The 288358-nt window shown below is 44.4% G+C and overlaps 5 protein-coding genes and 3 long non-coding RNA genes across 16 annotated transcripts; 3 read left to right on the top strand and 5 right to left on the bottom strand.

The window, feature by feature from the left end:
- Positions 1-27250: 27250 nt before the first annotated feature.
- LOC109282158 (uncharacterized) lies at positions 27251-55903 on the bottom strand. 3 transcript variants are annotated; one of them, XR_009457233.1, is made up of 5 exons: positions 54250-55903; positions 50275-50425; positions 39835-39982; positions 36225-38717; positions 27251-33359 (listed from the first exon to the last, which is right to left on the bottom strand). It is a non-coding gene; the product is annotated as an uncharacterized LOC109282158 (long non-coding RNA). The 3 variants fall into 3 exon arrangements; XR_009457236.1 differs by having other exon boundaries at positions 36225-36424; positions 54250-55902; XR_002089053.2 differs by lacking the exon at positions 36225-38717 and having other exon boundaries at positions 54250-55898.
- Positions 55904-82741: 26838 nt separating this feature from the next.
- Positions 82742-96147, top strand: ATF3 (activating transcription factor 3). Its single transcript, XM_006268123.4, has 4 exons — positions 82742-82917; positions 87544-87787; positions 88943-89050; positions 92900-96147. Exons 2-4 carry the CDS (start codon positions 87548-87550, stop codon positions 93095-93097), a joined length of 546 nt encoding a protein of 181 aa, XP_006268185.1. The 5' UTR covers positions 82742-82917; positions 87544-87547; the 3' UTR covers positions 93098-96147.
- LOC132245505 (uncharacterized) lies at positions 87512-88952 on the bottom strand. Its single transcript, XR_009457232.1, has 3 exons — positions 88662-88952; positions 88403-88514; positions 87512-87664 (listed from the first exon to the last, which is right to left on the bottom strand). It is a non-coding gene; the product is annotated as an uncharacterized LOC132245505 (long non-coding RNA).
- Positions 96148-105712: 9565 nt separating the features above from the next.
- On the bottom strand, positions 105713-135381 carry LOC109282157 (uncharacterized). Of its 2 annotated transcripts, none has more exons than XR_002089050.2 (4): positions 135083-135381; positions 111679-111794; positions 107299-107353; positions 105713-106042 (listed from the first exon to the last, which is right to left on the bottom strand). It is a non-coding gene; the product is annotated as an uncharacterized LOC109282157 (long non-coding RNA). The 2 variants fall into 2 exon arrangements; XR_002089051.2 differs by lacking the exon at positions 135083-135381 and adding an exon at positions 134514-134827.
- A 3396-nt stretch (positions 135382-138777) lies between these two features.
- Positions 138778-147482, bottom strand: BATF3 (basic leucine zipper ATF-like transcription factor 3). Its single transcript, XM_006268126.3, has 3 exons — positions 147219-147482; positions 146444-146548; positions 138778-144295 (listed from the first exon to the last, which is right to left on the bottom strand). The coding sequence occupies exons 1-3, from the start codon at positions 147294-147296 to the stop codon at positions 144110-144112; spliced, it is 369 nt and encodes a 122-aa protein (XP_006268188.1). The 5' UTR covers positions 147297-147482; the 3' UTR covers positions 138778-144109.
- A 9268-nt stretch (positions 147483-156750) lies between these two features.
- On the bottom strand, positions 156751-176079 carry NSL1 (NSL1 component of MIS12 kinetochore complex). Its single transcript, XM_006268125.3, has 6 exons — positions 175783-176079; positions 173059-173143; positions 167898-168028; positions 163965-164019; positions 159068-159135; positions 156751-158376 (listed from the first exon to the last, which is right to left on the bottom strand). Exons 1-6 carry the CDS (start codon positions 176077-176079, stop codon positions 158104-158106), a joined length of 909 nt encoding a protein of 302 aa, XP_006268187.1. The 3' UTR covers positions 156751-158103.
- On the top strand, positions 176058-210379 carry TATDN3 (TatD DNase domain containing 3). 6 transcript variants are annotated; one of them, XM_019483194.2, is made up of 11 exons: positions 176058-176140; positions 176233-176265; positions 178510-178583; positions 180064-180160; positions 183718-183780; positions 185414-185523; positions 185925-185980; positions 190549-190661; positions 191733-191813; positions 198910-198945; positions 202264-203390. In XM_019483194.2, the coding sequence occupies exons 1-11, from the start codon at positions 176078-176080 to the stop codon at positions 202312-202314; spliced, it is 777 nt and encodes a 258-aa protein (XP_019338739.2). In that variant the 5' UTR covers positions 176058-176077; the 3' UTR covers positions 202315-203390. The 6 variants fall into 6 exon arrangements, with proteins under 6 accessions (XP_019338739.2, XP_019338736.2, XP_019338735.2 ...); XM_019483191.2 differs by having other exon boundaries at positions 191736-191813; positions 198910-210379; XM_019483190.2 differs by having other exon boundaries at positions 198910-210379.
- A 21245-nt stretch (positions 210380-231624) lies between these two features.
- On the top strand, positions 231625-271488 carry FLVCR1 (FLVCR choline and heme transporter 1). The gene is made up of 10 exons (XM_006268124.4): positions 231625-232230; positions 237693-237837; positions 241303-241443; positions 243235-243302; positions 243590-243693; positions 245312-245422; positions 246725-246830; positions 247307-247418; positions 262918-262985; positions 263371-271488. The coding sequence occupies exons 1-10, from the start codon at positions 231640-231642 to the stop codon at positions 263443-263445; spliced, it is 1521 nt and encodes a 506-aa protein (XP_006268186.3). The 5' UTR covers positions 231625-231639; the 3' UTR covers positions 263446-271488.
- Positions 271489-288358: the final 16870 nt, after the last annotated feature.

Raw genomic sequence — 288358 nt, 5'->3', positions numbered from 1 at the left:
TTCCTTTTACTCCCTACATATCTAAAAAACAATTTCTTGCTGTCCTTTACTTGGGATGCCATCCTCAGCTCCATGGTAGCTTTGGCCCGTCTAACTGCCTTCCTACAAGCATGAGCGGAGGAGGTATATTTGTCTTTGGTGATCTCTCCCTGTTTCCACTTTTTATGTGCTCCCCTTTTGGCCTTTAGGCTGCCCTGGATTTCTCTGGTCAGCCAAGGAAGCCTCCTGGCCCCTTTCCTTCCTTTTCCTCACATTGGGATCGTCTCCCTTTGTGCCTGAAGGATCATTTCTTTAAGGCACAGCCACCCTTCTTAGGCTCCCATCACTTCAAAACTACTCTGCAGTGCGTCCTTGACTAATCGCCTGAGTTCATTGAAATCAGCTTTCCTAAAGTCTAGCAAGTTCATTAAAATCAGCTTTCCTAAAGTCTAGCAAGTGGAGGTGTGGCTGGACCCACTGTATTACATAACTGTCCAGTGCTATTAGCCTCATGAGGTCTATGCCAATGGGGAGACAAAAATCATGGTAGCCATTAGGGCTACTCTACCTTGTATTTAGAGATTCCCACCGGCCCCTAATTAGGGGAAGTATAAGCCACCTCTCCTCTGTCCCAACACCAATCATAGCACAGGGTACTGATACATGAATAGATTATCCACTAAGGTTGATCACATAGATTGGCGGAAGTTCATGGAGATTTTTAAAAACCTAGGAAGGCAATCTTCAACTACCCCAGTGTCATGAACTGCCCTCTACTGGGATGTTGTTTTGATCACTATGCAGTTGATCCATGTCTTGCTGTAAAAACAAAGGAAAAGAAAAGAAAACAAACCAGAAAACACGTTAGCATGTCCTAGTTGGATGAATAGGATCTTTATGTGTAAACTTTGTTTTCAAATACTAACCACATAGCTAACAATCAAGTTATTGAGGAAAAACACTTGAAACATCTGCAGCTCATAATCATCCAGATACCTGGATTGAAGGCCCATTGTGTCAAAGAGTATGTACAGGCACGTCTCACCAGCTCTGAGTGGGGGGGAACGGACAGCAGTAATGTCATCATGTGCCAGATTATACCAGAGCACTAAATAGAGCCTTACAATGTTTGAAAAATACTTATCTCACTGTGCTTTCAACTAGATCTTACTGAGATATGTTTTGGCCAGTTTATGTCAATGTGTTTGTTTTGTTTGTTAAACAGCTTCCTACCTTTGTTTGTTAAACAGCTGCACCACCTTGGTTGTAATTTTTAATTTTTTTTTGTCAATTTCTCTAAGCTTAACAAGATCAGCAGGATCAGGTCAGGTTAGTGCTTGGAAGAGAGAAATCCAAGGAACACCAAAGGCCTTTCTGGAAACAGCTCTGGTGATTCAATTAGATGGCATTCTTCCATGTGAGTCAGGACTGGACTGAATCTTCCAATAATGCTGTTAGAGAAACACTGTATTATTGAAGGTCATAAATCCAGTAGTATTTTCAACAGGAATAAAGTGGTAGTGAGCCAGTTAGAGTATACACTGGACATTTACATCCTGATAATTTAAAATTCTCTTTGAAGGTTCAGTTAAGTATGCTATTTTTGGTTGCTAAGTTGCAGTGTGTTTAAGTGCTGTTTGAAGGGCTGGTTTAGAAGTGGAAATGTATTAGTGGATGAATCCAACCTTCTTTATACACATGCTCAGGAAAGATTATTGAACACGCTGGTATTCTGGATATAAAAATATGATAGGTACATCGGTGCAATGCAGAATGGTATTTGTTGGCAGCCAGACACTACAAAAGAATTAACTACTGTATGTTGTAGTCCCTCATTTGCTGACAGGACTGGAGGCATATGGAGTCTGCACTCAAACAGAAACACTGATGACCAATAGGTTTCAGCTTTTCCCTATAAGCCTATTATTCAAATAAACCTAGCTGTGCATTTTGATTAACCTAAGAGGGAGAGAAAGATCCTCACTCCCAAAGTGCATGTCAGCTTTCTGAGCCATTAACACAGAAAAGGAAGGTGAATTAAGAGTGCATGTGGGTGTGGGTTAAAGGCAAGAGGTACAAAAGGAAGGGACAGATCTGTTTTTTCTATGCACACATCTCTTTAGTTCCTTTTTTGGTAATTGACTAACAGCATAATACAAAAGAACAAAGAGGGTAGAGCTGGAACTCTAACTGAAAGCGGTGGATTTCAAGTGGGGATCTGTACTGATGAAGTGCATTTACCTGATAGTCAGAATCAGGGATGTCTCTTAACCATATGGAGCAGGATGAGAAAAGACTATAAGGGAAGTGAGAAAGCACCTCAACAGTTTTATCCTTCATCATTGAAGTTGAATGGAATTTTGCCCCTGGCTTCAACTACAGCAGGACCCTGCCTTGAGCCAGCTGGGAGGGAACTACACATGATGTGAGCCGACAAGAGGCTGAGAAGCAATAAGCAGTGCAAGCAGCCTTGCTTGGACCAAGCCAGTGCTATCTTAATCTTGTGTGAATTGAAAGTTACTCTGCAGGCTTTAGAAATACCCTCATTGTCATGTTTTCTTCAATCCATACCTTGTGACTCTATCATTAATTTTGTCTTGGTAACACATGTCCCTAAAGTACATATGTTATTTGGCTCTCAGAAGAAACTTTTAGGTGTGACAGGGTGCTTAGCACACCTGTCACTTTAAGAGGGGAAGAGGTTGCATGAGAAATGGCTTGCAGGTGTGGCAGGGGCCAATTAGAGAGTTGGCTGACCAGAAGGAGTCCGGGCTTGAAGCATATAAGCCTAGGACCTGAGCTGGTCAGGTGGTCTAGCCCTGGGTACTACAGGGAGAGGAGCTCCTAGGCAACATCTGAGCTAGGGGTAAGCAACTCTGGTGGTTTTTGGAAGGGACTAAGGGGAAGTAAGGAGGTCCCAGCTGGTCCAGAAGGTAGAGAGGGGCCAATGGGCCAGAGAACCTGAAGGTTTGTTGCCCAGGAAGGGGTGAGTGTCAGCAGGTCCAGGGAGTCCAGAGGTCTGTAGGTCAGGAGGAACAAGTATAAATAGGGCCAGGGACCCCAAAGGTCTCACTAGCCCAGGAGCACTAGTCCAGGAGCTCAGAGATGGACCAAAGGATGAGGAAGGCTGCAGCTGGGGACTGGTGGGGCCAAGGGAGCTCAGGAGTCTCAACTGACCTAGGAGCAGAGCCAGGGGCAAGAGAGAGAGGCCAAAGACCAGTGGTCACAGCTGGAGACCAAGAGAGCCAAAGGGGGTGGGGGGGATTCTGTAGCTAAAGAGGGCTGAAGACTGGGGCTAGGAGCCCGTAGCCTAGCGGGGCGCGTGTCCACAGGAATGCGTATCATCTGCAAGACATGGATGTGGTTGTAACTGGCATTTGGAGACACATAATGAGTCCTTAAGGCAATGAGCAATGACATCGGTGCTCATGAGATGTGACTTAGGAAGCCCTAGGGCAGCTTCCCTCTTCTCCATTAAGGCATGGCAGGAGGAGAATACCCAAAGACAGCCAAACTAGACAAGGGCTGAGGAGGTTTCAGGGGCATCACTGCCACCCCTGAGAATGGCTCAGAGAACGGCTCTCTAGCACATAGCCAGCATGCGCTGTGTTCACTTCCTCTTCCTGTTGCCCCTGAAGTCTCTGGGATTTGCAGTCCCAGCAGCAGGATTCTGCAGGGTTGCTCATCACTTCCTCTTTTTGCTTCCAAGTCTCTCTGGGATTGTAGTCCAGTCGCAGCCAGCAGTAAGTTTTTGGCAGGGCAGAGCAGCTCTACTCAGGGCAGAGGGGGCGGGGGAGAGTTGCAGCCATCAGTAAGTTTTTGGCAGGGCAGGGTAGGGCAGCTCTGTACTCAGGGGAAGATCCCAAATAATCTACTGTATGGTGCAGATCATGAAAATATATGTTTCTAATGCTAGAGTGCCATACCCTATGAAAAATGAACAAGGCAGCCATTATGACAGCTATGAGTGAAAACCACTTCCTAGGAGGCTGTCTCAAATTTCATTACAAAGACAAAGCTATCTGGGAACTGAGATACATGGGTATAAAACCACTTTGAAACCAATTTACTAAGAAAAACAAAAGGAAAAACAAGTTTGCTGCCAACTAACATTGTAGCTGGTGATATTTATTATCGCATGAATACAGCTCTCCATGACTGACTTCAATACCATTGCCAATTATTATGACAACATACAGGATAATCATATTATGTTTACAATATAATACATGCGAGTATCCTATGGAGTTTGGCAGGACTTGAGTCATTGCCTCTTTTATGCTTTAAAAAGCCATTTATCAAACTCAGTTTGGTATATAATACGCTTCCCTAATTATATACTTTACTGTATACACTATTACTGAAATAATACTGGGAGCGATTTTGGGCAAGCCTCTTAACATTTAGAGACTCCAATGAAAATAAGGCAGTGGTGCTCATGTACACTCCCACATTACCGGTTTGTGGTGTATGCCATCATGAAAAAATGGGTCTCATCTTGCTCCCTGTTAAGTTAATGACAATATTCCTATATATTTCAGAGTGAAGATGAGGCCTAACATAAGCAGAATAACAATGAGGGCCTGATTTTTGTAGAGGGATAGTTTTCCACATTACCCTTGTAAATACTAATTGATATAAATTAAGTCATTTAAACATCTGGATTAATTAAATGACAAACCAGCAAGATCAGATGTGTAAAAAAAAGAAAAAAAAAAGAGTAGGGCTTGGAAAATATAACCCTAAAAAGGCATTTACTCAGACTTGCAACACATTTACTCAAACACGCAACAAGCTAATTACTTAGACATTCCATTATCAATAGCCATGAGCATATGCCTTCCCTCCTGACTGATTTCTGTTGACCAGATATGCCCAATCCACTCATTCCTATGCAGATGCGCTAGAGACCAGCAATTAGGCAGAGCAGATAGTTCAAGAACAGCCCCAAGTGACTCTGCTTAATTACTGGTCTCTGATGGAAGTGAGCAGGCTGCCCTGATTTTGTCAGCAGTAGACTAGGGTCAGGATAGAGGCTGTGTAGACATCCCCAGTGTATTCATAAAACCAATTATGTTTGGAAATAAATATACAGGAGTGTAGATAACGTGCAGTTCGAAACATTCATTTTGGCCTTATCTAATTTTTATACTTGTGCTTTACCTTGGATACAAAAATTTCTCTCAAGTTGTACTGAGCAGTTGCACAGATTTCTTAATTACATGTACCTAAGAGAGACAAGAAGAGCTGTGACCTAATATCACCAAGATTTACTCCTTCCTCCCAGAACTATTTGCTGTGTCTGTAGTCAAACAGGCAGATCTCAGATTGTCCTCCTCAGTCATCTACTGACTCGTTGATGACTTCACTATTTCCTGGAAGACTGTCGTTCTCATGTCAAGGGACTGCCGATGCCAATAGCCAATCAATATTAAAAAACTGTCTCATATGGTACATAGTGTCTTGGAGATAATGTTAGAAGTGAACATAGAAATAAGCCTTCCTTCTTAGCTACATTACCAGGATTTCCCCCAGATAATCAATTACCATTGGTAATGTGTAGGGGTGCACACAGGTTCACATGCACCCCCTGAGCGTGGCAGTGCACCCCTGTGAAAAGGTGCCACTGACACTGTCGGCAGCGCCTGCGGGCGGTCACCGCTCGCCCCCACCTCATTCGCCATCTGCGGGCAGTACATGATCACCGCAGACCACCGCTGACACTGCCGGCAGTCTCTGTGGGTGGTCACTGACCACTGGTCAGCGCTCACCACCCACACCCCGCCGATAGTGCTGTGACTGCCTGCGGCAGCTCCCCACTTGCCTCTGCCATGCTCCCCTGCCATCAGTGCCACCGCCACCTGCAGGAGCTCGCCATGCTTCCCTAGCTGCTGGGTACGTGGCGTTCATGTCATTTACTGTACTGATTTACATAAAGGACTGGATGGATGGGGAAGGAAGATAATCTCAAGAAGTTAGCTCAATTCTAAAGGTAAAAATAAAAGTTTCAAAATTGAAATACAGGAGCTGAAACGTTGATTTCAGTGGAATCAATGTAAACATATTCGCTAACTTCAGTGAAAACACAATTTTCACATCTGGATTGCTAGGAAAGGAAGAATAGATATGGGATTACCACATTCAGGGTTTAACACGAACATCAGAATTGATGGTGTTAGGTTCTGTCCTGTCGTGAAGGCTGCTTTTTTTTACAGTAATTAATCTTATTTCCTGGTATACACAGCTCATGGCAGATGCACATATTTGTTTTCTCCACACTAAACATTTGTCTTTAGAATTGTCCACTATTGCTCCTGTGTTGCTCAGTAATCACTTAGTCAGAGAATTTGAAAGATCTATTTTATTTAACAACTGAGTTCTAGGTCAGCTTTATATACCATGAGCCTCTGCATAATACAACCGGTTCCCCCTCAGGGTTCTTACAAGAATCTCTTAAAGATGAGTAAAGGAATTGAATAACGAGGAGGTGACAGCATATTGTGTTGTAAAAAGAAAAAATGACACTGGAGGGAAGTTGCTTGCAGAGTTTTTAAGGAACAGTCTTAGGACTAATCTTATTTAGTATAGAAATGAATGACCCTGTCATAAAAGTAGAAGTACGCTAAGGAATGATGATACAAAGTTGGAAGGCATCATCCACAGAGAGGAGGATCAGGATATCATAAAGGAACAAATGGATTACCTTGAGGACTGATGTGACAGAAATAAGTTGAAATTTAGTAATATGAAATGTGACATTATGTACTTAGGGATAACAACAAATATTTCTGTTTCAAACTAGCAGTGCATAAGTTGGAAATTACAGAGAAGAAGAAAATCAAGTTGCATTAGTCAATCAGAGAATGATTATGAGCCACTGGCATGATGCATCTGGGGAAAAAAGCAAACATGCTGCTAGAAAAAGGTTGACAACCTATGGCCCACTGGCTGGATCCAGCCCATGAAGAGCTTAGATCCAGGCTCCAAAGATCTGATTCAGTGTGTATGTGTTTGGGGGGAAGGGGAGGAAGGGCTTGGGGGGAGTGCCAATTTAAAGGAGCCATGTTAAAGCTCCTTTAACATGGCTCCTTTAAAAGGCAATTTAAAGGGCCCAATTAAAGTTACTATTTAAAACCTCCTACTCTGTGTCTTTGCCGCTGAATTTGCCATTCCCTATTGGCATTCACCTGGAATTTTGGCAGCACCGGATAAGCAGGGGGGACACAGAGCTGGGAGAGGATGAGCAACAGATTGACAGTTGGGTCACAAGTGCACAGCCCACCATTTGAAAAGGCTAACTCCTGTCCTAGGATGTTATTAGGTGAGGAGTTTCTAATAGATATAGGGAAACATTAATACCATTATACATGACACTGGTGAGACCTCATTTGGAATACTGTATATATTTCACTCCTATTCAAGAAAAAAGAATTAGCACTGGAAAGAAGAAAGGTTTCTAGGATTATCATAGGAATGGAAAGGTAATTAGAAGAGCTACGCTTGTGTTGCCTACTAAAATAAAGGATAAGAGGAGATATGATTGTTCTCTCTATATATTAGAGGGTAAACCCTAAAGAGAGGGAAGAATTATATGAGATAAGGACAATATTGGTACAAGAACACATGGGCATAAATTGGCCATCAATAAATTTAAACTGGAGATTAGTAGGACATCGCCAGACATCACAGCAGCAAGTGGAGTGGCCTCCCAATAGGAGAGGCTAAAACCTACAGCAGCATTTTCCAACGGTGGGGCTGGAATACCCAGCTCAGGAATGAGATAGCTGGACACTAGGACCCAGACACCTCTATTGCTTCTCCCTGCTGCCCAACTGTGGTGCAGCACGGGGAAGGCCCCCTTCCCAAAAGCCCATGCCACCCAACTGTGGCAAAGCGCAAAGAGAGCTCCTCTTCCACCAGAGCTCCAGGTGCCTGAAGAGAGGCAAGGGCTGCAGCACAGTACACGGAGAGTGCCCCCCTCCCCACCTCCACAAGTGTATGTGGCCAAAGCCATGGCTCTGTGGGCTGAATCCAAAGGTTCTGTAGGCCATATCTGGCCTGTGGGTCATAGGTTGCCAACCCCTGACCTATGGGATTATATAACAGTTTTCTGTGTTAGCCGGGGACTAGACCTAATAACCCAGTGTTGTGTTCCTAAAATATAATTCCCCACCATTACCACTGGTAGGAGTTCCTATGGCACAGGCTCTCAACCTTTTTAGGCTCAAGGTAGCCCTTGGAAAATGCCAGCTGTTAGCTTTCATTCTTTTTTTCAATATGGAAAAGAACTGAGCAATTCTTCAGTTGTAGAATGTTTTTGACACTATGGATTCCCATTTGAAATCTCTGGGCTTATCTTGGTGAATCGTGTCTAGGTATCTGTGCACCTAACAGCGCCAATATTGCGAAGCATCCCCTGGCATTCTTAAAAGGATCTCACAGCACTGGTTTACAGCCATGTAAATACCCATGCCCAGCAGCAATGTCCTCAAACATGCTGGGCTCTGAATCAGCTACATCGTACAACAGAAGCTGTGTCTGCATGGCACAACAGGTAGAATCAATTAGTCAATCTCCAAGATAATTAGCACAGAAGCAGCTCCATTGCTTCTGGTGTAGGAGATGGTCTGAATGGAGTAGTGCAGTGTGTTTTGAGTACATCAGTGCCAAGTGTACACTGTACACTTATGCTTACATCATAGGCAAAAGACTATGCCAGATGCAGTAAGCTTACCATACAGACATGGCTTAAGTAGGCAATCTGCACATGTCAGTTATTGTCTTGTGTAGATTGGTTATGTCAGATTTGGCTGACACACAGATGGAGGGAATTTCTGATATCCTAAACATGTATGCATCAGCTAATAAGAAAGTAAGGTGCACCTTCCTAGAAATCATGACTGTGGCAGAGCCCAGCACCTGGCTGGTGGTGATCGCAAAAGATTTCAACTGCATCACTGACAAAGAAGACAGAATAAGCAGCGGCCAAAAGAAAGGATCGGACAGATCCTTCAGACTGTTGAGGCAACTTGTCTGTGACCACAGTCAGGTGGATGCAGGCAAGGAAGCACAAGGGACAAACTTCACCCAGGTAGACCTGCTGGGTCAGGCAAAATCATGCGTAGACTTTGTCTTCCTCCCCAAAGGATGGACAGTAGCTAAAGCTGAATCCGTGCTGGTCTGCTTCTCAGACACCTGCCTTCTGCAGTAAAAACAAAAATGGGGGTGCAGACCAAGAGAGGCAGAGGCATGTGGAAACTGAACTTGAGCCTTTGGGATGACAAAATGATACAGCAGGAATTCAGGCAGCACTATGCAGGGTGGAAAACCCTCAGACCTGGGTACAAGAACCACATGGAATGGTGGGCCAGTATGAAAGAGAGAACAAGGAACTTATTCCAGCAGGCCAGCAGGAGGTGAGTCTGGGTCCAGAGAAAGCACTATGAATGCCTAAACTGCAAGTTGTGGAGCCTGCACAAGCAGGCAGCCTGGGGTTGGGATGTGAGGGACACCATGCGGGAGGTGAAGACCCAGATGAGGGCCTGGTACAGGGAATAGGCCAGGAAGATCTTCCTGGCTCAGGTTCCCTGGGTGGAGGAAGGAGAGAAACAGTCTGCTTATTTTGGCAGGTTAAAAGGTGGCCAAAAAGGAACGTATGACTAGCCTGGTAGATGGGGCAGGTGTGGAGCACCAGTTGAATGAGGGAATGCTGGAGACAGTGGTGGTCTTCTGCTGTGAGCTCTACACTCTGCACCTGGAGAACCCAGGGGCCATGCAGGAATGCCTGCAGCTCACCTGGGTCCTTAGGGTGGATGATGGTCTGAAACCAGTGGAGGAGTGGATGCTGGAGATGAACAAAACTCCACAATTTCAAGAAAGGTAAGACTCTTGTGGCCTATGGCCTGTCCAAGGACTTACTTCTATGTGACCTTCCGGAACCAGATGGGCCCTGACTTGCTAGAAGTGTATAAGGAACAAATGCAGGAGGGCCACGTGGGAGCAAGGATGGATTGGGACCTCATAACTCTTCCCTACAAGAAGGGGGAGAGGAGGGAGTTAAAGAATTGGTGACCTATAACATTCTTGAACCTTGACGATAAACTGATGGCCAAAGTCTTGACCGAGCACCTTAAGTCTGTTACAGCTGCAGGGATCCATGAGGACCCAGTGTGTGCAGTGCTGGGGAGACAGATAAACAGAGCCCTGCTGCAGCCACTTCCAGAATAAACACAAAATGCACAACAAGGCCCCGGTGACCCTGATATACCACCTTAAGATGCAAGATATGGTAAGGGCAACGGACAGTTTGTCACACATGGACTTAATACCTGGCAACAGCTGCCAGGCTGTGTGGGAGTGAATCTTCCACAAAGATGTACAGAAGGAGCACAGGAACTTGAACTGGCAGGTGGCACACCAGGCACTCCCCATGCAGGTACTGAGGCAGAGAGGCCCACCAAACTGCCTCAGGGAAACCTGCCAGTGGAAAGTGGAAATGATTGATCACCTCCTCTGGTACTGCCCATACATCAGGGAGGTGTGGAGGAGAGTGAACTTACTCCTTAGGATGGTGACAGGGGTCAAGACCCTGACCAGAGAGGCCGTGCTGTTCAGTCACCTGACCAAACACTGGGGACCCTAACAGCCAACTTCAACCAGGTCATCTCCTGCTTCAGGAATGTCCAATGGAAGACTAGGAACCTGCTCATGAAGACACAAGAACCTCGCAGTTGAGGATGGCATCAAAATGAGATTGAGTGAGCCACCACATTCGTACCACATGAAAGTGAAAGAAAATGGGGAAGACATGACAAAGATCATATGGAGGAGAAGGGACCTGCACAGACAATTCAGAGGCAGGACCCCAAAGAGAACAACAGTGAGGACAATAATGAAGATGGAGATGACAATGATGATGATTATGATGAGTAAAAGATTGGGGAAACAGGCAGAAGAGATAGGATGGGAGTGGGGGGAAAAGGGGAGGTGCCAAGGCAGTCTTTTGCGTGATTGTGACAGTTGAAGGTGATGGTGACAGGCATGTGAGTGTGTGGGCATATATTTCTCTTCTATATATAGAAATATATATTTTTACAAAAAAAAGTGTCAGCATTCCTGATAGCTGCCTACACTCCTACTGCCAATGGGAGAGCTGAGTGATTACAAACTGAGTCTGAAGTAGATGCAATCCAAGTAATACTGTACAGAATATTTATTTCCCAGGAAAATGGAACTAGACATACAGCACAAATTTAAAATAAAACTGCCTTGCATGGAGTTTGTTTTTCATTCTACTGTACTTGGTCATCACAATATTACTGTTTTTAGGAACATCAAGTTGATACTCATACAACATTGTGACTGAAATGATTTTGCATATAAACTTGCTAATGTTAGACCCATGTTACAGACTGCGTACTTCTGGTTCTATAACAATGTCTGTAAGCTCTGTGGTACAGAGACCATCTTTTCAATATGTATTTTTTACACAAATTTGTACAATTGGGTCATGATCCATGACTGGGGTGCATAGGCACTATGTGTAGGGTTATGGGTAAAGAGGATGAGAAGCATAAATGTGTGACAAATACAATGGAGATCAAGGCAAGACAGCAGTAGCAGCAATGGAAAATGATCAGCTAAACTTCTGTTTTAGTTAAATATAAATATAGTTCCTATGCAGAAGGAAGCACAGAATGCTAAGTTAGGAGTATGCCAAGGTATAAAATGTGAACATCCTGTTTAAAGAGAATTCAGCTAGTCAGGAATAACCACAAAAGTGAACTTGCCTGTTTTTAGGCATAGGAGGCGACAGGCTTATCTGAAAAGGAATCCATAAAAGGGCAAATCAGCATTCAGTAGAACTCAGCAGAACCAGCTGATGTGACTGTTTGATCTACTGCTGGACCTTTTTGTACGCACTACAATTCAATTTGGCCACTGCTTACAGACACTGGTGATAAGGGTGTTGAGTACTGAAATAATGTTCTGTGAAGCTTGCTTTTGTAATCAGTTGTAATTCTGAGAAATAGAGCAAACCGCTGGTTGAGTTTGATATCTTTACTTGATCCTGGTATCTCAAAATTCCTTTATATCCAACACTACAGTAAAAAAAACAAAAATGTTTGAAATGATTAGAAAAATAATCCATTACATGAGAAGAGAGAACTATTACACTGCAAACAAGTTGAAAGCATTAATTATATCAGGTATTTCCTACAGTATCCCTTAATGTAAATAATTAAAATATTGTTCCATGACCAGCATTATACTGTAGCTTCTTTTTCAGGTGTCAAATTTTGCATATTTGCTTTCTAGATGCATCTCTCTTCTTTGTCTTCAGTTCTACTGCTGTAGATAATAAGAACTGCATGATGTATTTCAACACAAGTTCTCAAAAATGCAGATATAAATATTCATTGTTCCTAAGCTTTACAAGAAATTGTATCAGACATGTAGGCTAACCAGTAGGAGGAGGGATGACAAAGCACTGTTTCATCATGGAAAACAGCTCTGTGCAATTATGAGCTCATATTACCAGTACCAGAAATTCTGCTGTCATTCTTCAGGCAAGATCAAAAGAAACACAATCATCTACAGAAAAAAAACCCCAGACTGTTTACATTCAAGGCTGACTGTAAATGCAGTGTATTTCTACCATAAGACATTACAGTACAGTGCTAAGCATTGCATAGTACTTTGCCTGCTTAGAGTCCTGTGTGACCATAATTGGCTAATCCTCACAAAACTCTTGAAAGGCGGTTTAGGATTGCCCAGAGCCACAGAGTGAATCAACTGGGATCAGAACAAAGCAGTACCTGTCTCTCAGGTGTGTGGGAAGCCCATAAGGCCATGTTGCCTCTCAAGGAAGGTTTCCAGTTGTACTGCAAAGAGATGTTATTAACAAAGATGCCACAAAACTGCAAAGTACTCTGTGAGATGGAGAAAGGGAAACAAAAATTCAAACATGCAAGTGAGAAATCCAAGCTGATACTATTTAAAAAGCTGTAGGGTGGACAGGTTATGATGCAAATTGAAACAAAATATAATTGAGTAGGAAGGGGAAGAATTTGTATTAAACTCTAATCGTGGAAGCGGCAGACCATTATCTATATGATTTATGGAACTGGCTTCAACTTTAGGCTACAGCTTTGCCTATGTTGTAATGATAAATTTAGCTTTCTCTTTTCTACTGTGTTAAGGAAAGTAAAATACTGAACTCTGAAAAACAAAACATGTTATGGCTTCCATACACAGCAATGCAAAGTGGCAAAAGTTATCACAATCTACTGGAGGTGGTATTGGTTTGATAAATTGATCTATGCCTTAAAGTTTTTGATGAATTGAGGAATAAAAGGGGCTGCCATGGTAAATTTGTCCTCTTAATGAATGAACTATGTAGAAAAAAAATGGTTGATTTGTTAGTATGAAGCTCCTACTGACCTATGCCTTTGGTAACTTAAATTCCTTTACAGAGTCAGTAGAATTTTTTTGGAAAATTCTTAATTTTGTCAATTTTAGGTAAGAATGTGAACCACTTTCATTCAGCCAGTTCTACTTATCCTTTTTCAAATATTGGGGAAAATGTTTAAATTTCAATGACATAAAGATCCAGGTGGAAAGATCCAAACGTGTGGACATCTTAAGGGCTGCTTTCAAGTGGAAAATGTATAAAAGTTTTTTTCCTCCATTTCTGGGTAATATAGCTAGCCATTGTTGTTAAAAGAAGTGTTAATGCGATTTTTCTGGTTCTTTTTACCCATAGGGAGTCACTGGCCTCAAGACAGTACTGCCCTCTATATAGCCATACAACAGCAACCCTGTAACCACAAAAACTTAGAATCTCTCATCAGTGATTTTCAGTTTGTTTTAAAGACAAAACTTTATTCCCATTTTACAGTCAGGAAAATTGAGTTACATAGTCATACAGTTCCAGGTTCTGCCACTTGTACTCTTACCTATACCATTTCTTGCAAGAGACTACTCAAGTCTTCTCCGGGAAACCTTAAATCATAAGCCTTGCTCTTTGCCATATGTTTGTGTGGTAGGGTCACTTCAGCTTAATTTAAAACAATCTTTAATCTGTTCAGTGTTTTGCCAAGGGCCATTTTGGCCCCAGCTGGCCCAGAGTCAGGGGAGCAGAAAGATGACTTGTAGCCAGATTTCCTCCTTGCTCTTGCCAAATACAAAGTGGACGCAGCTGAGGGTGTGTCTCATGCCTTCTGTATAATACTCAATCACTGTTAAACTTTAGCACATGCACAATAACCAGACAGTAGATAGTCCCCATAGTTAAGCAAACCTGACCCTTAAGTACAAGTGCCTGAATTTAACAGCTAGTCCACCTGTCTCAGAGACTACTAAATCTGAGAAGACATTTTTTTCTTCTTCTTTTTCATGGCTTTGAAAAGTTTTATTTTAATCTTAGTTTTAAATTTAGTTTTTATTTTTCTTAATTTTTTTAGAGACTTGTTAATGTTTTCCTCCTGAATTTTAATCATCTTACTCTTCAAGGTTTGGGTTACATTTAAAAAAGGATACTGTTTCTTTAAAGCTGACACATACTGGGAGCTCAGAGGCTAGTCTTAGATTGCAGCCTGTTTTACTTCTCATAAACTTGCTATCGTTAGCTACTTTCAGGAGAATAAATTATATTGATTGGTTCAAATCAAACTTATGACCTGGTGGCAGTATTAGATGTTTGCTATAAAACATCATCTTCTCATTAATCTTTCATTACACAGAATGATCTGAGAAGCCAGCAACAGTCACACCACGCGCTCTCTCTCTGATGATGCCACTACAGAGGGCTCCCTTATTGGATCAGAGCAATTATTACCCTTACCGTACAGATCCTGAGAGCCTTATCAAATTTCCTCTAAGGTACAGCAAGCTTACAAAGAATCATGTGCTGCATCTTCGGTGAGAACATCACAGAATTACTTTAAAATGCAGTAAACTGAAGTCATTTGCAATTAAACATGGCTTAATTTTCATTTTGTTTACAGCACATCGTAAGCATTTCACAGAAAGGCTGAATGCACACAAATCATGGTGTTCTAACAATTCCAAGTTCCAGTTAAATCACAGATAAAAGCCAAGTAAACTTTATCCAGGGGAGAATTAAGGCAAAATCTTTGGTCTCTAGGCTGCAGGCATGGTAAAAGGGCCAAGTGAAAAAGTGCAAGTAACAAGTAGAGTTCAAAGCACTGACTGCTGCTAACCAGCTGACTGTTTCCAGCAGAGGAGCTAGGAGATGCACCACAGAGACAGGCTGGGCTTTCCTCCACATCATATTGTGACGTGTCCTGAGAGTTGTGAAGCTGACTGACTAGCATGCAGTGTACATACTGGCAGGCCTTCTAGGACAGCGTTTCTCGATCTGTGGGTTGCAACTCAAAAGTGGGTCATAAGAACATATAAAAGGGTCATAAACAACTATGAAAAAACATGGAAAAATCACAATTTTCTCCTGTAAAAGGAGAAAACCCTGGGAAACTCTGGGTTTCGCCTTGCAGGCTGGCAGGTTTAAGTAGTTAAACTATTTACTGGGTCAGGACTGACCATCAATGTTTACAAATGGGTCCTGGTACAAAAGAGGTTGAGAACCACTGTTCTAGGGAACCTATTTTCCTTTGGGTCTGGGGAGGAAAGCTCACAGTTTTGATGGATCCAAGCCTATTGTACTCTTAATTCATGCCAAAGTTTCCCAGGCTGCGATGGAATGGGCTCTGGATCACCATTGGTTTGTCCACTTTAGCAACTAGGCACATCTTGATGCAGTCTGAGACTCAATTAGACAGTCTTTCTGCAGAAATGATTGTGCCTTTTGATCTTGTGGCTATGGAAGTAAGGAGCTGAGATTTCCCGGAAAGACTAATCCTGTGCAGATAAAAAGACAAAGCTCTTTCCCACATCAAGCATTAGTAGACATGCTCCAGCTATTAAAAAGTATTACTCTTTGTGAGGAAAACATATAGATGAATTTGCTGACTAAGGTAAAACTCCTTGGTTAGAAATTTGGGATGTGTCGGAAGGGTGACCATGTAAACAACAGTACACGGGGAGAAGAGGGGAAGAAATCTGTAATCAACAGGGATCCTGATTTTCTCTTTAAAAATCCCAAATTCTCCGATTTAAAAAGCAAAATCCTCGTTTTGCTGCAATTAAAATGTAACACTACTATATATATAGGTATCAGTTGAACACACTGTTTTATTGATATATTTACAATTTTAAAGCAAGCTATTTGGAAGTGTATCAGTGCTTCAATCAATATAATAAAATACATTTTAAATACCTGTATATTTTGGCATTTGATTTTGGGTTTTTTTATTAAAAAAAATCAGAGCTCCCCCTGCCAGGACTCTGCTCACCAGGACTCAGGTCCAGGTGCAGCTGTCCCTCTGCTGCTTTGTGGCACTAAGCAGCCTTAATATGCTGGTGCCCTGCCCCTGCCCATACTGTTGCCCCTCACTCCCAAGCCACAGCCCCCCTCCCCCCCAGACAAGCCAGTGCCCCTCACTCTCAACCCCAGCTCCCTGACCATGCCAGTGCCCCTCGTTCCTGACCTACAGCCCCCTGGCCCTGTCAGTACCACTCCTGACCCACAGTCCCCCCAGCCCTACTGGTGCCCCTCATTCCCAACACACTTCCCTCTGTCCCCAGCTCCCCAGTGTGTGAAGAAGGAAGTGGGTGTGTGGGGAACGGGGTGAGTATGTGGGTGGGGGTGCATAGGCAATGCATGGGGGGCTGGAGGGGACACAAGTGACATGGTGGGGAGTAGGGGAGGCACATGCCCCCCCAAGATTTCTTTCCCAACAGTGGGGTGCAGGGCTGCAGCCAGGCTGGACCAGCTCCAGGCAGGAGCCATCTCCACAGTCTAGTGGGCAGGACCCAGCATGGGAGGGAGTGCTGCCATGTCTACCAACCTGAGGCACCCTCTGACTGCCTGGCAGTAGCAGGAGCCCAACTTTGCACCCTCGCCCCCTCACTGCATTGCCTGTGCTCCCTCCTCCCCCTCCATAGACCTACTCAGAGAAGGGAGTTTCTCTCTACCACTGCTTGACTGCCAAGTGCATGTGTGCATGCATATTCACGTCACGCCACATGCACATTGTGCCCCCTACCCCCCCCTCCCAAGCAGCCCCCTACAGGCTGGAACTCTGCCAGGTTGCAAGGGGAAACCCATGATTTCCCATGTTTTTTCTCCTTTAAAGGAAAAATCCGTTATGTTCTCTGCAGTGAATGGAAAACCTGGCTCTCTGGCCTGGTAATCAATGACTGGTTCTCATCCACTCTTTTTGCCAAATCTCTGACCACCCAAGCCATCTTCATGGACAGATGGAGGAGCAAGTGGGTCCTGATGGCTGCCTGCTAAGAGGGATAGGAGGGATTGCCTTAATCAAGCCCTTAAGGAACTTCAATGTCACTGGGTGGGAAAAATCCCCAGATGGGTTGTGAGCTAAGATAGCAGCTGGGAATACTCTGACAGAGCAGAGGAGCTGGTCACTGCACTGCCATTCTACTAGGTACATTTAAATGACCAGAATGGAGATGTTGTGGGAGAAAGTGCTCTTGCACAGTGCTGGGCTGAAAACAATACCCTAATCATAACTGAAACTGAAGCCAGTCAATCCAGAATCAGTACTGGCAGGGCCAAACACATCAGAAAACACTTTGGTTCAGGCTGGAAAATTAGGTTACTGTGCAGCAAAATGAGACAGCACTGTGAAAGACAATAGGACCAGTGGATGGGACAGTGTGGCAGGAAACTACTCAGGGACATTGTGCCTTTCTATAGAGCAACTGGTGCTGAGGCAGAAAATGGTGCTAGAGTGTCAGTAGTGAAGACTGAATTCCAGAGGGGAAATTAAGAGGTGACTTGGGGACTTGTTCTTATGCTTCCCAGGCACTGAAGAAATGGATTCTCTGGACACTTCTGAGACTCATCAGGATCCACAGATTGAAGGAGTCTTGCAGCTAGAAGAGAAGAGGGGAAAGAACACCTCCTTGAGACATCCTAAGACAAGGAACCTCTCCTTGAGCAGTCTCTAAGCTACACTCACTGAAGGACCTCTCTGGCACTGCCAATGAAGGTGGCCCTTTTAGAAGGGAACTCATACCCCCAGAGGTCTATGTTCAGTTGAGCTCAGTGCTCCAGGGTCAGAGGCCAGTCCCATATATTTCTCCATAGGTGCGTCTAGAGTCTAGTCTCACAGTTCTGGGAAATGAAATATTTGCAAATAGCATTTTCCAGGGACATGGAAATACCCAGTGGGCCAGATGAGCAGCAGGGAGCTGGTCCTGTGGGTTGGCGTGCAAGGTGGGCATGTGGGGTTGGCCTGTGGGTGCAATTAAATGCACCCATCCAGCTGGATGCACCAAATTCAGCCACAAGCCACCCCAACCTTGCACGCACCAGCATGCACCTGATCCAGAGCCTACCACACACCCATGGGGCTCCCCATGGGCCAGAAATTTGGCAGCAAGGAAGTGGCAATTAACACTGCCATCGCCCCCCCACATTTCTGGACCCATGAAGAGCTGCAGGGCAGACATCATGGCCTCCCCAGCTGGATCTGGCCTGTGGGCCAGGTGTTGAGCAGCCCTAGTAATAGAACTGAATGATAGTGAGAGCATTTACTCCACCAAGTGCAGGCAAATCCTTGTCACAGAAGGGGCAGATCTTGAAACAAGGCAACCAGGGGAAGGCCATGTCAATGGCTGAGGAAAAAACAGTTAAAGTGAAAGGAAAAATAGATTCTCACTCAGCTGAAGAAGTCACGTGCTACAGGCCAAGGGAATCTCATATCTTTCTGGAAAAAATGACAAAGGCCAGAACCGAAAAAGGAGAGAAAAAGAACTAAAAATAATTTAGAGGCAAAAAAAAAAGAAGAAAAGAGGCAGAAAGGTGAGTCTCAAAGAACAGTCATTGGTGAAGCACATACTCCATAAAAGATGCACAAGCCCTGACTGGCAGTGGGAAGTTTATACTGCCCTTTACGCCCTTGGTGAGAAAAGACAGGGACCAGGCATGCTGTATGTGTACTACAGGGGCAAAACATTCTCTAAGCTAAAATACCTGAGGTACACATCTATGGGCAATCCTTAGGGAAGAATTAAAAATCTGCCCATCACGGAATATATTCCCCATCAACATTCATGCAGCTTTCAAGAGGTCTCCATTAAATGACTGAAGTTTGATCAGAAACTTGAATTCTGTTGACAGTTAAATATTGCCATAGGGACACAGAGAAAGGGAGGCACATGGTGTTGACAGGAGGTAATTGCTTCATTATTTCTTAACTTGAGGTGAAGAATGCCTTCCAATGCCTTGGAAATGACAGCTCCCAATAGCACAATCCATCGTCAACATAATGGTGACAGGACGGATGGCTCCCTTCAGCTATCAGCTGCACTTTAGCAGCAGGCACCTTTCCCACATGATGATACACAGCACTATCTTTAATCATGCATCACAGAAAAGTCTCGTTCATACAATGCTGTAAAACCTGCAGCTGCAGGGGGTCCTTAGCTTACAAGACTCCACCCCATCACAGTCAAGATGATAAATCAGCATAAAATTTCCTTCTCATACCACAGACATACTGTCAAGGACGTGACTGGGAGGTAGGCAGTCAGACTCTAGGGGGCTCAAGCCCAGGAGATCAGGAATAGGCAATGTCTGACTGGGCTTTGCCACTCGTGGGACTGTCTGCCTCTGTGCCACTCTTGTCTCCCTTTTTATTAGTTTGGTTCTGGTACATTATGGCTAGGGACAGACATTACCCATAAACTGGTTTAAGTGATCAGAAACTGGTTTAAACCTGTTACAGAACAGATGTTCAGTGCATATAAACCAGTTTGAAAATGGCTGAAACCTGTTTGAGATAAATCTGATTGAATGTAGTATCAGACTTAACTGATTTGACTCAAACTGGTTTATGCAATGTCTGTCCCAGACCCAGATAAACCAGACTCCCCCAGCATCCTGGCATGCTCTCTGGGCTGGGCAGGGCTCTCTGCTCCGCAGCAGAGCTGGGCCCTCCCCTCTGCTCCCTGGCAGGAGCTCAGCACAGGCCTGCAGGCACAGAATGTCTGCCTGGCTTCCCACTGCTAAGTAGAGATTATTCCCTCATCCCCTTTGCTTTCCACAGACACCTGAGCATTAGTTAGTAGACCATACACTGGCTACAGTCCGTGTTGTGGGAGAGGATAGAGGCAGACAGGTTTTTTGGAGCTAATCAACAGGTAGCTTAATGTTCCTTCCTTGGAAGAGCAGTTTAAGAAGAGCTCCATTAGTTAATGGAGAGAGGCTTTGTTTTCTTAATGAGTTGATAAACACTGAGTTAAGGGTGATAAACAGGGATCCAGGTTTTCCGTTTCCCACGGAAGAACGGAGTAAGCCGTGGATTTTGCTTTTTACCAGAGGCAAACGCGGATTTCTCATTTTACCAGAGAAACCTGCTGATTTTGCCATTTTGCAATGAGCTCCCTGCAGGCTGGCAGAGAGTGGGAGGAAGGTGGAAAGACAGGGGGCAACATGTACATGGACATGCACGTGGCCCCAGGCAGCCTGTAGGGCAGCCCCAGCAGGTAAATGCAGAGGGAAAGGGGAATTGAGGCACCTGTAGGGAGGGAGCTGGGTGGGGCTTGGGGCCCAGGGTTGCAGTACATGGCTGCAGGGCCCCAGCCAGAAGCAGAATAGGGCCACGGGTGGCTTGTCTGGGGGAGGGCCAGCTCCTCACTGCTGTGCGCACTCTGGGGAGCAGTGGGGACCCACAACCCCTAGATCTGTACCCAGGGCAGCTCCACTCTTCCCTGTGTTGGGTCATGCCTGCTGGGCTCCAGAGGCCCTGAAGGAGGGAAGCAGGGCGGGAGCTCAAGCCTACAGCCTGCATCTGCCCTGCATACAGACTTGGGGAGCACAGCTCCCCTCTGCCCCTCAGGAGTGCATGCAATAGGAGCTGGCCCCCCTGAGCCTGCAGCAGGGAGGGAGTGGGGGCAGGGGGCTGTGGACCCAGGCCCATAGCCCTGGCAGCTGGAGGCCCTCCGAAAAAGCTGGGGGAGCAGGGGCACCAACAGGGCTGGGGGAGGGCTTTAATTTTAATCACGGATTTGGGGGGGGGTTTAGCAGAGAATTCGGTATTTTTAATCAGAGAAAACCAGGATCCCTGGTGATAAACATTCCCTGCTGGGCTGCTTAGGTCGGGGGGGGGGGGGGGGGGAGGGGGGGGAGAAATAATCAGAGTATCCTGCTGGGGCCTGGCCAGACTCCCCTCAGCTCTGTCCTGTGGAAACAAAGGGAGGGTTGCTCTAGTGCCCCCCTGCTTCCAGCCTGAGCCACTGCAGGCATGGCCCTGCGTTTCTGGGATGTCTGTCTGGGTTACAAACTGGTTTAGCCTAGCCAGGTTCAATTAACCTGCAAAGATTGAATCAATTCAGGCTCAGGCTTTTTGAATGTCTGTCCCTAGCTTGTAAATTCCCAACTCCTGTTTAATAAGAAAACTCCCACAACTCTCTCCACCAATGTACTAGTTCTGGATACATAAAACTTTTCCCCTACTCAGTCCAGGTGGCATAACAGGGCATTTAGGGATGGGCCAAAGAACATGGCAATACAATTCTGGAATCCCTTGCAGCCATGGAACAAGTGGTGGAGTCTTAATCAATGTGGCTCAGATTTGATGGAAAGTCTTTATACCCAAGTTTTATTAACAAAAGCAAACTATACAACCCTAAATGGTACACTAGACTTTATCATAGCTTCTTATATCATGATTTCTTATGTGATAACCATCAATTCCTACAATGTACCAGGTACAATGAGATCAAAGAGAGAGGATCCTATGAGTTCTTGATTTATTCTACAATTCTGAACTTGGCATTTATGCAAATCAAGCCTTAAACCTTCCAGATAGCTCCAGAATCCAGCTCCTTGGATGAAGGATACTCATGGGACTTGGGGCCAGATCAAACAAAGGAAATAGACCAGTGATTCTCAACCAAGGTGTTGTCACCTTTGGGTGCTGTGAGATCCTTGTAAGGGTGTTGTGAGATGCTGCTGCACAAATAGTTGCACCTACACACGATTCACAAGAGAAACCTAGAGATTTCAAATAGGAATCCAGAATGTCACAGTCTTTCTGACTTGTTGTGGTCTTTCTGTGTTTGTTGCAACAGAAGAATTTCTCTCTCATTTTTCCATAGTCAAGAAATGAGTGAAACCTAAGAGAGAGGATTTTCTGAGGTGTGTTTTGAACTGAAGAACCGCTGATAGATGTGCAGATTTGTTCCAGGTAAGATTAGAGCACATTGAAGAAACAGTCAAGTTTCAAGAGAAAAGCTTTTGAGCACTGTGTGTCATTCTGCTGTAGATGATTAGAAACAGGTGACTGAAGGAGGATATGTATTTACCTGCAGTGCAAGACAATATGAAATGAAACTGACTGCAGTAATACACTGGCATTTTAACAACATAAGCATTTGTGGTAACAGAAATACTAGAATGCAAGTATTAATTTTATCATACAAGTTTTTTTAGAACATGGCTTTGGCATATAGTTCCTTGTTGGCATTTACATTTCAAACGGAAACAAAATTCAATGTCATGCTGCCAAAAGTTGGCAGAAACACACATTCTCCCATCACAATGTACAAACGTAGGTGTAAGTGTAACATGCCCAGCCCATTACCTAATTCTAAACAAAACACCTCCAATAGATAAAATGCCTCAGGCAACTGCCCGAGTCAACAGAAGGATTTTATTAGCAATCCTTTTGCTCTTTGGCAGAATTTGGTGTTAATGTTACATGTAATAACATTTGTGTATAGTGCAGTATAAACACAACTTGCATGTATGTTGGAACTTTCATCCCAAAGCAGTACACTGAAAATTATTAACAAGGATTACTTCATCCATCACTGAAATATATCTCGGTACAGGGTAAAGGCTAGCAACTGGATAAAAGTATACGGCAACATCACACAATAGTTTAGAACTTATACTGTATCCAATTGGGACTGCCTAGATAATTCATGTAGCTAGCCAAAAATTGAGGGCATTGTTCACCTGTAACCTTGTGATAATCTTTAATGACCATAAATGACAAACACTTCACTTTTACATCTCGTAAGACAGCACCTCTTGAATCATAGCATTCCATTGCAGCATGCAAGGCAACAGAGGGCCAACTACTGAATTAATAATACCCGTTCCTAGAGCAAAGAGATCTTCAGTATGTGTCTCTCATCCAAATGCCAACAAAATATAATGGCCTTTAACTCGTGAAATTTGACAGAAACAGAACTTAATACAGCTTACTCCCTCTGTCCTGTTAAGTAGTTATAAGCCGAGCGATTACATGCACATGTCTACAAGTCAGGTGCCACAACACCTTTTTGGCTTGTGGCCTCCACAGTAGAATACAAAACACAGATTTAGGCAACTATGTTCCTTGTACACTGCAGTGGTTTTCAAACTTCCTAAAGCCATGGAGCTGGGCAGGACCCTTTCACATCACTTTTACTGTGGAGCTCCTAGTCCCTGGTTTCACGGGCTGTAAGCTGATGTGTAGGCCAGCCTAACAATGGCAGCATACCATCTCCTAGTCTGTGCCTCCTCTGCCATCACCCCCTATCTCTTTGGGGAACCCTGTGCAATTTGTGAAATAGTTTGAAAACTACTGGTATGGCACAAAGAGAGAGTTAGGCACCTCAGAAGGATGATACAAAATACTGGCATGCTGAGTGAGAAAGCACCTAGTTACACAGCTCAGATGCCTGGCTCATGGCTACAGGGAGATTCCTTTATCCCCCCCGAGATCTAACACACAAAATTCCCTTCTAAGAGTCCATATCTAAAAAACTTATTTCCAAGCAGCTTCTGTGCAGCTTCTTTTCTTTTAAAACAAACATAGCTGGAGGAGCAGCTCACCTTGGTCCAGTGATTCTAGCACTTGCCTGGGACATATTTGTGTAAGAGTAATTTAGCAAGAGAGAGAACACAAGATGCAGCATAACTATAACCTAATGGTTAGGGCACTTGTACAGAAAAATGGTGTCTTGGATTCTAACCTCTGCTCCCAGAACTGTTTGTACCTGTTAAATTAAATGGTCACTAAATGTAAAGGAAAATGACCCTGGATACAGAATCCAGGACTTGCCCTCTCCCAGGCAAGTAATAAGTAACATCACCTCTTGGGCTCTCACTCCAGCCTCATGAATTTTACCTTCTTAACTGCATACACCAACCCAAAATGAAGAATAGGGAGTCCTACCACCAGCCTAACTTAACTTTCTGGAAAGCACTCTCCTGAGGGGCAGTTGATGTAGGTTTCAATCCACCTCTGACTGAGGAAGGCCTAGAAACTTTGTCACAATTTAATCTCTAAATTAAGGGTTGGCAATTTTTTCTGATGGGGAGGGAGGGGGCAGAATGACTTAGCTCAGGTTGAAGGTAAGCTGGCATTAGGACCCAGCTGCGGCAGGATATAGTGAAAACCCCCTTCCCGCCAGAGCCTGTGCTACCTTACTTTTGGTGCAGTATAGGCAGGGCTCCCCCTGTGCCAAAGCCCTGGGTACCCAACCACAGCACAGCATGGCAAAGCTGCCCCTTTGCCAAAGCCCCAAGTACCTGACTGTGGCATGGTGCAGACAGAGCCCCCACTTGCCAAATGCTACTGAAGCCATGGCTCTGTGGGCTGGATCTGGTCTCCAGGCCATAACTGTCAACCCCTGTTCCATACTAATATATTGAAGTTGGGTGGCACTACCCATCCCTCTTCTAGTTCCATGTTAATAACGTGGTTGAAACTACATTTGTGGGAACTTAATCTGTCAGTGTGCTAGGCACACCCAAGCATGTCTACTGGGTTGGGCCTCATAAAGGACTTGTGTGCTACTACGCTGCCTAGTTTCTGGATACTGGTGGGTCACAGTCAGAAGCCAGGTACCCAGCTGCACAGAAGTACCCTAACCCAAGCATGTGCAAAAACAGAAATGCAGACACTTCAGGAGCTTTCGGGTTGAAATGTGGGTGCCTACTGATCCTAGCTGCACCTAGGGTTAGGCAGCTGCTAAATAGGGCCTTTTAGATTGTAATTTTGGACTCAGGTGCTTAACATTCACCTAAGTATTGTTTTAAGAGCCAAATTTTTTTTTTTTTGGACCTGGCCTTCCTGTCAAACCAAATTTGCATATTGGTGCTTTCATTTGTTCATTTCCTACAGACCCACAGGCTAAAGAGCGACTGTCTTGTTGATTTACTCAATTTTTCCATTGATACTGTTTATCAGTTTCATGTACTGGGTCATGCGCATATTACTAATATATCCAGTAACTTACAATGCTGTGTCATATGGAAACAGAAAGGAATTATGTGACACTTCGACTAAAGCAAGTGACTTCTCATAATCATATTATTAATCAACAATCCTTGTGAGGCTGTTGATGTGGGAAAGAGGAACTGGTTTCCTTCAGGAGGGCAGGAGAAGATGCTTTCCAATTCATACATTTCCAGAATACTCTAACCAAAATACTAGAGACTGTACTCAGTTGTAACAGTCATGCTCATAACAGAGCTGGTTGTCTCAGGTAACCCTAAGGGCTTTTTTCATAGCAAATACTTCAGCAAAAATCAACTCTGTTAATGAAGCAACTGGCTATGTTTGTCCTGAACTGAGATAGATTAAGTCACAAAACTGCATTTCTGAAATATTTCTTTGGTTTCAGGCGTGTGAAGGAGTACACATTACTCTTCAGAGTTGGAGGCTGCCTGCACAATGAGGTTTTGAGGAACTAGATAAGCAGGGCCAGCCCATCCAATAGGCAAACTGAGCAGTTGCCCCTGCAGGAGAGGTAGTAAAAGTATTTTTTTTTTGCCCAAAGGTGGCAAAATAGGTAGGGCCACCCCTGAAGGTAAGCAAAACTCAAGTGTTAGTACACTAGGGGATCACATACTTCATGGCTTTTTTAGGCTGAGCTCACTGCATTCAGCAGAGGCTCTGGTTGGCTGACTGGTAGGCTAGTGAGAGATCCACCTGACTGACTTGCCTTTATTCCAGCAAAAATCATGTAAAAATCTACAGGCTGCCACAGAACATTTCAATGAATCACCATTTTCTGATACAAAAACCCTCTCTGCTGGATGAAATACAACCAGGTCTAACACTAACTCTGGCTCTCCTTTCTAGGAGCACTTTGTAATTCCATCTACTCTTGTTCCCATAGCAAGGCCCTCCCTTCTCCCCAACTTGGTTGGGCATGCTGTGAGACTCTCCACCCGATGCCACAGCTCTATGTACTTCTACTTTTCCCAGAAGCTCCCCAGTGGGGATTGTGACATATACGGCAAATCAGCCAGTCACCTGATTTTAGCAACTAGCAGGCTTTCTAGTTTTCTAATTGCCACTATCAGGGTATGCCATTGAAAACTAGAACGTTTCCTGAGGTTCTGGAATTGTCTGGCTGTTGTCTTCAAAAATTATCACATTGTAAACAGAGAAATCTCATCATCTTGAGTGTTACGCCTCATTTTGCTTAGCCAATTAACATCTGTATTATCCTTCTGCATTAATAAATAAATGTCCTAAGGATTACATTTATCCAGAGACTCTATAAGAAGCAATTCCTATGCAATTCCTTTGGTATTTTCATGTAGGGCCAAGCAGAGTAGAAGTGCAGAGGTAATCTCCCCACCTTTTTGTCTTCTGTTGGTGTCAAGGTAAGCCAACAAGTGCACAAGAGAGCCCTGGGCAGGGACCCAGGGATAGACCAATGAATGTAGACTTCAAGTGACCAGGAACTCTTCGAAGGGAGGTACTGTGATCTGTTCCTGAGTGTGAGGATGGACTTAGGGCACACTAATAAAACTCATTTACTTGGTTCTATCCATATTTCCAGAATCAACCCCAAGACCTCAAATCTTGCAAATCCTTATATGCAGCATAGAGAACAATCTTATTCACAGGCTTCCTGCACATAAATCCTTAGTCTCAAGCATTCAAGATAAAAAAGGAATAGGTACGGGATGAAGAACGAACTTGTCTGAGAAAATAAGAATTTAAGTGCAACTCTTGTCAATTTAATGTGACATCTAGCTATCAGTTTTCTGCTACTAGCAGGAGGAATCTGGTGGCCATGCAGCAGCATCTTACTAATGCAGGATCTGGGGCCCTTGTACTCCCCATCCTAGCCATCCAAGCATGTGAACTGTCCCACTGAACTCAATGAATAAGCAAGAGACACTCAGAGGAAAACACAAGACAAGACAGTGCACAAATATTTTAGTACATTTTATATTACATCTATAAAGAAGAACCACTTACTAGTGCCAATGGATGGTAATAGGGTGTTCATATGGTATACAGGAATGCACATTAAATATACATTAGGATTATTTATTTTAAAGCACATAGTATAAGAATTTATAGTGACTGGAGATATACTGAACAATATTACAAAAATCTATTGCATAACTTAGTCCAAAAATATATATATCTAATAAGTAAAATCATCAGATTCACTTCTTGGCGGTTTCGTGCAAATATGATTTGTCACTGTTGCTAAGAGTGTTCATAACTCCCAATTTTATGCTGGATTAGGGGAGGAAGCTACTCAAAATCAGAAAGTTTCTCCTCACTTTGTGGCAAAGCCATATATTTCATGAATTTGAAATAATTTTTAGATCTAGGATTGCCCATTATATGTATACGCGCAGTGCCAGCATAAGACCTTTGAACCTGATGCAGGCCTCTAGGATTAATAAAATAGAGTAAAATTATAACAGTAATAATTTTTTTAAATTCTGACTAATAAGCATCAATAAGCCTTGTCTGAATACAGACCATGTACCAAAACTTAAAAACATGTTTGCTTTATGTGGTTTTGCCAAAAACTTGTAGAAAAATACAACTCCCTCCTCTGGTGTCATTTTAGATCACAGATTTAAGGAAGACAAAATGTATTTCCAATTACTGTTCAGATCTACAGAGTACTGTAATTCACATAAGTTTCTCTATAAGCAAGCTTGACTTATTTAAAGATTAGTTATCCCATTCTTGGTAATATTTTAAGTAATTAAAATGCCTCCTATATGATGAAAAATATACTTTCCATATTTTGTAGAACATATATTCTCCCAGAATTAAGAACTACCAACCACAGTGGGTGCATCTACATGTGCAATTAATACAAAGCAATAAACTCTGGTGCATATCATGCCAGAGTTTATTGTTCCTGGGTGCCACATTTACATGTGTGCCAGCCTGGGACCACAGCATGTAGAGTTGAGCAGCCCCAGCTGGCAGGGGGCCCCAGCAGCCAGCCTCCCAGCCCAAGGACAGGGGCTGGCTGGGGCACGAGAGTGCTTCAGTGCGGGGCTAGCCCTCATGCCCCAGCTAGCCCTGTCAGTGTCTACACATGCATTGCTGTGCAGTAAATAATGCTGCTGCAGGATTGTACTTGTATTTACAAGCACTAACTTACGGTAGCACTTATTAGTTTACTGCAAACTAGTAGGGCCGCATGTGCAGATGCGGAGACTTTGCTGTGTAGCTAATCAGGCAGCTCCACAGTAAACATCTCAGGTAGACGCACCCTGTGAGTACACAAAATCCAAATACTTGGTTTCTTTCCAAATAGCATTACTTGCACACAAGGTTCAAAATTAAATATTTATTGTAAATGACTCAGGTATTTGTGTCACATGATATTCAGTATTTGTAAGTAGTGATAATAAGATGCAAGCTACTTATCTTGGAGTGTCCTGAAGTAACTTATTCAATTTATTAGTAATTGTCCTTGATATTCTATTTAAAATGTTCTCCTGTGTCTATCTTCTAATGAAAAAATCATAGATATAGGATATGTGAAAGCAGTTAATTATCAAAATGTATTGTTTCCATATTTAATGTACTGTATAATATAAAACAACCCAATGCAATGTAATTGTATTTCTAATGTCTATCATATTTTATAGGGTGTGTGTGTGTACACATATATTTATCTATTTTTGTATTACTACTGGCTAGATTATAAAATTGCTTTGTCCTGTACTATATTGCTATATTACATTATGTAAAAATAGATCATGTAATTAAAGATTGCATATAGGCACAATATAGGAGGTTAGAATGGAAACTACATGCAACCTTAGCTATACAGTCTTCTACTACCACATCCATCTACCATTTAATAACAGAGGGTACCTAATTCTGTTGCCACTCCGCATACAGAAATACTGTATCTACATGTATAGTACAGAGCTCACACAAACTAATTTATTCTCACACCACATTTGGTGGGCTTTGCTCAACTTCCTGTAAAAAAGTTAACAACTAAATTAAGTTAACAACTAAATTAAGTCTTATCAGCCCATCTACATTATACAAAAATCTATATGGCTTCTAGCTATGCTTGGACGTATTTTTACAATATGAAAGGAAGAATGTAATTCTAGCTTTGTATTAAGGAGTCATTTTCCGCCCTAAATAACATGAACCAGAATAGATTCTGCTTAACCAGGAGTTTTTGTCCCAATTAAGTCACATTCCAGTTAACAGAGATGGCCCTTGCAAGAGTAATTGAAGATAGACACACAGACCTGTAGTAAACCTTTGATTGAACACGCCCATTCCTCTGGAAATGTGACTTCTAGTAGGTTAAGAAGTGAGCTCTGAGTCTGCCCAATGTTCAGAGCAGTAACAGCAGTGAGAAGCTAGACACTACTCATTCTGTATGTATACATGGAGTAATTTATAGTCCCAAAATATTATTTACCTATGCAGAATACAAAGTATTGTCCATTGATGAAAACAGGACAACAGGACTCCAGAAGCAGGCCGTAGCAAAGCACTTTCTGCATTTTTGGCATGTAAGACAGCTAAGGGGGGAACTGAAGATCAATTTTTAGGGCAGTGAATATGTAAAATAGCATGAAAGACAAGTCCTGCAGACCAATAGTTCACAGGAAAATATTCTTATTATTAGGAATAATTACTAGTTCCATTAACCAATAGTTTTGGCCACATTAACCATCTTAAAATTAGCTTCCCATTAGACATTTTATGTACCTGTTAAGGGACTTTCCCAGTGGTTTGCAATCAAGATAAGTCTCAACATTTTTTTGGAACCAGTGATGATATTTAGTCCTGGGAGTCTCTGATTGTATATCATTTCAACAACACACATACCTAACATATTGAGAAAAGGGAATGGGTTGCAGTTTCAAATTGCCAACTTTGCAGATACAAAACAAACCTTGAAGATTATTTCAATACACCTCACTCACTGGCCCTGATGCTGAGTGTGAGCTGACCCATATATGCTGCTGGACCAGCCCACACAGGGCCTGGGATGCAGGCTGCATGTGGTGCCCACTGCAGCCAGCCTGAGATCTGCGTCACAATGCCCCCATCCCCAGCCCTGTGTGTGGCATCTCAGACTGGTTGGGGGGAGGTATGGAGGGAGGGGCATGTCACACACACTGGATCCTGAACCAGGCAGAACATGCAGTATGGCCTCTAGACCAGTCAGAACAGTTCCTGCGTGTAGCAGAGATCCAGGACTGGGAGGAGTGGGTGCTGCATATGGCATGTGGCCTGTGATCCGTGCTGTCTGCAGTGCCCATTCTGGCAGGTCTGGGACCCATGATACACACAGCACCCTCACCACTGGTCTGGGACATGGTGCATGCAGCACGCACTAGGGCTGCGTGAAGCTGATTTGATTCGGAGATTTGGCCTGATTCAGCGGCCAAATCTCCAAAAATCTCCAACTCTGAATTAATTCAGAGAGATTCAGCCATAGACTGTACAGGCAGGCACTAGGTAGTGCTGGCAGGAGCAGCTGGGGGAGCAGCTGGACAAGCCCTGGCTTGAGTTTCAGCCCCAGGAGAAGCCCCAGCTCATCTGGCTGCTCCCCCAGCTGCCCCCCCGGCTGGGGCAAGGCAGGCAGCGCTGGCAGCCCTGGGAGAAGCTGTGGGGGCTGGGGGGGACTGATTGGGGGCTTTCTCCCAGCTCCCGATTCGATTGCCTACTTCCTGGTTTGATCCCCCAGCTCCCTGATTGTTTCCCCCAGCTCTCAATCATTTCCCCCAGCTCCCCAATCATTCCCCCCCCATGGCCTCTCCTGGAGCTGCTGGCTCAAGCCACGGCTTGTCCGGCTGCTCCTCCAGTTGCCCCCACACTGGGGCAAGGCAGGCAGTGCTGGCAGCCCTGAGAAAAGCTGTGGGGGCTGGGGGGAATGATTGGGGAGATGGGGGAATGAATGGGAGCTGGAGGATCAAACCTGGAACTGGGTAATAGAACCCAGAGCTGGGAGGAATGAACAGAGGCTAAGGGAATGAACAGGGGCTTCCCCCTAGCTCCTGGTTTGATTCCCCAGTTCCTGGGTTGATCCCCCAGCTCCCCAATCATTCCCCGCAGCCTCCGCGGTTTCTCCTAGGGCTGCCAGCACTGCCTACCTCGCTCCGGGGGGGGGGGAAGGGGGGAGCTGGGGGAGAAGCTGAACGAGCTGCAGATTTTCCTGGGGCTGCCAGCTCAAGCTAAGGCTCGCCTGGCTGCTCCCACCAACACTGCCTGCCTGTATAGTTTATGGCTGAATAAGATTCAGCGCTGAATATCTTCAGATTTGGATTTGGCCGAATCGAATCGGGACAGTGATTCGAATCACCAAATTGAATCACTGTCTCTCCAAATCACCAAATCTGAAGTGAATACTTTCCACTTTGCACGGGCCTAGCACGCACCTGGAACAGCTAGGGTGGATGCTGCATGCACTGGATCTGGCACAGGGGGATGGGAACAGGTCAGGGGAAGTTGGGAGGGGAGGTCTGTGGGCTCAATCTGGTTTAAGGACTGGCCCAGTGCCACTCATTCAGCCAATGGGACCAGATGAATTTGACACCCGTTTTAAAGGAAATTAGAGCATTTCAAGTATGTTTCTCAGTCATGGGAATTAACAAGTTAATTAACTAGTTAAAAAGTTAAAGAAATGACTAACTTTTAACTTTAACTAGTTAAATTTTTCAGCTGTCAACTTTTAACTTAGAGTTAACTTTTTTTCTAACTAGTTAAACTTTTTTAAAAGTACAAGTTAAAAGTTAAAAAATAAATAAATAAATAAAATCAAAGAAATCTGGCTTTCCCAGAGTTTTTTTCTGACACAGCCACTCTCTAGGACTCATATGGAATAATATTTCTTTATTGGAACTCTAGGACTTCTTGTTTGAGGGACAGAGAGTTGTGTGCCTTCCTATGAAATATGGTCTCTCAAGAACTACAAGTCCCAGAGTTCCTTAGTTCATGCTGCAGGGGTTTAGGTTGTATCCGTGTTGGTCTAAGGACATAGGCAGACAAGGTTCCTTGGGTGAATTTGATATCTTTTATTAGACCAACCCAAATAGTTGGAGAATAGTTATTAAGCAAGCTTTCGGGTTCAAAAACCCTTCGTCAGGCTAAGGAAGCTTCAGCAGTTGGTGTGTGCTCTTCCTGGATGGAATGAAAAGTAAAGAAGCCAGGGGCTGGGCTGGGGAGTCAGTTGCCAGGCAGATTGTAATGTATCAAAAATCCAATGTCTATGTTTAGTCCCTGATCTCTAGTATCCAGCAGGTTGATGAAATGGAGCTCATAGGCTTGTCTCTGGGAAGTGTTGTGTAAGTTTCCCTTGAGGATCAGGACTGAGAGATTGGAGAGAGAGTGGCCCTCCTGTGAGAAATGTGCCCCCACCGGTAATTGGGTGTTTCTGTCTTTGATGGATTTCCCGTGTGCATTCATTCTGGTGCGCAGTTGTTGTTTGGTTTCTCCTACATATCTTCCATCAGGGCACTTGGTGCATTGGATGAGATATACTACATTTCTGGAGGTGCAGCTGTAAGATCCTGGGATGCTGATGGCTCTGTTGTGGGGTGTAGTAATAGTGGGGGTGGTGGAGATGTGGGGGCAGGTTTTGAATTTCTTGTCATGGCACGGTCTGGATCTTTTTGGTGTGTTCTGGGCTTGAGGAAGCTTGCTTCTGGTGATGAGGTTGGCGAGGTTCAGTGCTTGTCTGAAGGCTAGGATGGGTGGCTCTGGGAAGATCTTTTTAAGAATAGGGTCTCTTTCTAATATAGGTTACAATTTTCTGAGGATTTTCCGTACAGGTTCAAGGGATGGGTGATACGTCATAACCAGCGGTGTGCGATTTGTGGGTGTTTTTCTTCTGTACTGCAGCAGTTCTTCACGTGGTATCCAGGTGGCTCTTTCAAACGTGCGATCTACCTCTCTGGAGGAGTGTCCTTACTGGGTGAAAGCCTTTTTAAGATTGGTGAGGTGGCAATCCCGGGTGTTCTCTTCAGTACAGATGCGGTGGTATCTGAGGGCTTGGCTGTACCACCGCATCTGAATAACAGAAAAGAGAATGATGCATTAACTTTTACAAAGTACTTCACATGCAAAGGGTGAGAAGGATCTAACATTACATAGGTATTGGTAAATTGGTATTCTGAAAACGGTATGACAAGTATAACGTTGTTTTCAGGCAAAGCTGGGTGAATTCGAGTAAATTAGTGGGCTTCTGGAAAAGAAACCCACTCATTGCATTTTAAAATTAAAAATTCTGCTAAGAGGCAATTCATTGTGTTTCACACATTTCTCATGAATCAACTTAACTTTAACTAGCTACTCTCTTTTTAACTTATCTTTTAACTAGTTGAAAGTGGAAATATTTAACTTTTAACTTAACTCAAGTTAATTTTAAAGGCTGCTAACTTTTGACTTTAACTAATTACATTTTTCATAAACTTTCCCCATGACTGATGTTTCTAATTTCAAATGATGCATTAATTTCTGACCCTGTCTTACATGCCATCCTCACTCAGTCCATGGTTGTCCAATATCTGTATATAAGGACCAGGCAGACAAAAGTAATGCTAAATTTAGAAGTATTACAGAAATGTGCTAACAGTAAAAATGCAATTTTTCTTCATCATGGATAACACAGACTTCTTTGTTCTCATTTGTGAGATGAGAGGCATTACCAGAGGAACACTATATTCAGAGAAGCTCCTTCAAATAAATCTCCTTCCTGGAACTTGAACATTTGCCCGATGAGTGTTTAGATTTCAGTGATTCATAGTCCAAGCCATAGCGTTGCTTTACTGCTTCTTAACAAACAATATGCAACCTTAGGCAGAAACTGAAAGAGAATACCCTATTTAATCTGTTTCGATAGATTTTTCTCCTATCCCCAGATCACACCAATATTAAACTGCTGTTAGCAGACAGTAATATTACTACTGAAGTAACACTTTCTGACTTCATTCTCTGCCCTTCCCCTCCCCGCCACAAAAAAGTGAATGCCAATAGATAATACAAGAGCAGAGTTATTTCAATCCAGATATGGCCCCATGCACAGACCCTCCTATGTATCTATATATCCTTTAGGTAGGAACACTAATGTCTCCTAAGCACTGGGAGGGAGGAAGGGGACAGGGTGTACTGGGACACTGTCAGGCCAGAAGGATGCACACTCATGTAAAGGGAAAAAATAGCTACCTTTCCCCCCCAACTGTTGTTCTTTAACATCCCACCAATATAATTATTGTAGGCCACCAGGTCAGGAAGCACTGGTGCATAAAGCACTCTTCAAGCAAGTGACAAAATTAGCCAAAAACTAATAGGAAACTTCAGTTTTCTGGACATCTACTGGAAGAACTATATAGCCAAATATAAAATGTAAAGCCAGTTCCCAACTTGCATAGAGGACAACTGTCTGTTCTAGGAAGTTGAGAATACAACAACTAAAGATCATCTAGCTTGGATCTTGTCCTCATCAGTATGGATGAATTGGTGGAGGATATGACAGTGATAGGGAACTTGGGAAGAAATGATCACATATGACAGAATTCCAGATCCCGAGATAGGGAAAGCATAGGGTCAGTAGAACTAGGATGCTAGATTTAAAAAAGGCAGATTTCAACCAGCTTAAGGAGTTAATAGGCACAGTGCCATGGAGAGACAGACTGCAAATAAAAGTACCGGAGTACCAAAAGCTTCTAAAAAGCCCAGTATTGGAAGCCCAGCAAGAAACTGTTTCAATTCTATGGAAGGACAAAAAGAATGGCAAGAGACCAAAGTGGCTACACAAGGAGCTTCTAGAAAGTCTCAAATGCAAAAGGAAAGCATGCAGGTAATGGAAAAATGGGCAGGCTACCAATGAAGCCTATCAGGGATTAGCATGAACCTGCAGGGATAAAATCAGGAAGGCAAAGTTAAAGAATGAGATGCACCTGGTGAGGCCAATTAAAGACAAGAAGAAGAGATTCTATAATTATGCTGGACAGAAAAGGAAGACCAAGGAAGTTGTAGGTCTACTCTTAAATAGTCAGGGGGAACTCTTAATAGAAGCTGTAAAGAAGGCAAAGCTACTCAACAGCTACTTTGCCTTAGTCCTCACAGAAAAATTAAACTGCCACCAGGCACCAAATTAATTTTCCTGGGTCCTCCTTCCTCCTTTTTTTGAAAATGGGAACCACACTGGCCCTTTTCCAGTCCACCGGCACATCGCCAGAGCACCATGGGTGCTTCTAAAGCCATGCCAGATGTCCCATGATAACCTCTGCTAGTTCCCTCAACACTCTGGGGTGGAGATCATCAGGACCTGCTGATTTAAATATGTCCAGTCCCTCCAGAAGTTCCCTGACTAGGTCCTCGCTGACCCTAGGCCTGGGTGTGCCTCCCGCGGGGCCTACGGAGGTCCCAGTGGGGGGGATGACCAGGTCCCTACTCAGAAAAATGGAGGCAAAGAAACTGTTAAATAGGTTAGCTTTGCTGTCTGGCGCAACGACCAGATTTCCTAGCATGTCCTGCAGAGGTCCCACGTTACCCGGTACCTTCTTTTTACCCCCTATGCATTTAAAAAAAGGACTTCTTGTTGCCCTTAATCCGGGTAGCTAGTCCCAGTTCCATCTCTGTCTTGGCCTGCCTGACCGCCCCCTTACAGTCCTGAGCAACAGAGGTATAGTCCTCTCTGGTAATGGCCCCTCCCTTCCAACGGGTGTACACCTCCTTTTTAGCTTGGAGATGTTTCCAGATGCTTTTGGTGAGCCATGGGGGCCTTTGCACCCTCTTGCCCCCTTTGATCCATGTAGGGATTACCTCCCTTTGGGCTTGGAGGATCGTCCCCTTAAGGAACAACCACTCTTCTTGGACACCCAACTCCCCCCCACTCCAGGACCTCAGTGTCTCCCACACTAATCTCCTTACCTCATTGAAATCACCCTTCTGAAGTCCAGGGCTGCTGCCTTGCTGCAGGCCTTCACCACCTTGCGCTAGATGGTAAATTCCAGCAGGTGATGATCGCTGTCGCCCAGGTGGTCAAGCACTCGCAGTGCCCCCACCCGGTTGTCGCCCATGGCCAAGACCAGATCCAACAAGGCATCTCCCCTCGTGGGGCTGTGCACCTCCTGGGTTAGATGAAGGTCCTGTATCTCAGCTAGGAACCTATGTGAGTGGTCAGACCTGGCTGACTGCTTCTTCCAGCAGATGTCTGGAAAGTTTAGGTCGCCCACGATGACCACATCCTTTGAGCTAACTGCTTCTGTGAGCCGACTTAAGAATTCCTGGTCTAGCTCTTCTCCTTGGTTGGGTGGTCTGTAGTAGACCCCCACCATTAAGTCCCTTTCTCCCCGACATCCTTGTATGCTAACCCAGAGTACTTAAGTCTGCCCTTCCTCTGACCCAGTGCTACCCATTGAGGATGTGTACATAGAGTGCCACACTCCCACCTTTCCTCCCTGTCTATCTCTCCTGTATAGCCTATAACCCTCGATGTTCACTGCTCAGTCGTGCATTGGGTCCCACCATGTTTTGGTGAGCCCCACTATGTCTGGGTTGGTGTTAGCTAGCAGGAAGGCAAGTTCCTCCTGCTTGTTCCCCATACTGCGAGCATTAGTGTAGGGGCATTTGAGGCCTCCTGAAGATGCATGCACTGCCCCCCTAATCCCAGTACTACCCAGGAAGTTACTGAAGCATTTCCTAAGGAAGGCCATTCGCAAGCATGTGGAGGAGGAAAGCCTCATCACAAGCAGCTAGCACAGGATTTACTAAAAACAAATGCCAGACAAACTTGATCTCTTTCTTTGACTAAGTAATTGCTTGGGTGGATGACCGAATGTTGTGGATATAGTGCATCTAGACTGCAGCAAGGGTTTTGACAAGGATTTTGAAAAGGGAGTGCAGATGCTGTGGCAAATCAAGGATCAAAGAAGACGCACAGAGATTGCTCACAATGATATTGGAACATTCAAAATCTCTTCCTGAAGGACATATAAATGTGACACTTCCCTCCGATTTATCCCCTCTGAATGGGGCATCATCTCTTTGGTCCTAGTTTATACTCCCTCTCCATTCCTTTCAGTGACTGTTTCCATTTGCATATGTTTAACAACATAAGCCACTGATGCTCCAGATGCTTGCAAAGTTTTCTGTTACTTGGCTTAGGTTATACCTGCTTTCCCCCCCACAAACCTGAGGAGAGCACTTTGTGCCCAGAATCTTGCCTAACACATTTCTCCCAAATACACAGTTGGTCCCAATAAATGATATCAACCCCCAAATCCTTGTTTCTTGCATATGTCCTGAACCATCACAGTTACAACACTCCATCCCCATTCAAAGACATCAGGCAACAAGAATAGAGGTCTCTGGTTGCTACTGCTTTGCAACAAAAATACAATATTTGGAGTCCTGGAACTTCTGCATTATGTGGGGATGAACAGATGACCTATATAATTAAAAACAACTAAATTAAAGGAATTTGCTTCAGTGAAATACTTCTACTTATACTAAGATGTTCATACTACAGAATGCCCATCAGGAAATGTGAGCAAAAGTGCACTGGAGTTCCATCTCACAGCCCTGAGTGATAAGAAGTTATTAAGACAAGACTGTAGTGCCTCAGGTGGAAGATGATGTGATGACTGGGATGTGTACTATACTAAAGGGTACTGCCACAGACAGCTCTCCAACCTCAGTATATTGAGTATGCACATGCCTAAAGTGGAATAGATGTGTAAGTACTCAAAGGAGAACATAAAAGTAGCTCAACACCCTGCATAGTTCCTATAATGAATAAAAAAAGGGTCTTCAGAACAGAATGTATACAGGTTTGGAGGTGATAAGCTCTTGACAGAAAGCTTCCACCTGAGCCCACTTTTTTTAAGCATCTCTGTATATGGAGCAAGCAGACAGAATTTGCCCCTAAATTTAGAATCACTACAAAAATCAAATGAACCCCACAGCAGATTTTACAGCTAAATAACAGTATTACTAGTATTTTGTTTCTTTGCTATTTTAGTAAGTTTCAACAGGGAGTCCTATTTAAATGTTGAGAACATCTTATTATTCCAATGCTTTAGGGTACTTCTTGCTAACCAAGAGGAAGTAGACAAACTGAGCATTACTTTCAGATAAAAGCTGAGTCATAGCTCCATTTTACTGCATAACACATTGTCCTTTGTGCTCTTCCACCTACATCATGCTGCAACCTTTCCTTGTCTACAAGTTAAGAGTCATGTTCAAAAAACAGAGAAATGGTGACTTAAGCAGTTCTTGTAACAGGTCACATGGATTTGTCAGCATGATTTAGGGAAAGTTCCAAGTTTAGAAAATGTTATTGCTACTATTCATGTTGTGTTGTAAGAACTTCTTTGTTTATGTGCCATCTTTGTAACAGTGTTTAAGACTTGCAGTTTCATCCTGAAAATAAAAATGAGGTCCTGCCATGAAGTTGTGTAATAGGGAGGATAGTCATAGTCAACAATAATGCTCCATTATCTTGCCTGTGTACTTATTATGAACTATAGGGAAATATAAATACATTCAATTATAGTTCAATATAAACAATCCTTATATTAATGAGGCTTCATGAGGTTTATAACTGCTATCAAAGGAGGCTCGATCCATCATAACTGGAAAAATGCATATGGACTTCAAAAGAATTTGGATCAGGAACGTGGTGCATCAAGCAGACCCCCCAGACAGAATCCAGACCAACATTTGCAAGTGTGGGTAAAAAAAGTTAAGCTCCTAAATATATACTTAGATTATGAGTGGTTTCATCTTAAGTCTATAGGCATCCTGGGTGCTCAGAGCCACTTTAGTGGAAACTATGGGCATGGACACAGTTACTGCAAGGTACAGAGTCTATCATTCTTCAGCTACTCCACTGTAACTGCCCATGTGCATGCCCCACCCCAAAGATAATGAAAGTTAATTTGTGATAGCTTGCCCTTCCTTTCTGAAAATGACACTCATTTAAAGTGCCTTCAGTCAAGCACCTAAAAATCAAGTCCCTTTGAACTAGTTGTCACTCCTGAAAATCTTGGTCTTAGATCATTAATAGTGTAAGAATTGTGTTAAACACATTTTACTTTCCAACGGTTTTGTTGTTTACATTTATTTGTTACATTTTTTTTTTTGCTAGACAACAGAAATAAGCCTATTCATTTGTGTTGAAAGATAATTATATTGCTTGGTTTTCGTGCACTAGCCCCATGTTGCAAAATTTGTGTTCCAAACATTGCAGCCACTTGTAAATGCAGTTGTCACTGAAATAATACATAAAAAACCCACACACATGAAAACATGCATTAATATCAGGGTTTGTAAACTTTCCTATAAAAAAAATCCTGAAACTTGGGCCATAATTACCATGCGGACATTAGTGCCAGGTCTTGCCACATTGAAGCCAATGAAAGTTTTGTTATTTATTGAGACCAGGAAGGGAATATGTAGATTGTTCCCTTAGTTTACAGCTGAGTGTGGTAAACTGAAGGACAGAAGTCATACAGAGAAAAAATGGTATTCCACCTACCTACTCACTGCCATTTTGTTCTCGCTGCGAGATACAGTATGTATGGAATGTTTTCTTTTTATAAAAGGAACATCCTCTCTAGGGCTGCTCAAACACCTTTTTGCCAAAGCATAACATCAGTTCTCAAAGGACTTAGGCATATCCCACACTGTCAATGGAAAAAAAATGACCTTAAGGTTTTCTAAATGCACATCACAGACAAGCACAAAATTTTGAACTCAATAACAAGTCTCTTGTACCTAGATATATTTTCTTCATGCTTAAGCTTTAGAATTTTTTTACAGTTAATTTGCCTTTATAATGAATGGTGTAAATAGGAAATTATATGTCCATTACATTCCAGTTTGTATATAAAATCAGAGATTTGAAGCAACTGCACCATTTACAAACCCAAGTTAACAATCTTCAAGAACTCAGATTAGTGCTTTTTCTAGAGTGTCAGTGTTCTCCAAACTGGGAGACGCCTGTTTGGGAAGAGATCTAAGAGATACAGAAAAATATTGCAGAGAGCTTCACTCTGCCGTCACCACATCTCCAAATGTGGTGTAGCTGATGAATGTAGCTCCTTAAATTTGCCTTCCCTCCCCAGTCCCACACTGCTCCTGCTGCAGCTAGATATAACTGCAATTTCTGTGTGCAAAACTAACATTTCAGACTACTAGAAAACTCTTTAAAGTTTCTTTAATAAGTTACCTAATGTCCCCTGTGTACAAGCTTTCTGTTGCAGTGGGGTTCTGTCTTAGCTGTAATATCACAGTATAAAGTCTCCTTGAGCATTATAATAAAGCAGAAGCTGTCAGGCCAACCACAAGGAACAGGAAATGAAAAAGTATGGTAAAATCTGTTTTGAATAACTACTTCTTACACTCCTTCCAGCAAAATATTATAATCTAGGAAGGAATGAAAAATGTATTCTGAGAATGGGACTGTCTACATGCAAATCTCCCCCACCATAGGAGAAAATATTAGCTGCTTCCTTGCAATTATCTCACCCTTCACTGGAAATCGGAGGTGGGGGGCAGAGGAGAGGGGGAAGGGGAAGAGACAGGGAAGATTAAAGGGCTCATTATTTCACTCTTTAGCTCCGTAGAATTTAGAGGAAAAGATTACACAGCATAGTGGAATAGCTAAAACACTTCAGTCCCACTGAAATTAAAAAAAACAGAACTACTTAAGTAAAGGAAGTTAAGCATGCAATAAGTGTTTTCAATGCCTCAGTTTCTTCTTCTTTCATGTCATCTACTAAAAGACTATTGTTTCAATGAGGATGAGTGTGCCCCCCCGCCCATGGTGTGCAGCCCCTGCTGTCTGGCAGCAGCAGCAGGCGGGGAGGTCAGGGTACTCGTGCCTGGCGCAGGCACGGCTCCGGCCAGCACTGCGTGGGGGGAGGGAGTGGAGCCCGTCTTATCCCCGTGGCTCTGCTCCCCAAACCTGAGCCTGCAGCTCCAGACCTTGCAGAGGGGGAAGCTCCTGTCAGAACCCAGGGCAGCCGGCCAGCAGCTCTCCCTGACTCCCACCCAGGCAGATAAGGGTCCGGGGCCTTAGAAGGCCGTCAGGCGGGTACTTGTGACGCTTGGAGTGGAATTAATTAGGCAGACGCTTATCGGTTGCAAGATTATTTACTCATGCCGTCAAGGTGGTGAATAGCGGAGGTCAGAGATACTTGGTTAGTTACAGCTTAAGGTTCGAAGGTCGGTCTGCATAAAAGTTCTTTGGTCGGGCAGATAAACGGAGAAAAAAAATCGGGCTGGCAGGTCGTTGATTTACGTCTGATAAGGTCGAGACGGGGGAGACTGACAAGCGATCAATTTGTCAGTTATTTTCACGCATACGTTCAGAGGTTTTTCAGGTGTGTGCGGAGGTCTCCCGTTCTTCACAGAAGTGAAGACGGGTTTTATTTGTGTAATAGCCAATTGCTTTTCGCCACGTCATAAATTTAATTAGAATCGCCAATTATCTAGTGGTCTTCGCTAGGGTGTTATCTCACAGGGTTATTCCCTGTTTTCTCTGACCAGTTATAATAATTTATGTACAGCACAGAAGGCTAAGTTCTATTTCATGTTAGTGTCGCAGTTATAAATTTCTTTTTGACATGCGCAGCAAAAAAAAAGCGGTTACTATCATTATTGTTAACCCTTAGTTAACCTAGTGCAGAAAAAAACTGTTTTGAATGGTTTTACTTGTTTGTGACATGGGCACTACTTAATTTGGTTGTGACAGCTCTGAGCTCGGGTCAGCTGCTTCCCCCAGTCCCCACTGTGCAGGACCCCGCACAGAGTCCAGCACAGGGCTTCCCTGTGTGAGTATGGGGCTACAGGTGCAGCGCAGAGACACAACAGAGGTAGCCAGTGCTGCGCTGGGGGTGAGGAGCGCAGCCCTGTGCAGCCCAGCTGCTTCTATCCCCACGGTTCCAACCCTGTGGGACAACCTACCCATCATGGCCCTGTTAAAGTGAAGGAGGCAGAAAGAAGGCTTAATTCCTCCTTTCTTCTCTCCCCTGCAGCTGGGGTCTGCCAGCTCCAGGGGCCCCCATTGCAGCCCCCTCACCTCTGCTCCCTGGCAGACAGGCTGACCCTGGCTGCGGTGGGGGAAGGAGGGAAGAATTAACTCCCTCCCTGTTCATTTTGCCTTAACAGGGTCATGCCACCAGTGTCTCAGCTAGAGTGCATAGGCGAGGGGCCAGCCCTGCTGTGAGCCCTGCCCTGCCCAGCCCAGCCCAGCCCAGCCCAGCCCAGCGAGCATGCCAGGATGCTGGGGGAGTCTGGTTTAGCTTAAACTAGCAAGGGTTCTGGGACAGATGTTGCATAAACTAGTTGGAGCTAAATCAGTTAAGTCTGATACTACGTTCAACCAGGTTTATCTCAAACTGGTTTCAGCCATTATCAAACTGGTTGATGCACACTGAATGTCTGTTCTGTTACAGGTTTAAACCAGTTTCTGATCACCTAAACCAGTTTGTGTGTAATGTCTGTCCCTAGCCTTAAGAGTAAGAATGCAGAGCTCCTGTGCCTTTTTTAAATTAAGTAACTTAAAGCTTATGTACTTTTACACACACACTCATTCTGGTCTTCAACTAGAACATTAACACACAAGGCAGAAATCTAGTATGTTTTGTAGCTGAAAAGCAGCTAGCAAAAGAAAAATGTTATGGTGGTATACAGTATAATATTTCTTATAACATACATTTCTTCAATATAGACACCAGAAATAATCGTTTTAGAATTAAGCAGCTAGTTTTTATATTGCATTGTCTATTACAAAAGCACACCCAGTAAAAATGTTTTGTACTTACACTATTTTATTTAAAATATCTGAACAGTTAATCCCCATTTCCAGCATCTTAGTAAAAGATAGCTAGCTCATTGGCTGACAGTTTTCTTTGGTTCCTACTGAAACCAGTAGGAATTTTTGCTTTGGTAGGAGCAGTAGTATCCACTGAGAATACTAAGTCACTTAGGTATTTAAAAATGAAGATCACTTATAAAGAAAAACCCTTATCAAATGTGAGAAAACAAAACAAAACACACTTTTTTCTACCTAAAAATCTAGGAATTAACAATAGGCATGAAAAACAATAAAATGTTCTTAGCACCACCATACTTCATTACAGAAATGTTCCAAATTCTAAAACCTGTAGAAGACTACATTTTCTTTTCATGTGAAATAAGTAGTCATTGTCACTCTTCTTAAAACACAACAAAAAATAGCCAAAGAACCTGTAAGGTTAAAGCTGTGGCACCAGAAGACATCCACAGGGGTTGGAAGCGCCGGGGGCAGACCCCAATGCTTCCAAAGAAGGGAACAGGGACACCCACACCACAGAGAACTTACCTCTTAGGCAGGCCACAGCAGAGAGGGAGCTGTGCGAGCCAGCGTTTCACTGGCTCTTTAAGTGGCTGTCAATCAAGCTGGGCGGCAGCTAGCTGATGATGTCAGCTGGGGCCGCCACTGTGGGAGATTTAAAAACCCCACCAGAAGTCAGGCAGGGGGAGGAAGCCAGCAGGGAGAATGCCAGGTACGTCAAGACCCGGTGTGCCAGCAGGAAGGATCTCCACAACCTTTTCCCACGGCAGAGGAGCAAGGGCATTGGCTGGCATCTAGCCAGGAACTGGCAAATCCCAGCCCCAGAGCATCAAAGGCTCCAAGATGGTGATTCTCCTTAAGAGAATCAACCGACTCCATTGACTTGGACCCTGAAGCATTCTAGGCCTCAGAGTCAATGTAGGGTGGTCAGGCTGATTGTCTGCACCGTACCCACGGTTGTAGGGTGGATGTCCCTTTGGCCAATGCATGTGCCATAGCCCTGAGTCATGGTGTTGACACAAAGACCTACGTGGCTGGCAAGTGGATGGGGTGTAGGGAAGGCGGACTGGTGGGTACGGCACACGCTCAGACAATCAGCCTGACCACCCTAATTCCTACGCCGACCCTGAGGCCTAGAATGCTGGCTTCAGGGTCTGAGTTGATGGAGTCAGTTGATTCTCTTAAGGAGAATCACTGTCTTGGAGCGTCTAATGCTCCGGGGCTGGGATTTGCAAGTTCCTGGCTGAATGCCAGTTAATGTCCTCACTCCTCTGCTGCGGGGCAGGGTCGTGGGGATCCTTCCTACCGTCTTGATGTGCCCGACATATTGCCTCAACCTTGTCTTTCAGGGGTCTGATCATTCCCCAACCTACAGTAAATCCCAAGTACTTGGTCTCACGCCCAGCCAGTTTTCATTTCTTGGGATTAGCTGTCATTCTGGCCACTTTCAGCTCTCCTAGGATGGCCTACAGGGCATGGAGGTGCTGTGTCCATTTGGTGGTGAAGATGACTATGTCTTTGATGTAGGCGTCAGCATAGGCTGCATCTGGGGCCAACAGGGAGTCCGTAAGCCTTTGGAAAGTGGCTGCGGCCCCCTTGAGCCCAAAAGGCATCCTCAGGAACTCAAATAAGGCCCAGGGTGTTCTGAAGGCCGTCTTGGCACAGTCCGAAGGTCTCATCAGGATTTGCCAGTATCCTCCGGCTAGGGCGATGGTGAATATGTACCTCGTTTCCCCTATCTTCTCCAGGAGGTGAGCAATATGGGGCATAGGGAAAGCATCGAAGGCTGTTAACACATTTAACTTCTGGTAGTCCACACACAAACGAAGTGACCCGCAAGGTTTGGAGACGGACACTAGGGGGATGATCCCCTGCCTCTGCATCATATCTATTTCCTGCCGTGCTTCTTCTTGCAGCTGTTGGGGTGTGGATCTCCACCTCTCTCTGACCAGTGCACCAGGCGGAATTCTAATCTTGTGTTCCATTCCTTGGGCCCGCCCAGGGGTTTCTCAGAATACATCCTGGAAGGCTCTTACCATCTCAGTCAGTTCCCATTGTTGCTCAGTGCTCAGGTCCTCCCCAAACTGGACTTGTGCCCTGGGCATCTCACTGGTCCTCAATTCCAGACAAGGGGGTCCTACCTCCTCCTCCTCCTCATTGTGCTGTGCCATCCACCCTTGTAGTGTCTTCCACTCCTTGCAGAGGTTGACATGGTAGATTTGATGTTCCCATCGGTGTATGGGTTTAAAAACCTTGTAGTCCATGGGCCCCACCTGCCTGATCACCTTGAAGGGTCCTTGCCACATGGTGAGCTGCTTGCTCATAGAGGAAGGAAGCAAAACCAGCACTATATCTCTGGGTAGGAATTTCCTTGGTTTTATTTTGCGGTCATACTGGGTTTTTTGCCATTCCTGTAATGTTCTCAGATTTTGGCACACGATCCGCTGTGCTTTACTTATCCATTCCTGTAGTTCATGCCCATATCTTTCAGCAGTGATCCCTGCCTCCACTGGCCTCTCCCACTCTTCTCTGATGAAGAGAATACCCCTTTGGTTAATGTATGTGCCATAGCCCTGAGTCAGGGCAGTGACACAAAGACCTACGCGGCTGGCAAGTGGACAGGGTGTAGGGGAGGTGGAGTCCCAAGAACCAATGCGGCTAACCCACGAGTAATTTGTTTTCATGTCGAGGGAGAAGGAACACCACTGAACCCCTCCTTTACGTTTTCCATCAAGTCATGTTAGGAAAGTTGGGGGGACTCAGACCACAGAGCAGGAACATACAGTGCCAAACGGGGGCACCACAGCTTAATTGCCTTATCTACATTTTTAAATATTTACAAGTAGTCCACTAAAGTCAGGACATATACTAATATTCCAATAACTGACCTACAGAAGGCAGGCAGAAGGCTAGTACTGGCAACAAAAATTATTAATATTAATTTGATCTACAGGTATGATAATACTAACAGAACTACCTGTGAGTGTTATGCTTGGTCCAACAAGGTTTAAAATACATATTCATGTAATTATTTAAGAAAGATGTTACTGCTCTAAAGGGATATTGGGACATACATTCTGGAAGACTAGCACAACTAAAATGTCTAAACAGTTACTAATGCTTGTGTTCACTGTTGCTTACCCCAACACAAATGGCTTTATAGCTTTAACATTGGATCTTGATTAACTGTCCAATACTTACTATAACATAAAACATTTTTTAAAAGAGTGAGTTTATATCCTGTTATAAATAAACTAAAAAACAAAGAGGCTTGCCTTTGCTTTCAAGCACTTTGGAGATGAATTGCATTATTCAAAAGTAATGGGGCTCTGGGTGGGTGGGGAGTGGGGGCTGGGACCGACACTGGAGGGTAATGACAGCATGGAGCCAGGACTCAGGGCAGAGCCATGATCCGCTGCCTGCACATCCCTGCAATGGGCGACAGTTCCATGGTGAGCAGATCATGGCTCTGCTCCAGGCCCCAGCCCTATGTTGTCATGGCCCTGGAATCTTCATCCCACCCCCGGCCCGACCCATCCCGCTCCCAGACACTGCTCCCCACTCATCCAAGGCCGCATGCCCTCCATCCAGCCAAGTATGCCCTTCCCACTCTGGTCCCAGGCCTGTCTCCTTGTAGACCCCAGAATCACTGGGCAATGACAGCACAGGGCCAGGGCCTGAGGCAGCGCCATGATCCACTCCCCACATGCCTTTGCCTGAAGAACTGGCACCTATCGCAGAAGCACCCAGAGAACCCGATCCCAGTCCCGGTCCCACCCACCCATCCCATCCCGCTCCTGGATGCTGCCCCCCACCTGCACATGGCCCCAACCCAACTGAATGTGGTGCAGAGCCACTTAGAGAGCTTTGGAGAGCTGTTTTTCTTTACATTTTTTGTCTTAAATTAGCACATTTTTCACTGAGGGTGACACAATCTAAGATACAGTTTAGCAGTATGAAGTGCATAATCTCATCTGAAATAGTTACAAACTTGTGAAAACAATAACCTTATAACCTCTCAGTTCATTAGCAACAGTAGGTTCAGGTAAATATAAACACATCACTCGGTGCACGCTAAAGTAAAGCAATGGAGGAAATAACACAGGAAGTTCCAGAACGAATGAACAAAAAGAAGAGGTTTCAGAGAGCTTGAACTGCTTCACTAGAGGTTTTTGTGGTCCTTTTTTTGTTGTAAGGTGTTGGAAACCCTTCATGTGGGGAAAAATAGTTCAGAAGGGAGAGTGAAGCAATGGGGCTTAATCTATTTCTGAGTTATGCAGGTCACATTATAATCTTTCAAAGTAATAATCTGGGAAAAAAAGCAGGGGCAGCAACAGAAATTTTGCACTGCTTTGACTCACTTGATTGCTGGATCTCAAGGTGCTTTGCAAATATTAACAATTTACGTAAGAATCAAGGTCATAAGGCAGTTCCATGGCCAAGCCAGCAAAAGCACACCATGATTTCTAGTCTTCTACTTTAGGCCATGCTGTGCCCCTCCTTTTAGGGAAATAGTGAAACTTCCTAATTAAAAAGAACACTAGAGGTAATTAGATGTTAATAAGAAAGAAAATTTAAGATGAAATATAAAGATAATTGTGAGAGGGGAGACAGGAGCCCCCCCCCAGCATGGCCCAGACCCCTAACCAAGGCGGTGCGGTACTCACCATGGGAGCCGAGATGGGCAGCAGCAGGGAGGAGACTGGAGCACAGATGCCAGCATAGACGCAGGCTTGGCGGTTTCACAGCTGCCTGAGCCTACGTATTGGGGAGAGCTGGGGGCGTGGCCTCCAAGCAGCACAGGCTGCTCCAAAGGCGGCCAGAGAAACAGCTGGGGAGGAGCGGGGGAGAGAGAGAGCGCCAGCTGGGAGACACCAGCTCAGGAGCCAGGAGGCTCCAGCTCTAGCCCCAGCTTCCTGGAGGAGGAGGCAGCTGGCCACCAGGAGACCAGTGAGGCAGGAGGCAGGCGGCAGGCTCGGGGGTCGGCAGGAGCCAAGGAGCCCCGCTGGAGAGCAACAATCAGGTGAGATGCCACTGGGGAACTGGAAGGCTCTGACTAGGAGCCCTGGAACTGGGACTCAGGGCAGACCCTCAAGTCTGCAGTCATCCTCCAACAGCTCTAAAGGGGGCAGAGCATGGGGAACCACGAGCCCCAGAAAAGGGGAGAAGAGTGACACCGGCAAGAGGGACCAAGTCGACAGGACCCCAGGTCAGCTGGGCTCCAGGGTGGGGATGCCGGAAGAACTGGTAGGGACGGGGCACAGAGGAGGTCCCAGTACCCTTGCCTGCTAAAGGGGGAGAAGACAGACAAGCCCCTAGGAGGGGGAGAGAAAGGAGCCCCGAGAGAGAGAGACAGAGAGAGAGAAAGGCAGGCTCAGGAACTCCACTGGCAGGTGCTGGCATTTTTTTGTTGAATTGTGAATGACCCCAGTGGGGGCAAGTTTATTTTCCTTGAAGAGGGGGAAACCAGCCTGAAAACCAGGGGTGGTCCCCTTAAGGTGCGCGGCCCAGAAAACTCAGCCCTGGCAAGGCAGGCAGTGTGGGGAAGATCTGCGGGGAGCAGCATCAACCCAGACTGAAGGCATGGTAAGGGTGGGGTAAAGGGGAGGTTTGGAGCCCCACAAAGACAACCCCAGGGTCAAGACACCTCCGGGCCCCAACCGGGAACTGCCTCCCCAACTGATAACAACAAAGACATGGCAGGCGAGAAAAGGGGCAGTGCCCAGACCACCTAGGTGGCACCAGAATAGGGTTTCACCCTGACGTCGCTGGGAGGCAGGGCACCCACGAAGAGGTCCCCAAAGCCTTACAATACCTACCAGCGACAATAATGTTCTCCCAGTGAGATCCCCTTAGGCTTAGAGCAGTGGTGTCCAATTTATGTAGCCCCATGAGCTGTGTCTTCTGATCTGTAGGGATGGAATTTGGTGGTGGCAGCATTGACTATTGCAGCTCCCAGAACCATTGTAGCCACCACTCCTCCCACCACCAAGTTTCCAGCCCCTGGGGACTCCCACAGGTCAGATGCTGTGGTTCCAGGCTCCCCAAGGGTCTGCAAATTTGGTGGGAGGACAGGCAGCATCAGCATTAATTCCTGGAGCCCTGGGAACTGCAGCAATTTATGCTGTCACCTCTTCCCACGCTGCCAAATTTCTGAACCCACTGGAAGCCTGAAAGGCTGGATGACATGACTCTGAAGGTTAGATCTGGCCCATGGGCTCTATCTTTGTCACCCCTGCCTTAGAATAAAGACAAACACACATTTCAGCTGCTTTAAAGGAGAAGAGGAGCTGCTGCTCAGCAGTGTGTATCAGATGTTACTATCTAACTGTTATGGCTACATCAGTGGTTCTCAACCTCTTTGGACTTGACCTACCGCTCACTGGACTCATGACACTCCTCCATGACTTCTGTGAATTAAGTGGTGCCCAATTTCAAAAAATAATTTATATATTACAGTGCTTACCTCCTTGCAGGCAAGCTAGGCAATGAGGGAGAGGAATCGTTCAGGCAGGGACTAGCCTTAGCCTGTGCTTATCTGATGATCTACTTATCTCCTCATACCTGGACATATACCTAACTACATATCTCATCTCCTTCAAAGGATCTGGGAGCACCCAAGGGTGCCCCAGCACCCCTGTTGAGAATTAGTGGTCTACATGATCCTGTAGTGATACAAGTTAACTAACTCACCCTAATTTTGACTCTGAATGAAATGGGATTAACATTGTGGTAGTTCTGCTATATCTGTATTGCTAGAGAATCATGTAGATGTAATAGTTGCAGAGCTTTTATTGGTACTCTTTGATATTGATACAACTGTTAGATCTGCCTATAGTATATCATTATACTGTGAAGGAAAGGAAAGGGTATCTCATTCCTTAACAAGGCCTGTAGGATGTATAACTTACTGCATAGGTAGCAATCCTGCACTGGCCCTTGGAGATGGACTAGGTCTTTCCAGCTCTAATTTCTACAATATATTAATTTAAAGCTAATCTTGTAACTATGCTTATTAATAACTTTTCACTTACTGGCACCAAGACAAAAATCTGTCAAAGTAATGTATTCTGAAATCTGTTTGAGATGAAAACAAAACAAAATTTAAAACTGATTTTCTTTGGACTAGCTATATACCTCACAAACAGAAGTCTCCAGCTCCTCTCAGAGAAACAAGACTATGAAAGATCAGTAAATTGATGTCAGGCCATTGAGCTAGCAGCCGATTCCACGAAAGGTCACATTTTGGTTTGATCCTCACAAACCTTCAGTCATGGTGATCTTAGTCCTGCAGGAAGTAGAAAACGGCATTCATCAGGGAGCAAAAGAAACGTTAAAGGGATTTTCTATCTGAAGTATGTATATAACTCTGTTTAAACTGTTAAGCACCTCAAAGTCTGATTTTGTTTTCTTATTTCCAAAATTCCCAATTAATTTTGAAAGTGTTTTTATCCCTATCTGAGGTGGGGAAATGAGACACAGAGGGCATGTCTACACATGACACTAGGCCACCATAGGGATGTACTAGTGACGTAGTGTGCACGGGTGTCTACATGTGACCAGGAGGTACTTCACCATAGCGGTGCATTTCTCCACTATAGTGCGCCACTACAGCAAGGTAGCTGTTAAACGTAACTGTGAGCCACGCACACAGCACAGTACGGGAGGTTACTGAGCCATGCTTTAGTACTTCCTTTTGGTACTTTTGGAAGTACTAAAGCACAGTGCAGTAACAACATTGCTACAGGGCAACATGTAGATGCACCCTGAATGAATAAGTGACTTATCCAAGGAAGAGTATGAACTAAACTCAGATCTACCAAGTCCCAAGCTTGTACCTTAACCATTTCTTTCTCTTAGGACTAATCCCCAGGTGCAGGGTCAATTCTGCTTTGTAATTGCTGAAAACAGGAGTAACATCACTTTGCTGCAATTTAAAGAATTGAACAGAACCACGTTATCATGTTTCAGGAAATCACAAACTCTAAATTTGATGATGCAGGAAAGGTGGAAGAAAGTTATCTGAATCCTTCATGAAAGGCAATTTATAGGATATCAGGTCTAATAAGAACTGTTCAAATGTAATGCTAAGACTGTACACACTGATGAACCTGCAAATGTTACTGTGGCGGAGCACAGGGTGCTCCTGCCACTTTAAGGGCCTGGAGCTGGCAGCCTCCAGGTGCCTGATTGCGGCAGCCATTTTGGGGCCTATATAAACCAGGCAGTTTGGCTGCAGGAGGTCAGGCAGCAACATTGCCTGGCCTTAGGGCTGCTGTGTATGACCGGAGGTAAGGGGGAGCTGCAAGGGGTTGGCAGGAGGCTCCTGGTCCTGGGCATGACCTGAAACTGCACCCTGCCGGGAGTGGGTGGTCTGGTGGGGCTCTCAGTGGCGCAGGAGCCCCCAGGAAGTGCCAGGCCAGTTACCACCCCGGTGAAAGGCGGGTCGGGGCGCCTTAACCCCTAGCTCCCACCACCACCGGGTGGGTGACCCCTGAGTTGGAGGAGGGCCGAGAGGGCCCGTGTGATGAGGGCTGAGAGGGCCCGTGTGTGTGAGGGGGCCAGAGAGGGCGGACCCCGAGAGTGGGAGTAAGGTGGGCGAGGTGCCGCGGTTGCTCCTAGGAGGAAGGGAGTAGTGGCACGGTGAGGCCCGAGGAGTAGAGTGAGTGGCTAGAAAGACCCAGCCCGAAGGGGAGAGTCCCCTCAACTGGCCCATGCTGGGGCCAGGACCAGTGAGGGTCAAAAGGGCCGGGGGGCCCACCACGAGGGACGCCCAAGAGCCGGGGGCCTGGGGTCCCGACTGGCCTTGAGGTGGGCCAGGGCTAGGTAGCCGAAGGTTCCAGGGGAACCACACCCGAGAGGGGAACAAGGCTTCGGGTGGGTGAGGTAGCCCAGATGACGGCGGAGTGGCCGCCTGTGTAGCGAAGATCATAGTGGGGTCTTGCATGGAGGATTCTGGGGCCCAGTGCAGGGGCCGGTGAGGAAGAACACCATGATGCCATCTGCGAGGCTTGGGCTGCCGTATTGGGGGAGGTCAGAGCCGCAGAGCACCCCTGGGCATCGGGGCAGTCGAAGGGCAGCCTCCCGCTCAATTATCATCATAATTGAACTCATTATCTTCAAAGGCGTGGCGGGCAAGATGAGCGGGCGGTTGCCCAGAGACACGTGGGCGGGCCATGAAGAGCTCGGCCCTGAGTAGGCCTGCTGTCACGGTGACAGGCGGGCGGGCCACAGAGTTCGGCCCCGGGAGGCCCCCTGTGACAGTTACTTTACAGTAACATTCTCACACATTGTTAACTCTCTACAATTCTGAAATGTCTCTCTGCAAGAAGTCATCTGATTCAAGTATTCCAGGTCTGAAAACTAACTGGGGTTTGAGAAACTTGACTTTCAATGACAACCATTGTTCCTCATCTTGTATATAATAATGAGAAAAAAGATTTCAGTTGGATGTCAACTGTGTTACTTTTGAGTTAGAATTAAAGTGTTGAAATGGAAGAACTGATTTACTGTTCAGATCTGGCTCCTGATATCTGAGCAAGCAGAACTCTTACCTCTGATAGGGAAAGGAAGAAATGGGAGACTAAAAGAAATAAAGGCATTGGAGGGGAAAAAAAAGAACTTTAATTTATCTTTAAAAAGAGCTCCCACATACAAGGGAAGCTCAAGTACAAATCAGAAGTGGTATAAATTCTAATCTCTTTCCTGGCCAAGTAGCTGGAGGCAGGAAAGCTGCAATTATAATGTGCCAACAAAATAGCAACTCCTCCAGGCTGAACTAATTCAGGAATATTACATATGGAAACAAGAACCACTCCTCTTCCCCCTACCCTCAGGCTTATAATTAAAGGAAACTCAGAAGAGAAACATAGTCCTTTTTACTGCTCCTACTCAAAAGCTAAAGATCCTGTCTTGTCAGAGAATAAATCTCCCTAGGCCAAAGAGAAGGATCTCTCTCCTAACCCATCTCAGGGACTCTCTTTCTAGCCTGTGACATGAATTTGGATTCCCAGCAAGATAGCACATCATGCTGTCACTAAATCAAAACATCCATCCCCTTCAGCTAAACTAGTGTAAAACCCCCCACAAAAATCCCAGACACACACATGGAAATAGAGTTATATAAAAGAATGGGAGCTAAGACACTATTCCAAACTTTGCCCAAACCCAGCAGATGACTGGAAATGACTGAACCTTTATGTACATCAGGTTTCTACTCTGCACTTTGGGAAGGCTAATTCTTACCTACATGATAGCAGTACCAACAAATACTTCTTTACTGCAGCTAAACCAGGCTCTCATCCAGGCATTAAGGCCAACCCATCCCATCATCCACAGACTCAAAAGCTTTTAAATTGTGTTTCTGTGCAGTTTGTTTGCTTGATCTGGACACAGATTTTGCTTTAAGGCTGACTCTAACCAGCCTACTCTGCAGCGAATATAAAAGCTGCGGCCTGAGCTCCAGAGCGTGGGTTTTGATGGTCCTCCAGAATGATCCCAGTTCTCAGCAGCTACGTTTCTCACCCTTCCACCTACTCACTTCTTACTCCCCTCACAAGCACCAGAAACTATCTGCCGATACATATGGTCTAAACTGCCGTTCCCTATGACCTGACCCAGCTTCATACAGCTCAGTCCAGGCGAACAGCATGAGAAGATGCCGTCCAGATTATCTTCATCCCAGCATGCCACTAGCCAGCTGAAGGAGACATTAAGAAGCGGCTCAATGCCTACCTGGCTGGGGTCACTTGAGCCCAGTTTCCCTCCTGCCCAGGCAGGGGGTCGGACTTGAAGTTCTACAAGGTCCCTTCTGACCCTACTTCTATGATTCTATGATTAGGATCACAGTTGTTGTCTGGGGCAACTACACCAAGCAACACAATTGTGGGAGATGCCGGCATGCAGACATGGATGCTGAGTGCATCTCCAAGAGGCTGCTGCAGAAGCAGAGGGTTGAGCAGATGGCTCTTGAGTGTGGGGAGAGAAGTCTAATCCTCAAGGGCTCCTAGCCCAGGGCAAAAGGTCCCAGCATCACACTGAGCCCTTCCCCGCCAAGCTGTTTTCCCTCTGAAAAGTTTAGCAGTTCCCCACATGCACACAATCTATCCTCACCTGGGCTTTTGAGGTGAGCTGGTTTCATTGTTCACACCAGAGCCACCTATCCTGGAAAGGGCCCCCACAGCACAGGAACGCAGCACAGAGCTAGAAGGCATCTGCCTAGGAGTAGACTCAATAATATGGACAGGCGGGCTGGAGGGTCTCTCAGAAAACATGCTGGGGACTATTCTCCAAGTAGCCTGGGGCTGCGAGTCAACAGCATGCGAAACAACCACAGCCTGCCTAGAAGCAAGGGTCTCTTGTGGGGCAAGGCGTGATTGTATGCAGGGGGTATGCACTTGGTGCACCTGCACCCCGCTTTGATTTCTGCTTCACCCACAGTTTAACATGAAGCAGCAGCATTTCTAGCCAGGCAGTGCTGAGGGGGTCAACTGACTGCACAGCTCATGACCTCCCTGATCTCAACTCTTCCTTCCCTGGTGCCAGACCCCTCTGTCATGGCCAGGGGCTGGCTGCTCCCCCTGCCTGCTGCCCAGCTCCCCCACTACGGCTCTGTAGGGGATTAAGCCCCTTCCCATGGAGTTCCCTTTGCTCTTGCCTCCATCCTGAAGGGCACAAGGACCAGGCGGCCCCAGGTCCCTTGGCTTCCTAGGGAACCTGCTCCTTGCTTTTTTGCCTGGGGAAAGGAAACACCTACTGTTTTGGGGGTGGCAACCAGGAACCCTGGTTTTCTCCGATAAAAAATAAAAAAAAACCAACAACCCAATTTTTGGATGAAGTAGCCCAAATCCACATTTTCCCGTGATTAAAACGAAACACCACTCACTCTCTCTCTACGGAGATAGATATAGTGGTGTTTCATTTTAGTCACAGGAAAATGTGGATTCTGGGTACTTTTTGAATTCCAAAATCCACATTTTTCTGTGATTAAAATGAAACGCCATTAATACATAACACCAATTTTGGGATTAAAAAAAAAAGCCCAAATTACATTAAAATGAAACGTCACATATCACAGAAAAATGTGGATTTGGGGTTTTTTTTAAATCCAAACATTGGTGATTTTTTTTAATCAGAGAAAACCAGGATCCCTGGTGACGACGCACCTCACGCCCTGCTCCGCTTTAAGGGGGAACAAACCCCCTCGACGCCTGCCCCGCGCCTGGCAGAGGCGGCGCCGGGCCCTTGGGCAGCCCTGAGCCCGCCGCGCAAGGGACAGTTGAAGGGCTGCCCTCGCTCGAAGGCGGCGGGCTCCTGGGCGGGGGACTCCGTTAACGCCCGAGGCCCCGTTTCCGCCCTCGCGCCCTGCCTGTGGACCGCGTTGCCAGGCAACGACGGGAGCCCGCTGTCAACAACAGCCGCGAGCCGGGTGACGTGAGACGCACGCTCCCCCTCGCAGCTCCCTGCATTACCTCATTCTCCCGGGCACAGTTATAAATAGAACGGCCTCCTGCGCAGGCTTACTGAGCGTTAGCTAAGAAAGCAGCCGGGGGGAAGGGTGGTTCCCTCCTCCTCCTCCTCCTGTGAATCACTGCTTTCCTTGACCCTACAGCGAAAAAAGCTGGGTTGACCCTCGCCGGCCGCCGTATGCCGGGCAGGTAGCGTCACCCCGCAGCCCTGGATTGCCCGATCCCCGCTCTATTTTTAGCCCTTTGTTTCAGGCCTCCTCCCCTTGCGCCAAGGGCGGACGGGATGACGCCATCCGTTTCCCGGAACGATGACGCGGCCGCGTCAGCAGGAGGGAGAGCGCTGGAATGTTCACCGTGGTCGTTGTTCCTTAAAGGGGGCGCGGGCCATTTTCTGCCTTTGCTCCTGTGCCCTGCCCAGTGAAACCAGGGCGGGCGTCCCCAACGTGGAGGGCAAGGCTGACCCTGCGGCCAAGGCCCAGTGGGGCATGGCGGCCCAGGCAGGCCTACCCTGGCTTTGCAGTGTGTGCCATGCCAGCTTCCCTGCATCTGCCTCTTGTGCGGAGGTGACTCCTGCCTAGTCTCTGTTCATCCCTGGGCACCCAGGACCCCGTACAGGGGCCAGGCAGGGTGACTTGCCCCAGGTGCCCCCACCCGCTTCCTGGGCTATAACTGCCCTCCACCGCCACACTCCATCAAGCTGGGGCACAGCCAGGAATTGGGCTCTGGGGCCCCAGGTGACTTCCCCCGCCCAGTGGGCCGCTGGCCAGTGCCGCAGCAACAAAGTTTGGTACCCGAGGTGAAGCTCGCCCTCATCCTATCCACAGATCTGGGGGGCACATGTCCCCCCTGCTTGCCCGGGAGTGCATACAGCTGTGAGAGCTGCCCTTCCTCCGCCCCCGTGCCCTTCCAAACAAGCTCTGTCCCCTGCCCCGGCTGGCCAGCACCTGCTGGCGCCCCTTCGCTTTGGTACCTGGGGGGGTCGCCCCCCCCCCCAGCTGCTGGCTTCCCCATACTGTTGTGTCCCCTGCTCTGGCAAAGTCAGGCCTGCTCTGTCTTCATCCCTTGAGAGACCCACGTTGTCTCTGCGAAGTCAGCCAGGGTTTTCCTCAGCGGGAACTGCCCCCCACACACACCTCTGTTCCTCCAGGGTCTCTGTGTCCGTCTCCAGCTCCCCCAACATGCTGCCATGTTACGGGGGTGGTAGAAGTTCATTCTCATTCAACCCTTCTCAGTTGCACTGTCAAGGTAGCTCATTCTCACTCTTTCTGATTCTCCTACATGTCCTTCCATCCCTCCAGTTCCCCTGCCCTCCCCATGTCTGGATCCTTGCCTCTCCTGGATCTTCTCTACCCAAATGACTCCCTAGCCTTTGTCCCCCTCTCCACCTTTCCCCTTAAGTGTCTGACTTCCTTGCAGCTCTGCTTCTTCTCCCCCACATCCCTACATTTCCTCGTCTTCCCCAGGATTCCTTCATGTTCCTCAGCTCCCCTCCCCTCTTATTTATCCTTCTTCCCTAGCTCCTCTACATTCCCATCTGCGCCTGACTTCAAGGTCCCCAAAGTCTTCTCAGCCATATTTCTCCCTGAGTTCACCTTCCTGATTCCCAAGCTGTCCCATTACCAAGGTCCCCAAATAGTAATATGGGCCAAGAGAAGCAGCAACACAAAAGAATGAGGACAAGAGGACAGAGAGAGAGAGAGGTGTATAGCATATGATACCTAGCTGGTTAGACGGAAAGGGTAAACAGATGATTAATAGAGAATGAAAGATAGAAAGACTGATGACAGGCAGACACAGGTGACAGATAGATTAGATAGATGGACATACAGATAGATAACACTATTTTTTGTTCAAACACATAATTCCCCTGCCACATGATAAGATTTTATTTATATATTTCACTGACGGGGGCATCAGGAATTTGTTGTGATCAATTAGATGGTACATGAACAGGGGTCAGCAGACTAATTATCATGGAAGATCCGCCACTGCTAAAAAAAAATTGCTTTGGTGACTTCAGTACATTTTTTACCCTGGAAACATACAAATATTCAGATAATCAAAATTTAGGATATTTGAGAGAGTGGGGAGACAGTGGAAGCTGAAGCTTGTGATATCTGCTCTGGGGATGTAGCTGAGATTTGGGGCAAGGTTTGGATTACAGCTACCTTTTGTGGGTAGTTTAATTGCTTGTAAACAGGGCACAGATGCATTTAATATATGTCAAGTATCCAGGGCCTATGACTACAAATGAAAAAAAGTAAAAGAATCCAGGGGAAATAGTAATTTACTTTCTAAAACACAGGACAACTTCACCCCCAATTTCATTTAATTGATATAATGAGGTGATGGCAGGGATCAATTTGTCTGATTTTATTTTATTTGTATTAACTCAGTTTGAGAATCTAAGGTAACACCGTTCCATTTTAACACTGGATTTTACTTTCAATTGTTTACTTTTTTCCTATCTTAAATCATTTAATGGATAAAGAGAAACTTAGTATAAATGGTTTCTTCTTCCAGTCCGTGACAGGGCCCCATTCTGCTGAGAAGGAGTTCCAGCCTAAGCTTTAAATCTACAGAGCATCCTTTTATACATGTGTCTATTTGTAAACTACTTTAAAGTAATTAATAAATAATTAACAAAATGATAGATTAATTTACCAAACAAAATAGTCTATTAAAATATGCTTTGTCAATATTTTTAATTCAAAACCAGAGGTACCAGATATTGTAGTAAAGGTTACATATGTGAAACAGTAAGTTGTTTCTTCTGTGTAGACAATGTTAAAAACTAAGTAAAAATAATTATATCCAACAAAGTTCTGTTAGTTTTGAACCATGCTGTTGTCCATAGTAGGATATTTTTGGATTAGGAGCTGTGCTCTGAAATAAAGCCCCTCACTCACTTTTAAGGTCGAGATGATGCTGTGGCTTCATATTTAGATCATGGCTAGTAGTGAAATCTAGGGTGCAATTAGTCACCTATGACATGGACTTTATATTCCCACTTAATTTAGTAACGACAGTTGGTTTCTTGGGAGGCATAAGAGATTTGGTTTATTAACAGAGAGTTTCTAGAATAAGTCAACAGAAAGATTTGAAAAGGATGAGACGAGGAGTCGAGACATGAAGGGAGATGTTCTGAAATGGAGGTAGAGCTTCTTAAGGATTTTAATACAGATAAATGTAAGTTATGTCTTCTAATTTTCTCAACCAGGGCTACATAAAGTAATGAATACTGTACATATGGATTAATAATCAAATATTCTTATACACACTTTTGTACTAATTACTTTTATCCCATGCTTCAGGTATCTCACTAGGACTTTCATTTCAGACTTTACCAGTTGTTTAATTCTGTAGTTCATTTGCTTGTACTTTAACAGTACAGCAAGATCTATTGCAAACATGAATGTTTAGAGTAAAACTTGTTTTATCTGAAACAAATGCATTAATTTACATCCATATGGCAAATATTGTTCATATTACACTGTTTAATCTGGTAAATGTATATATTAATATATATCTGAATTTGTAAAATCCTGGTTATACAAATACCAAAGATTATGTATCTTTCTACTGTATACTGCAGTTTAAAATTGAGATATCCAACACACCACATATTTACAACCCTTTTTGTTTTAAAACTAGATCAAATCCTGATCCTACTCCCAACCCCATGGACAGGTGCAAGTCAGGGCAGAATTTTGTGCCCTGTTAACTTTTCAAGGAGTTATCAGCTCCTAGCAACTGTTGATCAAAAATTAGGTTATTTGATGCAAATGGAAATTAAAAGACAATTGCATAAAGAGGGAAAATTTGAAAGACATTGAAGATGTCAATTTTGAAATGTAATATAATTAAAATGTCAGTTTAAATAATTCATTGAAGATTAGCTAAACAATTAATGCCATAAGTTGTTTAGGTACATGAGATCTCTGCACTAGATTCCTGGGAAAATCAGATTTTAGAAACTCATTACTTTTCATGTTATTTTCTTTAACATAAACAATCAGGTTGTCTTATTAACACTAAGGTTAGCTAATAAATATTAATAAGAACTTTCTGTTCCAGTTAATCTGAATTTGATTGTTACTCACACTTTTTCTGAGTGACTATCATAATTTCACATCACTTGTTACATGAGAGATTTTTTCCCCTAATCTCTCTCTCCTGGGCTGAGAAAAGTATAGAGCAGTCAGAAACTGGCATTAAGGTGAAACTCTTATATGAGGAGCCTTCTGTTTCTCTGTGACTCATTTGACATTAACATAATTATGTTACAAGAGTCAAAGTGATTTTCAAACTATGAGTAATGCACAATACTAGAGAGTGTTTACAAGAGAGCAAGGCATATCAGCTAGCTGAAGTAACCAGCTGCTGATAACAGCTGAAGTAAGTTAGAGAATTAAAACATCTTTACAGTAAAATTAGCCTTTTTTGGAATGCTCAGTTACATACAGAAGTGGGATAGTGTATTGTGAAGTAGGATTCAAAACCAACATCATACTGTAATTGGGATAAGACTGAGTTTGTGGATAAGGCTTCACTAGATTTCTTCCAGCTTTTATGGAAAAGTCATGCTCAAATGATAGCTTGGTTCATTTCAAGAAGTGCCTATATGCCAGGATTCATTTCCAAAACACAAAACACATCCTCTCAGCAGCGTGATAGGAGCAAAAATGAAACAAAAAATGAGGTCATTCCCCAAATATTTTGAGTCTACTGTATGTGAATGACTCAAAAGAAGAAAACTGACAGCAATAACACACATTCAGAGTTATATTACCATGATCAAATATTTTAAAATAAGTACAATTTTACTATTAGCACCAAAGAGAACATGCTTTCTCCTTAACAGAAATATTTAACAGAAGGTCAGTGATGATATTTAACTGAGATTTATGATAATGTGTATTTATGCACTGAACAATGCATTAAAATGGGTCTCTGCTAAAGAAAGAAAATGTAAGAAAAAAATTAACTGGTAGTATTTCTTGGTTCTACTGTAATGCTCTGTATTTCTTATAAAATTATTGACATGTCATAAGAACAAAACAAATATACAGAAATAATGTTCATGTATGTTTTTTCTGAGTTTTATACCTTGATTTTATGAGCACGTTCATTTTAGTTAAAACGGGACACGCTGTTTTTGTCTGCTGTTCCTTACAAAAGCCATTATTCAGTGAGGTGTTGAGCATTCTGAAACCCATCGTTGACTTAGAAAAATTTGTGGTCATTCATCAACTCCCAGGATTGATCTATGTAAGCTATAAAATACTTCTTAAGAGAAGCTACTTTCAGCGTTGTAGACAACTGTAACGGGGCAATAATCAGTAAACATTTTCTTGTAAAAATGTCCATAAAAATAGAAACGGCCAAGGTAGAGAAATGTAAGAGGTGCATGAAGTAGCAGAAGAAATGTAATCAAATAGAATGTTATCCACGAGGCAGTCACAATTATTTAAAGAATTTAAAATATCTGCAACTCTCAAAAACACCTAAGTCAATCATTTCAGTGTAGAAAAGCTGCTCTGGATCCAGTCAGACATTCAGCATGGTGAAATTAGCCTACCCTGGCCTGTTGCAGAGTTGGACCAGCACCAGAGGTGGTTACAAGCAAGTGTATGGCAGGAGAAGATGGAGAAAATATTGTTCAAGTGTTTTAGCTCCTGCTGATAACATTACCATGTTTGCCTGGGGACTAAGCATCAACAATCTTGGATTTGTTTTTTCCTGTTCTGCCATTGTCTTGCTTTGTGACTTCAGGCAAATCTCCTGGCCTCTATCTGCTACTTTTATTGTGAGGCTTAAGATATGAATAGTGATTAGGGATCCTGGAATCACACCTGCTACACAAATGCAACATATTATCAATATGTATATGCAACATCACATGCTCCAAAAATGTGAAAATATTATTTCCCATAGTATAACCTAGCAGCCAGAAACCAGTTGTAACTTGTAGTAAACACATCCTGCAGCTTTAGTTTTATAGTTACTGATACATTAAGTCATTTCTGCAGTTTCACGCAGTTACTGCAATGTGCTATACCACTCTTCTGCAAAACCAAATGAAATTGTCTTTTCATTCTATTTCAGTATATTAGGGTGAAAAGGAACATGGAATCACCAAATCTCAACTATCAAATTGTTAGAAAATATATACCACCCTTATAATGATGCTTTTATGTCCCATAATAAAGTTGGTATCATAAATTTCATTATAAAAACTTGTTTCATATAATTATTATTATTAATCTTATAACAGTAGAGCTAGTTTCCCGTTTATGCAGTGCTACTGCAATACCTCCATTATTATTTATTATTATAGATCTCCCTACATTGAGCCTTAAGAATAGCAGCTGTTTGAGTTCCTTCATACAAATATTTCTGCAGTGCACTGTGGAGAGGATTGCTCTTTACAGGATCTCCCACTTTTAGCTCCTAGTGCCTCATATAATACTTGGTTCTAATGAAATTTCCACCCTCAGAGAAGTTGTCTGAGGAATTTCACCAGTACTTACTTTTATTTCTTTGTGTGGCACAGTGCACCAATCATCTTGCCTTTTTTGTTCCTGTAACATGGTGACATTTAAGGCCAAATTCTGCAGTGACACCCATTCTGTGCAAATTTCAAGTACCTAAATTGGGTTCTTGTTTGGGCCTCTGTAAGTGGTACCGTTGCCCCTGGTTCAGCTTACAAAATAATGTGGTAAATTAGGTCATGCTAAAAACTAAAAGTGGCTGCTTACAAAAGTTTATGCACCTTTGATTTTGTTAATCTATAACAGGGATGCTCAACCCCTGGCCTCTTGGCCAGATCATCTGGCCCATGGGGCTGCCCAAGGATATGTGGGGAGCCCTGGGGCCATGGCCTATGTGCTATATTGGGTATGCAGGTCAACACAGCCCGATAACAGTGTGTGGGGGCTCCAGAGCCCAATCCCAGCTGGGTAGAGGTGTCAAGGAGTCCCCAAGGACCCAATCCCAGCTGGTCAGGAACAGCACAAGGCCCCAGAGCTGGATCCTGGCTGGACAGAGGCAGAATGGGACCCTTGGACCTCTATTCTGGCCAAGTGGGGACTGGGTGGAGATGGTATGTGGCTCTGGGGCCTGATTCTGGCCAGGTGGGGGCAGCATGGAGCCTGATGTCGCCTGTGCACCATTCATCTGGCCTGTAGGGCCAAAACCATAAGCCTCACTGCTCTATAAGGTGCAAATCTATCTTGCCTTTTGCCTGACTTTTAACTAACACAGCTCACTCTCTCTCTCTGACAAAACTAAACCATTTTAAACAACATGCTGCCATTTGTACATTCTGCGACTCTTGCTGATCCTTTTTGTTTTGCATGTGTTTGAACTGAGTCAGTGAGCAAAACATCCAGAGAATGTGTTGAGAGGGCTAGAGATCAAGGAAAAATAGACAGGTCTACTTGATGGTAAACTGATTTTTTGATTGATGGATGGGTGAAAACCAAAGTGTGTGGATGCAAAAGTTATTTAGTGGTATCTTTTATTGGACCAAATGTATATTTATTACAAAAGTACTGTTACTTCTTGTACATATCACAGGCCAACACAGCTACAGCAATACTCTATGAAGAGTGTAGAAAAATAAGATTCCAATGTGGAGGCATCTAGCCTTTGAATTCTAAGGGCTAAGACAGGCTAAGGTGACAGTGAAGCACAGGAATGGAGAGAGCTTAACCACACATAGGTTCTGGGTGTGGAGACACAATATAATTGTATGGAGAGCCCTGATCTCAAGAAATTTCACTAAGATCTACAAGTTCAAAGACTGAAACTCTGCCCATTCTTTGAGGGCAGCTGCTGCAGGAGGACAATTTGGTGGAAACTGCAAGGGAATTTGGCTCAAAATTTTGCTCCCTTAATCCTCCCACAGGTTTTTTTTTTCTTGGGGGGACTCTGAACCCATTTTATGCTCTACGTTTTAGAACAGAGGTGTCAAACTCATATGATTCAGACTGTGGGGCTTCTTATGGGCTGGATGACCCACATCCAGATCCGGCCCATGGGATGGCACTTCTTGCTATGGCTGCCGCAAGTGCTGTATTGGCGCGGCCAGGACACAAGCTTTAATACTTTCACTGCTTGCTGCCTACCTTGCGGCCAATATGCATGCTGAGCAGTGATTGCAAATCAGACATTCTGTGGTGGGTAAGGGGGAAAGGGGAGGGGGAGGGGGAGGAGAATTAACCTCTTGGGTGCTGGCTATGCCAGCACAGTGGCTTTGGCAGCTGGAGTGACAAGCCCTGCAGGCTGGATCCAGAATGAGTCATCTGGCTAGAGAGAAACCCTGCAGGCCAGAAGACCCACCTCTGTGGACCAGATCCAGCCTGCAGGCCACATATTTGACTGTCTTGTTCTAGGGTTTCCATTGAGTATTGCTGTAACCATAGTAGAATTGATAATAGAGAGTTGGTCGGTTCTTTGGGGCTCTTTCCTTTTCTCTCACCTCATAGTGAGACAGTTGCTGTCCCACTGCCTAGCACAGAATCCAGTTGTTGCTTTGAAGCACTAGCATAGCAACAATAACAACAATAATAATTATCTATTATGTAATTGATGTTACATACTGACCATATATTCTGCATTATTATGTTTTCTTGTAAGATGAAACTCAAAATTCACTGCAACCACTTGCAAATAAATAGATAACATTAAAAATCAAGTTTCGACTATATCAACAAAGAATTTATTATGTTCAAATTCAGTTGGTCATTGCTTTTATATCGCACAATTTCTGTCCCCAAAGTGGAATTTGACAAGTGATTTGGTCAAATCACACTGCTAATGTTGAAAAATTAGAAACTAAATTGAGAGGTATATTAAGGGTAAATGCTGCAAACAGTTCTGCATGTGCTTATATGTAAACACCTGAAAAGTCTTTTTTGTTATACCATTAGAATAATTAATATGAATAAAATTAAGCACATATGAATAAAATTACATGTTTGTGGGGGCCAGGATTTTAAAATGTTATCTCTTCATTTAACATTTGTAAAAATGTTAACTATACATATAATTGCCACAGAATTTACTTTAAACTGCTCACTGTAGTTTCATGGGTAAAGTATCTTATGAAAATGTAAATAAACACTGAAATATTCAGATAATAAGCATGCTTGAGTAGCTGAACCATCTCTCAATATACCTCTCAATTTACCTCTCAATATACCAATATAATCAATATATCAGTTTATCTCTCAATATACCTCTCAATTTAGTTTCTAATTTTTCAACATTAGCAGTGTGATTTGACCAAATCACTTGTCAAATTCCACTTTGGGGACAGAAATTGTGTGATATAAAAGCAATGACCAACTGAATCTGAACGTAATAAATTCTTTGTTGATGGATATAGAGAATTATGCTCTCTGAGAAAGCCAATTGTGCCACGTATTTGAAAGAAGTAATTAAAACAATCTTTTTAACTGAAACAAAGTCATTAATTTATGGGTAGATACCAACATCCATTGAACACACTGGGAATCTTTCCATTAACATCCAAAAGACATTGGGTAAAGCTGAGTACCAGCTTCCTATGCACAGTGCATAGCCAAGAGTTTCACCAAAGTGAATTTGTTTGAATGTAAATGAAAGGATCTATGTTCTGATAATGGAATTAATGACCTGTGAGTCCTTGTGGCCATAGTGTTTTGCAAATTAGATGGCAAGATGTAGAGAAGCATCTTGATGAGTGATGTTTGCATATCCCTGAAAGGTCAGGAATAGGGAATATAAGATGTGGGTCCTACAGCAATCAGATCACATAGTTGCTTTGAATGGTGATTGTCTTTGTGAACTGAAGGTGTGTTTGTATGTTGTTTTTCTACGTACCGATCTCATTTGTATGCTAACATAAACTCTGCTGTTTCAAGGATTCAGAATGAAATAGTGTTACACTTCAAAGAGGAATTATGCTCTCTGTGGCTGCATCTACATGAGCCCATGACTACTGCGCAGAAGGGACATGTGGCAGAAAGCATGATGCGATGCTATTGTTTAGTAGTCATGAGCTACTGTGCAGTCAGTGTTACAAAAAAGCCATTCCTCAGCACAACTGAGCGGTAACGCAGGTTACTGCGCAGTCATTAAGTACTCGTTTATACAAATACATAATGATTGCGCAGTAATGACTGCACGGTCAGCATCTCGTGTAGATGCCACCTGTATATATCTTCTATTAAACCTCAGTGGATAAGACATAACAAATGTTCACAAACCATGTTAGAGAATGCTAACCCTTGCCAAATTCCAAGTTCAAATTAGATTGTTATGGAGGCGTTGAGACTCTCTCTTGTCTAAACATTTTCCCACTGCCTTCTAAAAGAGAGATGTCCCTGATGGTGGAATACTTGTATCGTGACAGGATACAGAAAACTGGTGCTACATATCTTCTCATTAAATGCTCTCTTCATTATTGTCAAGGTTCTGAGTTATGAGATTGAAATCAAATTTAGGGCTCAATCCTACTCCCACTGAAGTTAGCGGGCATTTTCCCATGGATTTCCATAGGAGCAAGATTGAGCTCCTAAACATGAAGAGTTAGATCCAACAAAGGATGCTAAGTGTCCCAAAGTCTAACTTTCAGAAGCCTGGCTCTCAGAATAGAATCCAAAAACCTGCAACTGGCACCTTGGCACCCTTTACAGTGCATGGGCAAGCAAGGCACCTCAGTCCCAAAACAGCCAGCTCATTCAGGAGGAACAGCCCAAGTGAGCAGGCTCAGCATATGCAGACATAAAGAGCTAGCCAGTGGGCACATCTACACAAGTATTAATGTGCTGTAATTACTGTGCATTAAATGTAGTACCTGTTTAGTAATAACAGGTACTAAATGCACGGTAACTGGTGCTGTTGCACTGTAGCACTGGTACAGTTCTTTTAAGTGATGCTAATGTGCAGTAGACTGATTCTACTGTGCATTAGTGCATTAGCATGGTTTTTGCCATGACATGCTAATGCGCAATAGAATTCGTCTATTGAGCTTTTAGCATCTTGTGTAGATGCCCAGTAGGAAACACTTTAGACCAGGAGGTTGTAGGGGAAGTGAGTCTTAAATACCACTCGCCAGACTCTTTACTCATACACTTGGGATTCAGAGCCCAGAATGCTCTCCTGAAGGCAGGGATCTAGGACCTTTTCTTTCAAAGAATGGAGCAAGGTTCCTTCATGAATTAAAAAAAAATAGCCAAGGAAGGAAGAGGGTCCAGACTTCATTTTATGTCATGGCCTTGTGGAGGTTAGAGCACTCACCTAGAAAGTGGACTATGTTGGTTTAATTCCCTCCTCAGCCTGAGGATGTTCAAACTTACATCTGCCATTTTCCAGGAAAGTGCCCTAACCATGAAGATATAAGCTAGACTGTGTGTGGACCCTCTCCACCCTTCCTGTTGCAGCTGTGCACCTGGGCAGGAAAGTATTCAAGATTCGTGGAGCCAAAGAGAAGGGGTATGAGAAGCTGCATGACTCTGTAGCCTAGTGAGGTCACTTGTTTAGGAGAAGGGAGTGTTAGGCTCCAATCTCTGATCCCAAGGCATTCATGTTTTTACCTGTGAAATACAGGTGGTAGCCTGGTGGTTTGGACACTCTGAGGTGAGAGATGTTGGTTTGAATCTCTGAATGTATTCTCATTTCTTAGATGAGTATGCTAACCACTACATTACTTTCTAAAAAGTTGGTGGCATCATCATCTCCTATCTTATGTTTACAAAAAAGCATTGGCTGCCACTGCATTTTATATGCAGCCTGATCCCATTGATATGTGTTAGACATGATCTGAGAAGGCCTACAGGATCAAGACCCTCAGGGGACAAGAGAGAGGCCCAGTGGGGCTTAGGCAGGAGCCTGGATCTTTGCTGCTCAGGCCTATCAAAACTGTTGTGCTTCTGGAAATGCACAGAAAGTTAATATTCAGGCATTTAAAAATCATTATGCTCAAAACCTGTGGCACCTATTGATTTCAGGCACCCCCAGAGTAAGGTAGTAGCTGAGTGAGAATTTTGAGGGTAGCAACTGTAGACAGTAGACTGCCTATGCCTGTCCCTAAACCCTGTGCTTGATAGACAGGTCCCCAGTCATCATCCAGATCTGTCAAATGAAAGATTTTGAAGAGAAATGTTTCTCTGCTCTCCTTTCTTGGAAGCTAGCTTCTTGTCTAGATTCTGCTCAATCTTTCTCCTCCAAGTGGATTACCAGGAAGGTAAACACCTAGGATTGAGGGTAAAGACCTTTGAGATATTTCAGGTTGTTTAAAAATGTATACACTGTAATAAAGGAAGAAAATACATGAAGGTTTAAAACAGAGGTGCTCTGTAATGCTGTATCTTATCCCCCACACTAGATAACTGTTTTCCTGTCAGATTGCAATACAAATTAGATTCTGATCCAGCTCCTGCAGCCTGGTGGAGTACTTACTGTACTATTAGTATCAGTTAAAAAATTCTCTTTAACGTTAATTAATACAATTACAGAGATAAGTGGAAGGAGAAAATTAGAAGGCAAAGGAGAAAATGACCTGAAGCCTGGTTTAAATAAAAAGTAACCTTACAGAAATCAGTTAAGTGTCACTGATATATGAGAGAGGAGAATTAGAGCCCTAATTGACATGAGATAGAGACATGAGGACTTTAGAGAAGACTGTAAAGCAGGTGGTCAGTGCTAGATTAATAGACTCTAAGGGCAGAAAAGACCAATGTTAGATCATCTGTTCTGACCTTTTAATGGCCTATACTGTATTGCAGGCCAATATACAGAGTTACCTATCTAGATTTGCTGGTTGAGAAGAAATAGGTAGGGGAAAACACAGGGCTTGAACTGAGGTGGGAACACCAAAGCCACTCACTACTCACCATTTTTGTATCCAATCTGCCTTAAAACATATCTAAATTAACAAATAACTAATGAAGAGAAGCCCAAACAACATGGATTTCTTCTTGTGTAGTATAAACATGCTCATTCAAACCATGAATACAATCTGGTAGTTTAATGGGGAATCAAAAGGTAAGGGGCAAAGAGAATAAGAAATGCTGAAAATATCAGCATTCTGTCTGTGGGGCCAGTGCCAAAATCACTTTGACTGTGTGAAGAATGGTAGAATGAGCCCTAGGACTGAATTTAAGAAAAGAAAATGGTAGCTCCAGTCTAGTTATTGAAATCAATGAGACATTTGCTGTTGACTTTAACAGGAGCACTACTGGGGCACATGGCCTGTCTTCTATAATTCCTTTCACAAATAATTATGTATGACATATTTAGAAAAAGTGTATAAACATATATTCAGATTGGTGACTAAAGCCCCAAACCTGCAAACACTTAAGCATGTGCCTGGCTATTTTAAGGATCATGACATAAATGGAATCAATGTTTTAGAAAATACTACAGTGACTTATAATACTGTAAAACAATGAACAGCTTAATATATCTGACTCACCTGCTGCAAAGAAAATAGTATGCGTATTATGCTTACCATGAAAAGTTCTTTTCTTTTCAAAGACATTTAACTTACACCTAGTCCATTACAGCACTGGGTGTTACTTACAATGTGGTCTCAGTCTGGATTGCAGAGGATGAAAAGGGAAATTATTTAGGGAAGTTAAAGTCTTTGCCAAAGGTGCAAATCAGCTATGAATATGGCCCATGAAATATATCTTTGATTTTTAACATGTATATTCCCTTTGCTTCTCACTAATGCTTAAAAAATATAAACGGCTAAACAATCTAGAGTCAGTTTCTTAGCTGTGGGGAGATCAGCATCTCTTGATCCAAATCAATAGAGCTATGCTAATTTAAACCAGCTGAAGACTTGGTCCTCAGTTTTCCATAACTTGGCACATCTCTAATGACTGTTATTAGTACAAAAAGTTGGGTTTTGTTATATGCTTGGAAAAGGTTTGCAATTGTAAAAGCATTGTTAAAAGATGCATCCTGGTCAAAGCCTGGACATGTAAAGTTGAGCCTCTCATGTTATTGTTCTCAAACAAGCTGACCTAGCATACCTTAGTCACGGAAAACTCCCACCAAACAAAGCTCTAAATTAAATAATATGCCAATCTTAACTGTGAATTTCCTTGCATTTAAGTATGCCATAATCCTCATGTCATGAGGTGTCAAGTGGTATTTTTAGCTAAATATTTTATAATCTCTCTCCTACATGTTGGTGTGTTCTCCTGCAATCTTCTGTATAAGCACTTCTGTATTAGTAGAAAGAATACTTTTTTTTCTGTGAAAGTTGTTTAGCCTGGCAGGCATCTGACTTACTTAAAGTGGAAGACTGTCCCATGTTTTACTTTGATCAGCTTTCACTCATGGGAAAGTTGCTAAATTTAACTTGATCTAAACTTTCCATTTAATAGAAACGACACTTTCAAGGAAAAAAAATAGGGATCTGATTTAATGTGCAGCTGCAAAATAGTAAAGAGTAAGACAGACAGTATGACATCTGCCAAACTGTTCCAAGAGGTCCTTCAAATAAGTAGGTTATCTTTTATGCCTTTTTATCTCAGTTTTGGTGTTCACTTGTAAATTATAACAGTTTCTAAACATCTGGACAACCTACTGGCCTTGTTCCATGAGGGAACTCTTTAGGTTTAGAAGAATGAAGTTTTAGCTGTCATTGATGAAACCAAAAAGCTTCACTGGCTATATGCATATGCAAATGTAACTAAACTACTTAAGTCACAGTACATCATATGATAAAGTATCCATCCCTACAGATGGACTCAACGCCACAAAATCTTACACCAAACTTCACAGGACTGGTGTAAGAAGAATAATTCCAAGATCTTCTTAAGTCTATTCATTTACCATTGTTTCAATTAGTCAATAAAGAATCAACTCTAACTGGCTTTCTAAATTAATATGAAGTCACACTTATTAGACAGCCTTCTGTCTTAAGAAACTACAACTAAAATAACCTCAAGTTCATTGTCTAAAACCTTACTACCCTTTCTTTGAAGATCATCTCTGCTCAGCAATATTTCCTTTAATTTCTCTGATTTCTTGAGCAGTAGTTTAAGATTTCTTTTTCTATTTGTGCTCTCTCACTGCTTATAACAATTATAAATTCTGAATGCTGCCATGAAGCACTGATAAGTCAGTGTTATGGATTATAATACATCTAGATCACAGACACTTTAAATAGACAGGCAGGTTAGAAAACTAGCTGTCTCTACCCACTTCTCAATAAGTGGCTAGCTTTTTGATATATGTGGCTGGCTTCAGATATACATGCAGTAGAGGGCTATAGCAAAATCTTACATTACTTAAAATTCTGCATTACTACAAAATATACATTTATTGATATTCTCTGTTAGCCTAAGCCTGTCTCCATTCATAATCAATCAATCAATCAATCAATCAATCAATCAAACTAAGTTTGACAAAATAAGTGAAGTCTTTTTGTATTGAAGTTACCTTGATCAATTTCTTGGGTTTCTTCTCTTGCTAACTGGCAAACATCAGTAAGACCATTACCAGTGCCAATTAGTGAAGTCCTGCTACCCTAACTTTGAGGCCAGTTTGTTCTTACGTACATGAGTGTAATTCTTCTTTACTGCCAGAGGAATCGCACTCATTGAAGAGAACAGAACTGGACCATTTTTTCTCTTTATATTTTATAAATTTATAATTTATAATAGTAATAACAACTGTCAGTAAATGATTAGCTGCGTTAAGGTTCTGAGGTGGAAACCCTTCCATTTGATCATTAAATGATCTCTGCTGCTACAAAAGGAGTCACCTCAGAAAGGAAACTTCCAACAATATTTTCGTATGCAAAGCCTATTTTCAGATCTATTTGCATTCATTTGTTTCTGCAGTTATTATGACAGATAGTGTATGCAGATAGCCATATACATGTCTTATCAGTCCTGTGCATGAACATTAAATTGCATTCATGCACAATTTTAAACAACCTTTTTCTGTAATGGTAGGTCGAGGGGTCTGCAAAACCTTGGCCTTACAAATAATGCCCTGAAGACAATTTAACTTACTGGATGTTTACTTACACTGAATACAATTTCATTTAATTTTTGGCTAACTGAGCACATTTCTAGTGTAATAAACAATTTAGTATTATGTAGGTGGAAAATTATGCACTTTTGGTCTTTGTCTTAAAGGAAACAACTTTTAGATTTATACTGAATTAATTTATTTGAATGTATCAGCATCTCAAATTTTAAACATATCACAGTTTTGAAAATAATATTTATTATAATCTGTAAAAAAAAGCTGTAACAAACTAATTGATCACCACACACACATACAGATATATGTTAGCTACTTCCAAAATAATGATCCTGACACAAAATAAATATAGTCCAACCCATCAGTCACTTCCTTCCTAAATGCTCAAGATAAAATATCTGACCTTAATCATAGAAATAAACTGAAATATTTGTAAAGGAATGTTTCATCCCTTTGGTAAAAAGCAAGACCCCTATTCAGCAAAGCACTTAAGTGGACTGGGACTACTCATGTACTTAAATTAAGCAGACAGCAGATACTTAAATTCTGTCCTGAATCTGATACATAACAATAAGGTACTAGACTTCTATGCAGTTCACTTGCAATTTCCCAGTTGGTTTAATAAAAGGTATCGTTTTGGAACCAAGAGGTCTAGTTTTTTGTATGTTTTCTTGTCTCAGACCAACACGGCTGTACACTACTGATGCGGTTCTCTTCTCACTCAACACAGGAACATAGGACTGGAAGAGGTCTTCTGTTCCATCGAGTCCAGTCCCCCTTTGTGGATACCAAGGTGCTTTGCAAAGAGAGGTACATGACTGGTTTGGAATCACACATGTAGTTTTGACAGGGACAAAAATGGCCCATGATTTTCTGACTCCCAGCTCAGTGCTTTGTACCCTGTTCTCTGATACTTCACTAATAGTAGTTTAAAATGTGTAAGGGTCAAATTCTTAGCCTGCCAGTTAACTGGCTGTGTGGTGGGTGCTATCTGCAGAAAACATCAGAGTCACTTCATAGCTACAGTAGTTCTCACAGTTTAACTGGTCCCTTCATAAGGCCTGTCACCTCTCTTCCCTAGTCAGACCCTGCCTTATTCCTAGCAGTCATTCTTATGATATTGTACATAGAAAGCCCAGAGAGTAGGGCATGGTGTGTTAAGAGTCTGTATCCCCAGCATGGGTTCTGTAAAAGCCTGTTTACTCCCTACCATTTGATAGAACTGCCCTTGTCTGACTGTATCCAGAACCCTACATACCCATAAGAGAGGTCAGTGTTTGCCCTGGCTGTGCTGAGGGTATTAGAATACTTTTGCTTTTCCAAGTATACTTTTTCATTTAAAATCTGCACACACTCATGTTACTTTAATTTTCCTTATGTTTTGTCCTTTACTATCTAGAAAAGTTACTGTACAATTAAAGCCACAATCTAGGTCAGCAAGGACAAGGAACTGAAAATTAAGATTACTCACTTCTCCCTTCTAACCGTAACTCACACCTATGGTAGGGAAAAGGTAACTTGGATGAAAAATAAAATTTTAGTTTTGATTTTGAATTTCCTTTCCTGCAGGTTGTAAATCTGGGTGGGAGATTGTTGTTATTGAAGATTAGAATTTGTCTAGAAATTAGCCTGTTTTAGCGCTTAACAACGTAAATCTCTATTATCAAGACAAGCTATAAAGTTCATATTTACCAAATAGGTAGGAATGAATGTAACAGATACAATCAATATCCATTATAACCCAGACCCTGCATCTAAAGATGAAATCCATGTGAACGGGGTATGACAAGTATCATAGGGCACATCTACATGTTGTCATATGGCAACATTGCTACAGCACCATGCTTTAGTACTTCCTTTTGGAAGTACTAAAGCACGACGCAGTATGGACGGTTACTACACTGTGTGCATGGTACATGGTTAAATTTCACTGTGCCGCCATAGCATCACGCTATACCTAGGGAGTGTGCTGCTACAATGACATAGTTGGCAATCACATGTAGACACATGTGATTGCTATGTTGCTGGATTGGCACACTACAGCGATGTGTAGATACACCCACAGCGTTCTGTAAGTTTAGTAGAAGAGGGACAGCAGAAGGAGGGCTTTTGCTATAGGATTTAATAGAAAAATAGGGCTGGAAGGGACTTTAGAAGGTCATCTAGTTCAGCCCCCTGCTTAAGGCAGGATTGTCCTCATCTGAACCATTGCAGCCAAGTGTTTGTCTCACCTGCTCTTTAAAAGGTGTGTTAGTTACTCTGTTTTTGTACACAAAAATGTTGTAAAGTTCCAACTAAAAATGCATATACACTCCCTTTCTCTGTATTTTACCTGGTTGATTTCAAATGCTTTGGAACCACAATATTAGATCACTGCAGTGAAATGTGGACCTCCAGCAATCAATTCCCATAGCAAGATGCCCTGAAAACCCCCGTATATGCCATTCAGGTAAGAACCATCTCTATTAAGCAGCTGATTTTTCCTAGTTGCTAAGGACTAAGTTCATCTTACATTGAGGTCAAGAGGAAACTTTTTACTAACTTCAGCAACAACTGAATCAGGCATTTGGGTAGGTAATGCCTTTATTTTTATACACACATAATTCCTGGATAGTCTGAATTTATGACTGCTTCTGACAACAAAAAGCTGTTGCAGGGCTGCACTGATGGAAATGAACTGCTGTTGTGAAATTGATGAGACAAGGTGGCTGTAGCTTTATTTCACTTGGGAGGGACAATGCTTTACGGCTGCTCTACTCACAGTAGGGGTATGTAGGGTACAAAGTCTACACTTTCTTGGACAAGCACTACTATAACCAGTTCAGTGTATCCAATGTCTCTGGTTTATATGGTCACTTCTGAGAAATGGATTTTTCATATTCTGGACTGTAACAGCTTCTCAGGAGTCCTCCAGAAAACAGCTTTACTGATTTGTTGACTCAATAAATCATAGCAGTTCCAAACTGACAGTGTTAATCTATTAGGTTAAGCCAGCTGGTGTACAAGTGTTCAGAGTCCATGTGGTATAAACTTCTGAAAGGAGTCAGGAAAAGGAATCAGTGAATACAAATAATTCAACTGCATTTCCTATACCAAACAGCATGGACATTTACTTTAGTACTTTTGTTGTGTTTTTTTTTGCCAAATCTTCCAGAAGCAGTGATGCATATAATAATACTGATGCCCCAAATTATGATGTCTTTCATTGAATAAAAACTCCCCTGAAAACAATAGGAATGTTTTGCCACTAAGTCTGGCCCTACACTATTTAAGTCCCATTGAATACCTATGAGGTAGGTAAGTAAGATACTACCCTCTGCATCTCACAGGATGTGTCTACACAAGACTTTTACTGCAGTTGCCTAATTAGCTCTGCAGTAAACATCTCATTGTACACACACGCAGTGCTATTAGGATGGAGTAAACTAATTAACTCCACTTAGGACAGTACTTGCTTTTGCAAGTACTAACTTACAGGGGAGTTAATTAGTGTACTCCATTCTAATAGCACTGCATGTGTAGACCCTGAGATGTTTTCTACAGAGCTAATTAGGCAACTCAGTTAATTAACTCAATTAACTAGGTCCCAGTGTCTATAGAGGAAACCTTCTGTACTGCTGTCCTGGACAGTGGGTCGCAGGTAACTATTGTGTTTCAATCATTTTATGACACCTTCCTAAGGCATTTACCCCTCCACCCCCTGTCCGGACTGGGATTACGTGGCCTCAGTCAAGAGACTTACCCCTATTTTGGATAAATTATCATATGTTTAAAATTTCCAGAAGGGCTAGTGGGGGTAAAGGAGAGTGTCCTCGTAGCAGCCCTAGTATGTCCTGACCCCAGCTAGATGAAGGGGGCCAACGTGATTGTAGATACTAACTCAAGCCTATTTCACATATTGGCCCAGTTTTGCTGGCAGCAAGCTGGCAAACACTATTTAAACATGCTTCATATGCATGTAGTGTGTGCAGTGGCCTACCGACAGATTGAAGGACAACCCATGGAAATTGGAAGCCCACACCCAAATTGGGCCCTGAGCATTTCAATTCTGGGGACTCTCCCCTACCCCCACCATGGCAGGTGTGGTTACAGAGACAGCTTAGTCTGTGACAGAAGGTCTTTTCCTTACACAAGTGGGATGTAGGAGTGAAGAGAGTTTCACAAAAGGAGTGAAACATACTATCCGACTCAGTGACACATGACCCTTTTGGGAAAGATCTAGACGTATAGCACTGTTGGAGATGGACAAAGTTTGACAACATCTGAGAGAACTTTTGGATCATGGGATCATTTCTGAGTCCTGGAGTCCATATGCGTCCCCTATAGTAGCGGTGAGGAAGAAATCGTGAAAGATTAGAATGTGTGTAAATTATTGGATCCTAAAAAGTTGGACAGTGGTAGATTAATACACGGTGCCCTGAGTGCAAGACACACTGGATTGTCTATTGGAGAGCCAGTGGTTTTCAGTGCTTGATCTATATAGTTGATACTACCAGATCCCCTTGGCTCTCCAGGATAAGGAAAATAATGCCTTTATTTGCCTGTTTGGGTTCTTTCAGTTCAAGAGGATGCCCCAAGGTATCTCGGGGGCCCCAGCAACATTTCAGTGGCTCATAGAGCATGTAGTTGGAGACATGAATATGTCCCAGGTACTGGTATATCTCAATGACCTGATAGTGTTCAGGAAGACTCTCGAAGAACATGAAGAATGGCTAATGTGAGTGCTAGATCAACTAGAAGCAGCCAGGCTCAAGGTGGTTTTGGACAAACACCATTTTTGTCAGACCTGTGAGGTATGCGGGGCATATTGTCTCACAGGAGGAAAGTGGCACCAATCCTGATAAAATCTGGGCCATAGCAACTTGTCCACATCCACAGAACTTTTGGGAACTCAAATGATTTTTGAGGTTCACTGGTTATTATCGTTGATTTGTCAAAGATTACGCTCAGACTGCGAAGCCACTGAATGACCTCACGCGAGGATTTCAGCATCCTCAAGCTAAGAGAGGTAAGGAAGTGAGTCCCCAAACTCAGGGAGGCAATGGCGATCCAGCCCCACTCCAGGGTCCTACGGAGCCTTTTGGCCCATGGTGGGACCACATGTGTGAGCATCCTTTTCAGTTATTGATTAGCAGCCTGACCCAAGCCCCAGTGCTAGCATATGTAGATGCTGACAGGGCTGGCTGGGGCACAAGGGTACTTCAGTGTGGGGACTGCCTGCTGGCTAGCCCTGCACTGAAGTACCCTTGTACCCCAGCCATCCCTCCGCAGCATGTTGAGCCAGGTTGGAGCAGCCCCAGGCTGGCAGGCTGACCCCCCAGGGTCCTTTGCCAGCTGGGGCTACCCTGACCCATCTCAACTTGCTGTGGTTCCAGGTATATGTTCAAACATGGTACCCAAAAGCAATAAACTCCTACATAATATGTACCAGAGTTTATTGCTGTGCATTAATTGCACATGTAAATGTGCCCACAGATAGGAAACTAAGAGAGACAACATAAGAATGTCTTGTGCAACCTCAAGAAAATCAAGAGGTAGGAACAGAAGAACCAAATGGGAGAAAATAATAGGAAATAAAGAAAGGACAGAAAGAAGGAAGACAGAACTTAGGGATGCAACTAGGAGAAAAGAGAGAAGTGAAAGGGGGTAAATGGGGAAGAATTAAGGGGATAAGGATAAAGGAGAAGTTGCTTTATTCAGGAAATAGGGAAGAATGCTATTGCTCAAATGCAAAGCAAAACAGAGCCTCAGAAAGAAAAGACCATATAAGGAGACAAAATAAGGTAGGTAATTTGGACAGAATAGAGATAGGTTTTGTGCTGGTGTACAAATAAACAAACAGAAGAGAAAAAGCAAGAGAAGATGTAGAGAAAGAGTAAGAGGAGATGCCTGGGGTAAATGAATCTAGTCTAAAAATATTTTACTGATAATAAAACAAGTTGTGATAATGCCCTTACCTAGTAAGGACTAAATTCCCACTGAGTCACATAAATGACTCCTGTGATTGTATGTTACACACTGCTTGTATTGCATGGCCCTTTAGTACCAATTCAGAGGATAACTAGTAAACTACTATTAGTAACAGCTACTCCTTTGACTTAATTTGAGAGCTATGCTTTATAGAGATGATGGTCCCAAGTTTAAATGACAATGTATGGATAAGCAGCTACGGTGACAAATGAGTCCCAAATTTGTTCCTAATATAAGTGTAAATAAGGGAATCCTGCAACATAAATCTGTACCAAAAATATTCTGCACAAGAAAAAGCATAGCAAAGTAAATGCTCAGCATGGAACTCCAGAATACTTCTGCTATTAAGGAACCTGGTTCTGTATTGGTTTACTATCACTGTAACTTTAAGCTCAGTAGAGTTATACCTCTTTTGCCTGTGTAACTGAGAGGAGACTTAGGCCCGTTATGCTTACAGAAATATCAAAACTTAACCTCAGTAAAACACAAATACCATGAAAAATTAGATTTCACCCAAGAAATCACTGACCAGGACAAATAGGTTATTGAATCATATTGATTTGTTTCATGTGAGCTAAATTTTAACAGAATAAGCCACAAGTAACTCCACCGAGTTTAATGGCAGTTCACTATTATACAGCCAATGTGAGATCAGAATCAGGTATCATAAAGGTCTGTAAGTGTAGTAAAAGAGAGGCAGCAGAGGGAGTGCTTTTCCTGTGGGACTTAATAGAACAATAGGGCTGGGAGGGACCTTGAAAGGTCATCTAGTCCAACCTTCCTCATGCCCCCCCTCAATGCAGGACCATCATCATCTGAACCATTGCATCCAAGTGTTTGTCACCTGCTAGTAAAAACTTCCCATGCTGGGGCATCTGCAGGCTTCTTCTTTTGTAATCTAATATTGTAATATTTTTGCTCTCCTCCATATATTTCCACAGCAAACGAAGGGCTGTACAGGGGTCAGGAGGCTGATCTTGGCCAGGAGAAGGTAAAAGAAAGAATTTTTTTCCTCTGCCTGGGGATTTTCTGAGAATCCACAGAGAAAGAAATGAGGGGAGTTATTTAGTGAGCTTCCTCTTTCCACAAAGAAATAGAAGGTGTTCTGGTGAAGATAGACGTTACCTAGCTTAAGACGAAGTAGTAAAAATTAAACCTGACTTAATCCTAAAGAAACTATTACTGTTTCAGTTTCATTGTGATTGATTCCTTTTCTTTCTGATAATACCAGAGGAAGTAAATCTAAAAAAAATCAAGGAATATTTAGGTGGAGAAAACTGGAAATTTAATGAGTTGGAAAGTAATACTGCCAAGCCTGTTTCAGCACCTTGTGCACTTAACTGTTTGCAGTAACTTCCTGACATTCTTGCTAGCCATATTATTTTGCTAAATCTGGACCCAACCCTATGTCTTTTCTGAGGACTGTAATTGTTCTAATATGTGAAGTAGAGAGGACCCTTATTTAGTAATAAAGAATCAAACTAAATATAATACGTCAGAGTTTCATTTTTATTATAGTTTCATTTTCTTTACTGAGGAATGTCATGCCGTGACATGTTTCAGTGGCCTTATCCTCATTATGCACAGTTGCTACCTCTTATTTCAGTAGTAGTTCAATAAAAAATACACCTACTGTTAAGCTATTTTTTTACATTAAACATGCTTCACCATTAATAACAATGGTCAAAGGAATGAAGAGATAAATATATGAAGGATATTTCACTAGATTTCCTTTTGCATAAGACTTTGATTTTTCAGAACAAAATTATCATCTGTCTACTCAGTATTATATTTTTGGAACATTATGTTCATGGAATAAATTTCAGTTAGCAACAGGTTAACTGTATTTATCTTTGTAAGATATTTTTGATCAATCCGAAAAACTGAATGATATTTTCACCTCTTCTTGCCCTGTCTATTTATGTTAAATTAATCAACTCAATTAAAAATGCTCCAAATAAATGTGTATTTGTTGCATTTACAATACAACTTCTTACTTAGCGGTGGATAGACATGGAAGTTCTTTTTCTGTATTACAGAAATTGCCTGTCTGTGACCATTAACATTCAAGTTGCTAAACAATTTCCATTGTAACTACCTGTTTTAATGTGCTCAGAACTTTCCTCAACAGTTATCTTTGGGATAAAAATTTCCAGTTTGGGCCTCTTCTGAGTGTTTTTTGTAAGCTTGAGCAAAACCCCTTTTTGAATGTAGTGTGAGTGAAGAAATTATCCTTGTTTGTATTAAAACTTTATAGAGCTGCACTAGGAAACTGAGATGATGTTTAGAGCTTATCTGAGTCTCATCTGAAGAGCAATATTTTTTGCCTGTGGTTATCTCTGATTTTGTTTCACAAAGATTAAGTCATTAGCATATTGTGTGGTGGTTAAGATTATTTCCATTGTCCATAGATACAGTTATAGGCAGGTGCCCAGAACATGAGTGTACAGCTAGGTAAGGATGCAGCTAGCAAGAGTTTAGAACTGTCAGGATATAGCTGTGGTGTAAGGAAATTGCGACCACAAATCTCCTACGCCTGGAGCAAGGAACAAACTATATCTACCATATTAGCAAAACTTCAAACACCTTATTCCAGATGTTCTTTCCCTGTCCCTGCCCATTTCTCCTTTAAAAATGAGGAGAGCAAATGGAATATTCTGGTGTTACTAACATGTGAAGTCAAACATGACATTTCTAAAACTAAAACGGCTGTCGATGTTAACTTGGCCATGATACACAGGCAGACTGTCTTGTTAAAGCACCCCTTCAAAGTAGTACACTTGACTGTAGTGTTAATGTGCTTCCAGTAATTATTAATGTATATGGTTATAGGCAGATACAGCTAGTCCTCAGGTTCTGAAATGTCCGCACCTGAGGGCTTGATCTTGCAACCTGAAGATTGCACTAATGTCATTACTGCATACATAATGCATGCAAAAGTTTGGATATATAATGTGTCTCATTTAAATATTTTGACTTGCCAGCCTTGTGTTGAGGCTACCAGAATATATTCCTGTTGTCTAAGAAATTAGGATGGCAGGAAAGAAAAAGAAAAAAAAGGAAACCTTGGGATCCCAGAAAATGAGGTTTGGAAGGGATTTCAGCTAGTTCAGCCCCCTGCTCAAATCTTGCCACCCTCTGCCTTTACTCTGTGCCCTCGTGAAGGGTCTTGCTTCCCCCCTGAAATCTGATATTGTTAGCTTCTGTTTAGAGGAGGATTTTTTTTTGTGGCTTCCTGGTGTGTCACCAAATGGGGCTGTCATCTTTATAGGTAGAAATAAGAGGCATCCCACACCGTTTGTAAGTTGATCTTGTCGCTGGCATTTGAAATGGGGTGATGGGGGGGGGGTTACATTTCAGTTAAATAGGCTCGTGTGTTCAGTTGTTTCGAAAACTACCTCCTCCTTGGCAAGTTGTGGTGAAGCGGGCTTTGCTTTTTTTTTCAAGCAATAAAACAACTCCAGCCGCTCCTCGCGCCAGGATGGGTAACAGTAAATAGTCAGGAACCACCAGATCGCGCAGAACTCGCTCCTCTCCGGGAAAGCGCCTGGCGCCTGCTGGGGGAAGGCAGGGGCCATCCTGCCTTTTATTCTCGGTTTTCTCACCTCACACCTGCGCCCTGCCCGTGCTGGGGAGCTCGGGTCCTCTGGCAGCAAAGCCCCTCTCCCGCCTGCCCCCACCCGGGCCCGGGCCACCCGTCCCCGCCTCGCACGGGGGCAACACGGGCCGGTGGCGGGGACATGACGTGCGAGACCCTTTCGGAGGGGTAGCCCCCATAGACACGCAGTCTTACCCCTCTACACACACACATACAACCCCCCCCCGCATACAATATAAGGGCACCTCCTACCCAAAAGAGGGCTAGTAGGCACAGATGCCTGGCACATGGGTGCTGTTCCCTGTGGCACTCGCGCACACACCCTGATTTAACGGGAGGAGGTTTTCCAAGGCGCGGTACAAAAGGGCCAAGAGACCCGTTCCTCCTTCCCCGCAACCCAGGTCTCTCCCCCGGCCCGGCCCGGCGCGGCGCGGCGCGGCGCAGCGCAGCCCAGCCCCGCTGCAGCGGGATACCAGCGATCTGGAGTCATGCCGCTGGCTTGGGCACCATTGGCTCATGGGGATGTCACGCAGCTGCAGGGCCTGGAGCCAACATCTGGCGGCGCGCCCGGCCGGGCCCAGTTCTGTTATGGAGCTGGGGGGGCGGGGGGGCGGTGTATGTGTGTGTGTGTGAGGGGGGGGTTGTGGGTATGTGAGGGGCGTGTGTGTGTTTGTTTGTACACGTGTGAGGGAGGGGTGTGTGTATGCGTGTGTGGGTATGTGAAAGGTGGGGTGTATGTGAGTGGGGGATGTATACGTGTGTGAAGGGTGTTTGTGTGTATATGACAGGTGTGTGTTTGTAGACGTGTGTGAGGGAGGGGTGCGTGCGTATGCGTGTGTGGGTATGTGGGGGGCGTGTGTATTTGTGTGTGAGGGAGGTGTGCAGGGAGGATGTCAGGGGGGTACATGAGGATGTGGGGGGTGTACATGAGGACTGTGTGTGGGGTGTGTGTGCATGTGAGGGGTATTTGTGCCTGAGGGAGGTGTGTATGTTGTGAGCACGTGCGTGTATGAGGTGTGTGTGTACGTGAGGAGCGTGTATATGAGGAGTGTGTGAGGGGGGTATGAGCGTGTGTATATGTGAGGGTGTGTCTATATGAGTGAGTGTGCGTATATGAGGGGTGTGTACGTGAGGAATGTGTGAACGTTTGTATATGTGAGGATGTGTATATATGAGGAGTGTGTGAGTGCGTGTATGTGAGGGGTGTGTGAGGGTGCGTGTACGCGAGGAGCGTGTATATGTGAGGAGTGTGTGAGCGTGTGTCTATGTGAGAGGTGTGTATATGAGGAGTGTGTAAGCGTGTGTTTATGTGAGAAGAGTGTGAACATGTGTCTATGTGAGGGTGTGTGTATATGCAAGGAGCGTGTGTGTACGACGAGCGTGTGTCCGTGTGTGAGGGTGAGCCGGCTCCTCCTCCGGGCCCGAGAGCCGCGGGCGCCTTGCATCACCGGCCCGCGCCAACCCCCTCCCGCCCTTCCCTCCCGGGGCAGGCTATTAATAGCATGACATCAGCGGGGCCGGGCGGCCAGGCGCATACCAGCGCTCGCCCGCGCCTATATAAGGCGGGTGATGCAACCCCGCGCCGAGCCAGAGTCGCGGGGAGGCGCAAGCAGGCAGGCAGGCGGCACGCGCTCCTCTCTGCTCGCCGCCAGCCCGGACCTGCCCGGCGGCCCCGTCCCCGTCCCCGTCCCGCCGCCGCGGACCCTCCGGCTCGTGTCTGAGCCCGCGCTGCCGTGCGGCGGGAAGGTGAGTGTCCGTCACGGGGCGCGCCCGGGGAACAGCGCAAACGAAAGTAAAAGTGCAGCCAGCGCCGGGAGCCCGCCTGTCCCGGGCTGGGCGGATGCTGGAGCACCTCCGCGGCCGGCTGGAGGGGGCGTCCCGCCCGGCGCGGGCCCGGAGGCACCTGTAGGGCTGGGGCCGCCTCCCGCGGCCCACCTGCGCGGCCCGAGCCCCCGGGCTGTGACGACACAATGGGCGGCGCGGAGGGGTTCGGGGCCGCGGGGCGTCCCGCGAGTGAGGCAGGACTGAGCCGGGCTGTGACAAGGTGGGTGGGAGGCGCTGAGGCCGCTGAAGGTCCCCGCCGGGGGGGACAAGGGCTTGCCGCCCCGGCAGGCCGAGAGGGAGTTGCGACCGAAGTGCCCCCCACTGCACTCCTGGGAGCCTTGCTGAGCTGTGCAGCCGAAGGGAGGTGTCCTGAAACCTTCGCGGTGTCCGCCTTCAACTTCAAGCGCGCATCTAATCCCGTCCCGCGCGCAGCAGTGCCTGGGGTGGGCGGGATGTGTCCGGCCGTGAAGCGGGCCGTCCTCCTGTGGGATAGCCCGGGTCGCGGCCAGGGTAAGGAGTCATTCATTTGACAAAGTGAAGTGGTAGTGGGGGTGGCTGGGGGGAGCAGCGGCTTTTTCACAAATTAAACTTCAGTGACTAGCTTCATCTGGCTGCGCAGCTACAGGAAGGGATTGTGGAATATATCGTTATCAGGAAATAGGACTTTTCTTGCTACAGCAGGGGTGCTCCAGCTCCAGTTTGCTGCCAGATCCGTCCCCACCCCCTGGGGCTGCGTCAGCCGGCCCATGGTGGGGAGTCCTGTTGGTCGTGATCCTTCTTCCAGATAGAGCAGTGCAGGGCCCGATCCTGGCACATGAGGTTGGCACAGGACCCCAGAACCTGATCCCAGTGGGCAGGGGGGCTGCACGGGGCCCGATCCTGGTGTGCAGGGCAGATCCAACCCAGCTGGCTTGCAGGACCCCTGTGCTAGATCATCAGATGAAGAACGGGATCCACTTATACCAGGCATGAACTGGGTTCATGTGCCCCAATGCTGCGCAGCACTTTCTGCTCCTGGTAACTTCAGTAGTCTCGGGAAGTTTGGAATGTGTTTATAATCTTGGGTTAATTATTTTTGCCCTCAGTGGACCCTAAATAGTATTAGGTGTTTTAAAAACATAGACTAAGCCAGGTCCCTGCCCCAAATGACTTGATGTCTAAAATAACATGGACTAGAAATTGGAATGAGAAAGCCAAATAAGGCAGGGGGAGCGTGTTTTATTTTTAAATTTTACTCTTATTATTTTAATGCCCCTACAAACAGAAACATTTATCAGTAGAGGAAAGCATCTGCATTATTACCATCACAAGGCACATAGGTAGAAACTTAAATACTGTTCATATTGTTTTTAATTTAATCTTATTTATATTTTGTTAGCATCTAGGAGTCCCAGTCATGGACTAAGACCCCATTGTGCTAGGCACTATAGAAATACAGAATAAAAAAATGATCCATGCCACAAAAGAGCTTACAAAGGGGGATACAGAAAAATAGCTGAAACTAGTCCCGCCCAACAAAATTCAACTCAGAATTCTGCACAACTTCAGTCCCTTAAGGCTCCTCCCTCTCCTACAGCCTGAGTAAACAGAGATGCCTTTCAGCATGTCTGGAAGGTCAGCAGACTGTTTCACACTAGGGGAAAAGCAGCTTTTATAGTTAGGGAATCCCAGCTAACACTCTCCCATCACTCTCTTAAATCTAGACACTGAGCAATTAGGGATGGGGAAACATTTTTCAGCAGGCTTTTCTGATGGTGGTAGTACATTTGATAAAAATGGTCCAACCGTTTTCATGACTTTTTCCATTAAGGCTGTGAATATTCTTGATTTTCTCTGGGTGCTGAAGCCTTTTTTAATGAAAAGTTCACCCACATAAAAATAGGCAAACCACACATGCTGAAAATTCATCAGTGCATATAATTACTTGGTAGGCAGAGAGATGGCATTATTGTTAACTCAGATGCCTGATCTGAATGAATTAGAATTATCCATGTAGAATTAAGCCGTCACCATGAGTGAAAACAAAAGTGGCACTAAAGTACATAGTGAAGACTGCTTCTATCCACTGACAAGGATAGGTTCAGTCCCACTGGAAAATGAAAGAACCTACATAAATATGTTGGCAAATTGCAAAATGGTAAATAACACTGGGTTCTTTTGGCTGAAAGCATGGGGATATTTCTAACTTGTTGGAGAGGAATGTCCTCTAGTTCTCAGATATAGAATTCAAGGATTTCTGTATTTCAAATGTGACTCATGCACAGGGGCTTTCTGAACAAAATTACACAAATTTTCCAAGGTCTCTTGGGACAACAGTTTGTTCCAGAGAATCTTCCTTTCTTTATTAACTGATGTTGAAATCATAGAGCCATTGAAATCAGTAACAACTTCTACATTTGACCTCAGTGGGGGTTGGACTTCACCTGTAGAATTTGGGAACTATTAAGTTATTCTGTTTTGTTGAGTCCAAAAGTCAGGAAGTAGTTGGAAGTTCTTCAAACCTGGGGTTTTATGACTAGGACAAGTGAATTCAACACGCTGATAATTCATTAACCTCAGGTTTTTTATTCATTCTTTAAAAAATACTTAGCTTGGATCAGATTCTGCTCTCCATTACACTCATGTGAACCCAGAGTAAATTTCTGTATAACGAAGTGTAGGATCTGTCTGTCTGTTAAGGCACATTATCTTTACTACCACCCAAAACTGCTAAGATATAATTTTGCCCAAAGGCAATTGCATAAATCTAGGTTGACTACACAGAGCTGTCGCGTGTGTGTGCGTGCATGTGTGTGTGCGCGCGCGCGCGCACATCTACTTACACTGGAATTCTCTCTGTGGCAAGTATTTTGTTATTATGATTACCATGCTTCTCAAGAGCAAGTAACACAATACTGTAACCACACGCTTATAAGATATCAAGATGCCTACACATGGGGAGGGAAGTAGTAAAACCAATAGGGTAAAATAATCCATATCTTATCTCACTTAGAAAATAAAGTATGGATCCACCGTTGGTGTCAGTTGGCATAGTTCCACTGAAATGCCTGCAGTGATACTGATTTATACTAGCAAAACATCTGGCCAAAAATGTTTAACCATTTATAACTCCTTGTTGTTAAGCATGTGTGAAGACCTTTTCAGATTATGTAAGAGAAGAAGAAAATAAGTAACTTCACGTTTCCCATTCTTTCTTCCCCCTGAATAAGTACAGACAGTCAAAAAGCCTAGGGCTGAATCGATTCAATCTTTGCAGGTTAGTCTAAGCTGCATAGATTGAACTGATAAGTAAGTGAACAGATGTTCACTTTTGATCTCCAAAATGCAGTCGCATGCCTGCAGTGGCTCAGGCCAGAGGCTGCAGGGGCGGGGTGCTAGAGAATACCTCCCTGCTTGGCTGGAGCAGACAGTTTGGGCCACGGCTAGCTTGCCCACCCTGTGAGGTGGAGGGCTTTGCAAGGGAGGTGTAAAACATCCTGGGATGCTGAGGGACTGAGAGTTAACTTGAATCTGAGGGCATCTGGGACAGAAGTTCAATAAACCAATTTAACCTAAATCAGTTAAATCTGGTACTATATTCATCCACGTTTATCTTAAACTGGTTTCGGCCTTTTTGCTCACTGAACTTCTGTTGTGTTACATATGTGAACCAGTTTCCAATCACTTAAACTGGGTTGCATGTAATTTCTGTCCCTCTGTGTCTATGGCTAGATAGCCCCAAGACAATACAGCTCTTGGCATTTTGTGCCAATTGCTTTGCAGAATTTTATAACTGGATCATTAAGCACATTCACTAACCTGATCATAACAATTTTGTATCCACTGGAAACTTAAATGTAAAGTGGATTACACTTAGATTAAAAGTGGAGTTGCTGTAGATTTACATAGCTGTAAATGAGAACAGGTTGTGGTCCATTCTTTTCAAATTCAGCTATAGTAGTATAGCTCTTTGGACAGGGGAACCCATGTATTTGGTGTCTGTCTCTCTTTCTAAACTGTACATAAACTTCCTAATTTGCCATTTTTAATTCCAAGCTTCCTTTGCCTATTCTTACCCTACATTTTTCAGAATGCACAGATCTTACAATTATCCTTTTTCAGAAAATTCCTAAAAATAGACTTGCATTAAAAAAGGTAAAATCCAAAAGAAAATAAAACATCCATAGAAATGAAAACAATTCACCTGATCTTGAACTGCTTGGGTAATAATAACAGAATGCAGAATGGCTCATATAATATGGCAAACACCATTCTTTTGTAACCATCATAAACTACAATGTCAATTCTCGTACCTTATTGTGAAACTCTGTACTAGCTTTATAAATATATCTATAAGAGTACACATGTTTATGTTAATGTGTATGTTTATATGTATATATCCATAAGTACACACATAGTAGAAGAATGTAGTTCCAACCTCTGTTAAAATAAATTGGGGACTGGTTGACAGGTTAAAAGATCCAGCTTTCTTCTAGTGAACGGTTTTGGCATGTAAAGGTTATTGAAGGCTATTCAGTATAATTTATATATTTATTTTTGACCTTTCAGCAAAATGATGCTCCAACACCCAGGCCAGGTATCTGCATCTGAAGTCAGCGCCTCTGCAATTGTCCCTTGCTTGTCCCCTTCGTTATCACTAGGGTTTGAAGATTTCACAAATCTAACCCCCCTGGTGAAAGAAGAATTGAGATTTGCCATTCAAAATAAGCGCCAATACCACAGGATGTCTTCTACATTGGACACAGTGACAATTTCAGAAAGAATGGTTGAAACATCTGTTCTGAAAGCAGAGGTACCTTTCTTTAATTATTTCAGTTTGATTAACATTCTAACATCACTTCACTACAAAATGCACTGAAAATCAAGAAAGATAGCATCTCCAATACCTATAGATCCTAAGACCTAAATCTGTCAATATCTTCAGTGCTCTAGTCCCTGTTTTCTTCAGATGCTGATACTTTTCACATCATTTATGGCTAGTAATTAACCAGTTCATTTTTAGCTGGACACAAGTAATGATTCCTTATTTGTGGAAGCGAGCATTCTGTTCTGTTTAGAGCAGAAGCTGGTCTGTGTCTTGCTTGATTTTTACATCGAGAGGGCTATCTCAATGAAGAAAACCTGAATTGGTTGTAAACCATTAATTGTTTGTAAACCTAGCTGTGAACTAAAAGAAGAATGTTATGCCATTTGATGGCACTGTCTTCTAAGAGAACTTATTATGCAATACCTGGGCTCACATGGCCTCCTTGTGAACTCATGCATACTGGGATAAACCAGAAGTACCTCTACCAAAGCTGTTGGAGTTACAGAAGTTTATGGCACCCAAGTAACTAAGCTAAGAATTTGGACCAGAGGGCCAGCATTACTCTGAACTTACACTGGAATAAAAGACAACAGAACAAACCTTCAAAGATCAGTAAACTTTGTGAGATCCCCTCAGTACAATCTTCAGGTAAAACGGCTGCTTGACATCACCAGCTGTTCTATCCATAAAGGTGATGGGATCAGGCTCAGATCTAGATTTTTGCAAAAGAAGTAGTGGCTGCTACTAAACCATCAGATTAAGAGTCGGATCCTGTACATTTTTATTACTTAGACAGAGTTTCTACAGTTTTAAAATAACTGAATGATTAGTCATTAGGATAAAATGTTGACTTTCATACCTTAAATTAGTTTTCAGGATATAACCCATCTGGTACCTCACTCTGATCTCAGTTACACCATGCTTTTTGTTGACAAACTTAGTGGAGTTTCTCCAGTCTTGCACTGTTGTAAATGAAATGAGAATCATGTCCGCAGGCTGGCTGACACTGTTGGTAACACACGTATTGCAGTGAACAGTCTACAAAACAGAGCTATTATTGCTTTAGAGCAGTTATCAAAATGATGCTACTGTGTTTGCTGCATCACTCTAAATATGTGCACCTCTTTTGAATGTTCCTAGTTTGCACCGGAAGAAGATGAAAGGAAAAAGAGGAGAAGGGAAAGGAATAAAATTGCAGCTGCAAAATGCCGAAATAAAAAGAAGGAAAAAACAGAATGTTTGCAGAAAGTAAGTTACTGACTTTGACTGTTCTTACCCTGTTTTCATCCTGCCACTGTTGGACTAGAATTTAGTACCCCTCAGAGGTGGGTGTGGGCCAGGGAGGTTATACGGATTGCACCATGGCCCACCTGTCCAATTGAGGATCAAGCAAAGCTTTATTGGCTACACACGCACGCGCACACACACACACACACACACACACACACACACACACAGAGTGCTAAGCAGTAATGCTACACACATCATTGTGAATCTCACCACGCTGCAACAATCTTGGGTGGGTTTCATGAGAATTCTCAATCAGCTCGCCCTGCTGAGATAAGGCTCCCAGTTTCCATGTCTGCATTGATCACCCGATGTTTCTTGGGACGTAGTCCAGCAGAGAGACAACTTCATTGTACTTTGCTGTTTCTTTTATGACTTGGTGTGATGTCATCGTTGCTAGGCAGTTGCTAGGCACTGTTGCTACCCTATTTTATTTTTCTAAGCAGTTCTATCTTTCTTAGCAATATTTACAATTACAGTCTCCAACTTAGACACCACAAACCTGTTGCTCTTAATTCCTCAAGGTTGGTTTCTTGTTGTTTTCCTTTTACTGGGACTTCTTGACCTGACTTTTTTCCCTGTCTGCTGTTTGGTTGTTCTGCTAAGTCTCCAGGTTTAAGTGCAAAACTGCACATCAGCTATTTGAGCCAATCTGGGGTTCATCCAGGGGATTCTGGGAGTTCTAGTTACTCATGTCAAGTAGTTGCAATAAGCCTATCTTTTCCTCTCTACACCACTACTACTGAGCAAATAAACAAGGTAGAAGAATGCAACTGTCTGCAAAGCCCTTTGAAATTCTTTGATGGATGGCAGTATAAATACACACACACACACACACACACACGAGGTACACCGGTACATCAGTCCGATATCAGATTGGCACTGATATAAAGAAAATTGATTATCAGAAATCGGTCTGATGCGGCCGATAAATGCCTGTGTGTGTGCACAGCCACAGCACAGCACGCAGGTAGCGAGGAGCACAGCCCAGCAGCTTGGAGAGTTGCCTCCAGCTGGTAAGTCCGGTGTGGTGGAAGGAGAGGGGGGAGGGAAGTGGTATGGGGGGCAGATGAACACGCCCTCAGTGAGGGAGGGAGTGGGGCTGGGGCAGGCACTGCCTAGGTGGGTGGCGTGTGGGCCAGAGCTGCAACTCGTCCAGGAGGTACACCGGGAGTGGGGGATTCTGGGGTGCGCTCACATGCCTTCCTGGGGTGTGCGCAGCGGTGGGAGCTGCCCTCCCTTCCCTGTGCCCCCTGGATAAGCCACGGCTTCGTCTCATACCCTGCCCCGGCTGGGCAGCACGTGCTCCAGCCCCACTCCTCCCTCACTATGGAGGCCTTAATCTGCCCCCCCACACACACCCATTCCCTCTCCCATTCCCTTCCACCATGACAGATTTACCAGCTGCATACAGCTGTGTTGGAAATCGAATCGGTATCAGCCAATATGCCTCCTTTAAAATCAGCTATCGGTATCAGCCCCCCAAATCTGTCAGTGCACCCCTAATATGCACATGCACTTATGTATGTATCTTAGTGAAAACTGAAAATATCTGAAAAAGCACTATAGAATCAATAACAATTGCTGCTGCTCTAAAAAACAGAAGTGCTTTTGTGTGGATATTAATTTACAAATGTATACAAAACGCTGGAAGAATTTAAAATCACTTTTCATGTCCATGATGTCTGTTACAAATCTTAATCAGTTATAACTTCTTCATGACCCAGGTTGATCTCTCTGTGAAATGGATGTCTAGTTACAATGACTAATATAGTAGGTTAAAATTAGAGAGATATCTCATCTGGTATTTGATTAAAACTCTTGATCTTTTCAGTTAAATCATGTTTACAGATAGCAAGCCTAGGTGTTACTACTATAGTTTATTAGTCCTTTAAGATGACAGCACTGTAAAACAGGTGATGCCGTGAAGTCCTTCAGTTTCACAAAGGACAAGAATGGGCATGTAGTACCCCTTGCAGTTTTCATGTCTCTCTCTGTTACCAAGTTTGGGATTAATAGCTTTTAATATTTAGGATATTTAAGACACTAAGGAGTCTCTCAAAGACCCCATATGACCAACCTTACAAAGGAGTGCTAAGAGGATGGGCTTCTTCTTAAACCCTTCCTGACATTACCTCTTTGTCCAGAAGTGTTTGCCAGGAAGATGCCAGAAATATTGTACTGCCTCCATAGCACTTTAAGTTTCTGTTAGTCTGGAAAAAGGAAACCAGGCAAAGTCTCAGATTTTGCACTTTCTCTAGGCTATTGGGCTGCCCTGAATAAGTTCATTATGACCTACTTTTTTGGTAGCGGTCAGTAAGATCCCTTTTCGGCAAAGAAATCTATGACAAATAGTTCTGTTAACTTTATTGTAGGCATCCAGAGTCTCAAAAAGCCTGTAAATACTATTCTGTAACCTAGGCTCCTAAACCCTGCTACAATATCATGTCAGATTCAAACGCTATATTTTAAAGCCTTTCCTGCCCTACGAAAAATGGTGTATTCTTACATTGTGTTAGCCAAGGTACAATAACTAACAGGCAGGAAAATTTTAGGGAAGACAAGTCAATTTGCAGTTTAAACACATTTCGGTATTTTATGGTTCAAGACAAACCTTAGCCTTTCTTGTAGTCTTTATGTTGGGCCAAAGTGAGTGAAAATTATAAACTACCGTGTCATCAGTAGGATTTTATCAAATGGTAGGGTAGTGTAAAAGTGATGCTGTACCTGTGATGATCTAGATATTATGTGAGAGGCAAGGATTTCTTAGGGTAATTACTCACCCCAAGAAATCCTTGCCTCTCAGATATTAGCTACCTTGAGATAAGAACATACCTTTTCCTAGTGAGGACACACTTGGTTAAATCTTTTAGGCCTAAGATTAAAACCAAGATTGACAGCTGTTTTTTACTGTAAGATTCACCTCAAAGATTACACTTCAGTGAGGTAGGTGAATTTGTGTTTTTATATATGTGGAGTTAAAAAATGGCTATGACATAATGATTTTGTAAAAATAAAACCTTATTCCTAAGGGTAATTGTTTGAGCTGGGAGTTGAGACCTATCAGTGGGCCAGTGCAGTAAGCTTGATATGCAGGTTACCCATGTAAATCATATACTCTTGCCCACTCCTCTCCCACAGTGTTATTAAATTAGAAGAACTCTTGCATAATAGGATAAAGTAAAAAACAGGTAGTTTGTTATATTTAAAAAAAACCCCACAGTTCTGCTGCAGTCACATTAAATTTAAAAATTGCACGATTGGAATCCTTTTGGTAAAACTTACCTCGTAGGACAAAGGTCAGGGTAGGTCAATTTTATAAACCTAGCATCATTGACAGTCCCTTTTTAACCTATTTTTTGTAGCAGACTGTGGCAGTGTTCTAGTGGAACACTGGTTACAGGTGGCATTTCCAAATGACATGCGGGTTTATGGAACAGCACCTGATGTATGTTTTGCACCCTGGTAGGTAATGTAACATTCTAGCAAGCTAATACAAGGGCACAAATAATCTAGGTCAAATTCTGATCACTTCAACCAGTACATATCTAAAGCAACTCTCATCCAAAGGCAATGGATTTATTCTGCATGTACACCAGGCAGAAGTTGACATTGTGACTATTTTTCTTTCAAGGGCAAAGACCACATTTTGAATCTATTCTCTAAACTATTACAAACTGGTGATGTATAGCTTTATAGTTGTGCACTATTAGAAACATGTAGTTTCTGTCTAAAATAGCCATCATGCCTTGCTACCAATAAAGGGCTGCTACTCTCAGTCTAATAGCTATGTCTCTGCTCTGTGGCTAGGAATCAGAAAAACTGGAAACTATCAACGCAGAACTAAAAGCCCAGATTGAAGAACTAAAGAATGAGAAGCAGCATTTGATATACATGCTCAATCTCCATAGGCCTACTTGCATAGTCCGAGCGCAAAATGGGAGAACGCCTGAGGATGAAAGGAACCTCTTTATTCAACAGATCAAAGAAGGAACATTACAGGGCTAAGTGACAATGATGAGGCAAAACGAAGAGTCCTCATAAGTACATCTCCACACCAAAAATCCAGAATCCACGGAGGATCTGACTTAAGGTGTATCTGCAGGATTCTATTAGTCAAAAACCAATAGGCAGGAGGGTTGCTTTGTTAAGCAGGAAGGATTGTGTTGGCTCAGCTGTGATCCTTCCCCTCAAAAGACTTGTTCATGCTCAAGTCAGAGTCCTCTGCCTCACCTCTAGGTTTTAGTACATCACATGTGCTGTTCCTAGAAGCTACCAACAACAACCGCAGAAGTTTTACATTTCTGCTTGTATACAGTACCTGCACTCATGATGTCTGTGCTAGAACACTATGACTTCCAATGATGCACTTCATACAGACAGCAGTGCTGGATGGACACTACCTTTCCTTGTTGCTAGTAGGAAAAGCAGACAGAGTATTTTCAAAGCTTTCAAGTTTTCAGAATGATGCGTTCTGGAAGAATGTGTTGGTATATAATAATGCATTTTAACCTAATGCAAAAAAGCCTTTAGTTTCAAATTGAGCATTGTATTTTTTTTTCTTTACATCACTTGTGTGGGTTTTTGTATGACTCATCTCAGACTTTGATTCTGAGAAGTTTAGTAGGTGTGACAAGCATCAATATCTTGCAAAATGTCCATGTAGCTAAAAAAAAAAAAAGTTTGCATTTACTGAACTGGAGCTTACCCATTGTTCTTCAGCTTGCAGTTGTGCCATGAAATACAGCCAGGCACTGCCCTGTGAGCACTCAATGCACAATACCCAATATACACAGTATTTCAAAGCAGTTATAGGGATCAAATTTACACAGTAAAAGTAGACTTGCCAAATCTGAACTTCCTTAAAAATGAGTTCCTGGGTCCTATGCTTTAATTTTACTGAAGTATTACTCATTCTGTTTGAAATTCACCTCTGTGTGGAGAGTTAGTTGAAGTGTGATACATCACTTAAGTCCTAATTTGAGGCTATACATGTACTGTTGCTGTAATTTAATATACATGTATTTTTAAGAATGTCCTATCTTGTGCTGGCCCTCTGTGCAGGTGTGAATGGCATTCTCTAAGACAGAATTAGCTGGGAAAGGATTCAGTGAGTTTTGTTTGAAATAAGGACTGCAGGACTGAATCTGAAGTTTGTGAATCATAGAAAATGGAAGTGGAAAAGACTTAGATTACCTAGGATTTGATCCTGCAAACTTTCACTTGTTAGTAATTCTTACTTATACACTTCAGTGGGACTCGTTCCAAGAGTAGCTCTTATGCACACGACTAAGGTTTTGCGGGACTCTAATCCAACACTCTGTCAAGATTACTTCCTATTGTCATATGATTCATAAAAAACATCTAGCTTTTCTGTTATATTTTGGTGGGGACTGCAGTCAATCACAATGCTGTTTGGAACCCCAAAATGGACTAAGACTTTGCTGTAATGAGTAATTATTTTTACTTTTTATTAAAATCTAACCCTAGATGTTTTGAACTACTAATAGAGCTGCTAGACAAAAGAACTAGAGCTATGAGTGTTGAAATTCTGATGTTTCTGTGAAATCCTCAGATTGTAAGAATAATATTTAATAGAATTAAACAGTTTTCTGTAAAAGAAAATATTATCCTTATTTATCACTAATATCCTAATAAGTTGAGCTAATAAATATTGCAAACCAGACAAAACTGAAAACACAAGTGCTGTGCCGTTTTTTGTTTATTTTCACTTGTTGGTGTCTAATATTATATATTCCTAAATTCAATGGTTCTGTTTGGGACACCACTTCTAAAAAATATATAAATGCCTAATCCTTGCCTCACATGAGGCACTGACTATTTTGCAGCATCAGATAATAGCAATTACACTTTCCAAAGTTCCAGACCTCCATCAGTGGTGTCTAACAGCATAATGTCCCACTTTAAACAGAGCAGACCAGAGGAATAGAGCTTACAGTACATAATATTTTACACCAGTTGTGCAGTGTTGAAATTGCATTTTTAATCTAAAATAATATACAGACTAAACCAATAGATACCTCAACCATCAGCTTCTTACTTTGCGAGTCCCAGATGAGTATATCAGATATCATACCTGATCTTATGTTACTTTTATATTCTGCAACAGAACTTCTTAATACACTTTCCTAAGATCTGGATATATTGTAATGTCCTCTATCATGTATCAGCTGTGTACTTCATGTACCTGAAAAGTGAATGTATACAAATACAATGCACTGGGCCAGATTAATCCTGGGTACAGTTGTGAGGCACTTCCACTGACTTCAGTGAAGGTTGCTTACCTCCTGTTCCTGCTGCAACTCCACTGTCTTAAATGGAGTTCTTTAAGGGATTAATTTGGCCCATTGTCTGTCTGACACAGGAAATTCCTGAAATGTGTTACAATTACCTTGTAAAATAACTTTTCATTGGTATTTGAATTCTGTAATATGGATTTATTAGATTTAGGCACCATCCAGATACCATACTCCTTGTCTTTGTCTCTTGTGTATCAAATTTCAACCAAGGTAAAAAGTTTGTCACCTCTACTGTTATAAGGTGTTAGCACAAAAACTGGTACCACTTATTGTTAATCACTATTACAAAACTCATGTCTCTCCTTTAGGGATTTTGTATGGTTGCTCTTAACCATATTACTGGTGACGCAGGCGTCATGCTTTTGCTGCTTGAGTTAAACGTAAATGTTATTTACTAGCATGCCAAATATTAATATGGTACCACTACTTTTGTTAGGAGTTAATCTGTCTTTATTTCTGTCTGTTCAATCACAGCTGCTTCCGTGTGTGTGTGTGTGTGTGTGTGTGTGTGTGTGTGTGCGTGCACGCGCGTGTGCACGTGTATGGCATAATTGGGAAGTTATGGTACTTTGAATATTCCCAGGAAAGCAATGTTTAAAGTCTAGACAGGAGCAATGCATTATATGGGTTAAGTAAATGTCTAGTTTATTCAGGAGAACCTATAAAAATGCATTAAAACAATTTGTTTTCTATTCTTGAGTTTGTTTTGATACTTTAATAAAAAATAATTAATATCCATTTGTTCATGTGTGACTTAATTCATTCTGAGATTCATTCAAAGTTTAGAAACTGCTTCTTTTCCTAGAACAATACTGGAAGGCAGGACTCCTGACTTTCATTTCCGGCCTTGCAACTTGCTATGTGGTCTTGGATGAGTCATTTCAGTTGTTCAAATTTAAGTTTTACTCATCTGTCAAACTGAGAGAACCATTTTATTGGGATGCTCTTAATATTTCTATTGCTTTAGAGTGATCAGATAGAAGGTGCCATGAAAAGCAAGGTGTTAAAAATAATTTCCTTGGAGGAGACGGGAATGTTAAGAAAAATGGCCAACATGTTTCTGCAAAAACGATCATCTACATTAATACACCAAAGTCCCCAAATATTGTAGAAGTGTTTTGCTTCTCACAGGTACTGTCATAAAATGTTGGTCTTGGTATGTTGCAAATGATCATAACCCTTAATGTAGTAGAAATTGTAGAAGGTTAGACCAGGAGCCCAACTTGTAAATCACAAACCAATAAACACATAAATCCAAAACCTAGTTGACTAACTGTTTAAAATTTGACCTTGAATTTCCTCTAGGAGTTCCCTCAGAATCTAGGTAGAATTTGGGGCCTAGCGTTTTTGACACTTTATTTTTCTTTATATATGCAAGTTCCTTATCATAACAACTTTTAAAGCATGACACTAGCCAGTCTGTCCATCTGCATTTATCATACATTGTCTCCTATCTATGCTGTCATCTGCAATCATGCTTTAGCTCTGCTTTGCTTAATCTTTTGTAAGTCAGCTGTTTGTCTTCAACACAGTCATGTGTTGTTGTGTTTTTTTTTTAATGTGACCAAAAGACTAAAGATTTCTGATTCTAGTGTTTTTACACTTGGTCTGAAATGTATGAATTGAACCCATATAACTGTACATACATACACCAGCTATTACATTCCTAATACAGACATTACTGCAAGAGTGAGGCACTGGAATGTAAGTTCTAGGATCTGTTCTTGCTATGTTTCAGTTCTTTGCCTGATGTAAATTAGTATAGTTCCACTGATGTGAATTTTAATCCATGAAGAACTATTAAACAGAACAGTCAAGGATGTATCCTCTCACATGCTTACACCAGTGACAGCGGATGACAGAAGAACCCTTCAGATATACCTTGTTCATATGCTCTCCTTCAAAAGCATCTACTGCTGCGGCCATGGAAACAATACTGGGCTAGAAGAAATCTTGGTCTGACTGTTTTTATGTAACAGAGGTTATTTAAATACCATCTGACCCTGCATGTCTGGAGATGTTTAATGCAAATGAAAGATGGCAAATTCAAAACTGAAGAAAGAACCTTTTCATACAGTGAACAGTTAGGCTGTGGAACTCATTGCCACAAGCTGTTTCCAAGACCAAGAACTATGGCAAGATGCAAAGAAGGACTAGATAATTGTACAGATAATAAAACATCCAGTTATGAGGTTAAATTAAGAGTGTGAAAATTATATAAATCTCATGTTTCTGTTCCCAAAATAATTGCTACCTTTTAAGGATTGGGATGAGACCTCCTGGGACACAAGTATCCCACAGTTACCGTTTTTTTTTTTTATAACAATATCCTTGGAAGCAACTGGTGCAGGCCACTTGTTGGCAGGATGCTGGATGTTGGGTCTGGTCCAATTTGGCAATTCCCATGTTCCCAGGTTTGTACAGTATCCACAACTGGGGACTCTGGTACATACTATTATTATTAATTTTTATATTAAGTTATGATGTATCAGGAATACTTAGCATACCTCACTGATTTATAGAAACAGTCTGGTCATATATTTGGCTTATAATGTTGGACCCCATTCTTTAAAATGCAAGTTAAGATAAGAAAAGTGACAAGTTTGAAAATAGGAATGTATCATTTAAAAGATCATCTCTTCAGTGAGCATTTGAAATAAGGTCTGCTGACTTAAGAGATATGTTGGGCCAGCCCTAGCTATTTTGCTGCCCTTTCTCTACTATATTCACAGAGCTAATTGCATTGACCAATGAGAAGCTGCTACTAATTAGTTGGCTCTAGAAATGCTGCCCTGGGCAACTTACCAGTTTGTCCAAAGAATGGGCCTGCTCTGATGACAGGAATAATCATTTACTATTTTTCAGTCTTGTTAGACACACAAAGACACCACTGCTAAGAGGGAATGAGTTTGGACAATATTCTTGATGCTGCATTGCTTCTGACTGCAGAATCTTTACTATTACTACTGAAAATGATACATAGGCCAGAAAAAAACATTGATTTGCAGTTCCCAAGTCCAGTATGTAGAGTTGTCACTTAGAAACATCTTCAGACATGTCAGGTGCACAAATATGATATGGAAGTAAAATGAGAAGTAAAGTTGGGAGCCTACAATGCCATTTTCTACATTTCAGACTATAGCAACTGTATACAAACAGACTTGGAAGAACCCAGGCACATCTGAGCATAGCTAATATTATGGGAAGTTTTCATTTGAAGACAGTTGTCAAGCCTATGGCCCATTGGGCTAATATGGCAAGCAGGTTCTGCAGCTAAGGGCATAAGGGAGTGATATGGCTAACATTACAGCAGGCTGCTCTGACTGTACCCTTCTGCTGCCTTAAGTTAAACTGTACCCTTCAGAGCCACAGTGAGATGCCTTAACTGCCCTGCCCCTGTGGGTAGGCTAACAAAAATACTCATAGTAAATTTAATGTCATGCAAAAGCATTATTTTATCCAGCATGTTGCCAGATCCTGCAGCTGGCATTTGCTAATGCCAGCACAGTAGAAGGGACTATATTTCAAATACAGACCATTCTTCTTCATATCTTTAAATTCAGAGATATTATTAACACATGTAAAGTTTCTCCTGTATAGAAGGCACTGCAGCCATGACTCACTTGCTAAAACAAGGGGCACCTTCTCTCCCTCTCTTGAGTAAGCTGTGCTCTCCCATTGCCCTCTTTCTTCCTTGTCTGGTACAGTAACAGCTCCCTATCTCATTTAAGTCTATTTTAACTTTGCAAACAGAAGTGGAGTGACACTAAATCAGTAGTGCAGGGTTGCACAAATGGCTAGAAACCGAGTTAGAACAAGAACTAACAAGAACAGGATCACTGTTGCCAACTTTTACAAGTTAATCAAATGTTCTTAAAGTTCTATCTCCTGGAGGCATGTGAATAGGTGAGAATCTCAATCCCCATGGAGAAAAACTTGAAAATGTTACCAGATTATATGGCAAAAGTTCAGAAACCAGTCAAAAATAAAAGCAACTCAAAATATATTAGGTGTTTTTAAACTGCATGAATTTGTAAGCAAATCTTATGGGTATGTTTGGCCCTGACTTATGATCTTATAATGCATAAGGTTGATCATATTCTATTCCTCCTGTAACAACTAAGGATGCTGCTGCTAAAGTTATCAATTATCTGTGGTGTCTGAAAGGCTCTAAAGACTAGGCTTAGTGAAAAGAAACTTAAAATTAATGGCGAGAGCAAAAAAAGGTGAGTGTTTATAAAACTGTACTTGCTTTCAAGGTAACATGCAAACATCTCACTGCTCTCTGAACTAAGCTAAAGGCAGTGAGCAAAACTCTTTGTAAATTCATCTTCATAGGTATTTTTATGTTGATTCCCATGGCAGCATTCTGTTCCGTTCTTGAGCCTCCAGTCCCTTTGTGTAGTGATTCTCCACTTCATTTCTCTTTAGAAATCAGTACTTGAATGAACATAATGTTCCAGGGCCTGCTTATATGAAGACAGTGGGAGAATCCCATCAGTTATAGTAGTTATTATTCCAAAGGAAGTTAAAACAGTGCTAAGTTTGCATAATTAAGCATTCAAAGACCAGGAAATACTAATGTTAAGGTTTCAAGTAGAAGCTTAAGCATGTCTTGTGTATATGGCAAAGAATATCTTGTGGGGAGTGTTTAAAGAGCACAGTGCCCTGCCAAGGAGTGAGATATATACCTCAGCCTGCATACCAGTAGCTGCATATGAGGGTGGGCAATTATTTTAGCTGTAGGGCTACTTAATGAGTTCTGGTGAGCTGTCAAGGGCTGTAAAGGTAGCCATGTGCCCCATGCCCTGGTCACCACCTTGAAACTGGAAATCCTGCCCCTGACCTTTGCCACCATAAGTCCCTCCTCTTGCCCCCAGAAGTACTCCTTTGCGGGAGCAGGTGTTCATCTTGGAACCAGAAAAAAAAATCATATGCTAAAAATCAAACATCTACTATAACATATTTTAATTTTATTTTTTAAATATTTTGTCCCGATGTATGTGTGTTTGCACAGTGTATACAGAGGTGATTGAATAATAGCTCAAAATAAAGTATTACTCTTGTACAGTGTGTGTGGTGTGTATGTGGGGCATGTGTGGGGGAGTGGGTGGGTGTGTGGTGGGGTGTGTGGTGGGGTGTGTATGTGTGTGGGGGGAACGTATAGAGGGGTGAGGGTATGTGTGGGGAAGGCATGCGGGGTGCAGGTGTGTATGTGAGGGTGAGGGAGAGGGGTGTGAGGGAGGGTGTGGGTATAGGGGGATATGCCCCCCGCCACATGCCGCCCTGGTGCACAACCCCTGCCACCAGGGGCAACAGCAGCAAGTGGCAGGACCTTGAGGGGCTCATGGCCTGCACAGGTGGAGCCCCCTGGCAGCACACAGCTCCAGCCATTTCTGGGAGCTGCACATGATGGCAAAGAGCGGGGCCAGGCCACCCCACCTCCATTGTGTGGGGCTCCCTGTGTCTCACATGCAGCTCCCAGGACCCAGCCAGAGCCAAGTGCCATGGCAGGGGAGCCCCATGTGATGAAGCCAACAGCCTGGACTGACTCCCTGCCACCACATGCAGCTCCCAGGACTCCACTGGGAAGCAGGGAGCAGAGACGAGCCAGCCTGGCTCCATCGTGTGGGGCTCTCTGCTACTTCTGGTGGAGTCCCAGGAGCTTTATATGGCGGCAGGGAGCAGCAAAGTCTGCTGGCTCAAGTGCGCAGGGCTTCCCTTGCTGGTGTGCGAGTCACAGGAGCTGCATGAGAGCCATGGGGAGCCCCATGTGATAGAACTGGGCCAACCCAGACTCTCCACTCCTGCCACCTCGCTGCGCGTGGGCCCTGGGCTCCATGCCCCTGCCCACTTGCAGTTTCTCTCTGCCCCGCAATGCTGCCCTACCTGCTGCCTGGGCCACTGCAACAGGAACACGAGGAGGAGCTGGGGGAGCTGAGCAGTTCCCTTGGCAGCAGCCCTGCCCTGAAGCTGTGTGCTCGCCGGGGCCGGGGCCAGGGCTCTCCCCTACATGAGGGTGGGAGTACAGCACACTGCCCTGGCAGGAGTGGGTGGGCCTCAGGCATCATGCAAGTGCAGCAGGGACAGCCATGGGCTATACCTGCCCCCCACACATACACTTAATTGGTGGGCAACTACCCACAGGCCAGATTAAATCACCTGGTAGGCCAGATCTGGCACACAGGTTGTATTTTGCCCACCCCTGATCTACACCAATGGCTCTCAACCTTTTTAGACTCAAGGCACCCATTGAAAAATGCTAACTCTTACTTTTCACTTATTTTTCGAATAAAGAAAAATAATAAAGCAATTCTTCTGTTACAAACAACTAAGAAAGATTATAACAGGTCAGAATGTTTTTGACACTATGGATTCCTATTTGAAATCTCTTGGTTTGCCTTGTTAATCCTGCATCTGTATTTACCTACCTGACAGTGCTAATACTGTGTGGTATCCTGTAACACCCTTAAAAGGATCTCACAGCATGCAGAGTGCTGCAGCACCTGGTTGAGAATCACTGGTCTAAACAGCACAGCACTGTGCAGTTACCCAAAGTACCTAACCATACACTAGCTCTGGAATCAGAAGCAGTCCCATTAGTATGGCTCTGCAGCTGGACTAATTAGCTCCAATTAGCCCAACTGGTTAGCTCATTCATGTGGCTGTATTGCTTCCAGTTTTGGAAGTAGCACATACACAGCTAGCTTGGGGATCTTTGCATGATACTGACTTCTGCTATAAAGATGTACTCGTAGTGACATGATCACTTGTTTCTCAATAACAAAATATATTTTACGCCTTGTCTGCACATATATTTTTTCTTGCAGTCTTTTGATCTGATGGCATATAATAGTCATAGAAAATGAGAGTTGGAAGGGACCTCAGGAGGTCATCTATTCCAACTCCCTGCTCAAAGCAGGGCCAACATCAAGTATATCAATCCCAGACAAGGTTTTGTCTAGCCAGGTCTTAAAAACCTCCAAGGATGGAGATTCCACCACTTCTCTGGGTAACCTGCTCCAGTGTTTTACTACCATTTTAGTGAGAAAGTTCTTCCTAATATTTAACTTAAACTTCCCTTGCTGCAACTTGAGACCATTGCTCCCTGTTCTGTCATCTGCCGCCACTGAGAACAGTTTAGCTTGGGTAGTGCAAAATATGGCCCACAGACTGAATCCAGCCCACCGAGGGATTTTGTCCAGACTGCAGAGAATTCTTCAACCCTGCCTGGCCCAGGTGCGAGAGGCAGCCCAGGCAGTGGCATGTGCAGCTGGTCCTGCCACCCCGGGGGCGTGCAGTACGGCTGGCATGGTGCAGCAGCCGGACTTATTTCCTGGCACCCCCTGCAGCAGCGGCTCCTTCCAGCTACTGGTGCCACTGCTGGACCTGGCCCCACTGCTTGGGCACCTAAGCCCATCCACCCCACACCCACTCGGGTGCCAGAAGGAGTGGGCAGGCAGGGTCTTCATGGAGACTGGCCTGGGACTTGTGTGGGTAAGGTGCATGTCCGGGCAGATGGAATGGGGCCATGGGCAGGCAAAGTGCGGGATCCAGGAGTGGGATGGGCAGGCTGGGATTGGGGTCAGGATAAGAGGGTGGTGACAGCATAGGGCTGGGGCCTGGGGCAGAGCAACAATTCGCTGCCCGCACACCCCCGTGATGGTTGCCAATTTTGAAGGCAGGGGCATGCCAGGGGCAGATTGTAGCTTTGCCCCCAGCCCTGTGTTCTCACCGCCCTGTGATCTGGCACCAGCCCCACCCAGCCATCCTGCTCCTAGACGCCGCTCCTCGCTTGCCTGCAGCCCCATGCCATCTGCCTGGATGAGTGCACCCTGCCTATGTGGATCCCAGACCGGCTTCCATGGAGACCCTGGGATTGCCAAGTGCTGAAAGGGCCAGGGCCTGGGGAAGAGCCACTTAGGGAGTTGTGGTGTTGTGGTGAGTTGTTCTGGATGGGGGATGCTGATCTGGTCCATGACAGCTCACCAAAACTCCCTAAGTAGCCCTCTGGCTCAAATAATTACCCATCCCTGATCTAGCGCTATCCTCTTTCTAACCAGCCTTCAAGTAGTTGAAGGCTGTTATTAAATCCCCCCTGAGTCTTCTCTTCTCCATACTAAATAAGCCCAGCTCCCTAAGCCTCTCCTCAGAAGTCATGTCCTCCAGCCCCCTCACCATTTTTGTTGCCTTCCCCTGGACCCTCTCCAATTTGTCCACATCCTTTCTGTAGTGGGGGGCCCAAAACTGGATGCAGTACTCCAGATGTGGCCTCACCAGTGCCAAATAGAGGGGAATAATCGCTTCTCTTGTTCTGCTGGCAACACTCCTACCAATGCAGCCCAGTATGCCGTTAGCCTTCTGCCCAAGAATGGCACACTGCTGGCTTGTCTTTAGCTTACTGTCCACTGTAACCCCCAGGTCCTTTTCTGCAGAGTTGCTGCTTATCCAGTCAGGCCCCAGCCTGTCCTGGTGCATGGGATTGTTCTGTCCTAAGTGCAGGACTTTGCACTTGTTCTTGTTGAACCTCATGAGATTTCTTTTAGTCCAATCCTCCAATTGATCTAGGTCTTTCTGAATCCAGCCCTACCCTCTAGTTTATTTACTACTCCCCCAGCTTGGTGTCATCTGTAAATGTCAATATATTAAAGTAATGTATCTATAAAGATGTTCAGTGAATGAGGCAAGGGCTCCTTATAAGACACAGTCTGCTGTCATGACATATGGAATCACATATAAACTGGAGGTGTTCATTGACACGCATATTAAAAAATGTAAAAAAAATACAACTACATCTTAAAAAGAAATGTAAAAGTTTCCAACCTGCTTGAGTTCTGGGTATTTTCCTTTTACTTGCCAGTGGCCACACCTCATCTGAAACTCCATACAGCACCAAAACATCACATGGTTGAGAAATATTGCAAGTAAACACACTATTACAAAAAAGTACACTGGAAGCCCCAGGGGAAGCGAGTACTCGGTGGTTAGTGCAGTCAGATCCTGTCAGAGATAGGAACCTTGTGTGATTCTCAGGTAGCTTCCTCTCCAGCTGAGAGAGGAGCTGTATTAAAGTGCTCCAGAGGAGGCATATCAAACCTGCTTTGGACAAAATACATCACTGTGACAGGTGCCATTGAAGGGGGATTGAAAGAGCAAGACAAGAGCATTAACCATCTCCTCCCCCCCCCCCCACTAACAACAAACTAAATTGAGGATGTACATATTTCCAGCAAATAAACTTTTGATTGCCTTGCAAACAACCAGTTCCTCCTCCTCAGTTCCTCCTTCCCTCTTTCTTTCTCTTTGCACTGCAGCCACTCCCCAACATTCCCCAGGAGTTTCCCATAGTAGCAGCAGCCACCACCACAGACAAGGGTTAAATTGGTAGCTACCTACCACACCAGATCTAAAGGAGTACTGGGACAGCCACCATCACTCAGTTCTGAACATCTCTTTCAGGGCAGAACTTGTGCGCCAAACAAACTCCTGATTCCCAGAAACATATGTCATCCTTGTTTAGTCACTAGCACCAGGTTCCTTTGAGACTCAGAGATGCTCCAGTATTTTTTGCACTGGTTGCAGTGAAACATCTACTGCAGTCAGTGCCAACAGCCTGGTGCATGTCTGGGAATTAATGGGGTTTGTTGTAAAGAAATGAGCACAAAAATGCTAATCCACTTGACAAATATGACAAATTAAATGATAAATAGAACTGGGCAAATAAACCTGTGGAAGGAAGCAGGGAACAATTGAAAAGGAAAGATGCAAACACCATCTTGTCTAGGCTGCCCATGAGCTGCAAAAACGTGTGCACAGTGATGCAGTGTTCATGAGAGATTTGCTTGATGATAGAAGATGATGGCAAGGGACTCTAGAGGGCAGAAAGAGTGAATGTCTTCTGCTGTGCTTTCTCCACTTTCTCCTCTGCAGGGTGCTGCTGCATACCACAATGAACACAAAGCAGCAAGAGCAACAGCAAATGCCACAACCATGGCATAGTTCATACTCTGATGTTTAACGAACCATCTTCCTCTATTGTGTCCCCACACGGCAATAATGTGCACGTCACAGAGATACACCCCGACAGCTTGTCAAAGGCCACATTTTGACTCTCTCTCAAAATGCAGTGCCACTATTGAACTGCCTTTGCAAGAATTTCATCTGGTGTTTAAAGGCTTTAAGGTACTTTAAATAGTCTTGTAGTATGAATTGTTTGTGAAGGGCCCAACTGCACCCAGGACAGTGGGGGAGGTTCTTTAGTAACAAATTCATAAAATAAACAAATAAAATAAAACACTGCTAATTCAGAAATGATAATTTATTTGATGTTGGATTACAGAAACTAGAATCCAGCATAATAGCTGAACTCTCATAAGAAAACCAGGCCTATTTGGTCTCTGACATAACTGTCCCGTTCACTTCGAAGGCTCACATATGTTGGCTTTGTGATAAAAACCATATTCTGCTATATATAGAGCTCAGCTGAAGCCTCTAATTCTTTTCTTCCACAGGCATATACATAATAAGATGAATGCTGGGAAGATACTGAGTTCTCTCTCATATTCTTGACATCTCCTCACATTCTTGCTTCCAGGAGTAGCCAGGTAAGAAGACACTGTAATGTACTGCCTTTCTGTGTGTAAGAAAGTATTGCAAATGTTTCACGGAAAAGGACATTGTCCTCTACCCAATATTGCTAGTGTTACTTATTGCTGCTGCTTAAGTGGTATAAGAGGGCAATGATTTTAAGGTGGATTTCGTTGGTTGTAGACCAAGTTCAGCTGTGTATTTTGTGGTGTTCTCTTAGCCAAAAATGTTCAAAGCTGGGTGCCTATAATTAGCCACTTCAATCCTTACGAAGATCCCAGTTCTCTTAAGGATATATTTAGGTTCATCCCTGTTCACAAAAACACTTGACTGCTTAATTTTAAGCATATGCTTAAATTTAATTAGCTTGGATGGGATTTGAGCATATAATTAGATTGGTATATATTTAATTGCTTCCCTAAATTGTAGACCTATGTGCTTGAGTAAAAGTAACTTGACTTTCTGACTCATGTGAATCCCAATGGATTCAGTGAGAACTGCATGTGCTCAGCACCTTTGAAAATAATGTGCATACACAAGAAAAGTTTTGTCCCTGCGTAGTTTTTTTATGAGGTCTGAACTGACTTGAGTAGATTTGTACTAGCCTACTTATGGAAACAAAGGCCATGTTACCATTTCTAGACCACAAGCTTACTGTGCCCTGCAGTTCTGCTCTCACACACAGCCTGTGACTTTACCATGCTAGCTTCTAGACTGGAAATTGCCACATTCTTTGGGTGCTGATGGGCCAGTCTGGCTCTGCCTCCCAGCAGAGCAGTTAGCCTACTTTTGGTGCCTTAAGGATGTGGCTTCCTATCCACTGCTTCATGTCCACAAGTGAATGTGCTTTGAGCCGTGAGGCACGTATGCGGCCAGTACTGCTGCATGCTAAGTTTACAGGTAAGTTTACATGGCCTTAGGCACGTTCAGTATTAGGCAGCAATTGAATAGGAGTTTTGGGTATCTCAGTGGTGCCCAAAATGGCAGCTAGATCTAAGTTCCTTTGTGGATCTAGCCCTAAGCAGTAAGAACAAGAAAATTAGAAAGTATTTCTAATTTTGGATACATGAGTATGTGTTATTAGGAGAGCAGAAAGCAAGTGTAATGCCTAGGCTCCTTTAAAATTATTTCTGTATAAAAGGACCCAATTAATGTTATTAGGTCACCCTAGTAACACCAGACAGGTTACCATAGCAGCATCTTATATGGAATGACAGATTACCCCAACTTTATGAAAAGGTAATTCTGTTTCTCTGAGTCATGGTAATAAATCCACGTTTGTGGAGTAAAATGGACACTCACCAACCATCTCGTGCTCCCAATGATGTCAGATTAGTTGGACGATCAGTAGTGTAAACTGAAAAAAACATTGTCATGTTTAGATTTATAAACCCCAGAGGACAGCATGTTCTGAGCAATTAACACAGAATTATTGCCAGACATTAAATATTAGAATAATAAACATGTTTAAGAGATACAGCTGTTAAATTTGTATGAACTATTCGGAATAATGTTAATTGCTTAAAATAACTCTGGTAGTGAGTGCAATCAGAATACAAATGAAAATATTAAACACAGATTTTGGGATTGGCCAGGGAGTGTGTGATGCCTGCTGTGTGCTACACGTGCACTTGAACAGAATTCAGTTTCCAAGAATAGCCTCTGATCCCTTTCAGGCCCTGAGGCAACAATGGCCACAGTGTGCCAAATTCAGAAGTGGGGTAAGCACATTTTCTGACCTGAACTCAAGTGTGACTAAGTGCTGGTGTAAGTAGTGTGTTGGCGCTGACCCTGATGTTAGATTGAGGTAAAGGGTTCATTTCAGTGGGGCTGCTGCTGAATTTCATGGTGGTAAGGGAGACAAGCATCCACCTGTTGGTTATAAATTGCTTACAGTTAGTTGTACAGGGTGGATTAACCAGGCTACATTTGCCCTTCAGTGGGGCACAAAATGAACGCAACAGTATATGCCAAGCAGCAGGGACAAAACAGAGATATGGCAGTGGGTGTAGCATTAAGTGAGGGGCTGCAGGGAGCGAGCTACCCCACAGTGTAGTTCCACCTTCCCTTTGGCTTGGTCATACTTGGGAAGTGAAACGTAGAGCCCCTAACGTAGGAGTGTCGTATGGCTCCATTTCAGCAGGGTGCTGGGAAAGGAGGAGAAAGGGCTGCTCTCCCCCACACTTTCTTAATTAAAACAACTGGGACACTTGGCAGTGTATAGATTGGGGCAGGAGGACAGTGTCTGTTCCTCAGGGACCTTGCTTCCTGCCCCAGCCTCTCTTCTTTCAGTCTTGGTCTGGTCTCACCCTCTTCCTGCCTAGCACCTCTCTGCCCACCCAGTTTCTCTCTTCCCAGCTCCAAGCTGCTCCTTCTCCCACCAGCTGCTCAGAAGCAGACACACAGGGTCCCATCAGGCTGAGGGCTCCCATCCTGCCAAGCTGCCTATACATGCTGCTGCACTCCAGAGCTTGTTCCTGCCTCTGTCACCAAACTCACCTGCCTTGTTTGCTGCTGGACTTTGAGAAGCCGGAGCCAATGCAGCAGGGCAAGGAGCTGTGAGCTGGGCTCCACACAACCCCATAATTCATCTCAAGTGATAACCATCTCATCCTCTCAGTCTGTATCATGTCTCTTTGCAGTCTGTGTGCTGGGCACCAGCAGTATATGGGCCACACAACTAGAGTGTCATGGCGCAACAAAAACATTATTGCTGGAGCCCATAAGTGTTGGATAACTGAGAGCAGGAGTAACTAATAGGAGAGCTATAAGCAAACCTCCTTAAACACATGCTTTTCTTACAGTTTCCTGCTAGCTGATTTCTGCATTTACCAATTTTCTTCCACAGTAGCATGAATTACAGTTGTTTTGCAAATTGACTGAGTGCCAAATTGCCTGAAGATACTGTTTTTATCACATACACCCATTTTAGGAACAGTTTGCATGCTGTGAGTAACTTACACTACAGGTTAAACCATGGTATATTGGTCTATCTTGCATTCAAATTCTTGTCCTCATCACTTTTATAATAATTTATGATAGTAATTATTGTAGAAAGAAAGCTCTACTTTGAAGAGCTAAGAACTTTAATAGAAAAGAGAGTCAAATGGTGGAAGAAATGTTAAAGGCCTCATCTTACAAAGTAGGCCTTGTGTCCTCTGGTGACTAGGTTTGTCTATTGTAGGTATGGTTTTCTTATTTTAGGTGAGTAAAAGGCCCAGGTTGTGCTGTCCACCTCTGAAATCAGCCTGCAGAAAAATGGGAGCGTTCCATGGCTTTTCAGTAACTGAAAAATGTGGATTAGCAGTTCAATTAACATTTGTTTTGTATATTTAAAAAAAATGATTGATAAAAACTTATTAATCTATTCCATGCACTTTCACTGGAAACAATTTAATTCTTTTTTTACATAATTAGTTTTTCTTTTTCAACCAGCTCCAGCTGCTAAATAATTATTTCCCTACCTACCAAACAAACAAATCATTATGATGTAGTGCCTTGCTAGCATTAGAAAGCTTGAGATTCTTTGGTCTTGGAAACATGTTGAGTAGTAATACCCTTCCATTCCTATCACTCTGACCTCTCTACTAAGAAAACAAATCAAGACAAAGTAATGCTCCTCAGACTTTCAAACAGCCCTGACAGGGATTTTAATCTGGGGATTCCAAGGTTCAGTTGATCTCCAAGAGGCTGATATAATCTTCTCATTAAAATGTATTAGATATAGTGTCCTGTAAATACTACTGTAGAAAGTAAATGAAGAGACAACCAGCGAGAGAGAAATGTGGAATCAAACAGAACAGTACATCAGGGAATCAGAATAAAATTAGCTTTTTTCTATACTTGAGGTAACCAGTTTCTTTTTGCCACCAATGTCACAAATCTCCTTCTTTTTGATAAATGACACAACCATTTATTGTTGCTGGCTATAAACAAAACCAGATCATTATGAACAACTTGTTCAAGAGGACTACAGTACTATTTTTTTATAAGAGTTGAGACCAAGATCTGATGGTGAGAGCAGTACTTAGATCTTAAATCCCTCAGGCGGAAGGGATCAGAAACATCGCAAAGGGTGTGTTAATTACTCGTATGTAAAACCATTGGGAAAAGTTGAAATACTACATTGCATTTTCAAGTTTAAGGACAGAATAAATAGAATGTCATAATCAGCAAATCATAACACAAACCACAGAAAATATGATTATGAAGGTGACATTATGAAGATGAGGGAGAAAATAACGTTCTTTGGGACTGGGGTGGGAAATGAATTAACATTTCCAGTTCAGAAAAGGGGACTTCCTTGGTTTACCCTCACTTCTACTAAAGCAGTGGGCAGCAGACTCATACTGGAGAAGGAGAGAATTTCTTGAATCTCTCTCATTTCACCCTTTGGCCTGATTCAGAAGTAACCCTGATTGGCTTTGAGGAAACCATGGGCCACTTTCTTGTCAGGATAGTTGCCTTATGTCAGGATGAAAACACTGAGAAACTGCAGAAATCAGCGGGCATTTGATGAAGTATTGGCAAAGCACCTGGGAAAACTAAGGTCTCTGACAGATGTGCAGATGCCTGCTCTAACTCATGGCACTTTACATAAAGTGCCATAAATTATAGCACATCCCCACCCCCCCGACCCGACAGACATTTGGAGGGGATTAAGCCTGCCTGCAGAAGCTTGAGGAACTTGCCTGGAGCTGAGTAGCTGCCACTCTCTATCAGCCCTGCCCCCGCTAGCTCCGGGACTGTTTGTGGGAAGGGAGAGCAAGCTGCCAGCTGGGGTTTGCCCAGCCTGAGCTGAAGGGTGGAAGGTTGGGGGGGAGGGCCATGCGGAAAGTGGGGCTCCAATCCACCTGCCCTGGTCCAACTCAGGCCAGGCAAAGCCCAGTCAGCAACTCACTCCCCATGCTCCCTCCCCACTCTTCCTGCAGACAGCCCCAATCACACCACAAATTAATCCTAGGGAAAACAAATTCCCTAAGGCACGCTGAAGTGGAGTACCTTCATCTGATCCCTGGTTTGTTTGTAGCAGAAAGCCCCCTTTGTACATTGTGTACATTTCCCTTCTGGACATTGATATAACAGAAGCCCCATCTTGCCTGCATACCCCTCCCCCACCCATTTTGTGCATTTCTTTTTCCTTCTAAGTATTGGCAGAGACCTAGCACACTCATTGCATGTGTGTGGCAAGGATCAGAGCAAGTCAGAAAGTTGAAGTGGCTTTCTGTAGGAGAATCCTACAAACTACATCTACATATCAATTAAGCTCAGTGCCACTAAAGGAAACAAAAGAACTAAAATATCCACTTCAAAGACTGTATATCCTGGTGCTAACCTAACTCATTTAATGTCCCCAGTAGCCTTGGATCCTCACTACCGCACATTGCATTTTTATATATTTCTCACAGTGCATTTTTATATTTCATCTGTCTCATCTTTACCATGGCATTTTGTATTTTATATTTTAAAACCCTTAAGGAATTTACTCCCTGTAGAATGAAGTTACACCCTAGACCATTATTAAAAACTGCATTGAAATTGAAATTGTTAAGTGATAAAATCTGCTATATTGGGCTGATCTCTTGAGTGAACACGAGTATGTATGATGATCAGTGGGTAATTAAATGACAGAGCAAGAACCCCTGGCTGTTAATTGACAATAGCCTAGCCAGAAGAACTTACCATTACAAAACTCTACAAGCCTGTGACTTAACAGCTGGCATGCACTACTCATGACCCATGTGGAACAGCTACCTCCAGATTGGGCAGCCAAGATGATGCTGGGGGATCACACAAGTCTGCAAGAGAAGGGTAGAAAGCAATGAAGTGTGACCCTCAGTGGTGCCCTTTCATCCAGCACCTGACCTACAGAGACAGCAGGACAAGCAGGCGATCCCCTTCTGGAGAAGACATTGCCCTGGAGGAAACTGACCATTGACAGCAGATCCACAGGGCCTTGGATAGGTAGATATACTGACACCAGTGCTTTCACAATCACTACAGCAGCTACTATACACTATACGACATGGGTTTAAATGACGTGTGTTTGAATGAGTGAGTGCAGGTGTGTTTGTGTGTGCGTGTGCACTAAGGTGACCAGTACCCCTCATAACTCAAAGTTTGCATTTATAATTTTATTGGTAACACAACCCACTAATTCCAACAAAACCTAAGAGTAGCATTTGAGGAATCATGTAAAGCTGTAGGGGTAGTTTGTCACTTGTTATATTTTGAATAAGAAACAGAATAGAAAACAGCTCAAAGGCAGAGTTTCCGTTCACCGCCTCCTTCTATGAAATGTGGTATTTCAACCCCATACTTCTTACTAAGCAGCTCTTCAATCAGAACTTTTGAACAACTCCAAAGCTGTAATGAGACACTTGCTGTCTGGATGGCAGAAGAACAGAGCAGAACTGAAACAGAAACTCTTTAGTGTAATTTGCTCACAGCAGCCTCATTTCTTCTCCAAACCAACCAAAAGTAGGATGTTTCATTGAACTTAATATCCAGTACAACCCACCCCCTCAAACAGTAGTACAGTTCCTTGAAACAATTTCATCACCGATTTACGTCTAATGTATTCCCGTTAATGTAACATATAATTGGTATAATACAAAGATGCCGGGATGATGCATAGTATATGCAAAAATGTCCTTAACCAAGCAAGATGCTCACATATTTATTGTATTAAACTCTAAATAATTGATCTTTGCATAATTCATATGTGATTCTTGTGCTTTTTGGGTATGTGCAGACATTCCCAAGACCTGATCTACGATTACTTTAAGCTGTGTGATCGTAGATTGGATACTGTTTGTGCACACGTTTGCTGGTGCTGGGAGCTGCACTGGGAATGCAATCTAAGCAAGTCAGGATGGAGGGAGAGGTGGCAGGGATTGGGAGGGGTTGCTGGGTCTCAGGGGGGGCGGGTGTGGGGGGGCTGGGGCTGGGTTTGGGGGGACCAGGGGACTAAAAATAGTCCAGTCAGGGTGGGAGGGGAGTGGGAAAAGTGTAGCCCTGGCTCTGGGGTGAACAGCTGGGTTTTCCCAGCACTGGGGCTGTGCTCTGAATGTGTTACACACGTTCAGTAGATCAAGCTATCCCATGATCAATCTAACTTAGCACTCCTCCTCAAGTGAACTAATTTAGATTGAGCTGGCCATTTTTAAATTTTTTTGCTTGATCTAACCTCCCCGAGTGTATGTATAGTTCAGCACTTATATATACCTAACCCTAGTTAGGTCAATCTGAGTACAATATCTGCATGTACCCTTTGTCTGTAGGGTGAAGTATTATATGAGATATAATCAGAGAAGAATTTGACCAGTTACCTATAAACCAGCACTTAACAGTCAGTCATATGAACCACACAGGCTGTTTGAATTCACATCATAATTATTACTGTGCCATAACAATATTCATGTGGGTTATCCTGAGTAACTTTGGCAATATCAGCAGAATTGGATTTATGTAACTCAAAGTGTTTCCAAAAGTTGGAAGGTAAAGGAAGTAAATTGTTTTCTATATTTATTTTTTTACAATAAAAACTTAGTAATTGTAGCTGATTTCCTGCAACTGATTTCCATAGGCAACTTGTATATTGTAATCCCCTTTGCTTTCATCGAGACTTTCTGCTGATATAACATCCAGACAGGTCAGCTTGAAGATCTGGGGCCTTTGTGTATTTGTGTATTGTGTGTGTGCGTCTTTCACTAGTTCATCAGAGAAAGGTGTTTCGATAAAAATCAGATTCCTTTATTGTAATTCTGAAACCCTAGACTTGAATTGAAACACTTTCACTTTCCTGTCAAGATCAAGCATGTGACATAACAGCTGCCACTAGATGACACTGTAACTCAGGACACCTTGCTTTGTGGAGAGCTCCTTGAAAGTCTTATTTTTAGGACTTCAGTGGACTGATAAAGAAATGTTTCTCAAAACATAGAGAAGACATTTGCGTCAATGGTTTTGACCTGCCTGATAGATCTTTACAGAACCAGTTCTAAATACTGCAAGGGAAGTCAGATAATTATTTGTTAATTTTTCCCCTGTCTCCATAGGCACCCACTTTTATTTTTGCTGGGGGGAGGGGGAGGCTAAGATGATGCCCCCCCTTCCCCGGTGGCACAACTGGAGCAGAGACAAGTGGAACTGGAGGTGGGGGGGGAAGTGCAGGGTATTGCTCAGGGCTCCCTGCCCTGCTGCCCTCTCCCTGGGAGCCCCATGTCGGCCATGCCACCATGGCAAGGCATCCCCTGCCCTCCCAGCAGCAGCAGGGGGCACAACTCTATGCCACTGCTGCTGCTGTTGAGCAGGCAGGGGGTGCCTCGCCATGCTGGTGTAGGGCTTCCAGGGGGAGGGGGTAGCAGGTTGGGGAGCCCTGAGCCCACAGCAGGCAGCCCCTGCCCTATGCACAAAGGACAGGTCACCACTGCCCCATGTCCAAATCTGGGGGGCATGTGCCCCATCCCTTGCCCCCTCCATGGGAGTGCATGCAGCAGCAGGGAGTTCCCCCCCCCAACCCCCAACCTCCTTGATGAACCACCCGTGGATTTGTCCCACTCCCCATCCCGGCCCCAGGCCCCAAACACCACCCTAGCTGGGCAGGCCCAGCACCTGCCCCATTCCCTCCCTCACTGTGGGGGCCTCAATCTGCCTCTCCTCACTGTCTTACCTATAGGCAGCTGGGGGAGCTGCTCTCCACCACTGCTGGGACTGTATTCTTGGCCACATGCATGTGTGTGGACACATGGATGCTTGTGGTGCTCCCTGTGTCCTAATCCCTGCAGCCCCCTGAAACTCTGCCGTCCTGCAAGGGGAAACCCGCTGTTTCCCTCATTTTTCTTTGGTGGACAGAAAACCCAGATCCCTGCACGGATACTGTGAATCTGGGACAAATGCAGCCCAGGACTGAAACTTGATTTCCCATTTTGGGAAATTCAATTAGGGACAGGTGGTCACCCTACCCTATTCTTGAGGGGGGCCAAGGCCCTTGGGCCCTCACATACTCAGCATCTATGCCTGTCTTCATATATAGGGATCACTTATATGTACATTCACACATATTTTAATCTTCAAAGATGAAATATGAAATATGTGTAAGGACCATTGTAATTTCAGCTTTGGGGATTTCAGGGGAAAGCCTGACATTTTAGCATTTCCTCTGGAGCCCCAAAAGGCTGTGATTTGGCCAGAAATGGCCTGAAAATGTGGGGGAGAGGGAAAAAAGTTAAAAAAAAAAAAAACTTACCTGAGGCATGGAGGAGAAAGGCAGCAAAGCCCTGGAAACACTGTGGAAGCCCCACATGTTTCCAGGGCAGCCTAGTACAGACTGAGTCCCTGCCAGGTATTAGCCAATCAGGTTGTTTGATATCCTGCTTTGGCAGGGAGTTTAAAAGCTCTGCTCAGAGTGGAGCAGGTAAGTACCCCCTGCCCTAGGGACTGCAGGCATAGTCATGGTGGATGCCTGCCCCCATATCCAGGTGTGGGGCGCAGGGTGCCCCCACTACAGAGAAGCCACAGACAGTCAAGACAACTACATGGTGCATATTTTATTTGTAGGTTGGAATTAGACAGGCAGTGACCTGCCTGTTTTTTAGACAGAGCCAGTCCTCCTCAGGAGCTGTCAGTTTTTCAACAGTTGCACAGGTGGAAAACCATTTTACCTACAGCTTAGACTTCAGAAAGATCTCGGCCTTCCTTTCTGATAACACCAGGCATAGGCAACGTGTAGGGAAGGCACGGGGGGGGGGGGCATGTGCCCCCTCTGAGATTGGCTGCTGCCACCGGCGTCTGCGGGCAGTCACCACTTGCCACCTCCACCTCCCCCACTGCCAACACCACTGCGGTCACTTGCAGGCAGTCCCTGCTCGGCTCGTCCTCGCTGCCATTAGTGTGGCAGCCTGCGGGTGGTCCCCACTCAGCCCGCTCACTGCCGACATTAGCATGGCCACCTGCGGGCAGTCCCCGCTCACCGCTGCTACACCCCCGCCACTTACACCACCGACACCACCGTGCCCTTCCCATCCTCAGGAGGCACGAGTCATACTTGACACCAGGTACATGTGCAAGGCTTTTATCGATGTGCTCCAAGGAGCGATGCCCAACTCTGGACATGTCACCTGCACTGCACACATCCTCTCATTGTTGAGTGGCATCTGGCACATGCAGTTCCATGATATGGATAGCCTGGTGATCTGCCTGAAGAAAGCCTTCAGGCAGGACATCAGGAAAGCCTTCAAACACTGGCCATAAGCGCCAGTACAGGGAACCCATCGCCAACCAGTGTGAGGAACCACATGCTACTGTTCTGCTGCCACCAGAGCCTGTACTTACCCACTGGAATCATAGTTCAATGTCATCCAGTAGCATGCTGAACACATCCAGTACTACTGACAGTTTGTGGCAGAAGAGCTGGACATCACACCAGGCACACAGGCACACAGTGCATTCTTCTGTTAAGAGATCTCCTGGAGAAGGGATACATTAAAGAACAGGTAACATTTGTGGCAGAAAATGCCACAGAATTCATGGAGCTCCTTACTTGGCTTGGGGGCTGGCAACCTTCTATCCACTAGGCTCACAACAAAGTGATGGACTTACTAGGCAGTATTTCTTTATATTTTGGCAAGAGGAATCAGCTTCTTGAGCTTCCTGAATTCTTATTTGCAGTGAAGCAGATATGGGTATCCCATCTGCAGTAATAGTAAACAGCACTATCTCACTCTGGGTGGAGTTCTTCTGGAGACAGTGGAGCCTGCAATGGTGCCCTAGAAAGAGCTGTTTGTAACTCTTTTCCTGGGATATGTACTATACTGTAGGTGAATTTCAGCATTCTGAGGCAAAATCTCTGGATTCTTGGTGGAAGTTCATCAAGAGGTTTGTCTCCTAACAGACACACAAGTAGCTTGTGATCAGTTTGTAAAGTAAAAGTCAGGCCCACAAGGAAATTTCTGAATTGCTCACATGTCCATGTAACTGCTAATGCTTCTTTTTCTATTTGTGCATATCGAGTTTCAGGTGGAGCAAGCACTCTTGACACAAGAGTAATAGGGGCCCAGTGGGCCGCTTTCTGACATTGTTTTAACACTCCTCCAATCCCATATGATGAAGTGCCTCCTGCAATATGAATTTTTTCTCATTTTGGATTATATTGGGCCAGTGTCAGGGATGAACTGAGTATAGATCTGATCTCATTGAAGGCCAACTGCTATAGCAGTCCCCAGAGTCATATGTTCTTGTCACTTAAGAGGTCTCTTAAAGGCTTGGATATTGTTCCCAAGTTTAGCACAAAACGGCACAAGTATGTGGCCATGCCTAAAAATCTGTATAATTTGGGAACATCTTTGTGTTCCAGGAACCCCTTGATGGCTGCAACCTTTGATGGATCTGGCTGGATTTTGTGTGGTGTAATCCAATGTCCCACAAACATCAGCTGCAAAGTACCAAAGGTGCACTTTTCATTAAGGGTAACTCCAGCTTCTTGGAGTTTTCTGAGTGTGCATCCACTCTTGCATCATGTGGTGCCTTGGTGGTCCCAAAAATCAAAATATCATCAGCATTGCAAAGAACACCCTTCTAGATCATCCAATATCTATGACATTTTGCATTAAAAGATCCCAGTACTTTGAGGGTAGTGTTACCTGATCCCCATGATTGTTTAGTAGGGGTAAGGAAAATCTCATCCCTATGTGAGCTATAGTAATCATGGATAGATGAGACTGCTGCTTCTGTATCTATTTTAAATGGCATTGGCTGTCAGTTGAGCTCAATTTCTGTCATCCAGACTCCTGGATCTGATGAAGACTCTGTAACTCCATCTAAAAGTGCTGTGCAATCCTCTGCATCCTGTTCTGTGACTTCACAGACTCCAGTGGTGAAGCGACAAACTGAAGCATGGTGACCTTTCTTTTTACATCACTGACACATCTATTCTGTACCAGGACACTGAGCATGACTATGTCCTGGAGTTTGTCCACCCCTGTGGCATTGGCCTCCTTTCCCACTTGTTTGTCACTGTGGGAGCTGGTGGGACCATTCCCTGTGTCCCTTGTGCCTGTCAGTTCTGTTTGTATTTGTTTGTAGTTTATTTACAGTGTGCATTGCATACATATTATGACAGGACTGAGAATCACTCTTGATTTCTCTTCGTTGCTGCTTAACTAGCTCTGAGTGGCAAGCATGTTTAATGCCTTTGGAGCATTAAATCAGGGTCAAACTGTAATCTTTGTGAGAGCTCTGTATCATGAAGCCCCACAACTGAGCAGTCCCTAATTAGCTCCTCATGTTTTCCATATTGGCAGGATTCAGCCATTGTATACAAAGATGTGATGAATCTGTCCACAGGCTCTGAAGGCTCCTGTTTATGGGTGATGAATCTAGCTTGTTCATAAATCACATTTCTTTTGCCCACAAAATGATCAGTTAATGCTTCTATCGCTGCAGCATATTGCTTTTTTTCTGCATCTGTAAGAGGTAGTGCCAGCAGAATTTCATCCAGTTAATCTCCCATAGAGTAGATAAGAGTACTCACTTGGTAAGCTTCCGACTGTTTGTCCAGGCCCAACACTTCCCTGAAGCGACTAAAATGCCTGATCCATCAAGGCCATGTTCCAGGGGACTGGAAATCAAACTGTTCTGGTGGTGCAGTTTTGAGTGCCTGCATGGTCTTTGTAGCCAGCCTCAGCACTGTACTGGGCTTTGCTGCAGGTAGAGGCACCCCGCTCTGCGCTGTATTCAGCTGCTGCTAGAGTCAGATCCATCAGCTGAGAATCACCTGTTTGATTTCCTGTTGGTGGCAGAATTTGCCACTTCTAACACCATGCGTTAGTCTGGATCTTAGGATGAAGTAGTAAGACTCTTTGTCTTCATTCAGCCTTTATTGTAACAATTAACCCCTGACCCAAAATGGTCAACTGACCCCTTCCTGTGGATGACATCACTCTTTAGTAAGGGAGTTAACCCTTACTACTACAGGTGGGATCTTCGTGGAGACTAGCCTGGGACCCATGCAGGCAGGACACGTGGCCGTGTAGGCAACACGTAGGGCAGGCACAAGAGGGGCATGTGCCCCGCCCCGAGATTAGCCACCACTAGCTTCTGTGGGTGGTCACCACCCTGCCTTGCTGCCAATGCAGCTGCGGGCGGTCCCCGCTTGCCATCCACCACTCACCACCTCTGCCCCGCCACAAACACCACCAGCAGCAGCAGCTGCGGGAGGTCCCCACTTGCCACTGCCAACAGCATGGGCGGCAGTTGTAAGAGGTCCCTGCTTGCTGCCATGTTGCCTCCCCAGTTATGGGAGGCACCAGTCGTTCATGCGCAGCCGGGTGGATAGGATGGAGCCATGGGTGGGCAGGGAGCAGTATATGAAAGTGGGAAGGGTTGGTGGGGCCAGGGCTGGGATCAGGATCATGGGGTGGTGACAGTGCAGGGCTGGGGCCCATGACAGAGCCACAATCCACTGTCTGTATGTCCCTGTGATGGGTGGTAGTTCTACAGGCAGGGGCATGCAGGGAGCAGATCGTGGCTCTCCCCAGGTCCAGGCCCAGGCCCTGGCCTCATGTTGTCACAGCCCCACAATCCTGGACTCAGTCTCCACCCTGGTCCTGTCCAGCAGTTCTGCTCCTAGATGCCACTCTTCGCCTGCCTGCAGCCCCATTCCCTCTTCCCAGTCAAGCATGCCCTGCTGGCATGAGTCCCAGGCCAGTCTCCTTGAAGATACCAGGATCACTGGGCAGCGACAGCACGGGGCATGGGCCTGAGGCAGAGCCATAATCTGCTCCCTGCATGGCCCTGCCTGCAGAATCAGTGTCTATCACAGGGGCATGCAGGGAGCAGATCGCAGCTCTGCCCCAGGCCCTGGGCCCCAGCCTCACACTGTCACCACCCAGTGATCCCATCCTGGCCCCAGGCCCTGGCCCTATCACTGTCCCTGTCCTTGCCTGCCCATTCCACTCCCAGATGCTGCTCCCCACCCGCCAGTGGCTCTATCCCATCTGCCTGGCTGAGTGCAGGGCAGAGCCACTTGGGAGTTTTGGTGAGCTGTTCTGGGGGGAGGGAGAGGAAGGTGCGGATCCAGCATGGCAGGGAGGTGCAGGGGGGGTGGCGGGCATGCTGCTGAGCCAACCTACAACAACTCACCAAAACTCCGTAAGTGGCTCTCTGGCCCAAATAATTGCCCACCCCTTGTCTAAGGTGAGCTCCTGCCTACAACTCAATCAATGCCAATTCCTTCCATCACCACATCCTGCCTTGTGCTATCCTGTGCTGTGCATTTTGTGCCCCCCTTCAAGTGTCACCGATTAACTTCCTTTGCTGGAGTATGCCACTGAATCTCTCTGCCATTGAATTGCCACTGACATCCCAGTTCCATGGGCCAGATACAATCCCTTATGTGCTAGATCTAGTTTGCAGACCATAGGTTACTGACCCCTGTTCTGGAGTCACACATGGGGTGTGTCTACATGTGCATTTACTGTGCAATTAGCATTTTTTAGACTAGCGTCTACATGTGTAGGCATTACAGCACAGGAACAGTGTGTCTATTCTGACTTGGGAGTAAAGTTACTCCCAAGTCGGTGCACACAAATAGGATTACTGTGCAGTAAGGCAGTATCATGCAGGTAGCAAATTTACTCCCAAGTAAGCGTAAGTCACCATAGTTACTGCGCAGTATGGGTGCACGTGTCTAGACAGTCACCCATACTGCACGGTATTTTTTGTTACTGTGCAGTAATGGTGGATATGTAGACATGCCCAGGGAGGTGTCAAGTGAGTGTAGACATCTCCAGGGTTAGGTGACAACTAAGTAGGGTTTTTTTGGAATTAGAATTTTGGATTTAGTTATCTCATTTCCACCTAAATTCTGATTTAGACAAGCCTTGTACTGAGCCTAGACCTTAGGGTTAATGTCTGCCTTTAGTTACAATTATTTAATTATTTATTAGATAAGCAATCCAGTGACTTCAGTTGTGTTTTGAGTGTCACTGGGTACTGAATTTGTTTCAGTATTTTCTTTGATCAAATTGTGCCCTGACACACACTACATGCAATCTGTTTGATTTTAATATGCATACAAAGAGCGTCAGAACAGAATTTAGCTTTCACTGTAACTTCCTATTTTAGAACCATCTGCAGCTTTACAAGATTTGAAAGCAGGGATTTCCCTTTTTCTCAGTAAGCCAAAATCTTGAAAATTAATTTTTTTTATGTCTATTAACTGGACGGATAGCCCCTAATGATGCTTTATTGATTGTATCTCATGACTAATAAAACATACTAACTGGGACTTTCTCATGGCTTTCAATAATAAAAGAAGGATGTTTCCAGGAACTGTAAAAGTAGGATGAAGGATCATAGGGCACCCATACGTATGCAGCAAGCCTACTCCGACACGCTGTAATGAATCGAGTCTGCTGGAGCGTGGTAATTATGAGTTCGATGAGCTTTAGTTAAAGTGCCCCCACTGCTATTTTTTGAGTGTGAGGACACTGATGCATGTGACACTCCAGATGCTTTAATTAGAGGGGCTCTCGGAGCCCCTCTAATTAAAGCACCCTCCTCCCCTCCGCTCCCCCCACAAACACTCCCAAAGCATACGTATAAACACCCATAGTGGTTATAGATGGACTTGTTTGAACATTGAGTCTGTTCAGTTGTAAGGGTAATGAGCAATGCATAGGCTTATGAGCTAAATACAGGATATTGCATATCTTGACCTGTGGGTGAGCAGTTCTCGATCAACCCAAACAATTAGCAAAATCACTTTATAGTACCCAAAAGTTACAACTGAATAATTTTAAAGTACTGGTTATTTTAAAAAAATTAAAACAACAAAAATGGGAGGTAGACCTCCAAATTGCTTTTATGCTTCTGGGGGCGGGGGGGGGGGAAGAAAGACAAAAAGATTTATTCCTTGGGGGTTTTTTAGTATTAAGTTAACCTGTGCTATAAGACTGTAATTACCTGTAATTTTCTGGTATTGTAACAGTTAAATTTACTCATGCTTTCCCATTGATCATCAATTAGACTTAGGCTCCCAGGTACCTGTCACTTTGAAACTGGGATTTTGCTGCCTAAATCATTTGGGCCTTGCAATGCAGAACAGAGCAATGCCAAAATAATTTAAAAAATCTGGGTTTTCCACTCTTAACTAATTTAGCTACCTTTGAGATTTTAACCCTAAAAAATATTCTCTTATGGTAGAAACCTGAGGAATTTGTTGGGTGTAATATTGCACAAGCTACCCTCTGTGTCAGAAGAGTGATTTTCTTTGCATACTTTAATCTGACAGCTTTGATTATTTTATTGCTATAAGTGCCTTTCACCATCTATAGCAGGGGTGGGCAAAATGCGGCCCACCAGGCCATTCTATATGGCCCACGGGGCCCCTAAAACATTTAGAAAATTAATATTCATCTGCGCTGGGCTGCCTGTCATGTGGCCCTCGATGGCTTGCCAAAATTCAATAAGCGGCCCTCTGCCCAAGATAATTGCCCACCTGTCACAGAGCACTGAGGTGCCCTGCTCCCAAAGAGGGGAAACTGCTGGGGCTTTCTCCCTAGTAGGGAATAAGGAGCTCAGCTGTAGGTTGCCGGGGCAACCAGGGAAGGTCAGCTGACCAGAAGGGGCAGGGCCTGGCTCCCTTATAAACCCTGGGGCTGGGGCCAGAGGTAGTTCCTTGCCAGCAGTCAGAGAGGAAGAAACTCCCTGACCAAAGATGTGAGAAGTCTGACTGCAGGTACAGCCCAAGCCGGGTAAAGGATGGCAGCCCTGGGATGTATGAGCAATGTGGTTTTAGCCGGGCGGCTTTAAGTTATGTTATAGCCTAGGGGCTTGTGTTTGTTTTGCTGTTTATGACCGGTGGTTTGGGAGAGGCTATTAGGGGTTGGAGGAGGCCTCATAGGGGACTCACAGAGGAGTGTGAGGACCCCAGTGCCAATGAGGGCACAGTGTTTGGGGTGCATAGACCCCAGCCCTAGAGAAGGGCAGTTGAGAATCCCCAGACAGGGGGCATTATTGAGAAGCCCCAGTGAGGGCACAGTGAACCCCGGAAAGGGGGCAGCCTTATTGAGAAGCTCAGTGCAGGCATGGTGAGCCCAGAGAGGGCAGCTTGACAGAGAAGGCCCTGAGAGAGGGCAGCAGTATTGAGGAGTGCCCTGAGAGGGGGCGAAAGCCCCAGAAAAGGAGGCAGTTACTGAGAAGCCCCAGTGCGGGCGTGGTGATCCCCGGAAAGGGGGCGGCACTACTGGGGAGCCCCAGAGAGGGGGCAGTTGCTGAGGAGCCCCAGAGAGGTGGCAGTTGCCGAGAGACCCCAGAGGAGGGGGCATTATTGGGGAGCCCCAGAGAGGGGGCAGCGTGACTGAGGAGGCCCAGAGAGGACAAAAAGGGGCCAGATCGTAATTAGAATGAGACATAACATCTGTTCCATCGGCGAGGTGTGGACTGCGGTGTAGGGGAGGAAACGGAGCCACAGAAAGCACCCCCTGGCAGCAGGGCAGTATGAGGGCAGCCTCCTGCTAATTAACATCAATTAATTAATTAACAGCAAGGCATGGCAGGCGAGAAGGCAGGCAGTTGCCCCAGGAACAGGTGTGCGGGCCACATTTAGCTTGGCCCAGAGCAGATACCTGTTACACCACCCTTGATCTATATCCAACATTTCTCATTTACTTGCCTTAATGTAAGGGAACTCTTCGCATCAAGGCATGGAGACCTCAGGTTGAAGTGCATAAACTCTAATTTGGGTGGATCTTGTCTGATCAGTAAATAATTAGCATCTATTGATTAAAGTCCCAAAGTCATGTCTTACCAGGGAGACTGTGCAGTGTACATTTTGGAAGGATTCCTTGGGATGGTCTTTTTTTTGTTTTTTTGTTGTACCAAAATCTTGGCCAGTAGTTTGAAAGGCAGGTCTCCAGGACATTAGCATTTGCCAGTCTATTTAGATTTAGAGCACTTACCTAAGGCAAAGGAAGAATGGAAAGATACAGCGTACTCAGGAGAGGAAAAGTAAGTAAAGTTCAGGGCACAATGTTAAGTGTTTTTTACAATGGTCTTCCTCTAGAACAAGAAGCCATCTGATGCTGTATAATATGTTCCTTATCTCCTGTTGCATATTATCCTGCTCTTTAAAGAACAAAAACAATTTCAAGAAACCACAAGGGCACATTCTGGGTTCCACATTAACCATGTTACTAAATATAAGTAAACTTGCAAACCCCTATTATATAGGAACAGCTGCTCAGACTGATTTGAAGTAACCTCTGAAACACAAAACATACATAATGCCACTAGGGGGCTCACAGACTATTTAAAGCAGTGGTTTTCAACCTTTTTTCATTTGCAGACCCCTAAAAATTTTTGAATGGAGGTGTGGACCTTTGGAAATTTTGAATGGAGGTGCAGACTGCTTTGAATTGTACATGTGGCTATTCACATACTTTTGCTTGATCATAGTCATCTTTAATGGACCCCTTAGACATAGTCATGTTGCAAACCACTGATTTAAAAGGATACAACCCTATTTTGATATCCAAAGAAATCACCAGTCTAACTTAAAAGGAAAACCCAAAAACCTCATCATACAGAAGCACTGACATTTGCATTACTGTATCAGAGCACACTAGATCTACTCAGTTAAAACTACATAATCACTATCACTGCCATTATCACTAAACCTGACACTTCAAGGCAGCACATGTCTGAACAGGCAGCTAATGTGGAAATGTTTAAGGCATTGTTCATCTCAAAAAGCAGAAGGAGAAAGGTAATCTTTGAAGTTGCACCACAAAGCTAGAGGGCAGGATCTAGGTTCTGACATACACTATCCTTGGCCAGCTGCTTAAATTCTTTGCCTGTTTCCCATCTGTAAAATGGGGGAAACATTACAAGGCTCTGTTGACATCTTCATCTGGAACAGTGTAACAGTAGTACCATAAATATTTGAAGAGAAACCTATAGCAACAATATAAGAATTACTACCTTGTATATATACTCACAACAATTTTCAGTGTTTTTTGTGGCTACTGTGCAAAGCTACTAAGAATCTGTGATTAATATATTAATACAGGAGTGACCAAGTTCTGGCCCACAGAGCCCATCATTTGGCCTGTGGAAACTTGGCAGTAGGGTGGGGGGAGGAGGTTGTATAGGGTGGCAGCATTGATTGAAATGCCAGAGCTGTGGCAATTAATACTGCTGTTGCTGGTCCTACTGCAAAATTTCCTGCCCCATGGGGAGCTCTATCGGCCAGATGAGGTGGCCCTGTGCACTAGATCATACCTATGGACCAGCCCTGTGGACTGGCCCTGTACATTAGCTCCAACTAGCAGACCAGCTCTGCAACACTTGTCTGGCACCACCACTGCACTGTGTGCTCATGTAGGTGCTCCCCCTGCTCTGTTCCCCTCTACACTCATCATGAATCAAGGCATGGGTAGTCTGTTTAGTGATTAGCACAAGGCTGGGATCAGAGATTAGGGTAATGGCTAGGTCAAAACCAGGAGATTAGAGTCGAAGACAGAGCTGAGTTGACAATCAAAGGCAGAGATGAGGAGGCAAGCTGGGTCAATACCTGAAGTCTGAGTGAGGCAAAGCAACGTGCAAGGCCAAGGCAATAGTCAGAGTCTAGGCTACTTGGCAACAGTACGTCAAGCCAGGGGTTGGAGATAGGAGTGCAGGGACCAGCAGAGGGGTCTAGAGACAGCAACAACCTTGTTGTTCAAGCAACTTCTTGCTTCCTGTGCAAGTCTTAAATAGGCCAGAGGACTCAATCCCAATCTTGGAGTCCCAGCCAATCAGGGGCCAGAGGGAGAGGGGGTGCTCCTTTCCTACTGCTCCACCTTTGGTCCCAAACAGTGGTCTGATGGAGGACTATCATGGTGCTTGCCTCTGTGCGCCACCAGGACAGTTGCTTGAGAGAGGTTTCTGACACTGCTGCACCTTTCGCCCCTGTCCCCCACCCCCACTGTATTGCATGTCCTCCCACTGCTGTACTGTGTACTCACGTGGCCCCAGCCTCACACTCTGCTCGCCTATCTGTGCTAGTGCTCTACTGCCTCATCTCCTGAAGCAGAGGCAGGTATTGAAAGCTGGAGGACAAAAGGGGATCCCAGAGCCTCCAGTTGCTGTTGCAGCCAGAGCAACATGGGGAGCAGCTGCTGTCCAGCAGCCCAAGGGCCACAATTTAACCCTTCAAAGGTCACAAGTGGCCTGCAGGCCACCAGTTAGACAGCCTTGCTTTAAGACAGAAACAAGAACTAGCAACTTCATGTGAATAAAAATCCAGTTGTACCTCATTTGAACTCCTGAAAGATGATACAGTCCAGCCTCAGAATGCATGGAGTCTCACATTAAAATGAGACTGGATTTTCTGGGAGCTACCTTAGCCAGAAATGTGGTCGGTTGAAGTGTTTCCAGGACACTGAATCTCAATCAGCAGAGTTCCAAAGAAATGAGATATATAAAATGCATCATTCTGAAAGATCATGTTATCATCTTAATCTGTTTGAAAGTGTAATTTTTAGGAAATGAATGGTTGCAACTTTGCAACAAATAGCTATTGGCTACATATGTACCATCAACTGTTCTGCTATTACTGATCTGTGTTACAAAGTAAACTCATCTATGTATGCAGAGATCAAATGGCAAGGTTGTCTAGTGCACTGGTTTATGCAAACAACTGCTGCATGTCAACAAATTAATCAAAGTGAAAAGGAAGCAATCTGTAAAGCTTTCACTCAGAAGACCTAGGTGATTGCTATTAATATGCTTAAAAGTCATGCAGATAAAGTCTTGTGTACTAGCAATATACCCAATCCCCTGAATTTTTAACATGGCGTTAAGTTTCTGATACGGCTAGAGCTGAGAGTCAGCAGGAGTTCATGGCAGCTGAGCTGTAACACTTTTTTTCCCTGATGTGATGTAGGCACTAGAATTGAAAACTTGGCCAATTGCAAAATTCTCATTGATGTTGGCGGGGGGACCAGGATTTCACTCCAGCACTTATCTCAAATTTAAAACAAAAAGCTTGTAATGACACAACTTCAGCAAGAAATAAAATACATACAAATGTTGAAAGAGTTAGATAGAAAATTAAGGGGAAAAATCTAGTAAGCGGGGGAAAAAAGGGAAAATCAAAAGCTAGTGGTAAATTCTGTGCACGTATTCCATGTGCCTAATCATAGACTAAGACACTTCTGCTCCCTTAATGGCAGGCTGGAGTTGCTTATTTTTGCACCTGGTCACAAGTATTTCCTCTTACTGTTTTTTTTTTTGTTTTGTTTTTTAATAATTACTGAGACTGTGGACTCCTTCCTCACCTTGATGGACACCTACTTTACATCAATAGTTCTGTAAAATGTAATACTTACACAATGGTTGCAAATGTAATTAAATATCATTTAAATCCACTTTAAAACCCCTTACAATCCATTTTCTGAATGCTATTAAAAGGGCCATAGTGTAAAAAATGAATCCATACCAGTTTCTATAAGATTTTGGTTTAAAGGCAGTGGGACAACTAGTCTAAGAGTTTGCTGGCCTTTTTCAAGGGTTCACATTTTGGCTGTAAATCTTATCATTTTTCAAAATCTACACTGATTCCCTCCTTACTGTGTGAATGCATGTAATGTGGCTGTCAGCTACATCATTGCAATTCCACTGTGTTCAGCAGGCAGCATTATTTTGCTTTTGGATCATAATTTGCCTCTAACCACTTTACTAGTTTGTCTTCACTGTCATTGTAAAATCACATAGGAAAGTAATTAGATTTCCATTCTTTGCCTCTTTTTCTTCTTTGTTTTCCTAGTTTTACAATCTGCTTGAGGCTGAAGTTGATTGTGCAAGCTCATTCATCCATGCAAGACAGATAATAATTTAAGATATCTCAGAGGTTCTCAGCATTGTTAGACTTGAGACACCACTCAGAAAATGCTCACATTTAAGTTTTCACTTGTTTTTTGACTGTGGGAAAAATATTAGAAGAGCTTTTCTGTTGCAAAGAATTCTGAAAGACCACAACAGGTCAGAATGTTATTAATACCCTGAATTCCTATCTGAAATCTTTGGGTTTATTTTATAAATCATATTTGCACATCAAACAGTGCTAACATTGCACAGCACCCTGGGACACCCCTTAAAGGATCTTGAGGAACCCCAGGGGGCAGCACCCTGTTTGGGAATCTCTGAGATAAATTCCTGCTTCTGTTCTTCATGTCAGATATTGAATATGATATTTGTCCTCTCTGGGTGTGTGGGACTCTTATCACTCTCATTGGGGGTTCCAGGAACTCAAGAAAAATAATATATGAATTAGTACTCAGGTGACACGCACATGCATGGTTGAAAGGATAACTACAGTCCTCGGTTTGTAATCTAAGATCTCCTTTCAGATCAGAGAGACATGAATATAACCAACTGCTGTTGTCATCCACCCAAAAAAGGAAGATTAAAAAGGAAATCTATCTGCCCTACACTAAGCCATGAAATGACAACCCCAGAGAACAACACTTTAGTTGTTAATTGAATGCTGTCAGAAAGCAGCCCATTAATAGTGTTCTGCCAATTTCTCAGACTGGACAGTTTTGGTAAGAGTTGCTGTCCACGGTAGGTGCTATAGGGCTTGTGCCCTTTCCAAGATGATGTCTTTTCTTCTGCTACAATGAGTAAAGCATCTTATATCACCCTTAACCCTTCCCTGTTGATACAAAAACTCTCCTGCCATGACTTCGATGGTAAATATTCCGGTTCTTATTTATTACAGAATTGTGTACACACTTTCCGTGACAGGAGGATGTTCACCATGACAGGGCAGAAGAAGATTATTACCAATGCTGGCAGCCCCAAGCTAACATCCAGTCCATCGGTCTTTGAAAAGTGTATGCCACTCCATTTAACCCAAATGGCATGCTCTTAAATTAGTACAGCCCCCAAGGGGTCCCAAAGGCTGCCTTCGCCTGATCTTCAGCTCTTAGGGGTATTTGCCAATATCCTTTAGCTAAGTCTAATGTGGAGATGAATTTTGCCTTTCCTATATGCTCTAACAAAGCCTCTACCTGGAGCATAGGAGAGGCATCAGAACGAGTTATCAAATTGAGTTTTCTAAAGTCTATATACAGCTGAATGATTCCATCAGCCTTTGGTACTTCTGCTAGAGGGCTCTGCCACAGGCTCCATGAGGTAGTAATAACTCTTTGTTGCGACATTCTTTGCTACTCCTCCTTAATGGGCTGATACTTATGAAAGGGGATTCGCCTCCACTTTTCCCTTACTATGCTTCTCTCAGGAGTTATTATCTTATGTTCTGCTCCCATGCCTTATCTAAGTTTTCACTGAATACATCTGAGAATTCCCTTATCAACTTCTTTAACTGATGACTTTGGCTTTGTGTAAGTTGTCCTCCCAGCCTACGTTGGTAGGTTTTAAATTTCTTGTCATGGCATGGTCTAGATTCATTTGGTGTGTTTTGGGCCATAGGAAGTTTGCTTCTGGTGATGAAGTTGGTGAGGTTCAGTGCTTATTTGAAGGCTAGGATGGGTGGTTCTGAGAAGATCTGTTTAAAAATTGGGTCTTCCTCTAGTATGGGTTGCAACTGTTCGAGGATTTTCCATATAGGTTCCAGGGAGGGGCGATATGTCATAACCAGTGATGTGTGATTAATGGGGGTTTTCCTTCTGTACTGCAGCAATTCTTCATGTGGTATCTGGATGGCTCTTTCAAAAGTGCAATCTATCACTCTGGAAGAGTGTCCTTGTTGAGTGAAAGCCGTTCTTGAGATTTGTGCGGTGACAATCATGGGTGTTCTCAGAGCAAATTCAGTGGTATTGGAGGGCTTGGATGTATATTACACCTTTCTTGGTGTGTTTAGGGTGATTGCTGGTTCTGTGCAGATACGCAAGTTGGTCAATGGGTTCTTGTATATTGTGCTCTGTATTCTAGATCAAAGATTGCAGGTTTTCAGTCCAAATTATGCTGTCATCATTATATCTTAAGTATAGCAAGGGTTTGATGTTACAGTTCTTGAGGAATTATTTTTCTAGGTGGCTCATAAAAAGGTTGGCATACTGTGGGGCCATTTTGGTGCCCATAGCTGTGCCCATGGTCTGGAGGAAGTCTTGGTTATTGAAAGTAAAGTTGTTGTGTATGAGGTCAGTAATATCTTTGGGTCTGGATTCTCAGTTGCCAACTTGCTCTTGTGGGTATGTAAGGCAGGTTTGGATGCCATCCTGGTGTGGGATGTTGGTATATAAGATGGTAACATCCATGGCGGCTAGGAGGGTGTTGCTGGGAAGGTGGTATATGTTTTTAAGTTTTTGTGGAAAGTCTGTTGTGTCTTGGACAAAACTCTTCTTCTTTTAGCTTGTCTTCATCAGCCCAGCAGGTCTCACTTAGGGCAGCAATATCAATGTCACATCTTGCAAGTTCTCTAGCGACTATGGCAGTCCTTCTTTCAAGATGCTCACTGTTCAGGGAGTCCTTGAGAGTGCGGACATTCTGTGTGTACCACTGCTGCAACTGCTTCCCTGGCCCAAAGCAGAGGAGGGGAGTGGCTCAGGCCCCAGCCCAAAGCGGCAGAGAGGGGAATGGCCGCAGGCCTGGCTCAAAATGGCAGGGGGAGGCAGGGAGCAGTCGTGGCCCCAGCCCGAGATGGGGGGAGGGGGGAAGGATCCAGACACAGGACTCTGTCCCTGCTTGCCCCCAACCCCTGTCATACTTGCTGGGTAATTTGCTAGTTATGAACATAATGATAACAATATGTACATGGGCATGTGCGTGTACTGTTTAGAAATCTCCTAACAAACCAAAGTAACCACATAACTTTCTTGTTATAACTCTCAACCTCCTTTATCCCTGTTTATACTATACTGTTTGGATCCTATCTACAATTACATCTTAGTCATGCAAGCTATTCTATGTGGGCTGATTTAAATTCTGAACTTCATTGAGTTCAATAAAGCTCCATGTAGGAGAAGGGATCTGCCTGCATGTCCCAATTAACAGACATTAGATTATATGATCTTTGAGGCAGGGACTGCGTGTACTTTTAGGTCTGTAAAGAGTAATTTTGCACAATTTGGATATTGCAAAAATAAGGAATTGATAGTAATAAGTAATATCCTAAAATAATCTTTAATCCAAAAAGATCTCTTTGAAACTTTGCAGCCCTTAACTATTAGTCAAATTTTTAAAACAGCGTTGATGGGTCAGTTCTTCTCTAGATATACATGAGCAAGGGTGCATGACTTCTCAACAGATTGACAAGCAGGTCCTAAGTCCAGCCAAGCAAAAGATGATCAAAATTCACCTGGGAAATTTTTAGCACTATGTATTATCGTCACTTACAGTAAACAAATTAAAAGAAAGACTAATCCTCTCTAGAGATTATTTACCCCACAAACCCATAGTGCACTTGGAAATTACTGTACCCTAAAACAGTTTTAAGCAAAGATGAAACTTGAACAGCTAAAAGGGAACTAGTCTGTCTCTTTAGTATCAAATCCTGTTTTAAACCTTTCTGCACTTAGAGACATAGCATCCTGTTTACACATCTAATCAACAAACAGGGTATAAGAAAAACTTAGAAAATTGCCTACAGTCCTCCATCAAATGCATATTCCCAAAATTGATTATGAAAAGTTGTTATTTTGTACTATAAGCAACTAGACTGAGTTTGGGAAGTTCCCAAAGTTCTTATGACATTTTGGGGCTTGATTTTTTTTGCTGGTATACCTTTTCATGATTGATCAAGGAAAATAATTAATTTTCACAGGGTTTAAATAAACAATAAAAAATAGGAAAAATCCCACTCTCTTTTGACCTTGCCTTAGTCAAATTAAACTACTTTATTTTAGTTTATTTTACTAAACTACTTTATTACCTCTCCATACACTTCATGCATAGTTCTAATTTTCCTAGTAAAATGAGCCCAAGAAAAATGATAGCAAGGTCATGGTTTTCAGATCTTGTGGAAGCTGTGATGTATTTAAAACAATATTGTAAACCTCACCTCAGATGCATAAGGATGTATAAGAGATTTTCTAGGTCATAGGGTCTACTCTGGTACTACACAGAATCACATCATGTAATCCAATTGAAATCTGTCTAAAAATAATTAAGTATTTCCATCCACTGCTTCTGTTGGAAGGCTGGTATTGAACTTAGTTCTCTGTTGGTTAGAAACTTTTTTTCTAATTTCTCCTCCCAAATTTATTCATAGTTAGTTTATGCCCACTTGTTCTTGTGCTAACATTCTTTAGCTTAAATTGCTCCTTTCTTTCTCAGATGTCTTCCCCCAACCTCCAGAATGTAATTATAAGGATCAATTATATTCCTCTCTAACACCTTGTTTTGTTATGCTAAAATAGACTCTCCATCCTAGTATCCTTCTCTATATGTGTTCCAACCTGAATTATTCTTTCTTGAACTTGGATTACTAGGATGATATACAAAGCAAAAAATTTTTGGTGCTATCTTCTATTGGACCACCTGTATAATTGGGAGAGTTGTTAGACAGGCTTTCAGGCACAAAATACCCTTTATCACAGGGGTGGGCAAAATGCAGCCCGTGAACCAAATGTGGCCTGCCAAGCCATTCTATCTGGCCCGCAGGACCCCTAAAAAAATTAGAAAATTTATATTAATCTGCCCTGGGCTGCCTGTCATGTGGCCCTCGATGGCTTGCCAAAACTCAGTAAGCGTCCCTCTGCCCAAAATAATCGCCCGCCCCTGCTTTATTAGATCCCATAACTACAAGACTCCTACCCTACTACAGAATTATACATAGCATTCCAGACAAAGCTTTAACAGTTCCTATATCTACTGGAAATACATTACCTGGTAGATTCTAGGAATGTATTTGCCCTCTTCATCACCTCATCACATTGGTGACTCATAGTTATTCTATGACTAAGGCATCAAATTCTTTTCCCTCTTCTGTTATTTCTAATTGATGAGCCTTCAGCTTCTAGCAAAAATTCTGGTTATCAGTCTCTGAGCATGTTTATATGAGACACTTACTGCGCAGTAGCCTAATAACACTGCGCAGTAGCGGAGTAGTTAAAAGCCACGCTAATAGCCTACTCCACAGTGTTATTAGGTTAATGTGCAGTACGTGTCACACAATAACCATGTACCAGCATGACTGCACAGCCATTCTAGTTACTGAGCATTTAGTTAATACTTTATTAAGTACTAAACTAAATGTGCAGTATCTAAGATGCATTAATGAACATGTAGACACGCCCTCTAAGAATGTAATATTGCACTTTGTAGTACATTTCATCCCATTTCTATAATTCCAGTCTTCAAGGTCATCCAATTCTTCCTGTATGATATTCAAGTCCTCCTCTGTATAGGCTTCCCTCACTTTATGCTGTACACGCGTTCCTGGCAAACAGCACGTAACTCAAATTTGCATAAAGGGAACCCTCTTTACAATGTAACAAATAAGGATACATTCCAAGACCTTGACTGTACTGACCCCTAGACCCATTTGTACCACATTTACAAGACAATTTTGGTACTCACCAACAGCAGACAGTGCACGCAAGCACAGGGTGGTGGTGAATGTTACATAATGGGGATGGCAACTACAGAAACACGTGTTGCAGACAATGAGCGAGGAACACAGATCCACACAGGAGACTATATTTTGGTGCACATCACTCCCACAATGCAAAGCAGCTGACTGCGGGATTCCACCACATCGATTGCATAAGAGTGAATTTACCTTGCATGTAACGAATATTTGGTATAGAAAAGGATCATCGCATAAGAGTGAATTTCAAGATACAGAACCTGCATAAAGCAAGGGGAAATCTGTACTGAAGATGCTTCCTGACTTTGTGTCATATGTAAATTGTATCCACTCCTACTTTTTGTGCAAAGGTTATAAATAAAAATATTTAATAAGATTGGTCCCAGACTGTTCCTTGAGGAACTCTACTAACAATCTCCCTTCATCCCAATCCTGTCTTTTCAACAAAGTTGTCATCCCCACTTTAGCCAGTTATGTACCTTACAATTCTTGTCCTACTTCCCATCCTCTAGCTGAATTAATGATTTCCTTCATTGTGCTATATCAAATGTTCATTAGCACTCAGATAAATAAGTTATGCTTCAGTTCTTTTCTCTTAACTTCTTTTGGTTTGATGCATGAAATCCAATGGGGACCTCTTACCTTTCTGGGACCTCACCCACCAGGAAGCACAGGGTCAGGGGAGCGCAGGACTACATCTTGTCCATGATGGTAGCACCACCTGTCTAGGCTCTCAGGCCTTGTGGCGGCCTCTCCTGTCAGGCTAAGCTGCAACGGGGTGCCCCTCTCTGTTCTTGTGACTGGGAGACAGCTAACAGGTCTGTCTAGTACAAGTCTAAGTCTGAAGGAAATATCCTGTAAATGTAATACAAATGAGAAGGAGACTGTATAGAAGAAGTTATAGTAGGAGTCAGTAGAACTTCTTATATAAAACTATAGCGATTAGAAGATAATAGCCAAGTCTGCATGGTAAACTTACCGTTCCTGTAAATGGTCCTCTCGGGTATACTGCATTATTCTACACAGACTGCCTCCTAAATCAGAAGTAGCTGCATACAAATGGTACTTTAGGCAGACTAAGTAGTTGTGCAGTAGGCTAATGGGCATTGTCATTGGACAGTATTAATCAGCCCACCTGAAACTCCACATAAATTCACTTCTATTAAATGTTTACAACAACTGTACACATATAGATCTCTATAGGAGGGCTGAAGGTAGAGATGGGTAGCCACAGCATTCTATTATGGCTTTGTTACATAGAGACTATCTTGCAAAATAAGCCAGGGTGTGAGTTTAAATCTCAATAGCCATTCAACATTTGGACATTTTAATTCTACCCTAAGAAAGCCTGTTTGTAGTTTAGCTTAATCCACCCCCTAAAATGTGCAATAAAGGCTTTCTTAGCTTTGGAACAGAAGTGTTGGGAGCAAGTGCAGAACCTTGCAATAAATATGTTGGCCTTTTCCCTGAATAGACAAGCCAGTATATTCTATGCTCGTGGGTAGAGCAGCAGCATTTCTGTGAGGGGATGGAGAGGGCTTCACTCACGCGGCAGCCAGGCAGCAGGAAAGCAGCAGCAGCACTATGCAGGGAGGAGTGGTAGCAGACGGCTGGTGGTGGCAGTGTGGGGGTGGGTTGGAAGCAAGTCACATTCAGAGCTAAGCTTTATTAAAGTGGTCCTCTGCTCCAAAATGTTGCCAACTTCTGTTCCAGAAGATGGTTTAAAAACTGTATGGGGAAAAAAAATCAGTTCAATTCTATGGAATTTTTCCCTAAGGAATCATCTGGGGAGTGCATGACTTTTAATATGGTTTCTTATAAAGCAGTACTTACTCCAAGTTTGCCTGTAACTAAGTTTGGGTTAAACATTAGCAAGCTTGGGAGAGATCCCTAAGGGGTTTCTGAGATATTCATGTGCCATTGAAGTTCATGCAAACCTCCATATTTGCATAGTTTAAAATCCAAATTCTCTCTCTCTCTCTCACACGCACACACCACACATTGTTTAATCTGTGTGCCTGTATAACACGTTTCTCCTATGGCTGTCTGACAGTAATGCAGGGTATACATACGGTAATCTAACTTCTATCAAGATAATACCATCAGCTTTTGTAACAGTAAATCAAACCTACAAATTCTCCTGCTCATCAGACATGCTTCCTTCCTGTGACAGGAATGATACCGCAACACTGATGGGAAGAGGAGAAGGGATTTTTTTTACATTCACTTTATTCACCACTTTCTCTAAGGTACTTAACCAGAAATTGTAGGCTGAATCACCAATGGAAACTCCAAATGCTGTTTGCTAGAGCTGTTACCCGTGGACAGGAAGCAGTTTGTTTTTATAGGCTAGAGTAAAGGTTATGACACTTTAAATACTTCTTCACCAAGTAGAGGTGGCAACTTCTCTGATTCTTTTCAACATCCAAGTGACAGACACCAACCATGCATTTGAAGCCATTTTCTTTACGTACAGCTTACAGAATGCAGCTTTACTTTGCATGATATCCTTCATTAAAAAAAAAATGTGTTCCTTAATTATTCACAAAACAATACTGTTACAGAGACAAATGGGCTGAAGGCATGATGGGCTGGCACCCTTAAAGACTGACTCTTTCAGACATAACAGGAGCAGAAGGAAATTCAGAAATATAGGCACAGAAGAAAACACAGCACATGAAATGAGAAGGAGAGAGAGAGGATGGCTGTTCCAACTAATAACAGCTGCACAGGAGATTAGCAGAGGCCAGGGGAGGAGCAAAGACCACTGCAAGTATGAGTGGTATCAATGGAAGGAGGAGAGACAGGGTTTATAGTACAAGCTGTTGCAAGTCCATGGATGTTTGGGAAAAAAGGGGAAATTCCAAACAGGAAACTTAAACTACAGCATTATTCTTGGAGCTCTTTGGGAATGTGTGATGGGGTTATCATTTTTTTGTGAATGTGACTGATACTTGCAGGAAAGAAGATAATGGTACAGAAGAGGATTTCTGTAGAGGAGAATTCAAACCAATAGTGTGCACAGACTGTTGTGGAAACAGAAGAGGCACATGCAGAAGGAGATGACAATGAAGCAGAAGGAAAATTCAGCATCCAGGATAACACCAAGATTATAAATGTTAAGGTAAATGGAAAGTCAGAGTTCATCCTGGAGATGAAGACCAGTTCAAGGATTCTATTGCTTGTCCAGAGAAGCCTTTTTGGTTTGGAGAGATTTGCCTGAAATAAGTGGAAATGGAACCTACAGGTCAGGCATTCTGGATGAGAAAGAGGTGGACGGGGAGGAATCAGTAAAAGGGAAAAAACAGTATATTGTTATGGGCCCCACAGACTCTCCAATATTTCCCATTTACAAACTTAAAGAGATATTTTTATTATAAGTACCTATACATTTCATCCAGTCCCAACATCCACATCAGGTGTGACTTCTTGTTGCAGCTTTTACAGTAGAAAATTCTTAAGTGCAATTTTCAAAAGAAATTACAGTGGCTGATGCCTGAAATGGTTGAAGGATGAGACTTTTGCAGGACAGCATGATGTTCAAATACCACAGGGATGGGTAAGACAAGAGCCTTAGCAATTAAATCACAGCCACAGAAGGGCAGGAATGGTTCAAGTATAGTCCTTGAGGCAGGGGATGGATTTGCCCTCTCAAGGTCTCTTCCATCCCTACTTTGCTTATAATACTTCAGCTTTCCTGAAAGAAAGGAACATTCCATTAAAGTCAAAGAAGCTGCAGTGGTGTAACTGAGATTGGAACTAGGCCCATAATAGTAATTGAAAATACACATGTAATTTTGATGGGCAAAATGCAATTATGTCAGAGACTGGAAACTAGGATTCATCAAACTTTTTGCACTTAGTTGTCATTTAATTGTTGGGCATCAATATTTAGAGTAATTAATGAATCAACAAAAATGGAAACTAGACAATTTAGCTCAATTCATTGTGTTACAATCACAATAATTTTGCTTGCTGAGGTCTACATTAGAAAATACAGCAACATTCCATGTTTTCAGTGTCTCCTGGTACAGACAAAAGAAACTGCACTGAAAACCAATCAAGCAGACTGTAAATATCAATTAATACAGATATGCAACATCAGTGGGAAAATAGATTCCTTTTTTACTCTTAAAGTATCCCGGACAGGCTCAGCAAATGGGAGCATGAGAACTTGATGGTGTTTAACACCGAAAAATGCAAGGTTCTCCACCTTGGGAGGAAAAACCTGCAGCATCCTTATAGGCTCAGCAGCGCTACGCTGGCTAGTACTATGGAAGAAAGAGACTTGGGGGTCATCATTGACCACAAGATGAACATGAGCCTGCAATACAATGCTGCGGCTAGTAAAGCAACCAAAACGCTGGCTTGCATCCATAGATGCTTCTCAAGCAGATCCCAGGATGTCATTCTCCCCTTGTACTCAGCCTTGGTGAGGCTGCAGCTGGAGTACTGCATCCAATTTTGGGCTGCACAATTCAAAAAGGATGTGGAGAAGCTTGAGAGAGTCCAGAGAAGAGCCACGCGCATGATCAGAGGTCAGGAAAACAGACCTTACAACGACAGGCTGAGATCTATGAGGCTCTTTAGCCTGGAAAAGTGCAGGCCAGGGGTGATCTGATGGCCACCTATAAGTTTATCAGGGGTGACCATAAGGATCTGGGGGAACGTTTGTTCACCAGAGTGCCCCAAGGGATGACGAGGTCGAACGGTTATAACCTACTGTAAGACCATTTCAGGCTGGACATTTCTTTACTGTCCGAGCCCCCAAGGTCTGAAATAGCCTGCCATTGGACGTGGTTCAAGCACCTACATTGAGCACTTCAAGAGTAAATTGGATGCTTATCTTGCTGAGATCCTATCACCCCAGCTGACTTCCTGCCCTTTGGGTGGGGGGGGCTGGACTCAATGATTTTCCGAGGTCCCTTCCAGCCCTAATGTCTGTGAAATCTATTAAATCATTTTAGGATACAGTACTCAGTGTCTATTATACTCACACTAAAGGTTTTTTTAAAATGACACTTTTCATTGATTTGTTTTGCCTTTGAAGGCTAAAATTAGCTTCTAGAAATCATGTTAGCCAGTCTGGACTAGTTCCAACCCCAACTGAAGATAATGGAAATACAAAAGGTTGGCCTGAGCTCAATCTGTTGGTCAACTAAGTGTTTTTCATTTTGGTAAACTTGAGCACCATGCATTTTGTTTCTTAATTGTGTTAAATGAAGGCCATAAACAACCAAAAGTAGACAAAGAACAATTTTAATTGTGCATTTGAAAACCAAATCCAACCTTCATTTATGTACATACAACAAGGATACAATTCACGTGGTAACTCTCACATATACACATCTGAAAACAGTTCAGATCCAGCCTACAGTGCATCCTTCATATATACTATACTCTGAAAAGAGAGAGAGATCAAATTCTTGGAAAACAAGTCAAACCTTTTGGACTTTTTCAAAAGTTAGGTGATGGCTAATCCTATTTAAACCAGGTTTAGAATATATGTTTTGATGGTGAATTAGCCTGTTCCAAAAGGAGAGATCTGGAGTTGAAAAAAGATCTGTTGTTTCCTTTACAAAGAAACCTTTTCCTTTCTGTTCTTCTTTCTGGTTCCCTATTTGATGATACAATTATCCCAGCCTCCCAAACACACTTTCAGTTTTGAACTACATTGCAAAGCTGCACTCTTGTGCGTAGTTACTTTATTCAGAGTAGCCCCTTTTTATTTACTCCATGTAAGTTCATGATTTAATAGTTCAGTTCCTTTCTGACTATGTGATTCATCTCACACTAGTCACTGTATAAGTGCACAGTAACACCAAATTTATTTAAGACAAGTTGCTCATTTTTGCTTCTTTCAAGGTGCTTTAGGCTTCTATTATCCCTTTCAAAGTTGTGAGCTCTTTAATAATTTTCATTGCCTTTTATATTTCAGAAGCCACTGGAATCCTGCTGCAGCAGCACAGTGAGGACAGCTTAGAGGACTAACAACTAATTAAAGGAGTAGTATCTAATTCCTGTGCTTTATCCAGCTGCCATAGGAAAGTCTTCTGCAATTCACTCAGTTGTTTTCCTTTATCAGATTCAGAATTAACCTGCTAGAGTGTACATGCTCATCAGCCAAAAGCTAAATTCCTAGGTGTGCTAAACTATTAGACTTAGCTTTATGAATCAAAAGAGCCATGATGCCTGCTCATTGACTGGGGAGTATGACATTTTCTATACTGATACTGTCATAAGACTGAACACAGCTTTGTAAAGTTACCAATAAAAGAAATGTGTTTCAAAGTGTTTCTACATACACACACAACCACACTCAGGGAAAGGCACTTTGGAAAAGTTAATCTCTGAGAGGATCCCTTTGTAGAGATCCCTGCACATCATTCTGTTGAGGTGTACATGGAGAAAAGATTATCCCTGATGGCTCTTGGAATATCCTCAAACCTTGTAGATCCACAGAGATCCATGGGAATCGAAACTGATTTGTATGACCTTGTGTTTTTATGCTGGCTCTGACTCTCCCACACCTCTGCTGCCCTACCTGCATCTTCTCCTACCTAGGCACTTCCCTCTGATACTCAAGCTGATAGCACCATAATAAATACTACTGCACCAGGTTGCATTATCTTTCTTGGAGTAGCTCCAGAGGATAGAGTGAAAGATGTATGTCCTGACTCTACTCCCAGGTCCTTCCTATACCCAGTCTCCTCTGCTTCCTGTGTGGATTCCCAAGCACCCAGTGCTCTGTAGGAAGGGATGAAGAATGTTATCATGGGGATGTTTTGGGTCCTCTTCCCTAAAAAAATGAGGGAAATACAGACTCTGTAAAGTGAGCTGAAAACTACTTCTGTGGATGTTGACAATGCACCCAGCAACATCTTAGAACCTGAAAAAAGCTTTTAAAGGATAGGGACTTCCTTCTCTTAAAACAGAAATTTGAGATCAAAGCTACAAGGAGGTGCAGGGTATCCTCAGGGGACACAAAGTTGACAGTAGTTCCTCCCCAACCCTCACTATATACTTATTTTTTCAGTGGCTGATGTTTCAAAAGCTATTAGAGCTCAGAAACATAAAGGACATTGCTTTTAAATATTTAGAATCAAAATTTGCCCTTAGATATACACATATGCGTAACTCCCATCTAAGGGCAAAACCTATTCCTTTAAGCCTATCTCAGGAAAAAAGCCAGATGGTGAAGTGACAGGCATGGTGGAGTGCTAGAGACCAGCATGATTCAAAGTTCAATAGGGAAATTGGCTGAGGGGTCGTACTCAGAGAGTAGTGGTGGACGGGTCATTTTTGACTTGGAGGGAAGTGGGCAGTGGGGTCCCCCAGGGTTCGGTCCTTGGGCCTGCACTGTTCAATTTCTTTATTAGTGACTTGGAAGATGGGATGAAGAGCAGCCTGTTTAAATTTGCAGACGACACCAAGATTTAGGGTGAGGTGGGCATGCTAGAAGGGAAGGACAGATTACAGCAGGACCTGGACAGGTTACAGGGTTGGGCAAATGAAAATAGGATGGGAGTCAATTCTAACAAGTGCAGGGCGCTGCACTTGGGCAGTAGGAACCAGCAGCATACATATAGGCTGGGGAACTCCCGTCTCGAAAGCACGGTGGCAGAAAGAGATCTTGGAGTCATTACTGACTCCAAGATGAACATGGGCCAACAATGCAAGAACACGGTCAGTAGGGCTAGCCGTACCTTGTCCTGCATCCACAGATGCATCACAAGCAGGGCCAAGGAGGTGATCCTCCCCCTCTATGCGACACTGATCAGGCTGCAGCAGGAGTACTGCATCCAGTTCTGGGCGCCGCACTTTAGGAAGGATGTGAACTGCATTGAGAGGGTTCAAAGGAGGGCCACTCGCATGATCTGGGGACAGCAGGGCAGACCCTATGAGGAGAGGCTACGGGACCTTAACCTGTTCAGCCTTCACAAGAGAAGGCTGAAGGGGGACCTGGTGGCCATCTATAAAGAGTGCCTCCCAGATTAACAAGGAATAACAGCCTTAAGTTGCTAGAGAGTAGGTTTAGACTAGACATCTGAAGGCACTACTTCAGAGTCAGGGTGGCTAGGATCTGGAACCAACTTCCAAGGGAAGTGGTGATGGCTCCTACCCTGGGGGTCTTTAAGAGGAGGCTTGATGTTTACCTGGCTGGGGTCATTTGAGCCCAGTTTTCTCTCCTGCCCATGGCAGGGGTTGGACTACAAGGTCCCTTCCGACCCTACATCTATGAATCTATGAAATATGAGGAGGATACCTCTTTGTCTGACTCCACACCATAGCACACAAACTCTTCAAACTACAGGATTGCTTAGAAGTTATGGAAAAATAAACAGTTTTTCAATCCTTTTCTCTTGGATTTTGTAACAATTCTTCCATTATGAAAGGAAAATGTATGTGAAGTTTATCTGTTAAAACCATTAAAAAAAATACTTCTGTTATTTAGAAAATTGGATGAACAGAATGCTCAGCTAGGTTTACATTATCCTTTCTTTTCAGAGCAATTGCCTTAGGCATGTAACTGGGACATGGGGGAAAAAAGAACTACTAGTGAATTACAACACATATAAAAGGCCCAATTCAACCGTACCTATTTTCACTAGCTACAAAGACTTAGACCCAAAACTTAGAGCGAAAAATGATTTTGCACTTACTCTGTGCAAAGTGGGCAAGCTTCATAGATTCATAGATGTTAGGGTTGGAAGGGATCTCAATAGATCATCGAGTCCGACCCCCTGCATAGGCAGGAAAGAGTGCTGGGTTTAGATGACCCCAGCTAGATGCCTATCTAACCTCCTCTTGAAGACCCCTAGGGTAGGGGAGAGCACCACCTCCCTTGGGAGCCCATTCCAGACCTTGGCCACTCTAACTGTGAAGTTCTTCCTAATGTCCAGTCTAAATCTGCTCTCTGCTAGCTTATGGCCATTATTTCTTGTAACCCCCAGGGGCGCCTTGGTGAGTAAAGCCTCACCAATTCCCTTCTGTGCCCCCATGATGAACTTATAGGCAGCCACAAGGTCACCTCTCAACCTTCTCTTGCGGAGGCTGAAGAGGTCCAGGTGCCCTAGTCTCTCCTCATAGGGCTTGGCCTGCAAGCCCTTAACCATAAGTGTGGCCCTTCTCTGGACCCTCTCCAGGTTATCCACATCTCTCTTGAAGTGCAGTGCCCAAAATTGCACACAGTATTCCAGCTGCAGTCTGACCAGCGCCCGATAGAGGGGAAGTATCACCTCCTTGGATCTGTTCGTCATGCATCTGCTGATGCACGATAAAGTGCCATTAGCTTTCCTGATGACTTTGTCACACTGACAACTCATGTTCATCTTGGAGTCCACTAGGACTCCAAGATCCCTTTCCACTTCCGTGCCTCCAAGCAGGTCATTTCCTAGGCAGTAGGTATGCTGGACATTTTTCCTCCCTAGGTGCAGCACTTTGCATTTCTCCTTGTTGAATTGCATTCTGTTGTTTTCCACCCGTATGTCCAACCTGTCCAGGTCTGCTTGTAGTTGTTCCCTGCCCTCCGGTGTGTCCACTTCTCCCCGCAGTTTTGTGTCATCCGCAAACTTGGACAGAGTACACTTCACTCCCTCGTCCAAGTCGCTGATGAAGATATTGAAGAGTATCGGTCCAAGGACTGAGCCCTGCGGGACCTCACTGCCCACACCCTTCCAGGTTGATACCGACCCATCCACTACAACTCTCCGGGTACAACCTTCTAGCCAATTTGCCACCCACCGGACCATGTAGTCATCCAAGTCACAGCCTCTTAACTTGTTCACCAGTATGGGGTGGGATACAGTATCGAAGGCCTTCCTGAAGTCTAATGAAGTCTTCATGAAGAAAGAGGACTCTCCCTATTCTAGGGAATAAAACACTTTGAAGATTGACAGGTCAAGGGCCAAGGATTAGGGAAGTGAAAATGAACCGCGCTTCAACTGCTGCACATACTTTGTAAGGGAAACCAATAAGGCTTTTCAGTAACAACCTGAAGCTGGTGATAAGGCAATAAAACATATGTTGAAGGCACAGAGATTAGCATTAGACTTCAGATTTGTCCAGTAAGCAAAAGTAAAGGTGTCCAAAAGGCATGGGATATTGAAGAAGGTGGAGAGCACCATAAAGATACAGAAAGAAAATTACTTTTATTAGCCAAATCTTAGTGTAAACAAAAAATGAATCACCAAGATATGTATAAAATAAAAGGTAGAGATGACATGAAGAATAATTCCAATATAGTGCATGGGAGGGGAGCAAATGTAGGGAAGGACATCCCAGCTCATGACCTCTAGTCTTTTTTGTCACTGAGTGTCCATCCAGCAAAAGCAGATCTCATTAACCATGATCCAGATTCTACCAAGCAGAAAATGTAACTTAATTTTGTTTTTCCCACATTGGTGTTTTCCTGAGATTCAGCAGATCAAGACACGTGTGTGAAAAAGACTTATTAAGTCAGAACATCCCTCTGCAAGGGCAGGATATACCTGTATTGTTGTAAGGAGAAGCAGCTGGATCTTTAAATCTCTCCTGTCCCTGTACAACAATAATCAGCACTTAAAAGAGCAGCTGTCATCTTGGCAGGCAGCTGGTGAGGGCATCAGACCTAGGTATGGTCACAAAGTTCACGGAACAGTGCAATAAAGGGCAGATCTTTTCATGGTCCTTCAACACTTCACTCAAATGTTTCATCTCATCTGTTAGCTTCCCAATTTCTCTTTTCAGGGAGGTATTTTCTTGTTCAAGGCACTCATATTCCTGAAATAAAGAAAGGAAGCCTACTCAGTCCAAAATGTTCCTCTTGGGGCCTCCTATCATTATTTTATCAAATGATGGGAGGGAAAAAAAAGATCACTCTTGTTTATAATGTAGTCTTAAAAATTAACATCAGACAAAAGACTGAACTAGCTTTATAAATACATGTGCTTGTAACAAGATAACTGCCCCAGTGTCTTTGTTCTGACTGAGCCACAGTCCAGAGTCCAGGCCATGAATTGTGGCAAGGACCACGTAGTGCCACTCAAGAGAAATTTTGAAAAACAACATGTAGCCACTTTTGCATACTTTGACCCTGGGCTGATCTATGTTGTGCAATTAATTGCAATTCATGGGTGCTTTAGGATGTTTAGGCTCAAAGTACTCCAAATGGGCCATTCCTGAAGCCAGAAAATGGAAGTGAAGGATGTTTTCCTATCCCTGCCCTCTACTTCCAACTTAAAGGTGGTGTCAGAGTTCAATGGGACAATGATTCTCTCTTGCAGGGGGCGCAGCAGGGCAGCTTTGTGTTGACTGAGCTGAGAAAAACCAAAATACCTAAGTCAGGCAGGACAGAGTGATGGTCTGGTTTGGGAAATTGAGCAAATATTCCCTACTTGAATATATACCATTCTGCGTAGCTGTAATCAGCTGTAATCAGCCACGTAGGACCTTGGGGTCTACTGGGCCCAATCTCTGGTTTTGGTAGCAGCCAAAAGCAGCTGTTGAGAGGAATTACATTTCCTCTTACAGTACCTATTGTATAAACTGATGATTGAAAAAGACCTAAAAGTTTCTGTGAACCCCTTGTTCACAGCTATCATACATTGTGCATGTGGGACTTGGACAGTCTGCTGAAGTTCTTTCCACATAAAGTGAACTGGCATATTGTCCAATGCTGGACAATGCCATCTTGCCGACAGTATTGGTTTCAGTAAAAAACAAAAATAATTTTATTTCGGGTCTTTAGTTTCAACTGAACATGGTCTAACAGCACTTTCTTGATAATTCTTAGCTTTCCAGCCACAATGACCAGCAAGCAAGTATGCTAGAAAATCATGAGTCACTATGTGTTCCCGTCTGAAAAAATGAAAGTATCACGCAACTTAACAAAAGTAATACACTCTCTTCCACTTGAGATGTCTTTATTATTCATCCATTTAAATTTGAAGGAATTTGAAGCTCATAAGAACACTTGAAAGAATCAGATGCTACCTGGGCCAGCTGCTATGCTGATTTCTAAACAGTTTGCTACAGCATCCGAGTCTTGTCCAATGTGTATTACTCCAATCCTGAGCCCCTCTTGTAAAGAAACTGCATATGGCAATAAGCTTATTGTTTGATTGCAGAGGAGCTTTGAAGCAAGCTCTTGTACGTGTTAAGAGAGGAAAAACTCAAAAAACTGTGGTGCTTCCCCTCTAGGTATAATTGTATTCAGGTGTGGTGATGCTTGTAATTTTTCCTGTTCTTTTCTACCAGCCCCAAGGACAAAGAAATAATAGAAACATCTTCTGTGGATAATTCTTATTTACACAGTGTAGAAGACAGATAGAATGCTTGGCTGAATGGGACCTTGAGCGCTATATCACTTACATAAAAGCATTAGTAGCTGAAGTCCTGAATGTTTATATTACAGTGTCATCAGCAGTCCTGCTATACTGGATACTGAGAGTTACAGAAAAGAAACAAAATAGCTATTCTATAAGCTTTCCAACTGGAGACCCAGTAAGCTCTGTCACACTGCATTACTGAGGCAGAGAACACAAGACAATTTTAAAAAAGATCAATGTTTATATAGATAATGAAAACACCTAGTTACATAAGAGTATGAACCCTCATACCTCAGTTCCCTTTGGGAACTGGAAAAGAAGCTTTGCCTGTAAGCTACCATCTCTTAATTGTTCCACCTCGTGATTGTTACACCTCCAGCCAACAGCAGATATTCAGTGTCCGAAACAAAGTATTACATTACAGAGACCACCTGCATGATGTGGCAGGGAAACTCATGCATCTCTCCACCACACCCACAGTTGTTCTCACTAAATTAGTATGAAAAAACCCCCCACGTGTATTTAAGAAATTCCTGGTACTGTTAAATCCCAGACATAGCACCGAAAAAAGACAAATTGAGAACATAAAGGTGTCCATCACCTCATGCAGTTTATCTGCTTTCTGCGTCTGTTTCTTGCGGCTTCTCTGGGCAGCCACTCTGTTTTTTTCTCTCCGTCTTACTTTCCTGTCATCTTCTTCATGACCCTGGAAAACAAACCCACACTTTTCTGAGCTTTCTTTAAAAAATAAAACAGAATTGAGATTTTAAAGCAAGGAAATCATTTTTAGTGTGAACAAGGAGGCAAATCCATGGGTCACGGTGACAGTGCTTCACTCTGACACCGGGCATTCAAAGCGTTCTGCAAGTGGCAACAACTCTCATCGCACCCTTTGTACAGAGAGGGGAACCGAGGCACGCAAGGGCGCAGCGCCCCACTTTCACAGGTCCCAAGCATTTCTGCTCCTGTCGAGATGAGCAGTTCCTTGAGCCAGGCTGGGCAGCAATGCCGCAGCCCAAGCAGGAGCCGCCTGCCTCTCACAGCCTTAACTGTCTGAAAAGTGGATGCAAAACTCTCCGGGATCGCCCAAGGAAGGATTTCACATCCACTTTTTTTTTCAAAGCAGCACAGACAGCCACAGGCACAGCCGGGCGCCAGGAAAGCAGAGCCCCTGACTCCGCACCCCGACCCTCGCTTGGTCCGAGGCTAAGACGGGGGGCAGGGAGGCCGCCTGCCAGCACAGCTACAGCTACAGCCCTCGCCCTCACGGGGGCTGCCTGCTGCTGCCGCCCGGCCCCAGGGGCAGGGGCAGGGGCAGGGGCACCCCCTCCTCCCCGCCCATGCCCTGCCCCGCCCCGCTCCGCCCTGGGCGCTACCTGTGCGGGCGGCTGGTTACCGCCGGCCGAGGCGCTGGGCTGCAGGACGCTGCCGGAGGCCGGGAGCCCGTGCGACATCCCGGCCGCTGCTCCGCCGCCGCCGCCGGCGGGAGCCCACAGCACCGCCCCGGCCGGCTCTAGGGGAAGGCTCCGCCCCGCGGCATCCCGGCAGCGCCTGCACCTGGCGCCCGCTCCTGCCCGGCCGGCCCTGCCCGGCACGGCACGGCACGGCACGGCACTGCACTGCACTGCACTGCCGGGCTTCCCCGGCGCCTGCCCCACGCCGCCTTCGTGGAAGTCACGTGGCCGCGTGGCCCCCCCTGCACACACATGAACACCACACACCCCGACAGCCCTCCCTCCACGTGCACACACACAGCTACAACTGCCCCCCCGCACCGCACACACACACGCCCCCTGACGCACACCCCCTTGAACCGCACCCACCCTCTGACGCCCCCCCCTTGCACTGCACACACACAGACACCCCGAGACACACACACCTCAACAACCGTACAACCCCCACCCCCGACACGCACGTGCACACACACGCCCGGCTCCTCTCAGCAGCGCCACGCGGGGCTGGTTCCCGTCAGCACCCACCGGGGGCTTCTTTCAGCCCCTGCACCTCAGGGCAGCCGCCGTGGCTTGCTGCTCCCTCTTGGCAGTCCGAGCAGACAGAGCAGGGCCCGGCCGGCCCGGCCCCCCTCCAGCAGCTGTGGTGCCGCAGGAGGCGCTGCCCTGTGTCTGAAAGGCCCTCTTGAGGCGTGAAGTTGGGGTGCTCCACAAGGGCCCCACAGCACCCTGGCAAGGGCCCCTGGGATCCTTTCGAGGGTGTTGTGGTGCAGGATGCCCCACCACCGGGTGAGCTCTGTGCAAGCCTGATTCACAAGAGAAGAGAAACCCAGAGATTTCCAACAGGAGCCCGCAGAGTTCAAGCACTGAGCCCTGCTGGGACCCTTCACAGACTCCTAGGACATGAGGGCTGGGAGGACACCTAGTCCAGCCCCCTGCTCAGAGCAGGATCAGCCCTGGCTACATCATTACCACCAGGGGAATAGGAGGTTTAGCCAGGACTTAAAAATCTCCAAGGATGGCAATTCCACTGCCTCTCTGGGTCACCTGGCCCAGTGCTTCACCACCCTCCTAGTGAGAAAGTTTTTCCTAATATCTAGCTTAAACTTCCTTTGGTGCAGCTTGAGCCCATTGCTCCTTGTTCTGTCATCTGCCTCCATCAAGAACAGTCCATCTCCATCTTCTTTGGAGCCACCCTTCAGGTAGTTGAAGGCTGCTGTATCCCCTCCCAGTCTTCTCTTCTCCAGACTAAATTTGCCCAGTTCCCTCAGCCTCTCCTCATAACCCATGTGCCCCAGCCCCCTAGTCTTTTCATTGCCCTCCACTGGACTCTCTCCAATTTGTCCACATCCTTTCTGTAGTGGGGGGCCCAAAACTGAACACAGTACTCCAGATGTGGCCTTACCGGTGCCAAATAAGGGGGAATAATTGCTTCCCTCAATTTACTGGCAACAAACCTACCAATGCAGCCCAGTACGCCATTAGCCTTTTTGGCAATGAGGGCACACTGTTGACTTACAGTCAGTTTATTGTCTACTGTAACCCCCAGGCCCCTTTTTCTGTAGAGCTGCTGCTTAGCCAGTTGGTGCCCAGCCTCCAGTCTTTCAGGTTTCTTTGCAACAGACTTCCTCTAGTATTTTTCTATAGTCACAAAAAATAAACAACTGAAAACAGAGCTGGCACTTTCTAAGGGCCGCCTCCAGTCTAACAAGTTTGAGACCCCCTGTGGTTAACTAGTCACTGTGTCACTTGGCACAGTTGGCAGTTGGAGGCAAATCAAGTCTGATGGTTGAAAATGCAGCTACTTAGTTAAAAGACTGAGAACAAGTTATTCCACATCCCTCACGGAAGTAATATTTATAGCTCGGCAATGTTTAAACAATACTGAGTTTGTCTCTTAACCTTCAGGCTACTATTCAAATGTGAACCCTTTCCTCCTCAAAAAGGGGAGCAGGACCAGCACCACCAGCACACCTTGCAGTGCCCTACAAGAAAGGATTGACCCCTGTTGTGCTTTTTGAAAGAAAGGTGGTAAATGCCTGCCTTCAGCAGAGGTGGTTCCAGCCTGCAAAACCTGGGTGGAAGGAGATGCCACCTGTAGGAACAGAGTAAGGTACCAAAGTCCCAGTTAAAATGGTGATGGATAGCCATGCTGCATATCTACATACAGAAACTAATTACCTGACCTATCATATGCTATTTTGCTCAACTTTGAAATTAATAGGCTCAAATCCAACACATATATATTTTATGGTATGTTAATTACGTTATGTGTGTATATATGTTCACACGTACACACACACACACACACAAATATATGTATGTAAAGTTGCAGGTGTCCTATCATTTTGATTTAAATGGCTACTTCTACATTTTCTAGTTTTCCCTGGGCTTTCCATTTGATTAATACAATCTAAATTAATCTCAGATTATGCAATTTGCCAACCAATGTAAAAACCAACACCCCTTTCTTTGTAGAATCTAGCCTCAGGAAGGGACTCTGAAAGTCAGAGAGAGCAGGAGTATGACTCTAGTCTATCAGTTAGGGTGTGCCCCAGCGAGATCTGGGTGCAATTTTCTGCTGCAAGAATGGTTTGTATTAAAGTATCATCAGTTAAAATGCATTAGCAGTCCTTAAACAGGGACTGGAAATGATGAGCGCCTGTTCCCAGGGAGGTCCCCTAAACACAAGACTATGGTGATATTCTCACCCTCTTTCATTGCCCCAGTTAATCTTTAATTATGTAAAGTGGCACAACTTCAGCAACTGAGTGTGCTCATACCCTAAGCTACAGGGGTGTAGGTTGTAGCCATGTTGGTCTAAGGACACAGGCAGACAAGGTTCTTTGGGTGAATCTGATATCTTTTATTAGACCAACTTAAAGCTTGCTTAATAACTATTTTCCAACTATTTAAGTTGGTCTAATAAAAGATATCAGATTCACTCAAAGAACCTTGTCTGCCCATACCCTAAGCTAACAGCCTTTCCTAGGAGACAGGGGCTAGGATCTCCCTTGAGTAGAAGCATGGACTTGAACCCAACTCACAGTGAACTACTGGAAAAAGGGAAGCAGGACTAACACCACCAGCATCCCTTGCAGTGTCCCACAAGAAAGAATTGACCCTCCTTTTGTGCTTTTTGACAGAAAGGCCATAAAGTGCCTGCCTTCAGAAGTGGTTCCAGCTTGCAAAAGCTGGGTTGGAACCAAAGTAGGGCACCTAAGTCCCAGAAAGAGGAAGGATTAAAAATAGACCTCTGTCTTTAGCATCATCTGTGGGCTAGTTTGAACATCCCTTTCTCAGGTACCTAATTCAGTGATCTGACTTCCATAATGCAGACCAGGTGCCCAAGTACCTATGTAAATCTGGATCCCAGTCTGGATCCTGGTCCATGCCTCAGTTCCCCAACTGGAAAATAAGAGATATGAGCTTTTTCCTATGGGAGCATGAATAGATTGAAGGTTGTGAGACACTTAAAATACTACAATAATCAGAGACAGAGTACTTACAGCAGACACCAAGACAGCCCAGCTCTTTTTGCTAATTTGCTATATTCCTTGGGCAAGATGACTGCTTTCATTTTATCTGTTTGTAAAATGGGAATCATAACAACGTAAAGCTGTATCAAGGTGGGGGAAGAAGGGAGGGGGTCAAAGAAGAGCTTTTGTTGAGGTATTTTAGAATCTCAAATGACTGATCCTCTACTCACCATCAGCCCAGTCACCACATTTGGGATATCAGTATGGACTGTGGGAGTTTCTGCCTTTTGTAGCTGGGTGCATGGTCCTCTGCTTTGGATCTCTTGACTCTAAAATCCTAGCCCTTGCAATGGCAGGACATTGACAGTACTTTTGTCCCCCTGCCTTAACTGTGGCAAGTGAGAGTAGTTTTGATGTTTCAGGCTTTGTGCCTGGTAGTTATACTAAGAGGAAGGCAGAGCCTCCCACAGTCCATACCAATATGACCGTGGGGTAAAATTCCTTCCAGATCCCAAATATAGTGACTGGTTTGATGCTTAGTAGAGGAACAAGGCACTCTAATCAGGAACCTTTGGGGGGTTTTTTACATCCCAACAGTAGTATTGGCATATCTTGCCAAAATCCCCAGCTGTAGCTTCAACTACCCCTCAGTACTTCTGATGAAGGCAAAAAAATAAAAAAAAACCCAAAAAACCCAACACCCATAGCAACAAGATGGGAGATATTTTCTTCCCAGCCCCACATGGTAACTTGCAATACTCAGAAGCCTAGTAAAAAGCCAGACACTTGACACCCTGCACTGTAATTTAGGGACCACAAACACAACTCCGTGCATCTCATGCCTGGATTGGAGAATCAGAGCCCTCTTCCATCCTGCTATCCACTTAATAAACTTATTGCAGCTCCTTTAATCTTCTTTCATAACCAAGCCAGTTGTGGAGCTTGTCTCCTGCTGCTAAGCACAGTTCTCTCCATTTTTCACCTGGCCTTCAGAGCTCTTCTCATAACCTCCGAGTAACGTGTGGGGGTGGAAGGTCCTCTTCAGATTCCAACTATTTCAGTTAATGGTTTCATCTAGCGTCAGCATCTATGACTCTAAGGTAACAGCCTTTCCAGCAACTGTTCTGAAAATGTGCACACAACTACCAGGAAGATTACTTGGTTTATATTTAAGACTCCCATGTCCGTAGCAACCACATTTTTTAATTTTCTCTTGCTAATAGGGTTTTGGGTTGATAGACCACATGCGCCACAGAAGAAAGGTTCAACATGTGGGTAGCAAATTGAGAATTACCAGCTACCTGGAGGCTAGCTGCTTTATTGTAAAAAGATAGCATTGCTTTTAAAGAAGATTTTGACTTAATGAACATGCCAACAAGCAATGCCTGTACCCCACAACTTTTTTGTTCAAATGTATGAGCATAACTGTTGTGCTGGAAAACTAGTGGCTTGCAGTAGATCCAAGCCAGGCTTGTTTCAAGTAAGTTCTGCTCATGTTTCCCACATCTGGCTGAGTCATAGGAGGACCCAAAGGGACCTGTAAAATCTTCAAGTCCAGTCCCCTATCATGGGCAGGAGGTAACTGGGCCCAAATGAGCTCAATGAGGTGCTTGTCCAGCCTCCTTTTGAACACCTCCAGGGATGGTGACTGTCCCACCTCTGCTGGGAGTGTGTTCCAGATTCCAGATACCCTTGCAGAAAAGTTTTTTCATATGTCTAGCCTAAATTTTTCCTCAATTAGCTTGTGCCCATTGGTCCTCGTCCTCCCAAGGGGTGCCTTTCTGAAGAGATGCTCCTCTATATCTTGGTGTTTACCCCTGACATACTCATAGGCAGCTATTAAGTCACCTCTCAGCTTTCTTACTCAGACTGAACAAACCCAGTTCCCAGAGTCTCTCCTCATAGAACCCATCCTCCAGGACTCTAATCATATGGGTGGCCCTTCTCTGTACTCTTTCTAGCTTATCCTTCCTGAACTGTGGTGCCCAGAACTAGTCAGTGCACCTTCAGTCAGGTGTAGCTATACCATTGCTGTAATCCAGACTTCAAGCATCAGGCTAGTATCACTTCTGCACCAACCAGACCTTCAGAATTTGAGCAGGAGGGAGTTTTCTACCAGTCCCCAAGATCAGCCTGACAGATGGTTCTGAACAAGGAAACAAATGATGTAAAAAAACTGCTTTCTGACTAGTGCTGAAATTTTCTACCACCTCTGTAAAAATGCAAATGAAACAGTACTGTGAACTGGAATGATGGTTTTAGCCCAAGCTTCTTGGCAAAGACTTGTCAGATAGAAAGTGAATCCAGAAAGCAAACTGTAAGTAATCATTTGGATTTATGACACAATATACAGCTCTCTCTACAGTGCAGCAGCAATGGCTGTTTACAAAGCATTGACCACTACAATTTACAGGCTAGATTGTCCATAAAGAGACATTGAAGTGCCACAGACAATGCAAATACAAGGGCTGTTTTGCAGAGTGCAAAGCAGAATCAGTGCCCCTTCCCTCTATACTTTCATATTTTCAGAAATCCCAAGAAAATCTCATTTAAAGTTCATCTTTATTTTAAACTTTGAGATGCCTTCTACCCGTTAAGACACTGCTACACCTTTACTATTGAAAAAACAAAGAGGATTTTTGCTTAAAATTATGCTTAAAAATGACAGGTATGCCTACCATAGGAAAGTATAGTCAGGGCAGGAGTCACCAGATGGCACTATTACATGAACTGAAGTTATTTTTCTTAATATGCAAGACCAGCCTAGCTAGCCTTTGGAAAAATGCTGAATTGCTAGTTTCATGTTTGATAAAGGGGTGGAGAGCTGTGGCAATCAGTCAGAGCATTTTGCTTCCTGCCTTAGTCTTTTCAGTAAAAGTCATTTCGCAACAAGTTACTTCTTTATGAATTGTGCTTTGGTGATTGAGTGGAGATTTCTGAACGAAGAAAATGAGTTTACCTGTGTGCCATGTCTAACCATCTCTCTTCAAGAAGCCACAGTGCAAGAACAAGTTAAACGAAGAATTTACTCAGACCTTGCATCACTTATTTTTCCAATGGGACAAGTTCTCAAGAGGAATTAGTGACAAAGAGAAAAAAAATGTATGGGCACAAAAATCCAGTATGAGGTAGGTGATTGTATAGAATTCGTAAGTTTTATTAAGGAAAATTGCAGACATCTGATGTAATACCAATTTCACCTAACTTGAAAATAAAAAAAGTTTGAAGCATGTGAGGTTGCAGTAAATGTATGCTTTAGCTGCTAGTCTTAGTAGAGTTCAACTCACCCTGTGACATGAACTCTAAGGGCAGCTTTTTGGCATCCCTGCTGTTAAGCATGGCTCAGAATTATCAATAGAAATCTTGAAGTTCATATGAGGCCTCTGCTCAGATTAGACGTCACTCAGGGGACTGAGCTTTAGTTTATTAGATTTTCCCGAACACCTTTTGCTCAATGAGTAAAGCCACACTCACCTATGGTTTCTTCTTCCATTTGACTATGTGACTTCTTTCAATCCACTTCTTATGTTTGGATTAAAAACATTAGATTAGAAGGGGCTCTTTAAGGGAGGGGCAAGATCCGACAACCCACAGAGCCATTGGATCCATCTTATAGACACGTGGCTTCAGTGGCATTTGGCAATGGGAGCTTCTCTCCTGTCATAGTAGGGAGAAGTGGCAGTGGCTGGGTTTTACACTTGCCCACCTCTGACCCAGCCCACAGTCCAAGTTGCCAACTGCTACTCTAAGGTCATTGAATCATCTTCTATGTTTGCAGACAGACATTTATCCAGAGGTCCACAAGATCACCCACCAGGACCATTCACACACCATAGCCATGAAGAAATATGAAGATAAATGCTACAATATGCTATAGGTAATGAGCAGGGGAGACCAGGGCACCAAAAATGCTCTGACAATGCAATGGTAGGGAATTGGTTAGGTCACGTGGCTAGGTGACTCAAGACAGAGGACCATATTCCATGCTAGAAAACCAACAAAACAAAACAAAAAAAAATGTGCCTATGATCCTTGCCAATCTGACTCTGCCAATGTTCCTTCCTGATCCCAAATCTGGCAATCAGTGTGACCATGATAAGGCTTCTTCAGCTACATAAGTAAGAGATTTAATTTCTAAGTACTGATAAAGGAACGAGCACAAAATCCCACCTGTAGCTATGACCAATGTTCAGATCTCCACAGGAAGGCCAAAAAAACAACCACAAAAGACCAAATAATCATTTGTAAAAATAATAACAATAACAACAACAAAACTTCCTGGCTCCTACATATGACTAACACATGGAGATCCAGTCACCTTTCAAACCTAACAACAGGATACAATTTTGAATCTACATAGAATAGGTACTATCCCCTTCATAAACTTGTTGAGCTCCAGCTTGAAACAATTCAGATTCCTTGCCTTCAAAACTTATTTCTTTTCAATCTAGTGCACCAGACATCCATTTTCACTTCATTCAAATCTCTCACGGAAATCAACAAAAATTAACTCATGTCAATAGGGTACCTCCATCAGCTTATTTTATAAAATGTGCTTCGAGATACCTCCTCTTTGGTTCTCCTAGGGCAGGGGCGTCAAATTTGCCTTGTGCCCCAGGCTAAATCCAGACCATGGGGCTTTCTGTGGGCTGGATACAGCCCAAGGCAAGGGGGGGCTGTATTCCACTGCAATGCCATGTGAGAAGCATGAGCTGCCCCTCCTGTTGTACAATCCCCCCCTGCCGCTACCATCACACCAATAACCACCCCTCTGCCATTGCCGCATGAGCTGTGTGGGCTGCCTGAGCCACAACCACAGTGTGGGCTATTACCTTCCCCCACTACAGTTTCTGCATCAGCAGCATAACCTCCCTCCTCCTGCAGCATGAGACACTTGGTGTCACCACCATTTGGATGATCATCCTCCCCAATGCTGCCTGCCCGAGACCCCCAGTGGTAAAGCTCACCAGGCCTCCTGCTATGTTGTCCTGTCTCTTCTGTTAAACCTGTCCTAGTAGATGCTCAGTCACTATGACAGATGCTGGTACAAAACCCTGAGAAACAATTCTTGCACGTTGGTCCTACATGTAGAAAGCAAGGAGTTAGATCAGTATTCTGTTTAGCACTAAGAATGTGTTTGGATCTTGAAGGACATAAAGGATAATTGGGGTGGGGCTGATTTTCCCATTCCCACCAACTAGGACAATACTGCATAATGTCAACGGATTGCTGTTCTAGCTTCTTTTTATGCATACTAAAGCAGGGGTGTCAAACACACAGCCTGCAGGTCGGACCTGGCCCAAGGAGCTGCCCTATCTAACCTACTGGACTACCGACGGGCCACTAGAAACTGGCAGGGGGGCATGGCTGGGGGGAGTGGCCATGGAACAGGTCCCGTGGACATGGTAATCAGTAGCAGAAGGGTGAGTGAGGGTTGACGCAACCCCAGTTGCCTTTCAGCCACATTGCCTGCTGTCACTACCATGGTTTTGCTTCCCCAGCCACCAGTCTCTGCTGTGCCTTGTGTTGGAGCCACAGCTACAGTTGCTGTCATGGCATGGGACACAGTGGCTGCAGATCCAGCTCCAGCATGGAGCACGTGGTAGAGGCTGGTGCCTCCCAAGGGTGTCCTGGATAGGAGCCAACGCTGCCACAACCATGTATTCCAGGCTGGAGGAACTGTGGCTACCACTTCTGCATGCCCCAAACAGGATTTGGCTTGCAAAGAGCCCTGCCGTGAGTCTGACATGCCTGTGGTAAAGTAATCTCATACCTTTACTCATCCTAGTCCTGTGTCTCTCTCATACAGACACTTCTGGCTAGCAGTGGTTCTGCAAGGACAAATAATCTAAATGGTACTGTTTGTTACCTAAATCAAAGTTTAAATATGCAATTGCGGAAGTACAAGTATGCTAACCTACTAGATGCTTCATAGTCCAAGATTGGATAACTACTCTTAAACTGGTAAATAAACTAGATTCGAACTTCAGACCATTTTATTTTAATTGGCTTATCTGCTTTGTTTAAAAGCTGACATTTCTATTTACAAATATACAAATCACAAGTTAGACATAAAAACAGTGTTTATGTACATATATTAAATATACACATTCTCATTTCATGACAAATTACTTTTTTTAGTTAAATATTTTATCAGATCTACAATTTAACCAAATTTTCTTAAATATTTTTAGTCTCTTGGAAGCTAAGTTTTCCCTCTTACTGAAGTCAACTTGATCAGTGAAATTCTTCAAGAACAAGTTAACTTGTGAGGAAGCACTTCACATTACAGAAATTAAGCTTGTATTGCAAGCATATGTAATTAGTAGCCAAGAAGTTATATACAGCTTTGACTGCAAAAACATTTAATATAATTAAAGATGTGATGTTCAATTTACTATACTGCAATTTTCTTGTTTTACGTACATATATATATGCAGACACTCTACAGCTCGATATTCATGTCTTTGTATTCTAAATTATTTAAAAGACTAGTCAAATATTTTATAAAGGCACACACATACATAATTCTAAATCAGAATCCTCAAACCTGAGTCTATATATGCAGTTATGTCAAAGATGACATCGGGGGGGTCTCACTTTTTGTCGATGTACGCTACTAGCAAAAAAAAAAAAAAAAAAAATGAATCAAAATTTCACTGATTTGGCCAATTTAAACAAAAATAAGCCAAACCAGTCCAATTTTAGTATAAAGTTGACTAGAAAATGCATTTTTTGCAATCACATCTGAATTTAATAAATCAAAACTTTATCTTCTATGTAAAGATTATGCTTTGATATATTTTAAACATACATACTCAACAAGTAAAGCAAACAGCAGTCTGGATACATATATGGAAAGCTGTTTTATAATGGTCTAAGGCTTGTTCTTTGATCTTTTCCTATAAATGCTTAACTAGATGCACAAGTAATCTCAGTCAATGCAACAGGACTATTCATGATGCATAAAGTCAAGCATGTACATGAGTGTGAAACATCTGAGCCAGAGTCTAGTCCTGCAATAAATGGCTAATCCATAAAGTTTCCAATTCTGAAGATGATAAAAAATTGTCTGGTGGGAATATGAGCGTATGCTAAAATGGATATTACTGTATATTATTATTATAGATATGTTCAGGTTTTCATATAACTAGGAAATATGACATGAAAAATGAAAGGCTACGTTACTGAGAAGCTAATGAAAAATGAAAGGCTACATCCCTCTTATAAAAAAACTTTGGAATTTACCCTTGGAAAAGCAAACAGTTAAACCATACAGTGGACAAAAGAAGAATACATTTTCAAGCTTGAAAATAAGTATATAAAAACTTTCATGTATTCAGACTATTTCTCTTTCGTCGCAATGGATAGCGTGCTAACTGTATTGCATCTGAGGGTCTCCTCCTTTTCAGCACAGAATTTTTCTTGGCAGCAGTCTCTGTTGGTGTGATCTCCACTTCTGTTATGAGGCTCTGGATTTTATTTTCTTCTTTAGCTTTACAACCAGCAAAAACTTCTTGTCGGAGCTTGCACAGTTCCAAGACTGGTTGCAAAGCTAGTGCTTGGGAAAATCCCTCTGCTCTTTCTATCAGTGCTGGGAGAGACTACAAACAAAAAGACACACAAACACCAAAGAAGCACGCATCTCAAGTTACACAATAAAACCAATCATGGGTAGAACAGAACAATAATTAATTAATAACCATGACGTGTCCATAAGCTTTAACATTCTCCAACCTCAATACGAGCCTTTGAAATTATAGTTATGAATTAAAAAACACCAATCCACAGACCTTTAGTAGATCATGTAAGGAATTTCCATTGTAGGTTTAAAGACCAAACAAAACAACATTTGAATAGTTTATCAAGAAGAAGAGGTATGGCATTTTAAATTTCCATCAAGAAAATAAAATGTCATGGAGGCATTTTATAAGTACCAAACTTCCATAAATATTAGATTTTCAAAGACAAAAATGTATTGTAAATCACTACACTATGGACACAGACGCATTTGTTATAAGCTCTTCCTTGCAAGTCTTAAAAAGAAAAAAAAGCTTAGAACCTTAAAAAAAAAAATCAACCTTCTCTTTAGACTACTGCAGTTATCTCAGAGAGAGATAGTCACAAATCATTTCATGAGTACAGAAGGTAAATTTTTGTACAGAAAAGTAGTTATGACTAATAAGTACTTCTGCTTCATCAGGTTGTTTTTCAAAAAAAAGAAATAGTATGTTGAAAGTAAAAGGTAACAAAAATTACAGCTAAAGACTGCCTTCTAGCTGGCACAGATCTTACCTTCATTGCTTCGCCAATTTGTTTTGATGTTACTCCTGTTACTTGTCTCAGATCTGCCATGCAATCAGCTGTAAAGAAGCATATACCATAATTTTATATTACTCCAAAAGCATGAAGAAAAAGAGGGCTTTTCTACCACTCAGAAGCGGAGGGTGGGAGAAGGGAAGGAAAGAGGACACTGAAACACCAAGGGTAATTAATTATAAAACCACTAAAATGATTGAACATACAGTAGGCCTTAGACATTCTGTGATTCTATACTTTCATAGAAAGGACTATTATGAAATCAACTGCTCTGCAAGTTTAGTAAACTCAATAATTTGATAGATCATCTAGCAACCTAGGTTTTAAAATATGCATATCTTGGAATATGCAGATCCTCTCTCCAGGATTCCCAGTGGCTGGAGCATCAAAAAGCCTAGGGCAACAGATAAAGCCATTATTAAATCACAGAATATTATGCAACCCTTTTGCCTCAGTGTTTAAACAAGAATACAGTACCCCTATTCAAAGAGCTTCCACAAGCTAGTAACAATTTTTCTTCATTCAGGAACAGAAAGAAACCCAAAAACATTTAAAAAAAACAAAAGAAAAATCCTCAGTCATCTAGTCAGACATCAGTTCCACTAGCAGTTAGTATATACACAAATTTACAGAACTGTAATTGAACTGGTGTAAGATCTACAGCCACTTATACATGTGCCTGTTGCCTGGATACACTGGAGCAGACACAGTTAACTAAGCCTGCTGGGGCACGCTAATTAGCAAGCTCCAGCAGCCTCAGCACATGTATTCATTGTCCCTGTGCTTCAAAATGGTGGTGGGGTTGCTTTAACTAAAACTCATCAAATGAGCTTTAGTTAAAGCGTGGGACGCTGAATACACAAGATGCTGCAGGTGCTTTAAATAGAGAGGCTCCCAAAAACTGCTCTAATTAAAGTGACCCCAACTCCGGAGCATGCGTAAAGATACCCTATGGCTCTAGGGTCTTTGGATGCTTGCAAGCAAAATGAGAAATATTTGTTATTCACTACCCTTCTTACTCCTTGCTTCCTACCAAACCTAGACTGCAGGTCCAGGATTCATTTACCAACTTTCAATTCTCAGTTGCAATGCAACATGCTAAGTTTTAAATGTTGCCATTAGTAGGCTTGTTAATCCTTCCTGTTGCAATAGCTCCTGTACGCAACAACTATACCAGGACAGGGAAAAATAAAGCAAGGTTCCATCCACAGCATACAAAGATGCTTGTGGATGGGAGAAAGGAAGGAGAGAAGACTGTTACAAATAAATACAAATAAAGCATTATTATATATTATTATTATATATAGATATATGTTCATGAAGCTTGAAAGAACTTGTTGAACAGGTCAGAAAATGATAAACATAACTGTGAAAACATTAGTGGTGAAAAATCAGTGAAGGTTTTACACAACCAGACTGGCAATACTCATCATTTGCATCTACAACTAACTGTTGCCAGCCAGCAAAACTCAAACAACAAATGCCTTACCAGAAAAGTTAAGAACTTGTTATACAAAATAGGAAGTTATTGGATCAATTTGGAAGAAAGGGAGAGGAGCTCAGAGAAGAAGTGGTACCACAGATACAGGAAAAGCTTTCATCTTATACTGCTATAGAAATTATAACAGGGTGAATGAAAGGGAGAACTATCCTGAAGGGACACTACCGGTAGAGACCTAATTTGGTGCTGTATCTAGGTCTCTGGCAGCACAATCCAGAAATGGCAAAGTATGCCAAGATAACATGATTACTCAGACTCTGGGAGGAAGATAATCATTGAACAGTGATCCCTCAAACTGAATAAGGATAGGTTGGTTATGAACAGATACTCTCCATGAACAGGACAACCTGTCTGTGATTGAGTGATGATAGCCTACAGTGACAAAAAACTGGGGAATGGAAAGCCTCCCCAGTTGCGAGGGAAAAGACAAAAGCAATTACTGGAGATGCCCGCAGGTAGTCAGAAAAATCTGCAAAATGCCACTTTAAATTATGCAGTATGAAGAGGATGAGCTTTACACGGAGAATATTACATTCCTGTGTTCTAGGCTTCCCAAAACATAGGGAAATGAAAAAAGGAAATGAAAGGTATTGAGTAATCTAAACATTTTTGGTTTCTGGCCACTGCACTTACTAAACTGGGACATATGAACTCTCCAGAGGCTGCAAATACTAAAATTGAGCACAAACCATGTTCTTTTTTTGGTTAGTAATTTGCTACTATTTAATACTAAAGAATGATGGAGAACAGACTGCCTGTCTCTCAAACAGTTTGTCAATCCATGCTGAAAGCCAGCCCCATTACTGAGAAACTCCCACAAAGTTCTTTAGTTCCTGCTGGCTCCTTTGCAACACATGTGGGCATTTTTGGAAGCAGAGTCTCTTCTCAGTCACAAAGAGGAAATGCTGCCTAAAGTAAGTCAGACCAGAAACCTGCAAATTGGAAGCTTCTAGCTACTCTTCAGTTCAGTCATACTTACATATTTTTATTTATTTAAACATTTTTGCATTTGTGAATGAGATAGCAAATTATAGCAAAGGCTTTGTAATCACAGTATTCCCAGTTCACTATATTCAAAACCCTTTCACAGAATCACAGAAAGGTAGGGCTGGAAGGGACCTCCAGAGGTCATCTAGTTCAGCACCCTGCTCGAGGCAGGATCATCTTCATCCAAACCATCCCATACAAGTCCTTGTCTAAGACACTGAAAGAATCCTCCAAGTTTTAGTCCCAATAAAAGCACTGGCACATGCCAGTCAAAATCCCTAGTCTTGGCTGCAGCCAACCCCCAGTGGTTCTGAGGAAGGTGAAAAGAAACCCTAACAGCTGTAGCAACAGGAGGGGAAAAGTTTCTTCCCAGCTACGTGGCAACAAGCAAAGCCCAGAAGCATGGGAAAATTGAACACTCTCCATTCTGCTCTGCAGCCTGGAGACAGCAAGCAAAACTTCACACATCACATCCTCTTATGGACAGCTAGAACTCTCCTTTCTGTATTCCCTCCATAAACCTTTCCTCAGCTGCTTTAATTTTCTTTCATAACTAAGCCTGTTGTTGAGCTCTGCTTTATTCTCCTGCTGCTGAGTGTGGTCTTCTCCAATCTCCACCAGTTCTAGGCCACAGAGCTCTTTTCATCATCTCCCAGTGATCTGTGTGTTGCAGAGGGAATTTTCCTGGGCTTCCAACTGTTGCTCTTTACTGAGCACTCTAGCCATACCTACTTCTCAACCATCCCTGATCAGTGCTTATCCAACTTCTTGAACACCTCCAATGATGGAGGTTCCACAACTTCCCTACGCAGTCTATTCCACTGCCTCTCTTTTCTAACTGAAATTTTTCCTGACCACCAACCTAAACTAACTTTGCTGCAACTTCCATGGTATGCATCCTGTTTCTAAAGCAATGGAAGACACTGGGAAACTTATGGGAGCCGCCATGCAGCCCACTTCAGTCATGATTTTGATAGGTCCCTAACGATAAGTTTGACAACAGATAACACTTTCTGCTTTACTTGCTACAATTTTACATGCCACAGGTGCACACTGATACTAATACTGTACGGTGCTTATTGTAATGTAAAAATTCAATATTATGGACATGAAATACTGAAAGATAACCATGTCTAAAAATGCATTCTTTGCTACTTTACTTCTTTTACAGATCAACCCAGCCCTGACTATTGCTGGGAATCAAATGGTTGTGAAGCATTTCTAGGTCTCACAAAGCATAAATAATAAGCCAGACAGGAGTGATCCCTTTGTGGGCTGGATTCGGCTAATAGATGCAATCCAGTATCCAGGGTAGGTCCACACCCAGCGTAGCCCCTCCCAGATGTCCGGCAGGAGGCAGCTCAGTCTCGATCCAGCTGTGCAGGGAAAGGGGGCTTGGCCTGGCCCCAACCCAGCCCTGCAGGGAGGAAGGGTGAGGGGCGTGAAGGGGGCTGATCCATCCCTGACCCAGCCCTGTGTGGGAAGGGTCATGGCCCAACCCCATGGGAGGAATGGAGTGTGGGCAGCCTCAATCTGGCTGGGTGGAGAAGGGCATGAACCAGTTTCAACCTGGCCAGGCAGAGGGAAGGAGGCATGGTTTAGATCTGCAGGGGGAGAAGGGGACATGGGCCAATCCCAAACCATCTCCACAGGGAAGGGAGTGTGGCCCAGCCCCGATCTGGCAATGTCGGGGGAGGCTTGTGGCTCAGCTCTGACCTGCTGTTCAGGGCTTGGGATTTTGGCAGTGAGAAGGGGTGGTGGTATTAACTGCCACTGCTCCCCCCTCTGCCAAATTTCCCAACCCATGGGGAGCCTCACAGGCCAGATTCCAAGGCTCCATGGGCTGGAGGTTGAGCACTCCTGCCATAGTGGGTCAAGCCACAGTCTATCTCATTTATTATCTGTTTTCCAACAGTATAACTGAAGACAGAAACCTGCTTTGTGTAGTCATGAACCAATGTAACCTCAATTTATAGCTGATCTGGCCTTGAGTAGAGTAAATATTAGCATGAAACTTCAGGAAAAGAGAAATGAATGTGTGCTAATAAAGAATGAGGATGCCTAGCTACCACAGGCACCTATCACTTTGGTCCAGTTACAGCCATAGTAAGCATATTTAAATAACTGAGTGCCAAAAAGTGTGAGAGGCAAGCATTTTCACAGGTGATATCATTCATTGGATCAACTACATGGGTGGGATAGACAGGTTTTGAAATGGAGTACTATAACATAATTATGTTAACAGAACATACTGATTGAGAGTCTCCACTCTGACAGTCACACTTGAAAGACAGTAATTTTATGGGACTTTAAAATTTTGCAGTTGACAATTCAACAAGGTAGTGTTTTTTTCTATGCATCTGGACTGACTTGACAGATACTTACCTTGAGATGGCTCCGGTCTTATCTCTTGTGGCTTTACAACAGGCTTGTAGAGCTTCTGCATGCACAAAAATAAATGAAAATTATTTCATTTTGGATTGTTTTTGCTTTAAGAATTGCCTTAATATCCATGTTTGCGCAGTACTCAGCACAATGGAGAGCTACTATCAGGAGGACAGCAGCACAGTTATTAAGAGCAACCAATAAGTTTATAAAACATGTATTCAGTACTCTACATCTAATTTAGAGAACTGCTAGAAAAGGTAATATACTGAGCACATTTCTGGACTAATTGTATCTAGTCACGATATTGTCCTGTAGTTTGTCAAATTTAGCATGGCAGAAAAGAGGCTGTCCTGCTGAAGTTTAGGCATTTTGGAAGACGCGTTGCCATCTGCTGCACAATTTATGAAAGAGAATTGCATAGCAACTCCTGAGGAACCATTCACGAAGCCTAAACAAAGGGAACATTTATACAAAAAACTACTATTATGACCAGTGGTGTTTGTTCTTTTTCTGTCTTTACAGGTATTTGTGTATGAATGAGAAGAGTCTCTCACAACCCGGGCTCTCCTGCTCTTTGACCCTTGCCGTGAATCTTGTGACACAACATGAGTAAGTTGCTGCAGAGATGTATGTAACATTTCAGTGTTATGATTTCACTTCAAGGTCAAGTAAGGAGAAGTTATGAGGTAGAAGAGAAGCTTATTTCATTACCAGCAATCACCACCTACATCATGAACACTAGACACATACAAGGTAAAGGTGAACTCGTGCATTTTTAAGCTGGGTACAAAAAGTATTTCTCCCACTGAAAGACTCTCCTCCAATCCTTCTTAAAATTGTGAACAAAAAGCAGTCACTATTGGAACAAAGTTCTAATGGCTGAAACATTTTTGTTAGCAAGTCTGGAAATACAGGAGGTGACAGTCCCAAGTGAGGGAAATGCAACAGGCACTGGTCTCAAGTATTCTTTGACATATTGATGAACAGACTCTCTGGGAGGCTGTTTCCTTTTCACAGCTGTAGGGAGACTGTATCATGACACTTATGTAAAACCTGTTTGGCTGTTCTTTGGGAGGAGTGTTGTTTTGGAAAATACTGCACGATTCTGCAGAAAAAACTAACATTCATTGTGCAAAAAATTTACAGCCTTACTGTATCTCCCAACAAAAATGTAACAGTAGACCACTGCAGGGTCCTATGGTCCTAAGACACCTCTATGAAGTGTACTACTGCTTGACTACTATTAGACTATATGAAACAGTACATTTTGGGATGCAGTATTCTAGATTTTTGAAAAAAATATGTTTGCTTGCCCACTGTGAACTCCAAGACTTAATTTTGTATCTTAGAGATGTAACACAAGCTTCTAAAGCACTTTCTGAACAAATCCTTTCAGCAAATAACAACATCCTCATAACATTAAGTGATTTACCTTGGGGATCTACCCTTCAGAAAGGGTAAGAATGATTTAACACTGCAGGTTTCTTTACTGATGAGCTGAAGGACTGAAACCCTGCAGTGCAGACCTTAGCCAGAACATCCATGGAAATCTAGGCTTGCCCCCTATTGCAAAAGATACACGTTGCAACTGAAAGTGTTTTTTTTCACATTTGTACAGCAAGCACTTAAACCATACATGCCAAGCCGTGTTTTCTAGATGCATGGTAACAAGTGAAAAAAAAATCATGCCCTGTTTAGTGATAAGTGTACAAACCTTGAAGTAGCTACAAGCAATTTCCTATACCTGGCTTGAGAAACATGCCCTGCACCCTTAGGCTGAAAATACTCTGAAAAAAGTTATTTTTCTAAAGCCAAGGAAAAATGTACTAATTGGAAACAAAGTAGGAGTTAGAGTTAAGATTATATGCAGATCAAGTATGCACGGTCTGTGTGTAGATCAACATGCTCTTGGTAACTGAGACTTTCTGAGGAAGAGGAGGGTGGACAAGTCACCAGGCCAACCAGATGCATGAATGGAAAAAAGCTTACTTTTAGCTACTTAACAGGTAGGCCAAAAGGCTCCTCTGACCTAGGACTAATGCAGTGGTAAAATATATTTTAATGGGAGAGATTTAAAATTCATGGCATTAGATATAGCCAATTCCAGTAACTACCAAAATTATGCCCCAAATCAGAGGATTAATATCTCTATTGATTAAACCATATAACCTTGTTTCCCTGATTATCTGATGGTCATTATTCCACTTGCCTGCTTGCATATTTTAAGTTAAACACCTGGATATTGAATACTATAGAAGGTGCTTACAAACTCTGTAACAGACCACCTGCTGGAGGAAATGAAGACTCTGTCCTGAGGAGCACAATGCAGCTAGTCACTGTTCCTCATAATTACTGGTGACAAGTTGAATAAATGTGGCTCATGACTTGCTGTATGATTTATCAAGGAGCTGGTACTGTTAAAAATGTGATATTCGTGATGTAGTTGGAAGGTTTTATCTACAGAACTGCTGCTTTGGAACCATGAGGTTAGTAATTCCATTTCATGAAAGCCCTGACAACACCATGCCTGCTGACTCAGGAAGAATTAAAGAGCTCTACACACGCACATGCACATACTTTCTCTCTCTCTCAACATTTTACTCTTCTACAGCAGCTTTCTTCCAAAGATTTCAGAGGCCCTGTTTCAGTATTGTATATAAGCACATACTGAATTTTAAAGCATAGGGGTAACCATTGGAAGCATGTGCTTAAATAACCCAATGAACAGTACCAGAGTGTTAATTCATTAAGACTTAGCACAATATAATGGGTATTTATCCTTGATTAACCCGAAGGATATATCAATGCAGAGAGTTTGCTGATGCCACTAAGATGTGGGGTGAGGTAGGCACACTTGGACAGAGAGAGAGGCTCACTTCGCCTCTCTCTCCCTTCAAGTTTGCTTCAAGCCTCTCTCTCCCTTCAGTGGGAGTTGCAGAGAGAGAGGCTGCAACTAGATTTAGACAGATTACAAAAGTGGGCAGATGAGAATAGGATGGGGTTCAACGTAGATAAATGCAGGGTGCTGCACCTTGGGAGAAGGAATCCACAGCATACATACAGGCTGGGGAGTTCCCCTCTTGAAAGCACAGAGGTGGAAAGGGATCTTGGAGTCATTATTGACTCCAAGATGAACATGAGCCACCAATGCCAGACCGCAGCCAGCAAGGCAAGCCATACCTTGTCATGCATCCAAAGATGCATCTCAAGCCAATTCAGAGCGACATTGGTCAGGCCGCAATTGGAGTTCTGCATCCAGTACTGGGTGCCACACTTTAAAAAGGATGTGGCCAGCCTGGAGAGAGTTCAGAGGAGGGCCACCTGTGTGGCAAGAGGGCAGCAGGACAGGCCCTATGAGGAGAGACTGAGGGACCTAAACCTGTTCAGCCTTGGCAAGAGAAGGCTGAGGGGGGACCTGGTGGATGCTTACAAACTCATCAGGGGAGATCAAAAGCAAATAAGAAGAACCCTACTCTCCCCAGCACCACCTGGGGTGACAAGGAACAATGGTAATAAGCTGATGGAGAATAGGTTTAGGTTAGAGATCAGAAGGCAATACTTTACAGTTAGGGTAGCCAGAATCTGGAACCAACTTCCTAGGGAAGTGGTCCTCGCCCCTACCTTGGGTAAATTCAAGAGGAGGTTGGACGATCACCTGTCTGGGGTCTTGTGAACCCAGCATTCATTCCTGCCTGTGGCAGAGGGCCAAGCTAGATGATCTGTTCAGGTGCCTCCTGACCCTAGCTACTATGAAACTATGACATGGAAGCAGTTTACTCAGAGATGCCATAGAACCAGAAACAAAGTTGGGAAAAACTTCAGACACAATGTCTCAGCCACTATGTTGACAGAATTCCTCTATTTTCTTTCAAACGCACATCTCGAGTCCAATGCAAATTATGCTTTTCATCAGAATTGTAAATTACTCACCAATATTTCTTGCTCTGCTTTCATGGTCTTGATGATATGTACCACTATTTTTCTGGGGCATTGCTTACGCTTGCTAGCAGTCTCGACTATAAGTTCATCAAATTGATCTTCAAGGATTTTGATATCAGAACCTATATTCATAAGCACAATAAAGTGACAGTATGCAAAGTTATAGTGCCTTCTTGAAAAATACTAATATTTTTACAGGAAATAAAGCAAGACACCTTGCAAGTAAAAAGAGTTATATCTGTAATAAGTAGTCTGGTATAAATTATATCACCAATGAGTTAAATGGATAGCTTAAAACACAACTGTCATGCACTTCTTTTTGGTCATCCTTTCCTTGTAATAGCAGGTAATGATGCGTTTAAACTTAATATCTGTTGGCTAAAACCTGTAAAGCAATGCTAAGTCCTACAAGGGGTGCCTCACTTCCATTATGTTGGAAGTATAAAGTTGCTAGTGGCCCACATGCTTGGTGTTCAGAAACTACAGTACAGCATAAACAGAAAAGGTGGATTCATACACAGACATGATGCTGGGCTATACAAAAAGCACAGACTGTACAAAAGCTAGAATGTACTAACACACTGAGGGTCAGCTTAATAATACAACTGCATGTGGATCGTTACTCAATGAGATCAATAGCTTGGATCTCTTGCATCCTTCTCAGGCTAACTGACTTTAAAAAAAGAGTGATTTTTTTTTGCTAAGAGTAGCTGTAAATACGGGATTGATATTTGTTTAACTTGTTTTGTACTTGTTTGGGGGTAGGGTTTTAAACATACAGCCCCTAATTATATGCTTTAGAAAATAAGCTACATTCATATAATAAAGTCTTTGCGTAAAAAGAAAGTTCTCCAAAACACCACCCTGCATCAAATACAGTTGACACTGGAGTAATAATTTGTAATAGGTGAATAAAGTTGTAATCAGAGCCCATGGAATTAATGGAACAATTCAACTAATTTCAGCAGGCAATGAATCTGGCCTTAAATCTGAAAAGTATTTTGCTATGGCTATTAAATCCCTTTGCTTTCATATGTTGTGGCAGCCTTTTCAGAAATGTATTCAGTCTGAAGTCACTCAAGTAAGGCCTTGCAATCCATACGAATCAACAGTTTTCTGTAACTACGTGGTGACTCTCACAATAAAAGACTAGGTATTTTTAAAGGCACTACCTTATTTCAGCAGTAATGGCTGATATTCTGTACCATTAAAAAAAGTTCTGAGAAGGCAGCACACAATCCTGGCAATGAAGGATACAATATTAAATGAATGATACAATTTTAAATATTTTCCATTTGTGTACTTGTACATCACACACTTAATTCAAATGTTCTATTAAATATTATATTAAATATTCTATTAATATTAGCTCTCTAAAAGGTTCTTAATGCCATAAGAAAATACACATGGCAGTTTCTCACCTTTGTTAATTGAAGAGTCCTATGAAAAGTGTCTACAGTATTTATTATCCTATAGTCTGAGCATCTGCAATTTTGCAATTAAATCTGACAACTGTTTAAAACTGAAAACTTCAGATTGTTTAAGTAAAATGTTAAATACCTGCCCTTATTACTCTCAGGTTACATCATCTACCATTAGACAACAGAAAACAGAAGTCAAAAGCCAGAAGCAAAGGGGAGTTAGGATAGCAGTTACAATGCTCCATCCAAAGTACATTTGGGTTCAAAGTCTTGACATATTTTAGATCTGCTTAGCATATTGCATAAAGGTGGATTTAGAGCCCCATCTCCTGGTCAATCTTTGCAGCACCACCTCATCGTGACTTCTTAATGGGCAAAGTATTTTTATGGCAATCCTAGAAGGGGGTCTATATGATGTAGAGATATGAGAAGTTATTTCAAATATTTATCCAGGATTGTCAGTTTACACTTTTCCTTAACCCAATTTTTTAAAAATAAAATGTTCATTTAATGAAAAAATGTAAGTAAAAATATTACTATTTTTTTATTTTTCCTACAGAGGTTAATTGGATTTTTAAATACATTATTAAAATATTTTTGAATTTCTGTTAGGACATAAGAAGTGAATCTTAATTCCCCTACCTTTCAAGCTACAGTTATAGCTACTGGAATATCAATTCTTGCATATAATTTATTAAACTCTAGAAGGGTGCTGAATTTTTTATACAACACTTGTTTAAACAACACAAGACATACATGGCTGGAAAAGAGGATTTTGTTTTGTTGAGTGCAGTAACTGTCGTTACACTCTAAACTTGTTTTCTTGATTAAAATAAACACATAATTTTTATGTTCATAAGTTATTTCTAAAGCACAAAGCGTTAAACCAGCCTGGGTGCCTTTCCATTACGCTGAAGTCTAAAACAGAGATGTACCATTTGAAGTATGCAAGGCAAAAAACCCAAGTAACCAGTATATACAACCAAATCATATAGTTTCCACTGAATGCTAAAGGTTACTAAAGGCCCCTTAGGCATCTCTGATTTAGTTAATGTATAAGGTGCATCTTATCTTGTTTTCTGCCGAAGGCCCCTATAATTACACATTCAGTTTACAGCCCTTGCAAAGACAATCTATTACTGTTTCTTTTTCTATTACTACCCTTAAGAGCTAACACAGGCTGGATGCTACAATTTATAAAACTGAAAACCTTCTGGAAGGCATAACACAAATTAGCTGCATAGTCTCTCCACGTGCCACTCCAATCCCTATCCTTTAACCCCATCTGCTATTCTGCTTTCTGTTTCCTTCCCTGTGGACCCTGCCCTATCCATCACTGTGTTGCCTATTCCATATGCCACACACAGAAGCTGCCAATTCCACTTATGGCACATGCTGCAGGAGGCCATCCCCGATCCAGAAGACATGTGAGAAGGGAGTTTACTTGGTAATACCTTTTATTGAATCAACTGTCTTGCTAACAGATAAATTAGACAAGCTTTGGGGCACAAACGTCCTTCCTCAGATCTGTGAAAGAAGCAAACAGACTAAGGCAAGGGTTAGCAACATTTTCTGGCAAGAGACTGGTATGACCTAGCTCAGATATGAGACAAGCAGGCACTAGGACCTTTCCTGCTTCCCCCTGCCACCTGGCTTTGGTGCAGCATGGACAGAGCCGGCCACAGGTTGATGACCGACCCCTTGTCTAAGACATATAGCAGGTAAAACCATTACTTTTGTTTAACCTAATTATGTTAATTGAAGTGATCGGTAAACCTGAGGAACAAAAAAAGTTATCAGAAGCAGTAACTTGGTAGAGACCAAGTAAGAAGCAGCTGACAGATGCATAATATACAGATAAATAGTAGGGCCGTGCAAAGCTTCAGTCCCTGATTCAATTCGGTAGAGATTTGACCCGAATTGGTGGCTGAATCTCTGAATCTGAATCGAATCAGAAGACCCTTTAATCAATTCAGAGAGATTCGGAAAGATTCGGCGATTTGGAAATAGACACAGCTTTAAATGTTTTTTCTATATACTTCAAGATACCAGGCAGCTTGTGAATGCCGCAATGGTGGGGCAGATGGAGCATCCTACAGGAGGGGGGGCGGGCGGGCGACGACGATGGGACGGGACGGGACACGGGACTCCCCAGTGCACTTGGCAGCAGACCCGTAAGTGGACCAGACGCATATCTGATCCAGCAGTTACTCCAGCTGGTCTGGGGCCTGTGTTGCATGAGACACAGATCCCGCAGCAGCCAGAATGGACTACACCATGTATGTTGCCTGCCCCAGCAGCTGTGGGACTGGCTCGTTTGGTCACCAGATCAGGTGTGATGGGGTATGAAGAGAGGGTCTGGTACACCCAATCCAGCCTGCAGGCTGGTTCTACACCAAGAGTATGCACCAGGCACCTTGTGGGTCTGATCAGACCAAGGGGCAGCACTGGAAGCCAGATGGCAGGGCTCTGCAGGCTGAATCTGGCCCATGGGCCATTTATTTGACACCCCTGATATATATGAAGTCTACTAGTAGGTCAGTGAAGTTACTGAAGATGGATATTAGTTTGCCAGGGTTTTCTTGTTTGTGTACCTTGGAGAACATGTAAAGAGTTCCTGGGGCAAAAGCAAAGGAGATAAGTTTGTGCTTTTTTTTTTCTTGGAGTTGATAAGAAAATGATTTGATAATGTCTGTGTTCAAAGATAAATATTGTTTTGGGGTCTTCTCTGAGTTTCTTATAATTGCTGGGGGTCAGAGAGCTGTCTGTCTGCCTTGTTAATGAAGCCTTTGATGTTGAGGACTACAGACTCTCCTTGATCTGTTGGTTTGATCACTGTTTTGTTTGTTGGATCTTCAAATAAGAACTATTTGTTTTTTCTCTCCAAAGGGGAGAGGTTGTCTTGATAGTTGTATTGGCTGAGGATTGCACTAAGTTTCTTCCTAAAGGGAGGGCCAGTCAGATTTGTTTTTGTTATTTTTGTGGGTTTCCGTGGAAAGGTGGTTTTGTCTTGTCTGTTGTAGAAAGTTTATGCTCAAAAGCTTGCCTAACGTCTCCCAGTTACTCCAATAAAAGATATTCCCAAATAAATTTTGTTTAGCCTATATTTTTAGAAAGTCTGAATGGAAGTGAAACAAGTCATTTGCATATGACTTTTCCCCTAGACTAAGATAATGTTATTTTAAGATGCTGTACCCTTCGTTTTGTTATGAACCCTTCTACAAGATAATTTTCATAAACATTGTTTATGTAAAGAAGTTTAAAATATGTATTAAATTATATATGTATCACCTACTTAAGGAATTTTAAAGTCACCTATCTCCTTGGTAACCAAACCTCAGATCCTCAAAAGGTATTTAAATGCCAAACCCTGTTCATTGATTCAATTGAATTACTGATTTCAATGGGAGTTAGGCATTTAGAGAGAAACACAAATGGTTCTGAAAATATGCCTCTCCTCCTCTGTCTCCTCCTCCCATTTATTCCTGGGTTATGTATTCAAATTACATTCTCTTTACATTTAATTCTCAAGACTATTTGTGGAGAAATACTGTACTGCAAGGGTGAATCTAATTTCTCAATCAGACATGTGCAGACTTGGACTCAGTGTTATTTTATTTTCCCCTTGATAACACTTATCTATTAGTTTCAACTAAAGGAAGATTTACTGCCTTAACAGTAAGGTAAATGCTTAGCATAAAATAAAGATATAAGATAAACTAAACACACACCACTTTGAAGCTCATCTTCATCTGAAGTTTCCTGCCAGGGCTCTCCATTAATAGTAATATTTTCCTGAACAGCCGTTTCAAAATTCTGTAAGAAATGAATAGCTATCAAAATGCTTAAAGTTACACTGGTGAGCATATCAGCACTGACAGAAGGTAAGTACCCTGTAACCTGTTTCCACTTCCTAGAAAACTGCTGAAGTCCTATCCCAACTTGACAACAGTAGAAACTTGGTAATCATAGAGTCATAGAAAATGAGGGTTGGAAGGGACCCCAGGAGGTCATCTAGTCCAACCCCCTGCTCAAAGCAGGACTGTTCCCAACTATGTCACCCCAGCTAAGGCACTGTCTACCTAGGTCTTAAAAACCTCCAAGGATAGAGATTTGACCAGCTCTCTGGGTAACCTGTTGCAGTGCTTTACTACCTTCCTAGTGAGAAAGTTCTTCCTAATATCTAACCTAAACTTCTCTTGCTGCAACTTGAGACCATTGTTCCTTGTTGTCATCTGCCACCACTGAGAATAGTTTAGCTCCATCTTTGTTGCAACCCCCTTTCAGGCAGCTGAAGGCTGCTATTAAATCCACCCCCGCTTCTCTTCTCCAAACTACATAAGCCCAGTTCCCTCTGCTTCTCCTCACAATAAGTCATGTGCCCCAGCCTCCTCATCATTTTCACTGCTCTCTGCTGGACTCTAATTTTTCTGCATCCTTTCTGTAGTGGGGGGCCCAAAAGTGGACATGGTACTCCAGAGGTACCCTCACCAGTGCTGAATAAATGTGAATAACACTTCCCTTGACCTGCTGCAATGCTTCTACTAATGATGTAATGAGAGGCCACAGAACAACATGCACTTAACCCCACTGAGGCTCCTCTACACATTCGGGTAAAGCATAACTGGATTTAATGAGTGATCCATACAGTCACACCTCCTGCCATACATGCACAAGGCAGGAGGTGTGACTGTGGGATCATGCATTAGATCCAACTGTGCCTTATTGTTGGTGCAGGGGGAGCCTGAATCTGGGCTCCCCCTGCACTGGCAAGAAGAAGGCTTCCACAGCTTTGCTGAGAGGAATCCCAGCCACGGGGGCCATGTGGAGCAGGGACCTACAGCCCCACACCTCATAGGGCTCCCAGTCCCTGCTGCATCTCACATGCAGCCAGGACCAAGAGTCCTTCAATTAATGGGTGCTTCTGGTCCCAGCTGCATGAAGTGCAGCTGAGACTGAGAGCCTTGTGTCAACCTGGGGATTTCACACACTCACAACCCTTGGGGATCAGGTACACTCCCCAGGGCTCAGGGGTTTCATGCTGGGCAAGGTACACCCTGTGGCTGGGAGTCTTGTCAGCTGACAGGACTCCTAGCCACAGGGGAGATCCTGCTGCACGTGCAAATTAAAGTTCAACAGCAACCAGTTAGAAAGTTAGTACACATTTTTGAGGTCTAACTTTACAGCTGGTTGGAGCTTTTTATTGTGATAGCTGCTTTGGTGTGCAACAGGTCTTAATATGACTATAAAAGGTAGAGGGGGCATGACATTTTGTTTGATACTTTCAACAGGAAGTCCTGTTTTCAGACTATAATAATTTTGCAACGTGAAATGTTTGGGCTGAATGATCTGTGTCAGTCTATTTTTTGGAAAACATCTGCTACTGTAGTTCAGATGTTTCAAACAAACAAACAAACACGAATCTTACAGCTGTGTTTTTAAGACTCTTTAGTTCCTCCATTCTTTGGAAGAGGGATTTGATATTTGGTAGGGGTAGCCAAGAGGATGGGGGGAAAATCATGCAAATTCAATGAGTATGTTTGTGAAATCTTAGATAGAGCCCTGCATATACACTACAATCCTTAGTCACATGATCAAATGCTATTTACCCCTCTCTCCCTAAAGACGGATTAATGACAGTAAAAGTTTTCAATGCTTTTTATTATTGTCATCATTTGGTGTGTGACCCCTGGCATCATGTATAGCACACCACCAATGCCTGCCCTCAGCCTAGAGCAGCGGTTCTCAACCTTTTTTTAGACTCAAGATATCCCTTCTCAAAGCACCCTTTGGGAAATGCTAGCTCTTAAAATTTCCACTTGTTGGGAGGGCGTTTTTCCCAGGTCTTTGCAACAAGAAAACACACTGCTCTGTAGGCAAATAAATAAATAAATGTCAAACTAAACAAATAAATTAATAAATACATCACAAAATTTAAAAACAAACAAAAGAATCAACTAGAAAAATAAAGTAAAACAAATACGAAAAGAAACGCATTTTTAAAAATATTATAAAATAAAAAGTATACCAACACAACCCCCTCAGCACCCCTGAAACCAACCCCCTCCCCCAAAAAACCCCAAAACCATCCCCACAAAAAACAAACAGGAACAAAACATGGAAAAAACCAAAGAACAAACCAAGGACCCCCCTCAAAAAGAAACAACTCCCCGCAAAAAAAACAAAAAGCCCACAAAAAACGCAAAAACACACAAAAACTAAGAAATAAAATAGAAACAGGAAAACAATGCACCCGTGCCAGTAAAACATAAGAGCCAAACACGAAATCCAATAAAAACCGGCAGAAAAGCTCAAGAATTAAGGAGTAACAAGTAGACGACAAGACAGACACAGAGCACCGCCGCGCAGAAAGCCCGGGCGCCCAGAGCGCCGCAACGGCCCCACTGCCCGCCCGCCCGCCCGGGCCCGGCCCTGGCCCTGGCCCTGGCCCTCACCCACAGCGCGTCTCCCGGCTGTGACTCCTCGGCGCCGGCGCCGGGCAGCAGCGCGCGCACGCAGGGGCCGCAGCGCGCCAGCACCTCGCGCACCCAGCGCTTGGAGTAGCAGCGCACGCGGGGGTCGGCCAGAGCCGGAGCCAGGTCGGGGCCTGGCCGCTGCGTCCCGCCGCACGGCTCCGCTGTTCTGGGCCGGGCCGGGCTAGCCGCCATTTCCCGCGCTGCTACCGCCGGCAGCGGAAGCGGCGCCGCCCGAGCCCCGCGGGGACTGCCTGGGCGGAAACCGGCCCCCGCCATGGCGGCGACTGCAGGCCTTGTGGACTGTCACTGCCACCTAGCGGCGCCCGAGCTGCAGCCGGTAAGTTCCCCCCTGGGTCCGCACCTCCACCCCCACACGCGGGGCCCCGGCGTGTGCGGGGCTCGTGCTCAAGGTGCCCTTGTCTTTTGCAGGACCTGGAGGACGTGCTGCGAGCAGCCAAGGAGGTCAGTGCCAACCCGGGCAGCCCCTTCCCCTCAGACACGGACACCCCTCTCTATACACGCATCACCCGCACACACAGACACGCCCCACGTGCACATGGACACACACAGAGACACTTCCCCCCCACTGTACACCCTGCCCCTCACCCACACACACAGACAAACACAGTGGTACCACCCATGCACAGATATCCCCCTGCATGCACAGACACCCCCCATTATACCCTCCTCCCCCACACAGACACACACACACAGAGGTACTACACACACACACACACACACACACACACGGACATCCCCCACATGCACATGTACAGACACATACACATGGACACCCCCCTACACAGACAAATACCACCCCCCAACACTTCCCCACACATCCACACTCTTCTTCCACACACATATACACCAGTGCCCGTACACAGATACCCACTCCAGGACAGGCTTTTGGTGCAAGTCTGAGGAGGTTGCAGGACCCTGTGCGGCTGCCATGATGCACCCATGGAGCAGACCCAGGTGGTGCAGGGGGTGTTGAGCATCCACTGTGCTGCAGCCAGGTCCTGCCTTGGGGAAGCTCAGTTTCACTGGATCCAGGTTGTTGCTCTGAAATCTTGCCTTCCACTAACCTCACTATGGTGGTGTCCAGGCGCTGCTGAAGCCTGGAGGGTCCAGGAATCATGCAAGGGGCAAGGATTTCTCATGGTGACTGCTGGTCTCAGGCAGAGACATAGTGAGAGCCCTGCTAGTCAGAGGTCAAGGAGAAGGCAGGGGAGACTTGTACTTTACAGACTAACCAAACTAGATGGATGGATATAGCACAAACTTTTGTGAGCTGAAACTCATTGTGCTCAGATGCTCAAGAAAATCTGTCCCATATATATTTGCATATACCACACATGCACAGATGCATGTAAATATATAGCATGTGTATGTGTGTGTGTGTGTGTGTGTGTGTATGTATACACACACACACACACACACGTGATATAGCGTGCACACATGCATCCAAACCTCCCCGTCCCCCCACCACACACACACTTTGGTTAGCCTATAAGCTGCAAATCTACCCTGCCTTCATATTTTATTGGACCAATGTGCATAAAGCTAGACAAGCTTCTGAATGCAAGACATTTATTTATTTGACTTTTATGCCACTCTCCCTGAAAAGGTTCATACTACTTATAGCTGTATGGGTGTGTTGCAGTACTAGGTTTTCAGTCTTGTTCCTTTATATGTTGACACAGCTCATCTTAGAAACTGCACTGACAACTGAAGTCTTTTATCATAGCAGATAGAGTAGAGGTGGACAAAATGCAGCCCATTCTATCTGCCTTGCGGGGCCCCTAAAATTTTAGAAAATTAATATTTATCGCCTCTGTCATGTGGCCTTGATGGCTTGCCAAAACTCAGTAAGCAGCCCTCTACCTGAAATAATTGCCTGCCCCTGAGAGAGCGTGCGGGCAGCAATCTTACCATCTTGCTACTCTTTTCTGTTCCTCAGCCCTGCACTCAGAATCAGTAGAAATGCCCTAGAAATGATAGTGTCCTTCAGCCTCTGTGTCTGTAGAGACTGCTGCCAGTGAATGCTACTTATGTTGCTTTGCCATTTCCCCTTGGAAAGGACTAAGATAAATTAATGTTATAGAGGCCTTCAAAATAGCCATTAGACAGGAAAAACTCACTCAGTACTGACCTATGCCCTGACCTAGCTCCTTTGAAGCTAATTAAAACCTGATCCAGTTCTCATTAAGAGACAGTGGCCTACAGTTGAAATGTTCCAGTGCCTAATATATTTAGTCCTTATATATTTTTATTATGAAGCTATGCCAAAAATGTGAGACTTGATTTCTTTTGGAATTTGAAATACCTAACTGCCCAGTCCTTTTAAAATGAAAAATAGAAATAGAATTTTTTGAGAACTATTCAAAATCTGATTATTATTTTTTTTACCTCTTGCTTTTGGCTCCAGATCATTCCATCCTTTTCCTTCAAATATTTGTATCAGTGGTGCAGGTTGCAGTGAATGGTTGCTGGAAACATATAATTGTCAAACCTTTTCTCCAACACCTCTGCTTAAAATCAGATTTTCTATGGGACAGTGAACTTCACATAAACTATCCCTACCTTAATGTTATAATTCAAAAGCTGACAAGTAAAGAACCTGGAGGTTTTACCAAGTTAGAAGTTTACACTAGGATTTACAGTTGCTTCTCTGAGGTATAACAGTTGTATTTCCTGTTATTTCAGGCTAAAGTTTTGGCCCTTGTGGTAGTTGCTGAACATTCAGGAGAATATGAAAAAATTATGCAGCTTTCAGACAGGTACAGTTTGTGTCAAAGACTCAATTTACCTTGTCTCAATTTAATCACTTGTCTGTGATTAAAATAATAGTTACTTTAATATGACGTAACAGAAATTTGATGTTGGTGCTGTGCGATTCAAAACATGAGGTGATATTGTTTATGGCTGGGAAAAGAAGACGACACAGGTTTATACTGTGCATGGGTAACACCCACAGAAGATTAAGGAATAGCTCATGGAATAGAGCCAAGTCTTAGGTTTTACAGAGTTTGGGTCAGGAGCTCTTATTTCGTGCAGTGTATATATCTATACTGCCTAGCACAATGTGGTCCTGCTACACGAGGCTGCTAACACTTACAGTGCAAAAAAAAAAAAAAAAGAATTAATAAATGAGGTGTGACGCTTGTTAAAGGACACCGAGGAGATCAATAATGTTTTAAAACTATTCTCTTGTGTATTTTTGTGAGCGTTGTAAACATATGCTGAGCTCACAACACCATTGTAAGATGGATTGGCTACCCAGTTTCACAGATAAGCTGAGGAATGGAGAAACTGAGTAAGTAATGCACAGTTACATGATTGAATGGGGCAGAAAAGAACAGAATCCAGGAGCCTTGATTCCTACTTCTGCATATAACTTCCTCTGAGCAAACAGAATGGTGCTAGGTATGTTTTCTGACTCTTTCACGCACAATAAAATGCAGAACATCCTTTTAAAAGACAGTTATATGCAATATCTGGAATTGTTTAAGGTCATCTATCCCTATTAGTGTTCAAGTTGTGTAACACCAGACAGAATATTCAAGAACAAAAAGGCATTTTAAGTCAAGTGCCAGCAGGATGTCTTTGTCTTTGCTTCCCGGCTGAGTTTTTATTTTGATTTCTACAAAAAAGTGTCTCTCTGGAAACCTTCTACCTTTTCATGCCAGGTTCTATCTTGGCAGAATACTTTTGTGAATGAGCTATAATATGCTTTTCTTTTCTATAGCTCTTTTTAAACTGAAGATCTCAAAGATCTTTAAAAAATACATCACCTATGTTAGGGAGATATCTCCATTTTACAGAGGGAGAGAAATTGACACAGAGAAGATGAAGCTAACATTTCAGAAGAAGTTTCTCTGTTCAGTTGCCTCAGTGTCTCACGTTGAACATCAGAGGTGTGATTTTTCAGAGGTGCTCAGCACCCACAACATGATTGAAATCATTTTAAACCATGGGGGAGCAATGCCTCAGAAAACTGTGCACTGTCAAATTGGCTATCCAAAAATTGCATTACCTAAAAGCAAAGAGGATTTTTGAAAATGTGACTATGTTTTGCCCAGGATCAAAGAGCAGGTAATATCAGAGGCAAAATCAGAACCCAGGTACTCTGATTTCCATTCTCCAGTCATTGTCACAAGATGTGCAGCTGTGCACATGGATTACTGATGAGGAATATACAGGAGCCTTAACTCATTATTAGTCTGATGCCTGTTTTGTGAATATGTTTTTCATTTCTAGGTTTCCAGGGTTTGTTTTCCCATGTCTAGGAGTTCATCCAGTTCAAGGCATTCTTAGCAGGGAGCAGCCGGAAGACCATCGCAGTGTTACTTTAAAGGTGAAATGTGGACAAGTTACATTAGTATGCTAACAAACTGTTGCTGGGACCAGTTTGGACAAGTGGCAGTTTAGGGATACTGAGGTCTGACTGATCTAAAATTTAAATCCAGCTTTAACCATACATTGTTTTTTTTATATGTTGCCATTATACAGAAGGGTTGTTGGCTGTAGCCATGTTGGTCTAAGGAGATAGGCAGACAAGGTTATTTGGGTAAATGTGGTATCTTTTATTGGACCACCTGAGTCGTTGGAAAAATTGTTCTTTGCAAGCTTTCGGGCACAAACACCCTTCTTCAGGCATAGGGAGAGTCTGGTGGTGTTTTGTGTGCTCTCCTGGGTGGAACGGAAGCCAATATGCAAAACGCAGGTCTCTGAAAATGCAAATGCATGCAAGTGAGGATCAGAGAGGATGGGGAGAATAGGTGTGAGACAGGTAGGTTGTGGGGGGGAATGTTGAGCTGGCAGGCAGCCATAAATCCAATATGAGCTGGCAGGTTACCAATGCAGGCAGGTTACCTGGGTTTACTAGATGTCAGGCAGGTTATAATGTGCCATAAATCCAATGTCTATACTTAGTCCATGATTTTTTGTATCCAGTAGGTTTATGAAGTGAAGTTCATGGGCTTGACTACAAAATGTGTTTTATAAATCCCCTGTGAGGATTGGAACTGAGAGATTGGAGAGAGAGTGGTTTTCTTGTGAGAAGTGTGAACCCACAGGTAATTGGGTATTTTTGTCTTTGATAGATTTTCAGTGTGCGTTCATTCTGATGCACAGTTGTTGTTCGGTTTCTCCTATGTATTTTCCATCAGGGCATTTAGTTAGCTGTATGAGATATATCTCATGACAGGTTTTAGATTTCTTGTCATGGCATGGTCTGGATTCACTTGGTGTGCTTTGAGCTATAGGAAGTTTGCTTCTGGTGATGAGGTTGGCAAGGTTCAGGTTGGCTTGTTTAAAGGCCTGGGTGGGTGGTTCTGGAAAGATCTCTTTAAGAAGTGGGTCTTCTTTTAGTATGGGTTGCAATTGTTTGAGGATTTTCTGTGTGGGTTCCAGGGAAGGGTGATATGTCATAAAAAATGGTGCGTGATTTGCGGGGATTTTCTTTTTGTATTGCAGCAAATCTTCACATGGTATCTGGATGACTTTTTCCAAAATGCATTCTATCTCTCTGGAGGATGTCTCGGATGGCCGGAGCCGACCCAAGGTGATTTAGAAATTGCTTGTTCGTCAGGGCGGGTTGGTGAATGGAGAGGCAGACGAGGTTTAATGGTGGTAAAAACTTTGCTTACGTCGCGGGTGGTTGCGACGGAAACGGTCCGGTCGTCTGAACAACAATGTAAGTTGTTCCAGCTGGCGAGGCCAAAGCCAGCAAATCCGTCCGTAACTTAAGCCGCAATCTGGGATTGCGCTCGGCGACGGGAAGAAGGATTGATAGGTGATCAGTCTATCGACCAGCTAGCCGCAAGTCAGATCTCTTTAGAGGCACTCTGCAGCATGCTCAAAGTTCTTCGACTTGGGCGGAAGTCGCGTGAATTTTTAAACGGCCAGCAAGCCAATTACCAGCCGCCACGTGTGAATAATTTAGCACTAGCCAATAGCGGGACACAAATTTGCATTCGAATAGCGGGAACTCTTTGCACCGTGCACTTCTGTGCTGCAAAGAAAAATGCACCCTGCAAAGACAGCTGCAAATTGGCGGGAACTCTCTCCTGCACACGGGTTCTTTATGCAGCAAAAACCTTCACTGTGCAAGAGGCTCTCATGTGACAAGAAAATTCCATAGTGCCGAGGCACCAAAATCACTGGGTTGTGACAGAGGAATGTCCTTGGTGGGTGAAAGCCCTTTTGAGAGTTGTGAGGTGATGATCATGGGTGTTCTCCTCAGTGCAAATTCAGTAGTATTGGAGGGTGTGGCTGTATATTACAGATTTCAGGGTATGTGTAGGGTGATCGCTGGTTCTGTGTAGATATGTATGTTGGTCCATGGGTTTCTTGTATATGGTGGTTTGTATTTTACCATTCTGGATATTGATCATAGTGTCTAAAAAGGAAATGTTGATGCTGGAGATTTTAAGAGCTAGTCTGATGGAGGGGTGATGGTTATTGAATTTGTGATGGAAATCAATCAGAGACTGCAGTTTTTGGTCCAGATGATGAAGGTGTCATCTGTATACCTTAGGTATAGCACTGGTTTGATGTTGCAGTTCTTGAGAAATTCTTCCAGGTGGTCCGTAAAAAGGTTAACATCTTGTAAGGCCATTTTGGTGCCCATAGCTAGGCCCATGGTCTGGAGGAAGTGTTGGTTATTGAAACTGAAGTTGTTGTGTGTGAGGATGAAGTGTATAAGTTCAGTAATATTTAGGTTTGTATTCTGAGTTGTAATCTTGCTCTTGTAGATCTGTAAGGCAGGCTTGGATGCCATTCTTGGTGTGGGATGTAAGCTGGTAACATCCATGGTGGCTACAAAGGTATTGCTGGGAAGGTGGTCTGTGTTTTTAAGTTTTTGTAGGAAGTCTGTTGTGTCTTGGACAAAACTCGGTCTTTGGGTGACGAGAGGTTTTAGGATTGATTCAATGAAACCTGATATTTGCTCAGTTAGGGTTCCATGTTTGGATATTACAGATCTGCCTGGGTTCCCTTCTTTGTGGATTTTAGGGAGCACGTAAAAGGATTGGGTAGTGCGGGGATCACATTTTGTAGTTTTACTTGTAGCTCAGATAGAAATGATGTGATGGTGTTTTGAGTTTTAAGGTGAAAAAGGGAGTTGGATCTTCCTCCAGTTTTTCGTAGTAGGTGGTATCCAGAAGTTGTCTGTTGGCTTCTTTTATGTAACCTTCATGGTTAAGGATAACGATAGCTCCTATTTGGTAGTTGTATCTCCCAATGCCTGAAGAAAGGTATTTGTGCCCAAAAGCTTGCAAAGAACAATTTTTCCAACTATTTTGTTGGTCTAATAAAATATAACACATTTACCCAAAGAACCTTGTCTGCCATTATACAGAAAACACTTTGGACCAAATTTTGAATCTCTTATACTGCTTTGGTAGCACTAAGGAAAAATGCTCACTGAAGTAATTTGGCTGTCTATTTTTCAGAGTTACGGTAAAACACTCTTGAAATTCTGGCTGAATGATCATGCTCACTCTTTTTGGCTGTTATCAGCAACCTCACTGTTCCTTCATTGGCATGGGGAGGGGAAGACTGTGTAAAGACAGTTACATATCTGTGTCCATGTCTCACCCATGAGACATGGGTGACTATTTACCTTTGTCATTCTCAGACTCTAAATATAACTTGTTTTTGCAGTGCTAATTACAGGTTCTGCTTATATTAAAATGTACCTTTTATAAAGGAGTCAGAATAAAGCAACAGAGCCCCGCAGGGTCTGAAAAACCTTCATTTTCTACCCAGACATATAGTTGCATTTTCCATACCCCCTAGATGAGGGATTCTACAATTTTGTTGAATGGAATTCTTCTTGTCTTGAGGATTATTTATTTAATGCTTTCTTTTACAGAGCTTGCCTCTTTCTTTTTTTCTTCTTTTTCACAGGACCTTGATGCTGCATTGCCACTTATAGAACACTATAAAGATAGCTTGTTGGCAATTGGAGAGGTGAGTACAAGTTCTGTGTTTTGTTTAAATCTTTCTTTTTCGTCGCCTGGATCCTCGGAGTTGTAAGCATGTAGGACTTCATTGATTCTATGTACATAAGAAGTAACACTAACAAATACAGCAGCTGAAAAGCTTGACCTGTCATTCCAGGCCTAAACGTGTTTCCTTTTGTGTTTTTCCCCGATTTCCTACCACACTCCTGAATACTTTGTAGTGCTATTATTTCAGGTGTACGATAAATAAATATGTTTACTTCCAAACGTGTCATTGCAGCCCTTCAAATGCTTAAACTGGAAAAGGGTATTAACATTCAAACAGCAGTAAGGGAATACTCAGAAAAAAGCAACAATATTGGGGAAATCAGTGACAGCATTTTCTATCTTCCCCTCCCTATCATCTTTCCAGTTCCCTCATTTGTTCTTCCCTGATTTTTAGATAGTATGCCTCATTTTTTAAATCTCTGCTTACCCATCTTGGTACTTGAAGCTGCCATTTTCTGTTAAGAATAACTCAAGATACTGAATCAACCACATGAGAAAAGTAAAGTGATAGATCTTAGCAATAAGGGTGAATGGAAAGGTGGAGGCTTTTAAAACTGTCTCATAATAGCTATTTTTAATACAGGATTGTATTCAACAGTCTGGAGTTGATACTAAATATCTTACTTGCATATAACAGTCATGCCAATTTGTGTTGTGAGCGTGTGAGTTAAGCCAGGTCATACAAATCAGTACGTAACTGGGATATCACCACTGAATATTTAGGAGCTGTGGGGAGGAGTGTCTGTAATTCAGTTGTTGATGTCTTATCTCTGACGCAGTACTGAACTGAAGTATGGTGTGAAGACACCATGCTGCTGGAGGTATTACTTTAACTCAGACGAAGGCCTTGTGTCTTCAGGTCATTACAGATCCACTGGCAGTTTTCATTACAGGTGTTAACCTGGCCAAAGTCCTGGTTAGCTTCTTGTGCTCTGTTTACTTATATTGTCTCAGCCATTTTGTTGGGTTGGGATTCTCTTTCACTTTGTAATGTGCCTTTATGTGCTGCATTGATTTCAGGGTTGTTTAACTAGTGCTTGGAAGGTTTTTGTTATTTCTTTCTATGGATTCCTCAGTGTTTTAAAAAAAAATTACATATGTCAGTTATTTGAGGCTCAGGATATTCTGTGAGATAGGCAAGGAATACAGATCCAGGGGTTTAATTTGCAATAATCTTTGAGCAATCCTTAGAGTTAGGCAAAGGGCACAGACAGAAGTGCAGCTCCGCACTGTAACTCATGGCACTTTGCAGGAAGTGCCATGAGTTACAGCAATCCCCCAGATCCAACAGACATTCACTGTTGGGTCCTGGGGGTTGGGGGATCAAGCTGCGGGTTACAGCAGCTCTGAGTCTGCAGCCGCTCTCCCCTAAACCCCCTCCCCGCCTTTATGCCCGGCACTGTGTTCAGAATGGGAGGTGGGAGAGAGAGTGGAGGGAGAATGGTCTGGGAGTTGCCCAGGCAGCATTGAGGGTAGGGTGGGTGTATTGGAGCGCCTTGGATTGAAAAGCTGTTTCTTTTATGTAATTTACTGTAGTTTTGTATGACATCACATCTGCAAAACTTTCTTATTTCTCCTTTTATACGCTGTAGGTTGGACTGGATTTCACTCCTAGATTTGCCAGCACCGATGAACAGAAGGAGGAACAAAGACAAGTCTTGATCAAGCAGATTCAGTTAGCGAAAAGACTGGGTTTGCCTTTGTAGGTCTCGTTTATTTTGGCAGAATACTGTTTCAGAAAAGACCTAAAATCACATTTGTCAGCATTTCTAGTTATTAAGGAGCCTGCAACATCACTTAAAATGTAGAGAGATTAGATTTATCAACCTTCCCACTTTTTAAGAAGACAGTTGAATTCTACCTACTTAAAATTCATTGTGAAGCCTCAATTGAATTTGTACTCTTCATTACCATCTGTCATCAACTGTATTGCTGTATTTTCATTGTTTGTTTATATTCTCATAAAGTTATATGGGGTCTTTCTTGGTGCTATAAACATTTAAATTACTCTTTTCTGTCTTGCCAAATTGCTGTCAAGTCAGTGAATCATATGAAAACATATTCCACTTAATTTCCTAATACTGGATTTTTTGCCCTCTACAGAAATGTCCATTCACGGTCAGCTGGAAGACCAAATATTAACCTTTTAAAAGAACAAGGTATGATTTTGGATTTATTTCATGCCGTTAATAATTACAGGTGTCTTTATACAATGTTTGTTTAGCTTTACCATATCTAGCTAAGCATCATGCATATATGAGTTTGTGTACGCAAAACCTGGAAGGCATGTTATGGAAATCCTGAAAAGCTGGTCTTCACCATACCGTTTCTCTGAATTACAATTTGTTTAAAGAACTCTTCATTTTACCTTAGTTACTGACAGCTCTCTTGTTCATATTCACCTTTTCTTGCACTTATATCTGCTCTCAAACTTAACATTTTGAGAATCTGAAATGCCCTTTTATTTCCTTCCACACTGGAGATTTTAAATAATTTTTGAGTAATATACAGCAAGTAAGAGACTTGATGCTTCTGCAACCCAATTTGTCTCATATTTATTTGATCCTACAATAAGATGGGAATGGGGGGGGATCCTCCATAGATTCATAGATGTTAGGGTCGGAAGGGACCTCAATAGATCATCGAGTCCGACCCCCTGCATAAGCAGGAAAGAGTGCTGGGTCTAGATGACCCCAGCTAGATGTCTATCTAACCTCCTCTTGAAGACCCCCAGGGTAGGGGAGAGCACCACCTCCCTTGGGAGCCCGTTCCAGACCTTGGCCACTCGAACTGTGAAGAAGTTCTTCCTAATGTCTAGTCTAAATCTGCTCTCTGCTAGCTTGTGGCCATTGTTTCTTGTAACCCCCGGGGGCGCCTTGGTGAATAAATACTCACCAATTCCCTTCTGTGCCCCCGTGATGAACTTAAAGGCAGCCACAAGGTTGCCTCTCAACCTTCTCTTGCGGAGGCTGAAAAGGTCCAGTTTCTCTAGTCTCTCCTCGTAGGGCTTGGTCTGCAGGCCCTTGACCATACGAGTTGCCCTTCTCTGGACCCTCTCCAGGTTATCTGCATCCTTCTTGAAGTGTGGCGCCCAGAATTGCACGCAGTACTCCAACTGCGGTCTGACCAGCGCCCTATAGAGGGGAAGTATCACCTCCTTGGACCTATTCGTCATGCATCTACTGATGCACGATAAAGTGCCATTGGCTTTTCTGATGGCTTCGTCACACTGCCGGCTCATGTTCATCTTGGAGTCCACTAGGACTCCAAGATCCCTTTCCACCTCTGTGCCACCCAGCAGGTCATTTCCTAGGCAGTAGGTATGCTGGACATTTTTCCTCCCTAGGTGCAGCACTTTGCATTTCTCCTTGTTGAACTGCATCCTGTTGTTTTCTGCCCACTTGTGCAACCTATACAGGTCTGCCTGCAGCTGTTCCCTGCCCTCCGGCGTGTCCACTTCTCCCCATAGCTTTGTGTCATCTGCAGACTTGGACAGAGTACATTTGACTCCCTCGTCCAAGTCGCTGATGAAGACATTAAAGAGTATCGGTCCAAGGACCGAGCCCTGCGGGACCCCACTGCCTACACCCTTCCAGGTCGAGACCAACCCATCCACCATGACTCTTTGGGCGCGACCCTCTAGCCAATTCGCCACCCACCGTACTGTGTAGTCATCCACGCCACAGCCTCTTAACTTGTTCACCAGTATGGGGTGGGATACCATATCGAAGGCCTTCCTGAAGTCTAAGTATACGACATCCACCTCTCCTCCTCTGTCCAGGCGTTTCGTAACCTGGTCATAGAGACTAGGTTGGTCAGGCACGATCTGCCCGCCACAAACCCGTGCTGGTTTCCCCTCAGCATAATTTGCCCTGCCGGGCTCTCACAAATGTGAGCCTTGATAATTTTTTCAAAGACTTTACCAAGGATGGAGGTGAGACTGACTGGCCTGTAGTTGCCCAGGTCCTCCTTCCTCCCCTTTTTGAAAATGGGGACCACGTTAGCCCTTTTCCAGTCCTCTGGGACTTGGCCCGTGCGCCATGAGCGTTCAAATATTCCTGCCAGTGGCTCTGCAATGATGTCGGTCAGTGCCTTCAGCACCCTCGGATGGAGCCCATCCGGGCCTGCCGATTTAAAGGCATCCAGTTCTTCCAAATGATTCTGCACCACCTCAGGATCTACGTATGGAAGTCTGGCGCCTTGCTGCTGCCTCTCTACAACCCCAGTGAGAGACTTGTCGTGCCCCTCACTTAGGAACACTGAGGCAAAGAACTCGTTGAGGAGTTCAGCCTTGTCCCCCCTACCTGTCACCAATTGTTTCTGCCCATTTAGCAGTGGTCCTATTCCTCCCTGGGCCTTCCTTTTACTCCCAATATATCTAAAAAACAATTTCTTGTTGTCTTTTACTTGGGTTGCCATCCTCAGCTCCATGGTAGCTTTGGCCCGCCTAACTGCCTCCCTACAAGCACGAGCAGAGGAGGTATATTCATTTTTAGTGATCTCACCCTGTTTCCACTTTTTATGTGCTCCCTTTTGGCCCTTAGGCTGCCCTGGATTTCTCTGGTCAGCCAGGGAAGCCTCCTGGCCCCTTTCCCTTTTTTGCCTCGCTCGGGGATCGTCTTGCTTTGTGCCCGAAGGATTGTTTCCTTTAGGCACAGCCACCCTTCTTGGGCTCCCATCCCTTCAAAACTCCTACTCTGCAGTGCTTCCTTGACTAATCGCCTGAGTGCATTGAGATCAGCTTTCCTAAAGTCTAGCACTTTCACCCTACTAGTTACCTTACCCACTCGCCGTCTTATGTTGAATTCTATTATAAGGTGATCACTGTCTCCCAAATGGCTACCGATCTGGAGGTCCCCTATCATGTCATCTCCTGTTGCCAATACCAGATCCAGTATGGCATTCCCCCTAGTGGGACCGTGTACCTCCTGTGTCAGGTGGAGGTCCTGTACACAGGTTAGAAACCTGCGTGAGTGATGGGACCTTGCTGTCTGCGTCTCCCAGCAGATGTCCAGGTAGTTTAGGTCCCCCATGACTACCGCCTCTTTAGCTTTTATGGTCTCCGAGAGTTGCCTCAGTAGCCCCGCATCTATTTCTTCCCCTTGGTGTGGGGGTCTGTAGCAGACCCCTACCACCAAATCCAAATCCATTTAACATAGGAATGGGGGGAGCCCCTCATCTTAGAATCATGTAGGAGGGCAGTGGGGAGGCAGGCAGCTGCTGTGGCTCTGGCTCCAGCTCCTACCTAGAGTTGGGGCTGTAGCTGCAGCTGGAGTTGCTGTGTGCCCCCCACCCCCTGCCACCTCCCCCCTGCAGCCTCTTCTTCAGATTTCCCCCGCCCAGCGCAGTCTGTGTTCCTCCACCTACACTTCTGCCTCCCCCACTTACTTTTGCTCTGCACTGGCAGGCTCCACACACACTTCAGCCTGGGGTCCTGAACGTGGTTGCAGCCTAGCTCCATAACAGTGATGCGCAGCCTAAACAGCTTCTATGCAGGCCAGCCTGGGACTGTGCTCAGTGCTCCAAGTTAGAATGGGAACAGAGCTAGCATAGAGCAAAGGTAAGGGGGGAACTAGAGAACAGTGGCTGGGAAGGAGGAGGCAGGAGTGGGGAAGCAGAGGGGCTGGGTGGAGGGGGGAAGCAGAGAGGTTGGAGGAGAGGGAAGGGGGAACAGAGAGGCTGGGAAAGAGTTTAGGGAGGAATAGGGAGTAGAGGCAGGGGGAGGATGGGGAAGGAGGGGCCTGAGGTTTCAGGGAGGGGCAGGAGGGGAGAGCAGGGGTAGAGGCTGGAGGCAGGGACTGAGGCTGGGGGAGTGGGGTGACAGGCACAAGCAGGGGGTAAGCTACTTGACCTCCCCTCCTGCCCCCTAGCCCCCACTGCCTGCCCTCGTGCAGCGGTGGGGGAGATAAATTAAAGATGACCCTCCAGTAATTGTATGCATGGAAAATTATAACAGATTTCTAAATTTTCCATGTATAGAATCTAATTACTGGGGGGAGGAGGGCTTGTCTTATATTCAGGGTCATCTTAGATTTGAGTAAACACAGGAATTATTATTAAACTCTAGAATTTCTTGCTGTGCCTGGGACAAAGATCAAATGTATCTGTTAAATAGGCATTAATTAATGAATGTACATTAGTAGATACCTGTCTGTTGAGGTACCATATCCTGCATTGGCATGGCAATGGACATGATGGTCCAATAGGTTTGTTCATCTCTTAGCTAGTGCCCTACTCACTTTACTTAATTGGAGCAAGGACTTTCACAGGTAAGAAAGTGGAATGATGGCTACTGTTGTTTGTCTCTCTTACATTAGAATTATCATGCTAGCTTTTGGTAGAAGCTCCTTGGTCCCATTGTGCTTTCCAGAGACTGCAGTACTATCACAAAAACAGTTAGAAATGTTTGCATTATGCTCTCTAGTTTTCATCCTATGGTTCTGCTGGCAGAGAGGTACCTTTCAGACCCAGTCATATCTCCCAATGGAGACCCTCTGCCTCTTGTATCTGGTTCTATTCCACACCTAAATCCTCCAATTTGTCAGTCTGGTACCACAAGCACCTGTTGTGCCGGAATGACTGTTTGCTCTACCGGAACAGTTCTGACTATTTTTCTTTGTAGCACTGTATCTCAGATGTTTTCATTGGGACTATGGTGCTCTCACTGGGAGCTGACATCACAGTGCCATCATGAATGTAATTATTTAATTGGTTTGGGTCTGTGTAGGTGCTGAAAAGGTGTTGCTCCATGCATTTGATGGAAGGCCATCTGTGGCGATGGAAGGAGTGAAGGCTGGATATTTCTTTTCCATTCCTCCTTGCATTATAAGGAGTGAACAGGTAAAACTAAAATAATAGTCCTGTCTCAGGGATTAGGGATTCACAATTTATCACAGTGAGAAAATACTAAATTTGCTATAGCTATTAAAAAAAAAAGAAAAAAGAAAAAGAAGAAAACCCATGATAGCTTTTGAAGTCTGAAATATATGAAGAATTACAGGTGGATCTGGTAGTGCCACCCGTTGTTATGGTTTCTGGATAAGTCTCTTTATAAGGTCCTGTTTCAGTTGCTTATAATTTTGCCAAACTTTAACTATTTGGGCTGAAAATTTCCAATTTCCATTCAGCTTGGTGTCTACTCAGCTAAAGTAGTTGAATTGTTTGGAGGATGAATCTAGGACTGACGTTATTTTTGACACATTAAATAATTATTTTATTTAGAAGGTCTTGCACCATCATGTGTTGGAGCAGGAAACTTCACAGTGGATTGGCCTTTCTGTCAGGGACAAGTCTTTGCTGTTCTATTCCACTCTAAATCAGCCAAGTTACAAGCCTTTGGAAAATCACAGCTAGAGATTTCTTATTTTTTAGCAGCCAAATTGCTGGAAGACTGCCTGCAGTGAGCTTGCTTCTGCCCAAGGCTAAGCTGGGCTTTCTCTGTAATCATATTCTTGGCTCTTGCAGGCTGTTTAGAATCCATATTTGGGCACCTAAACTCAGACTGGATACAGTATCATTCCTGTGCTTTCAGTGACACTTTTCCTGGGGCCAGGCAGCACAGAGAAAATGAGTTGAGTCTAGTATGGAGGGGACAGGGATTGGATAGTGGCATTGGGGGATGGAAGGGAGAATAAATATTATGTGATTGAACCCTAATGCATATGCCCAAGGGGGCCAAATCCAGGCAGTCTTAGTTCTGCTTTTCCCCTAACATTTGTGTACTCACCCGACTTCGTAGCATGATTGTTTCCGATGTGTTGATTTCTTGTGTCCTTGATTAGTTAAATAATACCCCTGTGTTCCAATATGGATGGGATTCTGCCTTTTCTTGTTGACTTGATTATTCTTGGCTTTTTTCCTTAGGTTTAAGTGAATCAGATATTTAATGGGTTTTTCTTTTTGTTTTTTAAGAAGCAAAACCTTGTGAAACAGTTGCCTTTAGAAAATATGTGCTTAGAAACCGACTCTCCTGCTCTAGGCCCTGAAAAACAGGTACATTATTGGTTCTCTACTTCATTTTTCCAAAAAAATGTGGCCTACAAAAGCCAGAAACAGAGGGTGAATTTTGAGCAGAGGCAAGACAGAGACAATATTGTTAGATGATATTTGAAAAAAGGTGACATGCTAATGAAGCAGATAGATCTGGGAAGCCAGCAGAGAAGAGGAATATTGCCAAGGAAAAGCAACTGCAGGATAGGATAGAGAAGAGACTGGTGAATGATGAGCAAGAATAGCAATTGCCTATGGGGCCTATCCATTTTACAGTTACAACCATGTTAGTAACAGCTGCTTTAAACAAAAACTAAATGTGATGCTAATGCTATTTGAGTTGAACGTCAATGCATTCTTTTTTATGATTCAGGTGAGAAATGTACCACAAAATATTTCCATTGCTGCAGAATGTATTGCCAAAATTAAAGGGATTCCAGTGGAAGAAGTTATAGAAGTGACAACGAAGAATGCATTGAAACTTTTTCCCAAACTTCAGAACTTCCTTCAAAAATAGACTCAGCATGTGTGATTACAGTATGTCCCAAAAAGTAATACATGTGCGTAATAAAAATGCCTGTAGTGTTTGAAATAGATGGTTTTGTTATCAAATAGTTCAGGAAATGGGTGTTATAATAGATATGGTTGATTTATCTAAGATCTTGTTCTGCTGTTAATTTGACAGCTTCGATGTTATTTTGTATATTAAGTTACACCTTGATCCTCAAAGGCAGTATGTACTACAGGACAGGCAACCGGGGGGTGCGCACTAAGCCACGGCACAGAAGTATAGGATTGGATATGGGGCTTTTGGCCTGCCCACCAGTCACCCCTGCACTACAGCATTCTTATCTTACTCAGAGTCCGTTGACATCACTACAGCTGCAAAACACAGGTGCTTAAATCTGCTTTTGAGATTCTGATGGCAGGATCAGGGCCTAGTTTTGTTTCTCCAGCTGTTTCATAGTTGTTAGGGTGGGAAGGGACCTCAATAAATCATCGAGTCCGACCCCTTGCTCTGGGCAGGAAAGAGTGCTGGGGTCATATGACCCCAGCTAGGTGCTTGTCCAGTCTCCTCTTAAAGACCCCCAAGGTAGGGGAGAGCACCACCTCCCTTGGAAGCCCATTCCAGATTCTGTCAACCCTTACCATAAAGAAGTTCTTCCTGATGTCCAACCTGAATCTGCTCTCTGTTAGTTTGCGGCTGGTTATTCCAGGGGATTCCCTGGTAAACAGAGCATCTCCAGTTTCTTATTGACCCCCCCGATGAATTTGTATTTGGCCACAAGATCCCCTCTCAGCCTTCTCTTGCGGAGGCTGAGGAGATTTAGGTCCCTTTGTCTCTCTTCGTAGGCCCATAACCATATGAGTGGCACGTAACCATACAAGTGGCCCTTCTCTGGACCCTCTCAAGGTTATCCACATCCCTCTTGAAGTGCGGCACCTAGAATTGGACACAGTACAGTACAGGCAGTCCTCGACTTACAACGTTTTGAGTTGCAACGTTTTGCATTTACAACATTTATAAATTGACACCCTGTTTCAACTTTATGACATCAGTTTCGACTTACAACGCTTGATCCGATGTGACACCATGCCAGTGAACAAGTTCGCTGCATTGCCCATCTACCTGGAGAACATCTGTCCAAACTTCCTTGGATACTTTCTTTAAGAAAGCAGACAAGGCTCCAGAAAAACCTGCAGCCAAGACTCCTGAGAAGACTCCAACCAAGAGCCCTTCAAAAAGTCCAACCAAGAGCCTTTCAAAAAGTCCAGCAAAGTCACCTCAAAGAAGTCCTTCCAAATCAATATGATTGCTGTTTACAATATAAATACATTAATACAGCTATATTACTCACCTATAATTGATCGAGTACAAAATGCTGGGGTATTTTTGGTGAAAATAGGGTATCGAGCCTTGGTTCAGAAACCAATCCCCCATTTATAACATTGTTTCTTATGAGAAAATTGGTTCCGAGTTACAACGTTTCGACTTAAGACGCAGTTTTCAGAAACCAATTGTGTTATAAGTCCGAGGACTGCCTGTACTCCAACTGCAGCCTGACCAATGCCACATAGTGGGGAAGCATCATCTCCCTGGACGCATTTGTGATGCATTAGTGATTACTTTGTCACATTGATAACTCATATTCATCTTGGAGTCAGCTATGACTCCAAGGTCCCTTTCTGCCTCTGTGCTGCTGAGAAGGTCATCCTGTAGCCTATAAGTGTGTTGGTGATTCCTTCTCCCTAGATGTAGCACTTTGCATTTGTCTTTGTTTAACTGCATCCTGTTCTTTTCTGCCCACTTTGCCAAGGTCCAGGTCCACCCGGATTTGATCCCTTCCCATTAGTGTGTTTATTTTACCTCGTAATTTTGTGTCATCCATGAATTTGGACAGAGTGCTCTCCACACCCTCATCCAAGTCTTTGATGAAGACATTGAATAGCACAGGTCCAAGGACCGAGCCTTGGGGGACCCCACTGCCCACATCTTTCCAGGTCGATACTGACCCGTCCACCACCATTCTCCGGGTGCGACCCTTAAGCCAATTTGCCACCCACCTGACTGTGTAATCATTTATGTCACAGCTGCTCAGTTTGTTTTTTAAGAATAGGATGAGATACCATATTGAAGGTCTTCATAAAATCCAAGTAGATGACATCTACGTCAACTCCTGCATCTAAGTATTTTGTGACCTGGTCATAAAAAGTAACAAGGTTAATCAGGAAAAATCTACCTGCTATGAACCCATGCTGGTTGCCCTTCAGCATTATTTTTCTTGCTGAGCTCCTACAAATGTGATCCTTAATAATTTTTTCAAAGGTTTTCCCAAGGATAGATGTGAGACTAACTGGCCTATAATTACCCAGATCCTCCTTCCTCCCCTTCCTGAAAATAGGGATCACATTGTTGATGAATCCCTTATTCCTGAATGGTAAAAATGTTCTTAAATATAGGATGTTCCTAACTGTAAAGCTTCACAGAATGCTGAAGACTGGGAGGACTTGTAGCTGCAAGTGCTATATATATGTCTGATTGAAAATTAAATTAAAATTGATTGAATTTTAAGTTGAAGGTGTCCGACTAGGTGCCTCCAACAAGTCATGTTGGGGTTGTGTGCTCTCTCAACTCCCAGGGATGTGAAAGACCTGTACAGTTGCAATCTCTATCAATGTAGTGTTCAAAACCAAGATTTGAGACTTGTCTTAATGCTTTTGAACCAGCCTTATGTGTGGAGATATTGTTTAATACTTAAAAATTAAAAAAAAAAGAGCTAAGGGGTAAGAAACAATTGTATACTAAGAAACCCAGACCTCCCTGGTTTGGATGCAGTTATGCAAAGTGTCTTATACTGGGATAATTTGTTTTCCTTTCCATATGTAAATAAGCAAGTGTGCCTTTATATAGGTACTAGCAAATTCCCCATCAAGAATGACCCGGGGGTGGGGGTGGGCGGTGATGGAGCACCATGTGCCACCACCACACCGCTCTGCTGTTGCCTCCCAGGAGTGAGGGAGGAAGCTTGCACATGGTGGCCGCTGCCACTGCTCTGTATCCAGCCACGCACCACTCCTCCACTCTGCATCCAGCTGTCTGCGTGTGTCTGTCTGTGTGAAACTCTGATTGGTTGTTTCAGTAAGCATTGTGATTGGCTTCCAAAACAAAATAATGCCTAAGCCAGTCAGAGTGCTACTGGAACATTACGGACAGACAGACACACACAGACGGACAGACTAAGCCTTTTATATATATATATAGAATATATATCAGACCAGTATAAAAGTTTTGGAAAGGAAATCCTAATTCTAACCAATAGTTGACTTCAGCTGAATCTACCCTGCCTTCTAGTGGACTTTGGATGAACCTGACTAACATCTCTAACCAGTAATGCCATACTGGTACAAAGCCATCTGTGGACCAGCCCCACATCTAATGCAGAAGATTGTATTGAAAAGGAAGAAAACAAAGAAACTCAGCACAGCTAAATAGTAACATTAATGCTGCTGCAGCTGTTGTTGATGGTGAAAATACTTGGCTATCAAGTTCCTGGCTGGTCTGGAAAGGCTTTGGCAGACATAAAAATGCTCAGGAAGTGGTTCCACTAAAGCCCAGGTTCTACTCTCCTGAGAGAAATTAGGGCAGGTGCTGAAAGGTTTGCAGGGTCAGGGGTAGATATTGGAATCTATAGAACTCAGAATATCTACAACTACAGGTATCAGACTGTTTAGTGCATCCAACATCTCCCACTTCCATTATCTGATTAACAAGACTGGGGAAATACTCTGTTTTTGGCCTCCTTGAAAATGATTTTTTTAAAGCAGGGATGGGAAGCTGGGGGAGATTGCTTTAAATCTGCAGCATGGGTGCCATAAGTGGCATGGGCAGCTGGTGTGTGTGGCACCCAGCAGACAGCCCAAGGGCAAGTAGAGCAGCAGATCGGGCAGGGAAGCACATGGAAGGCAGCAGATTGGGAAAGGGATGAGAGGCACTTGGGGAGGGTGAGGGCCTAGGTTGGGGCAATGCCTGCCCAAGAGGTTGGCCCCTACTGAGTTGTCTGCAACTTCTAAGCTGCCAGGATCCCTCTGCACACAGGCTGCTGCTGTGCTCAGAAAGAGACTGCTGGCAGTGGGGAGGGGTGTGCAAGGGTGTTCCCCTGCATGAGAAGCCAGGCTCTGCTCCTGGTGCTTGCCTTGCCTCTCTGGACTGGATGCTTCCCAGCCCTGGAGAGATGCTGGTTGGATGGCAGGGAGGCAGCAGCCTTGCACTGTTGCCTGAGGAAGAGCCTGGTGCTGGGCTGCAGTCACAACTTAGAGGCGTGGGATGAGCCAGGCAGCCCATGCCCATGGTGAGGGGCTGCTGCATTGACTGCCACTGCCACCTCACCACAGTGCAGTTTGGGCAGGGTTGGCTGGTGTCCTGCCCCCACAATTACATGAGGGAGACATTTTCCCTGTCTGCAGTAGCTCCAGGGGTGCTGCCAGGGCTCTGCATTCTCCTCACACAGCCCAGCCAGCCCCCTGGAGCTTGGGGTGCCTGGAAATCCTGAAAGCCCTGCAAGTCCAGGGCCAAAATAAGGCAGGGTAAGGCTGCCTTTGTGGATTCCCCTCCCACTCTGCAAACAAGCACAGGTGGGCACTAGGCATGTCTCTTCCCCTGACTGATTTGTCCGTTCCCCAGGCAAGACTGAGCCCCCTTTTCATGGCCCACCATTTACCTGTAACCTTCCAAGGCAGAAAGGCCAGTGCAGGGGATCTGATTAGTGAGCCAGCAGATGCAGAGAGGCTAGCAGCTGGTCTGTTGGATAAGCTGCCAACATCATTCTCCTCAGTGACCTGAGTAGTCAGAGCTGCCTGTCACGGCACAAAGAACCTGACACCTCCCAGGGCACAGTAAATGCAGCAAGATCCATCTGTTGTGTGACTGAAATGAAAAGAGGGTTAGCTGTTTGGTTAATTTCTCTGCTATGTCCTCCGTACCTGAGTGTGCCTTCTGTGGAGTGGGCTTGATAGAATGCAATTTATACTTAACCGGCACTCTTTTCCCAGCAATCTCTATTGTCTCCCAACAGTCAAAGTCTTGTTATCTCTGACTTAGACACTAACCAAACAGGCAGAATTCTGGACCTCTGCCTTTTTGTTTGCCAATGGCAGCCCCAACTTATGGGTGGGTGCCTGATGGGGAAGTCATTGCGGAGGGGGGTTCCTTGGAATGTGTCCTTAAAAAACAAATGAGTGAATCCCACAAATCCTTTCAGCCCTGTAAATGCTGATTCTGAATGTACCTGTGTCTGTGCTGAGCCCTGTTCCAGCATTTCCACCTGAATTTTTGTACAGAGATATCTAGCATCCCCCAGATTCCTGTTGGTGCAGGATGAGGATCTGAAATACCCCAGTGTCTGAGCAACCTAATACACAGAGGTGGCAGAAAAAATGCTTGGGGCAGGTCCCAGGCATAGGAATGGGAGCTGGGAGGGAGATTGGCTTTGTGCTGTCAGGGGACCTGGCCTTCCTTCTTGGTTATGCCAATGGCTTCTCATGGAGTGGCCCTGCTACTTTTGCAGTCACCCCAGCATCCCAGTATGATATAAAACCATGAATGGACTTTGCTTTTCACAACACAGGACAAATACTCTCCCTCACATAGTGCTACATGAAAGCACCAGGAAATTAAGTGACTTATCCCAAGGCACAGGAAGCCCTGCCAAAGTTGAGGCCAACATGTTCTGAGATCCAGTCTGTTGCCTCAAACACTGCCCTTCCACTGAGTGTTGAAAAGCAGTTTGGGCTGTACTTTGCAGGATAACTGACAAATTCTTCTCTTGTAGGATGTAAATGATGTGATTGAAAGATCCTAAAGGTCTGTCACTCCTCTTAAATACTCTATGCCAACCAGAAGTTCTCTAACCATAGTATTTGCTGGGATACCAGAAGGCATGAGTTTCATACCTCAGACTGTGCCCGGTTCCCTGTTCAGGCTATGAGCTCAGAGGTGGCTGGATGTGTTGATAGTCACATAACTTCGTTCTACACTAGGGAAACTAGTGTACCTTGATTTGACCTCTGACTGTAGTAGGTAGAAGCCACAGCCAGTTGGGTTCCCATTGTGCTAAGCCCATTACAAGCATATAGTAAAAAACTAATATTTAACACCGCTTCACTGCAAAGCTGTCAGCTTTGGGTCCCCATCCTGCAATGCAATATCACATGGGCAGGGGACTGCAGCAGAAGGGGTACCTTAGTTCAGGACCAGCTACCTTGTGAATGAAGCTGACAAGTAGGGGCTGGCCAGAGGAAGAGTAACAGGTACATGAGCTTATTTCCTTTTTCTGTTGGTGGCAGAATTTATAACCACAGAGGATTTTTGAGTTCAGTCCTGCGGGGCTCCATGACTAAGAAGTCATTTGGATATGCTTTAGAAATCCTTTTTCTGATTTTTAAAAAAATAATATCTGTAGCTAAGGTGCTTTCAGTTCACAGGTGAGTCTTCTCATGAATAGTCAGGCATTCTATAAACTGAAATCAATAACCAGATGGAAGCGTATGTTTCATTGGTGACATGTTTGTTTTTGTGTATGTTTGTTTTTGTTCCATCCAGGCTGGAGTTCAAGCTTTTGTTTCCATGACAGAGCAGGTAAATGAATTTGAGAGAGTGATCAGTCTAGCAGAAAGGTTGGTTTTGCTATGTGCTTTTTCCCAGTACAAAGATTTTTTTTCTATCAGAGAAATAATAAACCACTTATCCCTTAAAAGAACCCTTACCAGCACTTGTCTTCTCTGGATCCCACAATGCTGTACAGAGGTGAAGATTTTTACTCTCCTGACTTCGCTCACAGAAAAAGGGAAACAGAGACATTAATTGATTGGCCACAATGTTGCTTGCCATCACATCCAATTTCCCACCACCTGACCTTTCTGAGTAGTCATTTATATCAGTGCCCAATGAGTGTAAAATACTCCTGTTCTGAACTGCTAGAATGTTACACTTACTACTAACTGGTATAAATGACAAATTAGGCTAGTAGTATGGAATCAGGTCCGTGTGAATCCGTGGAAGAGCCAGGAATGGCACCTGTGGTTTTAACTTTTAGGCTTGGCCTACACTACAAAGTTTTTTGGCAAAGCTGTGTTGATGCAGCATTTCACAACCCATGGGTCATGACCCAAAAGTGGGTCACAACAATATATGAAACAATTGCAAACGAACTTTAAAAATGGATCAACAAACTTAAAAAATTAATTCTCCTTTAAAGGAGAGAAATGTGGGAAACTGGATTTTCCCTTGCAGGCTAGCAGAGTTCCACTCTGGGCATGTGTGGGGCTGGGGCCTGGACATGTGGGGCAGTGGGTCGGGAGTGAGGGGCACTGGGCCGAGATTGGACATCAATGTTTACAAATCGATCCTGGTACAAAAAAGGTTGAGAACCACTGGATTAGGGGACCATCAGACCTTTTACCAACTTAACTGTTCCAAGAAACCTCCCCTTCCACAACATCTACACATAGTGATGCCAACAGAAAAGGGCTTCTGACCACAGAGCTCCTGTTGGTCAAGGAGATGGAGTGGCAAAGCTAGTAGGAAATTTCCAGATGCCGTCATGTAATGCACCTCCACCTAGGGACTTTGTCAGCAGAGCTAGGTGGCCAGTAGCCACTATAGAAAAGTCCTGAGACTTGTGCCTTGTCCACTGGCCCTTTCTGATTTAATGCTAAGGTTTTGGTAGCTGTATGCTTAAAACAACGGGGGGGGAATGAGTCAGATCTACAGTCTTGCATGTGTGCCTGCTAATGAAAATGTGAACAGGCCAAGTCTGAAAAAAGGAAACAATAAGATGATGTGGTACATGGGCTCTCAGGGGCCTGCAGGCAACCCCTAACCTCCTCTTCTTCCAAGGAAGCAACATGATTGGAAGCTATAATATTCTAGTTACCTGTTTTGCAGGACCTCATTGCCCAGAACTGTTAGTTGCTATCTGACAGCTAAGGCTATGGAATAAAGGGGGTTAGGCTTTATACTTGAAATAAAATATACTTGAAATAAAAAGTCTGTAGGGTTTTACTGGGGGCTGCACACAAGCAGTTAAAAGCAGAGTTAGGCTTCTAGTCAGCTGTGGTGTTTGCTCTATAGCAAGATACTTCTGTTGTGACACAGGAAATCAAGATAAATATATTCTTGGATGTGTGCTGGGGGGAAATTACATATCTATATCCTCTCTTGTAAGGAAGAACAGACCACAGTGTTGTCTCTCTAAACAGAGCTGTTGAATACAAATTAACCTAACGGTTGGTTTTGACTTATTATAGATAAGAATTGATGCAGCGGAACAGGCTAACACAAAAAATCTGCTTTATGAAAGGCAGAAGTTAGAGCAGGGTGGCATGTTAGAGACTCACTGGTTCAGAGAGCCATAAGATGTCATAGGCAACAGCCAACTTTTTCAAATGCTAAAGTCAGAAGCACCTCTGTGCTTTATGAAAATAATTGTTTGTGTATGTGTGCATCAGTGAGAGAAACAACGAATTGAAAGATATCTGTAGGCATAGGGGTAAAACTATTTTTTTTCTTTGTCTATAAAAGCAAAAGGAAAAATCCTGGAAATATCAAGACAGCAAAGATTAATTTTCAACATATTTTTTCACATGTGTGAATGTATGAATCATGTGTACAAAGAGCCAGACTGGCAGCCTGGAAGACCGGAAACCTCCCTCTATTCATAATATGGGGTATCAGGAGATATTGTTTTACAATGTCCTGCCAGAGTATCTCAGTCCTGGCTTTAAGCTTATCTCCAGATAAAAAGTGTACCATTTCAATCAGCAGCTCGGCACCAGCTGAGGCAGGACCAGAATCCCTCCTGGGAGCCTTTACCCCCAGGGGCAACCCTTCACTGCCCTTGCCCAGCTGTAGGAGCAGTCTCACACTCAGCAGTGCATCTGGGGGTGGGGGCCAAGCAGAATGGTACTCCCCATGACCTAGGGATTTTTTTCTCACAGCAGGCACAGCCTTGCACCTAGTAGCATATCTGGGAGGACTGGAGCAAAGGGGACCCCCAGAGCAGCTCCCACAGGACTGCTGTGCTGGACTCCCTTTCTGCTGCTGTTGCCTGGCCTACCCCACCCCTGCCCTGGGTGCTGAATTACCTTGCTACACCTCTGACTGGTATAACTAACTGATCCAACTTCTCTTAGCATGAATGCAATGCTATCGATCTGAAAGAGCTTTATAGTGGTCCACAAATTAGCTGCACACCATCCCTGAGTATTACACTAATTCCTTTCTTTTACCCAATCTGCTGCTGTATTTTCTGCTTCCTTCCCTGTGCTCCCTGTCTGATCCAGTGCTCTCATTTCTGCTTCCTGTCCTATCTGCTGCTGTACTGCCTGTCCCTTCCCCAAACTGCCATATGCCATACATACAGGCTACACACAGGGTACCATGTGTGGCACCTGTGTTGCTGGTTGCCCCCCCCCCCAGTCTAGCCGTTCCTACACAGGAAGGAGATTGCTAGTATACAGTATATCCCCTCCAAGGAATAATGCTACCAGTGAATAGGCACATGCCTCATTCACTGTCTCTATGCCAAAATTATGCATAGATCAGGCTTTTGAGAGTGTGCATAGAGGTGAAAGGATAGTTCCATTGTCATGGGCCCTTCAGTCCCAATGGCTTTGGTGGGAATTACAATGAAGCCAATCAATGCTGCTGGTGGGTGCTCTCTGTCATGGCATACTTTGGGGTCCATCTGATTCAGAACAGAGCACAAGGACACCACAGTGTAACTGTCCAGGTGATTAGGAAGAGTTTCCAGTGCTGTCCTTTCTACTCCATTTCTCCTGTCTCTTAGCTCCTGTTTATGAATCTTAAGCCCTGTTTTTATTTACGTTAAAGTTTAGTACAGGCCCTTTATTCTGTCTGCAGCATAGCTCATAATATGTCTGCTTTTTTTCTCAGAGACATGAAGAAGGCTACTTGGTATCCAAAATCTCCCAACTACACAATTAGTCCAATAAAAGATATCACCCATAAAAATCTTTGCCTCTTGCATTGTTCCTGGACCAACCTTCTCTTCAACTCTACCTTTGCTACTGTAGGAAGGCCATTCTGTGCTTGGCCAGTAGAGGGCACCATGTGATTAAGAGGCTTATGATTTCCCCTTAGACACCACAAGGATACCCTTCATTTTAGAGCAGCTTTTGCACTTCACAAATACAGCTTTGATTAATCTCAGCAGACATGTGGGTGCAGCTTGCAGCAGAGAAGAGGGCACACTGGGCTGTTTGTCCTCAGAGGAGGGTAAGTAACGTTCTCAGTGTGGTCCTGGCTGGTGTGGTCCTGCCACCACTGGAGGCAGCCCTAATCTTTGATGCAGGATTCCTTTGGAGCCTTGCTGGTAGATGCTGATGTGAGGAGGTGCTGAACTAGCATACCCTCTTGATATTATGACCAAGCTTCCTCCCTTAGGCTGCTCTTTGCAATAGCTGGACCATGTGGCTGACTCTGACCACCAGCAGAATGGAAATGGAAGCATACAGTGACACTATGCAAGAGGTTAGGACAGGAGGTGCTGAAAAAAAAATCATCCATTGGAAATTGCAGTGACACCTTGTAAAAAAAATTGCCCTCTGCTCTTTAATGGTTTGAAGTGGTCTCCAGCTAAGTTGTAGGTCTCCTTTGAAAGATGGCCTCTCAAGCACCACAGTGGTTCTGAAAGTGCCTGTAATTCCCGTTTACTTCTCTGAAAGATACAAGTGCTTAGCTCTTCTTAGGGTTAGGCTTTCTGTCTCAGTTTGCAGGACTGGCCAAAATTGCACCCAAGGCTTTATGGCAGCAGTCCTGACAAGCTTGTTCTTGGGCAGGCTCTTATAGTGGCTCAGGACTCGCTGTCCCTTAGCAATTACTATGAGTGCCTGAAAGAGCAAATCTCTTTCTTTTTTTTCTTAATAAGCCTTGGTTAAAAAAAGGTCAGCTAAGTATTACAGCAGCCATCATTAGAATTATATGTTGAATTGCCTCTGTTCTATGGCAGTGCTGTTGCTATGATGCTAGCATGCCCAACTTTGCACTTTTGTTTACAATTAAAGTTATAAAGCAATACAAACTTTGTATAAGATTTTATTTTCCTTGATTGTATCAAACAAAGCATTTAAACTGTAGCTGGTTTATTCTGGGGCTTGGAACCTGCCTTTCGGCTCTTTGAGAAGCACAAAGACAAGTTAGTGGCTATTGAAGAGGTAACACATATTCATTTAAAAAAAAATAATCCTGGTTTACTTGAGTCTTCCATTTTTTTGACCTGATGGTCTGTGTAATACATTTCTATGTGTGGTTTATAGAGCGAATATTTCTATCTATAGATAGAAATAACACTGAGATTTAAAACAAAAATATTCTGATTGATTTTGATGGGAGGGGAAAATAATCTATCATGAGTTGTTATTGGACATTTTTGAGGTTCTACTAGACTCCTCCAACAAGTACAGTAGTAGGGAATATGAGTGAGCTATTGTAGTCATCTTTACTAGCATGGGGAAGTCTTAAGATTGTAAGATTAACAAGATATGACCTTCTATGGTTTATAACAATCCTATGTGCCTTATATTGTAACTTATATATAAGGATTACTCTGGCTTCTACTCTTGGGTTTTAGTTGTCATGGGTTTTGCTAGTGCCCCACTTGAAGATTCAATTGGCAAAAGCATTGGAATTTCTAGGTGTTTTGAAGGGGACACTACACTTTGTGGATTTTCTTTGCAGATTGGGCTAATTTCACTCTATGGCTTGTGCCCACCTCTCTTCAACATGAGGAACAGCAGAAAGTCTTTGCAGCTGGATATAGCCAAACAGCCTATAGACCTGCTAATGTGAGTCAGAGGCCTTTCATATAAAATGTTTCTTACACATCAAATCTTAACTAAAGCTCAGCACCTCTCTCCCAAATTGCTGCTCAGCAGCGAGACGTCTCTCAAAGAGCATTAGAAATTGTTTGAAGTTTAAAATTTAATTCGAATAGTCAATGGTATGAGAGAAAAAAAACATATAACCCTAAAGAGCCATTTTCATCTGGGAAGACCAAATATATATGAAAAGAATAGGAAAGAATGCTCCTTTCTAACTGCACCATCATTAAAGGGTGGGAGATTTTCTGACATTTCTTCTTAAAGATGAATTATTGTACAAAGGAGTTTAATTTGTGTATGCTTTATCTGTTAGATGAGAACTGAGGTCAGCTTCCCAAATAAAACCCAATTAGATTTCAGATCTGTATTCTTTCAAAACTTCCTTTTATGCCACAGTCATTCACAAAAGAAGTCACAGGGTGAAACTTTGTTCCCATTGAAATGAATGGCAAAACACCCATTGACTTCAGTAGGGCCAGGGCTTCATGGAGAGAGGGTTTTGTCACTGATTTTGGTGGAAGCAGAACCAGGCACCTACACTGCAGCATTATCCCTCTTATCTGGTTCTCTCACCTAAAACCCCTTTTGTCCAAATTCAGGTTTTATCCATTTATAGGGAAGAACTCTTCCTCCTACGCAAACCGTTTATTGGAATAATTTCTGTGGCTCAGATTTTGATTTGGGCTACACTGGTGTTATACTAGCATAAATGAGATCAGCACCCCAGCCCCTCCCTCTTATGATAGATGGATGGTTTTCTACAGTACTTGAGGTGCAAGCAGTTGGGGGTAATTAGAAATAAACTATTGGAGATTTTATGTTTAATTTCATGAGACAAATATTAACATCACAGAGCAGAAAGACCAGGACTGTAATGATCATCTCATGCTTCTCTTATTGCTACCCTTTAGCATTCAGCTCACGTTGGAAAGAGAGTAATAGCAGTTTTGTGAATAAGTGCCACACCTGTTGTGCTTGCAGGGCTAGACAGCAGAATCTAAACAAATCCAGTCCAATCAAAACCATTAAGAATGTCTGTCCTAAAATCTTGGAAACGGAAGACAGATGAGAAAAATAAAGGAAGAGGATATAAACATGTCTCCAGCAGTGATCACATTAGAAAACAAATCTTTAGAAAAATAATGGACCAAATCCCCCATTAGGCCAGTTTAAATGCTCCAGGGAGGTCAGGGGTAGGGGGAAGAATGTCTCAGTACTGAGGCGACCTCAGCTGAAGTATTGTCAATTTACTCTATTTGAATCCCATGCACGTGGCCTGGGAGATAAAATGGGTGATGTGGCTGGGGGAAAGGGGCTCTGGTTGTCATGATTTGAATATTTGTTTTCCTAAAGTATGTGTTTTTCTTGAGCAAAAATGTTCATTCTCCATCAGCAGGAAAACAAGCTATTGCTTTTCTTAAGGAGCAAGGTAATTCATGTTGCCCCTTCTGAACAAAGCGGTTGTACTGTGCCTATTTTTAAAAGAAGAGATAACTTAATTGCTCTCAGGTTTTTCTCCTACATTAATTTTACACTGGTGTAGTGTAGTTTACTGATCTACCAATGCAACTGAGAGTACAATTGAACCTTTTGTTTTAGTTGGTAAGGTGGGGATAATGCTTACCTCATGTGCATATGTCTTAGGATTTAGTTCATTTATGTCTATAAAGGTTAACAGAAGATGAAGTGGCACTGCTAAGCTAAAGTGCATTGTCCTCAGGGAATGGCAGTGTCTGACTAGTTTTTGCACAATAGAAAACTTGTGATGAAATGCAAAATTGTTTCTTTTTTTGGTAGTGAATAAAGCTCTATCTCTGTCTCCTACCACCCCCCCCCCTTTGAATGGAAACAAGAAAAATACCATTTCAAGATAGATTTATTTCTCCTTCTCTGCACATCTTTGTGCACCAATTTGGCCTGCTTGCTAGAGAAACATGAATTTTAAATTATTTTTAAAAATACAGCTAGATTGTTTTTAAAAGTGCATAGTTATAGAGACAGCAGGACAGGGACTGGATATCTACAGTGACAGGTGGGCTTCTCTGTGGAAAATCTTTGTGGAACTTTTGATCTTCAGTTATGGCCTCTTGAATCAGAAGCGTGGTGAGCTCCTGCAGTGCCCCGGGCAGAGTGCCGACCACTGGAAGGGTGTGGTGTCTTACCTGTCCTAGCTGTCTTCACACTCTGGAGGCAGCTGCTGCTGCATCTGAACTCAATCTTGCACCAACTGCAGCAGAGGGCACCAGAATGCCCCCCTCCTTTCCTCCAGGACTCCAAGAGTCTTTGCACTGACCAGTGCAGCCCAGCCATAGAAGCTGGGCAGCCCTGCACCCAGGAGTGTATGGGGTTGAGGGGTCAAATGAAATAGAGCCCTTCCCAGGAATTTTGCCATATGAGGTGCATCTTCTTGCCCAGTGGTATGTCAGGGAGGGAGGCGAATGAGGCACTAGGGTCCAGTCCTGTAGCAACAAAGTCTGGCACCCGGGGCAAAGCCCGCAGCAGCAGCCTGTCCTCGCTCCATGCACAGATCAGGAGGGCACATGACCCCCCAACTTGCCCAGGAGCACATGCAGTGGTTGGAGCTGCCCTCCCCCTGTGCCCCCCAAAATGAGCCACTCATGGCTCTGTCCTGTGCCCTGCCCCAACTGGGCAGCACCTGCTGGCGTCCCTTCGCTTTGATACCTGGGGCAGTCACCTTGCTCACCCCCGCCCCCCACCCTTGCTATGGCACTGCCTTTGGGAAGCCTGTGCCATAGGGTTGCTGTAGCTAGTGTGTGGCATTTAGCTGCAGCAGCCTTGGAGCACCGCCCTGTCCATCCCCTGCCAGTTACTGTTTGGAATGGTCCAGGCATAGACTGATTTATAAGAGTTACAGCTGACGGCCTTCTGGAGGCAGATGTGAAATGAATTCAGGACTAAGCACCAGCCCTGCATTTCAGAAAGAAAATAGTGGTCCAAACCTTTATGCTGGCACCACTGAACTATGAACCAAAAGAGATAGTTAGCTGCGCTTATCTGAAGCAATGATTTTCAGCCTTTTTAGACTCAGATCAGCCCTTGGAAAGTGCCAGCTCTCAGGTTTCACTCCTTTTTGGACTACAGGAAAATACTAGAGCAATTCTTCTGTTGCAAATAACTCTGAAAGAACACAACAGGCCAGAGTGGTTTTAACACTATGGATTCCTATTTGAAATCTCTGGGTTTATTTATGAATCATGTTTGCACAGCGAACAATACTAACATTGCACTGTTGCACCCTAGTTGAGAATCACTGGTCTGAGTCAGGCAGAAAGCAGGGTAGAGTTGCACCTGTGAAACTATTACAACCTGGATGTAGGTTTTTTCAAGTTCTTTGGGTTTCTTCTGTGAGCAGCAGGTATGCAGAATGCACTGTTTCATAACTTTGCTGGCAGGCTGTCTGTTGCGCTGCAAGGAGTACAAGCTGACTTGTTTTTCTTTTCCTGCAAATATCATAAAGAATGACCAAGTAAGTCCCCAGGGAGCTTGCATAAGCCACTGCAGTAGAGTTACAATTGGATTATATAAGTCTGTCTCTGTCCAGATCCTGGGGGGAAGTTGGTAGGAAGGTGAGTTATGACCAGTGAGGATGTGGAAACACTGAACTTACCTGCCTGGAGAACATGATTGCACTTTATGAGATGTGTCAGGGCTTTGGAATTTGTTTTCATTCTGCATCAGAACAAAAATTAGACTTTTCTGATATTTTTGCAAAATGTATGCGTATGAGAGGGAGAGATTCAACGAAGTGGGGTCCCCTCATGTCCCAGGTGAATGCCCTAGAACAAGGTGACTGGTTATTCTGAGGCCTCTTTCTCTCTCATTTTGACCAGAAATCCCATTCTGAAAGTGAGAAACCTTCCTGATGAAAGTTTTGTCAAATCCAAGTGGTGTACTAAATTTGGTTAAGGGGTGGGTTAAATGGAAATGAAATGATTGGTGAGACTAATCTGGTCTCAAATCCTAATTTATTGAACACATAGGCCATACCAAGATTTAAGCAAGGCTTTAAATACAACACCCAGCTTCTAAGCAAGCCCTAACAGTCAGTATAGATATTCTTACAAGAGCCTTTCAGTGGACACAGTGATTTCATCCGGCCAGGCATCCATCATGGCACCAGGGTTCAAGTACTTGCTGTTTCTTTTCCTGTGTATCACTCTCCCTCAACTTTAAGTTTTTTTCCTAGGTTTTTAGATACTTTTTTACACTTCTCTTCTGTATGTCCCATATACAGTTATGTCATACATATTCACCAATCACCTTTTACAGTGCCCATCTCCCTGTCAGGCTGCTGTCAGCACTCTGTTGTCTCAGGCAGCTAAACTACATCTTCTTTTAACTTTCTTGCTGACATGAGTTATAAAGAGGTTACCCTAAACTGTGACCCACTTGCTTTGCTTTTAGTTAGTAGCATTAGTTATGTCAAGGCACAAAATGACATTGCTCGTGCTAAGCATTTTGCTAAGGTGGCTTTCAGAACTACACAAGACTTCTCTGCAAAATGTTTGTTTAGATGAATCAGAATTTTTGGTGGAAAAGAAATGTTGTTGTAAAACCAGAGGTAACAGTTACACTTAGGCCCTTTATGCCACAGTGTCAATAAATTAAATTTACACTCTCTTTAAGGCTCATTTACAGGTCATGTGAACACAGACAAATTGCCACCAGCTAAAGAAGTGAGGGAGATTTACAGAATGCCAGCAGCTCTTAGATGATTGCCTGTGTGCATGTTCTCAATGCACAGTAATCAAAAGCGGGCTAGGCAGAAGGCAGGGCAGGTTGGCACCTTTAAAGACCTACTGGTTTAGAGGCATAAGCATTCACATAAATAGGCTTTGAATGTTGACATTTTAAATGCATGACATGGGCTAACTAAAGCCAGTGCATTTGGAGGAGGGTGAGTGAGGTGGCTTTGTGTTCAGAGTCAAGAGTGCTGTTCAGGGTGCAAGGAGAGAAAAGGGGAAAAGCTGCTTCTCCAAGAAAGAGAGAAAGAGCGCCTCATTTCAGTCTTGATTATCTGGGTGTAAATCTAGAGTGAATTCATGTAAGCACATGACCTCACAAGGGAGACAAAGTGGGGCAGTTTGTATTGCATGTATGCCCTCAGGAGCTAGTCAGAGATCCCCACTATATATGGAGCACAGGGGAGAAGATCCAGGGCAACTGGGATTTTATAGGTTATAATTACACCTTAAACTATGGTCAAAGGCCTATAAAGCAAGACAGTTCAAATCGTGGATCTCTTATCTCATATGCTATCAATGAACTGGCCCACTCAGTGCCCTCATCCTTAATTCCTACTGAAGTTGAGGATACAGGGTGTACAGCAGCTCCAGGTGTTGCTCAGCATCTTGCAGGCTCAAGCTCATTAAGGAGACAATTTTTAATACATTTTTTGAATTCCACCTAATTTTCTATTTTCCTTTGGTTTGGTATAAACATTCCTCTGCATTTCTTGTAACCCATTAAAATGCTGCATCAGTGTATAGAAACACAGATTGTTTTCCCAAGTAAAGGCATAGTGAAACAAGCAGAGAGTATTAAGGATGGAATACCTACTTTGAAACTATGTAGCATGAATTAGCTATGGGGATATTAGTAATACAAAAAAATCTATATATTTAAGCATGTGATTTTGTGTAGCATAGTCCCTTTAGTCTAGGTTAGTGTATCCCAATGTAAAACCAGTGAAAACAATACAGCTAAACCCCAGAATGTATGTTCTGACAACTGTTTCTGTCTTCTGACAGCAGCTTTGGCTTTTCTTTTTTAAATAAGAACATTTTAGACCTGCCAGTGTCAGCCAGAAGCCTTTCAAATAAAGTCTTTCTTATACATCAAATCTTAACTTTAAGCTCAGCACCTATTCTCTTTTCAAGAGAAAAGAGGCCTGTGTTTGAATGTTGCATATGACTAGGCTACTAGAACTACTAAATCATTAATGGGAATAAAGGGCAAGAATCGGGCACTTCATTTCTAGAACTGTTTAAAGGGATTTAGAATTTAACCATTAATCCACATATTTTCCTTACTGTACCTCTTTGTTTACACCAAGAGAGGGTGTCTGTCTCCAAGTGAATATATTCTAGTGGAATCTGTCTGATTAACTTTGCTTGCTGTGTATACGGAAAATAAAAGGAAGAAAATGAAACAGGTGAAAGGTCTCACTGAAATACTTGGGGAAGAAATGGACATACTATAATTCATTTTATATAATAAAGAAAGGGCATTCTTTCTGTGGCTCTAGGCTACCTTGCTGATGCTGAAATTGCCCAGATGTTGTGCCCTTCCAAGGATGCTGTGAGGCTATCCATTTGATGGACTCTTTGAAAAGGACTGATTTGGCTTCCCACAAGCAAGGGGTGGATGTGTTTCTGTAGGTGTGTGACTGTGGAGCCAGCCTTAGAGGTGAGTGATGTGTGTGACTGACCAGGGTGCCATGGTCAGGGGTGCACCAACACACAGACACATGAATGCACACTTGCAAGCAGCCTGTGCTCACAGTAGCATTCTCCCCCCACCCCACCCCATCCCACCCTGGCCAACCCCCACTCCAAGCAGGAGGAGTGGGGCCCAGCCCAGCCCAGCCCACCCTGCCCCCCACCTCCAGTCACCTCTCAGGAGGAGCTGGGCCACGTACGTGCGAGCAGGGTGACTCCTGCTCCAGTCAGCCCACCTTGGTCTTGCACAGCAGCAGTGGTGCCTGTCTACCCATCTGCCTGATGAATCATGCCACTTTACCTTCCCGCTGGACTGTGCCACATGCCCCTGCCCACCTGCATCTGCCTGCAGCAGCACGACTGACTTGGGGGAAGGGGGGAACATGTGGTTGGGACACCAAAATACAAGTTTGCCCAAGGCACCATTTTTCCTAAGGCCAGCTCTGGCTGGCTGGCTGAGTTCCAGTTGAAATGATTGCTTTAATCCTGGGGGTTGGGGGCTGTCATTGTCTTGTAGTGATGTGGCAGACCTTTGGTAGACCTTTATATATTACTTCAAATAAACAGCTTCTGCTGATTCTTAGTTGGACTGAGGACACGTGGCAGCTTTCAGGGTCAAGCACAATCTGCATAGGACTTTGAAAAACACAACTCCTCTCTTCTCCTGATGATAACCTCTTTAAAATAACAGGAGAAGTTCAGAAACTTCAAGCTGTTACTGTTTGTACTCTCTCAGTGCAAATGTAACAGAGTTTCTTGAGCTCGAGGCAGCTGTTGCTCTTTAAAATGCAGTCAGGTTTCCATAAAACCATGGAACTGTTCCAAATCACATAGGAAAGCAGCAGGCTGACTTTTCCAGCTGTGTTATCTAAGGGCTGGTCTACAGGGGGCATCTGGGGAAGCTAAAGCAAATCAGCTGGTGAAGTTGACATCCCTCAGTCAAATTGTGTTAAGTGCCTTTGTAGATATTCTCATACCAGGAGTAAAGTGGCTTGGATTGTTAAATTTTAGTGTGTACTGTAATATAAGGCCATTTGTATGAGAACATCAAACATATTTTTATAAGGTGGTTTAATTCTTGCAGGCTGACTCAGCCAGCTGATCCTGGCTGCCCCAGTGGGCAGGAGCTGTAGATTCATGAAACTATAGCATTTTAACATTTGCCAATGGAGACTTTTCTGAGGTACTGTATTTATTTGCATACTGCACTCACCCTTCCCCAAAAAATTAGTTTTCCAAAACTGTGGTGCAGTTCTTAAGTGGGGAAACTGATTTTCTGCCCAGAAAAGAAGCACCCTGCCTTGATTCCTTCTCCTTAGTGCAGCAGCAGTGACAGCTGAGGGATTCAGTTGACTTAACCGTTCAGTTCTTTCATTTCACAGGTGTTAACCATCTCTCCTTTTTACTTGTCTTGATGTTCCACTAATCAAACTAACCTTTATTAGGCCAATCTTGTAGCCTGCTAGCTGCTTCTGGTCTCTCTTCTCCTATTTTACAGCCCTGGAGACTCTTTAGCTCTTTTCAAAATCATGGATCCATCGAGGGACCACTGACCGACGTACAGCTCCCCGGTGTAAGTCATGGTACTTTGCAGGAAGTTCCATAAATTACAGCATTCCCCCCGACCCAACAGATGTTTGCTGTTGGGTCCAGGGGTTTGGAGGATCAGGCTCTAGTTTGGAGCAGCTATCTGTGTGTCTGCAGCAGCTTTCCCCTAGCTTTGTACCTCTCTCTTCACAGCTCCAGTGCTGTCTTCAGAATGGGAGGGGGAGAAGGGAGGGGAGGGGGTTATGTCTGGGGTTTGTCCAGCCTGTGTTGGAGGGTGGGATGGGTGGATTGGAGCCCCTCCACCTTAGGGGGGCTCCAGTTCACTTGCCCCACCCTCCAATGCAGGCTGGGCAAACCCCAGATGGAACTCCCTTCTCCCACTCCTATTCTGAAGACAGCATGGGGGGCGGGGCTTGGCTGTATCAGCCCAGCCCTGCTCCCAGCACATGCTGACAGATGTTAATGAGGGCGCTCCAGTTTGGAGTGCCTTCATCTGAACCTTCATTAAATGAGGGTTCAGATTGTTGTGTCATTGGGCACTTTTAAAGTGCTCTGCAGCCATGCATTTCTGTAACAGCATGGCTGTAGAGTGCTTCTAAGGGGCTGATCAGGTGACAAATGTAACTTCTGTCTGTGCCCATGGAGACCAGTCTTTAGCAGCAACTTGGGTTTCAGCTTTTAGTTGAGAAGCAAAGGGAAGGTAAGTTAGCTAAAGATTAGGTTCTGTTACTGCTCTCTACAGCTATAGCTCTGGAAAAAAAAAATTTTCTTCATTCTTCTTTTTAAAAACAAAGGCGCATATAATATTTGTGGGTATGTTGCATGTGAGAAAATATGGTACTTAATGGAAAGGGCTATATCCTGGGACTTCTTGATTTCTTGCATAGTGTAGCTTTATTGACTATTCTATTTTTAGAAGAGAAATGAACACGAGAAAATCAAGATTTCCTGTCAGTACATTGCTGCAGTGAAAGCAGCATCATTAGAAAGTCTGCAAAATTCACCAATGTTTAAAAGGACAGTTTGCCAAATAATGAGTGTCTGAAACAAGGTGTTTTTTTGTGTGTGTTTAACTTATTCATTTACATTGTTCATACCATGTGTGACAGTGCAATGGAGAAACTGGAAATTTGTTATAATTAAGATAATCAGTGCGTCTCAGTCTGAAAAATCCAGCAGTTTTATGTATTGTATTTATACCAAAAAAGTAAGCGTGTGTGTGTGTGTGTGTGTCCCCTTCTTTCTCAGACACCTTACCTGATATGGACTGAAAGATTGCAGCTGCTGCAAATATTTTTTTTAAATATATTTTTTAAAAAGTTATACCTGGGTGGGGCATTGAATCAGAAAAAACAGGATGTGGCAGAGCACCTTGGGTGTTTGCCACTTTAGGAGCTTGTGCAGGCTGTGAGGCCACCTGCAGGTGATGGCAAAGCCAATCAGGTGGTCTCACAACAGCCAGGACGCCACCTAATTGGAGCATGGTGGACCAGCCACAGTATAAGAGCAGGCCCTGAGGAGCAGAGCCGCAAGTTGCTGCAGGGGTGATGCTGGAGTAAGATCACCCAGCCGGAGATCTGCTGTTCCCAGGAATACTGTGGCAGCCAGGGTAGGAACTATGGAGGAGGAGGAGGTTCCTAGGGACCCAGTGGGGTCCCAGGCCCCAAGGAAATGGCTATGGACCTAAGGAAAGCTAGACCAGCTTAGGGAAGAGGGTTTAAGGAGTGTGGGCCTACTGAGGGGCTAGGCAAGCCCCTGATTAGAAATGACTGTGACTGAGGCCAGGGGCTCAGATGAGCCCAGTGGAGTAAGGGCTGCTGGACATAAGATCTCGGGGCACTAGGCAAGCCTGGGAGAGTTGATGGCTTTATGGTGGAGCCAAGGGAGGACCTCTGCTGAGTAGGAAGGCCAGCTCCTGCTACACTGATGTCAGGGAATCTCGACTGGTCAAAGCAAGGGGGCCAGGGCCAAAAGCCGAAGGGCAAGTAAGCCCATTGCCAGTAGTAGGCCAGGGCTGTGGAGAGCTATTGGTACCCTGACTGGCCTGGAGGTGGGGCTAGAGCCTAAAAGAGGCTGAAGATCCCTTCAGTAGGGGGACATCATGGCCAAAGACAGGTAGGTGGTCAGCAAGCTAGCATGCTGAGATGACGGAGGCTGAAGCCCAGCTTCCTGAGGGGGAGGTATCCTACAAGGGGCCTGAGAGTGAAAGGGCCAGTGACTGAGGGTAGGTTATGAGATGGAGGCTGCAACAGAGTGCCCAGGAGTGAGTAGCCCAGGGAGAACATCCAGGAGCCCAGTGAGGAGTAGAAGGACCAGGGCAGGTAGGCTTGCAGTGGTCCTGGGGAACAACCTAAAACTACACCCTGCTGGGGTAGGATGGTGTGGTGGGACAGTCCCCAGGAAAAGCACACCAGGGCCTTCCTAGTGAAAGGCAAGGATGGGGCACCAGAAAGTCTCAGCCCCACTGCCTTATGGCTGACCCTGTGCAGGGGAAAGCCTAGGGCAGCACACCCTGAGAGAAAAGCACCAGGCTTGGGCGACAGCATAGGGGCCAGGAGGGCTTGAGACCCACTGTCTGTCAAGTGAGACCTAGTGGGAGGCCTGAGTGAGAGTGAGGCTTGGGAGACAGCACAGAGGCCAGGAGGGCCCAAGGCCCAACACTTAAATGAGAGTGAGGTCTAGTGGGAGGCCTGAGTAGGAATGAGATCCAGGTATGTCCACAAATACCTGAGGCCTGAGTGGGCTGTAGGCTAAGTTAGGGGTCCAGTCACGTTGACAGACACCTGAGGCCCAAGGGGCATAAGGCCTAGAAGCCATGGTGAAGGGGCATGAGTTGAGACCCCAGTGAGGGGGCAGACTTGAAGGCTGCTGGAGGCTGTGTAGAGTAGGGCCCAAGGGGCCCTGAAGCACTATGCATAGGGTGGCTGAAGCAGAGGCCCCTAGTGAGGGGGCATGCGGCTAAGACATGTCTATGGACACCTGAGGCTAAGTTTGGGCCGGGGGCTGCGTGCGGCCCAGCAGTGGGGTCGGGGGAGTAATAATGGAAGTGATTTTGGATAGCATCTACAAGGCATGGGACATGGCAAAGGGAAGGTTGGAGGTTGGAGCTATGTATTATGCCCTTGGCATCAGGGCATTAAATGGGCAGCCTCTTGTATTTTCCATCTGGTTTAGATACGTCAAGGTACCTTTCTCTCTTGAACTCTGCCTGGGACCACCCCATGATTTCTTGATTTATTTATTTTAAATGGGCACAGATGAGCAGGGGTCCTGGTTTTCTCTGATTAAAAAAATCCCCAATTTTCGGTTAAAAAAGTAACCCCAAATCCACATTTTCTGTGATTTAAAATGAAATATCACTAAATATAGCTATCTATATAGTAATGATGTTTCATTTAAATCATGGAAAAATGATTTTAACTAAAAATTAGGGATTTTTTTAAATCAATGAATGCCAGGATCCCTGCAGATGAGCAGGCCCTTTGCCCAGGAGGGCACTGTTGAACTTGATGAGGGCACTGTTGAATATGTACTCTTTCATTTCCAGACACAATGCCTAGCCCCTGACCTAGCACCCAGGCAGAGCAGCCTTGTGTCTTGTACTGTTTATGTGGTATGGCCTGAAATCTTGAAGCCTCCTCTGTGGATGTAGGCTCTTGGGCTGCTCTCATACCCCACCCCTGGTTCAGCTACCAGCCTTGCAGGAGACTGGGTCAGGCCACAGGCACCAGTTGATGCCCTTACCAGATTTGGGCCAGACTCATCCACCCACACGCATAGACACTCCAACTGCTCAGACTGAAGCAAGGCTTGGAATTGGGTGCACTAGTCAGGTGGACCCATGAGCTGTGCTTGGGCAGAGGAAAAAAACGCATTTGTCAGCCCCAGTGGCAAAGTCTCTAAAGAGCAGAGCAGGTGTCCCTGCCCACCAAGAAGGGGACATGGGCAGGCCTGGGCTAATGCCATTATCCATCCCTGCCACAAAACCCAGCCCCTACTCTACTGAGCACTGATGCTGTGAAAACTCCTTCGTCAGACTCATGATGTGGTCTGGCCCAAGATATCATAGCTACCTTAAAAAAAAGAGAAGCTGCGCACATGTTCCTCTCTCAGACACCTTGTGTGGTATGACCCAAAGGGGTTGCAGCCTCTCCAAAATTAAAAAAAACAACAACCCAAAATATGCACACCTGATAGGGCCCTCCACCCAACAAGAAGAGGATAGAGGCAGCATTCTGTTTCCCCTGCCATCCCCAAAACTAAGCTGTTGAGCACAAAGGCTGCTTACCCTTGTTGTTCAGATTTTTACATGTAAGGCTAGAGGGGCCCCAGCTACCCCAAAATTAAAAAAATCCATGCATAGCTGAATAGGTTACTAAATTACAGCATTTTAAGGCCACTTTACTCTTATCTGTAGAGGCCTCTATGGGTGGAGATGTAAGGTGAGTCTTTAAATTCAAAGCCTAATGCTGATTTTTCATGAAGAGTCACTAGCTCTTTGTGATAGTAGAAGCTGCTATGAATGATAGGGATTCCTAGTTCTGTAGTAATGTATTTGGAGGCAGCACAGTCTAGTGGCCTGGGAGTGAGAGCAGTGGATCTATTCCTTGCTCTTCTACTGGCCTGCTGTGTGGCCTTCTCATTTAATATTCCTCTCAATTTCCCAGTTGGTAAAATGAAGAGAACAATACATAGCTTTGGGTAAAAAGTACTATTTAGAACTTAGTATTATTATGACTTGTGAACAAATCACTGATGATCTCACTGTACAGCTGGTGAATCAGACATTTCCCTGGAATCTACTCCCTACCCTTGCCTGCTGCCTCTCATCAACCAATTAGTGGCTTGAACTTCAAACTCCCACCAGCAAGTATGGGAAGTGCTTAGGAAGGGGATAAAGCACTGAAGTGTTGGGCTGTGCAAGACCAAGGAAGAAGAGAAGGGGTTACATCAGCCACACATTTTCTACAAGCCCTTATCAAGGAATATAAAAAAAAAAATATTTTGAAACTCCACTACACGTGTAAGTCCAGTTTTTTGTTGGTGTTGTCCTTTTTTTTAGCCACAGGAAATAACTAATTTTAGCTAATTTCAAATTCTAGAGTTTTTATTTGTAAGTTGTTTGCTTACATTATATTGTCCAGATCTGTTACTTACCTAGAGACAGACAGCATTATATCCAAAGCATTTTTGCAGCTTATGTTTTCCTGTGAATCAGGAGAGAAGATCCTTATCACTGAAACTGTACCTGGGAGTTACATTTGGACTAAAATGTTTTAGAAAATAAAACTGAAGTTTTAACCAATAAAGGCTGAAATACAGAGCTTGAAATACAAATAAGGAAAACTGGAAAGTTTAATTGCATATACAGTGTACACAAATATTTAATTTTACAGATAAGTGATAGGTTCTATAGACAAGATTTTACTAAGACACTATTCTACTGTATCAACTCCTTTGTTCAATTCTGATTCCTGTCTTTGGGTTCAAATTACATGAAGAGAGATGAAATATGTTAAGCTACTTTGAGAAGTAGAGTTGTTTTAGGAAGAAGAATTAGTTTAGGAAGTGAGATGTGACTGAAACAGATTGGTTGGTTGGAGTCAATAGCTGAGCTCATTTTAAAACTAGAACTGTAATATCTGCTTTCTTTTTATGTTCTGGAGTGTCCTGGATGTTAGCAAGAAGGTCGCTTTGCAGTGGTGCTCCACCCAAAGATGGTATTATCTGCAAGATAACATTTGGAAACAGTTATGAAAATAAATGCTATTTATTACAGGAAGAACAATAATAGCACTTACAATGAGATTGCTCTGTGTTCTCAGCTGCCTCATACTTGCAAAATTTAACTGTTTGGACTGAACATTTCAGTGGTTGGTCTGTGCTTGAGATAGTGTTTTGGTTTTTTTGTTTTGGTTTTTTTTCTGGAAGCACTGAGCCAAAATAGTTGACCAGAAACATAATTGAGTTTATGAATATTAACTTTTCTAGCTCTCTTTTTAATCATCCCTAGTATTTCTGTGGTTTAGCAGAAATGTAGCCCAGAGATTAGAGATCATTTTTGCTGTCTTGCTCAAAATTCACTGGAATGTAGTTAACTTGAAAGCCTTGGAGGAAAAAAAATGTTGCTCATGTAGCGAAGTGGGTTCAGCTGTTAAACCTTTGAACATCCCAATAGTATTGGAAAGACTCCCAGGACCAGCTGAGTCTTCTGTATTGTTTTGAAGCACTCTCTCACAATTGAACATTGATGGAATATGGACCACATAGATCCTTATCCTTTCCTGCCCTCCCCCATCAAACTGCCTATTGCTTTGGGGAAGATGTTCTAAGCTGTGAGTCAAGGAATTGACTTTAATTCTTACCTTGTCTTTCTTTGGCCTATGTATTACATACAAATAAGAAGTGCCTGAATGCTGAGGAGTTGTGAAAACAGGAACTATTAGGGAACTTAGAGCAAATGTTGTTACCATTCCACTGAGCTGGCAGTAGTCACTAGGGGCACTTGTACATGTGATGCAATTACCATGTACACGTGATGAAAATGTCACTTTGTGTGGCTTAATGGCTTCATGCTGTACACATGCAAGAGTTTTTGGGGTTTAAAATGAGTTTGCATCATTGCAAACTAAATGACATCCCAATGTAGTTTAGTTTGTAATACTGCAAATTACAATGATGTAGCTGTCAGCCGGCCTCCTGCCTGTGGGAGAGGCAGGCAGACTCTGCAGAAAAAAGGATTGGGTCCTTCACTACTTCTGCCTTCAGCAGGCTCCTGCAGCTGGCAGGATGCCTGGGGCCACCCAGGAATGGACTGACTTGCCCCTGGTGCATGGGATGCTGGAAGCCTGAGAGGGCAAGCCCCTGGGTAGCCCCAGCTATCCTGCCACCCACAGAAGCCTGGTGAAGGCAGAAACAGCAAGGGGCTTGATCCTTTTTTGACAGAGCCTGTCCGCCTCTCCTGTGGCTAAAGGGCAAGCTGACAGCAGGCCAAGTGGCCTGAGCTGCAGCGGGGCACCAGTCCTTTTGTCTGTGGCAGTGGTGCCCCCTGGGGTCAGCTGGGTGAGCTGCTAGCAGCCCACTTGGACAGTCCCAGGGGACACTGCCAACACAGAGAGAAGGACCATGATCCTCTGCAGCTCAGGGGCCCCTTGGCCTGCCAGCAGCTTGCCCCCACCCCTGCCACAGGCAGGCTCCGGCTCAGATAAAAAACATTTTAAAGAAGGACCATGCCCCTCACCATAACATGACGGAAAAATTGAAATGATGGGTTTCAATTAAAAACCCACTGTTTCAATTTAGGGAGCATAGAATAAAAGCCTGAAGACCAAATCCCCATCACAGGTACAAGTGCCCTAGGATAGATGCAGTAAATTCATGCCATAATAGATGGAGTAGCTGGTGACAGTTTCCCTGTAACATCATATTCCAATGGCCTTGGTGTTAAGTGAACCAAATTCATCCTTGGTCTTATTTAGTGCCAGGGAAGAATTTGGCCTTGTGTGTGCTTGTGCTTATTTTTACATACTTCTTTCTGGGAAGTGCCTTCTCTCCTTGTGGTTAGTTGGGGTGACTTTCATCCAGGAGACCCTGCCAGTGTCAGTCCCAAATTCAGGGTCTTTTTGTCTACAGTTCTCCAGTGAGCTCTGATTACTTTGAGGGAAATGTCTCTTCTGGGGTCTCAGCCAAGATGAATTACTTTTCCCTTCCACCATACACATGGACTCCCTCATCATGTTCAGTTCAATCAAGCGTTCCTTCTCTGCTTCACCCATTGTATCTTGGGAGGTATGTGTTTCTCTTAGGCAGAATTCCTGTTAAAAGAAAGCAAAGACATCCTTGTGCACTGAAGTGCACTCTGGCATAGAGGATACAGCTGTGTGGTTGCTACAGAAGTGAAATTTGAGATGTGTTGCTAACAGCAAACAGTGAACATGAATCTCATCTTGCTTTCCATGGTGTATATCCCTGAGCTGCAAAGCCAGTGGAGTAACAACAGTATAACACACATTGGAACAAGATTCCGGCCTTGTGCTTTCTTCAGGTGTAAGATTTAAATGCTGCCTTTGTATGGACCTATAAAGATCTCTACAATTTTAGCAAGAATTATACACACTCATATTCAGGAACTAAACCAAATTTTGTACTAAACCAAGTTTAGATTAATCTTTAGATAAAGTTTTTCTGAATAATTGAAGTGATCTGGAAGTCTTAGCCTTAGGCTGTACTTTGTGGTACAGGCATACTAATGTATTATACTGACAAAATGTTCAGAATCTGTTTCTTCTTATGCTAAAAAACCTCCACTTCTGCTGGCATGGACTTTTTCAGCCTTCACCTCAAATATTATACAGGTAAAAGCATGGTTAGCTTAGTCAGTGCAACTATATCTATACTAGCAGTATTTGCTTTTCAGAGCTGTATTGATAGAAGTTATTCATAGAAGTTATTGCATACTTCATATACATTTATGTTCCTGTATAAAAGTTTGTAATATACACCTGACCTAATCACTTTGGAATACGAGGTTTAGGCTCCTAAGTCACTTAAGCACTTTGGAAAAATTAACCCTGCATCTGTCTTTATAGATGAAAACCAGACATAAACCTATTATACTGGAGGTTTTTTTTTTCTAGGAACAAATAAAAATTCTAAGGACCTGAATTTGACCTAAGTTATGGTGAAATAGTTTAAAAAGTCCTTTATAGAAGTCAGTGGGTTTGGACTAGTGTAAAACAAGTGCAGTTAATTGGCCTGTAGCATGTTGGCCAGCACCCTCTTGTATTCTTGATTTTTTAAAAATCACGCGCGCGCACACATACACACTGTTTATTATGAATTCAAAATTATTTTGGGTATCCTCCAATATCCACTAAAAATGTATGGTGTTGGCAAACATCATTGCAAGAGTCATTTCCTAAAGTATTTGGGGAAAACAAACATAGCTCCAGAGAATTAATTTTGGGGCACACTTTTGAAAAATTATTTTAGTTGCAATAACTATCTATATTAAAATAGGACCAGGGCACCAAAGCTTAGATTCCTTACTCTAGTGAAAATTTGAATGAATAAAAGGTGGGATAACTTAAGATGTATTGCAAAGAACATGGTTTGTCTTATCAACAAGATATTTTATTATGAGAACTATTTACAAAGCCCACATCCAGTTCAAAAGTATTTGCTGAATGTTTTGTGATCTTTCCAAGAAAACAATTTAATATTTCTACTATCACAAGTTTAGTAAAAATGATTCTCATATTTCCTTCAAGCTTTTAACAACAGGGTCTGGTTTTTTATTGTGTATTTATAGAGTACCTGGCACAAAATTATCAAGGCTCACATTTGCGAGAGCCCAGCAGGAAAAATTATGCTGAGGGGAAACCAGCATGGGTTCGTAGCAGGTAGATCATGCCTGACTAATCTAGTCTCTTTTTATGACCAGGTTACAAAATGCCTGGATGCAGGAGTAGGGGTTGACGTCATATACTTAGACAGGAAGGCCTTCAATACGGTATCCTACACCATACTGGTGAACAAGTTAAGAGGCTGTGACTTGTATGACTACACAGTCCAGTGGGTGGTGAATTGGCTAGAGGGTCGTACCCAGAGAGTCATGGTGGATGGGTTGGTTTCGCCCTGGAAGGGTGTGGGCAGTGGGGTCCCGCAGGGCTCGGTCCTTGGACCGATACTCTTTAATGTCTTCATCAGCGACTTGGATGAGGGAGTGAAGTGTACTCTGTCCAAGTTTGCGAATGACACAAACTGTGGGGAGAAGTGGACACGCCAGAGGGCAGGGAACAACTACAAGCAGACCTGGACATATGGGCGGAAAACAACAGAATGCAATTCAACAAGGAGAAATGCAAAGTGCTGCACCTAGGAAGGAAAAATGTCCAGCATACCTACTGCCTAGGAAATGACCTGCTTGGTGGAATGGAAGCGGAAAGGGATCTTGGAGTCCTAGTGGACTCCAAGATGAACATGAGTCGGCAGTGTGACGAAGTGATCAGACAAGCTAATGGCACTTTATCGTGCATCAGCAGATGCAGGACAAACAGAACCAAGGAGGTGATACTTCCCCTCTATCGGGCGCTGGTCAGACTGCAGTTGGAATACTGCGTTCAATTTTGGGCGCCACACTTCAAGTGAGATGTGGATAACCTGGAGAGGGTCCAGAGAAGGACCACTCATATGGTTAAGGGCTTGCAGACCAAGCCCTATGAGGAGAGACTAGGGCACCTGGACCTCTTCAGCCTCCACAAGAGAAGGTTGAGAGGCAACCTTGTGGCTGCCTATAAATTCATCACAGGGGCACAGAAGGGAATTGGTGAGGTTTTATTCACCAAAGCGCCCCTGGGGGTTACAAGAAATAATGGCCACAAGCTAGCAGAGAGCAGATTTAGACTAGACATTAGGAAGAACTTCTTCACAGTTCGAGTGGCCAAGGTCTGGAATGGGCTCCCAAGGGAGGTGGTGCTCTCCTCTATCCTGGGGGTCTTCAAGAGGAGGTTAGATAGGCATCTAGCTGGGGTCATCTAGACCCAGCACTCTTTCCTGCCTATGCAGGGGGTCGGACTCGATGATCTATTGCGGTCCCTTCCGACCCTAGCATCTGTGAATCTATGAATGATATCCCAATCCATGACTGGAACTATTAGATACTACTGCAATGATAAATGTGGCAGTGCACTGTGTGTGCCTGCCACTTTAAGGGCCTGGAGCTGGCAGCCTCCAGGTGCCTGATTAGGGCAGCCATTTTAGAGACAAGGGCTGCCTTTATAAGCAGGGCAGTTTGGCTGCTGGAGGCCAGGCAGCAACATCGTCTGGCCGTAGGGCTGCTGTGAACGACCCAGAGGTAAGGGGGAGCTGCAGGGGGATGGTTAGGAGGCTCCTGGTCCTGGGCATGACCTGAAACTGCACCCTGCTGGGAGTGGGTGGTCTGGTGGCTCTCAGTGGTGCGGGAGCCCCCAGGAAATGCCAGGCCAGTTATCACCCCGGTGAAAGGCGGGTTGGGTCGCCTTAACCCCTAGCTCCCACCACCGGGTGGGTAAACCTATGTTTGTGGAAGGGCCCAGAGGGCGGACCCAGAGAGAGGGTGAGGGATGAGAGACCCGGCCCGAAGGAGATGGTACCCTTGACTGGCCCATGCTGGGGCCAGGACCAGGATGGTCAAAAGGGCCAGGGGCCCACCACGAGGGACACCCAAGAGCCGGGGGCTTGAGGTCCCGACTGGCCTGGAGGTGGGCCAGGGCCAATTAGCCGAAGGTCCCGTGGGGACCACACCCGAGAGGGGAAAATGGCTTCGGGGGGGCTAGTAGCCCGGATGAAGGCGGAGAGGCCGCCTGATCAGGAGGGATCATAGAGGGGTCCCGTTTGGAAGATTCTGGGGTCCAGCGTGGGGGCCAGAAGAGATGAACATCAAGATGCCATCTGCGAGGCTTGGGCTGCGGTATTAGGGGAGGTCGGAGCCGCAGAGTGCCCCTGGCATCGGGGCATTACAAGGGGTAGCCTCCTGCCTAATTGACATCATCTGATTGAATCCATTATCATCAAAGGCATGGTGGGCGAGATAGGCGGGTGGTTGCCCACCAGACAGGGGGCGGGCCGTGGAGATCGGCCCCGGGAGGCCCCCTGTCACAATAAGTAATGATAGGGAAGGTTTGGATGTGGTAGTCTTTTAACAGAGATAATAATCTTAACTGTCTAAAAGCACTACACACCTGAGCCCCAGCAGTGATGTCTTCTCTGGGGAGGAAGATCTGTGCATGTGACACCCACGTTGCAGTGGCAGAGAATCTTTTGCCCAAGGTTCTTGGAACATGGACCAGTATTGCCTAGCAACTATGTAACTGGTCATGCTCGTGTCACAATGGATACCTCCATCTTTGCTCATTCACATCTGAATTGGCTATGGTTGCCAGGTAGGAAAAGCTTTTCTTATTTCTGCCTGGAAGCTCAGAGTCAAATCCCGTCATTCAAATTAAAATCACTGCAGAGCTTGAAACCTGCATCATAACAAGGAGATAGTTTAGGAACCCACACTGAGACTGTTGGGTTGCAGGGGTGGGGAGGGAGTGTATAATATGGAGAGAGATGGTTGGACTACTAGATAGCTTGTACGTGTCTCCAACAACCAAACTGCACCTGACAGGGGAAGCTGGAACCAAGAGAATTACTGTAGTCCAGAGGATATGCTGCTACTGCTCCCCTGAGGTGAAGTGGTGGGCTACAGGCAGCATTCCCATCTGTGGACCTTTGCACAGTTATCATATACAGTCCCCATGCATTAGCCAAATTTAGGTCAGAAGAAAGAGTCCATGTGGTTGCTCGTAAACATACTACCTTGCATTTTATTTAACATATTTTAACAGTTTAGGTCTGGCTCTGGCTCACAGACGGAAGCCTGTTGCGTTCCCATGAGCCCTGGACTCCCGGCAAACACTTGGCAGACCCCAACCATGACCCCCAGCACAGCCAGGAGGTAGGTGGGGCCCGCAGTGGGTGGGTGCTAGACAGTTGTGGGAGGCAGCTGAGAGGAGCAGAGGAGGGTTATATCCCCAACTGGCTCCTACTTAGCCCAGCCCCCCAGGGAGCCTTGTGAACAGAGCCACACAAACAGGGGCACTCTGGGCCTTAGTGTGAGAGGGCGGGCAGGAGGAGCACAAGGCTGTAGGCGGTGAGCCTGAAAAAAGGGGCGAGCACAGCAGTAGCCCAGACTACTACCTGTACCATGGTGGGGACACGCCACACCCCGAAGATCCCCCCCCCGTGACTGCCACCCCCACCTTGGTACCTCTGAGGCCTCCACCCAGATGGAACCCATGGTTCCAGCCTCCACTCACATGGGACCCCTGGCTCTCGGCTGCGAGGGCTGCCTGGCATGACTGCAAGCCCCTGGGATCAGGAGCAATGACGCCTCCCCTTGTGAGTTTTGCTCCACATTGGAGTCTCTGGAGTCCACAGGGGCGCGCCAGATGGCAGTGCAGAGGTTGCATGCCATCAGGGATGGCGAAGAGGATATAGATTCCTGTTGCCAGGCTCTTTGCCTGAAGAATGAAGAGGGAAGAGAAAAGATGGCTGGCAGGACAAGGGTGTACAAGAGGAGCTCCCGTGAAGTCCAGCCAGGGGTCACTTGGCTGAAGGTTGTCTCCAACCCCAAGGCACGCTGCACCAGGGTCACCACCCCACTTGATCTTTACAGCAGGTATGAACTCCTTGCAGCACCAGTAGAGCCAGCAGAACCAGACAGAGAGAGCGATCTGCTGCCCTGACCCCTAGCCCATGAGGTCTGCCCCCCAAAAGCCCATATCCAGGATATGAAAGGATCCTGAAAGTTATCTGGCCCTCCAACCACTACCCCATGTTCCTTATCCTTGGGGGCATGAATGACATGGCTTGAAGCAATCCCAGCCAGGTTATAAGTGACTACAGGCCTCTGGGCGCGGGGCTTAGAGGGTTGGGAGCACAGGTAGTTTTCTCCTCAATCCTTCCGATCACGGGTCATGGGCATAGGAGGAGAGATGAATTGGAGAAGTAAACAGAAGGCTGCAGCACTGATGCCATCGTGAAGACTTCGGCTTCTCTGACCACAGCCCCACGCTTCAGAGAGAAAGGCAGCAGTTAGTTGGGAAGAGATGGCCTTCACTTCACTCCAATGCGGAAGAAGCTCTTCTTAGCCAGAATGGCTGACCTGCTTGACCAGGCTTTAAACTACATTTGTCAGGAGATGGGCAGACAACCACCAGTGCAAGCCCACCAAGCAAAAACCACAAAATCAGCAGTTCAGGATGCACAAGGGAACTCACTCCTACCCCAACTCAGGGATGGGACTCTTCTAGGAGTGCAGGGAAGCCTAGGGCTTCCAATGGCAGGCTTACTTGCCTGTGCACAAATGCCAGGAGCCTGGGGAATAAACAGGAGGAACTGGCCTCTCTGCTAAACAGATATCAATACAACCTCATAGGGATAACAGAGACCTGGTGGGATTCCATTTATGACTGGACACCAGGTATAGATGGCTACCTGGTACATGAGGGATCATGTTGCAAGAAAGGGCAGGGGTATAGCTCTCTATGCGAAGGAGCAGTACACTTCCCTACAAGCAGAGATTGGCATCCAAGGAGGGTGACTTGAGGCCCTTTGAGTTAAAATATGTGGGGAATGTAGTGAAGGAGATATAATAGTAGGAGTCTACTACAGACCTCCTAATCAGGAGCAAGAGCTTGACCACAAATTTGCTAGGGAACTGGCAGAGGCTGCATGCTCTCAGTGCATGGCTGTCATGGGTGACTTCAACCACCTGACATCTCATGGGAAGAGTGTCACAACCCAAAGTTGTGAGTTTTTGTTTGTGTGTGCTTCGGCATCGCTAAATTATGTTCCCGCTAAATTGCAGCTTCCTTGCATGGTGGAGTTCTCTGCTGCAGAAGAGAACTCCGGTGCAATGGAGAATTTCCCGCCAATTTGAAGCTTTCTTTGCATGGTGCATTTCTTTTGCATCTAAGAAATGCTCGGTGCAAGGAGTTCCCGCCATTTGTATGAGAGTTCGTGCCACATTATTGGCCAATTCTAATATATGCACACGTAACGGCTAGTGATTGGCTTGCTAGCCGTATAAAGAGCTTGGGTGGCTTCCGCCCAAGTTGGAGAGAAATCACTTGGAGAGAAATCACTTAGAGCGTGAAGATCTCTAAGCGCTGCGGATCCTCACGGACCCAACGCATTTCTTAAGCAGGCAACAGAGGTCTAAACAGCCTCTGGCCTCTCCCCGTCGCCAAGCGCAATCCTAGACGTATCCCTTTCCTATATATTCAAGATTTGAACCCACGGAGCTTTAACAACTCCGGGGCCTGAGAACTGAACAGAGCCAATGGAGCTTCGACAACTCTGTGGGAAAGAAATTGCCAAACCCGTGGAGCCTTAACAACTCCTAGGCCAAAGAACCTAATTTGTCGTAGTCCTCCAACGAGGATTTAAGCGGAGCTGCACCTGGAAACTGTCCAGCCTACACCGCGACCATCTTGGGTGTAAGTAAATAATCTTTAAATCAACCATTATGCCTCTGTGACTAATTCTAGCCCGTGCGTGCCTTGCCGCCACACAGTCTCCTCCGGCCCCGCGTGCCCGGGCTGCTGGCCACAGCCCGTGTGCGCAAAGATGGGCCCGGCTTGCCCTCGGCCCGCACAAAGAGCACTCAGCCAAATCTGATTGGTCTTGAAGCTTCCTCCCTTGCACTGATGAGCTCTACTTGTCTCATGAAGTCTACAGGCCAACAAGAAGTAAGGTGCTGGTGGACCTGGTACTGGTCAAAGGAGATGATCTAGTGAGTGACCTGAGAACTGAAGGGAAGCTGGGAGACAATGACCATGAGTTGATCACTTTCTTTATCCATCGCAAATCTGGCAAATCAGTCAGCAATGCAGAAATCTTCAACTTTAGGAAAGCCAACTTTCACAAGCTCAGGAGGCTAGTTTTCGGGGCACTGAGAGGCCATGATCTGACAGGGAGGGGAGTCCATGAGTGGTCGCTCCTTAAGGACACAATCTTTGAAGCACAAGCAAAATCCATTCCAGCCCATAGGAAAGGGAGCAAAATGGCTGGGTGACCCTCTTGGCTCAATAGTGAACTCATGGACCTCCTGTACCTAAAAAGAGATGATGATAAAGAATAGAAGCCAGGAAACACAACTAAGGAAGAGTATTTAGCACTGGCCCGCACCTGTAGGAGCGAACTAGGAAAGCCAGGCTGAAACCAAACTCAGACTGGCTACAGGAATCAAGGACAATAAAAAGTCCTTCTTCAGATATGTGGGAAGTCAGGGAAAAAAAACAAGGGCAACATTGGACCCTTACTAACCCAAATGGGGCAGCTGATAACCAACACCCCAGAAAAAGCCAACGTCCTTAACAATTACTTTGTGTCAGTCTTCCAACAGCCCAAGGAGATCACCCTGCCTGACAAGATGCAGGATTACCAGGGTGAGGACAAACGTACACCTGTCATTGGTGTAGATCTTGGGAGGGAACACCTTGAGAGGCTGGACATTTGCAGATCAGCTGGCCCAGATGAAATGCACCCAAGAGTGCTAAAGGAACTGCCTGACATCATATCACAGCCAATGGCGCGGATATTTGACAACTCGTGGTGCTCGGGCAAGGTACCTGAAGACTGGAAGAGAGCCAGCGTGGTGCCTATCTTCAAGAAAGGGAGGAAGGAAGATCTGGAAAACTACAGGCCAATCAGTTTGACCTCAATCCCTGGAAAGATGTTGGAAAAAATCATCAAAGAAACCATTAACAACAGGATAACAGAAGGCAACATTCTGTGAGAGAGCCAACACGGCTTCATTGCAGGTACATCCTGCTTGAACAATCTTATTTCCATCTGTCACCTGGACAAAGGAAAAGAGGTTGATATAATATATTTGGACTTCAAAAAAGACTTTGACCTGGTGTCCCATGATGTCCTCGTGGTAAAATTGGGGCACTGTGGCCTCAACAACCTTATGGTCTGATGGTTGGGGAACTGGCTCCATGGTCGGACCCAGAGAGTGATAGTGGAACTGAGTCAGCATGGTGCATGGTGACCAGCGGCATCCCCCAGAGCTCCATTCTCAGACCTGCACTCTTTAATGTATTTATAAATGATCTGGACTCTGGTGTCAGAAGCAGACTGGCTAAGTTCGCTGATGACATCAAATTACGGGGAAGTGTGGTCACACTAGAAGATAGGCTCGCAATTCAGGCCAACCTTGACAGGCTTGCAAGGTGGGCAGATCAAAACCTGATGGCATTCAACATGGAGAAATGCAAGGTGCTTCACCTCAGGAGAAAAAACCCACATCATATTTATAGGCTCGGCCGTGCTATGCTTGCTAGCACCACCACTGAAAAGGATGTGGGGTTATGATTGACCACAAGATAAACATGAGCCACCAGTGTGATGCTGCAACTGGCAAAGTAAACAAATCTCTGGCTTGCATCTACCGATGCATCTCAACAAGACTCAGGAAGTCATTCTCCCACTTTACTCGGCCTTGGTGAGGCCACAGCTGGAATACTGCATCTAATTTTGGGCTCCGCAATTCAGAAAGAATGAGGAGAAGCTTGAAACAGTCTAGAGGGGAGCCACGCGCATGATTAGAGGACAAGAGAGCAGGCCTTATGAGGAAAGGCTGAGAGCCATGGGACTCTTTGGCTTGGAAAAGCGTAGGCTCGGGAGTGACTTGGTGGCAGCCTATAAGTACATGTGGAGTATGCATCAAGAACTGGGAGAACATCTGTTCACCAGGGTACCCCAAGGGAAGACAAACTCCTAGAAGACCATTTTAGGTTGGACTTAAGGAAAAACTTCTTTGCTGTCTGGGTCCTCAGGGCCTAGAATAGACTCCCCCCAGAGGTGGTGCAAGCATCTACTCTGGACACTTTCAAGAAACACTTGGTTGCCTATTGTGCTGGGATCATTTGACCACAGCTAACTTCCTGCCCCTTGGGCCGGGGGCTGGACCCAATGATCTTGCAAGGTCCCTTCCAGTCCTATTGTCTATGAAATCTATGAAAATGTCACTTAGCATCTAGTGCGGACAGTGATCATCCAATTTAGAAAGTTGACCTGTTGCTTGAATTCTACAAATGCCTTTTCTGCCATTTAGATAAGGTCACAGAGGTATCTGAGCTGACAAGGCAGCTGGGACTGAAGCAAAAAACATATTTGAAATGTTCCAATGTGGGACCAATACTGTGTTCAGGTGCAACCTAAACTGTCCTTCTTTTCTGGGCCCTAGAAAGGCTCCACTCCTTCTCCCCAGGAGAGTTTCTTGGAAGGTAGAGAAGTTGGCTCCTTTTCCTTTTATTACTCAGCTGCAGTTCCCCTTATAGGTTAAGATTCCTAGTGAAAGCGTTCCTGAATCTTGCTAAAAGTGGGGCAGGGGCAGGAACTGGAAGATATATTTAAAAAAAACAACAAAAACTTCTTGGCTGGCATCAAACTATGGCTTTTTTTTAGTAGAAATTTCATTACTGCCAATTGGGCTGAAATTGAATTTCCCTCAGTCAAAATGGCCCCCAGGGCTTCCACAGAGCATCCAAGGGACTCCTAGCATAGATGGCTATCAACTCCCTTTGCTTTCAAGAACCAAGAAGCCAAGTTGCCCTAAGGGCAGATGGCAATGAGGATGATCAAGAGGCACAGACAGGAGGGAGGGATGTGGGGTGCTGGCAGTCACAGAAAGAACTGTTAACCTTTCTTCTAATCTTCCCTTCAAGGCATTAGCATGCCCAGGGTTTCTGGGAGGACAAGGGCATCCGATGACCTCCATCCATCACTGTAGGCTCTTTCTCAGGGGCAAGGCAGCTTCATGGGCAAGGCCTGAGGTCTGGTCCCTCCTGTTCTACTGCCCCTCTTGGGACTCATCTGTCCCATGCTACAGAGCAGAGGTAGCCAACTTGAGGCATGAGTGCCCCAAGTGGCATGATTGCATAATATCTATGTTGTAGCTGTGATAATAACACGAGGCAAGAAATAACAGGAGGCAAGGATTCCTTGGTATTGGACATGTTTTCCTGCATCAGCAGTATAGCTGGGATACTTAGATAAGCTTTCCAACGCAGGGCTGCCCTGCTCTAGTCTGACTAAGGAGCCCTTGCCCCTCACACCAGCCACTGCAGCCAGGGGACAGGCACCACAGCAGCAGGTAGGGCACGGGGCAGAAAGCAGAGCAGCAGGTGAAGGGGCTCAGAGCAGCACTCAGGGAGGGCATGGCCCTAACTGGTGCCCCTACCAAATCAAGGGTTTGAATTGCAGGCTGAGCCCCCGCCCCCACGAGAGACAAGAGCCCCCTGTAGGGTTTGAAAATAACAATCTGAGGGGGTCCCCACTTTTATTAGGGCATCATGATGGGCAGCCCCATTTTTTTTGCAGAACCCTCCAAAAGTCACAGAACTTGAAGGGGCCTCGTGAGATCATCAGGTCCAGCCCCCCTGCTTGGGGCAGGAAAGACTGCGGGCGGTCAAGCAGCCCCAGCAAGGTGTGTGTGGAGTCGAAGTGCAATTCAAATTCAGACCACAGTGCGACAGGGGGGGTGGCCATGCCTGGGCCGCCAGCAGATCTCCCCGCTCCCGCGCTGGGCTATACACCCCAGGAGGACGCAGCACCCTCCACCAGCAGGGACCGAGCAGCGAGGGGTGGAACCCGCCTCTCGGCAGTCACGTGGCCCGCGGGGCGGGGCCCGGCGCTCTCCCCAGGTGCTGACACCACGCGCCTGGCTCCATGCCGCTCTCGCTATTGGCTGCCGTCGCCACGCGCTATGCCTCCCTCCCACACTTTGAAAGGGTGGTCGCGTGTGCGCCTGCGCGTGCCGGCTCCGAGCGCGGGCGCGGCGGTAGCAGCAGTAGGGGTGGGGGTCCCGGGAGTGCCCGCGGGCAATGGGGGCGGACGCGGTGGAGGCTGAGGGGGGCGACTGGGGCTGCGAGGAGGCGACGCCGCCGGTGCAGCAGCCTCAGCCGAACGGGCTGGCGCCGGGGCCGGGCACGCCGGGGGAAGCGCAAGCCATGCTGGGGGCGGCCCCGCGGACGCCGGTGGCGGTGTCGCGGCGGCGCCTGGCCGTGCTGGCCGCCTTCTCGATGTGCTCGCTGGCCAACGCCTTCCAGTGGATCCAGTACAGCATCCTGAGCAGCGTGTTCGTGGGCTTCTACGGCGTGGACTCGGCGCGCGTGGACGCGCTGTCGCTGGTGTACATGGTGGCCTACGTGCCGCTCATCCTGCCCGCCACCTGGCTGCTGGATGCGCGCGGCCTGCGCCTCTGCGCGCTGCTGGGCGCCGGCCTCAATGCGCTGGGCGCCTGGGGCAAGTGTCTCAGCCTGCGGCCCAGCCGCTACGTCGTCACGCTGCTGGCCCAGAGTGTGTGCGCCGTGGCGCAGGTCTTCCTGCTCGGCCTGCCTTCGCGCGTCGCCTCCGTGTGGTTCGGGCCCCGCGAGGTCTCCACCGCCTGCGCCGTGGCCGTGCTGGGCAACCAGGTGTGCGGGCCCGGGGGGAGGGTGCTTGGGGGTGTCTGGGGGGGGCGGTGTCTAGGTGTGGGAAGGGGTGTCTGGGTCCATGCGAGGGTGCGGCTGCAGGGTAGGTGGGAGTTGGTGTCTGCAGGAGTATCTTGGGTTTGAGTGCAGGGGTGTGGGTGGAGGGTAGGTGTGAGTGTGGTGTGGGAATGGGTGTATGCGGAGGTGGCTGGGTCTGTGTGGGTGTCTGGGCTGCATAGGTTGGTGTGGGTGCAGGTGTGGCTAGGTGGGGGCATGGGTGTCTGAGCGTGGGAATGTGTATTTGTGGTTGTGTCTGGGTCAGTAGGCATGTGGGGTGGTGTGTGTGTCCTGGGTAAAGGGCTGGCATCTCCTTTATTTTCTTTGCTGTATAAACCAGGTCTGGAAAGAGGAGATCCACGCTGAGGAGGGAGGGAGGGAGGGAGGGGAGTAAAAAACCCCTGGCCAAGGAGCTAGGGCCAGGGGGCACATCAGTGGTTAGAGAAAGGAGATGCGGGCAGAGGGAAGGAGTGAAACCCCTAGGCAATTAGCTGGAGCCAGGAGAAGGGCAGATAGAGAAAGGGGGAGATCCAGGTGGAGGGAGGAAAAGGGGGTGGGGACTGAAGCACATGAGGGAAAGAAATAGGGCCAGAGAATGGGCTGATGGTTAGAGAAAGGGTGAGGGAAGAAGGGAGGGGAGTGAAGTCCTGGGGAAAGAGCTAGGGCCAGGGGATGGACTGGGGGCCAGAGAGAAGGAGAGATCCAGGTAGAGGGAGGAAGAGGAGAACTGGAACCTCTGGAAACAGGAGGGGAAGGAACCAGATGAAGTGCTTGGAAGCCTGCCTTATTGAAAGGGAAAATCAAGGGTAAAGAAGAGAAGGCAGCCTACACTGCAGGGGAGCAGAAGACGTGGGTAGGGTCTGCAAGGAATGGGTTTGCTTTGGCAGCAGGGTGCCTGCATGCCCTTTTATATATGCAAGACCTCGCTGTTGTCTCTGGTCCGGGTAGGACGTTTCTTTGCAACAGCATGCTCCAGGGACATGACCTACCGAGTAGCATCCTCCGTCACCAGGAGGAGACAGCTTCCTAGTATAAAAAGAAAAAAAATAGTACACTGCCTTTTATTTCCAGCTTCCCCCCAGAACCAGAGTTTCCGTTTTGCCAATGAATGAATGGCTGTTAATCTAGTGGTGGAAACTGCAATTTATTGCAACCCTAGTGTTGCATCAGAATCCTCTCTGTTCTGATTGGAGGGTTTACCAGGGCTTGTGGGGTGGGTGGGTTATTGCAAGTCAAGGTAGGTTTCAGCTGGGGGATTTTAATGAGAAGGAAAAGGAGTGTTTGTAATGCTAGATTACTTCTTGTTTTTAGAAACCATGCCAGGGACTTAACAAAACAAAACAAAAATCGTGACATCATTTTGTGTAGCTTAAAAGGAACCAGTTTCAAATGCATGCAGCATTTTTGTAGCACACGGTCATGTTTAAAAAAAACAAAACAACCCATGACTTAAATTTAATTTTTCTTTAACATTTCTAAAACAAAGGAGAAATGGCCTCTAGTTGAGATTGAAGTGAGATGAAATGTGTTTTGGGGTTTAGTTGATAATTGTACTTGCTAGTATGTGTGGACAAATGATAAAATACTGCAGTATAATGGAGAGGAAACATGATGGGACTGTAAGGCTGATGGAAATGCACGTGCTGGGTTGGCATGAATTTGAGGTGGGTGTTTTTTAGTCCACCTGAAGGAGATGCTGATGCATAATTCAGGGAGCTGCTTCCCCTGCTCTTCCCCCCCCCCCCCCCCCCCCCCATTCTCCTTACACATTTGTGGTTTTGCACCTGAGACACTCCCATGCACCTATCTCAGCTGCTTGTAGTGGGGGGGGGGGTGAATCATATGGAGACGCATATAAAGATAGGATGCTGTTCATGCGTGTGTGTGCACGCGTGTGCTGGGGGGAGGGGGAGGCAGGGGAAGCAAGAGGGCTTGGCCTATATATACTTATGGATTCCAAAGAGGCAGGTAGATGGTTGTGTTAGCCTGAAGTGAAACAGGGCAGGGTGGCACCTGATAGGCTAACTTGTTCAGAGAAGCATAAGCTTTCATAGGCCACAGCCTACTTTGTCCATAGCATCTGATGAAGTAGCCTCTGAAAACTTATGCCTTTTTGAACAAGTTACTCTAAGGTGCCATGCTGCTCTGCCTTATGTCCAGTAGAGGCATTTTACTTTTGATTCTGGTCTGGTGGACCTGTTAAAAGACCAATAGACTATATTGCTAGAAGAGTGATTCTCAAAACTTTAGACTCAAGGCACTCTGGAAAATTCCAGTCTTTTTTCCTATGGAAAAATACCAGAAAAAATTCTTCTGTTGCTGAAAGCACTTTGAAAGACTGCAACGGGTCAAAATATTTCAACACTGAATTCCTATTGGCATCTCTGGGTTTATCTTGTGAATGGTCTGTAGGTGTTTCCACACTAACTGCAATGTTTGGCACCCATATACTCCAAACAGTTTGCTGACATAGCTCTTCTAGGGAGGTTCTGAGTTCAGACAAGGATTTCTTCTTATAGTTTTTTTTATAGTTAAGCAGAAGGCAGGTTAATCTTGCACTGTAAAGACTGATTTAGGGTTGGTAATCTATGGCCCACAGGCCATACTGTGGAGCCATTGAATCTGACCTGTGGGCTCACTGGCTTTCAGTGGTGGGGGCCTTCAGCTAGGGGTGTACCGGTAGAGGTTTTAGGGGCTGATACCAATAGCCGATTTTTTTTTTTAAATTTATTTATTTATTTTTAAGGAGGCTTATCAACTCGGTTGTGGTGGAAGGGGAGGGGAGATCAACGTCCCCCATGGTGAGGGAAGGAGCCAGTGGGGCAGGGGTAGACGCAGACACTGGGAATGGGATATGGCTGTGGCTCATCCAGGGGTTGGGGTGGGTGGGGGCTGCTCCCACTGCTGCTTCCACGCCAGGAGGGAAGAGGGGGTGCCCCCAGATGTGCAGGGTGGGAGTGTGGGCTGCAGCGGTGGGCTGGGGCCGGGGCTGGGCTCAGAATGGGTGGTGGCAGCGCTGGGAGAAGGGTACGGGGGGATGCAGCCACCCCAAATTTTGCCATAGCCCCCCTTTCCAGCACTGCTGCTGTCCACCCCGAGCCCTGTGCAGCCCTGGATCCACCCCACAGCTGCAGCCTGCCTGCCCTGCCCCATGCAGATCCAGGGGCATGTGCCCCACACCCCCGCCCTGTGCCCTCCTTGTAGTGCGTACAGTGGTGGGAGCCCCCCTCTTGTGCCCTCTATACGAGCCATGGCTCCATCCTCTGCCCCACCCCTACTGTTCAGCATTTGCCCCTGCCCCATTCTCTCCCTCCCCCACCATGGGGGGACGTTGATCTGCCCCACCACGCCTCTCTTCCTCCCCTTCCACCACAACAGATTTAGCAGCTGTACGCAGCTTTCCATGCTCCTCACTGCCTGCATGCTGCACACACACATGCACATTTATAGGCCAAATTATCAGTTGCATCGGGCTGATTTCCGATGCAGCCAATTTTCTTTATATCAGAGCTGATCCGATATTGGACTGATGTATTGGTGCACCCTCTAGCTTCAGCTGTGGGTGCTCTCCCATGAAGAGTAACAATGGCAGCTGGGTTCTAGTACCTCTCTGTCCAGCTGCCTCTGACCGGAATGGGGTGACTTAGGGCTGCAGTCTAAAAAGGTTGTTGCCTGCTGGACTAACTTAGCTGAGTTTGTCTGTAGGGTGCAACTCTACCTTGTCTTCTGCCTGACTTTAGACCAACACTGCTAACTCCTCTCTAGTTGAACCATTTCCCTGAATAATATAAACTATGCTGGCAAAAGGATTTTTGTACTAATATAACTTAAATCTGTGGGGTTGCAAACATAGGTCTAATAATTAGGGCTGTGATTTTTGTTTTTTTCTTTCTTACATGCCACTAACCCTATGTTGGCCAAATATTGCAGTGCCTGAAAAACACTAGTTTGCTTTGCAGAAGTGTTCAGATTTTGCAACTGGGAGTTTTTTCCCATACTTCAAATGCTATAAAGTGCTAAGTACCCTTCCCTCCCCACCAAACCCCCCCCCCCCCCCCCGAACAGGCCCAGAGCCCTTAATTTTGGTGTCCAAAATCAGTTTACATCTTCCGCATTTATCTCTGTGCCTCATCTTGTTCTGTGAAGTGGAGATTACAGTTTCAATGTTCAGAGGGGTGTTGTTTGTGAATGTATACTAGAATGGATGTTGCTTGAAGAAATTCTTAATGCTGCGCTTAGTGCAGTGTGTGTGTGTGGATGGGGGGTGTGCTTTACGCCCCATATTGAGTGAAAAAGATGAAAGGAAATTATTTCTGCACTGTGCTCTGTCCATTCTGTGCACTGAATGAAGCAAGAGTCCTGTGCAGGGTAAAAAAATAATTAGTGTGGCATAATGCATATGCATGGTTGGAGGGGGGAGGGCAGAAAGTTGACAGGCAACTTGAATCCCGGCATTTTTATAATTCCTGAGTGCTTGATTTATTTGTTTTAGCCCTTAACAATTGTTTGATAAAGCTTTTAGATGCCCTTGTAATAGGAAATGCCTCAAATAATTTATGGTCTTTTTAGCTTAAAGGATACTTTCACACTTTCCTAATTTAAATATACTATGTTTGGATGAAGTAACAGAAATACAATGGAGAGCATTTTAAAAGAAGCTTATGCTTTTCTTCTGTCAGAGGAAAATTTTCAAATGCTTTAGTTTTACAGATCTATATACAGCTGCTTTATATAGATTTTAAGTCTCATTTTTCCAGTTTCTTGAATACAAAAGCAAATGGTGAATTGAAACTGGCCCAAGATACCAATCCAGCACTCTTACATTTTTGTAACTCTCTTTTCCATGCTCAACCATAAATAAAAAAGGTATTTCTTAGAAGGCGTTCCCATTTTGCTTGCTCTTTTGTCTTGATCAGTCCTGTGGTAAAAACCTTAATGTTGAACTTTGTTTCCTTAGACGGATTGTGATGTCAAATGCCGATTTATGATTGCAAAGGGAAGAAAGTCTAGCTTATAAGAAACTCAAGTCCTTTTTCACATGTCCTATACAGTCAGTTGCAGAACAGCTGGCCAAGTTAGTGTGAGCATTAAATGATAATGTTCTCATGTGGAATTGTCTCTTCATGAAAAGAGAACTCTGTGACTACTTTTCCGTGTCTCTTGTTACAAATGGCAGCACTGGAGTTGAATTCAGAAATGAAGAGGAGGAAAGTAGAGTGGGAAAATATTAGTTGTTAAACATCAGTAAAAATGACAGACTAACTATTACTTCACTAATGCATTCAGAAATTCATTCTCTTTGTAATTTCTGTACATACCATTCTGTGCTATTTAACGTTATAGGGCTCTTTATCATTTTGATAGCTGATGTTCAGAGGAAAATGGTACTTGTGCTTTTCTTTTTACAGCTTGGTACTGCAATAGGTTTTCTGTTACCACCAGTCTTGGTTCCAAATACGGTTGATGATATTGATTTAATGCAGCATAATATCGGCATCATGTTCTATGGAACAGCAATTGTATCCACAATTTTGTTCTTAATAACAGGAGTAGGTAAGTGACTTATTTTTTCTAATAATTTAAGCATAATAACTATGTGAACAGAATATTTTAACAGCTGCAGTTAGTGAAATTTAGAGCTGTTGTCAGAACAAATTGCAGTTCTTAATTGTCTTTCTTTTGCATTTTGGTTTTGGATCAAAAATATAGTGTAAGGTTTTTTTGTTGTTGTTGAGCCAGTTCACCACTTGTTCAGAGTAAGTCATGCAGGGGCGGGTGTTTGGGAAGTGCTTCTAATGTTAAGCTCTGTGCAAGTATCTAGGCAAGTCAAATTCACCTCCATGTTTTGTTTGGTTACAAACAATAGTATTTGCAAGCATTTAGATTATACTGTGGACTCTTGTATTCTTAAGGTTTGTGGGTTGTCATATGACCTAAACGTCCTTGTATTTAGTCTAAAACAAAAGGTTTCGTGTAATAGGTTTATCAGTGAAAGAGTGCTTTTGTTGGTCTAGATGGTACCAGTTTACTGAATGAAACGCTACGCTGTCAAAAAGTACACTTCTCATTACAACTGTCTACACTAATATTGAACTATGGCACCTCAAAGCACTGAACGCTTTGAGCTGAAGTTATTGGGAGCCACCTGGCCCCAGTGAACTACTTCAGTTTCTTTTTCTTTCTCTGTTTTTTTCGTGGCTAGTTCCAGGTGTAGAAATGTAAAGCTCATGGTAGAAAAGCAAAATGTTCCTGTTGGACTGCAGCAGAATTCACCTAATTTATTTGGGTCTCTTATGCCCATTCATTATTAGAGGGGACAAGACCTGTTGTTATTCTGATCGTTTCACTTTGTCAGGTGCTACAACTTCTGGATGTGTCAGGAGAACTCTAAGCGTCTTCAGATTGGCTAGTCCAGGCAGACAGCTCTGTTATATATTGCAAACTAAAGTCACCTTGGATCATGGGACACTTGCTGCTCTGTTCTAGCTTGTTCCGTGAAGCTGCATATCCTTTTGTAGTCCATAAAACTAGGGGCTCTTCTCAGCCTGCCCCACACAGATCTGGGGGCACAAGTGCCGCCTCCCCCCCCCCCCCCCCCCCCCCCCAAAATGCCCTCCCAGATGAGCGGCGAGAGCAGTGGGCCCCAGCCCCTGCCCCAGCTCCACTCCTCTCTCACCATGGAGGCCTTGATCTGCACTCCCCCACATTCCTTCCCTCACCCCTCCCCTTCCATCACACCAGACTTACCAGCTGCACGCAACTCTCCAAGCTGCTGGGTTGATATCTGAAGTTGGATCAGTATTGGCCAATATACCTCCTTAAAAATCAACTATCGGTATTGGCCCCAAAAATCTGTATTGGTGCATCCCTAGGCTGGTCCAGTAAATTACAGAAAACCCCCTGTTGTGCTTTTACAGTTCCTGGACCATTGCAACTACAACAACATTTGAGTGCTTTGCCTTATTGAATTGGATGCTTTTCTTTTTGGACCCTGTCTGCCTCCCTATGTTAAGGGAATGCTACTTCTGTGAAAGACATCTATAAGAGCATTTCTTGTGTTCAGGCTTTGTTTGCAGAGCAATTATACACTTTCTATTTTGCTTCTATGCCCTCACCCTATCCCTAAATGGGAAGGGGAAAGCATTGGTAAATCATTAAACCCAGCTGACTGTCATGTGAACAATTATAACAATGTTTTTACATTTGCGGACTATTGAGTTAGCATGGTATGGCGATCTTTATACAAAACTCAATAATATGTTAATGTCAGGGTTTCCAGGAGTTTGGCCATTTCAGAGGGGCAGTCCTGGGTGGCAAGCTGCATAAAAGGGGCTTACAGGCTGCATTTGGCCAGCGGGCCACTTTTTTTGGGAAGCCCCTGTTCTTTTATCCGAAGGATCCCTAAACAAATCCCAGAGCGTAGCTAATGGTACATTTACAAAAATCCAACTTCTAATACAACTTCTAAACAAAAGTGTTTATACTCTTCCACAATTCCCCCTTTCCCTTACCTCCGCAACACGCAGAGGTAAGTTTGAGAGAAACCTGCACCAAAGCATGGAAGTTTAAGTACCACAATATTCTCTTGTTGTATACCTTTCTGTCTGCATAATGTAGAATTTTTAAACATTTGAGGGTGACATTTGCCCTTCTGTAGTGGATCTGCATGAGGCATTATATACAAAAGTCATGCCCTGTAAATTGGGGTGTAAATAGTATATGGAGGGTATGGATAATCATATACTTAGCTTCAAAAGGGGAGGGGGAGCTGCTGCTTTGGAGTACTGCAGCAGCTGTTAGGTTGTAACTGTTAGATAGATGTTCAGGAGCTAGTAGCCCTACAAGTGTAGCAAAACTTCCCCAACTTCGGTGCTGCTTGAAGTTGGGATGATTTTGCCACAGGCTTCATATTGCTGCAGGCTTATACACAGGTCACATTTACAGCATAATACCTGTTTGACAGTCCCCAGCTTCACTAACCTCCCCTTCCTTTGCTCCTTTTTTGAAGCTGCTACATGTGTACGTTTGTCCATATACGGTCTTGTACCAGTCTTCCTCAAAGGGAGGTGTCTCTCTTTTAAATCTTCTGCCCTTGTCCTATATGGTGCAGATTTGAGGTAGAAAAGTTATTCTGCTCCTATAGCTGAAAAAAGGAGCCAGATGACTCTCTTCTGGCTTCTGAAAACAGAACACGTAAATATTTATGATGCAGAGTAGATCATCTAACTTCTGCTTCCTTTATAAAGCAGTTGATTTATCCTGAAAATATTGAGTAGTTTTTATTTTTTTCTGAATGTGTCAGTTGTTAGCAATGTTAACCAAAAGGGATATCTCTCATCTAACTAGGGTGCAAAGAGGCTTTGAAGGAAGAGAGCAGACTTCCTCTCCAGTACAAGAACAAAATAGGGGGCGAGGAGGAGGAAGAGCCATCAACAGTTTAAACACTTTTTTCTCTTTCTGCCAGTCCTCTAATGTAAGGACAATAACACAGATTAAGTTTTCACAAGTTAAATGTGTTCTTTGCTTATCTGTGGGGTCAATCAGAAAAAGGCAAATGAGCTGCAGTAATCTAACTCTCTCTTTTGATGGGTATGCAAAGTAAGGGAAATTTAAATCTTTTTAGAAATTGCCCAATATGCAAAAAGAACCTCTGTGCGAATCTGTCTTAACGCTCGAATTACAAGACTTGAGCTCTTTCATGTTATTGAACTATGGGTGGCTTGAGATCTGTTTAGGGAGGTGCTAATGCCCCTTTTTGCTTATATCTGCGGACTCCAACTGCAGATTGGACTACCTGGTCCAGCACAAGGGCTTGTATTTACCCTGCCGTACATGAGCTTTCAAGTCACCTAAAAACTGAAAAGAAAGATTTCTCTGACTATTGTGACAACTTATAAAGCTTGAGTAAGACTCTCCATTTCATAAAGCCCATTAGACCACAATATTTTATGTCTTCAAATAAAATCTCATGACCTGTAAAGGTGGGGAAGTTGAAATACTTTTTCTTTTCTCCAACAGTGTTTGAGGAAAGGCCTAAATATCCTCCAAGTCAGGCTCAAGCAGTTCTTCGGGACCAGCCTCCTGAGGGCTACTCCTATAAGCAGTCGATAATTAACCTGTTCAGAAATGTTCCTTTTGTGCTTTTGCTGATAAGCTATGGTAAGTGGTATTGTCTGACTTTGCACCCCATCTGAGGACAGGAATGTGGGGATCCTGTGCAGGGAAGCACATGTGCCCCCACATTTCTCTGCTTCCTAGCTGCATGCTCCTGTGACTGCATCCCCTTCCCGCCCTTTGCCTATACTGTCTTCTCCACCTCCCCCACTCAACAGGGATAGAGCCGGGTTGTCCTGGCTCCTAGCCCCACCCCTGCTTACAGCACTCTAGCAGCAGGTCAGTGCTGTGCAGGTCAGAAATTGTATTGACCCTTAATTTGGGAGTACACACAGCATGTTCCAACTTGAGACCACATAGTCCATAGATTTAATGTCATAAGGATAATGTTCAACAAAGCCCTTACTGTTAGGAAAAACCTTCACATACGAGGGCTTTCACTTGCCTGTGTCCATCTTTGGCTTAGTGAACTTGGATCTCCAAACCTGTCAACCTAGTTCTCATCTAGCTAAGTAGTGGCTTGAAAGCAGATCTCTGAAAGCCTGAGGACAGGTTATAGAGGTGTGATATGTATAGAAACAGAAATCGAAAATGTGTGCAGTAACTAGACATCAGACTGGTAGCTTGAATGTCTATATTAGGGGTTGGCAAACCCTGGCACACGTGCTGAACGTGACATGCGAGGCCATTTTGCTTGTCACGCTGCGGTCAGCCATGGCTCCAGGAAGCTGCTGCCAGTGACGGAGCCCAGGTTGCTCTATTCAGGGCTTGCAGTGTCCCAACTGCGTGCTGGGAGCAGCTCAGAATCCCGGCTGGCAGCAGCTCCCCAGAGCTGGGGCCAGCTGCAGCCGGGAGGCTCCAAACAGTTGCATCAGGTTCCGGCACCAGCTCTGCACCGGTGTGTGCAGGCGTGCCTCTGAGCGGGTGGTGGGGGCGGGGCCTGAGGTAGCACAGCCCTGGTCTCTCCCCCGCTCCGGGCACAGAGGTGATGAGCCCAGTGCAGCAGTTTGTAGCTAGCCCGCTGCTTGCTGCAGCTGCCCAGAGCCCAGGCTGTTTGCAGCCGCCCTGGTTCTGGGGAGCTGCTGCCAGCCCGGGTTCTGAGCTGCTCCCAGCAGGCAGCTGGGACGCTGCAAGCCCTGCACGAAGCAGCCTGGGCTCTAGCAGCTACCCAGTGCCGGGGTAGCTGCTGGTAGCCACAGAGCCCGGGCTGGGCGCCAGGGGCTTTGGGTGGGGGGCCAGGGGCAGCAGGGCTGGGCGCCAGGGGCTTTGGGTGGGGGGCCAGGGGCACAAGCAGGGCATCCTGCCATGTACCCCTTGCCCTCACTTTTTTTTTCTGACATGCCGACACTCCAGCACCTTCCGAGGTAGGTAGGCATTATGGTGTTTTTTGGCATTCTGGCCAAAAAACATTGCCTACCCCTGGTCTATATACTTAATATTGCTATTCATGTTAAACGGTGATTCTCTGCTAGGCTTCTGCAGCACCCTGGGGTTCCTTGAGATCCTTTCAGGAGTGCCACACTGTATTAGTACTAGTAGGTGTGCAAACTCTGAAACTTTAAGTAGGAAGCTGTAGTTAAAAGCATTCTGACCTGTTGTGGTCTCTTGGAGCTATTTGCAACAGAAGAACTGCTCTCGTTTTTCCGTAGTCAGATCAAATTAAAACTAAGAGATGCTTCTTTTTCCCAAAGGGTGCCTTGACTCTACTACGGGGTACCTTGAGTTTAGGTTGAGATTGAGAACCACTCATTAAAAAAATATATTATTTGACTTATTTCTGACAGTTATTTTTATGACACAGTATAGTGTGTGCATCACCTTGTCTTGTTGTTTTAGGTATCATGACGGGAGCGTTTTATTCCATTTCCACATTATTAAACCAAATGATAATAACTCATTATCCAGTAAGTGGTGTTTTGTATTTTTTTTTTTTGGTTTTTACCTTTTCCCCTTGGCTCCTTTGCCTTTCTTTAACTGTATGGATAGCATGTAGAATTGGTGTTCCATATGTCTGAAATGCTTCAGTGAGTAGGGATTCAGCACTTCCTTTGTATTTTGAAAATGTCTTATGCCATACAGCTATTGATTGAAAGATTGTTGATGTTGTACTTATGATAGTTAAAGAAGACTGAGCCACAGTCCCTGAATAGAAGTAAATGTATTAAAACAGTATCTAAATATCTGTTGCAAGGGAGAAGAACTGAATGCTGGGAGGATTGGCTTGACCCTGGTAGTAGCGGGAATGGTGGGTTCCATAATCTGTGGTTTGTGGCTGGATTACACAAAAACATACAAGTAAGTGGTGATGAGTGGGTTGGGCAAGGGTAAAGCAGATGCAAGGCTGTTTGGGAAAACGTTCTATTTTGTCACTTTAAAACAAAATGAAAATGTAAATGTGTATGACTGAAGGGAAGAAACTAATTGATGATCAAATAAAGTATATTCCTGATCTGTCATCAGCTTCGAGGAAATGCTGTGATGAAGACTCTGGTTACAGTCTGAAACTCTCTTATTGGGTTCTGCCCACCAGAAGTGTGGTAGAGCTGGGTTGAGTTCTGCACTAGCAGGGAGTAAGGGAATGATGGTGACTTTTAAGGAGTGTTTGTCACTTCCTGTGCCTGGAACATGTGTAGTGCAATTTTAGCAAAATAGGAAAGACATCTCTGAATGGGAAGGAAGGTGGTACTTCCAGGATCTTTTATTCCAACTCTGACTTGTGAGATTCATTCTCTGGGAGAGCATATAGGCTCAGGTCCCATGCTCTATTGTCATTTTGTAAAATAAAGAGTTTAATTGAAAGATCATTTTTTGTATCATCTCCTGTTTTAACAAGCCCAAACCTTGTATAATTTGGGTAGTATGCACAGGACAGAATACTGTTACAGGACACAATTCTGTTGTGTATCATGCTGTGGCACACTGCAAAATTGCACAAGGCAAATGTGAACTGTATAGTTTTTGAGGTTTGAGCTTTGTTTGTTTGTTTTTGTTTTGTTTTTTAATCCCTTCCCAACCAAGAACTTTTGATCCTAGGGTAGAGTTCTTTCAGTGACTCTTTCTTATAAAATGTGGATATTACTTTTAATAGCCTTAGTTGATATTAAGCTGTGCAGTGGTTGCTTGCCTGCATATGGATTATTTTCTAACCAGTGTGTTTCATGTCTCAGTTTTTCAGACTGTAACCATCAATACAGTTTTTTAAATTAATAGTGAAATCAAAATCGTCCTTAAGATGAGTAATGCATTCTAACTGGGCCTGCTTTTCTTTTTCTTAACTGAATTTTAACTATTCTTAGTACCAGTGTTCAGCTTGGGTGCTGGAGCTATGGCTTGTTATGCACTTCAGCAGTGTGGTTCAGGAGGTACAACAAAGAAGGGAACTAGAAAGGCCTTGAGCTATTAGCTCTCCTAATTGATTTGTTATCTGAGCAAGGCACTCGGCCCCAAGGCACAAGATACTATATAATAGTGGTGCTTAACCTTTTGTCCCTATGGGCTGGTTGAATGGCACAGGGCCAGTCTGCAAGGGGTATCTGCAGGGCACCTCCTAGATCCTGCCCCATACTGCCTGATCTAGCATATGGGACCATGCTTTCTGGCCTTCTGGGCTCCACACTGGTCCAGACAATTTGGCAGCAGGGGAGTGGCAATTAATCCTGCCAGTGCTCTCCAGCTGCCACATTTTTGGACCCATGGGGAGCACTCCTGTTCTATGAGGGGTGGGGGGGAAGAGTGGGTAAGGAAGGGTCTGGTTCTCCCTGAATTGCATGGTATATCCGAGTCAAAACTGCCTCAAGCAGATTGAAAAAATCATGGTGTTTCAGTTGTAGTAAAGACAAGAGTCCTATAGATGTATGTGATGTCTGGCAGTATCCACTTTCTTTGTTTAATAACCTGTGAATTTTATTTGCAGACAGACAACTTTGATGGTTTACATTCTTTCTTTTATTGGAATGATCGTATTTACTTTCACCCTCAACCTTGGCTATCTCGTGGTAGTGTTTGTGACCGGAGGAGTGCTTGGGTAAGGAACAAAAGGGAAGGCCTATTGTAATCCTAATTTAGGCAATATTTGAGATTTATCTAATCTGCTGTTGTCTCTCTCACTGAAGGACAACCCCCGTAAATATATTATGTGTAGCCTGTCTTCTGTTATAGAAATGGTGAAGCAAGTTCTTGTTTCTGTTAAAACAGCAGAAATCTAGAGCAGCTCAGCTGATGCCTGTGGATTTACTCACATGTTTATACTCATGCACTCGCATTTTCTTGTCTACTGCTATAACAAGAGATCATACTTGAGCCTGCCTTATGGGCCTGATTCAAACCTGCTGAAAGACATGTCATTCTTTTGCCTTTGGGCCGTGGGACAGGCCCTGTGTAAACCAAAGTGAAGGGGATTGAATCTAAACTCACTGCTTTGTCTATGATTTATCTTTTGGTAGCACTTAAAATATTCTCAGCATATCCCAAATGCAGAGGAAGGTGAAGTCCTTGTCCCAAAGTATATAGTTTGGAAAAGCTAAGAAGGGTGGAAAAAAAGGATGCAATATACAAGCAAAATATTTACAGTGAACTTCTGCTGTTAGTCTTCTAACTTTCAGTTTAAAAACTGAAGTATGCTAAACTTCCATTCCCCAGTCCAGTCATTTTGTTGCTTGAGTTTCCCCAACACAACAGCATTCCCCAGGTAGAATTCCATACTCCTAAGGCATTCTCTGTTGATAGCTATTTTCTCCAAGCTCTTTGATAAGTGAACTGTTTGCTTAAATAAATTATGAGACCAAGTTTTGACTACTTATGTCTTGCTTAAGTAAGGGAAGTGAAGTGGCTTTTTTGGACCAGAGAAAAAAAATGGGGTGCTGTCCTCTGTAGAGCAGTGATTGTCAACCAGGGTGCTGTGATTCACAAGATTTAAACCCAGAGATTTAAAATGGAAATCCACTGTTAAAACCATTCTGACTTTTCTGAGTTATTTGCAACAGAACTAAGTTCTGATTTCTTTGCTCTATTGCATGTCCATAGTCAAAACATGAGTGAAAATGAAGAGCTGGCATTTTCCGAGAGGTGCCTTGAGGTTAAAAAGGTTGAGAATAACAGGGAGGTGGCTTAAAAGCCTGGATAAATGTGTTTAGGGCTGGTGTCAATTGGTGGGAAGGGTCAGGAAAGAGGAGGCAGATCTTAAAATGAAGTTTTAAGAAAAGAGAAGGGCAGAATTGAGCACTGAGTTTTACAGTCTTGAAAGCAAATACAGAAGACTTGAACCTAGTAGTTCTGTCCAGATTTTTGTCTCAGCCACATCTTTGATACCTGTTTGCTATTTTGGCAGTTTCTTCATGACTGGCTATCTCCCTCTTGGCTTTGAGTTTGCTGTGGAAATTACATACCCAGAATCAGAAGGAACTTCATCAGGACTACTTAATGCTTCAGCACAGGTTATTTTATGATTATAATGACTGAGCTTCACAGCTGTTGGCCTCTGAGCTGCATGCAGAGCTGCTCTCTTCTCTGGCTTTCATGTCCTGTCCCCACATACCAGAGAGCAGGGCAGAGCAGCTCAGTGTTGAAAGCTGAGGGTAAGCCTAGGACTGCACGGGTACACGATGCAGTGGGGTGGGGCGCACCTGCATGGTTCAGTATGAGTGTTTGCATGTCCTGGAGTGGGCCTGTGGCGTAGCCTGTGGGACACTTGGCTCCTGGCTTCCTAGAAGTTGGATAGCCCTGTTGTACAATATTGAAGCTGGTCTGCTGCAATGTTTGAAACAGTGTAGATTTGGCTACTACTAGTTGTACTATTTGTTGTATACTATTCCTACCTGTAACTATATGACCAGTATACTAATCTGAATTTTCATAAATGAAAAGAATACATGTCTTTAAATGAGACTAATATTTTGAAATTATCTTACAGATATTTGGGATCCTTTTTACACTGGTTCAAGGAAAGCTCACATCAGCCTATAGCCCTCTTGCAGGAAACCTCTTCCTCTGTGCTTGGATCTTTGTCGGCATCATTTTAACAGGTAACTAATCTTGGTTGTCAGGTCATCCTTAATTAATTGACTGCCTTGTCTAGAAATTTTATTGTCCCATTTTAAGGTAATGAATTCATGTGTGGTTGTTGGATGTCTCCAACAAAGCATAAGATTTAGATGCATTGTTTTCTGACCTGCATCAAAGGATGAAAGCTATTCCTTATTAAAGTGGCTTTTAATGTTTACTATGGACATACCTTATACAAAGAACAATACTACGGATGTGTTTAGTCATCTTTGGCTGCATAAAGTTTGTGAAGTCATCTTAAGGCAGGGTGGATTTGCATCTTATAGACTCGCGCAGAGAGAGAGAGCATAATTGTCCTAGAGCCCAATGTGAAAGGACTCGTGCTGAGCAGCATATAAAATAGAGAGACTAATTTGAATAAAAAAGGTGAGGGAGGGAGGGGGAGCACTTCTGGGAGGGGCAACCAAGCAATAGACCCATAGGGACAAAGGGGTTCCAAAAGTTGAGAAGATAAGACTCTAGCATCCCTGTTTAGGCTATGCTTAACACAGTCAGCCTGCAGGTGATTTCTTGCTCCACAGTTTCCCATTCAAGCTTGTTTTTAAAGTTTTGTTGTCTAGGAACAGTTACTTTGAGGTAAATGATGGACTGTCTAGGGATGTTAAAGTGTTCTGACATGGGCTTGTGTGTCTTTCTGGAGCTACTGGTGTTCAGATTAGTGTTTATTCATTCTTACAAGTGGATTGCCCTATCTATCCAATATAGACAGCACTGTAGATAGGTGATGACCTATATGGCATTGGTAGACATGCTGTGAATGAGCATTGGATGTTATAATCTGTTATTTAGTCTAATCGTGAAGTGGCCTGTATTGATGAAAGGCTACAGCTTGCATCTGGGTTTATTGGAAGGGTTGGTGCCTTGTTGAAAATGACTTGGGTAACCAACTAGTTACTTGAGAGACGCCCTTTGAGGTATGGGGGTTGTCTGTAAGCCGGGGCAAGTTTGTCACCCATGCCTACTTTTGGTTGTTCTTTTCCAGGCAGGGTTGGAGGTAATTAATGATGTATTGAAGCTGGGGACCAGGGGTGACAACCAGAGGAGGTCTGTTGTACTCATCTTGGTTGATATTATTGTAGCTAAGAGTGAGGTCTGAGTTTGGCATTGTTGGTTTGAGTGGCTACAGTTTTGGGATTATATTGTTATTGTAGGGATTCCTGCTCCAAATCCTTAAGGTGCTCATTTTGGTTGGTGGCATCAGAGTAGATACTGGTGTAATTTAGAGCTTGGCTGTAGATGATGTATCAAGTAGTGTGTTTAGGATAAAAGCTGGTGGCATGAAAGTGGCTGTATTGGTCAGTTATTTTCTGTTACAATATAGTGGCGATGTGGCCATTGGAAACTTCCACTGTGGTGTCTAGGAAATAAATTTGCTGGATGGATTATTCCAGAGTTGCTTTGATGAATGGCTGAAAGTTCTTAAAGTTCTGGTGACACTTCTCTAGAGTTTCCTTCCCTTGAGTCCCTACAGTAAAGATGTCACCAGAGTACTTTGGGTATATCAGGGGGATTGTCTTTGTCATCATCTTCAAAGTGATATGAATTAAGCTAATAAACAAGCTATGACTATATATCACTTTTAAAAATAAGTACCTATTTTTTAAAGATTTTTGTCACCAATTTAGTGACACGTTAGCATGGAAAAATCTATTATTGGTTAACAATATTTGTCTGATAAATCAAGGTGATTCTTTCAATGCTGTGTATGAGAGTGCTCAGAGACAGGCAAGTATGCAGTAAGTCACGTAATTTCACAGCTTTTTTGATTTCTAAATTATTTTGATTTTGTTTGCGTGTTTTGACCCCCTCTAGTGGCTGCTTGGGGTGATCCCTGGCCTAGAATAGAGTAACTAAAGAGATCTCTAAAAAAATAGACAACACATAATGCGCAGATACATTTAGTTCACAACATAGCACGCTGTACAAATTTGGAGGTAAACTACAAATGTCTTGCAGCTTCTGTAAGAAAAGGGCTTGAGGTACTAGGATGCAGTATTATCTACCACTATTAGCAACTGTTTAGTTCATGGGGAAACTTATGTCTGCTGGAAGAGTTTCATATTTGCTTTAAGTAAACACTAAATAGTGGGCTAAAATCTGAAAAGTACTAGTAGTGGTATATTTCTGAAAGGCTAATATATCATCAGCAGGGATCCAGGTTTTCTGTTTGCCTTGGTAAAACCCAGATTTTCTCCTTTTTATGGAGAAAAATTTGGGAAATGGTGGGTTTTCCCTTTCAGGCTGGCAGAGTTCTAGCCTGTAAGGGACTGGGAAGAGCTGGAGAAGGGCGATCAGCAGGGGGGGACGTGCTTTGTGCATGTGCATCCACACCCCCCCCCCCCCCCATGGGCTCTGCTCCACCAATGGGGAAGGGGGAGCCAGACTCCATACTCTGCTCTGCTGCAGCAGCCACTGCCTCCTACAGCTTGGCAGCTGGGGCCCCGCCTCTGGCAGGGCTGGGGGCCAGGACGCTGTGGTTGGGGAGTGAGGGGCACCAGCAGAGGTGGGGGGGGGGGGGTTGTGGGTTGGGTGCGAGGGGCAGTGGCATGGGCAGGGCACCAGCATATTGGGCAGGGGAGGGGGGTAGCTGCAGCTGGACCCATGTCCTAGTGAGCGAAGGGGGAAGGGGTAAATGCATGTGTATATAAAAACCTTAGTCTGCCTGTCCGTAATGCTTTATTTGCACTCTGATTTGGCTGTCTCAGCAGCTCCAGCCCTGAAGTGGTGTGGTGGGGGAGGGGAAAAGGGGAGCAGGCCTGGCCCTGAAAGTGGAGGGGGATGGGGCTGGACACAGGCTGGAAGGCTTAAAAATTGCTTTAAAATTGTAGGGCACGTCCAGATGAGCACGCATGTGCCTCTTGCCCCATCTCAAACCCCTTTGAGGCAGAGCAAGAGGTATGTGCAGGAATGAAAAAAGGGTTCCCTGCACTGCAAACTTGCAGCGCAGGGAGAAAATTAGACCCCTGGATATCCAGGGGTCTAAAAAAACCACTCCACAGAAGAGTGGAGCAAGGCACAGTCCCAGACAATGCCAGGGAGTCAGTCCTCCAAAAGAGACGCTCTGGTGTTAGCCAGAGCGTCTCTTTTGTTCTGCTGCTGCCTCTGGCCCCCAGCGCTGTCCCAGGTAAGTGTGTGTGTGGAGGGGGGGGATGTTGGGGAGTGGCAGGGTGGTTATTCATGGTGCTGTGGGGGGTATGGACCTGGTCCAGCCCCATGCGACTTGCTAGTCTGGCTTTGCACTAGAGTGGGTTGCAGGGCTCCGGGAGGCGTGCACAGGACCCTTGCCTCCCGGAGCCGTGTGACGTGCTTCAGTGCAAAGATGGCCTAGCGAGCCATGCAGGGCTGGCCCAGGTCCTGCCGCACGCATGCCTGCGCCACCGCCTGCCCCCCCCCACACGCATAGTGGGGCAGAGGTGGGGACCACGCACCATGCCCAGCCAGGTCCTGTCAGCCCTGGGGCCCCTCTGCGGCTGGGCTGGGCCGGGCCAGGCCAGGCCCATGGCAGCAGGACCTGGCATGGTACACGGGGGCCGTGTGTTGTGCCCAGATGGGTCCTGCCGGTCCTGGGGCTGCTCAGCCGGCCTGGCCAGGTGGCAGGAGCTGCCCCAGGGCCGGCAGAACCCGGTGCATGGCGTGTGGTCCTCGCATGCTGTGTTGGGTCCTGCCACCATGGCTCGGAGTGCCCCGCTCCCGCTGCTGCTGCTAAAAGGTAACTTATGGGCCCTGGGCAGGGAGGCTGGGGCCTTCCAAGGGGAAGCTGGGACCCTGTTGGGGGCTGGGGGGGGCTGCACACTGGGAGCCAGGGGACCCACCCCTCCTGAGCAGCCCCCCTACAAGGTCCCCCACATCCACAGTCCCCCCAGCAATTGCCCCACGCCTGCCCACACACCAACCCACATCCCTCCACACACACCCACCCGCCTTCCCCCCATCCCATTCCTGCAAACACCACATCCCCCCCATCACACACCCATCATGTGCAAAGAAAACCAAAAGCACACATCAACACATAGGTATTTACAAGTTATTTTATCATGATGCTAGAGACTGGTAGGCTTCCACATTGCTTTAACGTTGTAAATATACCAGTAAAGCATTGCCCAACTGATTGCTCTCTCTCTAGGAGTGTGTATGTAGAGTGGTTTTTTGTTTTAACTGTGGAAAAACATGGATTTTGGGGTATTTTAAAAATGGATTTGGGATGCTGCTGCAGCAGTCCAGCTGGCACAAGGGGTAGCGTCCCCAGGTACCAAGTGGCTGGGCCTCAGAAGCTCCTGTCTATTTGTATCCTTCAAGTATCGTGGGCTCTAAGGCCCACCTAGCTAACTAATAGCCCTTACTGTGTGGCATCAATGGGTGAAAGATGCAACAGAATTCTTGGGGGGAAAAAAGGCAAAACAACAGGATAAGAGTGTCATGTGGGTCTATGCCCATCTCTGCTTGATGATTCGCTCCCACTCTGCCTTTGCCCAGGCAGCTGGTCTTGCTCACCAAGGAGCCTCGTGTAGACCCCGGAGGATTCCTCGATTTACCTGCGAGGTATCCCCCAAACTCGCCTGCCATGACTTCAGATGGTCCTTCAGAGAAGGCGGTCCCCTTTAAGGTCGCCTCCAGAGTTGTCACATGTCCTGGCAGATGTCCACGGGGCTCCAACCTCCCCTACACCCCAGCCATGCGCCAACCTTCGAGATGAGCCTTAGGATCTTTTGCGGCTAACCCCTGTTGATGTCTTCTTTGGTTCCTATGTGTCCTGTCTCGCGGATGGGTGCCTCGGGTTCCGACCAGACCCAGAGGGTCTGGTGACACTCTGCCTTTGGGGTTGTCCCTTTTGACGCCCTGCACATTCTACGACGGATGCTGTCAGTCATCGCCGCATTCTCACGGGGTCTCTAATTCCTCCAACCTGGTATGGTGTGCCAAGCTAACCTGCTCTAGGCAGGGAACTAAAATAGATCAGACCGAGAAAGAAAAACACAAACAGTACACTCGCCACCAGAAAACCCCATGCCCTGGGAACAACCCAAAGTGAAAGAAAAAAGGAACTGAGGACAAGACTGCAAGAGAAACAAGATAAAGAGAAGAGGAGCAACCACGGGAAGAGTCCTGTGCTCCCCTCGCTCCTAATGTCCCAGACTAGCGCGTCCCCTGCGTCGGGACCTGTGCCTTCACCCCAGCCAGGGTTTCTCTCATCCCCTCCAGGATCCGCCTTCGCCCTGAGGTTGCGGCACCCACTGCCTCCAGCGGGAGCTCACTCGCTGGCTCTTGCCGTTGCTGTTGCCGGCCTCATTGCTGACCCCTTTGATCCCCACCGGTCTTCCCAGGCGCGGGGATCTCCTGCAGCTCCTGCTACTGCTACCAACTGCAGCAGCTGGACATGCTCTGCCCGGCAGTTCCCCACCGCTCCTCTGGCACTTGGCATCCCTCTTCCCGCACTCTTGGGGTTGATTTTTATTTTCACCGGGTAATGCCTCCTCGTGAGGTCACCCGGCTCCAGCTGGAGATGGCTGTGGCTGGTAAACCATTTGGGTAGTTTTTCCTGGCACGCCTTCTCTCTTCTCCGGACCCCTGCAACAGGTAAGGTTTTTTTCTTTTACTTTCGTCCAGAGGCAGACCCCAGACAAGGCTTCCCCCTTGCCCAATCCTGCATCCCTGGGACAGGGTCAAAACGTGAAAATAAGTGCACCTGAGGGGGACACTGAGCAGAGCCCCCGGGTCACACCCACTGGTCCTCAAAGGCATCCAAGGAGCTGGGTGGACACTGCTTGCTGGTGCTCTGTCCGGAGACATGCATGGACAAATGAGAGGAAAGTGGCCATGCAGTCTCCAGGCACCAGAGCTTCCTTCCTGGTCAAGTACAGGGCCTGCTTGGCCAGGGCCAGGAGGAGGTTGACCAGGAGGTCCTGGGACATGGTGGGGCCACAGATGGGGTGACCAGAAACAAAAAGGTTGGGGGGGGTGAAATTCAACCAGAACTTCAAGAGGCTCTGGAGGTGGAGGGGCTGCAGCATGGTGCACTCAAAGGTCATGTGCACCAGGGTCTCCCTTTGCCCACAGAAGGGTCTGTGAAGCTTGCCACGTACATGCCTGTGGTGATGGCTCCATGGAGGAGCTGCCAGCTGAGGTCCCCAATGGCTTGTGGGATGAGGGTGGAGTACAGACTCAGCCACTGGGGTGCCCCAGCCATGCCCTCGCCAAGCAGGTCTCACCACTTGGTGTCTGGGCAGGATGCAAGGGCAGCATGATGGATAATGCGGCACACGAGCGTGTAGGGGAAACAGCGATGGATGATGGAAGAGTGGACCGGTTTGGTGTCTTCCAGCTGGCTCAGGTGGTAGAGCGGGAAGCACCATGAAGCTGGGCGAGGCGCCGGCCCCACAACAAATTCCGGTGGGCTGGAGGACACAGGTGGGCAGGGACCGCAGCCATGCTGGACCTGGTAGACAAAGGCAACAGCATCGGGAGGTAGGGCAGATTTCATCTCCTGGGCCAGATGGTAGGTTGCACATCTCGTGAGTAGACCCATGCGCTGGGCCAGCGCAGAGAGGTCCACCCCCTCCTGCCTATCATAGTCCAGGAGGTCTCCAATATGGGTGACACCAGCCAGGATCAACCTCTTGCAACTGGGGCACCTCTGCTGTCGGCACCTCCATCTGGGGGTTCTAGAGCAGGTTGGCACCCTGGGCAACTGTTGCGGGGGACCTGGAGATGGAGACTAGCCTCCAGGCCTGGAGGAGGTCCTCATAGAAATCTGGCAGCCTTCGCAGGTCCTATAGGGAGAAGCCCTGGAAGCTGAGGAGCTGCCAGTCATATTGCAGCCCCTGGAAGTGGCAGATGAAAGCGCGCCCATGCTGTGTGGCTGCTGATGCTATATAGCAGTTGCTGCAGGGCCTGAAGGCAGAATGCCAAGACCTGGCTGTGCAGGCAAACCAGGCCCTGACCACCTTCCTGCAAGGGGAGGCTAAGGACCTCTGCAGTGACCCAGTGCAATCCCAGCCAGAAAAACTCCAGCACCCATCTCTGGAGTCCCACCAGGACCTCAGGGGGCACAGGCAGGGTGTGTAAGCAGTGCCAGAGTATGGACAGGACCAGCTGGTTTAGCACCAGCACTCTCCCATGCAGGGAGAGACATTGCAGGAGCCCTGCCCATGCCCGGAGCTGCTCTACCACCCTTGCCTCCAGCTGGTGCCAGTTCTCTGGTGGCGAGGGGTCTGTGGGGGACAGGTAGACCCCCAAGTAGAGCAGCGAGCCTGTGCCCCAGCAGATCCGGTGGAGCATGGGTGGGAGGAAGCCCACCTGCCACCCACCGCCAGGCCAAAACTCTTGACCCAGTTGACCCAGGCAGAGGAGGCCACTGAGTACAATGTCTGGCAGGCCGCCGCCTGCACCAGCTTTCCTGAGTTCCGGACCATGAGGAGTACATTGTCAGCATACGCTGACAGGACCAGCTGCACTGCCAGCTCCCGGAGCATCAACCCCACCACTCGCTTCCACAGGAGAACGAGGAAGGGCTCCAGGGCCAAGGTGTACAGCTGGCCTGACAGCGGGCAGCCTTGACGCACCCCTCTCCTGAATGGGATGGGCTCTGTCAGGGTCCAGTTGAGCTTGACCAAACACTCTGCAGAGGTGTACAGCACCTGGAGAGCCCGCACGAAGCGGGGCCTGCAGCATGCCTGCGAGGTACCCGTGATCCACTCTGTCAAACGCTTTCTCCTGGTCCAGGAATAGGAAGGTGAAAGATGGGCCCTCCTGGCGAGCCAGTTCCAGGACGTCCTGAACCAGGTACAGGTTGTCAAAGATGGAACGTCTGGGCACCATGTACGTCTGGTCAGAATCGATCATGTCCATCAGCACAGACCACTGGTGCAGTGAGATGGCCTTTGCTACCACCTTGTAGTCTGTGCAGAGGAGGCACATGGGATGCTAGTTCCTCAGGTTGTGGGGATCTCCCTTATTTCATAGGAGGGCCACCATGGCCCTCCAGCATGACAGGAGGAGTTCCCCACTTCCCTTGGGTTTGGGCCAGACCACAGCAAAGTCCAGGCCAAGGACATCCCAAAAGGCGCGGTAGAACTGCAGTCAGCCCATTGATGCTTGGCACCTTGTGGCCAGGCAGAGGGCAGCCAAAAACTCAGCCAGAGTGAGAGGGGCCTTCAGCAGGTCCTGGTCACCTGTGTTGACCTGCAGGAGTCCCTCCCACAGGGTTTGACAGGCTTTAGTGTCAGTCAGATCCAGGGAAAAGAGCTCTTCGTGGAAGGCCTGTGCACACTGGTGCATCTCGCCTGGATCCATGAAAGGGGTGTCATCACCCGCCAGAAAGCAGGTGATGTACTTCTTGGCCCCTTGCCTCTTCTCCAGGGCATAGAAGAAGCGGGAGCTGCAATCCATCTCCTGAAGGAGCTGGACACGAGTGGACAAACGTACCATGGGTGCGGTGGTTATCCAGAGCATGTAGGTCTTCCTACCTCTCCCAACACTCTCTGCAGAGGGATGGGTTGTTTGGGTCAGTGGCCAGGCATCTCTCCAGCTTTAGCACTTCCCACTTGAGCTGCTCCTGGACTGCCTTCCTCTCCTGGGTGTGCCTCCAAGTGTAGCGGCAGCAAAAAAGTTGGATGCACACCTTCCCCCACATCCCACCATCTCCAAGCCCAGGGGAAAGCTCCCTGGTGCTCCCTTCAGGCCAGCCAGAACTCCCAGAAAGCCTTCCTGAAGCCCACATCTTCCAGCAGACTGGCATTGAAATGCCAGTAGGCCAACTCCAGACACCCAAGTCCTAGCGTGGCCTGGGCCTAGACAAGGTGGTGATCACTGAAAGGGGTCAGCTGGATGCCAGAGGAGTGGGCCTGGGTAAAGTGCAGCAGAGAGATATAAACCCAGTCCAACCAGGAGTGGCATGCCTGCTCCTCCCCCACCAAGGCAGAGAAGTCAGTAGGGTGACAGGCATGCCAGATGGACTACTATCTGGTGGACATCAGGATCTCCCTGAGGATGCCCATGGTGGCCTGGTTTCGCTCCCTGCCCAACCAGCCTCATGCATCTAGGGTGACATTAAAGTCCCTGCCAAGGACCCAGGCACTTGAGGGTTGAGGGTGCTGATGTATGTGGCTGCCTGGCAGAAGAAATCTGCCAACTCCCGGTCCTTCACAGGGGCGCACACGTTCAGTAGGTTCAGGATCAGCCCCTGTGCCTAGACCTGGAGGTGCAGCAGGCGCTCTGGCACCACCTCAGTGTCCTGGAGAACCTCCAGCTGCAGGCCTATGAAGAATGGTGGCCATCCTGGATGAGGTGGCTGAGAGGTGACTAAAAAAGATCCTGCCTTCCCACTCCAGCTGCCAATCTGGAGAGTACCCGGCACCTCCGGAGACTTCCTGCAGCTGTGGACATCGAGGGTTGCAAGTTTAAACGACCTCATGGCTGGGGGTGTGGAGTAGATGGTTCAGTAGGAGCTTCACATCTCAATGCCTTGTGTGGGGCCCATCAATTCATGTAGCACCCTCCCATATGCACAGAGGGCCTCTGAAACTGGGCCTGCCTATAGATCTGGGCATTGCAGCTTTTGGGCCCCTTGCCTTCCCCTGCCAGCACCCTCACAGGGGTGAGGACACTGTCAACATCTCCCCAGCGGTCCAGGGCTAGCTGTACCTTGCTGGCGGACTGGCGGGTGTAGTCATGGTCAAGAAACGCAAGTAGCTCATCCCTGGGGACTGCTGGGACAGAGGTCTGCAGGCTCCATGGAGCCTGCTGGTTCTCAGGTGTCATCCTCCTGGTCCTGGAGCTCAGAGGGCTCTTCCATCACCATCTGAACCCTCCAGTCCACTAAGACCCTGGACTCTGGTTGGGATTGGGAGAGCTCCACAGCCCCTTGGGGCAAGGGTGGGGCTGCTTCACAAAATGGTGGTGTAGAGCTGGAGCCCTGGGGGGTCTGTGCAGGGTCCCCAACAAGATCAACCCACTAATTAGGGGATCCTACCATGACTCCCTCTGGTGCAGGACTATGGGGCAGGCTACAGGTGAGGTTTTCCTGGGTGTGGGAGCGAAGAGACCCACCAGGCACCAGGATGGTTCTGGCATCTGCCTTGGGGTTCTGGGAAAGGGGACTTCCTCAGAATTCACTGGTGTGTGCCCCAGGGCCTCTGTATCCCCTAGATCAGAGGGAGGAGGCTTTGCTGCCAGGCCTTCCTTTGGGCAGGCCTCAGCCTTGGTGCCCATGGTTTCAGGGGGTAGGCCTTGGTCAGCAGAATGAAGGGCTTCCCCCATAGGCTCCTGTTTAGGACTATCTAGCAGCCCTGGAACCTGCTCCATGGGGATCACCCATTTGATCTTTCCCAGGGGTGGGGTGTCAGGCACAGCTGGGGAGGCCCCTGGGGGCTGGGCCACTCCTTTCCCTTGTGTAGTGGTCTTGCAAGGGGGAGAGGAGTTCTCCATGTCAGAGGGCTTCAGCTGTGCCCGGGCTTTCTTCTTGCCTTTATGCCCGGAGGGGACCTGCACCCACTCAGCCATGGGGTGGTCCTCAGGCAAACAGAGAAGGTGAGGGTTGTGGGGGTGGGGCAGCCACAATGGGGGTATGACTAGGGGCAGAGGGGCCCTGCTCCCTCTCTCCCTCTGGTGCTGGTGCCCTCCCTGGGACTCCACTAGACTTGGTTGTGGGGTGGGGGTCACTTGAGCTTACGGGTAGGCTCATAGTTGTGGCTGGGGTGCCAGGGTGGCCTGAGAGGGATGGGGCACTGGTGGTAGGGGCGCCCCTTTTTCCAGTGGGACCTACAGATGCCTTCCCCGCCTGGCCTATGGGGCACTCATGATGCGAGTGTCCCGGGGCACAGCACCGGAAGCACCGTAGGTCCCCCAGCATATAGAAATATTCACCAGGGCCCCCTGATAAGGAATTTCCAGGCAGCCTTCAGCCGTGCTTCCACTGCCACCTGGATCATGACCTGGCGACAGAAAGAGCGCACGTGGCAGAGGCCAGGGTCTCGGCATCCCAGTGAGAGAGGCACCACCAGGGAGATAACTCTCCCCAGGGTTTGGAGATGAGGGAGTAGGGCCCTTCTGGGGATACAGGGAGGGATGGAGCTGAGGACAACCCTGGTCCTCAGCTCTTCCAGAGGCTCGAGGGGGACGTACTCGCTCTCCACTACGAGTCCCCTTTCCACTGCCTTTTGTGTGGCAGCCCCCTTGCCATGGAAGTGGGAGGCCGCCACAATCTTGGCCGGGGGGGGGGGGGGGGGTACTACCTGAGCCAGGGCCTGCACCCAGGTCTCAAAGTGCAGGTTCTCCTGCCTGGGCAGTTGGCACTTCACCCCATGCCTGCGGGTGAGTGCCAGAAAGGGGGCCCCACTGCCCGAGCTGGAAGGGCTGGCAGTGGAGGGTCCAGGCCCCCTGGCTTCAGGTCTCCCTGCAGCTGCCTGTCCATAGCTGTGGTTTCCCCCCCACCCTGGGGGGGTCATGTTGGTGGGGCCGGAGCTAGGGCCAGGGAGGGGCTGAGTGGGTGTGTTGGCTGGTGTAGTGCACCTGGTCCCCTCAGGTGCTTGTGGTCTAGGCTTTGGGGCAGGGCCCTTGCTCTTCCCACTAACCTTGCCCTTGGTCCCCAATGATGGGAGAGGGGGCTTGGAAACCCCTCTGGGGGAGGGCCTGGCCAGGGGTGACCCCCTGGCCCTGTTGGCTCCCTACCAGAGTCCCACCTGCCCCTGCAGCAGAGGTTGCAGGCTTCCCCCCCCCCCCCCCCCGGAGGTTGGTTGGACTTTGCTTCTGGGGTGGAGGCTGCAGGGGCATGCATCCCCTTGCGGGCTTGGCTGGGATCCACCCCTATAGTGGGAGCTGCAGGAAGCTCTGTGGGGGCATCTGCACCCCCCCCCCCCCGAAGGTTCCTGACCTGCCATCGTTTCACATGAGGGCTGGGAAGACAAGAAAAACAAAATATCCTGCAGGGCTGGTGAATCCTAGTAGGGGCAGGCTAGGGTTGTGAGGGCAGAAGGGGTAGTGAGGAAGGGGGCTGAAGCTCACTGAGCCACAAGAAAAAAGAATTGGGAGGCCTATATTTTGAGGAGGGGGGGGGGGGGACACACACAAGGGCTGGGGAAACTTGAGCTGGCTTTCTCAGCCATGCAACAAACACCATGTCAAGGGGAGTGGACCACAGGACTTACCACACAAGGGCAAAAAATACCACATGGGGAAGGTTGCTGAGGCAGGTGTAAAAGGTGGTTGGAGCAGTGGAGGGGCTTTGTGGAAGATCTGTCCAGAAGCCCCACAGGCCTCCAGCAAGTCTTGCAGCAGCAGAGCATTAGACAGGAGGACAAATCAGGACCAGATGCAGTGAGGTAGCTATAGGGGAGGGTAGGAACAGTCAGTCAATTAGGAAGTGATCCAGTGTAGTGTCAGGTGGTGCAGCAGGGAATCTCCCCGTCTCCTGAGAGGGGGCAGCAGCAGCAGTGTTGGTAGGAGCTTTCCAATTCAGCCACACATGGTGTGCTTCTGGTGAAAGTGGAGGTGAAGGTGGGGGTGGCCTGCCAAGGGAGCTGGGGCAGACAAGGTTCCTTTAGGCTCCCGCAGTGATGGTGAGGGAGGGGCCCACAGGCAGCACAGGCTCCCTCCCCAGACTGTCCCCCGACCACTGCTTGGCGGTGGGCTGGGCAGCAGACCGGAAGGAACAGGGGTGTAGAAGCTGGGGTGCAGTGCAGTAGACCCCTCCCTGAAGGGGGTAGCAGTATGCAGCAGAGGACTGCCCCGCCAGGGAGAGCAGCAGCTGCCCAAGGCAGGAAGGGGTGTGGCCAACTTACTCCAAAAGCTTTGAGACCAAACCAGCAGTTAATAGTAGCCAAAGGCAGGAAAGGGCCTGGCTATTTCCCCAGAAGCTCTTGAGACCAGGCTTGCAGGAACTAGCCACAGCATTAGTAGCCTGGGACGGAAAGGGGTGTGGCTAACTTCCTCCCAGAGGCTCCTACCCCAGAAGCTCCTGAGAGTGAGTAGCCCTGAGCTGCTTGCCAGGGCAGCTTTTTGTACAGCTGGGGTCAGGACAGGGCAGCTTTTTATACTGCTGGGGACAGCACAGGTGCTGACCTTGGGCTGTAGCTCCCCCTTGCTGCAGATCCAGGCCAGGCAAGGTTATTTTGCCCCAAGTGGCACAATTTGCTCCACAACAAAGTGCATGTCCGAGCACATGCGGTGAGGCAAAAAGCCCTGGCTCAAATTTGCACTGCTTCTCTGTGAGCTGCTGCAAGCACACATGCTTGCATGTGTGCATGCACCCATAGTGGCGATGTGTAGGGGGTGCATGTGCACCCCACTGAGAGCACTGTTGTACCTCCTGACAGGCTGCGCTCCCTGGTTAGGCAAGCTCCAGCCAGGGAATGAGCTGGGGATTGTCCTCAGCACCTCCCTCCTTCCCCCCCCCCCCCAAGTAAGATGGCACCAGTTGCCCAAGTGTAGCTATATCAATAAAACATTGTGTTCAACTGATACATAGAGACACATATAGGCAACTGTTGAACACGTTTTATTGATATGTCTACAATTTTAAAGTAATTTGGAAGCCTACTAGTGTCTCTGTCTCTTCCTCTCTTGTGGCATTTTATTTTAATCAAGGAAATACATGGATTTGAGAGGGGGGGGTTAATTGGAGAATTTACTTTTTTGTATGTGTGTGTTTTAAAAAGAGAATTTGTGATTTTTTTTTTTAAACAGAGACAACCAGGATCCCTGAATCGGGTTGTAACAAAATCTGATAACTAAATAGAGTTCAGGTTGAAAAAAACCTAAACTGGATTGCCCATTTCTGGGCCCATGTATGGGCTCATTCTGTAAAATTAGCTTTTAAGTGAGGCAGTGCTCTCTACTCCTTTATTGCCAAAAGTGTTTTGGATTAATAATAGAATGTAAACTCTGAGAAACTGTACTGTACATATGGGAGAAAACCAGTGTCTTGGGTGAAGTGATTTATATAGTGTCAGCTAGTCAGCTCACATTAAGGATATGGCAGTTCCCCTTGGGCCCATTCTGAGTCTTAGACCACAGTGGGTCGTTCCTTGATTTTTCAGGTATGAAAACTATGATGCTTTGCTTTGAATGGAGCGACTGAACTGCAGAAATCTTACCTGAACATACCTGGAGTACTTTGTCCCATGTCCAAGCTTGGGACATGTGGCAGTGTCACTTGTTTCAGTTTTTCAGACTTCATTTTTTAATACAGTTTTAAAAATGTTGAACGCAGTCTGAGTTGCTCTGAAGATGAATAATGCCTTCTAATCTGATCAGCGTGGTGTTGATAACTGAATATTATTTCTTAATAGCTCCTTATTCTGTTCATTTCTTGGTAGTTGACTTCACATTGCTGTCATGTTTAATATAATGTTTCTGAACACTTGAGCGCTCAGAGGGGACATGGAAGTAGATTCTTCTAGTAATGATGTACACATGTTCATGTTCTCCTGGGAGAATTGCCATTCTCCTGGTAGAAACCACAAGTGTATAGACATTCCAGATTTTTCTCCCAGAGCAAAAATCACTTTCCAAAGTGAAAAGTAGGGGGACTTTGTCCTGCTGCTCCCTCTGCTTGGCTCCCAGGCACCAAGAACTGAGCAGGTGGAGTAGTGCTGTGAGCCCCTGTCTGCCTCACTCCAGAGCTCCTAGTGTGAGAAGCAGAAAGGGGGCTTTGCCCTGCTGTTCCATTCTCCCTGGGAACAAGGACTTGGAGCAGTCTATGTTTTCCTCAGATCAGGATCACCCTGGTTTCAGGAAGGTGGGAAAGGGGGGTGGTTGCAGATATGAAATGTTCTACCACTAGAAATGAATGTTGTATGTGGCCCCTCTACAAAAAAGAAAGGTATGAGATCTATAAAAGATTCTGTACATCAGTCTCTTTTTCCTGAGGACTTCCTGCAGACGGGTTTTGAAGACCAGCTTCATGTCTGACAATTTCATTTTCAGCTTTCTCATATTAAAGAAATTACTAGTTTGGTTCGCAGATCCACACAGATTCATGGGACCTTGACACTTGCTTTCAGTACCCATGTAAACAGCAAAATCTGTGCCAAAAATAGCAATCTCTAACACAGGTGTTGATATCTATTTCATCAGTTTTTGCATGTGCCATTTTTTTTAAGAGTTTTCTATTTGGTTAAGTTTAAGATACCTGGAGAATGTAGTAGGGTTGTAGTGTTGTTGTAGATGTGATTGATGGTCCAGGAAATATGTGAGAAGCAGGAGTTTTTTGCATGGTAAGTTGTCTTTCACACTATTCACTTGTTCCAAGAAAAGATACCACAAAAAGCCCTTGCTTCTCTGAAAAAATGTAGGTAGTGTTTTTAATATATATAGGCTAGAATTTATGTGAGTAGGTCAGAGTGGAAGCAAAGAAATCTTTGAACAAATGATAATGTAACTACCATGTGGTATAGTTGTGTAAACATTCTTATATGGTAATGTTACTAGAAAGCTAGGAGTTAACATGTCTTTTCTGTTTTTCAGCCTTAATCAAATCAGATTTGCGAAGACACAATATAAATTTGGGGATTATGAATACAGACATCAAAGCTGTAAGTGGTGAAACTTTCATTATGGTGGTTTTGCACTTGGCCTTTCTTGGCATAAGAATTTAGCAACAAAATACAATACGTGGGGCTGCTTTGCTCTTCTAGAGCAGCAGATCGATAGTAGAGGACAGGAGAGACTGCAAGCCTATTTTTCTGGGAAGCCACTGTTTGTTGATGTGAGTTGATAAATTCCACAGTAACAGGATAACTTCATTTTACCTAGTTCTTAATTGTACGTTGTAGGGAAAGGAAGAATTTAGGCCTTTTTATGAACATCAAACTCGAACTAATTCACTAAATTTATTTTGTAAAAACAGTCCAAGTACTCCCAAGTAATGTGATCAGGAATAGCTTTATGCATATATTAACAACATAATTCTTTCTACAGGTACCAGTTGATAGTCCTACAGAACATGAAGGGAATAATGCTATGTTAAGAGACCAGCCAGAATCTGCTATATGAGACAGAAGGAAAGTAATCTACAAACACACAAGTTTTATGTTATGCTGAGAAGCACTGACTAGTGTAATCACTGGACTGTATCTGAATAGAAAGAATTGTTTGTTAGATCATTGGTGATGGTTGTGCAGAATTGGTGAAAACTATGATATGAAAGCTATGAAGATGCACAATTCGTTTTGTCTGAGGCACAAACATTTTAACTTTTATTGAATATTTATTAGAGTGGATTTTTCAAATTTTGTAGTCTCACTAGTAAAGGTCTCTGAAGACTGTCCACCCTTCTGGAAGCCATGCAGTTTCAGAACACCAGGTCAGGGGAAAAAAACCCAAAAAACCAAACAACCCCCAAAACAAAACCTTACATCATAAAATATGAATGTCATAGTAAATGGCCAGTCTGTTTTTTAAATTGCATCAATATTTATTAGCTAATTCACTTGTACGCAATTAGATTTTGCAAATGCAGAATTCTTTAGTGGTGAAATAGGCATCTGGTTAGTAGCACAGCTAGATATTGAAAATTGTTGAAAGTATCAAAGTAATGGTTTATTTTTTTCCAAATTTTAAACTTCAGTGAGTGGGAACCTTGCCTTTTTAGCAAGGTACATAGAACAAGAAATGACTACAAGTGTGAATGTGTTGCATTGAATCTGATGCATCCTTTGCCTTGAATGGACCAAAGTGTATGAGACTTCTTTATACCAAAATACAGGAAGCACTTTCTGTACAGATTCATCATAATACTCACAGGGAGACTTGACATTTATCTAATGTAAAATTGTTTTGGTTTTATGTTGTTGTTTTTTTTAAAGAAGGAAAATGTCTCAGTATCTCTGCATTAAAACATAAGAAACTGAGTGTTATCATGGGCTTGTGTGAATGTTTTTGATAACTTCTCAGATTGCTAAAGTGAAATGAGTGCATGTTTACAAAAAAGATGGTGCCTTTACTATTCTTCATTGTAAAGAGCAGCCTTGACTCAAACGTCATTAAACTTGTGGCATCCTGTGTTGCTGAAGAAATTTCACTTCACCTCCTTAAACATATAAGATCGTAAGTGCCATATTGGGTTAGACCAAGGGTCTACCTAGCCCAGTATTGTGTCCCTAACAGTAGCAAGTAATAGATGCTTTTAACGGGAGAATATATGAACTGTGCTTGTCTGGTGTAATCTAGCCCCTATCACAGGGGTGGGCAAAATGTGGGCCGGATGTGACCCGCCAGCCCATTCTATCCAGCCCGTGGGGCCCCTAAAAAATTTAGAAAATTAATAGTTATCTGCCCCTGGCTGCCTGTCATGCAGCCCTCGATGGCTTGCCAAAATTCAGTAAGTGGCCCTCCACCCAAAATAATTGCCCGCCCCTGCCCTATCATATCCATCTTGGCATCAGCAGCTGTTAATTTAGGGATGTCAGAGGATACATCTCTGACTTCCTTTTTTTAATAAGTCTCAATCAAATGTTCTTCGTGAATTTGTCTAACTTACTTTTTTAACTTGATTATACTCCCTATGTTTGCAACCTCCTGTAGCAGTGAGTTCCACAAGTCAACCGCATGCTTAAAAAAAAAAAGGGTGGGGGGCGGGAGGTGGGATAGGTCCATGTCCTGATAACTTCAGGGGTAGTTTCTGTGTTCTGGGACTTGGGGAATAACGTTTCCCTATTTACTTTACATCCTTCATGATGTTACAGGCCTCATCATATTCCCCCCACCTTAGCTTTCTCCTTTCCATAGCGAAGAGCCCTAGCCCAGTCCTATGCTGATGTCTGACTCGTGTATATTTGCTGAGTTAGCAGAAAAAGGCTTCCATCCTTTTTGTATGTCTCTTCTAAATCATAATTTGTGTTAAGTTGTTTTGCTTGTCATGGAGCTTGCAAACAGCTAGCTTGAAAGTAAAATGTGTTTGTCTTTCCGTTGTCTTAATTGCTTTATAATGCAAAGGTTTCTATTTTGAGGCATTTGTTGCTTATGCTGTGCTGTTTAGTCACATAAAGACTGTGCCATTTCCAAAGATAATGTAGGTCTAACACTAAAGTGTAACCCTTGCTTGGTAGGGTTGGTGCAGAATAAAGGGCTTATGTAGAAAAGAAGGGTTGAGAGAGAAAATGAGCCAGTTTGTTTTGAGGTTTTTCTAAATGAAATAACTTTTTGTTTTCATACTCTTCCTTTTTCTCTACATTTTGCTCTGGCCTAGTGCTCAATCCACTTTAAATACCTGAAGGGTTTACTTAAATGATTTTGAAGATGTTACCCTTGGTTAGTTTGGAATGAAAACTGAAAGTCTCCTGTTTTATGATAAGCTTTGCATGGTGACAGTCTCTGATTTCTCTAGTGGAGCTAGGACCTGGGTTTCTCAGTTACTTAAGCACCCTTACCCCTGCTCAAGTAGCTGAAGAAATTGAAGCTGCTGGAATACAGCACTGCATAGGCTATGCGGAGGCCCCAAAAAACCTACCCTGTGTTTAAATGCTTTGTAAGTATTTCCATGCCTCCCCTTAATTTTTCTCTTTATGAATTTGATTGCTTGAAGTGTCCATATGAGCTCTATCAACTGGCCATGCCCACCTGCGATTTTAAACTCTTTCTCCCTCCTTCCCTATGCTCCTGGAGAGTCCTGGCCTACCCTAAGCTGCTTTGCCTGCCAATCCAGGAAATGTTAGCCTGAAACATCACTTCCAGTGGGGGGCTTGCTGAGTCTGGGGCTGCTGGCACATTGTTTGTTCAAAGGCGCCATGAGATCTGATCTGTGATGCCAAGAGTTGCACTTCTTACCATGCCATGTGTTGCATATGTAGAATGTTTTTATGACTGGTTCCCCATGGCTCAGGAAATTTGGCAGTGGGGAAGCTGTGGCAATCTGTGCTCCCACCTCCCCCACCAATTTTTCAAACTGTGCACTGTGTAGCTTCCTTTACATTTTCGTAATGATTAATTGTTCTGTTGAATTTTTATGCTCAGACACTTGAAATATATATTTCGTTTGAGCTTCATTGCCTGGAAAATTCACTCCATTTTTGTCCATTCCCCTTCCTTCCACTCATGAGATTGTTTGTTTCATTGCTAGGTAGCACAATATTTTTAATGCCAGTATTCCATAACTGTGTGTATCCCTACATGTTGTACAAACTTTGTAAGTAAAGAATGACTTATTTCAGTGATGTTAGCCACCTCTGTGATAGAGCAGAGCAACTTTTCTATGTTCTATTTTGGGTATCCGGAAAAAAAAAATCTACCTCACGGACTCCATTTCACAGGTTTACCCTCTGGTTGACTTGTCACATGTGATTAGCTGCTGTGGATATATATGCGAGAATATCTTATTTTTTTATTATTGTTGTTTAAAATTGATGTTAATGCAGATGATATAGCCTTAATGATACTTATTTTGTGAGTTGGTGCCTGACCTTAATTTCTCCCTGTGTTTAAATGCTTGTATGGTCAGCAGAAAAAGTGGGGTTGGAGGAGGGATTAAAAAGTATGCAACAAATCAGTGACTTAATGCAAGCCTTCCCTAAAATAATGTTAATCTCAATCATGTTTTCCCTTCACAATATTTCATTTTACCATAGTATCCATCAGCTGTTGTACTTTGAGGAATATGAAAACTGCAGACTGGGTTTTGTGCCCATTCTCCCTCTCCTCCAGCCCTTTTCCACTCTGCACCTCCCAGCTCAGAAAGTCTGAGACGGGAGCAATATGGTGTTAAAGCACAAAACAAACTGCTAAAAGTCAGGTTTTGCCCCTTGTCCAGTGTTGTACATGGATGGGCAACCAATCAATTACTGACCCTTTGGAAGGTGTTAGTTGCTGACTAAAGCTAAAATCACTTGGCTTTGGTGAGGGAAAGATCCAGTTCTGTTTTCAAAACCTCTCCTTCAAAGTGTGGACATTTCATGTGTGTATGATTAGATGTACTGTATATTCAGCTATATATATTGTATGTACTTGAAATATATACTGTATAAAAATGATGGAATCAATTTACAATGAACTTGTTTTGTAAGTAGAATTAAAATTTCAGGTTATTTTCATGCATTGCAATACAGAAATGTAGTTTTAGCAGACTACCCAGTTATAGTGGCAGAAAAATAATTTTGCTGTAGAAAAAATTGTGGGTGGATTTTTAATGATGCTTATTGGGTAGGCCTAATTTTTGCTATACTGTATTTGAAACTTGGTGGTAAAAGTGGTGTTTTCAGCGGGACAGAGTTAGGCACTTCTGATAATCCCACATTCCTTTTGTATTAAATTTAACATCTTAAATTTAATGAGGGCCTCCTCGATTTTCTGTTTTTGTAATGGAATAAATATTAAGTACTGATTTGCTTTTAGTATACCTTTTCTAATGCGAGTACCATTGTGGGATCACCTTGAAGTCATCTTGTTACTGTAACTTAAATACTCAGTGATGATGATGATGTAACTATAAGGAGCTGTGAATTAATTTCAAGGGGGTTGGATCAAGGAGAGATGCTTTACAAAATGCAGCTGGGTGTTTTTTTGTAGAAAACAGGAGACATCATGATTTTATCCACTTAAATAGTGGAACAACTCTACTATCAGCTGAGGTTGCTTGTTATAGGTGGCTGTCCAGCCATAGAAAGTGCTGTATAGGTTTTGCCATAGACACATATTTTCTTGTATAAATGGTGACGTGGTGACTTTCTTTTATAAATTGCTTTACAAATGCCAAATCAGTCCTGAGGCACCATTGCTGTTAAAGGCCCCATGTTGCATTTCAGTTTAGTACAGGATTAATCATTGCTGCCTAAGTACGTGTTGTCATATATTTGCCAGCTCATCTGCCTATCTTAATGAGCTCTAAATAAGCTCTAAAACCCCATTGAAGAAGTGAGGTCAGGGGCTGACCTTGACTATGATAAATTGAAGCCCTTCCTGTGGGAAAAGTCCATTTTGTCATTCTTTTTACAATTGAAGGTGGCTCTGTGTTATCCCAAACCAACAAACGCTATCCCTTTTAGAAGTCAGTAGAGTAGAGTTTTCAAAGAGATTAACTGTGGATACTTTTATGACAATACCCCTTTCCCAGGCAGAAAAGGCTTTTCAGCAGCTGGAGTTTCTGAAGCCTGATGTACTTGATCACAGTAAGCCAACATGTGTATCCAACCATGATCTAAAGTAAATTATCTAGATTTTAAATGAAACAACATCCTTTAGAAAACCAAACAACAATATCTGTAGGAATCTGCTTCAGGTGACTTCTTATTGTGTTGTGGGGGAGAATTCCAAGTAGTGCCAACACTGAGACATACTGATTGTTCAAGAGAGATTGATGGGAAGTTTTGTGTTTTACTGTATTGTGCTATACTTGTTTGTGTTTGACCCACTAAAAATCTATGTGGATAAAATGTTTTGGCCTCTGAAGCTACCTTTGGCATAGTCAGGAGAATGTAGAGCTGGAAGGGATCTCAAGTGGTCATCTTCATCTTGACTCAGTGTAGGGGACTGGAAAGTATCATTAGACCAGGGGTGGCCAACTTGTGGCACATGGCAGATTGGGGAACAAACGGGCAGTACTGTGGCAGGGTGGCAGAGCAGGTAGCAGAAGGGGATCAGAGTGGCACTTGAAGGGTATGGGGTCAATTCGTGATGCCCATACCAAAAAGGTTGGGCCCATCTGCCTTAGAGGACCCTCCCCAGCAGATTTTTTGCAGGATTTTTTGAAGGTAGACTGAGGAGGAGAATCTACAACATCCCGTGCTTTGGTGTGTCAGCTCCCCAGCAATAAAGAAAAGATTTTTAACTATCCAACCTAAGTTGTCTTTCCTGGTAATTAATCCGACTTCTTCAGGTCTTTGTCCCACATTCCCCTGGTGGCCGTGGAAAACGGTTGATCATGGTTCTTCTGTTAACAACCTGCTACATACCAGAAGGCTGTTACTATATCCCTTCCTAGGCCCCCTCTATGTGTTACATTTATGTCATGGTTAGTGTGTTGTGGCATAAATGGGCAGAGGGCTATATGTGCATGTTATTTCAGGTGTCATAAAATGAAACAAGCCAGAAAAATGTTCAATATACAGTGTAGAACAATTAAGGAGCTAGTTTGTATGGTTCCTTTAAGTGTTAATGTGTGGCTGGGGGCAACAATCTGCTGACTGCTGTGGAGCTGGTTCAAGTTCCCAATGCAGGCTCAGAGTTGGACCTGACAATAGCTAAACTGTTGGCCCTGGGACTGCATGGGGGCCAGTTTGAGACTTGCACTGAAGCTGACAATCAGCCGACTGTTGGCCCTGGGTCAACCTCCTGGTGCAGGGAGAGACTTACATTGTGATCATGGGCTCCCCCTGCACTGGCAAGTAGTAATGGTGTGATGGGGATCTGATCCCCGGTCAGACATGGCAGGAGGTGCACTTGTGGGGATTGGGTCCCATCACACTATTAAATGAACACATTCCAGAGTCCTTACTTAGTCTCTTCTCTTCTTTTAGACTGTGCCTAGTTCCTTCAACCTTTTATTGTAGGTCAGGGTTGCTGAACCTCTTACATTTTGTGTTGCCTGACTCCAGTTCTGGGCGCCACACTTCAGAAGGGATGTGGACAACTTGGAGTAGGACCAGAGGAGGGCCACCCGCATGATCGGGGCAGCAGGGCAGGCCCTACAAGGAGAGGCTATGGGACCTGAACCTGTTCAGCCTCCACAAGAGAAGGCTGAGTGGGGATCTAGTGGCCTGTTACAAACTAGTCAGGGGGGACCAGCAGGTATTGGGGGAGTCCCTGTTCCCCCGAGCACTACCAGGAGTGACAAGAAATAACAGTCACAAGCTGGCTGAGAGTAGATTTAGGCTAGAAATCGGGAGGTGCTACTTCACAGTCAGGGCAGCTAGGATCTGGAACCAACTTCCAAGGGAGGTGGTGCTGGCTCCTATCCTGGGGGTATTTAAGAGGAGGTTAGACGAACACCTTGCTGGGGTCGTTTGACCCCAGTACTTTTTCCTGCCGTGGCAGGGGGTTGAACTTGATCTGCTCAGGTTCCTTCCGACCCTACCAACTATGAAACTCCACAGTTTGCATCTTTCTTGAAGTAGTGACCAAAACTGGATGTGCTGTTCTGGCCAAGTCCTTACCCCTGCTGAGTGGAGTGGAATAATTTTCTTCTGTGTTTTACGTATAACGTATGTTAATTTTTCTCAGAATAAGATTTCTCACTCTTGCAACAGCGACATGTTGTTGACTTTTTTTTGGTGATTTATTATGCCTCAAGCCCCTTTTCTGTTATTGCCACCTAGTCCATTGTTTCCCATTTTATAGTTGCGCATTTGACTTGCGTGAGAACTGTATATGGCTCTGAGATCAGAATGTGATTCTTCAATGGCCTGCTGATATGGGGAAAGTGGAGGTGATCTCCATCTTGTTTACCTAGATCATTATGAACGACCCTTAACTGCATCTCTAAGAGATGAGTAAGCATGCTGCATATATAGGATGAAGAAAGTATCTAGAGTTCTGTATCAGTCTGTGGAAAGCACACTAAGATTTGTACATTATTGGCACATTTAGATAACAAAAACATACTGTATACCAGTGTCCATCCTGTAAAACTGTCCTAGATATTTAAAATTTCATGTCTAACCATGCTTAGCTCATTACTTGTATAAAAATAGTTTGAAAAGTAGCAACTAGAAGGCCTCAACCTAGAATCTGGGCTGCTTTTTGCTAGGAACTGTAGAAATACAATAAATGGGTATCCACAAAAATTCCTAGTGTTCCAGCAGTTGATGGAGAAATTCCAGTTAAAAAGGTTCTTATTAACAGAAAAATGATACAATATGGAGTTCATTAAGGTCAGAGTTCATCAGCTTCACAGCAGATGCAATGAATGTACATCCCAGAGGGATTTGAATTTAAACAGATGTATGTAAGTGAGGATGCTGCTCTTTCCATTTCTAAGTTTTTGTTTTAGGAAGTATGTGTTAGTACTGTACTTGCAGCTTCATGCTGTTTTTACCTTTCCTGTATTGTACTGTACTTTCAATATGTGAACTCTAACAAAATATTGAATAAACGTTGCACATAAAGGGAGTTTCTAATGGAGTAAAAAGTTATTGCTGGCCTTAAACATAACTCTAGCGAGGGAATGGCACGTTCTAGTTAAAATAATGTGTACTGAGATGGGAGACACATACAGGTAAGCAATCTATTTGATATTTTACATTTGTAGTCTAGCTGTATTTATTAAAGGAAAACTGACTTTTAGCCTAAGGTCATTTAAAGAAACTCATAGTAAATGGCCTTTTTGGAATTCAATTTAATTTCAGCTATATAGAGTCTTTATGCTGTACTTCAAAAAAACAAAAAACAAAACAAGGACTTCCAGTTTAGTGGTAAGGGCCCTGGCAAATTCCAGTGTTGTGAACACAATGTGGTTTGAAAAAACATGGGAAGATTTGCAGGAAGTAGTTTTCTATCCCACTGAACTTATCTCAGAAGGCTTCCAATTTGGCATTGGTGTAACCCAGAGCCTTTTTGAAATGTTGTTCATGGGAAAGAGGAAAATTGGTTCCAGAATAGCTAGAGGCCTGCTTATTTGGGGGAGCAGGATGTGAGAAGCCTGGCCTGAATCAGGCTGAGCAGGAGCTCCAGACCTGTGTTTCCCCATGCCAAATAAGTGCCCTCATGTAACCCAGGGATCAGCTTCTGAGCAGCTGGGGATACTTGCATGGTGAGTGTCCAGCTTGCACTGTGCCACACAAGTGCCCTCAAATCCTTGAGCTGCAGGCTCCCTGGGCACCTATACACGTGCCAGATGTCTGCTCCACCGTGTGCTAATAAGCATGCATCAGAGCAGATTATTAATCGAGTCTCTGGAAGCGTGTTCATTAACGTGCTCCAGCAGCCTCCGTGTTGTGTATTCAGCATCCCTGCACTTCAAAATGGCAGCAGGGGTGCTTTATCTAAAGCCCATGAAAAGAACTTTAGTCCAAGTGCCCCCGTCGCCATTTTGAAGCACAGGATGTTGAATACACGTGACGCTGCAGGCACTTTAATTGTAGTGGCTCTCAAACTGCTCTAATTAAAGCGTCCTCCCATGGAGCATGTGTATAGATGCCCCCTGAGTCCTGTGGGCCACCCTATCCCAACTCCCTTTCAGGGGCTGGGGAAGATAGTGGGAGTAGGGAGTCCAGAGACCATAGCAGCAGGGGGATTGATGTGGCGGGGCGGGTAAGCGGTGTCCACACTAGGAGCCTGAGGCTTCCAACCACATTGCAACTGCCGGCCCTTGAGCAGTAGCCATGGTTTAGCTTTAGCCCCAGGACTAGCAGGCTAATGTTTAGCTTCATCCTGCTAGTCTATAAGGGGAAACTTGTAGCAGGTTAGCTCTGGAAAAGGAAACTTTTACAGTAGGGTGGGGGTGAGGAATTAAGGCCTAGCAACAGGGACTTGATTGGTCCACACACGAGTGGTCAAAAGAAGTGAAAGTAGCAGCCACCCTTAAGCAGACTGCAGTCTGGGAGCATTGCCAGCTTCAGATCCTGAAAGCTGAGAGATCATGCTCCCTGTTTTTCCCAGTCATTTCATCCAAACAGGTATGCTCCTGCAACAAGTTTTGGTTTACAAAGAAAAAAAAAAGGATTTCCTATGAAAGTTTCAATCAAAAAAGCACCAATCCTGACCTTCTCTAAAACTGTTTACCTCATGTCTTAATAGTATGACTTTGCTCACATAACTCTTAGCATTTCCATCTACAAAATAAGTAAATGGTCTTGTTCTGATTTATAAAAACAGCCATTTTCTGCTCCAGAAGAACTAAAAATCTCACTGTACCTATACTTGGGATAGAACAGGCTCCCAACCATCTTGATCACTTTGGGTTTTTGTTTTTTGTTTTGGTTTTTTTTTGTGTGCATGCAGTAAAAATACCAAGTCAATTTTTTTTTCCCCAAGTAGTTTTAATTTTTGTATTTGGGCCCTTTCCTTGGCTATTTGATTTGCCTGTGGAATTCTGTAAGAGCAGTGGCTCAAAGCTCTAACTGGGTACCAGATCTGTTTTTCCTTTTAACAAAAAAAGAAACAAAGTGCTGTTGACTAATAATACAAAATGGTAAAGCGTACCTTATAGGTTTATTGCAATGATGGTCCAGTTCATATTTTGTCAAAGATTATATGACCACTAAATACTGAGCTGTCCCTGTAAGAAGAATGTTTCTTTATAAAGATTATCTTTACTGGTTGATTCACCCGTATTATAAAGTCTCTTACTCTGTTTCAAGTATATTCCCAACCTGATGCAAGAGAAATCTAACAATACTAAACAGACCCCTCCTGTGGCTCTGGTTAACCAAGCTTTGTCTTCAAAGCAGGGTGTTTCCAAAGATGGGCAGGTCCACCCTCTGGTGTGGCATGGTAAAGAATAAGCCTTTCTATTGTTTCTCTTCATTGATAGCTCTGATGTAACTTACAAATGTGTTCAGAGGTCTTTGTGACATTAAGATGAGTACACAGACCAATGTCAGTAGAAACCTGTCTATGGTACTGAACAAAGGGCAGCCTCATTCAACTGGAGTGAAAATGTATCCACGGATCGCCTTTAAGTTCCATAATTGGCTCCATAACTAAGTTCTTGGTTTGGCACCTCTGTTCCTGCAGAACAAATGAAATCCATTTAGGGCTGGAAGTACAATGTCACTGCTGAACAGGTTTTGATTATAATAAATCCTGGCAATACATAATCTCCAAAGGCACTGCTGGTACTTGCATGTAATTATGAGAGATTGAAGTGTTACAGCCTTTATGTATCTGATTAGGGGAAAAGGTGCTCTTTCAAACACATTCTGACTCAAAATAATGCTGATGCATAAAGACTCAAAGGCCTTTAGCTTTACCTTGTGTTCCCAATGTGTGGAAGCCTCAAAGGGCAGAGACCCCCAAAATTCTGACCTTTTGGCAAAGCCACTCAAACCAGGCTTACTCTAGGTGAGATTTTTGACATCTGCCTTCTTGTTCCTGGGCTATTAATCCACTAAAGTTTGGTGTTTAGTGTACTGACAATATTGGCTTTTTGTCAGTACTAGACCAGAAAAGAACATAACCTTGTGGAAATTAATATTGGTGATGGGAGGGGAGAAGTTATGCAAGCCTTTAAACAGTTCACTCTGAGGAAAGAACCAGGTTGGCACATATTTTTATTTGGCTTAGCTCATCCATTTTTAATGGCTTGAGGTGAGATGAGATATTACAGGTGCTTGGTGTGGTGCTGATACTGCAGGTTCACAGCCATATGCCATATTTATTCAAATAAAATAGCATTCTTCTGCTAGCCTTCACAATGAAATGATTGCACATGCAGTGGTACAGGCTGGGGGCTGGCTGGCTGGGCAGCAGCTCTGCAGAAGAGGACCTGGGGGTTACAGTGGACAAGAAGCTGAATATGACCCAGCAGTGTGCCCTTGTTGCCAAGAAGGCTAACGGCATACTGGGCTGCATTGGTAGAAGGGTTGCCAGCAGGTCAAGGGAAGTTATTCTTCCCCTCTTGTTCAGCACTGGTGAAGCCAAATCTGGAGTACTGTGTTCAATTTTGGGTACCCCACTACAAAAAGGATATGGACAAATTGGTGGGAGTCCAGCTGAGGGCAATGAAAATGGTGAGTGGGCTGGGACATGACTTCTGAGGACAGACTGAGGGAATTGGTCTTATTTCTTCTAGAGCAAAGATGACTGAGAGGGGGTTTAATAGCAGCCTTCAACTACCTGAAGCAGGGGTTGAAAGAGGATGGAGCCAGACTGTTCTCAGTAGTGGTGGCAGATGACAGAACAAGGAGGAACATTCTCAAGTTGCAGCAAGGAAAGTTTAGGTTAGATATTAGGAAGAATTTTCTCACTTAGAGTGGTAAAATACTAGAACAGGTTACCCAGGGGGGTGGTGGATTCTCCATCCTTGGAGGTCTTTAAGATCCGGCTAGACAAAGCCTTGCCTGGGATGATGTAGTTGGGGATGGTCCTGCTTTGAGCAGGGGGTTGGATTAGATGACCTCCTTAGGGTCCCTTCCAACCCTAATTTTCTATGATTCTGTGACTTGTTGTTCCAGGACTGATAATCAAACCTTTGTGAAGGAAGCAGCCTTGCTTAAGAGTGATCTTGAGATTGCTGCCAGGTTAAGTGTTTGGTGATTTAAGCATTAAACCTAAAATTTCAAACATCCCTCCACCTGAAAAATCAGAAGCCTGAAAACATGTCTTTCTGCTCACCATAATATACACCTAGTAAACACAGTCTCATCCTTGATGCCACTGACAATGCTTGATTTAGGGGCTTTAGACTTTCAAGTGGCAACAGGATTTGTTTTTAAGGAAATAAATCAAGTTTTGCAGATCTCAAGCACTACATTAGGAAGCCCCAGCTTGCAGACCTCACTTTGACAAGTGAGTTTATTGGGCTTCAGTGAGGTTGTGTGAGTAACAAGCTGCTGAATTGAGACATGTGGGTTGAGTACAGGGGAATCCTGAATGTTAATCTTTGCAGATTTACACAAAACAGCAAGGACTCAGTCATGAAGCATTACTTGTTTATAATTCTGAAGCTTCATCATGATCACTTCTGTCAGTGAGCTACATCCTTGAAACTTTAAAAAAAAAAAGATGTTTCTGTTCATCGTCGAACATTTACGTGGGCAGTTATTTGAATTGGGAAGTTTGACGCAAGATCAGTAAAGGTAACACTTACTTTGAACATTTCTGTACTAGTGTTTCCTCCCACCTGTCCCTGCATAGGAATGTCCCTGTATAGGTTACTCCATAATAGTATTAAACTGCTCAATCTAGTTTTAAGTGGCCCTAACAGCATTTACCACCTGTACTTCCAGTTCTTAATCATCTAAAATGACTACTGAAGTGTATTTGTCTGTTTACGTGGGTAAGAGCTATTCAGCAGTTGGGTGAAGCTAAGCCTCCCATTTGTAAAGGAAATTAATTATGACCCTGGGTTTTGCTGCTGAGTGCCCACAGCTCCTATTCAATGAGAGCTGCAGGTATTCATAATCACTGCAAATGAGGTCTGGTGTGTGTCTTCAGAAAATGCCATTGTTCAGGAGATGCCCTCATTCATTAGCTGTATTACCATGGGATTTGCAAGGGAGAGTAATTTAAATTTAATAAATGCCACTGTCAGAAGAAAGCTGCAGAGTGAAGTAGGAAATTAGAGCTTAAAAGAAAAGGAAAGAGAAAATGCTTTTTTGAAAGGAAAATTAGGGTTAAACAAATAGTAATATCAGGACAATGACCTGGTTATTGACATACCAGTGAACAAGAATACTTCCCAAGAAATATTGGAAACAAAACTGAAAGGACTGTGCATTTTTATACAGACACTAAGATATACCACCTAGATGCAAAGAATACTGCCTGGTCTGTTATGTTGTAAATTAGGGTGTAGTTGTTTAGAAAGAGAGAGAGAGAGAGAAGGAGGTACATAGCTTTCAACAAAGGAGTTTAGGTCAGGAGAGTAAGGTGAACAGAATCTCCCCAAAATAGACAATGGCGCTGGGCTAGGCAATTTTCCTCCTCCAACCAGTGCGCAAATTCAGTTCATCAACTCCAGTAGTCTACAGTGCTTGGTCATTCATACTCAGTTTGCTTATAAGCTCTTCCTACCTTTGGATCCTGAGCATATAACAAATGCTGCTTGGTGCTAGAAATTATTGTCCATAGTGTCATGACATTGCAGTACTGTCTGCATTCAGCCAAACTCTCATCTTCATAGCTTTTAAGGGTAGCAAAAACCATTTGTTGTGTCCTCATCAGGACTAGGTGCACAAGCTGCAAGGTGACCTGCCTACCATTCCCTTCCATAACCATTAGACTATATTTGACTGTACATTCTCCCAGAGCAGAGAATAGCTGTGAGTCCTGCTTTAACCATTGGACTCCAAAAACTTGCCTTATTTATAACAACAGTACATGTGGGAATAGGGCAGTGGAGTGTTATGTCCAATTTGCCATGCCATTGGTTTAGTATCGTCACTCTGAGTTTCCTCTGCTTCATGCACCAGTGGGGGAGTGGGGGGGGAATAACAGATAAATCATTGAGGCTGTTCCTACCACTATTGGTTAGGGTTGCTTGTTCCTTACTGGCCACATTTCCACAAGACTCTTAATGCACAGTAGACTAATTCTACAGCGCACTAGTGCATCAAGGCAAAAGCCACGCTAATGCACAATAGAATGAATGTACTGCACATTATGCATGTCAAAAAGGCAATGTGCCTTTGCTATTGCACATAAGCGCTGACTACTGCGCATTTATATAGTACCTCATATTAGAGACACGAAATTTAATGCACAGTAGCAAAGGCACATTAATGCATGTGTAGATGCACCCATGGACTCCTTTTGCCACTAGTGCATGCTGTACAGCACAAGATTTGATTACCCTTCCCTAGATGCGTGAAAGCTACTATTCTTAGGAGGGATAACTTTATCCAGCCCTTTTAAACATTTAGCAGCAACCTTTGATGTATTAAGCCCTTCCCACAGGAAATGCTAGAGGCTGATTCCAAGCTGTTTGAACCACTGCTCCCTTCCATTCATTTCCTGAAGCGCACCCTCACTCATGTAGCAATGGATAGCATGGAAAGAAACTATCAGGTTCTCTCTAGCCCTTCTCCTTGCCAGGCTAAATAAGCTAGGCCAGCAGCTCTCAGACTTTTATGGTTTGCCTTTTAAGGGTTATTATACTGCTGTGTAAGAGTCCATGTTATAGGCAACAATAAAGTTATGCTGAGAGTCACAACAGCTAGTGTCCTCTCCCAAGCAAACTAAGAGATGTGGAGTTCTTTCTTTCTTCCCACTCCTCCATAATGCTTTCCTATCGTTTCCCCTCGCATGCCTGCCTTATCAGAAATTACAGGGGATCTTTCCAGAGTATTACCATCACTGAAAAGGTAGAATGTCCCTTATCCTTAAATCTAGTTTCTCTTCATTAAAATGTCAGTGGAAAACCCAGGCAGAGGGAGCCCTCCACTGATCATTTGGAGGATCTGCACCTCTCTCAAAAAGGCAGCACACAGCTGGTAACATCAATAAATGTTTTTTACTGCTGCTGTTGCCTTCACTTATGCAAATAGTTTAGGGGATGGTGGCTTTGATAAATAATAGGTCAACATTTACTAGTATAAATATTCAACTTCACAAATAGGTTCTAACTTGAAGGCATCATGTCATACATTCAGAGAGTTCCCTTGGGTTTGTATGTTATTGGAAAGATTCATCTTGAGCAAAGTACAAAGACTAATGTCATGCTGTTTCCTTGGTAATACAGTTAAGACAGTTACTTCCAAGTACAAGCCCTCAGATGCTTTGTAATTATGCTGAAGGCCCTTTTTATACTGCACTTAGATTTCTTGGCAATTCAAATACTGAAGGCTGAAAACTCTTATATGATTTTATGATCAAGTTAGCTATTTTGGCCAATGAAGCAGCTTTGGTAGCTGCAATCTCCCTGCATCTGGAATAGGTTAATATGCTAATAATGTTATTCATTGTAATTTTAGGAATGGGTATTACTGCAGGGTGGCTTGCATCTGTCAAATAGCAAAGTACAAAATCCAAAGCATAATGAAATCCAGGCTGACTCGCAAATGGCTATCAGCCTGCCATTCTCAAAGGTCAGGCAGAAGCTTGACCAAGCAATTAGGTCAGCATGGTCAAGGAAGACTCAGAATAACTGTTTCTGTTGAAGATCAAATTGAGCAATTAGTGGCATTGGGGAAGCAGCATGATGTGACACCCTGTGATTTCCATGCACATTATTAAAGTAAACACCTTAGACAGTGGTTGATTTCTGGTGCAGCAGCAAGAGGCTCTGTGAATATCTACTTAGGAAAGGAATAAAGGAGCATGTCTGAAAGTGTTTCAATGTTTGATCAGGGAACAGTTTGAAAAAACAGCAGCACTATGGTTCTTCAGGCGAGGTGTGCATTTGCATAGGCAGTTGCTGTGATGGCGTATGTATAATGGATATCTGCATTTAGCTGGCCATTGGCATAACACTGACATGCAAAATCATGCTAAATGCTAGGCAAATTTGCATACTCGGTGTAGGCCTGAGCTTTTGAAAATCTGAGCAATTATCAGGCTTCCTGTCCCTTAGCGGTATAGGTGCAATCCCTGTGACACAGCTTATCGTATTGTATTCAGTCGCTTTGTTTCTGGTTTGGTGTAACTGCAGAGTTCATTCATTCCCACTCCTGGTGGGATTACGGAGAGGAGAGGTAGTTAGCCACCTTAGTCTGAAGTCAGGCAGAATGCAGGGCAGACTAACTAAATCAGAGGGGCACAAGCTTTCATAAGCAGCAGCTTACTTCATCAGTTGTTAAAGAGGTCCCTTCTAGCACCTAGAAGGAAAAGCTAGGAAGCCAGGTGCTGCTGATAAAAGCTTGTGCCTCTCTGATTTAGTTGGTCTATAAGGCACAGATATATCTTGCCTTCCACAGTGTGAGTATGGGCATTTCACAGATGGAGATCTGAGGCATATAAAGATTGTCTCAAGGAGACACTGCTAGGAACTGGGCCTCACGCTCTTCAATGTCCTAATACCTTACTTGCAGGATCAGCCTTACTCTGGGCACTTTTGAATCATGGTCATGCCAGAGCTGTAAGTGTAGCCTATAATATCAGGACACTCTGGAAAGCACCACAGGCCTCTAGATGCTGAAGTGAGATTTTTCAGGAAGCCCGAGTGCCATCCTGTATGCTTGCTGCTCTTAATGGAACGTACACTGCACATCAGGAGATGGGTGCTGCTGGCGCTGCCTTTATGCATGGCTGGAGAGAGGAACAAGCTACCCAGAGAAGTGCCTACAGCTTGGAAAGAAGGCAAGTATATGCAGCTAGCTTTAACTGTGTATTTGTGGGGAAATGTCATGGGAAACCTTCTGGAAAAATCACCCCTGCTGCCACTTGGGATGTAAGGCTACAAGCAGATGTCTCATATAAGCCAGGGTTGATTATCCTAGGACGTGACCCAGATCAAAACAGGTGCCATATAGTCTTTTACATGTTTCCCTTCCTAGCTGCATTGCCACTCCTTCGCCAGTTAAGTGGCCAGAAAGAGCATACAGCCTGTTGACAGGCTTGTCCCTGAAATTAACTGCTATAACCATGCAAATGTACTATAGGATATACCAGGAAAAAAATGTTAGTGTATTTTATCCAGCATGCTTCAGACGGACTTGAAGCTGGATAATGGATGTATATGTCTGTATGATCCTCCAGGACAAATGCAAGATCTATTTATACCCTAAATCCTCCCTAGTGAGGTGCTGGATCCAGGCCAGCAGAGCTGAGCCATCCTGTGCTTTCAGTACCTGGAGTGGGCTCTGCTGGGGTTTTTTTTCCTTACTTAGGCTGACTGCTTATTTCCCACAGAAAAATCCTAGTTATGCCTCTGCTGGAGAGGAGAGTGGGATAAAATTCTTGAGAAAGAGGCTGTACAAAATAGACTTGGTCTGAACTCGGAGATTCAGTCCCTTCAGGTCAGGGTGGAGGTACACTGGCAGGCAGGATGGAGTAGATGGCTGTGATGTGATCTGTGCCCTACCTGTTCCAAGGACAACTACAGAAGACCAGCTGTTGGAACTGAGACACTGATTCCCTTCACAGGCACTAAACTCACTTTAACCCTTCAGCCCCAAAAATCCCACAAAAAAAGGCATCTGAATTGTACTGCACAAGTCCAATCTGTGCATAGAGCTCCTTCCTAAATGCTTCATCCTGAAACCTGACACTGAGCAGGCTGCACATAGTCCCAACAGTTGGTTTCCTTTAACTGATCATGCATCATGTCTCTGTCGTCCTTTGCTCTTAAACCTCATGATGAGACTCAGTAATGCCATACACGCAGGAATTCCTGGGGGAGATTATTGATAGGATTCAAAAGAGAAATTGGCTCCTGTAGATAGTGATTCGTACTAACCAGACACTCATAATTAATGGGTACTTACAAAAATGATTAAGGAGCTGGTGGGTTTGATTTCTGGGGCAGGATTAAAAAATCTAAATATATATACAGACAGCCTAGATAAGTGAGGAAGGGGAGATTTGAGGACTCTGCTCAAGCATCTGAAGGATAGGAAAGCCAGAGGGAGATGTCCTTAGATTATTATTCATTTACATTGCACTGAGTTAGATGCTGTAATAGGTAGACATGGTCCCTGCTCATTGATATGAGCAGATTACAGTACGAATAACTGGCTGGAAATAAACAAAGGGAAGCAGAGAATGACCAACAGGGGCTTTTGCTAATGATAATGTCTATTACCTCTGGACTTGTTTCACAAGGAAAGTGAGCTCCGTTACATCATTGCTTGAGTCATTTGTAGGAGGGGGTTGGGCAAGGCACTAAGGAATATAAAATATGAAACAACCCAGCACTGATTCAAATAGGTTTTTCCCATTTTTAACTTCCAGGATTCTATTGTTCGGATAGCATCTCTCTCACCGTGATGGTGATTAAGCATTGGAACAAGATACCTAGGAAGATGGTGGAACTCCCATCACTAGAAGCTTTTAGAACAAGTTAGAGACACACTTGACTGGAATGGTTTCATCAAAGATGATCCTGCCCTGAGCAGGGGGTTGGTCATCTGACTTCCTGATATCCCTTCCAGCCCTACTTTACTATGATTCCAAAGGAGAAGAAAACACTGATCTTTGGTGCCAGTGCAAATGAGTGGAAGTTAAAACAACAGATTCACTAGTTTGGAAAATGGGACTAATGAGTATAAATTGCTTTATGGTTTGGTACCTGGGAAACACTAAATGTAATGTGTCTATGTCTGCATGTTACTTGGGGCACCTCTAATTGCTTCAAGGGAAACAATTATGGGTATAATTTCTATGCATGATATAATCTAAAGTTGTGTTAATCAATGGACAATACTCCAAAAGTCTGTGAGTTGTACTACATGTGTCAGCAAAATGTCATAGATTTTATAGACATTAGGGATGGAGGGGACCTTGGAAGATCATCGAGTCCAGCCCCCTGCCCCAGAGGCAGGAAGTCAGCTGGGGTCACAGGATCCCAGCAAGATAAACGTCCAAATGTCTGTTAAAGGAGTCCAGAGTAGGTGTTTACACCACCTCTGGCGGCAGTCTGTTCCAGGCCTTGGGGGCTTGGACAGTAAACAAGTTCTTCCTTATGTCTAGCCTGAAACGGTCTTGAAGGAGTTTGTGACCGTTTGACCTTGTCATCCCTTGGGGTGCTCTGGTGAACAGGCGTTCCCCCAGATCCTAACGCATACCCCTTATATACTTATAGAAAGCCACCGGGTCCCCCTGAGCCTGGGCTTTTCCAGGCTGAAGAGTCCCATGGCTCTCAGCCTCTTATCAAGGCCTGTTTTCCTGCCCTCTGATCATGTGTGTGGCTCTCCTTTGGACTCTCTCAAGCTTCTCCACATCCTTCTTCAATTGTGGAGCCCAGAATTGGATGCAGTACTCCAGCTGCGGCCTCACCAAGGCCAAGTACAGCAGGAGGATGACATCTTGGGATTTGCTTGAGAAGCATCTATGGATGCAAGCCAGAGTTTTTTGCTTGCTTTACCAGCTGCAACATCACATTGGTGGCTCATATTCACTTTGTGGTCTATCATGACCCCCAGGTCCCTTTCAGCCGTGCTGCTAGCAAGTGTAGCACTGCCGAGCCTAAAGCATGCTGCAGATTTTTCTTTCCAAGGTGGAGTACCTTGAGTTTTTCGGTGTTGAATGCCATCAGGTTTTCATCCACCCATTTTCTGAGCCTGTCAAGGTTGGCCTGGATCACCATCCTGTCCTTGGGTGTGGACACTTTACCCCAAAGTTTGGTGTCATTGGCAAACTTGGCCAGTCCACTTTTGATACCAATGTCCACATCATTAATAAAGATGTTAAAGAGTACAGGTCCAAGGATGGAGCCTTGGGGGACCCCACTGGTCACAGTGCACCACGACGATTGACTTCCATCAACTACCACTCTCTGGGTCCAACCACAGAGCCAGTTCCCCAGCCAGTGGACTGTGATGTAGCTGAGGCCGCAGTTGACCAGTTTTTCTATGAGATGACCATGGGGTACCAGATTAAAGGCTTTTTTAAAATCAAGATATATGACGTCAATCTCTTCTCTCTTGTCTAGGTGATATGCCGCCTGGTCGTAGAAGGAGATGAGATTGGTCAGGCAAGACTTACCTGCAACAAATCCGTGCTGGCTGTCCTGATCAGGATGTTGCCATCAGCCAGTTTGTCAAGAATGGTCTCTTTGATAATTTTTCCAAGATCTTCCCCAGGGTAGAGGTCAGGCTGATGGGCCTGTAGTTCCCCAGATCTACTTTCCTCCCTTTCTTGAAGATAGACACCACATTGGCCTTCTTCCAATCTTCCAAACACCCAGTTTCAAGCATAATTAACTTCTCTCTAATCTAGAAACCAACACACTGTTCCTAGTATTGGACATGGAAATTCTTCCAAACTGAATGTGCATCAAAATATAGGGAAGAGCCACTTTCATGTTCATCATTTCCATAAGACATTTGTGGTTGGGGGTTAGAGGTACAGTTTGCAGATGGATTTGCAATTTCTTAATTCTCAGAATCTTCAGATCTTGTCCTTTTGGTTCTTTGTCACATTAAGACATTGCCATGGGTCTTAATCCAGCCTACTCTGTACTCTCATCTTTTCTGCAGTACATAGGAATGTTCTCTGTGTGAGGAACACAGGATAGAGCCCATGATGGTGCTATGCCATGACTTCTTCTAGGAGGGGTAGCAAAATCTGGTCCATAGGCCAGATCTGATCCATGGATTCATGTCATCATGCCCACAGAGCTCCTACATGGGCTGAAAATTTGGGGGTGGGGTCTGCCACTAAATTCAGGGTACAGAGCCCTGCTGAGGACAGGTTTCAGCAGCAATGAAACTAGCATTATCGCCAATGGCTCCCTGACATTGCTTATATCACCATCACTGCTGCTTGATCTGTTCCTAGAAGTGGATCAAGATTTGGCTTGTGAGTGGCTGTTTTATTGCCATTAGGGATGTGAATAGAGTTACTTAGAGCATTGTGATGATAATGCCAAGGTTGGTTAGAAACAGTGCTAGTAATCCCAACATTGCAGGTTTGATTCCTATGGGGACATAAGACTTTTCCTGCCTCAGGAAGGGGTTTGTACTAGATGAACTTTTAAGGTTCCTTCTAGTCCTACTTTTCTACGAGGTCTTTGCGGTTGGGATCTGATGGTCCAAGATTGGCCTGGAGGGCCAAGCAAGTTTGACACGCCTGCCATAGGGCAAAGATGGAAATAGTAGTCACAGATAAGCTAGTTCACTTAATATTATTCTATTACTTAAATACCACAGCAGCTAAACACCCTAGTTGCAGACCCCCATTTTTAAAGGCAGTCTCTAAACACAGTAGAATGTTGGTCTCTGTCCCAGTGAATTTATTGTCTAAGTGAACACAGATTTTCCTTAATTTAGTATGGCAGCTTGGATAATTTTCTGGGGAGATGGGAATATTTCACTGGTTTGGAGAAAAACAGTTGCTTTTACACTACTGAGGTAGGGCTGAAAGTCATTAGTAAACTGGAATATCTGGCCAGCAGAGTGCATCATTCTGCAAATGGCCAGGACAAGAGAAGTGGTTTCTTTAAGATACATTGAAAAAAATCCAGCATCATTTTTGTTTTTACCTCCTCACGTATCTTGAGTTCAATAGGACTGGCTTCACTGCATGGAGTGCTGCTCTCAGTTCCATTTGAACTGATCACAGCAGGTTCTGGTGCTAGGGGTAGGTCCAAAAAGTGTCTGATAATGGAAGTCAAGTTCTGCAAATTGTATAAGAAATCCACATGCCATGGTTGTTCCTTTTATTGTGCATATTTATCTAAGAAGGGGGAAAAGAACCAGGGGTGTCAGTTTTATATCTCCTGAGGATTCATCTTTGGAGCAGATTGCCAGGTGTTTTGTGCCACCTGAGTACAACAAAGAAGCTGAGTCTGGGTATGAAGATAGAACCTCCGATCTCTTAGCAGGATGGTAAAATTGCTGGTAGCTACTCGATATACTAAATTGATATTTCTTCTGAAAGAGATACAGCCTGAGGCTCCCAACGTTGAAACTTAAAAAATTTTCCAGCAGATAAACAAGGTCTAAAAAGCTGTTTTGTCTCCAGCTAAATGTTTAATTCTCAGCTCAGTTTTCATTTGCTTAATAATGATATTAAGATTTAAATTACCCCAGATATGGCCTGGCTACTAACACCTCTTTCAGAAGAGACTGAGGAATTCACACTTCAGCTACAGCTGTTTATCTGCTGACTTTTTTTTGCAAATCTGGGTTAAGAAGGCATAAAGTATCATTTTAAATTGGAACAGCATCCTTCATTTTACAACACATGGCAGAACTTGTGCAAAGTCCCCAGACTGTAGAATCCACAATACTCCACTGTTCCTGCCACTTAGTTGCACAACAGAAGAACATGGTAGATTGTATTTAGAAGGCAGCAAGCATAAATCTGTGTGTCCTTTCTGTCATTGGTCTGTTCACACTGAAAGAGACCTTGTTGGGTCCATTGGGCTATAATTTAGATTTTGAAAAATAACCCCTGCTTTGATGAATTCCATCAATAAAAAATGCTGCCATTTGTCAATGGAAACAGCATATTGATGAGGAAAACACTGCCCTGTCCTATTTGTAACCTAGACAGTACAGCATTATGCCCAAAAGTGAAACTGAGGCTTTGCTTACTAACACTAGGTCTACACCAGAAAGGCTTTGCTGGCATAGCTATGTTGGGAGTGTGAAAACACTGAGCTGCTGTAGTACAAAAGAAAATTCTCTTAGGCACTGGGATGCATAGGGGATGAACACGGGTGCACGTGCACCCCTTGAGATTGGTGGTGGACCCTCTGACAGAAGTGCCGCCAACGCTGCTACTGGCACCTTCAGGCAGTTGCCACTTGCCACCCACCTTTCCTACTGCTGATGCTATTGGTGGTATTTGTGGGTGATCGCTGACTGTTAGTCGGCACTCGCCACCCCCTGCCACCACTGCTGCAGTTGCCTGAGGAAGCTCCCCGCTGCCACGGCCCCACTGCCAGCCTCCATGGGCACATGTCATTCATGCTCCTAGGTTGATTAAATTTATTTTATGAAATGGTCCTTTAGCCAGCAAGCTTATGTTGCTTGATGCAGTGGTATAAAATTCCTCCTTTTTCCCCAGTTCTTAGCTGGGACAAACTGCTCCAATTAGGGTGCTTTCCTGGAATAGCAAGGCATTCAAGGCCTGTAAAACTAGACAATCTCACAGGCAAAGTTGCACCATTTTAATTTTGATCAATTTTTCATCTGCTGTGGTTAAACTGTACAAACCCCTGGTGGACACTGTTCAAAAGTCAACACTATTTCAAAGAAAGCTTATTCAGCTTTAGCTTAGCCCTAACTGATTTAAATTAACCTGGAATAAACCCAGTTTGAACAAAACTAGTTCCCAGAAAGGTGTCAGATTCTTTATCTGTTTAAAATCACATCTTTAGTTATATGATGTAACTTTTTCATGTCGTACCTTATGTAGATGGGGAATGCCTACAGACAAAAGTGAAACAGAAGCATCTTTCTTATTGTTGAGAGCAGTTTAGTTACCTTTTTTGAAGTTGCTTGAAGGATACATAATAAACATGAAGCTTCATTTTATAAACCAAATTTAAATTGTTTATAATTCTCTGGGTACTACCACTCCGCATTGCTATTAGTGGTAACACTGGTAAGGACACTTTAAGATCTGACATTCACCCTTCATCATGATTTTATTTGCATTTACTAAAGGTCTGGGTCAAACTGTGAGTCTGGATGTTTAAAACGTTGTATACATTCAAACTTCCCAGCCAAACCCTTCACCCTCCCAGCAAGATTCTTCAAAAAGACTTCAAAATATTAACCCCAGCATAAGACCTTTTGCAGAATGAACAGCACGTGCCCCTGGTGGCTGGGGGGGAGGGGGGGCATGGTTGTGCTGGTGGCAGCGGCAGCCTGGTGGCAGTGAGCAGGGAGCTCCCACAGAGGCTGCTGGTGCTGTCGGTGGTGGGGGGTGGTGGTGAGTGCTGACCAGGGGTCGGCAACCACCCACAGGCATTGCAGGCAGCGTTGGCAGCAGCCAGCAGGGATTGCTGATGGCCTGCAGACGCTGCTGGTGGTGTCTGCAGCAGGAGGGCGAGCAGCAACCGCTTGCAGGTGCTGCCAATAGTGTCGGTGGCGCCTTTTTGCAGGGGGTGTACTGCCACGCCTGGGGGTGCATGTGCACCCATGTGCACCCTCTACACGTCACCCCTGTTTTGCAGTTATGAGACTAGACTGCTCTGTTGCATGTTCAGATAATAGCAGCTCTTCACCATTAGATTCTGGGCCTGTGAAGATACTGGTGTAGACCCTATTGCGGGACTGGGGGGTTTTTGAGGGTAAATTATTTGAATCGGTAATTATGCCTGTGAGGTGCCTCAGCCACTGTACCATGACAACAACAACAATGATAATAGCATAGTAATATAACTATAACAATAATAATGTGATAATGATGATAATATAATAATATGACAACAACAGTAATGATGATGACAATAATATAATGACAATAACAAATAATACTATAATGATGATGATTATGATAATAATCGTGATAATGATAATATATGACAATAGCAATAATAATGATAATCTAATAATGTAATGGCAATAACAAGAATACTAGTATGATGCTGATAATAATGACAATCATGATAATAATATAAAGGCAATAATAACAATCTGATGGTGGTGATGATGATGATAGTAATAGTATTATTGATGATGATGATGATGATACTACTACGTGAAAGCCGCGCCGAAGAGTGGTCAGGCTAGACCACTAGCCTACAGCCGTGTAAAACTACATGCAA

Source organism: Alligator mississippiensis, chromosome 1, assembly GCF_030867095.1.
Source record: "Alligator mississippiensis isolate rAllMis1 chromosome 1, rAllMis1, whole genome shotgun sequence".
Taxonomy (NCBI): Eukaryota; Metazoa; Chordata; order Crocodylia; family Alligatoridae; genus Alligator; species Alligator mississippiensis.
This window is presented reverse-complemented; position numbering and strand designations above follow the sequence as displayed.

Excerpts from the sequence above, each read along its gene's own strand:
- NSL1 (XM_006268125.3), bottom strand. The coding sequence starts at position 176,079 with ATGGCGGGGGCCGGTTTCCGCCCAGGCAGTCCCCGCGGGGCTCGGGCG. Across the intron at positions 168,029-173,058 it reads TGAAGATGAGCTTCAAAGTG|GTTCTGATATCAAAATCCTT; the intron begins GTGTGTGTTTAG and ends TTATGAATATAG. Across the intron at positions 158,377-159,067 it reads AAATTGGCGAAGCAATGAAG|TCTCTCCCAGCACTGATAGA; the intron begins GTAAGATCTGTG and ends TTTTGTTTGTAG.
- FLVCR1 (XM_006268124.4), top strand. The coding sequence starts at position 231,640 with ATGGGGGCGGACGCGGTGGAGGCTGAGGGGGGCGACTGGGGCTGCGAG. Across the intron at positions 247,419-262,917 it reads TGTCGGCATCATTTTAACAG|CCTTAATCAAATCAGATTTG; the intron begins GTAACTAATCTT and ends TCTGTTTTTCAG. Across the intron at positions 262,986-263,370 it reads TGAATACAGACATCAAAGCT|GTACCAGTTGATAGTCCTAC; the intron begins GTAAGTGGTGAA and ends TTCTTTCTACAG.
- BATF3 (XM_006268126.3), bottom strand. The coding sequence starts at position 147,296 with ATGTCGCACGGGCTCCCGGCCTCCGGCAGCGTCCTGCAGCCCAGCGCC. Across the intron at positions 146,549-147,218 it reads GTAACCAGCCGCCCGCACAG|GGTCATGAAGAAGATGACAG; the intron begins GTAGCGCCCAGG and ends TTTGTTTTCCAG. Across the intron at positions 144,296-146,443 it reads AAGCAGATAAACTGCATGAG|GAATATGAGTGCCTTGAACA; the intron begins GTGATGGACACC and ends TCTTTATTTCAG.
- TATDN3 (XM_019483190.2), top strand. The coding sequence starts at position 176,078 with ATGGCGGCGACTGCAGGCCTTGTGGACTGTCACTGCCACCTAGCGGCG. Across the intron at positions 176,141-176,232 it reads CGGCGCCCGAGCTGCAGCCG|GACCTGGAGGACGTGCTGCG; the intron begins GTAAGTTCCCCC and ends TGTCTTTTGCAG. Across the intron at positions 180,161-183,717 it reads ATCGCAGTGTTACTTTAAAG|GACCTTGATGCTGCATTGCC; the intron begins GTGAAATGTGGA and ends TCTTTTTCACAG.
- ATF3 (XM_006268123.4), top strand. The coding sequence starts at position 87,548 with ATGATGCTCCAACACCCAGGCCAGGTATCTGCATCTGAAGTCAGCGCC. Across the intron at positions 87,788-88,942 it reads CATCTGTTCTGAAAGCAGAG|TTTGCACCGGAAGAAGATGA; the intron begins GTACCTTTCTTT and ends GAATGTTCCTAG. Across the intron at positions 89,051-92,899 it reads AAACAGAATGTTTGCAGAAA|GAATCAGAAAAACTGGAAAC; the intron begins GTAAGTTACTGA and ends CTCTGTGGCTAG.